The sequence below is a fragment of the Lepidochelys olivacea genome, assembly GCF_965140295.1.
Source record: "Lepidochelys olivacea isolate rLepOli2 genome assembly, chromosome: 5".
Taxonomy (NCBI): Eukaryota; Metazoa; Chordata; order Testudines; family Cheloniidae; genus Lepidochelys; species Lepidochelys olivacea.
This window is the reverse complement of record NC_140415.1, coordinates 112,956,646-113,245,003: the sequence shown is the minus strand read 5'-3', so window position 1 is coordinate 113,245,003 and position 288,358 is coordinate 112,956,646. Positions and strand designations below refer to the sequence as shown.

Sequence of the window (288,358 nt, the reverse complement as noted above, 5' to 3'; positions counted from 1 at the left end):
CTTTTACTCCTTTTAGCACATCAGAGGCAACCCAGCTCAGAGACAGGCATAAAGATTCTGTTCCTTCTGCATCAACCATCGACAGAATTATTTACAAAGTTCCAATTATACAGCCAATCAGTTAAAAAAAAAAGAACCAGATGAATTCATGGAGGATAGGTCCACCAATGGCTATTAGCCAGGATGGGCAGGTATGGTGTCCCTAGCCTGTTTGCCAGATGCTGGGAATGAGTGACGGGGATGGATCACTTGATGATTACCGGTGTTGTTAATTTCTTCTGGGACACCTGGCAATGGCCACTGTCAGCAGACAGGATACTGGGCTAGGTGGACCTTTGGTCTGACCCAGTGTGGCCGTTCTTCTGTTCTTACCGATGCGAGGGTAATTGTAGAGCTAGCACTACAGCCCATAGTGTGAACCTCTTCCTCTGATAGTTATCCATGGAAATTGCTACACTGAAATCAATGGGACGACTAGTCAGTGCAAGTTAAAGGCTCACAACCTGGCCTCCAGGAGCACAACTGGAAGAAATTAGAGTTATACAAGTGCAACCAAAGGCTTAATTTGACTTGCATATCTTAAACATTGTGGCAATGATAGGGATGGAAAGAACCCAGCCTGACTTTCAGATCCTAGTTTGAGTTTGCCAGGGTGGCAGTGAGGAAAAAAAATCCTCCTTGTGAACTGAGTACATTTGATCTGGAATTCATGGAGACACAACAAGCCTGCATTTCTGGAACCCCACAAGGACATTTTTACAGTCACTTTACAGAGTAAAGCCCCTTAAAGTCTGTAGGAAGGAATTCAAACTCTTTCATACCCTTTTCCTTTTGCAGATAAATATAGTTGTTGGAGGGTGGAAGTGGTCCCTTTGGGCATTAAAATCTTTTAATCCAAAAAGGTAATATTCTGATGTCTAAGTCAGTGGTAGAAAAGCAGCAGCAAAATTTGGGATTGGTTCTTTAACTTGGCCATTGGAATGGAAATGTAATCAGAGGCTTTCCAATGTGCTTTCATGATTATCGGGGAGCTTTTGATTCTGTCAATCATATAAATAGACTATCTTAGTTCTCACTGCTGTACTTCAGTGCCTTTCCCAGCTCACATCATTGAAATACTTCAGATTCTCTGTATTGTTGTAACACTCAACAAGCAACAGCAGTAAGAGAGTTCCAAGCGAAAGGGAACAATTTCAACATATATTTATGTGTTTGGCATGTTATTTCCCTTTTTTGCTAGAATGCTGTGACACTATGCCCCCATATTCTTCATAGAGATATTGTTATGATGTGACTGAGGCATAAATAATATGTATTTTATGCAAGATGGGTCATGTGAGAAATCATTGGAAAGGTTATGATTTACTGAATAGGAGTATCCTATTTGTATGCATGTATCGTTTTTGTATCTGAAGTTAGGAATATTGTCTGTGCAGCTATTACAAATGTGTTTACACCTGGGGAATGCCCATATCAGTCTAGATTGCTGACTGGAAAGGGCTATTAGGAAGAACAATAGGTCTTTGAAGATATTAATCTCCCACCTTCCTAGAAAGCAGCCTTGTAGATGCTGCAAATAGACTGAGTTATGGCTATAGGGTCATGTGATCATGTCACTTGTTACTGGACTCTATGATAAAATTAGTACTTATCCACTGACTGGGATTGGGAATCACACTGGAAGACAAAGGATTCCCGCCATAGGTAAAACCTACTTAAGGCAGGGGAGTGATATAATCGTGGTTGGTTCTTCACTGTCCCCCCACCCGTGATAACTGCTGAAAAAACCTAAGGGCTAGTCTACACTGGCAACGCTAAAGCCTTGTGTGGTCGCGGCGCAGCTCTGGAAGAGAGCTCTCCCAGCGCTCTATAAAAACCACCTCCATGAGGGGTGTAGCTACTAGAGCTGGGAGCCTGGCTCCCAGCGCTGGTGCACTGTCTACACTGGCGCTTTACAGCGCTGAAACTTGCTGTGCTCAGGGGGGTGTTTTTCACCCCCCGAGCGAGAAAGTTGCAGCACTGTAAATTGCCAGCGTAGACAAGCCCAAAGACTGAACGGGGGAAGAAAGCACTGAACTCAGTCTGGCCTCTGAAATAAATACCTGGAGTTTTAAGCTGCAAGCAAGAGCAGCTTGCCTTCAAGAACCTCTGCAATCTGCCTAAAACAACATTTAGGGTCAGAATTTGCGAGTTATAACCAGTTTCTTTAGTATATTAAGCTTAGCTTGAGTGTTTATTTTATTTGCTGGGTAATCTGCTTTGATCTGTTTGCTATCCATTATAATCACTTAAAATCTACCTTTTGTAGTCAATAAACTTGTTTTGTTTTGTCTTAACCAAGGGTGTGGAATTCTTAACTGGGAGGCAAAAAGCTGTTGCATATCTCTCTCCACATTGAAGGAGGGAGCAAATTTCATGAGCTTACGCTGTATAGTTCTCTGTGCAGCGCAAGATGGTGTAATTTTGCGTTTTTACTCCAAGGGGCATGGTGGGGGGGATGCACTTGAGTATCTGGGCAGTTCCTTAGCTGACGCTTTCCCATGCATGGGTATCCCTACCTGTATGTATGCTGGTGAAAGTATGAGACTGGGAGTGGGTCTGTAGCTTGTCACAGCAGTACAGTTAGAGGGAACCTAGGCTGGTAGGTCAGGCGTGCTCAGTAGTACCCCAGTTCCAAGTGGCACCCCGGGGGAAACCCATCACCAACACCATCACACTTCTGTTTGTCGTTACATATAACAATCCTGGGAGAACATATTTCATTAAAATTAAGTTAAGGTTATAATATCATATCAATAATTAAAAGGGGAAAAGTTTTAGCCCATTGCTGTTTCAACAAATGCAAACAGCTGGGTGGCAGAAAGTTAAAAAAGAGCCAAGCCATTAGGAAATGCCCAATTTAAGGTTGCACCAAAAACGTTAACTTTCACTTTTTTTTTGCAACAGTGTTATACTGTTGACTCATATTTAGCTTATGATCCATTATGACCCTCAGATTCATTTCCACAGTGCTTCTTCCGAGGCAGTCATTTTCCATTTTTTATGTGTGCAACTGATTGTTCCTTCCTAACTGGAGTACTTTGCATTTGGTCTTATTGAATTTCTCCAATTTGTCCAGATCATTTTGAATTTTAATTGCTATCCTCCAAAGCACTTGCAACTCCTCCCAGCTTGGTATCATCAGCAAACTTTATATGCGTAGTCTGTATGCCATTATCTAAATCATTGATGAAGATGTTGAACAAAACAGGACCCAGAACTGATCCCTGAGGGACCCCACTTGTTATGCCCTTCCAGTTTGACTGTGAACCACTAACAACTACTCTCTGGGAACAGTTTTCCAACCAGTTAGGCATCCATCTTATAGTAGCTCCATCTAGGTTGTATTTCCCTAGTTTGTTTACACATATGCGTTAGAGTGCAGTACATGATCACACATTATTTCTCAGATAGTGATATGTAATATCAAGCAGTTTTTTCTAACAGCCTTGTAAAAGAGCATCTTAAAAGTAAGAGAATGAAGTAGTGATCTGCAGGAATCCTTGCTCCATTCACTGAACATCTTGTTTATAAATGACTTTAATGACTCAAAAAGAAAAGGAGACCTTGTGGCACCTTAGAGACTAACAAATTTATTTGAGCATAAGCTTTTGTGAGCTACAGCTCACTTCATGCTCTTTCACAAATAGCACTTGGACACTCAAGTTTCCTCAAGCCTGTAAGCAATTGTATTAATTAGTGTGGTTCAAAAAGTGGATAGTATTTTCTCATGAGCAGAAAAAAATGTCCTGTGTGGCAGATTATGAACTTGATCATTGGAGTTGGTTGAATCTGCCTCTTGAGTCCATTCACCTTTACAAATGCATTTAGTCCTTCAAAATCAGTTTATTTTTACACAGGCTCTTATCAAGTATGAGGCTGAGCAAAGGTAAATAAGACACAGTGGCACAGAGCCAGCGTTCTTCCTGCACACAAAATATACCTGTTTTCAAAGCTCCCTAATGTAGTCTGATGGCTGGCAAGCAAAGTCAGATCTGTTTCTATTCTTAAAGGCTACAGGGAATGTCATGTGATTCTTTAGTTCTTCCGTTAAAAAATGAATGTCATTGAAGTGTACAGTTTTTTTTTTATTCCCACGTATTGTGCTTCTGGCTCTGTTTTGGGTTGCCTGAGTATTGGGCAAAACCCAATTCCAACAGTGATTATTATTTCATGTCTGAAATTAATAATAATCATCTTTTATATAGCACTTTTAATCTGTAGCTCTCAAAATGCTTTGTAAATAGCTGGCCAGGACTGCAGCACTGTATCGTGTTGTCAGAGGGAAGGATCAGCTTGGAAGGATGGACTACAGCTGTCTTCACGATTGCTCCAGCCCAGCAATATTATTTTTTGAACAGAGGAAGGTTCCTGGTAGAGTATTTCCTAGGTATAAACCTGAGAGTATGTGAAATAGTGATCATCAGCAAGTACTACTGGCATCAAGCACACATTTGGAGCTGAACATTAGACTGCACCCCTGTTGCCAATTTTTGTAGCCAAATGGATGACAAATAGCCTTGGATCCAAATTCTTCATGTTTTGGAAAGGAATTCAAATTCAGATTCCCTGGATCTGAACCGATCCATCTGTCTTTGGTTCTGGGTCAGATCCCAAACTCAAAAAAAGCACTTTTCCTGGTTTGATACTGTCAAAATCACAAGAACAGCTGCTCTTCTGAAATTTCAGCCCAAGATCTCACCTGAGATAGCCCGTCATTTTGGGCTAGCATCTCATGAAAACACCTCGTTCTGATTTAGCCTTGAATCCAAACCCTGAATCCAAATTTAAGTTGAGTATGGGTCCAGAGACAAACACTGGTTCCTCATCTCTAATGAAAAAATGATTTATATTGGGGTTTTTATTTGTTTTGTTTTTTAAACCCAATTTTTAATTTATCTGATCCATAGAATCTGCACTGAGTTTCTTTGGGAGAGTAAGCAAGACAATATTTCCTACTTTTGCATAACCTTTCCCCCAGATCACTTTGGATGTTGCTGATTTTACAGTTTTCAGTTAGGCTTGAGAATTCCAAATGCTGCTTTATCGGCTCACCGAGGAGTTAGACTGTTGGACTACATAAAATTTGTTCTTCTGACGAGATTTCTGGAATGTAAAAGCTCCGGATGTTAAATTTATTTTAAGGCAATTAAATAATGTTAGGTTTTTCTATTGTCAAAGCAATCCTATACTTTCTCTGGACAGCCTTTTTTATTTTTGCTTTGATTTCTCTTAAGCTAAACTAAATCTCTGTGAAACAGCTTAGTGAGCACCTCTCTTGTAACTGGCTGCATTAATGACAGCTTCCCCTGCAGTCAGACAGATGCCATAGAAATTTAAAGGCACAGTACACAGAAAAAAATAAAAGGCACATATCCACAAATAGAAATGCATATTGATCTAATTGTGGAGATAAAGGAACACATTTTAAAAAACCAAATTTCTTCAGTATCCATTCATGATAATGATGATGGGCCAAATGTTACAGTCCTTATTCAGTCAAAACCTCCACTGATTTCAGTGGGAGCTTTGACTGAGTAAAGACAGCAGGTTATGTGTGTATATATAATTTAACATAGAAAGGAATGATTGTACACTGATCTGTTGATGGGCTGGTAAAGTAGTAGATGGGACTAGTCTATTAAATTATGCTTCGCTGGTGGTATGGACCAGAATAAGATACAGGATAAGTCAGAACATGCAAAGAAAGTAGAAGTAGTTAGAATTCTTACATCTGTTAGACAATTGGAAGTAATTTAATAAGTAAGTCTAAAGCTGTCAGAATTGGAGTCTCCCTCCTTTAACATAGCTGTCAGAATACATAGTTAAGAAAAACAAGTCATCCCATAGTATTAATCATTGATGTGCTGCCAGTATTTTTATAAGGGACTCCCACAAATATTCTCCCCGTCGGTGATTAATGATGGGAGGTGCAGACAACGCTTGCAGCCATAGATTGGAGAATCTCTTTATTTATTTTCCCATTTAAACAAAGCTGCTTTCTAATAACCAAGGAAGGAGGATAGAGACCTTGGAGGAGCAGGCTAGAAGATATCCTTCCATGGGAACATATTTGAAAATGCCTAACCCTTGGTGCAGTCTGGTACAGTGCGTTCCAAAGGCCAATAATGTGGCCCTAATTAGTATTTTTATGAGCCCCAGGGCTGTTCAGCACCATCCAGAGAGGAATAAATCATCCAAACTTCCCTTAGTTCGCTGGCTATTTTCTTAAACTTCAGTGCAGTTATGTGGACTCCCAGGAGCATCAGGAGTACAGCTCCATGCCACTCCTTATGAGGGGGCAGCAGTTGCTTCCAACTGTGGCTGGCAGCTCCACCACTTTTCCACTGACTTTGGAGTAGCTTATCGTGCTAGCGGTGCACAGGTCTTGGATTCAGTTGAGCACAAGGGCTACTATTTTTCGTGTCCTCACTGGATGGGAGAGGCTCCTTGCTTATCTGTGCAGGAGCAAGGTACAGTCCCAAACTAAGGACTCCATCCTGCTTCTACTGATGTCAAGAGGACTTTTGCAATTGATTTCAGTGGACGCACTAACAATCCCTAATGTTGTGCCTCTGTAATAGAAGAAAATAAATGGACACAAATCTGACATCAGGAATCATAACATTCAAAACCGGTAGAAGAACACTTCTACCTCTCTGGCCACTCAGTAAAAGATTTAAGGGTGGCAATTTTGCAACAGAAAAGCTTCAAAAACAGACTCCAAGGAGAAACTGCTGAGCTTGAATTAATATGCAAACTAGATACCATTAACATGGGTTTGAATAGAGACTGGGAGTGGCTCAGTTATTACACATATTGAATCTATTTCCTTAAGTTAAATATCCTCACACCTTCTTGTCAACTGTCTAAATGGGCCATCTTGATTATCACTACAAAAGTTTTTTTTCTCCTGCTGATAATAGCTCACCTTAACTAATTAGCCTCTCACAGTTTGTATGGTAACTTCTAACTTATTTGTATGTGTGTGTATATATAATGTTCCATTCTATGCATCCGATGAAGTGAGCTGTAGCTCACGAAAGCTTATGCTCAAATAAATTTGTTAGTCTCTAAGGTGCCACAAGTACTCCTGTTCTTTTTGCAGATACAGACTAACACGGCTGCTACTCTGAAACCATTAATTATTGTTACTACTCATTAGCCAGATCATGAGGTCTATAGTTCCTACTTAGTCCTTCTCAGGCAAAGCTTTCACTTGAATAGTATTTTGCACTACAATGGAGTAAACGCTATGTTAAGAATCTCTCGAGTTAGTCCAGCAATAATACTTTGCACTTTTGTAGCATTTTTCATCTAAGGATGTCAAAGTGCTTTACAATCACAACACCCCTGTGATGCACCTTTCATTAGACCAATCAGGAAGGAAACATTTTTGTTTCAAGCTTACCCTGAGTTCCTACAATCAAGATCAAATTCTGCCTTTTATGCCCTTGCGACCTTGATAAAATACATAGGGTAAAGTTTACCCCTTACACTGTTGAAGGGGTAAACTTCTATTTTATGTGGTGCAAAGGCCTCACCCCAGCCCTCTGAATAGGGGTGAATGTTCCTTGCAGTGTAAGAATAACAGAATATGTTTGTTTTCAAAAACTGTTGAAATGCTTTGATAGTAATTGATTTTTAGGTAAGTGTTGGTGGGTTTTGAAATAACTATATACAATTTGGCATACTGCAAGTCATTTTGGCAAAGTGAGTAAGATGGTTGGTCTTATAACTAAGGCTCTGGATTGATTCTTTAGAGATCTGGGTTCAATGTATAACTCTCCCATGGAGTTCCTGTGAGACCTCAGGCAAGTCACTTGTCCTGTGCCTGGTTAGAGCTGGCTGGAACATTTCGGGCAAAATATAGTTTCATCTACTTGTTCTGTTTCACCAAAGCCTAAATGTTTTCCAGAGATGTACTGATTTCAACCAAGTTTTTGACGGGAAGGTTTCTGAAGTCTAGCGTGGACTGGCTGATCAGTTTTGATGAGATAAAGCCCTGAATTGAAAATGTGACCTTTTTGCTCAAAAAATATGTCTCTTTCAACACATTTCCACAAAAAACATTTGAAAGGTTTTGTTTTCCTTTCAGCGTGGAATGAAAACAAATTCTGAAACCTCAAAACCTTAGGATGACTATTCTGAGACCAGTATGTCTAGAGATGCAATAGCTGTAAAGGATCCAAGGGAAGGGGAAGCAATATTAGTAGCAGATGGTTTAAATTTTGTGTTTTAAGAAGCACTGGAGTTGTAGGCTAGAAAAACAGTGTCCCTACTTCCTTATTTCTTTAGCTTTCCTGTATAATCCTATAAAAAAGAGCTGTCAGGAATTTTCAACAGGAAAATTCCACAGGGTGGATCACTTTTTCCCCATAAGACCTTGCTGTGCTTAAGTGGTGTAGGTGGCTATACATAGAGACACATAACTAAGGGCAGTGAACACAGTTCCTTTCTCATGTAAATCATTGGTTTCCTGGCAATGGCTTGGAACTAGGGATTCTCTGGTTCAAAGCTGCCTTAAATTTTTCTTTTCCTCCTTGTTTAGATTCCAGCGCTAGAAAATGGGCAGCTGGATAAATGTTGTTGCCAATCAGTGATCATGGTGGTAAAACTTGATCTGAACATCTTGTTTATTATATACAGTGGAAGTTTTGGGTGGGTAAAAAATGCAGGATTTGGCCCAGTGATATTTATGTCACTGTCCATCCAAACACATCTTCAGAACTGAATGTTTTATTTGATTTTTGAGGCTAAATTTCCAAAAGTGGATGTGCAAGTTATGTCTGCAAAATTTCCTCATGCTCCCATTCTCCACACAAACTCCATATCTGGGAACATAAGCAGGCATTTGTTACTAGAGAAAAGGTAACTGTGGCATTTGTTCTTATCTAACACCAGTTTAAATCAGATTTTCTTCTGATTTAACAGACTGCTTTTCCATGTTTTCAGAACAGTCTGTCTACATCCCATGTGTCAGAGATTTACAGACACCTCTTTTTCATTTAAGGGTAATGCTTTCAGATAGTCTTATGTTTGTGTGCATATACAAAAAATAAACATGCAGCTACTTCTTGCATCCAAACTTTGTACGTTCAGATCACACATTATAAAATTGCACTTATACTATTTATGTGAACTCTATCAGCCTGATATTCAGCGATGTTGATGAGCACCTGTAGTTCAGCACCTCTGAGAATCCGGTGACCATCCACTTCTGCTGATGCACCAGTTGCCGGGATAAAAGTGAGTGTGCCAAAATGGAAACTGGAGCAGAAGATACTTCCCTAAATATATACATACTATAACAGAATATCTTTAAATATGGGGGGAAATCCTCCACTGGTGTAAATTGAGCTACACTAGTTTATACCAGTTTGGGATCTGGCAGATTGTGGTTTTATGTTTGTGTGTATCCTGGACGCACTTGGAAATTCTATATGCCAATAATTGACTTAATTTAAAACTTCTAGGTGCCCAGCTGTTTTGAAAATCAGGTCACTTATTTAGTTGCATAAAGACATAAGATCCTAACTTCAGGTTACCATTTGTAAAAATCATTACCACTATGTACAATTACAAATATGTAAAAATTATTTTATACCTCCATAAATGAAGATGGTGCTTTATAAAACATAGCTCCTACCAAGAAGAGAGCACAATCTAATTCATACAAACACAAAATGTGGGGCAACAATATTACTGACACTTTCCTGACAAAATAGTCACTAATAACACTTAAACATTTCCTCTGTGATCAGTTTATGTATAAAATTAACTGCATTCCCAGTTTCTAGTCTCAGACAAAAAAGACTATACTGGTTATTACACTGTTGATGGGTATTTGAATTATGAAGCCCTACATGTGTGAAATTCTTATTTTAGTGGCGTCTAGACGTGAAATTCCTATACCGTGTAATGAACGCTTAGAAGAGCAACTTAACTGCTGTTAGGGAAGTGGTGTTAGATTTACTTCATTCTTTCTACTAATAATAGCTTATAATAAATGTAATTAAATCCATTTGTGTACTGACTAGGAATAACAAGCTGATTCTAGTTTGCCAGAGAGGCAGACTGTACTGGGGATTTTTACCATTGTATTAAGAATTCCATGTGGTGGAAGGGACCTTAGCAGTAATGATATAAAGATCAGCTACTGTTTGGGACAGACTCTGCTCAATTACTCCTGGCATTAGTAGATGAAGGTTTGATTCCTGTATGGCTCACCTACCAGAGCTCTGACCTATGGACGGTGGAAGAATCCTGGTTCACACAATGGCTGAAGTAATGTCTAGTATGCACACTAAGGGAGTTCAGTTACTGGGGTGGGCGCTGTCTAGTTGGTTGTTGGCTCTAGTGTCTAGTCACTAGCTGGCAAATATCCAAAGTGAAAAGGAGGATTCTTTTAGAATATCGTAATGCAGTGCTCAGCCACTATTGTCACTAATTAAATTAATTGTATGGAATGCATGCTAGACGCTTTCTAAACACTCCAGAAAGATGGTCTCTGCTCTGACAAGCTTACAACCTAAGGACAGACAAATAGACACAGGTTGGGGGAGAGGGAATGGTAACAGCAGTGGGCAAATTATATACAATTTACATATGTCTGCTCCATTCACTCGAGGCAGCATGGCAGAAGTGGGTCTTTAACAGGAACTTAAAATGTGGTTAAGGTAGCAGTAGCTCAGCAAGGTCATACCACACTTGAGGAGCTATGTGGAAGAAGGCAAGGAGGTGATTTTGTGAGAAGCTGATCAACAGGGGGGCAAGGCTAAGCCCCATACTATGCAGTAGGAAATGTGATAAGTTTGCCTCATCTGGAGTCATAGACTTTTAAGTCTAGAAGGGATCACGGTGATGATCTAGTCTGACTTCCTATATACACAAGCCAGAGGACTTCCCTGAATTAATACCTCTTTATTTTTTCTTCAAATATATGCTCTAATTCAAATATCCAATCTTCATTTAAAAATTGCCAGTGATAGAGAATCCACCACAGCCCTTGGTAAGCTTCCCCCTCCCCCCAATGGTTAATTCCCTCACTGTTAAAAAATGAGTTCCTCCAGAGGCATGGAAGTCAAAATAATAGGCCCAGAAGGAAAAAGGCAACCTGCAACCGAAACTGTCATAAACTTATCTATAGGCAAGAATTTCAGGGGGAGGAAAAGGGGACACAAAACACTAGGCTTTTGAGAGACAGCAGCAGAAAGAATGGGATGAATTTCCAGTCTGAATTTGTCTAGCTTCAACTTACAGCCACTGGATCTTGATATACCTTTGTCTGCTAAAGTGAAGAGCACATTGTCAAATTTTTGTGTAGGTATTTATGGAGTGTGATCAAGCCACCTTTTAATCTTTCCTTTGTTAAGCTAAATAAACGGAGCTCTTTGAGTCTACCACTGTAAGGCATGTTTTCCAATCTTTAAATCATGCTCTTTGCTCTTCTCTAAACCTCTCCAATTTATCAACATCCTTCTTGAATTATGGGCACCAGAACTGCATGTGGCTCTGCATACCATGCAATGACCTTCAACACCGCCAACCCTACAGCTTCCACATAGAAGCCCTGGACTAGAGGGAAGGGAGGGTGGCCAGAGGATTACTGCAGCTTGGTGACTTTGTGTTGATGGATGGCCCCCTAACAAAGATGTTGTAGGATGCTGTATGAAATGCAAAAAGCCAGCTGAGACAGGCTTAGCACAGCTCCTTTTTGGGCTTATCAGAGAGAGTCTGGCTTACTAGGCTGCTGCTGAAAAATCTCAAGGGTCTATGTTTGAGTTTCAGCTGCGCTAATGTGTACACATGGCATGTCCAGCCACTGGCTAAGAGATTAAGTCCTTTCCAGTTGGTTGGCAAACACAGCAAGATTTAATTGCAAAATTCCATCTAGCTGCAAACGGGAATTATTGTGAGCCTAAAAGGACCACCAAGATGAGGTTCTACAGTGCCATTTGTACAAATAGACCTGTGAGCCAACATGCAATTGGAGTGGCTATTAAGTATCCTTGACATTTTAACAAAGCTGAGTTTTTATTTCCTATGGTAACATCATTTCTGCAAGAAGGGTGATTGGATGTGTTTGCTCATTATCTACAAAATCAGCCTGGAGAGACATTGTAATGGGGTTAACAGGTAACTGAGAAAGAGAGAAAATTACTTCTGCATCACAGCAAATATTTGAATAGTGTCACTCTCCTGAAGGAATACATCCACACATTACCGGTACCTGAACAAAAACCTTGTGCATCAAATGGGGAGATAATGATAGTCTGAGCTACTCAATGCACAGATCTCAATAGAGTCCAAAATTAGTGAGCACCAATTTATTTGATGCCTTAATGCACACCAAGATACTCCTAAATGAATAATTGCTGAAGGAACAGTCATGAACATCATCTTTTGCATAGATAAATTGCATTTCTTCTTAAGCCTCTGCAAATATGAGCTTAATAATAATTTGAATAGGCACCATGTTATCATAAAATCATCTAAATGTATCTAAATGGTATTTAAAACGATTCCCAGATACTGGCAGGCTGTACTGAATTACAATTTTGCTGTTAATGTATCTATAATATCACGAGAGAGGGAATAATAGCAATGGCAGCATGTATCAAAGTATTTCTAGGTCCTATCTTGAAAGTTTTCATCCCATTCCTTCTGCTGCTGTCTCTCAGAAGCCTAGTGTTTTGTGTCCCCTTTTCCTCCCCCTGAAATTCTTGTCTATAGATGAGTTTATGACAGTTTCAGTTGCAGGTTGTTTTTTTCCTTCTGGGCCTATTATTTTGACTTCCAAGCCTCTGGATGGAGCTCATTTGCCTTGCCACTTATTTATTACATATCTTTTCTTTTCTAGTGTAATGTCATGTATTCTGCATCTGTGATGAAAGTCATTAGGAGCTAGGGTTATTGGTGGAGGTAGCATGTGAACTAAATAGCAAGGTACAGTGTTGAAGAAAAGACCAAGGCAAAAGCAGTGAGTTTATCAGAAAAGCAGAAAGGCAAGCGAAAATGAAATGGAGAAAAACCATTTAAGTATGGTTTAAGTATGGAGTATGGAACAGCTTCCATATGAAGACAGATTAATTAGCCTGGGACTTTTCAGCTTGGAAAAGAGACAACTAAGGAGCAAAATGATAGAGCTTTATAAAATTATGAGTGGTGTGGAGAAAGTAAATAAGGAAGTGTTATTTACTCCTTCTCATAACACAAGAACTAGGGGTCACCAAATGAAATGAATAGGAAGCAGATTTAAAAGAAACAAAAGGAAGTATTTCTTCACACAACACACAGTCAACCTGTGGAACTCCTTGCCAGAGGATGTTGTGAAGGCCAAGACTATAACAGGGTTTAAAAAAAAGAACCAGATAAATTCATGGAGGATAGGTCTATCAATGGCTGTTAGCCAGGATGGGCAGGAATAGTGTCCCTAGTCTCTGTTTGCCTGAAGCTGGGGATGGGTGACAGGGGATGGATCACTTGATGATTATCTCTTCTATTCATTCCCTCTGAAGAAGCTGGCATTGGCCACTGTTGGAAGATAGGATACTGGGCTAGATGGACCTTTGGTCTGACCCAGTATGGCCATTCTTGTGTTCTTATGAAACCTTGGGAAGCCTGATCTGACTTTTGCATTTCCAAGGAGAACTCCACAGACCTTGTGGCTCCCTCACTCTTTCATTTATTTTGATTGGTTGACTTTCTTTCTATCACTACTGCAATGGCAAACTCACTAGGGAACTGGGAGGATAAAATGAGTGGAGACATGGCTACTGATTCCATTTCCCCACCACCACAGCAGAAGAATAAATAAAATAAATGTGTAAAGTACAACAAGTTGAATATTCATATTCCAATTATATGCTGCCTGGAGGTGCTCCAGAGGAAATTAACATTGTGCCTTTAGAATCACTCTAAATTACCTTAACATCTATCAAATCCTATGACATGCCAGCAGATAGTTCAAAGGAAAAGTAATCATAGCTCCATTAAGGGTTTGTATGTTGGAGATGAATGAATATGTGAAAGGAAAACATCTTGGACGCCCATAACCTTCCTTTGGTTGTACTTCCTGACAGCGAGTGAAGTGTAAGTGAATGGAAGGGTATACACAGAAAACTGAATTATGTTGTCAGTAGAGTTTTCAACACTTGACAGAAACAAGCCTGCAGACTCTTGTCTGGAATGTGTACTTGGCCAAATTTTCAGCTGCAGCTCCTGACAATGCATGCTAACAAAATACACATGTCGGAAAGTAAACAAGCACTGGCAGTTGTATGGGCACATCATGCAGCCGGTGTTCAAGTACTTGATTTTGTGCAAGCAAATGTCTACTTTGCCCAGCAAAGCATTTGTGTGTACGTTTTTTCTGCTCACAGACACTAGCTCATGCATTTTTTCATGCACAAGTTCATTGGCTGAGAATGAACATTTGTACCTTCCAAGCAGTTGTGTCCTTTATAGCTTTTATGTGAATATAAAACATATGAGAGAGATTATAATGCAATAGGCATATTCTATCCCACATAACTGATAGTCGGCCAATGGATGGATTCACCTTCAAGGACGCGAGTGTAAGCAGCAACAATTCATAGTGTTTCTGTAATGAATTAATGAGCTGCTGAATAGCTCCTGAGATGTGGCAAGAACAGAGCACTTGAAAAACTATGAAGCCTAAATTATGTTGTGGATTAATTCTTATGGTTGAGAGGGAGAGGGTGAAATTATCAGAATTAGTCCTGGTGGAGAGTGTGTGTTCAAGGTCTGTTCCACATGACACACATGAAGAGAATATGAATCACAAGGGAGCTTGAAGCTCTTAGTCTTGTCATTAGGGAACAGGACAAAGAGCCAAGGAGATATGTGAGGTTTGTTCTCAGCTCTGTCAGTCTTCCTGTGTAAGCTGAGGCAGATCACTTCACCTCTCTGTGACTCTATTTCTGTCAAATGGGGCTGCTAATACTTATTTACCTTGGAGGGATATTGTGAGGCTAAATCTTTGTGAGGTGTTTAGATAATACGTGATGTTGCCTCTAAAGAAAATTTAAGTCATGTGCTAGAATAACGGCAGAGGAAAAGAGGGTGCTGAACCGAGCTCTCTTTGCAATTGAGCACTAAAGCAGCAATGATCTGTGGATGTGTTGATGCAGGCAGTCAGAGGATAGAGGAGGCTGGACGTCTCAACATGAATAGGTGAAACTGATGCATAAAAGTGCACTCAGTCAGTCGGAAACCAGTAAAGATCACAATCTGTCTCATTATAAACAGGGTAGGCATTGCCTAGTTGGGCTGCCCTCCATTGTAGGATGTACTGTTATATTATCAGATAGTAAAAAGAGGCTCAGATGGTCTATGTGGTGTTATTGAATGATCTAGCTAATCATATGACTAAGAATGAAAAGTATGTCTGCAATAGGAATACGGCACTGAGATTTTTACTGTTACTTATTTTAATTATGCTCTAAGGCCTGATGCAGTCAATGCTAACTGCAGTGATTGTTTACTATGCCAGCAATACCAATAATTACATTAAATGCAATAGGTAGAAAACTACTTTAGTGTCTACAGGAAGGATATTTGTAGCTAATGATGTATACAGTGTATTCAATAGCACTTTGGAGCTTTCTGTAAATTAAGCTGGAATATCAGACCTGCCCTGGTTAGAGGATAGATTCCTCAAGTTGAGTAACATAGTACTTAATAAAAGGAGTACTTGTGGCATCTTAGAAACTAACAAATTTATTTGAGCATAAGCTTTCGTGAGCTTACTTCTTTTTGCGGATACAGACAAACACGGCTGCTACTCTGAAACCTGTCATAGTACTTAATATGTCAGTGATTTTACCCATAAGTCTGCAACTTAATTTTCAAGTGATATAATTTGTTCAATAAAACAGATCCTTTTGGGCACAGATCACTATGGGCTTGTATCAGATCTTACATGATTGTATATCCTTCAATATCCAAATGCATTTTCACAGTGAGTGAGAGTCATCCCAGTACAAGAAGTCTCAGACAAAGTAATGGGAGTGATTTGCAGATTCAAACTGTTGCTCAAAATCAAGTTGCAACCAAATAGTGAACAATAAGTCAGTGGCTATGCTGAAATATGTTGGGGTAGTTCAAAGAGACTGCTGGTGGTTTACAAATATAGAAGTCCCAAAACTTGAACTGAATTCAGTGCAATCTGGATCAGCCTCTGTATGATCTCATTATCTGATCTTTCAAGGATCTTTGTTCTGATTTATAAGGATGCACATTTGTATTTTTGCTGAAAGAGAAGTGTGAAAAAGAATATTCTTCAAATAAAAGTTGGGATTATAAATAATTCATATGTATGTATTTCTGTGATATTTCATAGCATTTATGGTTTCTTATCTAAGTTCCTTTTATTATATTGTCTAAGCTTTAAAGTCTTGACTTTGCTGTTTATTTCAACATGTTGTTTGCAGTCAGATGGACTCAGTTCTCTTTGAAGAAAGCATGATATATATGGGTATTGCATTGCTTAGAAATAAGTCTGTACATCGGTACTGAGTGATTTAAAAAATAGTCTGACAGGGTGATGCATGTTAATTTATATAAAGTCAAACTCTTCCTAGGATCATTCAGCTATCTGGGTCTATAGCCACTTGCAATAAGTTGTTTGCATTAGCAACTATTGATCAGGGAAAACACTCACTGAAACCAATAGGTGGGTATTTTGCCTGAGTATGGGTTGGTAATGATCTTAGGAGTTAGCTGTGTGTGTGTGTGTGTGTTTGTGTGCATTCATGCATGTACACACCCATATATGTTACTCCAGGTATACATTAAAAGTTTGCCCCAGGTTCAATCCCGCCACTGATTACCAGGGTCTGTCAGTGTTACACTGATTCCATGGTTTCATCTTTAAAACTCAACAATTTATACAGAATCACTTAAAATTCTTTCCCCAAGAGAAGTTGGTTAGGGAGTTGTTACCAAAAGGAAAGAATCCCAAAACTTCACCTGTTTATGCTATGTAGATATGATCTTTGTTCAATGGATACTCAGAATAAAACACAGCTGTTTCAAAATAACGTGACACAAAATCAGACCAACATAACCTCCATATATCTGATGAGAAAAACATTTATCTGCACCCAGTTCATCCTTTGGTTCTCCTGTATAATTTTTACATCTCACTTTTCTTCTTTTCTATTTCACTGAATGAATAGACTCACAAAAGGCAATAATGTCCATTGTTTTGTTACCAGATGCAGTGGCAGGAGTGATTTACAGTTCTCAAACACTAGTAATGATTTGAATAATAAACAAAATTTGCCCACACCTACCCCAGAGCTGTCCTGTGGAAGAACACACTTTAACTTAAAAATCACACAGATCAGCAGTATCCATTCAGATAAAACTAGGAAGAAATGCAAACATTTCAATGGCCCGGAAGAATACCCTCTTGGGAAATGTCATGAACTACCATACCCTATAAAATAATAGTCTTCACTTTCCTGACATTTGTTCCACCTAGTGTAGGATCTTTTAAACTAACTCCGTTATAATTATGCACTCATTTTCTTCATGAAAACCGATTGCCATAATGTCCTCTCAATGCAGTACTTTGTCCAGTAGTTTCTCTGATTAAATATTCCTTAACAAGTAATTTGGTGACATTTTAAAATTCGCATCTAATCATTATAGATGTTGTTTATTGTTTATAACATTAATCCTGTTGAAATCAATGGGTGCTTTTTTAAGGTCCAGTCTTGCAAATGATTACTTGCATGAGTAGTACTTACTCCCGTGAGCAGTCCATTTGACTATAGGTTACTCATATGAGTAAGGGTTTGTGGCATCAGACCTTTAGAGCAGATCTCATTGAAATCCTTTCTTCAGGATTTTCACTGCAAGCTAAGTTAATTAAATAGCTAACATTTTCAACAAAGTGAGAGATGGGTGCTCAGTTCCTTCTCAAGCATAACTCCCATTGAGATCATTGGGATTATTTCCTGCAGAATCAAGCCCTAAATGAAGCTACAGCAGTGAGCACAAGGTAAATTTGAGCCTGGCTTTTTTCAGGCCCTAATACACTTTATTTAGGTCTCTAAGATTCACACGTTTACATTAGTGGAACTTACCAGCATGCATGTTACCACTGAGATGCACATATACAGAATTTAGATACTACTGCTGCACTAAAAGCTGCTAGGAACCAATCCAACAAAACTTTCTTTTCTAGGTGTGAGATTTGTTTATTTTTGGACTGGCCTCTCAGAATCTCTTTTTCCTTTGACTTTGTTTTCCTGTGGCATGTGTTTCTGTTAGCAGTGTGAGTCCTTGAGAGGGCAACAGACTTTTATTTATTAATTTTGCTAACCTCTCAAACACCTTTGGATGATTAGAATCTTTAGGCCTCTCGAGGCGTTTGTTGAAAAGCCAAGTGCAAACGGTTTTTGAAATATCACTAGAGGCACAAACTATACTTCTTTCTTTGAGCAGAAAGAAAAATATACACAGGTTGACAGAATTCCCTCAAACGGTGCTATTTTAAAGTGGGAGATGGGTAGAATGAAGAGTAATTGAAAGGTCAAGTGTCACAACAAGTCTGTCATCTGTTTAACAGTTGAATACTTCAGAACAATTATACATATACTGTAAACAAACTTCCTCCTGCCCCCTCCCCATTTATATTCTTTCCTTTTAATCTTGCAACCTTCCCTAGAAGGCCTTCATTGTAGAGATGCACTGGAAAGCCAGTGGTCTTCCTTGTATCTGTCAGCATCTGGTGGTCGGAAATCAGAGATGAGTGATCTAAAGGAAATGGAAATGAAATCTGCAGGGACCCTTTCAGCACTTTTATTTAAACTATGTTTTTCTTTAAAAATTTGCTGGGTAAATTGAGTGGATCATTTTTTTTTCTTAATAGAATATTTCAGTACAGTGATTCTTCTCACTTTATATTTTTCTGTATATGTTTTTTCCTCTTCTTTTCTTCTGTGTTATACTCCTTTTGTTCCTCCCCACCCTGCTCCCATTGTCTCACCCAACTGACGATGGAAGGTTGGAAAGTCACTGACTGCAGCCTCTTATATACTAGATCACTTGTTAATGACACATGGTGTCCAAGAGCCTCACAAGCCTCTTTCAGAGTTGCTATTGTTGCTAAGACTGTCAGTGCCAGGGCATATGTTTTTCCTTCTGGGGGCAATGTGTTAATTCCCAGTAGAATTTCCTTTCTCTCCCCGGTCTATTATTATCCCTTAACATAATAGGGTTGACACAGTAAGCTATTGTGCTGTGCATGTCAACAGATTTTTGGATGTCAAGCTAGAGGAACCAGTTTCTGCTCCCCTTTTGCTCCCCCTTATGCTTTCAGTCTTGTCACTGCCGTTTTATCCACCCCAGTTATTGAGCAAAGCTCTGTATTTCACAGGGATGTCAGAAGTTGGATGACAGCAGAGCTCTGGGTAGAGCCACAATCTCATATTAAAGTGAGCAGTGATGAATGGAGACTGTCCCTTTATCTTGCTCATATCTGATGCTTGTATTAGGTTGTCATTTACCTGATACTCCAATAACCATGGCGTGTGACTTGATTTGGATGTATCCTCCAGGTTCTGCAACTGCTTTGAGCATTAAGCACTATTATTTTTGGCAGCAGCATCCCAAATGCCTAAAATGTGTTAGGCTGTATTTTGACACACAGAAACCACCTTGCATTTTGTATGATGCTGAAGCACACAACCCTAGAGGGAGCACTGGAATGCATTAGGCATCAGGCAGGTACAGTGCTCCTTAGAGCTGCATGAAATGTGGCCTCTCTGTCACCTCTGGAGAAGGTGCAGTATCTGCTCCCATCTGTACTAATCCAGTTCTGACAGGTTCAAGGAAAGAAGTGGTGCAATTGGCTACCCCCTTTGCAGAAGCTAGTGCCAGCAGCAGCAATAGCCCAAAGGAGTCCTTGCATGCAGTGAACACATGGCTCGCATAGTTAAAGACACTTGTGCAAAATGCAGCCATTCTGATTTGGCTATAGGGCAGCAGAGAATCAGACCCCTTGTTTTCATCCAATGCAAGGATCCTCTTTGTGCCAGTCCATGCATAGTAATCGGCATTCTTCCTGCGACTCCCCTGCATGCTCAAACAAGGGCTGGGCACAATGCTGCCCTTTAAAATATTTTATTATATAAACTGGAAATATTTTGTGAGATACAAAATATAACCATTGCTATTAGAATGAACCTTTCAGCAGTGAAAGTAGCTAGCTCCTAGAAACCACTGTTGACTGTACTGGTAAAATAAGCCAGGATATACAGAGTATAAAATATTTCACATCCCTTCTTGAGATCTTGATTCAGCTCCAAATTAATTTTGATGAAAACATCTCATCAGAACATCTGGATCCCCATATACTTTATGTATCCTTGTTGCTTATTATTGCTTTCAATCTGATAAGACATATCCTTGTATGTTTCTTTGTTGGCCTTTTTCAACTGAAAAACAAATCCCCGCCCCCTATAAAAATCCTGCTATACAAATAACTGTGTTACATCTGTATCTTGTTCTTTTAACAGGCCCCACAAGGCAATAGGAAAGAGAAAACATTCCCTGTCCTGCTGCAGCCACTGGCTCCATTGTTGTAAGAGCAGACTCCTATAATCCCAAGGGATGTAGGTGCTAAAAGGAACATTTAGAAGGTTCCATAGCAACTGCAGTCTATGGTTTATGGGGCTTCCTTTCAGCTATTTGAGTTGCTAGAAATCTCCCAAGGACTCTGTTACTATACCAGGAATAGTCACTGGGTGCTTCTAGCATTGGTTCAGCCTCCGCCTGTGTTCTTGTAAAGACAGAGGGAATTCAGTGAACTCTCCCTTTCAGGGAAATCACTGAATGAAGACATATGCAGGGAATGAGATAAAATGAGACACTTAAGGCCAGAAAGATGGAGCACTTTTCTGGAATTACATGGCACAGACAGTTTTTATGTGGCAACTTGACAAAAAGGTTTGTCACTGAGGCATTTATATACTGGGCTGTGATGCTCACTGGACCTCTTCTCTTGCCCTCAGTGTATGTAAGTGTGGAAAAAAATGGAATATGGCAAACAAAAAACAGAGGGTGAGGGTGTCAAAACTGACCATGTAAATGAAAGGCTGACATCTGGCATATCTTCCTTGGTTTAGCACCTCGATCAGTCTGGAGCATCTCTACTCACTTTCACTGAAATACGTGTAAATGAATACATGTGCAAGCATTACTTGTGAAAAGTCCATTATTCATCTGTGGAAATGGGGTTTGTGGGGTGTAGCATTCATGCAAGGTTCATGCACTTGGTAACATCCAGGGCACACCCGGAGTGTTGTATAGGAGTGAGTGGTGCACACACGGCTCCTCTCAAGGGCATGAACCTTGGAATCTCGCCCAGATGACATGAACCGTGGGAAGCCTCCCAGGACTGGGCTCAAGGCCCAAGAGCAAGGAATGCGGTAGATAGATATTGGTAAATAAGAATGTTAAACAAAGCCAGTGTATTCCTTTTATCTGTTGGAGTATGTAATGCGCAGGGGGAGAGAGAGAATAAAAGAGAGGGTGGAAAGCTGACAGGGGACCAGCCCGTTGGCAGACCAGCCTGCTTGCTTGCTTAAAGCCTTGTTCTGTCTTGTATTTGAACCGCAACAACTGGCGCCCAAACGTGGGGCCCTCAGCACTCACCTCGCCTGGCAAGGGTTTCAGACGCGTCACTCATCCACTTTGTGGATCCCGGTGAGTATTTTTTGTTGTGGTAAGTATGGGAAGCTCCCTCTCTGCTTTGCAAGTGCAACACCGCAATAAGCTACAGTATTTGCTGCGTAAGGCTCAGCATGATTGCTCCACTTGAGAACTCACTCTCCTGCTACAGGAGGTGAGTGCCCAATGCCCATGGTACTCTAAAGCCGGAACCCTTAAGCTAGCGGACTGGGAGCGGTTGGGCCAGACATTGCACAAAGAGCCTCGGGCGCCCGTGCAGGCTTTACATGCCTGGCACCTCTGCCGCGACGCGATACAGCGTGTCGCCTCGGAAAGGCCCTCCCTCGCGCCAATAGAGAGGCTGGTGATGTCGCCACTCCCGTCCACTCCTGCAGTCATCCTCCCTCCTGGCGATGCGGCACAGCATGTCACCTCGGAAAGACCCCCTCCCGCGCAAATAGAGGGGCTGCCGATCTCGCCACCCCCGTCCACTCCTGCAGCCATCCCTCGCCCTGCTTCGCCCCCAGTGCCTCAATTACTGCCGCCTCCCCTGTCTTCCCCACCGGAGCCGGTGTGTGATCACAGTCTCCCCATGGGGCCCCATGCTCCGGGGCCCCCCGGGGGATCATCCGCGTCTGCTCAGGGGCTTTCGCTGGTGCAACAAATGGTTCACGCAGCGAAGACTCGCCCAGATCTTACAGCAGAGGAATTAGCTGATCTGGTCTCAGTTTGCCCAGTGACCTGGCAGGATGATGGCCAGGGCAACCAGCTTGCAAACTGGGTCAGTTTGCCTTACTCGGTGATCAGAGAGGTAAAGAAAGTGATTCGCGACTTCGGCCTCACTAGCACGTATGTACGTGGTCTCCTTGAAGGGCTAGGTACTGGGTACACCCTGGTCCCTGAAGATTGGAAGGCGCTGTTGCGCATGATGCTGACGCCCAGTCGGTATGTTATTTGGCTTAGTGAGTATCGGCAGATGGCGGAACGCCAAGCCCAGGTATATATAGCGCAAGGTGTCACTTATGAGCAGTTAGCAGGGGAGGGCCCGTTTGCTATCATTCAGATGCAGTCTCAACTCCAGCAGGCTGTCTTCCCCATTATTTCTGCCTGCGCCCAGCATGCTTTCCGGAAGGTCCCGGATTCAGGCAAGCCTACCAAAAGCTTTGCCAGTATCCGTCAGGGTGCATCAGAGTCCTTTATGGATTTTACCAACAGATTGCAGGAGGCTATCCTCCGACAGGTGGATAGCCCTGCGGCAGCTCAGGAGATTCTGTTCAAAATGGCGGTTGAAAATGTGAACGAGGATTGCCGCCGTGCTCTCCAGGCAGCACAAGCCGCTGGCGTTCTAGAGCTGTTGGACATCGGCACACATGACATGTGTGACAAAACATCGGCACACAAGCACATAAAGCTGGGGTTCTGGCCACCGCCCTGCGGAAAAGTGGGAAGGAGGGGAAGCGTTGTTATTGCTGTGGTAAGGAGGGTCACTTTCAGCGGGGCACTCAAAGAAGTGCCCCAAGTGTCAGAAGGGCTATCACTGGGCTAATCAGTGTCATAGCGGGTCGGGAAACCGCACGACAGGTCCCCCCCGAACCCAGGACCAAACGGGGGTGTTCCCCACTCAGACAACTGTTCCTCTGCCTTAAAATCCATAGACTCCATGAGGGCGGCGACTGCCGGAAGTGCAGGGCTTGATTTGATTATGCAGGAGGACACTGATTTTCAGTTGCCGGGGGAGGTTTGCGCCATACCTACACAGGTGACGGGACCTCTCCCTGCCAGATTTGTGGGTCTGGTTCTCCCTCGCTCACACGCTGGGAAACAGGGTTTTTTTGTCATCCCAGGGGTCATTGACGCTGATTACACCGGCGTTATTAAGGTTCAGGTGTGGACCCATCTTCCGCAGTCGCTCCCGCGTGGACGGTCAATTGCACAATTGATTTTAGTCCCCTATCAGGTGCCAGCCACAGAGGATCGAGCCTGGGGCGGAGGTGGCTTTGGATCGACGCTGTCTCAGTTGCCGTCTCACGACACGTCCTCTCCACTTGTTGCTCTAACAATGTCGCTCCGCCCCTCGAAACCTCAGTTAACACTTCTTTTAAATAATTTTCCTTTTACAGGGCTGGTGGACACTGGAGCTGATGTTATGGTGATTCGTGATCAGGACTGGCCGCTCAGTTGGCCAACAGTTCCTTCTAAAGAGTTGTGGGGGATCGGGGGTAGCAAACCCGGGCGCCAAAGTTTGTCTTGGGTCACGGTCTCTAAACCAGGAGGCTGTGCCCTTGCTACAATCCGCCCTTTTGTGCTCCCTGTCCACCTCAATATTTGGGGCCGTGACTTACTTGTAAAGCTGGACACCACCCTCTATATTAATATATAATGGCCCAAAACCCTCTCCCACCCACCTTGCCCTCCGCATTACCATTGGTGTGGCAATCCTTAGAGCCCGTACGGATTGACCAGTGGCCCCTCCCCCTAGAAAAGCTGAAAGCGCTTCATTCGCTGGTGCAGCAACATTTGCATGCGCAGCGCTTGGAGAGCTCCACTAGTCCCTGGAACACCCCGGTGTTCGTTATTAAGAAAAAATCGGGTGCCTGGAGGCTGTTACACGATTTAAGGGAAATAAATAAACACATCCAACCCATGGGCCCCTTGCAGTTTGGGTTGCCAAACCCGAATTTAATTCCTCAAACCAATCAGCTTTGTGTGTTAGATTTAAAAGATTGTTTTTTCACAATCCCCCTTTGCCCACAAGATCGCGAAAAATTCGCATTTACGGTGCCAGAATACAATAATCAGCGACCCTCTCAAAGGTATCAGTGGAAAGTCTTGCCCCAGGGAATGCAAAATAGTCCAACCTTGTGTCAATTTTTTGTGGATCGGGCCCTTGCCCCTTTTTGTGCTATATACCCCACACTAAAGGTCTACCATTATATGGATGATATTTTGCTTAGCGGTCCCCAGGTTACGGCATAACAGCTTGAATATTTGTTTCAGATTCTTGGCCAAAATGGCCTGTTAGTGGCATCAGAAAAAATCCAACGCTCTTATCCCTATCAATATCTCCAGCATAAGGTTTTACAAACCTATGCTGCCCCTGTTCGCCCGGAAGTGGTCCTACCCCAACCCCTAACCCTCGTTAAATTACAACAAATTTTGGGTCATTTAAATTGGATTCGACCCTACTTCCATCTCCCCACATCGATGCTGTGACTGTTGTTCGAGCTCCTACATCGAGCTCGGGCACCGGGCGCAGTTATTGCCATCACTGAGGAGCACATTGCCTGCATTCGACAGATCAGTGCAGTGTTGAGTCAGCAGTTTGTGGATAGACTCACTGAGGTTCGTCCCCTGCGGTTAGTTCTCCTTGCCACCCTTCATACGCCTACTGCGGCTCTGTTTGTACCTCATGCAGACACAGCTGTCTCTATTATAGAGTGGATATATTTGTCTTCCACTCCTCCTCAGAACATTTATCCTTATTTAGACGCCCTTTCCGACCTTGTTCGTAAAGCCCGCCACCGTGCAGTGCAACTCACGGGCACTGATTTAGTTGCCATTGTTTTCCCCTTATCACGTAGTGAATTTGATTCCTTGTACCACACCTCCTTGGCCTGCCAGGTTGCTCTTTGTGATTATGTGGGAGAGATTTCTTATAATCCCCCGAAAGATCCTCGGTTGGTGATTACACAAAAGGTGCCACTAATCGTACATCGTCTTAGCCGCTCTCGACCTATTGTTTCAGCTATCACTCTTTTTACTGATGGCTCTCCACATTGCGGTGTTGTCACCTATCAATTAGGTGAGCCCCCCCTCTTTGGCATTCTCGTTTTATGCTGCCTCAGCGTTCCGCGCAGCGCTCGGAACTGGCTGCGGTTATTTTGGCCTTTCAATTTTTTGCTGATTGTCCCTTTAATTTAATCGTGGACACGCATTATGTTTATCAGGTAATTGATCATTTACCCCTTGCCCTCATTACCCCTCAGGTCGATGCGGACCTTCTTCGCCTGTTTTTGTCCTTACAGTATCTCATCACCATTCCCTTATTTTGTTGCTCATATTCGCAGTCATACCCCTCTGCCTGGGATACTCACTGAGGGCAATGCGCGCGCTGATCGCACATTACGTGGTCAGGTAAATTCCCTTTTTTCTGACCCCATTGAAAGCCATTCTTTTTTTCATCAGTCTGCCTCTGTTTTGGCCCGATAATTTCACATTCCTGCTGATCATGCACGTTCTATTGTTCGCTCCTGCCCCCACTGTGCCGCTGCTGCCCCTACCTTTTCTTATGCCGTTAACCCCAGAGGTACCACAGCGAATCAGCTGTGGCAAATGGATGTCACTCACGTGCCACAATTCCACCCCTATTCGTTTTTACATGTTTCCATTGATACCTATTCAGGATTCCTCTGGGCGACCCCACAGCGTGGGGAAGCCACTCCCAAAGTTATTCACCATTTGCTAGACTGTTTTGCTGTTATGGGTCGCCCGAGCCAGATAAAAACGGATAATGCCACAGCCTATTACTCCACAGCCCTCTCCACCTTTTGTGCCCAATGGGACGTCCGTCTCAAACACGGGATCCCTTATAACTCCACAGGCCAAGGTATTGTTGAACGTGCAAATCGCACGCTAAAAACCTTGCTCGACAAACAATTAAAACAAGGGGAGCTGCGTCTCCGAACCTTAGGAGACATTCAGCAACAATTGCATGTCCTTTTGTTTGCTTTAAATAATTTAATACTGAATACAGATCAGCAGACCCCCCGCGGATTGGCATTTTCATAAGTCCGAGGTACTGGAAAGACCGCGTGTCTATTACTGTCAGCTGCCCGATCCGCAATGGCTGGGCCCAGTACCTTTAATTACTTGGGGTCGGGAATATGCTGCTGTGTCTCTCCCTGCAGGGCCATTGTGGGTTCCGGCCCGGTGTGTGCGACCGGCACTGAAACAGCATGGCGTGGCACCAGGGGCTGTCAAACCCCATACTGGAGTTTCAGCTGACCTTGGAGGAGAACGCGGTGCCTCCCAGGTCGACGATGGTGGGACGGAGACGGAGGAGACGTAGCGTCGCAAGCCAGCCCGTGACATGGGGAGCAGTGAAAGCATTGGTCGCCGCGGCTCAATGAAGACTGGCAGCAAACCAACAGCCAGAAACTCCTGAGACTCTGTTTGTGGCCATTCTTGCCCAAATCACTGCTAATTCTGTATTGATTGTGTGCCTTATGTGCCTGCTATTTCCTGTAGGGGTTGACTTGGGAGCGCCTCCTCCGTTACGGGCCTGAATGATATATAACCTATGGGAAAGATTGGCTTCAGTAGCAAATGTTACCCACTTTTGTTTATTTGATTTTGTAGCAGCTGAAGAATTGTTAGGTACGTGCCTTATTCCAGTATGTCATCACCCTGAGGAAATAGGGAATGAGATGATGCTCGCTGCTTACGCGAACCTCTCTTCCCAGTACTCTAGCATGGCTAACTGGGGCCCAGCCAATTACACTTTACCTTCTTGGGCTTATTTTTTGCTGTTGCTGTGTGCAATGTATTTCCTTTTTGTTAAGGCTTTGTCAAGACCCGCCCTGGCAGGCTCCACGAGTTATGACCTTGTCTGTCCGGGAGTTAATTGGCTTGCAAAAGCAAATTGATGGCTACCATGAGATGGCCGAGCACAAATAAACGAAAAAGGAGGGGATGTAGCATTCATGCAAGGTTCATGCACTTGGCAACATTCAGGGCACACCCGGAGTGTTGTGTAGGAGCAGTGCACACACGGCTCCTCTCAAGGGCATGAACCTTGGAATCTCGCCCAGATGACATGAACCGTGGGAAGCCTCCCAGGACTGGGCTCAAGGCCCAAGAGCAAGGAATGCGGTAGATAGATATTGGTAAATAAGAATGTTAAACAAAGCCAGTGTATTCCTTTAATCTGTTGGAGTATGTAATGCGCGGGGGGAGAGAAAGAATAAAAGAGAGGGTGGAAAGCTGACAGGGGACCAGCCCGTTGGCAGACCAGCCTGCTTGCTTGCTTAAAGCCTTGTTCTGTCTTGTATTTGAACCGCAACAATGGGGAAAATTGAAGTGTTCTGCTTTTTCACAAAACTATGAAAAAAGGGATGAGAATATGTTTGCCCAGACATACATGTATGTATTCACAAACATACATACACGTAGTCACAGTTGCACAAATGTGTGTGTTTCAGAGGCACGTGTGATTAGTGCCACCCCTTTTCAGTGGGCACAGTTCCTTCTCTCATGGATGTTGGTGGTGGTGTTTTTCCCCAGTAACACTCGCGTGTTGTCTCACTTTCCTTGTAGTGATGCCTGAGACATCAGACTGTACCAAGGAACATAAAGCTGTCACTGGGTGATGGTGTTGATTGTGAATTCCTGCACCTGTGAGTGGCTCAGAGTTTGAACTTAAAACTAAACACTCCTGAAGCAGGAATGGGCAATCTCATAAAATCCTAAAATACCTGCTATTCTGTCACCAAACTGAATAAGCACCATTTTATCCTCTTGTTACTCTTCTAGTAAATCAATTTAAACTCTTTGAGCCTGATTCACACCTCACTTACAGTGGTGCAAACCTGGAGTAACTACAATGAAATCAGTAGAGCTACCGCAGTGGAAACCTGGCATAAGAAGATAATGGCCCATGCTTTGTCCTACTACACTGTGTGATGAGCCCTTAGGCTTTTAAGTCAGGAGAGAAAATGTGAGTGATTTAAAAATTAACTAACTTGATCCCCAACTGCTGCGTTTTTGATTCCTGGCTAACCCCTGCTTAGCTATTTTTCTCACCTTCACACTGTTGGCTGTATGGGCAGAGGGGATGATGAGAGGGCTTAAGTGGTTCAGCTCCATGGCTTCCTGAATAAAAATCGAGCCCATTGTCTTTGGTCCTTCAGACTGCTAATATTTCAGACTATAGGGAACTCGAGGCTGCTTAAGGTTTTTTGGCAATAAAAGGTACTTCGCTGACAACATACAAACTCCCAAAGGAACTGCACAAATTAGCTGCACATCAGGATAATGATAAGAACAGGATGAGAGGAACACTTCTTCTGTCTTTCAACAACTTTTGAATTTCTTCATTTTTATGCAGCTGATAATATAATATAATTAATAATATGCAGTTGTGAAGTAGAGCACAAGTGGGCAAGAATGCTTACTTAGGTCAAGGTCTAGTAATAACTAACTTCTATAACAAATAGAGATGGATGCAAGACAGAAAAAACATTATCAGACCCACATTTTAAAGCCATGGAAGATGTTTGTTTCTGGGCTTCTAATTTGTCCCAGAAGAGGTTTCTTACAAAATTCTGATCCAGTTCATATATAGATTTTGAGCTTGTCCAGAACTCAAGGTTAAGTCTAGGGGTTTTCGTTCAGCACCATCTAGCACTGGTTTTTAGAATTTTATGACAGGCATTTACACTGAGTTTCAATTAAATTTTGAATTTCATGTGAATGTGGGCCAATTTATGGTATTTGTTGGGAAATGTGAAAATTGGTGATTTAATGTGATCTTCACTTGAAAGAGGGCAAAACTTGGCTGCTTCAGGTAAATTTCTTGTTGAGTTTTATGTTCCTTTGAAACCCAAACTCAGAGTGCAAATGCACACAGCCTAAACCAAAGGTTAGTAGGGGCCTCTGCAACGTACAGCACCAAATTTCAGATGGCTCTCTATCTTGAACGCTACCTAAAACTGTGGTTTTAGAATAGGGATATGGATGTAGAATTCCTGAATTCCATACCTGGTGTTGACACTGACTCACTATATGTCTTTAAGCACATCACTTAGGACCAGATCCTGATCTCAGTTACACTAGTGTAAATTAGAAATATCTGCAATGATTTCCATGGAGTTACTCCTGACTTACACAGATGTACATGAGAGTAGAAACAGTAGTATCTTCCTGTGACTCAGTTCCTCTCTTGTAAATTGAGAAGAAATAATACTTACTGACCTGACAGGGATGTTGAGGCTTAATTCAGATTTGCAATGTGCTCTGAGATCTTCATATGACATATAATCCTGTGCTAACTGAAATCCATGTCAGTGCCCCCATTACATTCAGTGATGTAGGGTCAGGGCCATACAGGGTTCTGAAGATGCAAAGGATTACTATTATTCACTACCTAGCACATAAAATGAATTGCACATAAAAAACTACCAGCCTGGGTAATTTTCCTTTTTAACTTGCCAAGTTTAAAATAACTCCTTGGACAAATGCATGAGTGTGCACCAATCAGCCAAGCAACATTTTACAATAGAAGATCATTATCCTGAAGTTTTTGGAAGGGGATCTGCTTAAAAAAAATACTCTGAGTTTTCTTTCCTGCAATAGATCATGGTATTTCTGGATCTGCCCCCCTGAAGCAATCAAGCTTCAATCTTAGTCATGAGCATATAGCATTCGACCTTTGAATGAACTGGAAGTTCAATAGCTTAGTTGCCACCTCTAAGGGGGAAAAAAAATCATGTCCAGAGGGGAAAATGAATGTTGCTTTCTTCTTCCTTGAATTTCTTCTAAGCAGAAAACCCATATATGCTGCTGATTTTCTTTTTGTATGTCCTACTGTTTGAAAAACAATCTAGTAAATTTCTCTTTTTCGTTCTCATGTTCTAGTACTTTGCTGCAATGTTTTATTTGGGTTCCAAACAGCCAAAGGAAATGTATCTCTAGTTAAATGACTGTGGATGAAGACTGGAGCATTGAAAAGACACCATAATTATGGGACAACAGATTACAACTGAAAAACAAAACTGCAAAGAACAAGAAGCTGGCAAAAGAAATTTTCTTGAAAGGGACTTCTTCAAATTAGACCTTTGCATGAACCAGAATTTCTGTCCATCAAAAAAAATTGCATTTCTGGGAAAAAAAACAAATAATTCTGTAGTGGAAAAGAAAGTCAGATCTGAGAAATTTTCAGAGCGAGGAACATACAGGTGCTTATTTCTTCCTACATCTTTTGGATGATGCCATTTGTCATCTTGAATTGACAGTCATAGACAGAGCTGTGTGTCATCAGCATGTTGTTCACACTTGAAACCATAGCCTTTCACTCTGTACCCTAGAGTTTTATTGTAGATGTGGAATAGGGAAACTCAGTGGATCTCTGCACTTGAATGCTCTTAAGAGGACTAGGTGCCCATCGCAACCCGCAGAGAGGAGGGTCAAGCCATCTTATAGCTCCTCCACTTATCACTTCCAGGACATGCAGACAGGCTAGCAGTCCCATATGTGCAACTGTGATGACAACAGCTGCTACCATAGTAAATCAACATGGGTGTTTGTCTCCTGTATATGGTTGTAAGAAGACTGACCACCAGTGTAGAGTCTATGCCATAATCTTATCTGAAGCTTGACTGTATGGGATCTAAGATACTGACAGAACTGGAATGTCACTGGGGTTAATTAGCCACTATCTTCTCAGAAATTTTGCTTAGGAAGGGGAAGTTTGTGGCAGGTTGATAGCTAGTCTTCATAGAGTTTAAGGTCAGAAGGGACAACCAGATCATCTAGTCTGTCCTCCTTTATTTCATAGTCCATCAACACCACCCAGAACCTGCACATTAAACCAAACAACAGAAATTAGACCAAAGTATTACAGCCCATGGGAAACTAGACTGTTATTGCCACATGCACAGAACAGGAGGGAACAAGGTGCACCAGTGCTAGAGATCTTGCAATGGCCAGGAGACCCCTAGTAGATTATTGGAGGTCCATCGGGGTGTTTGGGCAGGGGATGTTGAGGACTATTTGATCTATTGCATCCTTAAGGGACACTCGTTTATCCCATTCAAGGATATTGCAGAACTCGGAGATGGGCGTTGCCATCCACCTGTAGATAGTTGGAATTAAGAGCTAAAAATGACTTTCTTGTTTTGGTAGCCCAGGGGTAAGTGTTGAGAATTTAGGAAAGGTGATTCTAAAGTGTGGCTTTTTAACTGTTATCGACCACATAGAAAGTATTCTGAGGTTGCTAGAAATAAATGGTATTGACGTATGTCCTGAGGTGATGAAAAAACAGTGATCTCCTTATACCTTTAGCTGCCTGAAGATATATATTAGATGGAAGTGTTTAAAGACTGGCAATAAAACTAACCAGTGCTAATTGCATAGTGAGGTTTGCCACGGTTACAGGGAAACTCCAGTGCATGTTACACAAATACCATCAAGATAATTAATCACTGACTGGATGGTAAGCACAAATAAGGTAACATTGCTCTATGTTAATGCCATCTGACGGAAGCAAAATGCCTATCCATCTTTTGCCTTTTGTTCATATTTATAATGTCTAATATCTGAAGGGTGGCTGAGTGATATAGGTGGGAAATAAGAGACATAGCATCAATAAATAGACAGTATACATATGCAATGTTACTATTTTAATGTTGCTTCCTCAACTTCAGCAACTATTCTTTCAGCATCCTTGTCTGTCTCAAATAGAACCAGACTCTCTGAAATTTCCAGGCAACTCTGCAGAGATTACCATAAAGTAAAAATATCACAATTAATTATTTTTAAATAAAGATAACTGTGTGAAAGCAGTTCACTCAAAACCCCCAAAACATTCCTCAGGGCACATCAGTAGCTGTTCCCTGTTGCTACTGGTAAAGCAGTGCAGTCTAGTGATTATAGCACAAACCTGGGAATTAGAAATTCTGAGTTCTTCACTCAGCTTTGCAAAGGATCTTGGGCAGGTCACTTAATCTCTTCTTGCCTTAGTTTCCTTTTTCTGTGAAATTATAATAACAGGAATGATTCACTCTCATGCACCCAAGGTGTATCAAGGGTGATATAATGGGCTCCCTTCAGCACGAGTTTGCAAGATCAGAGTCTCTTCAAATAACTAGACATCAATTTACCTAGTATGACAAATCAATGCTACTTGAACTGAAAAATAAATGAAATTAAAATATTTTTTAAATACAAAAAAGGGGAAACTAACATTTATACACTAGAAAAAATGCACATCGTCTTGTGACTCTATTTTGTGTAACCCTTATCCCTTCCTTAGTTAATCTTACCTGTTGTCTGTTTTCATCTTCTCCATATTGCATCTAAGTCAGACTGTAAATCAGGTCCTGTTTCTTTTGTGTATCTATAAACAGCTATCTATGGTGCTGCATGAATAATATTACTCAGCGGTGTTTATTATTTTATCATCTCCAGTTGTTAGCATTTTAATTTGGGTTTAAATTAAATCAGCTGATCTATCTTCGCGTTCTTGGCTTTTGAGGATCTGTACCACATCATCCTCTCTTTTAGTCTTTAAAATAGAGTGAACAAAAATAATCTGATCCTTTCTTTTCCGAATTTCACTGCTGACTAACTGATATAATGACTGAACACTAACCAGAAGAGCTAATTGTTGCTTAGGTAATTATCATTCAGGGTAACAAAGGCTGCTAATTTTTCTCCTTTGTGATTATTATTACTAATCTCCAGTTTACCTCACAGTCATTTTATTCTTTCTGTTCCCATAGTGACACCCACTGGAGTATTTTAAAAAAATTAAAGAAAAAAAGAAAAGAAAAAAGCATCAAACAAAAATACCCCTAATGTTTTTATAGCATCAGCAAGCTGATGAAATGGATCCATTTCAAACACATTGGTCTTTGTCCACAAATGTGGTGATTGGAAGTGACTTCACTTCCCTTGGTGGGAGTTATCCCCAGAGAAAGGATTGCAGGATTCAGCTTCCTGTCTCCAGTGAAAAGTTACCTTTTTTAATGGAAGAACTCATGTAGACCACTGTCCCTGGCACCTCTATTAAAGAATCTTCAGATTTAACTTTCAGTATCTTATTCTAGTTCATCTATTATTTGTCAGCTTTCTGATTGTCTGCCACTTGTCTGAAATATAACATGTGATGGGCCTGATCCTATTCCATATGAAATCAAGAGAGCTGAAATCCTGGCTTCATTGAAGTCAATGGCAGTAACTCTTATTTACTTCACTGGGGAAGGATTGCACTGGAGGATTTTGCACATTGTCTTCAAAGGGAGCAAGATTAAGCCCAATTTGAGTGTAATATACTACGGCATGGCCGAATTCTATTTTTTTATAATTTTGATGTTCGTTTAAGCATTTTTTCCTATTTTTATCAATTCAAATTTTCACGTTTGCAGAAAATTTAAGGGGTGGGTTTCAGACAATTTATTTAATGATAATAGATATCAAGATTCAAAAAGTTAAAGCTTCATAAACCATTAAAACACAAATTGTCAGCATCACATGTCAAAATACACAAAGTCAATATCCTTAAATCTACGCGTCATACCTGGTTTTACTATTCATTCACTACTCCATTTGTAACAAGCCTAAATCAAAAGTCTAAATCAAAGGATTTGGACTCTAATCAGTTTTCAAGTGGATTTGTTCTTACTTTGCCTATCTGCAGTTTTCAGTTATTATCAATGGAAATATATTTTCATTGGTTGCTGTTATACAGTGAAATCAATGTTTAATGACATTCACTGACAAAAATCGAATCCTTCCAAGCCTACATATACTTTACTTCACCAGCTGTTCATGGGATATTTGACATACATATCTGATAGGCTGCTGTCTGTAGAATTCAGGTAATAAGGTATCACTTTTTCATGCAGGAAAAAAAATTTGTATTTATACCTGCCTACTGTATTTTCCACTCCATGCATCTGATGAAATGGGTTTTAGCCCACGAAAGCTTATGCCTAAATAAATTTGTTAGTCTCTAAGATGCCACAAGGACTCCTCGTTGTTTTTGCTGATACAGACTAACACGGCTACCACTTTGAAACCTAGTTTTCAAAGGAAATTCTTTCACAAAATGTGTCAGCCTCCCCATTCCCCCTCAAATGAGAGTGCAGACTTACTTCTCATAAGATACTGGACTAGATCCTTAGCTATGGCTGAGAAGCATACAGCACCACTCATGAATGGAAGTTCAAAGGTGGTTCCCTGTGAGCCCACACTATTGCTCTAAATTACACCAGCTGCCAATGCCACCAAGGGGATTGATATGTCAACCTGGGCTTGGCCAGATGTAAGGGAGCCCTGTCCATGCCCCCTAAGCTGGCATCAGCAAAGGAGGATTGTGGGAGCTGCTACTCTGCATCTTTGTAACCAGGGCTTTCCCTGCACTAGGATGATTGTCCCATTGCTTGGTTACTCTCCCTTGGCCAGTCAGGACAGCTTTCCACTGGGGTGCATTACAAAATGGCTGCTGTGGAATAGAGAATCTGAGCCACCATCTTTAATAATCAACATAAATAGAGGCCCTGATTCTTCCCATTTTTCTTTGTCACTAATGTTGCAAGAGAGCTAGACTTATTTTTGTAAATGTATTAACTGTTGCTACATTCCTGGATTTGAAAAATCCACACAAAAAAAGGTAAATATATTGCTAACATGTCAGAAGAAGACATGTGACAGTCTTGGCTGCTGCTTTTCTGGAGCATAGTGGTTCTGCTTTCCAGAAGTGACCATATGTAAGAAAAGTTGGTGAGGGAACATTATGTCCTACAACTGTGGTGAGTGAGGGACATGAGCAATATGTCAGAATGCTGAACTAGTGGCTATATTTGGTTACTCCCATACCCTGTCCCTGCCACTGTTAATCCAGATCAGATGCTCCTTCCATGGGATTAGATTTACCTCCTTGTAATGTGATGCGGCTGATGTTTCCCAGTTGCTCTTGTTGCAGCCTTGGACCTGATCCCTCCCCTTTTCTTTCATAGGTTCTGGCATTCCTGTTCACACTACCAAGAGACAGGAGCTAGCATCACCATGTATCTATAGGGTCACCACCATAAATAATTTTTGATATTTTTAATATGAGTTAAATGCACACCCCTAATTTGTGGTCAGGGCCACTGGCCTGCCCTGAAATGCCATGGCAGCTCCTCCACAGCCCTATGTGGGGGTTCACAGGTGCTGGGCCTGTCATTCATAGAATCATAGAATATCAGGGTTGGAAGGGACCTCAGGAGGTCATCTAGTCCAACCCCCTGCTCAAAAGCAGGATCCATACCCAATTAAATCATCCCAGCCAGGGCTTTGTCAAGCCTGACCTTAAAAACTTCTAAGGAAGGAGATTCCACCACCTCCCTAGGCAACGCATTCCAGTGTTTCACCACCCTCCTAGTGAAAAAGTTTTTCCTAATATCCAACCTAAACCATTAAGTGGCTTGATCCAGTGGCTCAATTTTCCAGCCTGCCCACAGCTGGAACTACCAGGGTGATGCAACTGGGGTATGGAGCAGGGACAATTGCACAGCTGTTCTGTCCCCAAATCTGCACCTGCAAAAGAAGAGGCCACCTCTGAAAATCAGGGGTGTTGAGTTTTTGAACAGATCAAGTCACTCGCGCACCATATGCAAAATTAGTAAATCATGTGAGATTCATAAGCAAAACTTAGATCGTTCTTTTGTTGTAATTTTATTATTTCAAGCAGAATACACACAAAGTAAGCCTGACTTTCATTAAGTTCTCCAGGTACATAGATGGAAGCCATGTACTCTGAAGTCCTTATTTTTATTTTTATTTTAATTAATTTTTCTTTGTAATTTTCAGTAGGTTTCTATTGTATTCATGAAACAACATAGTCTCTCTCCAGTTATTAATGTGGGGCTACAGCCTGTTCCCACTTAAGGCAACACATCCATTGACTAATGGATATTAGATCAGATCCCATAATGTTAGCATATTCTGTTACTTTCAGGTACGATGCATTAATTCCTTCAAGGGTGTAGTTTTATTATTCAGTTAACTCTTAAATAGTGCATCCCATTTGCAGATTACAAAGCAGTTTACAAAGAAAGATAAATATACTTATCCCCATTTGACAGATGGGTAAATTGAGGCACAGACTGGTGAAATGATCTGTACAAGGTCATACAGTAAGTCAGTGGCAGAGCCAGGAGTGGGACCCACATCTTCTGGCTAGCAGAAAAGTGGCTATGTTCACTGGCCCATGGTGGCTTCATTAATAAATGTTGCTATCTTGTTCAGTTGGCTTAAAATAGCACACTATCTTGACAATCCAAAAATATTCTGCATTTAGTGAAAATACTTAAGCATCTCTTTGTTGTTGATTTGTCTATAATCTACGGACTCACGTCTATTAACTGGGTGTGAGGATACTTTGTGTAAAGAGACTTATTTTAAGGGTTTTGTGTATCTGCAGCACATGCTGTACACTACAGGTCTGATTCAAAACAAATTGAAGTCAATGGAAAGTTTTGTATCAGGCCTTAAAAGGACAAAAGTCTGTCATCCAATCCATACATGCAGCCCCCATTCATTTCAGCGGCGATGGCACAGTTGTATTGGAGGGCAGAATTAGTCTCTAAAAGGTTGCCTCAAATGTGCAGTAAAGTTTATTTTTCTATGTCAGTATAAATTTTATTGTTCCATATAGAGAATGGAGTGGGCCCTTTTGAATGGCTGATCTGAGCTCTACAATTTTCCATCATTTTTTGTTGTTTTGGGGAGATGAACACATCACATCACAGAGCCTGCTTACCCAACGGCAATGGACTTGCGCTTTGTCTTGAGATCTTTCTCCTGGACTTAAGGAGACAAAATAACTCATCCATAATGGAACATTCCACCTCCAGAAAACAGGCTGGCGTTCAATGATGACAAATTGTCACTGAGTTTAATTAAAACTCACAACACCTGTCATAAATATAAAGGGAAGGGTAAACCCCTTTGAAATCCCTCCTGGCCAGGGGAAAGCTCCTCTCACCTGTAAAGGGTTAAGAAGCTAAAGGTAACCTCGCTGGCACCTGACCAAAATGACCAATGAGGAGACAAGATACTTTCAAAAGCTGGGAGGAGGGAGAGAAACAAAGGGTCTGTGTCTGTCTGTATGCTGGGTCTTTGCCGGGGATAGACCAGGAATGGAGTTTTAGAACTTTTAGTAAGTAATCTAGCTAGGTATGTGTTAGATTATGATTTCTTTAAATGGCTGAGAAAAGAATTGTGCTGAATAGAATAACTATTTCTGTCTGTGTATCTTTTTTGTAACTTAAGGTTTTGCCTAGAGGGGTTCTCTATGTTTTTGAATCTAATTACCCTGTAAGATATCTACCATCCTGATTTTACAGGGGGGATTTCTTTATTTCTATTTACTTCTATTTTTTATTAAATGTCTTCTTGTAAAAAACTGAATGCTTTTTCATTGTTCTCAGATCCAAGGGTTTGGGTCTGTGGTCACCTATGCAAATTGGTGAGGCTTTTTATCCAACATTTCCCAGGAAAGGGGGGGTGCAAGTGTTGGGAGGATTGTTCATTGTTCTTAAGATCCAAGGGTCTGGGTCTGTAGTCACCTAGGCAAATTGGTGAGGCTTTTTACCAAACCTTGTCCAGGAAGTGGGGTGCAAGGTTTTGGGAAGTATTTTGGGGGGAAGGATGCGTCCAAACAGCTCTTCCCCAGTAACCAGTATTAGTTTGGTGGTGGTAGCGGCCAGTCCAAGGACGACGGGTGGAATATTTTGTACCTTGGGGAAGTTTTGACCTAAGCTGGTAAAGATAAGCTTAGGAGGTTTTTCATGCAGGTCCCCACATCTGTACCCTAGAGTTCAGAGTGGGGGAGGAACCTTGACAACACCCAACTGTATTATAGTTTTACTCAGTTAATTGACTACATCTGTACAAACATGACAGAGCTGCTATCTGCTGTTAGACTGAATCGTTCCATTCCCATTGCACCTGGCTGTGAATAACTTTTGATAGTGGAGATAAGTGAGTGCTTAAAATTGTTTTTCCAGGCACTGATGAAAGAGGCTGTCATAAATATAAAGGGAAGGGTAAACCCCTTTGAAATCCCTCCTGGCCAGGGGAAAGCTCCTCTCACCTGTAAAGGGTTAAGAAGCTAAAGGTAACCTCGCTGGCACCTGACCAAAATGACCAATGAGAAGACAAGATACTTTCAAAAGCTGGGAGGAGGGAGAGAAACAAAGGGTCTGTGTGTCTGTCTATATTCTGTCTTTGCCGGGGATAGACCCGGAATGGAGACTTAGAACTTTTAGTAAGTAATCTAGCTAGGTACGTGTTAGATTATGATTTCTTTAAATGGCTGAGAAAAGAACTGTGCTGAATAGAATAACTATTTCTGTCTGTGTATCTTTTTTGTAACTTAAGGTTTTGCCTAGAGGAGTTCTCTATGTTTTGAATCTAATTACCCTGTAAGGTATCTACCATCCTGATTTTACAGGGGGGATTTCTTTATTTCTATTTACTTCTATTTTTATTAAAAGTTTTCTTGTAAGAAAACGGAATGCTTTTTCATTGCCCTCAGATCCAAGGGTTTGGGTCTGTAGTCACCTATGCAAATTGGTGAGGCTTTTTATCCAACATTTCCCAGGAAAGGGGGGGTGCAAGTGTTGGGAGGATTGTTCATTATTCTTAAGATCCAAGGGTCTGGGTCTGTAGTCGCCTAGGCAAATTGGTGAGGCTTTTTACCAAACCTTGTCCAGGAAGTGGGGTGCAAGGTTTTGGGAAGTATTTTTGGGGGGAAAGACGTGTCCAAACAGCTCTTCCCCAGTAACCAGTATTAGTTTGGTGGTGGTAGCGGCCAATCCAAGGACGACGGGTGGAATATTTTGTACCTTGGGGAAGTTTTGACCTAAGCTGGTAAAGATAAGCTTAGGAGGTTTTTCATGCAGGTCCCGACATCTGTACCCTAGAGTTCAGAGTGAGGGAGGAACCTTGACAGAGGCATTTTATGTGCAGTATTCAGTGTGGTATGATAGTTTAAAACTGCTAAAAATATGTTTTCTCTTTTGCGTTATGTATAATTAACCTGTGCAACTCACTGCAGCAAGCTATCACTGAGGGCAAGCACACAGTAGCATCCAAAAGATAACAAGAACATCCTCCGTTACATTAGATAGGAAATATTTGTGTGTATCTATGTATTTAGAAAAGACAAAGAGATAGAAACCTTGATGCTCCAAGGTATAAATCAATCATTGATGGGAATTAAGAGAAAACTTCACCTATGAACAGACTAAGCCACAATTGTCTACAAAATGTCTTGTATCTGCCTCTAAGGCTTCTGGTGCTGGCCACTACCAGGGACAGGATATTGGATGAGATGGACCTTGTGTCTTATCCCGTATGGCAATTCCTGTGTATTTTATGCACCGAATTATGCAAAATCCTCTGGGCCTTTGGTCATGAGGAGAAGATCTTTACTCCATGAATATTCTCACTGATGACTATGGAATTTGTTACCTAGTAAAAACAACAAGGACTTCTTGTGGCACCTTAGCGAGTAGCAAATTTATTTGGGCATAAGCTTTTGTGGGCTAGAACCCACTTTATCAGATGCATGCGTACTTGTTTGTTCAAAATAGGTGTTAGTCTTATAAGAAAGTATTTAGTGTTTAGACTCTATGAAATGCTTCTAAGTTGGTGCACGCATTAACCTCACTTGTAATTTCTGTGTTCCATGCTATAAGGAAATATGTAAGTTTTGCTTTATAACTTAAAAAATGTTTGCTCTGAACCTGTGAACCCAGGCACAAGAATTGACCTCCCTTCCTGGTAAGGAGGTTTATCAAGATTAAATGGGCCACTAAGGATCATCGCAATACAAAGGATTGGAGAATGGCCCTATCACACTTCGGAAATGCTACATGAAAGGAAGCTCATCTCATAGATTGGAAGATTAAATGTAAAAAATAAAACAGGGTCATGAGATTTTGTTAATCTTTGCTGTTTGAACTCTCGCAGGGACAGAGATACTAAACTAAGGCAGAGATCCCCAGGGGCTACCCTGGGGCTGCCCTGAAAGACATTTTGAATTGACAGATTACTACACATCTGTCATCTTTAGGAATCATTGATGAGAACTCATTGTATGCATATGATTGCTTACTTTCACCTGTAAATAGCTCTCTTATTTCTTTTTCCTAGTTAATAAACCTTTAGATAGTTTATTTCATGATTGGCTATGGGCGTGGTCTTTGGCGTAAGATCTAAAGTACAAATTCATCTGGTGTAAGTGACTGGTCTCTTGGGTGTAGCCCAATAAAGCTAGTTTGCCTTTATTATATTCACTGCCTTGCTTTCATTCTATTTAGCTGCTTTCATTATATTCAGCCGAATATAATATATTCAAGAAATATTGACTATATTGAATATATAATATATTCAAGAAACCTACAGGCCTGTATCCAGTAAGATATTAGCTGTAGTATAAATTAGCACGAATGTGATTAAGTAGGCTGTAATTCTTGGCATAGATTAACAGTTACCTTTAGAGTTTGGGAACTAAGAAGAGCTTCCTCAATGGTCGGAGTTAGAATGTTCCAGTAAGTGCAACCACAAGGAACATGGAAGTAATAATCACAAATCCACTTAAGCAAGGGATGACAGATATGACAATGAGCTGAAATGGTAGTTACACGTATCAATATTCTAACCTATAGAACGACACCTCAACATTAGTAGATTGAGGAAATACAAATAAGGAAAAGGGAAAAAACCCTACTGAATATACATTAGATATAGTGGTGTCAATGTAACATATTATAAAAGTGGCATCCCAGCCTGTGGGTAGTGGGAGAGAGAGATGTGGCCCTTGGGAGGTGCCAGAATGATGGCCACTGATGAGGAAGGTGAGGGTGATGAGGAAGATAATGGCTAACATTTCGGGTTGTTCTCCAAGGGTTGGTGTGAGTATGGATGTTTAAATGAACTTTCTGTATTATTTCTATTTACCTTACTGAGTTGGAGTGTTTGTGGCTTTGCTAAATGTATTAATAAATAAATGTAAATATAGAAGGGTTCCGCTAGTGTGTGTGTTTCACCTATGCACATTGGGGTTCCCAGCTATATAATAATTTGCATAATATTGGGCCTGATCTTGGGACAAGAATCTGTCAGTCCTCAAAGTGATAACCGGGAATTCTTAAGTAATCAATATAATTAATACACAATAGATCTGGCTACATGGGACTGGAAGCAACCTGAATATTTCGTGATTTTTGGTGTAAGCAACCATTTATCATTAAGTCCAGTTTGCTTGGGTGGCAAAGTAGACTGGAGAGCCTAAGGGGACTGTCTGTGACTCCATGGTAAGACTGTTCTAGTGATCCAGGAGTTCACGTTTGTTACTGGGTTGGTGAAATCTTATTATAGAATTCACCTATTATAACTCATTTATTATAATTTGGGGTGTCTGCCCTGTTTTTGACAGTCTGCCGGGAGGTAGGCATTCATGGTCGATAGCCACTCCAGACAGCTTGACAAGTCTGCAAGATTGAAGTCTTCAGGATTAATCCCTTAAAGAAGAAAATCCAGTTCTTTAGACAATATGAAGGCTTTGTCTACACGGAGGGGAAGAGGTAGTTCGCACTGAGTTGACGTAAGACCAGCCATATCTACACTAACACTCCTAGTGTTGCTACCCATGGTGGAGAAGCAATGGTAGGAAATTTATCAGAAAAAAGGCTACCATAAATAAAGCTTCAGGGAACATAAATGATTTTCTGATCTGTCTAGTTTCCCCATGTTTTAGGAGTAATTTGCAAAATCTATATCATAAGTTTCCCACTGAAACAATGTTGGGAAAAGGCCATTTTCATGCAGCTGTGGAATACACACTTGGGTTTCCAAGGCAGTAGGTAATTACCAGGCAAAGCTGTTGTGAATGTGAAATAAAACAGTGGTTTCCCACTGCACTCAACGCTTATCTCAGCTATTAATATGCACTGACAACATGTAAACTCATACTCTGAGCAAACTTCTGTTCCCTTTGAAGTCAGGGACAAAAATCCCATGGGTTTCAATGGGTCTGCATCCACTGGGTCTGGGTCCTTAGCCTCCTTACTTTTCATCTAGTTTTGATCACCTATGCTTTGAAAACTTTGAATTATTGACTGGTATGGTAGGTACAAGTTTTCTTAGCTTCCAAGATTTTTCTTTATACGAGACTTTTGTTCGGTAGGAAAAGTACTCCACAATAAAACTGATCCACTGACGTGATGCAACAAGGCTTGCATAGATTAGATATTTTTAAAGTAGAGCCAAAAAAAGTACCTCCTGACCTCTACCTTCTTGTGTGTGTGTATATTATATTATATACCGTATGATATATTATAAAATATCATATTTTATAAATCACATACAATAACTTCTATGATAAGTGAGACTTTTATTTTTTTAAGTTTTATTTAAGAGCTAGTTTACACTAATTGCTTTACCACATTGATCTACATTTCCAGACAGAATGGAAAGCCCCTTAACCCTTTGCCTCCTGCCTGAGAATTCACATTCCATGTGCTTGATCCGTGTTGGTGGTGAGATGAAAACATTTGCTTTTACATAGTGACTTTAATCTCTTCTTGTTTATCAGCAAAAATGCTGTTCTTTTGTAACCTCAAAGATTACATTTGTAACTTAAAGCCAGCCATGTGATCTGCAGCCCACAATCACAGTATTCAGTTAGCTGTGGCTATGAGTCTGATGTGGTGAGAGAGAGAATTCGTACCTCCTCAGAGATGCTGGAGGAAAGAGAATTAGAAAAGACATGCCTAGTTTCACCTCCCTTTAGTTTCAAGTTAGTGTAGCAGGTACAGATAATACATTTGGGGCTTAAGACATGAAGCTATCAGAGCTAATTGAAATGGTGGAATTGTTATCTTCTGTCTAACAATGCTCCATTTGCAGCTTGTGCTGACAAGCTTACTAGATCAGCCCGTGATTCTCTTATGAAATGCTATGTTGAACATCATATGGGTTAATTGGCTGTCTGTGGTCTTCATGTACCTGAACTTTCCTACATAAAAATATGTGCAAAATTATATGGTAATTATATTCTTAGAAAATTGATATACTTTCTGGGGAAATCCAGAGAAGAAGATTAGCTCCAGGAGCCTTGCAAGCAACCATTTGATAGATAGGGGGTAACTCAACGTAAGTAATGATTTCCAATAAATACTTCAGTGATAAAAAGTCAGTGTAAATTATATATTTCATCTTACTGGCAATGAGCTACAAGAGATTTGATTCTTAAATCAACTGGTGGTTGAGCAAACAGCTCGGGGGGGCTTACATTAAAACTAGGGATGCCAGGAAACAGTTTGGTCATGGAAATATAACCTGTCCATTTTTTGAGGCGCTGGACAGGGATTCTGAGCAATTACTTCACTACTGAATCCAAAGAGGTTGTGGACCCTGTCGCCCCCCCTGCTTCTCCCCAACCCTCACAAGGATAAACAGCAAGAGTCACTGGAAGAGGAACATGAGGAGGCCAGTGAAGAGCTCTCCCTAGAAAGTCAGGGTCAGTTTGGGACCCAGAACTCTGGGGGTGGCCATGTAGGAAGCAAGCCATATTCTCAGCCAGAAACCCAGCTCAGGACTCAGAAGGCAGATCCTGTGGATCTGCACGTAAGTATCTGTCTTTACAACTTATCATTATACTATATTGCTGTGCTAACCTCTGTTCTGGGGTCCCCACGGTTGCAGCCATTTTTGGGTGATGTGAACTAGGAGCCTTTCTGTCTCCTGTCTATGTCTCTGCCTCTTTCTCTTGGCCCACACTGTGCCTCTCTGTTCATTCAGCCCCCCACCCACACCCCACACATGATTTTAAAATTGCAGCTGCTCCAGCCGGGCAATTGGCTTCCATCTCATGCTAATCCTCATGACCATCAATTGTTTATAAGCCCATGGCACAGTAGGCACATACCCAGCCACTTTTTTTCTCATCCACTTGCCACTTCTGCCCTGCCCAGCTAACCCACCACCCTGCACTCACCTGCTCAAAATGATGGCTGGCAGCCTGGTGCAGCCACCAGCTCGACCCCACTCCCGTCCCATAGCATGCTTGAATAATGAAAACCATGCATTTTGTGAAAGTCAACAGTTTATTGAGACTGTGGTTGCAGACAAAGAAGTTTGGTTCATACTCTCAGTTTAACTGAGGTAGATATGTGACCACAAAGATACAAAGACTGGGCATTTCTGTTGGGAAGAGATAGGATCCACCCGACCAAAAAGGGGAAGAGCATCTTTGTGTACTGAATCACCACTAATGCATGGAGGTTTATCATGAACTCTCGACCTGCTGTACGTTTTTGTCAGTTCCCACTTAATTAAGATCAGATACCTAGTGCCAAATGCCCTGCTGCCTGAACTGCAGCTAAGTCAATGAAGTCCCACCAACTGACAATTTGTCTCAGGATAAACCAAGACAAGGAATTCTCCTTCAGTATAGAGAATGTTACACAGTAGTAATAGGAGACTGCGGCTCTGCTGCCTTTTCCCCTTAGTCCTAGCACTAGCTGTCTTACATCCTTTTCCTTCACAAAAGGGGATGGGTTATACAGAACTCAACTGATTCTTCCCAAGTTTCAAATAATTATTAGGGCATCCTAGTCCCACGTTAGGAGGCACAAATAAGCATTCAGGCACATAAATGCCTTGATTTACTCACCAAGTGCTTATCTGATTATCTTTGGATTTCCTGCTAGAGTGCCCATGTTTTATATTTGTTCCAAGATTCCCAGAATAAGGCTAATTCTTTCACACATTCCCCAGCTTTTTACAACAGATGTATCCAATTATCTGCATGTATCCTACCACACTGAGCCTTGAAAAGGAACCACTTTGGGCCTATTTATACCATTTACATGAGCACACCCATGTGAACAAACCATCAGTTGCCAATACAGGAAAACAAGAGAAGTTCCTAAGCCACGAAATCCAGATCTGGACCTTTAATAACCCAAAATTTGAGAGTGTTTGGATTTAGAATGTTAGTTTGGCCCACAATGATACCTGGACCATTTGTGAAATATGGATCTGGAACAAGGTTCAGAGTTTGAACTTCTCCCAAAGTTTGGGGGACAGAGTAAGGGCTGTTGAGCAGAGGTGGATCATTTTTAGAGAAAACCTGTGTTCTTTTGCGCAACATCAAAGCCCCCCTCACCTTTTCCCTTTACTCCTCTTCATCCACTGAGTGCATGGTTAAAAAACCATGGCAAAGACCTGGCCTAGAGTGAACAAGAACAAAGGTGCACTTAAAATTCCAATGCAAACGACAGGTCACTGGTTTGCAGAGAAAACTGGAGGAGCTGAGAAATAGCCAAGAGTTATGAGGAAAGAATGAGGGGCTCTGACTCCGACACCAAGCCTGTTGTGGAGGTGTATTGTTATTTTAGTGCTCATGGACCCTTCCCTGCACTTGCCACAGCAGCCCCAGCATTTTTCAAGTTTGTGTCAGTTGGCCTCTCTGACAGACAGCAAAAGAACTTTGCTGGTGGTGGCCACTGCTTCCTCTTTTCCGAGAAGCAGCACTTTCCCCTGTCTCGTACATCTGGGGTTTATAAAGCGCATTTGCTCTTTTGAGTGACTGTGTTTCTGCAATGTGATTAACTGCTGCAGTTTCGTTCAAGGCATTCCCGGTGAGCTCACCAACATGTGGCAGAGGACTTACTGGGTTGGCAGCTGCATTTGGTATTTGATCAGCTTCAGGAGCTTCACTGCGAGAGCTGGATACATACAGTAGGTTGATGGGGTAGTGTGCTGGTCCCATTTGCACGGGGGGTGACACAGGACACAAGCTTTTGTGTCTGGTTGTCTTAGAGTTTTGCACTTCAGTGAACCTTTTCATATGCCTTTGTTAAGGGTGAGATTCACTGTGACTTCTTAAACCAAACCTAGGTGTGGTAACATTTGATGAGGTATGTGGGATCAATGGATATCACACTCATTTCATGAAAAAGCTGAGATCTTGTGTACCCGCAAAAGGTGTACCACTTTAACTATATCAATACAGCTAAAGCAATACAATCCCACCCACCCCACAATGTAGACACAATTATATCATTATAAAAGAGCTTATACTGGTGTAGCTTATTTCTGCACAGAAAGGGGAATAATTGTACCTGTATAAATCACTTTTATTCTAGTATACTTGTATCCACACTAGGACTTTTAACAGTATAACCAAGTCTGTAAAAAAAAAAAAATAACACCCAACCAACATAGTTATCACAATAAAACTGTTAAGCGGAGATGAGGGCTTAAATAGTTTTCCCACCATCACCCTAATTGTGTCACCTTTGATGTGCTTCCTTAAGAGAGTTGATTTTCTCTTTATCTTTCAAAGCATACAAGAAAAATTAACAGGTGCCACCAGGGTCACTATTGATGGGGTTTTGTAATAATATTTATTATTATTATTTGATTGACTTCCTTTACTGAAATGTTCAGCATTGTTTCGTCTGCCTTAAATTGGAAAAAGGACTGTGAAAATGTTCCACTCTTGGAAAAAATGGTGATTTATTTGATTTATTATTTTTGTTTTGTTTTTTACCATTTCTGCTTGGGAATGATTTTATTTCACAACAGTGAAAAGCTTCTGTGGGGTAGCTATAAATGAGAAATTAGCTTGCACTATATTGGACAATAAATAAATAAATATTTTTCCAAGATTCACCTCATGCTATTTAGATGCATTGTACAAACTCTTTCAAAACTGTACTGAAAAACAATCCTTGTATTTTCAACTCTGTAGCTTCTTTAAGCTCCTGGGCTCTCTGCTGCAGTGTTATTTAGTAAGATTTTTAGCAGTTCTTGTCCACGAATTACCACAGAGTGATCCCTGTATCAGTAAATTTCCTATAGAAACAGTGCTATATGGGGATACAATTTTTTTCTTTCCCCCAGGGCAGGAAAATGCACTGCAGGCTGTGCAAAATCAGGGTACTATCCCTTCAGACCACTAAGCGCTGAGCTTTCGGTGCAGTCCTGGAACAGAAAGAAAGCACACTGGAACATAATTGAGTTATTTTAAGGTTCTAACAGAAACTCAGAAAATTCTGAATTTAGGTAGCAACTTGATTATGCTGAGATATAGCAGGGGATCTTCCCAAGGGTGTGTACAATGTTATGTAAGCAGTACGTGCAGGAAACGTTTATGTACAATTGTGCTGATCACACTGCACTTTCAGTTTTAAATCCAGAGCATCGGAGTGTCCTTGCTTCTGGGGGTGTAAGTGGGCCCTTTAACATTGTTTCTGTACTCTGTGTGATGGCAGAGTGGTGTACTGTGTATTTAGATTCCTCAACTGATTCACTCTGTTCCTCCTGACCAGGAATAAAAAAAAATCCAAGAAGGCCATCATTATTTCACTGTTCTTTCAAGCTTGTCTTGAGCATGTCACCTTTTTTTTTAAACCAGCTCTAATATCTCTTCCTATTCAGACCCAATCCTCTCTCCCTTGTCTAATTCTTAGTCAAGCATAACATGGCCAGCTGGTTATAGCCTCGCAGCAAACAATGGTACCAGACTCTGCTTAATGATATTCTGCCAGTGCCAAACATGGTTCCTTGTATCTGCTTAGTTGGTTTCAAGTTGCAGCCCTTCCTCCTACCCGTATTTAAATGTTGTGTTTAGTGAGGATTAAAATCTGTGAATTAGTGTAAAAAAAAGGGGAGGGGGGGTCATTGTGGGTCTGAAGGGAATCAACATTGTCTCTTTGAAAAAGCCTGTGTCTGCTTCCCAGACTGACCATCTGGGACACTGTATGGCAGTAAATCAACCAAAAAGGGAAAACGGAGGGAAATAATTAAATTAGAAGAGGGAGAACTTTTCCAGTAGCTGATTTTTCTGATCATTGAAGGTCCCTGGAAAAGTGGTTTGTGTGTGGGCAGTGGGGGGGGGGTCGGAAAAAGGAGAGTTATATAGCTCCTAAATGTGAATTAATATCACTTTGCTGCTGCATATAGCACTCTTTCTCTCTATTTCTTACTCTTTCCAAAGTCAACCCAATGACCATAATATCAAGAAGAAGAAAAAAGTAATTATAAAAATGATTGGAAATCCAATGAGTCCAATAGCTATTCCTCATCTCTTGGTCTATTTGTAGTACTAGTAATTTAAGTGGAGTAACAGCATTCCCTTAGATTTCAAGTCTAGTGTACAGCATAGGTGCTCCATGACGAGACCGAGGGTTTGGTTGAGTGGGACACGGAGACTTCAGGATATGTGGAATTCTGTGTTCTGCAAAAGACACTTGGTGATGTAGTCACATCTTACAGTGATAATGAAATACTTCCTATTCCTACAGTAGCTTGGGAAGATGTTAAACAGGGAACACTAAAGTTCAACGTTTTTTATATCTGGAAGACTGGGGTAGTTGGCACCCATTCGTTTTAAAGGAATTAACGGACGAGCTCATTTAGCCATCAGCATGTTTAACAAATCTTGGTACACTAGGGAAGTTTCAGAGAACTGGGAAAAAGTTGATGTTGCACCAATATTTAAAAGAGTAAATGGGATGCCTTGGGGTAATGATAGGCCAGTTAGCTTGACATTGATCTTGTGCAAAATCATGGAAATAGTGACACTGGATGCGATCAATAAAGAATTAAAAGTTAGTAGCTGAATTAATGCCAATGAACACAGCCTTATGGAAAATAGGTCTTGTCCAAGAAACTCAGTATCAGTTTTTGATGAGATTATGCTGGGTTGACAAAGGTTGACATAGTATACTTAGACTTCTGTAAGGCATTGACTTAGTATCACACAACATTTCAAAATCAATGCAGCACATTAAATAGATTAAAAAGTGGTAGATCACAAAAACTAATTGTAAATGGCAAAACATCATCCAGAGGACAAGTTTCTACTGTGGACTCACAGGGATCTGTTCCTGGCCTAAAGTTATTCAATATCTTTCTAACTGACGTGGAAGAAAATAGAACCTCAATGCTGGTAAAGTTTGCACATGACACAACAATTGGTGGAGTGGTAAATAATTACGTGAGGCACCATGGCAACATAGTTTGATGTTGAACTAGCTCAAAACAAAATGGTTTGGTTCAGTTCAGCAAACCTAAATGTTTTGATTTGGGTCAAGCCAATCTGAAATAAAATATTTTGCTTAGATTTTCCTCTAAGAAACAGAAAAATTCAGCAAAAACAAAATTTTCCCAGGGAAAATTTCCATTTTGTGGAAATAGCATTTTCTTTCACAAAATCACTGTGATGGAAAATTCATGACCAGCTGTACAGTACTATATATGTCGACATTACAATCTGTCCCTACTCTTCTCTGTTCCATTATTCTCATTGCTCCTTTGTATTTGTTTTTCACTCTGCCTCGTTCCTGCTCACCCCAGTTTTTCATTGGACGTTTTACTCTCTGTCCCTTTTTTTTCATGATCTATCCTAAGTGGTGCATGAACTCAATAGCATTCAAATCTGAGTAAATCTTTCAATTCATGATGTGCAAGAGACATTCAAAATTAGACAAAAACAATCTCATCCATCCTGAAGTATAATTAACAGCCAGAAAAGCCAGACCAACTTTAATACAGTGTTGGCATCAGCAATATGTCTGCAGGGGGTTGAAACAGAAACACTCTCCATACAAATAATTATATTAATGATACAGAGGAACCTGTAAGCCTTGTATTTCTGTTTGAGAGTTTACAGTGATGTTGCATAGAGTTGGCTAGAGAGTATAAAAGTGGCCTGAGGGAAGGAGGAGGGCATCTTTAAACAGAGGAACTGATCTGTTTCCAAAGTTCAGTCAGAGAAGAGACAGCTCTCTTCCTCTGTGTGTGTGTTTATATGTGTACCCCACAAGAACTCCCCCAGGGATTGAGGGGGCCAGTCAAATCATGTTAAGTAGGCTCATCTGCTGGAAGGCTGTCATGTAGAAAACTATTTCACTTCTACATCTGAATCATTCTGTTAAATTAGTGCTCTTCACACCTGTATTTAAAAAAAGAAATCGTTTACCACTTTGCCAGGTGTGGGGGAAGAATAGGTCAAATCCTGAGGTCCTTTTACCATTCTTACTCAATTCCTACTTATGCAAACAGCCACTGAAGTCAATTTGAGTAGTTCTCTTCAGTGACAGTTTGCCTGAAGCGAGAACTTAATAAACACAAAGTAAAGACCTCAGGATTTGGCCCACTACATTTAACATTTCACTGTCACTTCTAATCTCTGATTATATGGAAAATTCCAAGGGGTCTTGAATCTCTCATCGGATGAATGAATGAACCTCCTTGCAATCAGCCATCGTAATTATCTGTTTCCAACACTCAAGAACAAGGCTATTTTGTTTCAACTTTTGTTAGTTTAGGCATCTCCAATGAATTTCACTTCATTTCATCACATTGTCCACACCCCACTTCAATCTGAGAGCAGAAGAACTTCAGTGCCATATGGATGGAACAAAAGTCAAATTATTCTGTCTGTTTGCAGAATCAGTTAATCTTCCATTCCTTGAAAAATCCTGAAAATGATCGTCTTACCAACAGTTTGGTTCATTTTTTACCTAAACTGCTGCTGTTTGTTGACAGTTGCTCGATGTTCTGTAGTTTCATGTTAAAGAAGATGTTAATGGCCAAACAGAAGAAGGCTGGCTTGACGACACTGCAAAAAACAAACTAACATTTTAATAATGATTGTTTATGTTTTTTTGGCATGTCATTGTTCAGGAAGCAGCATCATATAGCACTTAGACTATAGGATTGGAAGCCCAAAGGCCTTTGTTCTGTTCCTGAGAGTGCAACTCATTTGTTAGGTAGCCTTGGGCAAGCCATTTAACTTTGCAGTGCTTCAGTTTACACATCTCTAAAATAATAGTAATAATGCTTACCTGAGTGTGTAAAGAGCTTTGAGATCCTCAGATGAAAAGTGCTATGTAAGTGCAGTATTAGTAGTATATTAATTATTTTGCGCTAATACTCAAAAGTAGTTTTTCTGCAAATCCTGATACTGACTAGGTTAAATGCAGTGTGTTGATAATTCCTTATATACTTAATAGCGCACCTCTAAAGGTTTGGCTGTTTACTTCCATCCAGATGAGTACCCCAAAGTTTAGATGCTGCTTTGAATCTTATCCATGCCTCACAAATACAAAGTAGGCCTGGACATCTCATGAGAATATTTTTAGGAGGTTTGGTTGAAGATTTGGCTAAAAGTTCAGGGCTGTTCTTATTTGATCTGAATCATCTGATCCACTTCTAGAATTAATTCTGTTTAATTTATTAATTAATGGCAATTTATTAAAAATTACTTTGACTATTATGATAATGCATTTATATTGGACCAATGTCCAAAACCTGAAGATTCTCCAAACTCCTCTGGGGATGAAAAGATACCTCAGCCGGGGAACCAATATAAACTCTGCATTTCTTCTATTTGCTTTCCTATCCATTCATATCTCAGCCTTACCTGGGCTGAGTCTCAAGCAGCCAGCTCTTATCTAAACACTGTCAAGTCATAATATGAGTTGGATGAAATGGAGGAGATTTAGGCTCCCATCCAGCAAAACAATTATGAACATTTTTCACTTTAAGCATGAGAGTAGTTCTATTGAATTGATTATGAATATTATATACATTGTTTTCTTTAGGAACTACTTACATGCTTAAAGTTAATCACATACGGAAGTGCTTTGCTGAATCAATGCCATAGAGCTCCGAGTTATCTCCACTGAATCATAGAATCATAGGCCAATGGGAGCTGCGGGAAGCGGTGGACAGCATATCCCTGTGGCCCGTGACCTTCTGCAGCTCCCATTGGCCGGTAACGGCGAACCGTGGGCACTGGGAGCTGCAGGAAGGCCATGCCTGTGGACGGTCAACGTAAACAAAATGTCTTGCAGCCCGCCAGCGGATTACCCAGATGGGCCGTGTGCTGAAGGTTGCCAACTCCTGGTGTAACCATTTGTTTCCAGTATTCGTACTCGCTGTCACTTGATTCTTGAATCTTTAATAGTAAAGATATCCCTGTTTTCACTATAAATATATTGAAGTGTTGTGATATTAAGCTAGGTGCTGATCTTGATTTGAATTATACAAGCTGATGTGTACACTATTCCTTTGGGGACAGCTGACCTGGTATTTCTGTGAGTGTTCAGTGAAAAAGGGGTTGGATGCTTCAGGGGAATGCTTCAGTGGGACTTGGGGACTGGGGTATAACTACTGTTAACCTGTAAGGCCACATAAGGGCTGGCAAGGCCCAGAGGAGACTGTGGGAGTGATGGTGTCAGGTGTCAGCCTGATGGTGTCAGGAAACTGATGTCTACTTCAGCATAAGCAAGACTCCCTCATGCTGGAGACAGTGGGTAACAAGGTGACTCACAGTCCTGGGTGCCCCAAGAACTGTCACACACTTGGGGCAGAAAACCACTTGTCCAATGCTAACTTATGGTATCTTTCAGAAAGAAAGGAATGGATCCACTGTCTGCTTTTGCTAGTGGATGTAGGTGAGTCAACAGGATCTCACAACTGATGACTTTGAAGGCAGCTGACAAATCTAAAAGACATGGGCACTTGATTTTCATCTTTCACCAGAAGGAGATCAGCAATAATCAGTCAACAAAATCAGTATAGTCTCTTTACCACAGACCTCTAAACAAACTGATCGGGGTCAAAAAGAGCTAAGGTCTCCAGATATTGCTGGATTTGCATCAGACTGTCATCTCCATAATCATCTTCAGAAAAGGAAGAGTCAGGACAGAGCAATAACCAGAGACATTATCATGACCAATTCCCTGTTTCTTGAGCAAGAATTGGAAAATAACTTCTTTAAGAGGGGATGGTCTCCTGAAAATCAACTCTACAAATGACCCTAGCAGCTCTTCGTTGGGCTTCATTAGCCAAGGTGGGCACAGTTCTAACACACAGGTTGAAGCTGCATATCTCCAAAACCTCATACAATTACACTAGCTTCAATTCAAGCAGGGAAAACTCAGTATATTATTCCCTTTAGGCACAGCTCAGCTACCACAGAGACAAACAGCTCAGTCTGGATTGGACTGATTTTTATCAGCAAAATAATTTGAAAATTCCCCACGGTGAGAAATATTGAACTCCATCCCCAATGCAAACAATGGTGATTAGCCAGGTGGTATGCAAACCACCACAGTAGTGCTGATTTCAACTTTGCAAATGCTATGGTGAAGGCAAAGAAGTGCCTACAATCACAGTGTGCAATTCAAACACTCCTTACATTGCGATGGGTCAGACAGAGATAGATGTCTATCCGTAGTGCATAAGCCATCTTCCCTCCTATTTCTACTGTTGTAGCTCATGTGAACACAAAGGTAGCTCTTTCATTATTTTAAGTATATACAGTATTACAGTCCTACCAGCAGTTCTTAATTGGCTGGAATTAAAAGGGCAAGTGAGAAACAAATATTGACTACATCTAAAGAGTCACTGCAGTAGGTCATACTATTTTCCAACATTTTACTAATCAGTGGATATACACATAGATGGTTAAGAGGAGGGAACTGTTTTAATGTTACTGTGAGGTTCTTTGAGTGGGATACAGAGTGTTAGTTACCCCACTGAAAGAAACCCACTAATATTACGCCACTAGACCAGCCATAATGGCCTGGTGTTTTAGAAATACACAGAATAGAATAGAATAGAATCATAGGACTGAAAGGGACCTCAAGAGGTCATCCTGTCCAGTCCCCTGCACTCATGGCAGGACTAAGAATTATCTAGACCATCCCTGACAGGTGTTTGTCTAACCTGCTCTTAAAAATCTCCAATGATGGAGATTCCACAACCTCTCTAGGCAATTTATTCCAGTGCTTAACCAAGCTGACAGTTAGGAAGTTTTTCCTGATGTCCAACCTAAACCTCCCTTGCTGCAATTTAAGTCAATTGCTTCTTGTCCTATCCTCAGTGGTTAAGAAGAACAATTTTTCTCCCTCCTCCTTGTAACAACCTTCTACATACTTGAAAACTGTTATCATGTCCCCTCTCAGTCTTCTCTTTTCCAGAGTAAACAAACCCATTTTTTTCAATCCTCCCTCATAGGTCATGTTTTCTAGACTTTTAACCACTTCTGTTGCTCTTCTCTGGACTTTCTCCAATTTGTCCACATTTTTCCTGAAATGTGGTGCCCAGAACTGGACACTATACTCCAGTTGAGGCCTAACCAGCACCAAGTAGAACAGAAGAATTACTTCTTGTGTCTTGCTTACAACACTCCTGCTAATAATCCCTGTCTCTTTAAGATTGTTCATTAGGTACTTTCAGTGATGTATTTCCAGATATTTTCAATGCAAATTGTTTGTAAAATCTTCAACCTCTCCCCCCCCCATTTTATAATTCTATTTACAAAAATTAAAAAACAAGTTCTCCTAGCCTTTGTTAATGAAACTTTTTTTTTTTTAAAGAAGGCGGCTGCATAGCTAAGGAGACTGGCAATAGGATGTAGAGCCTTTCATTTCTAGATTGCTGGTTTGAATCCAGCCCAGCAAGGTTGTTGCCATTTGATGCCTGTAAAATTACCTATGGGAATGGAGTTTGGTCTCAGTCCACTTCTTAGTGAATGAATACCTTAATCACAAAAAACCCATCACCACAATTGTAACTAATTGGCACCTCTGCTGGCAGTCTCAGCAGAGTGAACAAAGATTGAATGACTCTGGTGAACTCTCCACATCAGGGTTGAGGTACATTAAAAGTTGTGGAAAGACTGGTATTAATCTGTTTGTACCTGTTCTATGGCTATAGAGAAAATATCAGTCTCCGGATATGTAAATTCAACATCGTTCACAAGGACAAAATTTATTTAAAATACTGTATATTCAGATGGGGTGGAGGGGAGGGAAGGTAATTCCACTTTCTTGTCTGATTTCCCTTATAGATCTCTGTTCTGAACTCTTTATTCATACAAAACCCATAATAAAGTCAAAGAGTTTAATTTGAGTAATGAGTGGACAATCTCAGAAGAGTTGTTAGATTGATCACAGAATTATTTTTAATGAATTTTCCAGGAATTTTCATTGTGCATTGTTTGTTTGTGAAGTGTTCTCCGATTATTCAGTTCTATTTGCAAAAATAGAAACTACGTTGTTCTAGTTATTTTGAAGGACAGATTTTCTTAACAATTATCTTTCTAGGGATGACAAACACTGGCAAGTATCATAGGCAATTATTAAGGAGAGGGGATAGTTGATTTAATGGTCAGGTTCTAGCCTGAAACTTGGGAGAGCTAGGTTCAATTTCCTGTTCTGCCACAGACTTCCTGTGTGACTTTGGACAAGTCACTTAGTCTCTCTGGCTTCAGTTCCTCATCCGAAAAATGGGATAATAGTATGGTCCTACCTCAGAAGGGGGAATTATAAGGAAAAATACATTAAAGATCGTGAGGTCTTCCAATGCTGTGGTGGTGGGAGTCATATAAGTACCTAAGCCAGATAGGATAAAGTTCATTGTCACACATCAGTATATGCAAATTTTAAGTACAAAAAATGAAGAATTAAAACATTGCTATAACTATACAAATATGTTTGGACTCTGTAATTTGCTAGGCATGCTTTTCTCCCCCCCTGAGGTAAATGGGGGTTCAAGATTTCAGCCCTTCACAGTAGTGCTGAGCACTATACAGAATCAGACCCATAGATAAAAACAATAGTGATAACAATCAATGTTCTCAAAATTGGTCAAATCATAGACACTGTGGCCCATGTTGCAACCTGCTCTGAGAATAAAGAGATCGGACCCAAGGGTAATCTGTTTGGCACCTTTCAAAGCCCTAAATTCAGGCAGGAAATATATATATATATATACACACATATAATGTGTGTGTGTGTGTGTGTGTGGAAGGGGGAACATGTTCTTATAATATTAATGGGTCAAATTAATCCCTGATATAACTCTAATAGAGTTACACTAAGGATGTTTCTTGTTTTCCTCGCATTGACTGAAAGGCAGATCGTTGTCTAATATTCACATTACTTGTATCAAAAAGGAATAGCTAAGAGTGGAGGGTGTAGAAAGAGATCGTCTCACTGAATTCCTTTATTTTAAAATCTCTGAAAAGTAGAGAAGGTGTCACTGATGCAGAAAGGAAATCCTAATGATTGCCAAGGCAGCTGTTCCTATTTAAGATGACAAAGTGGTGCCATCTGCTGGTAAAGCCAGGGAATGTTTTCTTGGGCTTTTTACTGTAAGTCAACCATCTGGAAACGAGAATCCAGGGCCACTCTGACTGCTGGTTCCTTGAGATATGTAATCTCCCACACCAAGGTCACTGAAATGTGCAAGGGGATGTGGGAAAGGGTAACTCGGCTTTATTAATTATTTTAAAATTTAAATTGCTATCAATAGAGTGGAACAAAAATTTTCTTCAATAGAAGAGGCACATAGAATCATAGAATATTACGGTTGGAAGAGACCGCAGGAGGTCATCTAGTCCAATACCCTACTCAAAGCAGGACCAAAACCAACTAAATCATGTCCTAATGCAAGGAGAATAGCGGTGTATATAATCATATATACATAGGAAGCAAAGTTATTGCCAATTGTTTTTCTTTTTTGTTAGTTCTTGTGCTTGTATTGTTTAAGACCAATACCATTTATCAGTTTGCAACATTCCTAATATCTAAGGCCCCAAATCCATAAAATCCTTTATGCACATGCTTAACTTCAAACACTTGAGTTGTCCCCTTGATTTCAATAATATTATACAAATAACATCTATTCAATGACTTTCTTTTGCCATCAGTTTATTCAGAAATATGTTTAGCCATTATTCGGCCACTTCTGTTACTAGTTTCAGAGTAGCAGCCGTGTTAGTCTGTATCTGCAAAAAGAAAAGGAGTACTTGTGGCACCTTAGAGACTAACCAATTTATTTGAGCATAAGCTTTCGTGAGCTACAGCTCACTTCATCAGATGCTTCTAGGTTTTGCTTGGTTTTCATTCCATGCCATGTGGAACCAGTGAAAAGTTTGAACTGGAAAATTTGGATCTGGATTTCAACCTGTTTCAAAGTACAAGTATGTTCAGATCCAGTGTTTGGGTTCAGGTGAGTGTCTGTGTGGGACATTGAGTTTTGCGTGTTTTCTGTCTGAAACTATGAACTGGCCTAGCATGGTTCCTTACTAGGTTAACATTTGCTGGATGGTTCATAAACCTAAGCCAACCTGGCATGTGTTTCTAGTTTTTTACAAACTCCAGAATCGACAAGTTTATCCTTGTTTTGTGCTTTTTTTGGCAATGGTTTCTCATTCTATTAATTTATCTTAAAAATAGCTGTCATGTAATTATCCACTGTAATTGTATGGTTTTCTGGTAAGCAGATATCAAAATCAAGTTTTTGAAAGTGTAGCCCTAGGCTATCTGTGTTGACTTCTTTAATAGAAAATGCATAAAACTTATTAAAAATATAAAGCTATGGTATTGCTTAGTGCCATTTCTGATATCACCCTTCACAAAATTCAAAATACCGCTTTATGAAAACAAATTAGTTCCTCTCTTCTCTATGACTTGTGGGCCTAATCAGTTTGAGGCAAAAGATGGAGCAAGAGATACTCTAACCACCATTCTATCCATCAGTCCTTGAAAATCTTGGGCTGTGTAGCCTTTGAATGGTGGCTGTTTGTAACATTTGCACTAAAGAAATTATGTTGGTGCTGCTGCTCATGCTGAATCATTATGGTGACCCCAAAACATACAAGACCTTCATCAGGTTTTTATTACAAAAAAAGGTCCCAATCCCTTATGGAGATCTTGTGCCAAAATCAGGGGTGGGTCTAACAGTATCTCAGAAAGTTTGAGCTGGTGTAGCTTACTTGTTCAGTCTCTATTCAGACTCCCTTAAAAGCTTCACTTACAAGCTTGGAATCTGAATGCCTTTAAACACTGTGTCTGAATTTGGGCCCAGGAATCTAGGGGAATCAAAATTGAGGAGGTATGGGGAAAGAGTGAGAGATGAAAAAAAAAAAAAACCCTAACAGAATGTTTTAATTACATGTATGTTAAAGTAACTCACCAAATTAGGCTCAATCTGATTGCTTAGATTGTCTTCCATTGGAACCCCTGTGTTTAGATTCCAAAGGATTGGGGCTGTTAGTATGCTATCAGAGATTTGTTCAGTGGCTATAGTTTACAAGGCTGAAAGGACTCCACTAACACTAAGCCTCAAGGCCAGCCTTTAATGGCATGGTGTTTTAGAAAAACATCAATTTGCATGCATTTTCAGGTTTTTCATGTGAGATAGGAATATGCCATTAAGTGAAAAGCTGTAGATCTTTTAGATAGATGAATTTAAGACGGCGAGAGCAAGCAATGAAAAGTTAAAGTAATCTTACCTTTTGGAATTTCTTAACAATCTTAACTTGGCAATCCTGTATATCCTATGTATTTTACGGTATACATTATTGAAGAGTATAAGATTTACAGTATAAGAAAAAGAGGATGGAAAATATTACAAGTGTAAAACATGGCCAGATTAATCAACACTACATTCAGGTATTTTTCTAACAAATATTCGATTGCATGGTTTCCATTATAGCAGAATTAATTTAGCATCGCTGTAAGATTGCTCATGAAATTATTTTCATTGAACATTTTCCAGCTATTTTTAACACAAAGACTCAGTATGCAATATTCAGAGGGGGTGAGAAAGGAAGTGCAAGACCATGCAAGTTTGACATCAGTAAAGGAGTGTAAGTCCAAGGCAGAATAAATTGGCATAATGTACTGGCTAAAGGGAGTGGAAGAAAAATGTAAATTAAATTAGCTTAGACTCCTAAGAATCACCTCCTAATATGGTCCCTGTATTTAAAATGTAGATACTTTAACACCTGGAATATCCACAGGAATTGGGTAAGTATGTTGTTAAGTATCCTCACATCTTCTTGTCAACTGTCTAAATGGGCCATCTTGATTATCACTACAAAAGTTTTTTTCCCCCTGCTGATAATAGCTCATCTTAACTAATTAGCCTCTTACTCCACTTTTTCATGTTCTCTGTCTGTCTACCTATCTATCTATCTTCTTACTATATGTTCCATTCTATGGTTTCAGAGTAGCAGCCGTGTTAGTCTGTATCCGCAAAAAGAAAAGGAGTACTTGTGGCACCTTAGAGACTAACCAATTTATTTGAGCATAAGCTTTTGTGAGCTACAGCTCACTTCATCGGATGCATGCAGTGGAAAATACAGTGGGGAGATTTATATATACAGAGAACATGAAACAATGGGTGTTACCATACACACTGTAATGAGAGTGATCAGATAAGGTGAGCTATTATCAGCAGGAGAGCGGGGGTGGGGGGTGGGCGGAAACTTTTGTAGTGATAATCAAGGTGGGCGGTTTCCACCAATTGACAAGAACATGGGGAAGAGAATAAACATGGGGAAATAGTTTTACTTTGTGTAATGACACATCCACTCCCAGTCTTTGTCCAAGCCTAAGTTAATTGTATCCAGTTTGCAAATTAATTCCAATTCAGCAGTCATTGCAGTCTGTTTCTGAAGTTTTTTTGTTGAAGAATTGCCACTTTTTGGTCTGTAATTGAGTGACCATCTGATGAAGTGGGCTGTAGCCCACAAAAGCTTATGCTCAAATAAATTTGTTAGTCTCTAAGGTGCCACAAGTACTCATGTTCTTTTTGAGGAACTGGGTAATAGTTCTTATTTGTGGACAGCTCATTTTCACAAAGGTGATACTGTTGTCTGAAGCTCTTTCTATTATTATTCTAGAGGAGGAAGGGTCCTTTCATCTTTCCTTTTATAAAGCAAAGATATTTTGTCACCTTTTCAGTGAAATTGCAAGCAAAATTGTTCTACCCTGGCACTGCAATTTACTGTCCTTTTTGCTTGTTTTTGACAACTATTTGCTAGGTTGAAGACCGTTCACTTCTGGTGGCATTCTGATTCTTTGAGTCAAAGAAAAGCCGCTAGGCTATAGCATATAATTTTTCTTATGAAAATATTTCACATTTATAAAACCATTAGAAAGAAAACACGTTCAGCAAAGTTTGGCCCCATGTGACGCCTACAAAATTGACATGAACATAGATCCTGAATTTACACATGTAAATGTGTACTTGCAACATTTCATTGAAAATTAGACTTAACTAACTTAACTCTGTCATTTTTCATTAGAAAAAAAGTGAAGAATTTCCCTATATTTTGACTAACTGTATATTTGTTCCTAATTAGGGCATTTATCATACTAAACTGATTTATTTATAGGTCGTTACAAATGAAAAGATCTATTTTTCTTGTCTCTAATATTGATGCAGTACATGCAGGTTTTCTATAAATATAGAAATTTGGGGTCATATTCAAAACCAGTCTCAAAATGTGTGTGCAAACAGAGAATGCAGGTTGAATCCTCTCCAAAATTGTGCTCCTTAGTAATTCTCAGTAAAACTGTTCATGATTAAGCAATTTTCAAATTCCAGTGAACAGGAATGCCAGTTATTCAGTAAAATTTGGAAAATTAAAGCTTCCCACTCCTTATCCCATCAGTGGGCTAGGTCCTGAGGTCTGTCCATGCTGGGCAGGTGTGATAGGTGTTATCTTGGCCAATACACCAAGCCAAGAGCCCCAGAGCTAAAAGCATGAGTTTCTACAGCTTGAGCTAAAGCTCTATCATGGGAGGAAAGGGGTAAAACAGACTCAACATATCCTCTGTGGATTGGCACAGAGGGGGTTCTGTAACATATATTCTCTAGTTTGTTACATAGGGCCTGGTGAAGAGGGATAAATGGTCCACTTTACATGTCCTTTTTCCTGGGGTTCGTCAGGCTCAGGTCCAACCCTGGGTACAAGTTAAAGCAGCCCAGCTACCATGCTCTGTTCTGGCTGCTGCAGATCACTGGAGTGCAGCAATACTCTGGACACATCCCTGTGCTGGAGCTGGGCTGAGCTGGTGATGCAGAGCTGGCATAGCCATCTCTAGCCCACCTGCAGATTCTCTTATAGCAGGAGAATCAACAATATTAAGCCACTTTTCTGCTACTGAAGAAACACAGTGCAGGGACCATGAGCTGGCCTAGTGTATCTAGATTATTACTGAAAAAGCTGGTATGTTGTTCTTATGTATTTGGTGAACACAGTATAACAATGGATAGGATATTCATTCAGAAGAACATGCTTCTGCTCTCACTAAAGACAGTATGAGTTATGTACTAGCCAGTTTCACACAGAATCTCATTACAGTGTGTATGGTAACACCCATTGTTTCATGTTCTCTGTGTATATAAAATCCCCCTACTGTATTTTCCACTGCATGCATCCGATGAAGTGAGCTGTAACTCACGAAAGCTTATGCTCAAATAAATTTGTTAGTCTCTAAGGTGCCACAAGTACTCCTTTTCTTTTTGCGGATATAGACTAACACGGCTGCTACTCTGAAACAGTGTATTTCAGTATCACGTATGGGCTGGATCCTAAATACTCCTGGGCATCTTCTGAGTTGTCACTCCATCAGCTCTCATTGATTATAACAGGGCTGATCATGTGAGTAAAGATTACAGGGTTGGCCTCCAAGCTAGTATTGGATATTGTATTTAATACAGATCTCATGAACATAACTTTTATTCAGCAGCAGAGAATAGATCTGAACATTAGCAAAAAATCTCTACTGAAAAAAGAATGTAAAGAAAATAGTTTCTCTTCCCCTAGCCCACACCCAGAGGACAGTAACATCAACATGCATCAAAAGCAGCAAGAAGAGTACTGTCTGGTGGTAAGGAATTCCTTCAGGGTAGAAAGTAGAGATGAAAAAAAATCTAAAAAAGCAATGTATATTTGTTCTTCCTAATACAATAAGAGATGATGTGTGAATACTACTTTTGCAATAGTATGCCTGCTGTTTTCTGCTTATTTACCCCACTACCTCTGGGCACGGGAGAATTGGACACTACTTAGTTTGTGAATTGTGCTAAAATCCTATGCATATCCCACAAATGTGGTCCACAGAGATGCATGCAAACCACAGATCTGATCCTCACCTGGTGTAAATCGGCGCTAGTTCCATGCAACAGATGAGGCTAGCTTTAGACAGATGTGCCCTGATGGACAAAATCAGAAATATTGGACAACATAATTTTGAATTAGCAAAAGATGTGGAGATTGACAAATCTCACATTGTTTTCCGTCTCTTATATGAATAGTATTTTTTCATACAAAATAACAGGACATTGCAAGAGGAGTCCATGAGGATGAAATCTTGACAAAAATCCCTCTGAAAAGATCCTTCCCCTCAGTAGCAGGGTTTGTCCTCCACAGAAAAAGCTATGGGAGCTGCCCCCTAAACCTGTTAGATCCCCAATTCTGATGCCCAGGTCAAAGCACCAATCCAGGAACTTTTCTGTCTAAATTCTGCCACCACATTCCTCAATACAAACCCAAAGAGTCCACCTTCTCCTCACATGAAGGATGATATCTATGTGTGGGCCACAGGAGGACAACAGAGGCCCAAATCATTGAAGTATGAGGTTCTGACCAGTGGTTAGTGCAATTGATTGGGATTCTGAAGATCTAGGTTTTGTTCCCTACTCTGCCACTGTCTGTGTAATTTTCAGGAAGCAACTCTCTGTTGCTCAGTTTCACATCTGAAACACGAAAATAATTAATATCTACCTTCATAAAATGCTTTTTGTCTTTGGATGAAAGGTCGCATGGGACTCATCCAAAGCCCACTGAAGTCAGTGGCAGGCTTTCCATCTATAGAGGTGCAAAGTATTACTATTTTATTGTGTTATAGCAATGATAAATTGGGCAGTGTTTGTTACTATCATCTGTAAAAGGAAGCACTTGATTTTACTCTTTGTCAGTCTGTCCCTTTACTTAATCAACATAAAACAAATATGTATAGAAATTAAGTTGATGATGTTTCTGTAGATAGAGAACACAAGAAGAAGGTTCCAAAGAGTTTTCTGATTGGAATGATTTTCACAAAGTGCACTGAAAAACTTGAATTGGATTCCAGAACTTGTAGAGTTATGCACTTATTCTCAAGCAGTCTGAATATATGTTTCCTTGGCCTGGTGCCCGATTTTGACCTTGAAAAAGAAAGTGGAAAATGTTTGGAGAGCAGGGAGAATAGAGGTTTTGCATCACTGTGTCAATGACAAACTGTCTGTTCTGAAGGTGCTGAATCAAAACAGGTGATTAAAAAAAAACCATTGGGGTGAAGAAGAAGAAAGAGGATATGAAGCTTCGCTTTTTGATTCTCAGAATAGGTTGACCTCACTGCTTTCATTTCAGACCTTCTTTTATTTGTCCCTGCTGTACAATAAAACTTGGGTGGGCAAAATTCTTCCCATGTTGCGGAGACAGTAAAGCCTGTTGTAGATTTTTATGGGACTTAATATGCTGTTCTCCTTTACAGAGTAGCATTTTATGTCTACTATCTCTCCTTCTGCTCAGACAGTGCACATCAGTCTCTAAATCTTTCTCCCCCACCTTTGAACATTTATAGGGGCTTTCAGACAGGCTTGGCTTAAAGCTGTTGACCTCTGTGCCCTGTGTTATTGACCAGAACATAGCATCTTCTGCCCACATAATGTTTGTAATGTCTCTTTATCTCCCTGAAAGAAAAGGAAATGGCTTTCAGAATGACCAGGAACACAATAAAACCTGAAGCTACTGTCCCATTTTCTCTTGCAATGCTGAGCTTCACAAGAGGATAACATATGGGATCAACATGCTCATTAGGCAACAATTTGAACCGTGCATTGCTTCACAACACATTTGGGAATGAATAGACAGTATTTTTATTGAAGTTCTGCCTGAATAAAATTGCCATTTGCAGAATATATAACTTGAACATTACTGTACTGAATGGCACTCTTTTGTGAGTAAGCAATGGCATACCACAGGTTACACAGATCAGCTAGTAATATCATGCAGAACGCCTAAAGAGATATCACTCTGTAAGTTAAGATTCACTGTGAGATGGTTACTACAATGCATTTGCAAAATACACACACTGCTACATCTTCAACAATTTAAACACTACACCAGCTACAACGTTGGAATAGTTTCTTTCTCCCTCCTTCCTTCTCCTTCCCAGAGATTCATTGGCACCTTCTAATCAGGCAGTATATCCATCCTGCTTTTGATATGCAGGAGCTGTTCTCAGTAAAATTAAACTTCTGTTCATCACATTAGTACAGTACAGAGAAACAATACATTGATGGTGGCCAGTGGAACACATATTAGAATAGATTGTTGTAGACTTAAGGATTGATCATGGAATCCTTGAGAGGCTGGGCTGAAGGAAGCCATGAGTAGGTCATTTATGGTTGGACTGTCAGCTCTTTGGAATATGGGTGTCTGTTAATATGTGCAGTGGGGACCTGATTTAATCAGGGGCCTCTTGACGCTGCTGCAATAAAAATAGATAATAGAGAGTCTAATTCCTAAAAATTTAAAAGCCAAAAAATATTATTGCCATAACATAAGGCACATACCTTCCCAGAAAATATTGCTTTTGTAGAGGATAAATGAGAGGACAGTCTGCAGTGGAATTATTATCACAACATTGTGGTTTACAAAATGAAAAACATGATGAAATGAAAGCAAAATGAAAAAGATGCTTTTTAATTCTCACTTATATATACATATATGCCTGATTTTGCTCTCATTTACACCAGCATAAATCAGGAGCAACTTCACTGGAGTTACATCAATTTAAAACTGGTAGAATAGAGAGCAGAACTAGTTACTATCTATCTGTCTGAATATCTCCATAGCTATCTGTAGATAGAGAAAGACCTAAATTAGTATTACACATATCTAGATAAAATATAATAGAAATAGTCAAAAATGGGGGGATTTGCAATTTTTTTCAATCTTTGTACTTTTAATTATAAAAATTTGAAATTTTGAAAATCAAAATATTTCAACCAGCTCTCAAGCTGGCAGAAAAAACATGAGAAATTTTGCAAAATTAGTAATTTCTTCCCATTTTTTAATTTAAAAAATGTGAAATTTGCGGCATTTTGAACAGCTCTAATACATAAAGAAAATGAAAATCTAATTTGCTGTACCCTATTCTACATAGTAGTAGATATGCAGGAACTGAGACTAGTATATTAGATTTTCATTTTCTTTCTATATTAGAGGTGCTTAAACTGTTTCAACTTCAGGAATGTCACTGTGATTCCAGGGATTCTAGTAGTGTCTGTAACCACAGCAATGAAATTTAATTAGTTTGTCCCTATTGCACTGCCCCAAATGGAATGCCTCCTCTCCAGCAGCAACTGCTTCTCTTCAGCATTTCCTCTTTAGATGCCTGAGCAGCTTCTCTACTTGGATCACAAGAGCAGGGACCTGATGGTATGAAAGCTATTATGCATATTTTTATGTTAGCCTTCACACCTGTACTGCAAGGCTCAAACATTGGCCAAACTGGACAGTCTCTATGCAAAAGAATGGACACAAATCAGACATCAAGAATTATAACATTCCAAAACCAGTCAGAGAACACTTCAATCTTCCTGGACACTCAATAACAGACTTAAAAGTCGCAATTCTTCAACAAAATAACTTCAAAAATAAACTCCTTCTTGTCAACTGTTTGAATGGGCCACCCTGATTACATTGGCCTCATTACCACTACAAAAGTGATTTTTACTCCCTTGGTATTCTACTGTTGAGAATAGCCCACTTCTACTTTAATTGAATTGTCTCATTAGCATTGACCCCCCCACTTGGTAAGGCAACTCCCATCTTTTCATGTACTTTGTATATATACCTGCCTACTGTATTTTCCACTGCATGCATCTGATGAAGTGGGTTTTAGCCGACAAAAGCTTATGCCCAAATAAATTTGTTAGTTTCTAAGGTGCCACAAGGACTCCTCATTGATTTGTTTGGGAGGCTCTGGTAACATTATCTCATCATCAGTTTGTTAACAATCCACAGGATGCTGTGTAGAACTATTGCATTCTGGTTTTTGAAAGGACACATCCTTTTGAAGAGTCTCCAGGAACTGCAGTGTAACAGGATGCTAAAGAGTTGACTGAAATCTCCAAGGGAAATCACCTCTTAAAATAGTTAGGATATGCAATTTTCTGGCCTTGGACTCAGCATTCATTGCATCCTCATAACAATTACAGTGAGAGTTAGTCAGATTGCTGTCATATTGACTGGTGGCTCATACTTGTGATGAACCAGGTGTGATGGAATATTATTATGTTTTAGTATTTAGTTTGCAAAATCCCCAAATTATGCTAGATGCTTTCCATTCACAGAGATAGACACTGAAAGAAGCCGAGTACTAATTCTGTACTGATTCCTGTGCTAGCTTGAAATTCCCATTATATAGAGGTCAAGAAATGACTAATTCTAGGTGCCACCCATTGTGATCTGAGAAATACCCCTAGATCCCAGTCCCTAGTTCATCTATATCCTTTATTATTATTTGTTTATTTCCAGTAGTGTCCCCAATGTGCTAGGCACTCTGCAAACACAAAAGAAAGCACAGTCCCTGTTCCAAGGAGCTTAAAACCTTCTACTTCCCTTCATTTAAACCATATGCAACCCCACTGATGTCATTTGGGTTGTGTGGGACAAAATATAGGGCAGAATTTTCTGCTAGAACTTCTATTGCAACTCAGGGAGCCAAACTCTAAAACCACTGGCCACAGTGAGGACAGTATTTCAAGCACAGACCGGGGTGTATGGTCAAGGGCTCTGAATGGGAGCCAGCATATGCTCACCATCCCAAGCCACGGGCCTATCACAAACACTGCTAACACAGGTGGAGGTGCTACACTTTCAGAATCCTTGGACTGGCTGCGCCTGACCCACCGCAGGGATGCAAGATTGGTTAAGGCTGCACAGTCTCCCCACCTGTGTTCTCCTATAGGGCTGAGCACAGTCTGGCCTGCAGTAGTTTGTCATCTTTTTAAAAGAATCTTGCTTTGTTTTTAAAGAACCAAATGAAAGGACCGTTTTACAGAGACCCGTAGAAAAGGAGTCAGCGTTTCCACACAGTCTCAAATCCTTTTGAAACCTTATTTGTTGGGCATAGACATTTTAAAAAAATTAAATTGACTCTGTTGTGAGACAAGAGCTCTGATAATATATTGCCCTTGTCTTGAAAATCCTGCCAGTTGAAATTACAGCTGTGTATTAGACCTCAGTTAGTCCTGACCTTGCATGTGACATTAAGGCCGTTTTTATTGTCTAACTCACTATCAGATCCCAATCTATTTTCCTGAAATAGCTTTTTGTGGTGGGTCTCATGCTTCTTCTTTGTTGCAATGTTTTGATTTCAACATAGTTTTATATCTGCTTTTTTTCCTTGACATTAGCTATCTGTTTCCTTTGAAACCACTTAGAATCCTGCCAATCCCAATGCTTCAGGCCTTTGTTAGTTTATTTGAACAATGTCCTAGAAGAGAGAGATATCATTAACTTTTTGAGCTCGAATTTATTCTGGTCTTATACTTATATACTGGGTGGGCTGCTTCACACAAGGATATCACTTGGAACAGCTTGATCTACTGTTCCTAGGATTAAGAGAAGAAAATAATGATGTTCTCCAGTACCAAACATTTCTCAGTGGAAAAATTAGTGTTGTTTGGATGCTGTAACAGCCTTCCATAAAGCACTGACTTTGTGTGTAAGAATGAGTAAATGGTGGTTCCCTCTTGTGGCTGCCCAACAGAGAGCCTGCTATTGCTATTAGTTAATGCCCCGATTCTGGGGAGCATTGCTATTTAGGACAGCACCTAAGCTCCTCAATGTTAAGCAAGTTTGTAAAGCCCGGGTTAAGATGCTTAAGGTTTTTTCTGAGGCAGGGCCCCAAAGATCATTCTATTAGCTCACATGGTGAAGGCCTGTTTGCTAGGAATGCTTTTTTCAATATCCCGGAAGAACCACTTTCTACAGATGGTCTCATCACACATCATGACACATATATTACAGATACAGTCAGAGGGCCACCTATAGGATGCTATCTCTATTAGCCATGAAGAAATGTTTATCTACATATAAAACAACCCATGTCAGCAAGTCAACGTGAAACTAATAGTGCACTGTACTGTCTAGAAAGATGTATTTCACTCATATTAGATAACAAATACAGTAGGACCTCATAGTTACAAACACCAGAGTTACGAACTGACCAGTCAACCACACACCTCATTTGGAACCGGATGTACACAATCAGGCAGCAGCAGAGACCAAAAAAATTAAAAAAAAGGAGGAGGGGGGGCGGCAAAAAAAAAAGTACAATACAGTACTGTGTTAAACGTAAATTACTCAAAAAAGGGAAAGTAGCATTTTTGTTCTGCATAGTAAAGTTTCAAATCTGTATTAAGTCAATGTGCACGTGTAACCTTTGAAAGAACAACCACAATGTTTTGTTCAGGGTTATGAACATTTTAGAGTTACGAACAACCTCCATTTCTGAGGTGTTCATAACTCTGAGGTTCTATTGTAATTAACTCTTACATACTTACCTCAGAGTGACAATTCTGTGTCAAATACTGTGTTCTGCCTGTATTAAAAACCCTCCACCAGCTTCTGTGGACCTGTCTGTATCTAATCCCTTTGTGGAACAATGCTATGCCACACACCTGTAAATCATATCCTGACCTCTATATAAAAATATCATCCCTTAAACATTGCTTTTCCCTCTGTATTTTACCTGCACACTTATCTGTAAAATCCCTATGAAACATAAATAAATAGCTTTAAAAAGTCCCAAAGATGCCATGTTTTTACTGTGGGCCAGATTCTGTGTTTCTCCTGAGCTACATTAAATGAAGCCATCTTTATGCTTCCCATATTGTAAATCCCACTGGGATCCTGGCACTCTGAATAAGTTAAAGCAGCACCAGGGTTGTTCTAACTTACACTGGGCTGCAACAACTTCTGGTCAATGGCTAAGAATAGCTGAAACACAGCACTCCCCTGTCATGCCCCTTTTCTCCTTGCACTGCCAAACTCAACCGCAATATACCTCCGGCTCCAGGAGGTGCTAGGATGGGCAATGTAGAGCAGTTCTGCTGGCACTAGACTCTAATTTACCCAGGGCATATTCTGTACGGGCTTTTTAGAGTATTATTAAGGGGCTCTGATGGAAAGAGGACTGGATCTTAAGATTATACTTCGAAATCAGCACCTCAAGTGTTTGTACAGTAGGATCCTGGTTAACTTCCTGGTGCCTCAGGGGAAGTTTTGAAGTGCTGTTTGGCAAGCCATAGCTTTTATTGATGATGGTTTAAAGATTTTAAATGGGCCAGGAGACATCCACTGTGTGCAATCTGTTGTAAGGAACAGATATTACTGATGCAGTAGTGATGCTTCAGAGGAAGGGAATCTGCAGAAGAAAGGTTATAGGAGCATTGTGCAGGATGGCTATCTGAACCCATCACCACTTTGCACTTCACCATGGGGCATGTAACTGATCACATTGTCATTGTGAATGGGCACCATGCCATTTTAAACAGATAAATATGAGCACAACTGCCAAGAGACTATGGTAATGGTTGCATCAAGAACGGGTGTTCGGGACATGGTTCCCAGACAGGATTATTGAAGTGACTGCTGAGTGTACATTTCCACAACTAGAGGAAAGGGAATGGGCAATTCCTAATTTAACTCAGTGCTGAAATCCAGCAAATTTCAGAAATCTAGCCCACGGCCAATTTCCATAGCCCGGTCACATTTCCTGGAAATAGATTTGTGATGCTGGCAGACCATGTGCCAGCTCATGCCAAGGCCCCTAAGCATCACTGAACACTGACAAATGCATAGCTGGAAATCAGTCTGGCTCACCTGTGTGTTAGAATTTTAAAATAGATGTTAAGGATAATGTATTTAGACTCAGTGAAATACTTATAGGATACTGTATATATTGATTTCAGTTATAACATCTGTAGCCCATGGTATAAAGTTATATTTGCCGGTTATATATCTCTGGTTTCTGTTTGCCAGAAGCTGGGAATGGGCGACAGGGAATGGATCACTTGGTGATTACCTGGTCTGTTCATTCCCTCTGGGGCACCTGGCATTGGCCAGTGTTGGAAGACAGGATACTGGGCTAGATGGACCTTTGGTCTGACCCAATATGACCATTCTTATGTATATTAAGTGTGTGCATTGTAAAGCTCTGTAACTGTGTAACTCAACAGGGATGAAACATTAATTAATGTAAAGGGCTGGTCCTGCACACAAGAAGGTTCACTGAAACCAAATGAGCCATTATGAAACATCAAAGGACAAAGACTTTGTTGATTACCTCCCCTCCCCCATGAAGAGGAGACACACACTGACACTTGTTCCATCTGTTGGAATTTTGTGGGAAGGGAATAAAAATCCTTGACCAGAAGGAACTGGATTACTATGCTGCTTGGAATTTGGAGCGGGCAATATATTTTTAATCTTAATCTTAAATTTATTTTAGGGTTAGACCTAAAGGACATATAAATCTTGCATATTACGGCAGCTACTATTACACTTTGAAACCTAAGACTGTAACTCATTTGTGTGTGTATGTTTACCTGCTTTAACTTTGTAAATAACTCTCATGTCTTTTTCTTAGTTAATGTACAAAAGTGATTTTTTTCTCCCTTGGTATTCTACTGTTGAGAATAGCCCACTTCCACTTTAATTGAATTGTCTCATTAGCATTGACCTCCCACTTGGTAAGGCAACTCCCATCTTTTCATGTACTGTGTATATATACTTGCCTACTGTATTTTCCACTCAATGTATCTGATGAAGTGGGTTTTAGCCCTTGAAAGCTTATGTCCAAATAATTTGTTCGTCTCTAAGGTACCACAAGTACTCCTCACTGTTTTTGCTGATACAGACTAACATGGCTACCACACTGAAATCTTTAGTTTATTATAGGATTGGCTACAAGCGTTGTCTTTGGTGAGAGATCTAAGGTACAACTGACCTGGGGTAAGTGATTGGTCCTTTGGGACTGAGAGTAAGCTGAATATTGTTGTGATTTTTGGGGTCAGGGACCATCTATCACAAAGGCAAGAAACACCAGAGTACCCAAGGGGACTGTCTGACTCCAAGTTAAGGCTGTTGTAGTGGCTGAGGAGTTCACACCTGACACTTGGTTGGTGAAATCTAAGTATAGAACACACAACCAGTTTGGAGTTTGTATCCTGTTTCTTAACAATCTGCCCTGGGGTTGGCACTTGCGGTTCTGAGCCACGTTAGACAGTTTGAGAAGGTTCATAAAAGACTTTGTTCCATGGCCTTCTGCATGTGGAAAGGTAGCATAGGATATTCATTGTTTAATGTGAGCCCTATTCTCCTCAGTACAAGTGCGTAAGTCCTATTAATATCACCAGGAATTACACCTGCACATAATACACCGAAAGGGGAGAATAAATCCCTAAAACTAGTTGAAAGTGAGTCCTCATTTCTACCCACTGGGTGGTGGCAAAGCACTACAGATACCAGCTGCTTCACTGTATCTCTGAGCTGCAGCTCATAAATAAGAGAACAGGATTCCATTGATGTAGTACATTTGCCCAATGAAGTAGTCTCTTCCAGCTGACTAGTTCCCTGATGATAGGCCCTGCCTGTTTCATGTATAGTAGAGACATGACAACCCCTGGTGGATTTAGGCCATTTTTCTCAGGAGCAAATCTGCCCCCCACATACACATTGTAAATGCTTGCAGCTTCTTTCAAAAAAAAAAAAGTGCACTAAGTATAAATGGTTTTCAAGATTGCCTCTCCTTTGTGCCTTAGATGCCAAGCCAAAACAACCAAGTGGCAACTACGTCTGCTGCTTGTGCAATGAAGAATTTGCTCACTGGCTGCGCCATAGTGCATTTAAAATAGAGCTGGCTTCCTACTGTACAATCTTAGTAAAGATGGGAATGGTGCAATGGCTGAGATACTGCCCAGTATATTAGCAGACCCCCAGCCTTATGTCCAAAGAAAGGCTTTTAAAATGTGAGAGGTGATCCTGAGCAAGAATCATTTGGGGGGGAGATGAAGAGTTAAATTGAGGTGATTTGTGCTGCTCTTTATAGAATGGGGCCAAGATAGACTGATATATATCAGATCTGTATCTGAGCTTCCCCAAGGTCTAGAGGTGTTTGGATGTAATTTTGGTTCAGACCCATTTTCTTTTTAAGAATGTTTGCCACCTACCTCACCAGGGCTCATGTTCTCATCCCTCCTTGGATCTCGGGCTTCAATCATCCCCTTTTCCCCCCCTATTTTTAGTAAAAGTCAGACAGATCATGGGCTTCGGTGAGTTTTTGTTTATTGCCAGTGACCTCCCTGTGACTTTTACTAAAAATAACCTTGATAAAATCTTAACCTTAAGAGTGAGCCAACCAAAGAAAGTTATGTTGCCAGCAACACTGGATATAGCTGCTCCCTCGACCCCACCCCGCAGCCAAAGAAATGATTCTAAGGATTATACATCAACAGTGGAGATATCTAAGGCTACAAATCCAGTGAGGAAACAGGAATTAAAATTGAGAAATCAGTGCAAATATGATAGTTATCTTTTGTTATGAGAGACTTTTTCATTTTTAAAGTGTTTTTCACTTAAGTTCAGGTAATTATTAAATTCACTTTGTGTCTGAAGCATCACATTCTTTAACATTTACATTGTCACAAATTCCCAATTTGTACTTCTCAATGAATATGGAACCCAACTCATCCTGCTGAGGGAATGTAGGTAGGTTCTGTTCTGGGTTCATTTATATTCAAAGAAGACACAACCCTCCCCCCTCAAATCCATGATTTTATAAATTTGTCATCAGAATCATTATTACTTGAAGTACATAACTGGGGAACAGATAAATGATTACTAACTAGGAACCCTATCCTGCACCCATTGAAGTTAATGCAAGATCTGCCACTGACTTCAGTGGACTCGGGACCACACCCTGTTCGGATTAGATCGTTGAGGGACATGAAGAAGCACAGAAGAGGGGAAGATGTGTACCTGATCTGATGTGTTAGCAGTGTGCTGGAATTCCCTGGAAGTTGTTAGTCCAGTTGTTAAAAATAAAATAGGACAATTAGTTACATTAGTATTCCATATAGTAGAACTGGATGTCCCAGGCTTGGTAACAGACTAGCAAGTCTTTCATCTCCAGATTGCTTCATTACGTCATTACCATTGGATAGCTTTTTGATGGCCTGTATGGAACAAATGAGTGGTCTCAGACCAGTCACTAGTTAGTTTTATGTGTCTGGGTTTTCTGCCATATAAGATCTCACTCTGACACAGGGTCAATTAACAAAGTCGAACTTTATTGTGACTGCTCACACCATGGCTTCTTCAGCCTCATGGCTTCTCAGACAAGTCCTCAGGAGGTGCTGCTTCTAAACTGTTCCCCCCAGGAAATAGTATGCTACCTGAAAGTATCTGCTAGCACGTTCATATTGTTACATCCCTTCTCTTTTAAAGAAAATTGTTAAACACACCAGAAATAACTGAAGGCATAATCTAACACATTCCTTTCAGATGCTGACCATTCTTGCGGTTACTTTATTCATCACCTTATCAGTTTGTCTAGCTATATACCTGTAAAACTTGTAAATCCGTTGCACAAAATACCTCAGTTGAGCAGGTCTTTTAACAATCTACCCTCCTCTAGTATGGTATAGTCCCTGGTGCTGTCTTCTTCCTATCTGGTCAACAACTGTTTCTAGACTGGGTGTTGCTGGAGTCTCTGTTGAAACACCCTCTTCCTCCTGTCTTTCCTCTGGTACACCCCTGACATTGTCTGCTTTTACAACTCTGGCTTAGGATTGTCCTGCTGCAGAACCCTAAAATGTGTTGTTTCAGAGTAACAGCCATGTTAGTCTGTATTCACAAAAAGAAAAAGAGTACTTGTGGCACCTTAGAGACTAACCAATTTATTTGAGCATAAGCTTTCACTATAACTCACGAAAGTACTCCTTTTCTTTTTCCTAAAATGTGTGTCATCCGTACTGTCCTTAGAGTTTCTTTTATTTTCCTGAGGTACCTATAGTCTCGCCTCACTATCTGTCCATTGTCTATTTGCACTTGATATGATCTTTGGTTTACTTCTTGCCACTGTAGCTTTGTGCCAGAACTTATCCTGTTTGGTTTATGGTTGTATATACACTTTGTAATCCAGATCTGGCAAATCTCTTGTGGATCTGTTGTAGTAAAATGCTTGTCTTTTTTGTTTGTTTCTCCATAGTTCACCAAGTGAAGCTCCTGAGTAACCAGGCTCTAAAAACCTTCCCTTTGTTGGCAAGTGTCTTCATTCTCTGGCTCATCAGTCTTCGGGCCAGACTAGAATTTAGGCCTTGTGAGGGAGTATTCCTGTGATCCAGTAGTACTAAGTATGGGTCAGCCTCTGCAGTTTTCACTTTTTTCAACAATTTCTTAGTACCTTTTACTAAGTGATTCCACTTTGCCATTGTTTTGAGGATACCCCGATAAAGATGTTATGTAATCAAAATCTGAGTCCTTACTGAACTTCTGGAATCTCCTGAAACAAATCTTGTTATTGGAACACAAGATATCCGGTATCCCATACCAGGCAATGTGTGCTTTTATCTTCTATATGACTGTTTTGGATGCTGTCTGGTAAATAGTCTTATCTCCCAGAAATTGGGGAAAAAAGCCTACAATGATCACATATCCTTTGTCTCCAAAGGTATACAAATCCACTTCCATCTTTTCCCATGGTCTTTCTGGAACTTTGTATTGCCACAGAGTCTCTTTCAATTAATAGTCTTCCCAGAATCTCTATAATCACACTTTTCCATGAATGTCCATAATTGCTCATTCATTCCTGGCCAGTATATAGTCTCTCTGGTTTACCTTAAGCAACCTTCAGTTCCCAGATGAGACAAATGAAATTTGTGCATAATCTCATTTCTAAGAGCTGTTGGAATTACTGTGCTTTCTTCCCAAAATATAATACCATTCTGTTCACATAACTTGTCTCTTATCTGAAAGAATAGTGCTCTCTTTAGGTAATTGGTTTTCTGTCGCTGGCCATCCTTGTAGCATCATGAGTTTCAATGTCTGCAGCATTCTGTTTTGCTCTGTACCTCTGTATCTTTCTCAGCCTTTCTTCTGAGATAGGTGAGTACTGTACCATATTTATTGTCTTCACCTCTGCCTCTACAGATAAATACCTCATGACTGGGTTCTGGTGGGTATACATGGCTCAAGGTGTCTGTCAACACCAAGTCTTTGTCTGGGCAATACTTGATCTGTATGTCATACCTGTGTAGTTCTATCATCATCCATTGTAAGTACTTTGATGCACTGAATCTGCTGACATGCAAGCTGGGCCCAGGGGAACAGTAAAAGGGCCAGGAGATGTGAGGGATGCTCCTCCACCAGAGAGGCTGTGTGGGTTCCTGCTGCGAAGAACAGGGTTGCACTCCATCTGGTAGGGCTGTCCTGTCGGAGGGACAGAAGAGATGAGCCTAGGTGTGGGGAAGACACCAGAGTGTGGTATGGAAGGACTGCTAGCAGAGAGGGTGTGGGAACTGGATTATGTTGAGGATGTGTTTTAGGGATTCAATGAACTCTGCTTTGAGAATATCCCAAGGAGAATATCTGCTTTGAGAATATCCCAAGGAGGGATATTATTTAAGCAAGAGAGCCTGAAGTGGATTTCCTGGGGACACTGAAAAGGGAAATTGAAGCAGGCATGCTGGCTGTGTCATACCTGTTGTGTCATGGTGCTGAGGGGGGGGGGCTCGTCTGACAGGGTTGTTCTATTACAATATGTTTCAGGGGTTTAAAATAGTGATACAGGAGTAATGTAAAAAGGATTGATGCTTTATCAGATAAAGCTGAGACACTGAACTAGAAATAAGAGCTGGAGGCTCTCTACCTTTCGTAATAGTTTAAAAGCTTAGGGTACATAGATTACCACCTACAATCATTATTTTATAATATTACTTATTAGTAATGTTCATAAAAATATAATTACAAATCTATGCAGTAAAATCTAAAATCACTCTACCTCCTGGTGAAAAGGGAGCAGGGATTTTGAATTCAGAAACCTCATCCTACATACCATTGTCCCCTTAATACCAGCACTCCGGAGAGTCATACAGCTAGATCTTGAAGAGATACAGTCAACTAAACATCAAACTTCTAGCTGATGTTGTATCCACTTGTATTCTTACAACTAACAGCTGAGATCCCAATAATCAAAGGAGAGAGCTGGGGTGGGAAGGGGGAGAGAATATTGTTGTCTTAATTTTCTCAGCTTTACTATGTTGATTTGACAGCCCTTAGGGATATCACAGAGATATAATGCACATGGAACTTCATGGAGGCAGTGGAGATAGAATCAGATCGGGTCCTTCTGCTCTAAAAGTACTGAGGTCCTGACCATCTGAGCAGTTCTGATTTTATCCAGCAGAGGGGACACACACACAGGTTCACTCTGTTATGTATAGAATATGGACAAACCCTTTATACATTAAGGGGCAGATCCTCAGTTGGTGTAAATTGTAACAGCTCCATTGAAATCAATGCTTTCAATTATGCTTGTTGGCCTCAATGGAATGATGACAACTTACACCAGCTGTTCCCTTATCTTTCTTGCATACGCTGATTCTTTTAGTGGTTAAATGCACCTCTGTGGCACTTTGTAGGTGTGTAATGGAGTGAAGCTTCCCTTTCTCCTTTCTTTGTATTGGTGATCAGGGAAAGGGCTGCTGAAGGGACAGAAGAATGCCTGTGAGAAGGAAGGGCTCCATATGGATGTGCTGAGCACTGGGTGCACCCCATGTTAGATTCATCTATTTCACATGTAATGTCTTGCTTATTGTATTTTGTTTGATTTACGCTGCTATAGATTTGCTGATGATGATTACTGCTCTTTTATTTCTGCAGAGTCACCCCACCAGCTCATTGTAAGGCAGGGAATGCAAGGAGGCAAACAATACAACTTGTGATTTATTTGCAAATTCCCAGGTGAGAATGTTGACTGAGAGGAGGCAGTTGTATACCAGCTGGAGAATCCAACATTTCACAGGTTTCAGAGTAACAGCCGTGTTAGTCTGTATTCGCAAAAAGACAAGGAGTACTTGTGGCACCTTAGAGACTAACCAATTTATTTGAACATAAGCTTTCGTGAGCTACATGAAGTGAGCTGTAGCTCATGAAAGCTAATGCTCAAATAAATTGGTTAGTCTCTAAGGTGCCACAAGTCCTCCTTTTCTTTTTGCAACATTTCACAGCAGACTGTCATCATGATGGCTGGGTTGTAGTCTTGACTTAGCAATTGACGTGCTGCATGATCTTGGGCAAATCACTTAACTTCTCTGTGCCTCAACTAACTCATATTTAAAATGGGTACTTCACAGGTTTGTTTCTCATTTTAATGTTTGTAAAGCACTTTGCAATCTCAACAGATGCAGAATGGAAAGCATTATTAGTTAATGAATCCAAGAAAACTATAAGATGGAGCTAGTGGACTATCTGTTCAGAACAAACATTGCCATCTCACAACTTTCACATGAAATACCCATAGCAATAAATCCTAGGATGGAGTTTTGCAGTATGTCATGAACATGGAGCTAAGTGAGTATGCAGGATACCATGGTAACGGGATCCCAGCATTCAATGATACCCTAAAATACTTCAATTACCTTGGCTGGTAGATGGGGTTTTTGTGAAAAAGAAAACATTTAAATGTACAGCTGGAGCACGGAACTGTTGTTCCCGACATTCTCCTGAATTCAGTCCCAGAGGATATTCGAAGAAAATAGATTTAAAGCCATTTTTAGCTCAGTCTTGAATTATTGAACACACTGTATCAAGCCTTTAACAAGAGCAAAAACAACTAAGAAAATGCTTATAAATGAAAAGATCAAATTTCAGTGGAGAGAAGGAGGAAAGGGACAGACAGGTACTTTTTTTGCTTTTGTTGTTCTTAAGGGCGGACACAGCCTTAAATCTAAATAAAAGGCTGTCTTGTCTCGTGATAATCTGTTTTGGGGTGGTGGGGGAAATGATAGTCTGAATTGCATGTGCCAAGAGAAGAAGTTTCCATTTTAACCACTTTCTCTCTAAAACGTAAGCTGTAGTGTAGTTGTAGCGGTGTTGATCCCAGGATATTAGCGAGGCAAGGTGGGTGATGTAATATCTTTTATTGGATCAACTTCTGTCACCTTTCCATTGAAAGTTTGTCTCTCTCACCAACAGAAGTTGTTCCAGTAAAAGATATTACTCACCCACATTGTCTTTCTAAATTATAAGAGATTCATCTAAAATGTAAAGTTCATTCATCTTTAACTCTCATCCAGGGCATGGAAGAGATAATGGTTCTGATTCTTCTGTCACTTAAACTCGTGTCCCTATTGATGACCACAGAAGAGTTATTCCAGATTTACTCTTGTGTAAGAGAAAGAAGGCTTGAGCCCAATGCCTTAAAGAGTGGTCGTTTCAATAACAGGTTTTAGGGTTATTACTGGTGAAAAGTTGGGAAGTTTAAAAAAAAACCCAGCTTTTAGAAAAATCATATTTCTTAGTGTGACCAACTAGGGAGAGAACTAAGCAGGCAAAGCAAAAAGCCCCATGTTGTCGTCCCCTGCCCTTGTTGGGGACCGTAGAATCCTACATTGCCATTGCAAATTGTAAGCTGGCCCTATCCTTGTCTACTCCCTCATTACTGGTGTGGTGAGAGGAACAACTTGCCCTCCTTCCTGATTTCCCATTTTGGCAGACAGGGAAGTGATTCGTGACCATCCTCTCCTGCCCTTACCTACAGTTTGGGGATATACAAATGATCAGGTGAGCCCTGCTTTCACTCATGAAGTCGAATAAACCTAATCCCAACTGCAGTATCATATCAACTCCTTAAATTTCTGTCCCCAGACCTCTTGATGCACCCTGAAAAACTGTATGTTTTGAGTTTTGAATGTCTACAAAGAACTTTCACAATTCAGTTAAATGTATTTAAAATTGATGTAGCAGAAATGTTTAATGTCTCTTTGTTCCAACAAGACTGATAAACTGAGGGAAGTGGGAGGGGTTCTAACATGTATAATTTGGGGAGAGATTCTGCCCTCCTCAGAAAATTTTCACTGGCTTCAAAGGGCCTTTATTTTGCAGATCCCACAGGTGCCATAAGTTGAGAACTATGAACAGGGACCATTTTTGGGAAGAAAATCAGGGCCACGCAGAGTTTTTTTTTCAGAGGGACAAAGTGGGGGGTAAGAGAAGTAAATTATTTGATAATGTGTTGACCCCCAACTGATCTGGTTCAAGGATGGCATGAAGCGGAACCAGAGGCTCAATGGGTTTGTTTTTTTAAGGACTCAGATCCCCAAACCTCACAAGATCCTAGGATCCCTCAATTTCCTTTCCATTCCCCAGCAATCTTCTTATCTCCTTATTATACGTGTAGTGTGGGAGTGCTGCTCATACAGCTCCCACACTACCAGGTCCATTATGGTTATCACCTGTTGATTAGCACTCTGATTCTCTGCAAAAGTGTGGAGTGAAACATCCTTCATAAGGATAAGGCTTGGTAGCATTGAGGTAAGATGGGCAGCAGCATTCAATAATAGGTAGGATCAGGGAGCAGAGCAGATGGAATGAGGTGCGAAGCACATAGCAAAGATCTGTACAAATAAATGATTCAGACATTTACATGCTCAAATTTCAAAGCAATGGGTGTTCAGCCTTGATGGTGGTTCTGTTCAAATAGTGAAATTTATTTTAGTAGATTTTGATAACTCATGGGCAGCCCCCATGCAATATAATAGCTAATCAGCATTTTTAATGTGATCAGAAATCATTTGAATGTTACTGGCAATTTAAAAAACAGTTCTGACTGCCAAGCTCATATTTAATTAACCTACAGTACCTTATGTAACTTCTTTTTAAAACTGCTGTATCATGTCAATGTTGAGCTTATGCATGTGAGAGGGTCCATAAATTATACAAAGGCTTTGTGAATCCATCTGTACAACAAAAGAGGAACAATTATATAAGCTCCCTTTTCCTGACATGGAGCAAATTGCTCGGTCTCTCTCTCTTTTTAATACAGTTCACATGGGGCAATTTCCCAACTGGTGTAAAATGTCATTGCTCCATTGTAGATATAGTTTGTGCCAGCTGACGACTCGCTTCATGGTTCTTTACATTTCCACAAGGGTCAAATCATATTTCCTGTGGCAAGCCTAAGTGAATAGGCTTCAGGCAAGGGTTCCCTGCAGAGGAAGGAAATTCTTCAGGGTTGTGGAGTACGTGTGAAGCCACATTCTGGCGGCAGCTGCAGGGCTACACTAGCCTTTGCAGCCACAGCTTCCTTATGCAGAGCAGAGGATAAGTAGATGTGTATGGTTGCTGATCCAGCATTCACATTTGGACCCCCCCAAAAAACACCCTCTGCACTGCAGCAGAGGGAGTCCTGTGGAGTAAATCTCTATGGTATGCAAGGCATGTAAATCACTGTACCAAGAGATGTTAAGAGTAACAAGAAGGGTTTCTTCAGGTATGTTAGCAACAAGAAGAAAGTCAAGGAAACTATGGGCCCCTTACTGAATGAGGGAGGCAACCTAGTGACAGAGGATGTGGAAAAAGCTATTGTACTCAATGCTTTTTTTGCCTCTGTCTCCATGAACAAGGTCAGCTCGCAGACTACTGCACGGGGCAGCACAGCATGGGGAGGAGGTGACCAGCCCTCTGTGGAGAAAGAAGTGGTTTGGGACTATTTAGAAAAGCTGGACAAGTACAAGTCCATGGGGCTGGATGCGCTGCATCTGAGAATGCTAAAGGAGTTGGCGGGTGTGATTGCAGAGCCATTGGCTATTATCTTTGAAAACTCATGGTGACCGGGGGAGGTCCCGGACGACTGGAAAAAGGGTAATGTAGTGCCCATCTTTAAAAAAGGGAAGGAGGAGGATCCGGGGAACTACAAGCCAGTCAGCCTCATCTCAGTCCCTGGAAAAATCATGGAGCAGGTCCTCAAGGAATCCATTCTGAAGCACTTAGAAGAGAGGAAAGTGATCAGAAACAGTCAGCATGGATTCACCAAGGGCAAGTCATGCCTGACTAATCTAATTGCCTTCTATGACCAGATAACTGGGTCTGTGGATGAGGGGAAAGCAGTGGACGTGTTATTCCTTGACTTTAGCAAAGCTTTTGACACAGTCTCCCACAGTATTCTTGCCAGCAAGTTAAAGAAGTATGGGCTGGATGAATGGACTATAAGGTGGATAGAAAGCTGGCTAGATTGTCAGGCTCAACGGGTAGCGATCAATGGCTCCATGTCTAGTTGGCAGCCGGTATCAAGTGGAGTGCCCCAAGGGTTGGTCCTCGGGCCAATTTTGTTCAATATCTTCATTAATGATCTGGAGGATGGCGTGGATTGCACCCTCAGCAAATTTGCAGATGACACTAAACTGGGAGGAGAGGTAGATACGCTGGAGGGTAGGGATAGGATACAGAGTGCCGTAGACAAATTAGAGGATTGGGCCAAAAGAAATCTGATGAGGTTCAACAAGGACAAGTGCAGAGTTCTGCACTTAGGACGGAAGAATCCCATGCACTGCTACAGACTAGGGACCAAATGGCTCGGCAGCAGTTCTGCAGAAAAGGACCAAAGGGATACAGTGGACAAGAAGCTGGATATGAGTCAACAGTGTGCCCTTGTTGCCAAGAAGGCCAATGGCATTTTGGGATGTATAAGTAGGCGCATTGCCAGCAGATCGAGGGATGTGATCGTTCCCCTCTATTCGACATTGGTGAGGCTTCATCTGGAGTGCTGTGTCCAGTTTTGGGCCCCACACTACAAGAAGGATGTGGAAAAATTGGAAAGCATCCAGCGGAGGGCAACAAAGATGATTAGGGGACTGGAACACATGACTTATGAGGAGAGGCTGAATAAGAATAAGGGGGGGTTTGATAGCTGCTTTCAACTACCTGAAAGGGGGTTCCAAAGAGGATGGATCTAGACTGTTTTCACTGGTAGCAGATGACAGAACAAGGAGTAATGGTCTCAAGTTGCAGTGGGGGAGGTTTAGGTTGGATATTAGGAAAAACTTTTTCACTAGGAGGGTGGTGAAACACTGGAATGCGTTACCTAGGGAGATGGTGGAATCTCCTTCCTTAGAAGTTTTTAAGGTCAGGCTTGACAAAGCCCTGGCTGGGATGATTTAGTTGGGGATTGGTCCTGCTTTGAGCAGGGGGTTGGGCTAGATGACCTCCTGAGGTCCCTTCCAGCCCTGATATTCTGTGATTCTAAGTACCACATCCTCCATCTCAAACATCTGTTTGGGCGAGCCACTCTGCTTCTGCTGCCTGTCGAGCCTTCCGCTCAGGGCCGGCTCCAGGCACCAGCTTTCGAAGCAGGTGCTTGGGGCGGCATTGAGAATGGGGCAGCAGTCTATATCCCACGGCGGCAATTCGGCAGCAGCTCCACCGCTCTTTGTGGTGCGGCGGCAATTCAGCGGCGACTGCTTGGGGCAGCAAAATTGGTAGAGCCGCCCCTGCTTCCGCTAACCACAGATGCTTTTGTTTGCTTGTAACCTTTAAGCTAATCCCCAAGAAAGCTATTTTGGGTGCTTAATTTTTGGAATTGCTCTTTTAAAAGCTAGCAAAAGCCTAAGTTCCAGATGTATTTTCTTCCTTTTTCTATTTAATAAAATTTACCATTTTTAAGAACTGGATTGGATTTTTGGTGTCCTAAGAGGTTTGTGCATGTTGTTTGATTAGCTAGTAGCAACAGCTAATTTCCTTTATTTTCTTTGCCAGCTCTTCTTTGGAGGGGGGACAGTGAAAGGGCTTGAGGGTACCTATCAGAGAGGAATTCCCAAGTGCTCCTTCCTGGGTCCAAGGGGGTTTTTTGCATTTGCGTGGTGGTAGCATTTACCAAGCCAAGATCAAAGAAAAGCTGTAACCTTGGGAGTTTAATACAAGCCTGAAGTGGCCAGCATTAATTTTTTAAATCCTTGCGGGCCTCCACCTTCTGTACTCAAAGTGACAGAGTGGGGATTCAGCCTTGACAAGCATCTTCTTACTTCACAGATCTTTTCATTGTGTAAACTCAGTCTCATCAACTGATTTTAGTGACAAAAATACTAAATACTTTTTATCCCCCTTGGTCTTTCAGTGCCAATGCAGCTAGAAGAATGTAACCTTATCCCTTCTCCTTATTCATCAGCAGAAAGTTCACCAAGTTTAGTTGTGGGAACAATTAGTTACACTTCTGTGCAAATTCAGTGAAGCCAATGCAGTTGCACAAGTATAATAAAGGGCCTAATTTGGCCTGTAAAGTCTTCATTAGGAAAGAAACCAGCTTGATTCTCAGATCCCAGATGAGGACCGGATCAATTAGGAACCTAACTCTTCTTGACTTTCATTATGACCTAAGTTTGTTAGTGCCCAAGTCACTTTTGTAAATCAGACATAGGCTGACTTAGGTACTTTTGACAATTTGATGTACAGTAAAAAGGAGATTTCCTTCTACTTAGCTATGAAGCCATTTTTAAAAACATACCTGATGCCAAAAAAAAAAAAAAAAAAAAACCAAAAAAAACCCCACAACACCCCACAGACATGACCAGATAAAAGTTTGGAAGTATTGACTGGAAATTTCTAAATCAAAGCCTCTGTGACTGCTGCATTGTGAATCTCTACCATTATTTTTTCACCTATATATGGTTAAGTGTGTTGTTAGTTATAGTGGGCTTATCTCATATCTTCCTTTATATGAAACAAATTGTCAAGTGGTATTAAATTTCAGGATTTGTGCCAGAGTCTATTTAAAAACAAGAAGTTTGATAGAGAGATCTCTATGCCTCTGTGTCCCATTGCAGACAGACTCCAGTCTCTGATCAGTGCCTGATAGCATAATAAGTTTCACTGAGTGGAAGGGTAAGCAGTTCCATTAATATTTCATGACAAGGAAGAAGCAGCTTTCTCCTTATTTTTTTATACTATATAAAGCAAGCAGCAACAGCCACCAATAAAAATTCCCAGTGAGGAACACTCAGTACTTCAAAAACTAAGGACAAAAGAAATTCAATGTCAGTAGCTGATTCTCATTTCTGCCATAAACTAATATCCTGGGTCTGACACTGCTACAACTACACTACATACAATTCTTCTTTTTTAATATTTGATTTATTAATGTTTAGTATAACATCAACATCTAGCTAGGGTTGCCAACTTTCTGATTTCAGAAAACCAAATACCCTTGCCATGCCCCTTCCCCTCTCACTCTATCCCCACTCCCTCCGTCACTCACTTTCCTCCACCCTCGCTCATTTTCACCAGGCTGCAGCAGGGGGTGGCGGGGGAGGGAGCCTCTCGCTGTAGGTATGGGTTCTGGGGTGGAGCTGGGGATGAGGGGTTTGGCATGCAGGAGGGGGCTCAAGGCTTGGGCTGAGGGGTTTGGAGTGCAGGAGGGGGATGGGGTGTGGGTTCTGGGATGGAGTTTTGCTGTGGAAGGGGGCTCAGTGCTGGGGTTGGGGTGTGGGATGGGGTGTAGGATGCTGGCTCCAGGGGGAGGCTCAGGGCTGGGGCACGGGGTTGGGGTGTGGGCTCCAACTGAGTGGCACTTACCTCAGATGGCTCCTGGAAGTGGCTGGTATGTCCCTGGGGCCTCTAGGCACAGAGGCGGCCAGGGGGCTCCATGCACTGCCCTAGCCCACAGGTGCCATCCCTGCAGGGGTCTCCCTGGCTGCCCCGGTGCCTAGAGCCGCAGTGACATACTGGCCGCTTCTGGGAGCTGTGCGGAGCTAGGGCGGGCAGGCAGCCAACCAGACTTTTATGGCCCCATCAGCAATGCTGACTGGAGCCGCTAGCGTCCCTTTTCAAGCAGGTGTTCCAGTCGAAAACCGGATGCCTGGCAACCCTACATCTAGCCCAATGACTGAGGCTGAATACATTGCTACTGCAATATCAATAATTAATAAGTGGTACAGAGACAATTCAGAATTAACCACATACACAGGGAACCCAACCACAAATAAACTAGTAAATTTATAATTCACTTACTTTAAAACACATGATAGGAGGCAGAGGTGAATTAAGATTTATTGGGGCCTTGGGTACAAAGAACATTTGGGCCCCCCACACCCTGGAGGTCCTGGGGCACCAGAACTGGGGAGGGCAGGTGGGCTATGCTCACCCACTTTTTAACATGGGCATAGTAGCCTCAGGCAGACATGGAGCAATGGCAGCGACAGGGTAAGGCTCCCCAGCCGCAAAGCACAGCCCCTGCTAGCAGCACCACCAGCCTCTTCCCGGTGGGGGGGCTGAGGTGGGCCATTGCTCACACTCACCACAGGGACCCGCCCCCTGCTCCTCTTCTGAGCACCAGATGCCGGGCCCTGGAAAGAGCTGCCCAGGGAGCCCAGGCTGCTGCGGGGAGCACAGGACCTTCCACCTGCCCTGGGCAGTGCACCCCAGGGGATAGGGACATAGGCTGGGGGCTGCTCTCAGGCACCCCAGCTCCTGCCCAGGGAAGGTGGAAGGTCTGGGGCTCCCCACAGCAGCCCAGGCTCCCAGGGTGGCTCTTACCTGGCTCAGACAGGGGCCCCCATGGAGAAGAGGAGGAGCATGGTTTGGGGCCCCATGGAGAAGAGGAGGAGCAGTTCTGTTACCAGTGGCACCCCACTTCTACCCAATTCCATCACTCCTGTGGGGGCCCCCAAATTGGCCAGGGCCCCTGGACACAGTCCCCATTGGCCCATGTGTTAATCCACCACTGATAGGAGGGAAAAGCTGTATCTCTGTGTGATGATCCATTTGCTACTCATCTGGTCCTGTTGTTTTCATCTCTTAGAGCCCAAACCTGCAATTACTTGCCACTGAGTATAGTACTTACAGCTATGAACAGTCCAAGGTGGATACAAATTGATGATTTTTGTATTTAAATTGGACTTTTTAAATTGTTATTTAAATTTATAATGTTTTTCTTTTTAAAAATAAATGTTTTAAAATGAAATCTGAATATAATACAAAATGTGTTAAGGCCTACATTTATTATAATCTCTTAAACATTTAAATAAAAAAATAAACATGATGAATCCATGAGCCTCTGTACACATTTTGAGTTAAAGGCTGCTCTTCTATATAAAGAATGAATTGGGGAAAACAATTAACTTTTGAGGTCAATCTTTATAAATAGGGCACAATACGTCATGTACTGTATTAAGGGCTTGTTTTATTTAATAAAAATAAATTCTATATGCTGTTTTGTGTGTTTGTTTAAATTCCAGTACCAGCTTAACACGAATTATCAGCAAATATTTAATTATCTAGTAAATAAAAAATATAGCATTTACCATTTTTCTAACATGCTAAAAATGTACAAGTAATTAATAAGCTAAAAATATCAATCTATATAATTGCTTAAATAAATGTATATAGTTATAGCATACCCACCTAGGAAGCAAAAAGGTGTACCAAATCTAGTGTAAAAGCTCTATTTAGTTGTAAATCAACATGTTTTAATGGTTATATCAACCAATATGAATGCACCTCTCTTTCAAAAATAAAGGGTATAAACAGAAAAGTTGATTAAAATTTAAATTGAGGCTTTTCACTTGGTGATTTAAATCATGGTTTAACTCAATCGACCCTGGAACAGTCTCACCGAAGTCCGTAATCCTGTTGAAGTCCATGGGACTACTCACAGTAATAAGCATGCTGCCTGGTAACAAGTGTTACAGAATAAGGGGCTTTTAGACACTATAGTCATTGAAGCAGATACTATGCTAACTGGGGTTGGGACGGAATTTGCCCACGGGTCAGACTGGCAGAAACCCTGGGAGGATTTTGTCGTCTTCTGCAGCAGGGGGCATGGGTCACTTGGGGTTAAAATGAGTGTAAGTGGTGGATGCTCTGTAATTTAATGTCTTTACATCATGATTTGAGGACTTCAGTAACTCAATCACAGGTTACGGGATCTGTTACAGAAGTGGATGGATTAGGTTTTGTGGCCTGCAATGTGCAGGAGGTCAGACTAGATGAACATGGTGTCCCCCTCTGACCTTAAAAATCTAGGAGTCTAGGTCTTGCTCTATACTCTGTGTAAGAGCTCAACAAATAACTAACAATATTTAACCAAAAGTTCATTTTGAATAAAACATCTGTAATGAGGAGGAAACTCATGTGCTTTGATGTTCTTAAAGACTCAGAGAAAACCCAAAAGGCTGGATTTTAATTGTAAACTATTGCTTAAATCCTGTCTCTCCAAAGAAGAGGCACCAGGTTTGGTACAGTTGTTACCAGTTCACAAGACAGTGACACAGGTCTAGAAAGCAGTGTGACTGGAGGGAATGGAAAGAAAGCATTTTGGAAGCAGTGCCTTGGAAAGAGGATTAATGGCCACATATGAGGAGGCAGCTAGGTTAGTGAAAGGAATGTAATCAGTTGGGATGAGTCCCTTCAGAAAGGGAGGGGTTTTTTTCTTATCCATACTGGGGGTGGGTAAGAAAAGGAGGAGTTTGAGCTCTGTTCCACAGTCATGAAAGTTTCTTTTGTTCCAGATCGGTTCAATCATACCTAAATATCTATCCATCTACCTAGAGAGTTATGTGGCTCCCCGCACTGTAGTGTAATCACTGGTCTAGACATTTCCATGTTAGGTGTCCAAAGTCACCCAGACTTTAGCTTGCTACCTTACAACACATGCAAATGTTGCAGCAATAGAGAAGTAATGCAAACAGATGTTGGGTTTTTTGTCTAACTTGAAAGTCATTGTCAACTTGTCTAGGTTAAAAAATTTATTTCAACCCGGGGTGTTCGCTACTGCCCACCACCCAACACAGATGTAATGAGGTTAAGTGGTGTCCGTATAAAATAAGTAAGAACTACTAATTTTTCCTCCAGAAAGGCTTTTAATGATTTTTGACTATAACAGCATAAACAAAACAAGAAAAGGAAAACCGAAGACCAGCACAGAATAAGGATTAATACAAAAGGCAGATTATATTGAAGACAAGCGCAAGTACATGTAATATTGTGGACCATTTGCAAGCTCCTGAACAGTGACTCTACATATGCTGGTCCTGGCAGGTTATAATAAAAGCCCCGAAGACAAGCATAAGTAAAGCTATTATTCACCAGCTCTATATTCCTGGTGTTAGAGGCAACATAAAGCTGATGAACAACAGCGCTACATGCATTTGCTAGGACTACGTAAAAGACAAGCAATAATACATGCAAAGCTATTATGCATCAGCCATTTACTATTGATTTTGTACTACAGTATTGATATGACTATGATCAATTTGGCTCGAGCAACCAGACTTCTTTACTCCATAGACTTACCCCTGCAATCATCCGAAAAAACACGTTACCCTTCAGTTGGCCGTTTTCCGCACTGGCCAGATACAGACAGTCGAGAAGTGCACGTCCCTTCAGTTCAGAGGGTGTGGGTCAGGTATGACTGAAAACACACACACACACACACACACTCCCATGCCTTCGTCCTTTTTATCTGGTCTGACGGCCGTGTTTTAGAACAGACCAACCAATCAGAGTGGGCCATGTTGCTTATGTGGTTGCCCTAATTGTATAATTGATGCGTATTTAATTTTTATGTCCAATTGTTAGTTGTTCATATAGTTGAGGCCTATTTTCTGTGGCCAATTAGATCTTGAAAGTACATAGGAGTCAGCATAAATTGCTATCTGGTCGCCTCGGTTTCTGACCATAAGTCACAAGCTTAAGCTTTATTTTTGCAAGGCTTGCATTTTGCAGTCTACGGAAGTCTGAGGCCTAACACTTGCAATACTTCTATTTTGTTTAAGCTTGACAAGACAGTTATTCACACTCATGCAGCATTCTGGGATCTTGTGCATTATAATGGAGTTATTTTAAAGACATATACATTTTTAAAACTGCATGACCTTGGCAACCCAAACTTAGAGTACTTGTATATCATCCTTCAGCAATGCTGCCTGAGAGTTACTTTCTTTAACAAGGTACAAGGAATATTTGGAGATAGGCTGACAGTATCCCCTTCATGCTTAAATTTAAAGTACATGAACTGCAACCCAATATAATAAACAATGATTTCTATAGTTTTGCATATCTTCATTTTTCTCCATAAAAACCAGTGAATATTTTTTTCTCCTGATGCTACCGGTTAGAAACATTGCTCAGCAACAATTTAAGTACACCTGATTACTTAGTCAGTCTGATCTCTGTGAGGTCAAGGCTAATCTGTTTCAAAATCCAACCTTCTGCTTTTGTTTAATATAGCCCACTGAGATTAAAATGAGATTAGGGCTCATCAGACGGTGAGAATAACATCTGTATATGAAATCTTTCACTGTTCTTTACAAACACTACTAGCTGAAATAGTGCCCTGCATGTGGATAGGTTCATGGGCCATTAATCATATTCCCTTATACACACAAGGTTTTTATTTTCTTTGGTCACGGTGATTCTTTTTCACCTGCACCCTGGACATCAGTTATGCTAACTCTGATCCTAAATTGCACCATCAATATTAACCCCAGAATGTTCCCCCCCACGACCATCTATATATTGATAAAGCTAAGCTACACTGTAAAGGTATATCAGTGGAGACCGTGCAACCATATGTTTACTCAACTCAAAAAATTTACCCCATTGGCAGAGAGCAGACATTTATTTTTCTAAAAATACTGTATCTTCTTTAAAGTGAAGATTAGTACTTGTGGATGGTGCTGGACTTAAAGCTCACGACTGAAAACTACCAGTTGGTTGAGTTCAGGATCCTGACGCCGGGAAGAAAGGTAAGCAGCAGGATACGGACCCTGGACTTCAGGAAAGCAGACTTCGACTCCCTCAGGGAACGGATGGCCAGGATCCCCTGGGGGACTAACTTGAAGGGGAAAGGAGTCCAGGAGAGCTGGCTGTATTTCAAGGAATCCCTGTTGAGGTTACAGGGACAAACCATCCCAATGAGTCGAAAGAATAGTAAATATGGCAGGCGACCAGCTTGGCTTAATGGTGAAATCCTAGCGGATCTTAAACATAAAAAAGAAGCTTACAAGAAGTGGAAGGTTGGACATATGACCAGGGAAGAGTATAAAAATATTGCTCGGGCATGTAGGAATGATATCAGGAGGGTCAAATCGCACCTGGAGCTGCAGCTAGCCAGAGATGTCAAGAGTAACAAGAAGGGTTTCTTCAGGTATGTTGGCAACAAGAAGAAAGTCAAGGAATGTGTGGGCCCCTTACTGAATGAGGGAGGCAACCTAGTGACAGAGGATGTGGAAAAAGCTAATGTACTCAATGCTTTTTTTGCCTCTGTTTTCACTAACAAGGTCAGCTCCCAGACTGCTGCACTGGGCATCACAAAATGGGGAAGAGATGGCCAGCCCTCTGTGGAGATAGAGGTGGTTAGGGACTATTTAGAAAAGCTGGACGTGCACAAGTCCATGGGGCCGGACGAGTTGCATCCGAGAGTGCTGAAGGAATTGGCGGCTGTGATTGCAGAGCCATTGTCCATTATCTTTGAAAACTCGTGGCGAACCGGGGAAGTCCCGGATGACTGGAAAAAGGCTAATGTAGTGCCAATCTTTAAAAAAGGGAAGAAGGAGGATCCTGGGAACTACAGGCCAGTCAGCCTCACCTCAGTCCCTGGAAAAATCATGGAGCAGGTCCTCAAAGAATCAGTCCTGAAGCACTTGCATGAGAGGAAAGTGATCAGGAACAGCCAGCATGGATTCACCAAGGGAAGGTCATGCCTGACTAATCTAATCGCCTTTTATGATGAGATTACTGGTTCTGTGGATGAAGGGAAAGCAGTGGATGTATTGTTTTTTTACTTTGGCAAAGCTTTTGACACAGTCTCCCACAGTATTCTTGCCAGCAAGTTAAGGAAGTATGGGCTGGATGAATGCACTATAAGGTGGGTAGAAAGCTGGCTAGATTGTCGGGCTCAACGGGTAGTGATCAATGGCTCCATGTCTAGTTGGCAGTCGGTATCAAGTGGAGTACCCCAAGGGTCGGTCCTGGGGCCGGTTTTGTTCAATATCTTCATAAATGATCTGGAGGATGGTGTGGATTGCACTCTCAGCAAATTTGCGGATGATACTAAACTGGGAGGAGTGGTAGATACGCTGGAGGGGAGGGATAGGATACAGAAGGACCTAGACAAATTGGAGGATTGGGCCAAAAGAAATCTGATGAGGTTCAATAAGGATAAGTGCAGGGTCCTGCACTTAGGACGGAAGAACGCAATGCACAGCTACAGACTAGGGACCGAATGGCTAGGCAGCAGTTCTGCGGAAAAGGACCTAGGGGTGACAGTGGACGAGAAGCTGGATATGAGTCAGCAGTGTGCCCTTGTTGCCAAGAAGGCCAATGGCATTTTGGGATGTATAAGTAGGGGCATAGCGAGCAGATCGAGGGACGTGATCGTTCCCCTCTATTCGACATTGGTGAGGCCTCATCTGGAGTACTGTGTCCAGTTTTGGGCCCCACACTTCAAGAAGGATGTGGATAAATTGGAAAGCATCCAGCGAAGGGCAACAAAAATGATTAGGGGACTGGAACACATGAGTTATGAGGAGAGGCTGAGGGAGCTGGGATTGTTTAGCCTGGAGAAGAGAAGAATGAGGGGGGATTTGATAGCTGCTTTCAACTACCTGAAAGGGGGTTCCAAAGAGGATGGCTCTAGACTGTTCTCAATGGTAGCAGATGACAGAACAAGGAGTAATGGTCTCAAGTTGCAGTGGGGGAGGTTTAGATTGGATATTAGGAAAAACTTTTTCACTAAGAGGGTGGTGAAACACTGGAATGCGTTACCTAGGGAGGTGGTAGAATCTCCTTCCTTAGAGGTTTTTAAGGTCAGGCTTGACAAAGCCCTGGCTGGGATGATTTAACTGGGAATTGGTCCTGCTTCGAGCAGGGGGTTGGACTAGATGACCTTCTGGGGTCCCTTCCAACCCTGATATTCTATGATTCTATGATTTCCACACACCTCCCCTCCAACCTCCCCTCCCATCAACAGCTACAATGTAGGCACCAGCAACAAATTTCTCAACGCTATCCTATCCGTATGCGTCAACCCAGACCTATGATATGCCAAACAATCATTTAAATTGTGAAAAAAATAAGCTTTTACAAAATCTAACTAGTAGCAATGTTTTGATGGGTTTTATTTCCTAATAATTTCAGTAGGAATAGTGGTTTGAACCCAAACTTTGTAACTTTGGGTCAGTGTAAGAGAGAGAACCTGAAGGTGAAAGAGACCAGAAACAAAAACTGAAAGGAGTGAAAGTGATTAATGTGTTTTTATTGTTCAAAATGCACGTAATGCGCAAAAATGTAAAACAACATAATCAGTGTTAAAGTATAATGCAAAGTGTAATTGGTAATGTACAGTAGGAAGAAATTATATATATACACATGAATCTCAATCCCTCCCACACCTTCAGATGTGGCTTGAGGCACAATCAACTTTCTGCCATGCCTGGCTCTCATGCTGTTTGCTGGAATGGCTACCTTGTTGTGTTTCTAGAACTTAAGTTTTGTTTTGTTAAAAGAAAAAAAAAGGGCAAAACAAGGATAGTAGTTGGGCTATCGCTCAACCCACAACCTGGAGGATCCGTAGCCTGCTTTTCATCTGGTCCCCACCCTTTGACTTGTCTAGCTAGTGGCCCTACCAATAGTTAAAACTCCCACCCTGTGTAGCCATCCCATTGTACCAAGCTGCAGTCCCCAGGAAAGGACGTTTGTATGAGAGAGAGAGAGAGAGGACTCCTGTGCATGTGCTTTTGGTGTACAGACAGACCACTCATCTATTCCCCTGGATTCCTGCCTGAGCTGAGTTTATGCTGCACCTGATACTGGAGTCATGAGTACGTACTGGGTCTGATCTCACTGCAGTGGGCATACATCAGGAGTGAAAACCTGATTTTTGTAAGAAGAGAATCAGGGGTATTATTCTTGATAACTGCACTCTCCATTTTGATGATGCTAGCATTCATTGGCTTGGAACTTCATCGTTTCTCAGATATGGGATGATGTTTTCAGATTCTGCATGTACAAGTGGGAATCCTTTGGATCTTATGTTCCAGATGACACTGGATAATAATAAGTGTCTGCAAATCAAATAGTTATGATCTGATCTTTACCTCCTCCAGTTCTCTGTTCTTGTTAGGATATCAACCTGATTTGAGGACATGATCTTGAAGGCTGACGGATTCCAGACTTTGGGAGATTATATTCTCAGTTGCTAGACCATTCTGCTGATAGCTTAGTGAGATATTACCCTGCACCGTTTTTCCAGGACCCCAGGCTGTGTTAGGTTATACTACTCTATCACGCCCTTAGGAAGAGGTTGGGCACTGCTTCTGGCTGGGGCTAGCATACCAGCCCTCTGGCATCGGCCCCTTTGCTGGGGGTGTTTTAGTGGTCCAAACAAAAAGTAAATATGCTTCCACAGCCCAAAAATGCAGAGTCCTAGGTCTTTGCCAAGTCAAACAGAAAAGTTCCAGCCCATGTCATTTCTGAGAGGGCCTGGGCAGCGAAGGCTCTCAAGCCATTTTCCTGGTCAGCAACTCTTGTTTCCAGGGGCCAAGGAGCTCTGAACTGCAGTCCTGCTCCTTCAGAGTACTACTCTGCACTGAGCTGGGGTCCTCCATTTTAAGGACCCACCCATCTAGGGTGACCAGACAGCAAGTGTGAAAAATCGGGCTGGAGGTGGAGGGGGGGGTGTAATAGGAGTCTATATAAGAAAAAGCCCCAAATATGGGGACATCTCGTCACCCAACACCCATCTCTAGGCTTGACAAGCCTCCCAGGAGTGCTGGGTTGGAGCCGATTGTGCTTAGAGGAACTCTAACCCTTTCCTGACTGAGGAGAGGATCTGCCCCATCATACCTGGTTTACAGATGACCTGCGATCACTGAAGTGGCAGGGCAGGAGCAGGGCCGGCTCTACCTTTTTTGCTGCCCAAGCAGCGAAGCCAAAAAAAAAAAAAAAAGGCCTCCGAAGAAAAAATGGAAAAGCTGCCGCCAGAGTGCCGCCCCTTCTGATTTGCCGCCCCAGGCGCCAGCTTCCTTAGCTGGTGCCTAGAGCCGGCCCTGGGCAGGAGATTAGAGAACCAATGGCAAAAGGTTTTATCTGAATCTGAGTAAGTGTGGCATAGAGGATTTTCATGCTCATGCTGGTGCAGCAGTGTAGGATAACAAATCATTTTTGCCTACAGCATTGCTGAAGATTTGACCAGCAGAACTGCTCAGGGTGATAAATCCAGAATGCCTCCCCTCTGGAAGAGTCAGATCTTCCTCACTGTGAAGAATTTCCATCTACCTTATTATCTGGAACTGTCAAGCATATCTGACCCTGTCTGCTGATCCCCATGGAGGCAGTGCCTGACTGAGAAGTAGCAAATGCTCTTAATTTGTTTTGGTGGCATATTATTCGGTGTTGCTGATAACTACATTTTAATCATCAGTGAGTTGGATCCTTGCCCCAGAAGAGGGGACTGAGAAGAAACAGGAGCTGCAGAAGGGGAGGAGTTGATGAGAAATAGCACCAAAATTCTATCCGTGGTGCTTGTTTTCTCTGGCTGCCAGTCCAGAAGGAAACAAGAACACTCATTGTGCAATGCTGTTTTATAATGCAGACAGAGAGGAAAGAATTTCCGTACTTTTACCTACCTCACATAGGTGTCATGAAGATTCATTTGTTAACTACTGGACAGAGATTAGAATATGTAAAGTGCAGTATAGGAGCTAAGTATTAAGAAACAAAAGTCAAACTGACCCATTTTGCTTCACTTTCTAAGATTAATGTGATCCAAAAATAAAATCTGTGGATGATGAGAGGGCATATTGGATTTTTCTAAGTTTTAGTAAACTTTAGTGCTTTTAGTGGCCTGGTTAATTACATTTTCCTAAATACATGGGGCCAAATCCTGAAATCCTTACTCAGTCCTTGCACAGGCAAAACTCTCACTGAAGGAAAATGGGTGTTTTTCACTGAATGGATGAACAATGATGTCATGATCTTGTCCACAAGTTTTATATTGGCAAGATAGTCCTTTAAAAATTGAAACAGAAATGATTAATTTTGCAATTACATAATTCTGAAGCAATAGTAACACTCAAGTTACCAGTTCACTGCAATAACCACTCCTTGACCCCCCAAAAGTTATATAAGTTTCCCCCTTCAGCTAAAAGCACAATAAAACAAATTCCATTTTAATGGCTATATTGTGTGTAGAGTTTTTTCTAAAGAACTTCAATATTTTATATTACATCTTCAGGTCTACAACAACATTTCAGCATGTTAATGAATGCAGACATACATTTTCACTCTGGTTGAAATAAGAACCTGTTAGGTCACTACTTTCCATTTCATTACAGAAAAATTCTCATCCTACACTGAAATCTTCATCTACTCAGTCAGATTGGAATCACGGTTTGTTTGATAATGATAAATTCTGCTATTGAATAGCAAACAGCAGTTTAATGCCATGGTGCTCAACTGTACTCATCTTATAATGAACAATTTACAGGCTGTATAGATAATGTGTTCCATTTTTTTTCTGGTAGTAGTTTAATATAATACTACATTATTTTGGGTCCTAAATTGCTCAGCAAAATGAGCATTGATTAGTTCCTCATCTAAATTTAATGGCTGAAAATGGGACTGCAACTTGATAAGGTAATTTTGTTGCTAAGTTTTCATATTATCCTAGCCATGCCAAGAGTTCTCATTGGAATTTTTCACAAATATTGTGATTGCTAATTTACTTTTGAGCTTCAGATACGTATGACTGTAGCTCTACTAGGAAAAAACTCAGAATGACTTCCTTTGGTCTTTCTGTACACTTGAACTAAACATAAGTTTGCTTTCTTGGGGCTGTGTTGGAACTAAAATCTTACATGGCTTTTCTTGCACTCCCAGGAAAGCTGTTTAGGGCATATGTAAATTGGGCCAATCTACTGTGTTTAAGGGAAAGGCCAAAACAACAACCAACTTTGTGGTCAGGAGTTGTGGAACTGCTCAGAGAGGAGAGAGCTCATGTTTCTGAAATCACCTCTGAACAACTACTACTTCCAATTCTTGGTTGTTTTTTCTTTTCCATATAAGTCTGTGCAAATCAGTCAGCCAGAAGAAAATATGAAACTCTGCCACAACTCACTGGCATGGTATGTCCTGCTGGTCGTCTTGGGAATCAGCTCTCCAGCATATGGAGCGCATCCTCCTGGCCAGTGTCTCGCCTGCCTCAGGCCCGGTGTCCCTCACGGACCCCGGTGCCCCTTAGCCTGGGTTCTGCCCTCTGTAGTACCCCCACTCTGGGTCTCTCCTCCCAGGGGAACCCCCAGCCCTCTCACCCACCTTGCTTCAGTGGCTACTGCCAGTCATCATCTAGCCCCCACTCACTGGGGCAAACTGCAGTCTGTCTTGGCCACTCATCATTGGCAAAGAGGTTGGACCAGCTGCCTCTGCCTATCTCTGGGCTGCACCTCCCAGCCCCAGTACCTGCATAGTTCTTTACCAAGGCCTCAGACTGGGTCTCCCCAGCTCCTCTGGCCTTTCCCCAGCTCCGCTCCAGGTACCTTTTTCTCCCAGGCAGCCAGGTCCTTCTCTCTCCACAGCTAGGGAGAGACTGACCTAGCTTCTCCCTGAGCTCTTATAACAGGGCCAGGTGTGGCCTGATTGGGGCATGGCCCCAGCTGTGGCTGCTTCCCCAATGAGCCTTGCTTTTTCTCTCAGGAGCCGGGTAACTGCCCAGCTACATTTACTCTCCCATATAAATGTCATGCTTGCAGTCAAGGTGGGTAGCATCAAACACTACCTGGGAAAGATATGTGTTTGGGCAGCCACAGTTGGCTTTACACAGCTACAACTGAGGTGAAAATGCCTCTCTATCTGTTCCGCAGGTAGAAAAAGTAATTTTGGGCTTCATTAAGGACTAGGGAAATTCTGGCCCCCTTGAAGTCAATGGCAAAACTTTCATTAACTTCAAAGGGGCCAGGATTTTAATGCTTGTTTTTAATGTCACAATGTGTTTTTAAAAGAATACCCCCTCCCAATATCTGACAGTACAACTTTGTGTTAATGCAGCATTCTGCGTTACTTAAAGGTACGATTTTAATTATTTAATTTTGGCCAGAAAATTGAGAGCATGAACACACACTGATCTCAAATATACAGCACACAATAGTTTCCAGTTTGGTCTGTATTTGGGAAAGCCCTAAACTGGTTGAAATTGGTTTGGGAAAAATAGATGTGGTAATCACAGAAGATTTAAGAGCTGACACCATGAGGCGGATATATGTCTCACACCTGAGGACAGAGGGATGTCTGAGATGAGCCACAGAGTATATCTACTGTCCAAGCATGAATGTCTAATTGAGAGTATAGCCAGACCCCTGCAAGATGTATAGAGAATATGGTGATTGACAACAGGAGATGCTACAGTTTCACGAAATCCCAACCTGATATTGGGAAAAAGTCAGACCAGACCTGAGGATTTACATTGTCACAGTAGAAAAAGCTACACAACAAAGTCCTGAAATCCCACAACATAACCCTCTCAACAAAAATAAAACTTTACAATGCGTTTCTGCTCACATCTCTCATTGTTAATGAGAGGATTTACATTGTCACAGTAGAAAAAGCTACACAACAAAGTCCTGAAATCCCACAACATAACCCTCTCAACAAAAATAAAACTTTACAATGTGTTTCTGCTCACATCTCTCTTCTACGGCTGTGAGACCTGGACACCATACAAATGGCATATCAAACAGCTAGGGGCCTTCCACATGCCGTCTCTGTGTGCCGTTATGGGGATTCGCTGGCAAGACAAAATTACTAACCTGGAGGTTCTCCAAAAGTCAAATGGCACAAGCATCAAGGCCATGCTGATAAAAGCCCAACTACGCTGAGTTGGACACATCATTAGGATGCCTGAACATTGACTCCCCAGAAAAATTTTCTGTGGAGACTTGGCACAAGGACATCGGAATCAAGGCCGCCCCAGAAAGCACTACAAGGACAGCATCAAGGACAGCATACACTTTGGTGCAATAAAACTGGATGAGCTCAAGAAGGTTATGTCAAATAGATCAGCATGGCAACATACCACATCCAGAGCTTTCCAAGCCTTTGAAGAAGACAGAAATAATTGACTGTTTGCTGTAAGGGAAAAGCATCATACCCCTGCTATAGCTACCAAGATGCTCACTAATGGCTTTGCCCAATCTGCTCACGAGCATGCGTGTCACGCTTTGGACTTCAGAGTCACTCCAGAATCCCCAAAAAGAGAGAGCATGAAAATGTCATTGTTGAAATGATGGACTATGTGAGAGAGTAGATTACTACTTCAATTTCAGGGAAGTAGCCTATCTAGAGACCTGAGGAAGAGCTCTGTGTGGCTCGAAAGCTTATCTCCCTCACCAACAGAAGTTGGTCTAATAAAAAGATATTACCTCACCCACCTTCTCTATCTAGCGAACACTCAGACAAGAACTATGATCTGGAAACTGAAGGTGCATTTCGTAAGGTATGTCATACCTGATACACTATGCTGAGACTATGGGCCCCAGTAAACTGTAGCAGAATTCAAACTGTTCAGCGCCAGATGGGAATTTTTGGCACAAGATGTTTTCATCTGGGTACCCACAATATAATAGGAAGGCAGAGACAGGCTTCACCCCAGACTGCTTTTAGTCAAGAACACATAATAGATTGGGTAATCCAGATGAGCGACAGTGTACTTTTCTCACTCCTGAGCATTACTTAAGTAAATCTTTAGGAAGGTTTTGAATTAAATGATATTTATTATTAATAGTAATTGATATTATTTTCTATAAATAGATAAGGACCTGACTCCCCAGGAGAAGCTCTTGCAGCAACAGAAGCAGAAGTAGGGGAAGACTGAGCCATGCCCATTCATCATCTATGCCCTGACAACAGTAATTCAGTGTTTGGGAAAATAAGCTGTATCATTCCTCTCCCTCGTAAAAAAATGTAAGGAGGGGAGAGGACTACATTTCTGCCACATGGCCTCCTTTTATGGTGGCAAGGCTAGAGAATAGGCAGGTATCATAGGGGACATAGCCTGTGGAATGTATGAAAGCTGACAATCTGCAGTATAATATCAGTAGTTACCATCTTCCTTTTGGCTGCCACGTGCACCCCTGTGATCTCTCTGAACGAATTTGTATGATGTACACTGTCCTGTACAAGAAAACATATGTAACTTTGACTAGTATTATATGCACCAGTTTCCAAGGGAAACCTGGCATGTAGACCAGTATGTTTCCCATGTTCCTTCTCCAGTCCAGCTGGACCTGCTTCCTTTCCCCATGTACATGAACATGTGGTATGGGCTGTGAAGAGGGAAAGATTCCCTCTACCCACTTTTCCCCTCTTTGCAGACCTGCTGACCCATTTGCTGCAGATTTTTGCTCACTTCTTTGCCATGCAGCATATGGCCCTATATAATTTACTATGGGAAAACTAAGACTTGTTGCAGAGCAGAGAGAAATAGTGGAGTTGAGCATTAAACTGTGTTGATTTAATAAAAGACAACCCTGATCCCTGTTTGTAACAAAGGCTGGAAATAAATAATAAAGGTGAATGTATTATCAGCAGCTTAGTAAAATTACTGTATTTGTTAAAAAACTGAAAAAATGTGAATTGTGTGGAAACAAATCCAATTAATAATTAGAGTTTGCATTAAGGAAACACTTTCAGTTTTGTGACGGAGCAAGGCCAGATGGCTATAGAAAAGTAGTGGGAGATAGATATATTAGCTCCAGGCTAAACAAATCCCTGGTACCAGGTTATGTGAAATGGAAGCTGCTCCGGGTCAATTAAGACATCTGGGGCCAATTTCCAGAAGGCAGGGAGAATGCTAGGTTGATTGGGACACCTGAAGCCAATCGGGGCTGGCTGAAACTAGTTAAAAGCCTCCCAGTTAGTCAGGTGGGGGGGGGGGGCGCATGTCAGGAGCTGTGGAAGGAAGTTGTGCTGTTGGAGAGGCTGAGTAGTACACACCATATCAGGCACAAGGAAGGAGGCCCTGAGGTAAGGGTGAAGTGGAGCTTGAGGAAGTGAGGGCTGCTGTGGGGGGAAGTAGCCCAGGGAATTGTACATGTCATGTTTCTAAAAGGTCAGCTACCATAGCTGATACTATTAGGGTCCCTGGGCTGGAGCCCGGAGTAGAGGGTGGGCCCGGGCTCCCCCCTGCCACCTTTGCCCCCTGATTAATCACTGAGACTGGGAGACAACAGAGACTGTGCAAGGAAGGATAACTTCTTCTCACTTCCCTTGCTAGCTTATGATGAAAATGGCTCAGTAGACTGTGACCCTTGTCTCTAGAGAAAGAAGGGTTATGTGGAGGGTCACAGTGAGCCTCTGAGGCTAGCAAAATCTGCCAGGAAATGCGGGACCCACGGAGGCAAGGACAGAGCTTTGTCACAGTTTCTATTGCCAGATGAGGCCTTCTATTTCAAAAGCAGCATCCCAGCCAACAAAATCCCTGAAACAATAAAACACAAAGCTGGGATAAAGCTGCTAGTTCTAATTAGGCTGGTGATACTTCAAACACACACAAAAAATGGGCAACTTGTGCAAATCCCATGACTGTTTCATCCATTTGATCTCCTGGATTAACTAGGCCACAGATTGAATAACATTTAAAATATATCTCATGGGTCTGTTTGGATGTTATGCAAATCATTCATAAAGGGTGCAATTTACCAAAAATATGTTTGGCTTGCACATTTTTAAGCCCACAGAAGCCATTTTAACTGAGTTTCACCAGTCTTGTATGGCAGGCAGTTTTAAAAAACTGTTTGATTTACTGAATTGGAGCCTATATTTATCTGATATGCATGACTTGCAAGCCTGTATAGAAACAACAGAAGCTGATATTTCACAGTTTGCATCATCTACTTAAGTGTTCCTTTAATTGCAGACAGGTTTTTATAAACAAGGCCCAAACCAGCCGGTAAACCTTTCTTCATGGGTGGGCCAGAAACCACAAAGTTAACAGATTGAGTAAACTGGCTTTATGTAGAGGACCTTCATAGGATTGAGAGGAGTAGGATACCATACGTCTCCCATACCATGAAACACCAATGCAGTATAACAGGGTGGCTTGCCCCTTAAGGACTAGAGGTCTGGGTCCAGCCTACACTGATTACTAAGGAGGCATATCTGATCAGGAACCAACTGATTTCCCTATAAGAGCAGCAGGACTCTGAGTTACTACAGAGAGTTCTTTCCCAAGTATCTGATTGGTGGGTCTCACCCACATTCTCAGGGCCTAACTGATTGCCATATGTGTAGTTGGGAACGAATTCCCCCCCCACACTCCGGTCAGATTGGCAGAGAACCTAGGGGGGTTTCACCTTCTTCTGCAGCATGGGGCACGGGTCACTATCTGGTCTGGATTCTCTGTAACTTGAAATCTTCAAATCAAGATTTGCGGTCTTCAGTAACTGAGCCAGAGGTTATGGGTCTATTACAGGAGTGGGTGGGTGAGGTTCTATGGCCAGTGATGTGCAGGAGGTCAGAACAGATGATCATGATGGTCCCTTCTGGCCTTGAAGTCTATGAGGAGGTAAATAAGGGCTAAAAATCTTCTGTGGGTTATTGCTAGGGCCCTACCAAATTCATGGCTGTGGAAAACGTATCACGGACTGTGAAATCTGATCTTTTGTCTACTTTTAGCCTATACTATACAGATTTTACGGGGGAGACCAGTGTTTCTCAAACTGGGTCCCAACCCAAAAGAGGGTCATGGGTGCGGGGGAGATTGTACGGTTATTATAGGAGGCTTGCGGTATTGCCACCCTTACTTCTGCGCTGCCTTCAGAACTGGAAGGCCAGAGAATGGCAGCTGCTTGTCAGGCGCCCAGCTCTGCTGGTAGTACTCTGCCAGAAGCAATGCAAAGTAAGGGTGGCAATACCATACCATGCCACCCTTACTTCTGCACTGTTGACTTCATAGCTAGGTCAGGACCCCTACAGTTACAACACCATGAAATTTCAGATTTAAATATCTGAAATAATGAAATTTACAATTTTTAAAATCCTTTGACTGTGAAATTGACCAAAATGGACCATGAATTTGATAGGGCCTTAGCTATTGCTGTCTAAGAGTGAGGAAACACTGGCTTTCCTTTTAATTCTTCCTTTAGCAAGAAGTTGGGGCTTCCATCTCCTAAATGTACCCTTCTCCCAAGATCGTCTGGGGATCTTAATAGGTTGTTGCAGACTTTGGGCCATATTTTCTGCTGCCATAACTCCAGTGCGCTCATTACAGCAACATCAGCCCAGCAGAGATTTTGGCCACACATCTGCAGTAACTTAACTGCACGTTTGGGGGTGAGGGAAGAGACTGGGGAAAGCCTAACTGACACTCCTTTCTTGATCTACCCTGTCTATACCCACAGAGATTGAAGCCCACAGAGCTGTGGCTGGAGGAATGTGGGGGGGCTGGAGGGAAAGAAAGAATATACCTTGGAGGCTGCATTCCCTTTTTCATGCTGCCCTCATGCCTCAGACAGGATCTATGGGTACAGATTCTTCTCTGTTTGCAGAAGCAGGGGGGAGCGTTTGACCCTAGCCCTAGAATATTTGATGTTGTTGTTGCTGATTATTTTCATAGCTCCCAAAAGTGTGAACGTCTAAAAAGACACAGTCCCTTTTCCAAAGAGCTATAGATGTGGCATGATGAGTGAGGGTGACAAACAATGGTGCTGTAGCCAAATCATTATAACCATATAATTGAAAAACTTACATTTTCATCATTCCAGACTATTTGGAATTTCGATGTGTAGAATGCATTGCAAATCTGCTTAAAATGATTGTACTCCCATATTAAGCATAAATTCTGTGCTAAACTCATCTGAAAATGTACCCGATAGTCAGACACTGCAGACTATATTTCTTCCAAAAGTTTTTCCACACTTAGAAATTATTGATTTACTTTTATAGCTAAGTTAGCTTTTTGTGTATGCCTATGATAAAGATTTCACAAGCCTCCAGAAAGATCCTTTGTTATCTCTTTATCTAAAGAGCTGTTGTGCAATTTAAGATTTTATATTATTGCATCATTCCTAACTGGAAATTACTTTTACCACTGCCGCTTTGAGAAATACAAAGACTAGTGTATCAAATGTAATTGAGAACTTAGCAATATTTAATACCATGATTATGCTACTTGATTTCATTTAATTTTTGTGTGTGTGTCTGGTGAATAATTATCCTCTTATTTTAGTAGTGAGGTGGCACATGGCATTATCTGTTGGGTATACAAAAGGGGATAACTCAGATCAAACGAATAAATAATTCTTAAAAGCAAATGATATTGCAGAGGAAACGCGATGATATGTTTCACTAATTTTTGGCATTAAGATAAAGCTAACCTCAATGTAACTTTTTAGCCTTTCTGTATTTTGTAAAATTCTTTGTATTAACAATTTCTAATCCCTTGTGTCCTACACATTCTTTAGAGATAAAGAAAAATATTTTCAAATTCACAAATCAAGCACATTCATTTATCCCATGCAATGGCTCAATCCAGCTGCAACTTAAGTCAAAGGAAACACTAACGTGCTTTAATGGAAGTAAGATCAGGTCTCAACTGAATTGTAAGGAGTTCAAATAAAAGACTGTAAAGCTTCTTAAATCCACGTGTATTCAGTTATCCTTTAAGGACCTTAAGAGTCTTCTGAGCGTTCTGTATGTCAAGACATAGTTAAAACATACATATCATACATTTTCAAATACTGAAATTGCCTTGGGTTCTGTATATTTTTCACCATATAGATACATCTGCCAGTTCTTTTCCTCCATTGTGTTACTGACAATATTGTGTCCTTAGACTGATTCCCTCCACTTGTACTACATCAAGCTGTAATGACATCAGATCTCAAGCAAAATAGCACTGGGCAAGGTCAGTGCCTAAAAGGGAGATTTTTTAGGGCAGAAAGTAATGTTAGTGATTCAGTAAGTGGTGATTGTTCCTCTGAGTCAGTACCAAACCAGCATTCAAACCTGGTGTTATAGGAACCAGACTGCTGCAATTGACATCTTTAAGATATGACACAAAACGGGGGTCCTGATCATTAAAGATCACACGAGTAACTTTCATCTCTGGCCAAATTCCAACAGAGATAATTACATTCTGCCTTCATAAATTGCCCCTAATGTAACTAACTTGTTGTAGTGAACTTTAGAGTATCAAATGGGTAATGCATCTGAGCTTTTGGACATGTTGGACCCACCTTCCAAAAGATTTCTCACTTGTTTGTTTGTTCATTCATTCCTGTCTCAGCAAAAACTGAATTACAGTGTAATAATGTTGGAGTTGGATAAAGTATGCATGGATTTAGCTATTGTATTTCCTCTGTAATTTCAATTGGAGAAGTTATTTTCCACATTTTGTCTTGAACTCTTATGTAATGTTGTTTTGTTTTGTTAAAACAATTACTGAGATTCACCCCAGGGATGGTGTATGTCAGCGGTGGGCAAAATTTCTCTATGTAGAATTTGTAAGTTAGTAAAATTTTGAAGGGAGTTGGTTTATATTTGGATAAAAGGCACTGAATAAATGCAAGATAATTCAATGCACTGCTATACAGCTAACTATTGAAAGTACCCCCCCAGTAATTTGCTTTGTCATTTATAGAAAACCTGGATATATGACAACTTGTCATTTGAATATATCTTTTAAATATTGTTTTATTTGCATCCAAAATCTCTCTTTATATTCTGTTTGTGTGTACCATGAATTTCCTGTTACTAGTTTGCATTTGTTAGTTTTTATGATCCTTAGGATTAATTTCATGTGTCACACATGCTGTATGTACAATATTAAAAAATACCATGTTTTACCACTGATCAGTATTATCTTGGGGCCTGGCTGGGAAACACTTACTACTAGGCATAGTATTTAACAATATTAATAGTTCACAGTAGCATGTGTTATGCCTGATCATTTTTTTGTAAGGCTGGGGGCCAAATGAACCATTATTACAAGAGGTCATAAAATCTCCATTGAGAACACCATTAAGTTTATAGCAGGGTCTTTAATTTCTCTGCTTTGAGATTTCCTGGTTTCTCCCATTTCTTAAGTAAATATTTGCAAATTCTGCTGAGAACCACAGATTCTTGTTCAGCTTGACCTCTGCATATTTCCACTTGTGATCAACAGGGCACAAGCTCAGAATCTTGTACTCATCAGTACCCATTAGGGTTGCTTACCCCAGCGCCCCCACGTCATATAGGGTTATACCAATCTAAAAGAGGAGTGGCTCCAATCACCTCTCAGTTCCTTCTCACTGCTAGAGGTCCAGTCAGCTTGGCATTCACTCAGTGCCCATGATGCTTTGCTCACCAGTTTTTCTTAACTTCTGTCCCTTTGAGGGCAATTTTTGTTTATAATTAATTAGCTAATCAGGACAATCATTAATCTTGAGTTATACTATTACAAGGCTGTTTTGTTTCAGAGGAAACTGAAAGATGTTATGAAGAACAGATCGCCAGGCAGATCAAAATAAATAGTTCAAAATACATTAAATATAAGGAATGCAAGAAGTCCATACATCTGAATGTGTTTATTGCAGACCAACAAAGAAGAAGAGGGAAATTAATGTATAATGGAACAGCAGTGAAGGTAAATGGATTTGTTCAGGGGGTTGGAGTTTGATCCAGCTTTGCTTTGCACACTGACCAAGAAAATGCTTATTTCAGTCCAAACGTGATTTTTATGAGAAATCCAAGTGTAAGATTGCAGTAAGATTGCAGCCTACAATGAGGAACTGGCATTGTAAACACCCAAAAGAGAGGGGTTCCAACCAAGACTTCTGAATGAAATAAAATGTAAAGTGGCCAAGCTACTGATGAGAGTATTGCAGTTTATTCATTAAAACAGCAACTGCTCCTGAAGACAGTTAACAAGTTTGCTAAATGCTCACTGAAATCAAACACAAAAGGGGCTCAAACACAGTTAAATCAAATTAACTTGTAAATGTGAATTCATATTTATAAAGCATTTTTGGGGATAGTTGCTCAGTTGTAGTGACTTAAGTGTACTTAAAATTTAAGTGCAGATGAACAAGAAAAATATAATCACATTTCCACTGATATAACCATAACGGCATAATTTTTAGAAGATTCTGTTTTTGACAGTGGAAAAATTACTATAAATCTGTCTCACTTAAAGTAAACTGACACGAAACTGGGAGGAGTGGTAGATACGCTGGAGGGGAGGCATAGGATACAGAGGGACCTAGGCAAATTGGAGGATTGGGCCAAAAGAAATCTGATGAGGTTCAACAAGGACAAGTGCAGAGTTCTGCACTTAGGACGGAAGAATCCCATGCACCGCTACAGACTAGGGACCGAATGGCTCGGCTGCAGTTCTGCAGAAAAGGACCTACGGGTTACAGTGGACGAGAAGTTGGATATGAGTCAACAGTGTGCCCTTGTTGCCAAGAAGGCCAATGGCATTTTGGGATGTATAAGTAGGAGCATTGCCAGCAGATGGAGGGACGTGAGCATTTCCCTCTATTCGACATTGGTGAGGCCTCATCTGGAGTACTGTGTCCAGTTTTGGGCCCCACACTACAAGAAGGATGTGGAAAAATTGGAAAGCGTCCAGCGGAGGGCAACAAAAATAATTAGGGGACTGGAACACATGACGTATGAGGAGAGGCTGAGGGAACTGGGGATGTTTAGTCTTCGGAAGAGAAGAATGAGGGGGGATTTGATAGCTGCTTTCAACTACCTGAAAGGGGGTTCCAAAGAGGATGGATCTAGACTGTTCTCAGTGGTAGCAGATGACAGAACAAGGAGTAATGGACTCAAGTTGCAGTGGGGGAGATTTAGGTTGGATATTAGGAAAAACTTTTTCACTAGGAGGGTGGTGAAACACTGGAATGTGTTACCTAGGGTGGTGGAATCTCCTTCCTTAGAAGTTTTTAAGGTCAGGCTTGACAAAGCCCTGGCTGGGATGATTTAGTTGGGGATCGGTCCTGCTTTGAGCAGGGGGTTGGACTACATGACCTCTTGAGGTCCCTTCCAACCATGATATTCTATGATTCTATGATTAGGTACGTTAATGGTTATTAATGACCTACCATACTTGAAAATCTAGCTGGAGCAATAATAAAGAATTTATTTATTTATTTTTTACAAAAATGTAAACTCAGTCAAAGTATCATTCAGATAAATGTAGTAAATTGCAGGGAGCATTCTGATTGCAAGAGCAGGAAATAAATAATGGTGCTGAACTACCAAATCAATAAATAACTATAGGGCACTAATTGCATAATCCCTTCAGTTGAATACAAACTCTAATGGTATCAGCGTACTCTTCCTTCAGCTGGAAGGACAGACTTTTGTATCTGGTAGAGTTAATTAACCATTATATCTTTTAAGGTAGTGATCCAAAGTTAGATTAGGGGTTAGCAGGTATAACTCGGCTTAGTTTGATCCTGTGATATTAGGACTCCATGTAACCTACATAATGGACTTATACCAGTTTTACACTGGTATAAAGGAGAACATAAATGGCCTTTTGTGCCTTAAACTCAAAGGAAATAATGTGTCTATTGCTGCTTGTTCACCCTGTACAAAAAGGAGGAGGAGGACAGACTCTTAGGCCTGATCTCTATGTCCTCTGAGAATTCAATAAATACGTGCTAAGTGCCAGATGCTTGTTTCTGGTCTGTGTGTGCCCAGCACAGCTCATTACATGGCTTTAAACGTGCGTGAAGACTCAGGGTATTGCTCAATATCTCACTATTCCAGAACACAAACATCCAGTTCCTTAGCTTGTGTAAAATGACGTCATTATATTGAGCTACGCTGCTTTGGACCAGTTGCAGATCAGGCCAACAGAATGACACTGACAAGTTTCCTCATTAGCAATGAAGGGCAAAGTGAACACATCTCATCAGTGGTTTGCAAACTTTGTTGGCACCCCATTCTCTTCACAGCAGAGTTCAAAGTACTGGTCCTGATCTGCAAGCCACTTCGAGTACATCTACACTACAACTAGACAGTCATGACTGGCCTGTGCCAGCTGACGTGGGCCTGGACTAAGGAGCGATTTAATTACAGCGTAGACATTTGGGCTCAGGTAGGAGCCTCTGCTCTCGGACCCTCCCACCTTAACCCAAGTCAGCTGGCACAAGCCAGCCACAGGTTTATAATTACAGTGTAGACATACCCTTAATGGCCTTTGATTAGAGATTTGAGAGTGAATTAAAACAGCCTGGCTTGAAAGCATTGATAACGTGGATCGCAGTTGCTCGGTTCTCATTTGTGAGGAATGTTTGAAGCCTACGAGGCAAAGATGGTAGAAGAAGTTTTTCACCACTTGCAATGTGTGTTCAGAACACTGAGATGTATAGCAGCACCCCCAAATCTTCACACCACCTTGATGATCTGTAGTCTCAGGTTCTCTCTCTCAGGAGTAAAAGTAGTATATTGATAAGTTCCTCAAAGTGTTTTCCCCTTCCTATCTATATCACTTCTGGCTTTTCTGGGCTGAGGTCAGAGTCATCTTCATTTTTCTGCTGATTTCTTCTAGGTATTGGGACATCTTGGTGATGATGGAGGCTACATCGGTGGAGAAGGTGATATAAAATTGTGTTGAGTTTCATCTGCATATTGTCAGCACCTGAATCTGTAGCATGTCTGTCTCTCTGAGCAGTCTCATGTAGGTGTCAAAAAAGCGAGGAGAGAATATTCAGCCCCTCACTGCTCTCTGGGTTCTGTCTGAATGGAAAGATTGAATCCAACATAGTACTATCTATTCACACAAGATTCAATGTGTGTACCATGAGCACTATATGATCTCAATTCCCTTGGACAATTCCTTCCTCCTAATTCCCAGTTAGTTCCCTTCACAAAACCTGATTATTCTGACATTGAACAGAAAGGGCTCAGTATAACCCAAAGAGAATAACAACAGGAACAAAAATGTTAATGCTAAATCACTACTGATCCTTATATAAGGATCCCCTCTTGGTGTGCTTAAATAGTTTGACACACTGACTACTAACCTATACCAAAACATTACTGCTAGCATTGCACCCGGTAGTAAATTATTATAATATTTGACATCAGTTGCGGGTGCATGGAGGGTATAATTGTAAGTAGAAATTAGCTCTTTATAGCTTAAACCTAAAATGTTGTTATGAGAACTGTGTGTAATGTTAAAAACAATATTTACCCCAAGTGCTTAGAACCCACAATGGAATGCAACTTGTAGATAAACACTTTTTGGTTTGAGCCTGTGGCTGCTGCCATGAAGGCAAAGTTGTCTAGTGGTTAGACCACAGGACTGGCTCTATGGACACTTGGATTCTAATCTTGACACTGACAGTAACGTTTTTTTACTTCATATCATTTCATCTTGGCTTCCCTACCTACAAAATAGAAATAATATCTACCCTCTTAATCTGGAGTAGGTGATGAGGTTTACTCAGTGTTCGTGAAACATCATGGGATCTCCGGAAGGAAGAGTTTCAGTCCATTGCTTGAAGTCTAAAATTCAAATTTTAAGAGTCTCTAGCATGTAGTTTATTGAAAACTGCTGTTAAATAGCAATTATTTTAGATTCTTAGAATCATAGAATATCAGGGTTGCAAGGGACCTCAGGAGGTCATCAAGCCCAACCCCCTGCTCAAAGCCAGACCAATCCCCAACTGGATCATCCCAGCCAGGGCTTTGTCAAGCCTGACCCTAAAAACTGCTAAGGAAGGAGATTCCACCACCTCCCTAGGTAACGCATTCCAGTGTTTCACCACCCTCCTAGTGAAAAAGTTTTTCCTAATATCCAACCTAAACCTCCTCCACTGGAACTTGAGACCATTACTCTTTGTTCTGTCATCTGCTACCACTGAGAACAGTCTAGATCCATCCTCTTTGGAACCCCCTTTCAGATAGTTGAAAGCAGTTATCAAATCCCCCCTCATTCTTCTCTTCTGAAGACTAAACAATCCCAGTTCCCTCATCCTCTCCTCATAAGTCATGTGTTCCAGTCCCCTAATTATTTTTGTTGCCCTCCGCTGGACGCTTTCCAATTTTTCCACATCCTTCTTGTAGTGTGGGGCCCAAAACTGGACACAGTACTCCAGATGAGGCCTCACCAATGTCGAATAGAGGGAAATGCTCACGTCCCTCCATCTGCTGGCAATGCCCCTACTTATACATCCCAGAATGCCATTGGCCTTCTTGGCAACAAGGGCACACTGTTGACTCATATCCAGCTTCTTGTCCACTGTAACCCGTAGGTCCTTTTCTGCAGAACTGCAGCCGAGCCATTCGGTCCCTAGTCTGTAGCGGTGCATGGGATTCTTCCGTCCTAAGTGCAGAACTCTGCACTTGTCCTTGTTGAACCTCATCAGATTTCTTTGTCTAGGTCCCTCTGTATCCTATCCCTCCCCTCCAGCATATCTACCTCTCCTCCCAGGTTAGTGTCATCTGCAAACTTGCTGAGGGTGCAATCCACGCCATCCTCCAGATCATTAATGAAGATATTGAACAAAACTGGCCCCAGGACCAACCCTTGGGGCACTCCACTTGATACCAGCTGCCAACTAGACATGGAGCCGTTGATCACTACCCGTTAAGCCCGACAATCTAGCCAGCTTTCTATCCACCTTATAGACCATTCATCCAGCCCATACTTCTTTAACTTGCTGACAAGAATACTGTGGGAGACTGTGTCAAAAGCTTTGCTAAAGTCAAGGAATAACACGTCCACTGCTTTTCCCTCATCCACAGAGCCATTTATCTAGTCACAGAAGGCAATTAGATTAGTCAGGCATGACTTGCCCTTGGTGAATCCATGCTGACTGTTCCTGATCACTTTCCTCTCCTCTAAGTGCTTCAGAATGGATTCCTTGAGGACCTGCTCCATGATTTTTCCAGGGACTGAGATGATGCTGACTGACCTGTAGTTCCCAGGATCCTCCTTCTTCCCTTTTTAAAAGATGGGCACTACATTACCCTTTTTCCAGTCGTCCGGGACCTCCCCCGATCACCATGAGTTTTCAAGGATAATGGCCAATTGCTCTGCAATCATATCTGCCAACTCCTTTAGCACTCTCGGATACAGCGCATCCAGCCCCATGGACTTGTGTTTGTCCAGCTTTTCTAAATAGTACCAAACAATTTCTTTCTCCACAGAGCGCTGGTCACCTCCTCCCCATGCTGTGCTGCCCCGTGCGGTAGTCTGGGAGCTGACCTTGTTCATGAAGACAGAGGCAAAAAAAGCATTGAGTACATTAGCTTTTTCCACATCCTCTGTCACTAGGTTGCCTCCCTCATTCATTAAGGGGCCCACACTTTCCTTGACTTTCTTCTTGTTGCTACCATAACTGAAGAAACCCTTTTTGTTACTCTTAACATCTCTTGCTAGCTGGAACTCCAAGTGTGATTTGGCCTTCCTGATTTCACTCCTGCATGCCTGAGCAATATTTTTATACTCTTCCCTGGTCATTTGTCCGATCTTCCACTTCTTGTAAGCTTCTTTTCTGTGTTTAAGATCAGCAAGGATTTCACTGTTAAGCCAAGTTGGTGGCCTGCCATCTTTACTATTCTTTCTACACGTTGAGATGGTTTGTCCCTGTAACCTCAATAAGGATTCTTTAAAATACAGCCAGCTCTCCTGGACTCCTTTCCCCCTCATGTTATTCTCCCAGGGGATCCTGCCCAATAGTTCCCTGAGGGAGTCAAAGTCTGCTTTTCTGAAGTCCAGGTTCCGTATTCCACTGCTCTCCTTTCTTCCTTGTGTCAGGCTCCTGAACCCGACCATCTCATGGTCACTGCCTCCCAGGTTCCCCTCCACTTTTGCTTCCCCTACTAATTCTTCCCAGTTTGTGAGCAGCAGGTCAAGAAGAGCTCTGCCCCTAGTTGATTCCTCCAGCACTTGCACCAGGAAATTGTCCGCTACACTTTCCAAAAATTTCCTGGATTGTCTGTGCACTGCTGTATTGCTCTCCCAGCAGATATCAGGGTGATTGACATCTCCCATGAGAACCAGGACCTGCGATCTAGTAACTTCCGTTAGTTGCCGGAATACAAAAGCTTTTTAAATTTTTCTTTGCATACCATCCTATAATATAATTACCAGTTTATAGATATGGCCTTTGTGTTTCATATGCTTTTTGGCTTACATTTAACAGGTACCTATCCAATTTATGATTTTGAACAAGTAAATAACGTAATATACTTTAAAGATGTAAACTATGTCAACTTCACAGTGTTTACATTTGTCATCCTTTTTTAGTCCTCTCCTTACATTAATCATAAGTTGTAAAGTATTGAAAAAGTGTCTGCAATTTTAGATGTCAGCCATTCCCCAGTTACAATTAGCATTTAAAAGACTTAACATAAATTTTTATTCAAATATGCCGCCTTTGGTAGTCATGGTAACCTCCCTCATCAGTATCTTCCAGCTTCAGAATGTGCTGCCACAATACTTCTAGACACTACCATTCAGGTTTTTTCACTTGTTTCCTTCCTACCTTCTCCTCATGCACAAAAGACATACACCTGCCCTTGCAAAGTCTAAGCTGCATAACAACAAGAAAGGAGACAAAATAAAAATGTAAAAAAAGAATACTTATAAGCACCACTGCATGAATCTTTCTGGAGATAGAAACTGATGAAGAAGAATGATTTATCTCTTGGATGACTTCAGCTGGTGTCTACATGTGGTACAGTAGTTAAATATAGTAAATCCTTTCTCTTCTTTTCTAATCATTCTAACATTCCTACCCTGGTTGGTGCACCTGGTCTTGGCCTCTGATATCCATCTAGACAAATATCCTATAGTCTTCCAGTCATTTCCATAGCACCCCACTGAGACCATAGCTGCTGTCATCTGCTGAAATGGCAGTAGACTTAAAAACAATGTAAATGCCACTACTGGATATGTAAAGTGACGTTATGTCCCAGTTCTACCGAGATAGTCCTATTTTTATTTTGATGTCCCAGTGTCCCAATAACTACTTTTGGGATGCTTGAAATGTCCTGGCTTTTCATTAAATCAATCAAAACATTGGTATTTTTATGTTTGTTCAAGATGTATTGCTATGCTGAGTAGAATTTGCTCTCTGTTTGGCAGGAACTAACAGTCCAGTGGAATGAATATTCAGTGTGATGGACAGCAGAATGAAAGGAAAGCAGAACAAGCAGACATACTTACAGAGCTGTTCTTTAGCTCTAAGCGAACACTAACAATATTTGCAAAAAGAAAAGGAGTACTTGTGGCACCTTAGAAACTAACCAGTTTATTTGAGCATAAGCTTTCGTGAGCTACAGCTCACTTCATTTGGTTAGTCTCTAAGGTGCCACAAGTACTCCTTTTCTTTTTGCGAATACAGACTAACACGGCTGTTACTCTGAAACTAACAATATTTGTTAACTTGAGTTTCATTGTAAACTTATTCAGAAAATAGAGTTATGTTAGTGAGCAATGGAAACCTGAAGCCATTTCCAAATATTTCTCAGGGCTTGTCTGCAAGAACAATTAGTTCACAGCAAGCTGGGACGTGAATCTAACCCGCACTAGCCTGCCACAGACTAACTGTCCATGTGGACACTGCTGACACACATTACCAGTTTGTTAGAACCAATGTTGAAGGCCAATTTAGTCAGGGTGGATGTGGTCCACTCCCAATAATTAATGAGGAGGTGTCAAGCCTTCTTGGCCTTCAACATTGGTTCTCCACTTGTAAGGTAACTCCCTTCTCTTCATGTGCCAATATATATTTATGCCTGTTTCTGTAATATGCATTCCATGTATCCGAAGAAGTGTGTTTTTCACCCAGGAAAGCTTATGCCCAAATAAATCTGTTAGTCTACCGGACTCCTCGTTGTTTCTTCCATCAAATATCTCAATTCCTTGCTCCTCCCCCTTGTCAAATCAGGAAATTGTCCCTTTCAAACCCATAATTTCCTCATTCAAGTTGCTCCTCCATCCCCAATACATCCTTTGTGTATCTCCCCTACCCCAATTCTTTCTTTCAAATTTCCCTCCCTGTCTCGACTCCCTCCCTCTGGGTCCTTCACTCAAATTCCTCCCCCTCCCTTCATCCAACTGTCCCACCGTATCCCTCTACCTCTGACTCTCCACATCCTGTCCTTTGAGTTTCTCCCCTTTGGCTGTGTAGTGTTCCCATTCAGGAGAATTATGCTACTGCTCAAGGAGCCCAGGAGTCTTGCACAAATTGGAAGATTTAATAGATCAGAAAATATGAGTAGACTGAATCTTGGCATTTCCAAATGACCCCTTACATCCTGACTCCTCCACACTCACTCCAGAATAATATGAGTGGGATGGGGGTGGGGAGTCTTGAAGTAACTGGGTCAGGTTGGTTTTTTTAATGTTTTGCTCAGTCCAGGTGACATTTAGCCTTTACCATTCCCTGCATAGAGTAGCTGTACAAAACAGATCTAGGAAGAGATTGTGTGTGTGTGCGTACGGATGACCGTCTGTATTTATTATTATTTTAATTTGTAATAGGAACAATTTATAACATAGAATTGTTATTGTTGATGGGGTGGGATAGCTCATGTTGCCACTATTTGTGCTGGATCTGTTCTGCGGACGGAGATCTTCAGTCAAGCTGGCTGGGAATTTTTTGACAGGCCATTTTTTGTGCCCCACCCCCCAATTTGTCAAAGTGGAAATGATATGCAAAACAGGGGGTTTCAAGAACTCTCCAGACCCCCCCCACCCCCATTGGAATATTTGTTAATTGTTAAAACATCCTATTTTGACATTTTAAAACTGAAAGTTTCAGTTTTTCCAGTCAAAATGCACTTTGTTTTGAAATTTTAGTAAATTTAGATTAAAACATGGTGAAAAGAGGGAAAGATCAAAAACAAATGAAAGGTTTCAGAATTATTACAATGAAATCTTTTGGCTTACCCAAACCAAAATGTTCTTCATATTTTTGGGTCTTGAAAATTTTTGAGATTCTGACTTTTCCTCCCAGTTCAGGATGGGAAGGGAAAATTTTTTGCAGGTTGGGGAAAGACATCAGTCTCTGTGGCTGTATGGAGAGTAGTTTTAGCCCTGTTGATCCCAGGATATTAGAGAGAAAAAGATGAGTGAGGTGATATCTTGTATTGGACCAACTTCTCCTGGGGAGAGGGACAAGCTTCCAAACCACACAGAGCTCTTCTTCAGGTCTGGGAAAGTCTCCCTGGCCCTGTCTTTCACCATCCCTAACTTCACTGTATGAAGGGGGAGGCGGGAGAGGGAAAGAAAATAGGACAGGCTGATAGGCAGGGAAATCTCATTCCATAGCGCAGCGATGTATATCACCCACTGAGCTGCCAGGCTTCGGTGGGTCCCTGTGACTTTGTGTCATAACCTTCAGCTGGCACATGCAGCTAGGCACATGTTCACCTGCTTGCAGCTACAGACTGATGTGGGAGGGGAGCCTCCCGCTCCTTGACTTACGGTGTCCTCTGTGCCAGAGCGAGGGAGGCAGAGCGGATAGGCAGAGGGGACGGAGGGAGTGGCCGAGGCAGAGGAGAGCGGAGCAGGGTGGAGAAAGGGCCGGCAGTGGATGCTGTGCAGCTGGCACCGGTCAGTCTCACCCGGAGCTCAGCCTCTCACTTCGGCGGGTAAGAGGCGGCGGCCGGCTGACAGCAGCATCCTGCACCCGCTAGTCCCTTGTTCGCACATCACGTCCAGGAGGAGGGGAAGGCGGAGGGCAGGGGACCGGTCCCGGCTTGTAGCACCGGCGGCGCCGTGCGGGCTGCACTCATGCAAACCACCTTCTGCCCCGGCCCGGCGGGGGAGAGCGCTGCACCCCGGTAAGTGCTGGGCCCCGCGCTGGGGCTGGGGCGGCGGCAGCTGCGGGGAGGAAGGGGCGCGGGCGGGAAGGCGAGTGGGGAGGGCTCCGGGTTAATCCCCTCAGCCCCCCCCCCCCGTTGGCCCTTGGCAAGGGTAGGGAATGGGGGGGGGGATGGGGGTAGGACTGCCCCCCACACTGATCGTTTGGTATCTAATCCCCCCATTCCTTTGAAGTGGTTTCTTTGTGGGGCCCCACTCCCTACCCCCCCCCAATTTGGTTACCCATCTAAATTAAGCAAATGGAGGGAGCACCCACCTCCTCATAGCAGACAAACCCACCCCAAAAGCTTTTCCTGCCCTAAATGGGGCTGCCCCCCCCCTCCCCTTAGGGGACAAGATATTTCCCAAGCCACAGCCCCCACCAGGGGGTTCTCTGTGATGTCACATGAGATGTAAGGAGACGGTGCAGGTGCACAGCCGTGAAGCTGGAGGTGGGGGAGAAATCAGGAAATAGTTCCCCCTCCCCAAGTACCTCGCCTTTATATGAAGTGTTGTTCTGAGATTGGGTGTTGGCGGGGGGGGGGGAGGGTTGGAGAAAGGAAAAGTTTTGCAAAGTTGGAGCTGAGTTAGTGGTACCTATTTGTGTGTCTGAGACATCTTTGCAATGACCCAGAGGAAGGATATATATTAAAAAAGAAAGTCAGTGAAAAGGAGTTTTCCCCTTCATATTCCTAGATACGTGTTAAGTGCAGATATGTGTTATCCTAGGGGCTCAAATCTCCTCAGTGTGTGTGGCTGTCCATCTATCTAATCAGTATGTTGTAGAATTATCGAAACTGGGGAGGTACAGGGTGTGTTTTGTCATTCAGTTCACACATCTAGAATTATATTTCTGATTTCCCTTTATAAACATCTCAAGAGAGAGCTATTTGGATCATTGGTTGTGTAAATTGCAAGCATAGCCACTAATAATATGTATCTTTATCTTGACTGTTTAATATTATTTGTGTCAGACTGGTAGGGAGTCAATCTAAGATGGAAAACGAAATACCGCCCTTATGGGCTGTAAAAAAATTTTTTATACCCCTGGCATCATCTGGAAATGGGAACAATTTTTTTAATAAAATCAAGAAAATGGATCCGACTGCAACTGCTGTGTGCCCAAATGTGGATAATTGAAATTCTGTATTTAACAAGACTGTAATCACTGGTTTTAAACGTATTTTTAAATTTATTTTTAACATTTCATATAATCTGTAATAATCAGACATGTTAATACCTTAATGTCCTGAATAATTGGCATGATATAAAGTCTTTCTATGTGCATATTCAATATACAGTAGTAATAGTAATTATTTTTATTGCTTACAGCATAAAAGATCTAATGATTGTATACATCATTTTCTGTATTAAGATATGTCTTTGAAAATAGTTTAAATTCATTAATCATACAGCCAATATTCACAGTAGTTGTTCTGTGTTAACAAAGCACACTAATGGGCCAATACTCCAAACTCTTTCTTATGTTCTTACTCGCCCATATACTTCAATGGCAATATTTGTGTTAGTCAAGACTATTTGCTTAAGGGTTTGCAGGATTGGGCACTTAAGTTTTTAGAGGATATATGTCACATGTGCTTTACTTTTCAAAAAACAAAGAAAAAATATTGATAAATGATATTTTTGTCTTCGGTTGTCCATACACTTTATGATGTTTCAGGGCCTGATCCAAAGCAGGCTGAAGTCAACGGGAGTCTTTGTCTTGAATTCAGGGAACTTTAAGTCCATGTCTTAATGGGACATAAAGAAGACATAGATGTATTTGATCTTTATTTCAATCCTATTGTCACCAGAGTTATTCCTACTTAAAATTCAATGACTGTTGCAGGATTGTTTAATTTAAATTTAACGTTTAAATTAAAACTGCTTGAGTTGCAAATAGGTCTGAATAGGACTGTATTTGCCCTTAGGTTAATATTTAATATAGATATTCCCACAACATTTGGGAATTAGGCATTGTGTAATCAGAGTGACAAATAATGAAGAAAAGGAATGCTTTTAGTAGCATCCACTAACACAATCGTTTATGCATTTTTACATATACTTTGGGGACAGCTTTTAGTCTCCGCTGGAATTATTTGTCATCTGCTGAGAACTGACTTAGTTCTGAATGGCATGAAATGGTCTGATTACTGATGGATTTTTATCCACTGGATTTTCCTCCTGTGCAGAATTTATTTTTGTATTAAAACAAACATTCTGTTGCTGTGTCTGCTGGAAAGCTTAGTTTTGATTGGATGCAACATGACAGTACATTACAATTTTTGTTTGCAGTGTTGTAGCCGTGTTGGTTCCAGCCTCTGAGAGAGACAAAGTGGGTGAGGTAATATCTTATATTGGACCAACTTCTGTTGGTGGAAGAGACAAGCTTTCAAGCTTACACAGCTTTTTTTCAGTTCTGGAAAAGGTAACCAGCGTGTCACAGCTAAATGTGTGGGATAGATTGATAAGTGTAAGGTGTAACACATGTTGCAGGAGATTACTTAAAAGGAAGTGGGCAATTAAAACCTCTACAGTCACAGGAAAAATGTTTAATATTCTGTATTAAACGCTTTGTTTAATCATGTACAGTAAAACATCTTTTAAAAAGTCAGGTTTCTAATCACGTGTTATTAATAAAAGTTGTTTTTCCTTTTAAGCATGAATGACGAATATACTCCATCTGAAGCATAAAAGTACTTGATTCTGGAAAAGCACGTGAAAACACCTTTAGCGTTAAAATCAGGAAGAAGTATGAAAGAACAGTCTGTCTGATACTGAATTTCTGGGCCACAACATCTTTCAGAGAACAAAAATGGCTCTTTCTAAAAACACTGTTGCAAGTATCCTTGAAGAATGGTGTTTGGAGGAACCACTGTTTAGGTGTAGAAGGCAACAGAATGTCAGGAAAAAACTGAGACTGATACGAATAATAGGTTTTTTCATGAGTATAATGGCCATTAGCACTTTCTCTCTTTCAATTAGTGCCTTTTTCAAGATGGAGCCACATAGCACAGAGATGACCAGCAGTCTAGGTAGCCAAAAGTCAATGCATGGGCATCAAAGAACTCTGCTGGATGTCAAGGAACAGAATCAAAATGGCACTCCAGATCCACCTATTTCTATGAAATATGAAACTGAACACAATCATGCAAAAGGAGAACACTCCAAAGGAGAGTACCCAGAAGACCTTTTTTCTCTTGCGGAAAGAAGAAGGGGGGCAGTAATCCTCCATATCCTGGGAATGATTTACATGTTCATAGCCTTAGCCATAGTCTGTGATGAATTCTTTGTTCCTTCACTGACTGCCATCACTGAGAAGCTAGCCATATCTGATGATGTGGCTGGGGCAACATTCATGGCTGCGGGTGGCTCAGCTCCAGAACTCTTCACATCTTTGATAGGAGTCTTTATATCTCACAGCAATGTTGGCATTGGAACAATAGTAGGATCTGCAGTATTCAATATCCTGTTTGTTATTGGAATGTGTGCTTTATTTTCTAGAGAGATCTTGAACCTTACCTGGTGGCCACTCTTTAGGGATGTGTCCTTTTATATCATGGACTTGATCTTGCTAATAATCTTTTTTTTGGATAATTTAATCATGTGGTGGGAGAGCTTAACACTACTGACAGCTTATTTTTGTTATGTGACTTTCATGAAATTCAACGTTCAAGTAGAAGAATATGTGAAAAAAATTTTAAACAGGAACAAAGTTGAGAAGGTAACAACAGCAGATTCTGAACAGAAGGTTGGTTATTTTTTAATACGTATATAAATCTGAAATGCTTCTGTGTCTTAAGGGTCCTCGCTGTGGTAAATATATGTGACATGGAGGTTTCTAGGTTTTACCAAATATTTCTGTGATTACCATACCATATAGTCCACTGTACCAGTCAACTGGCAAATAAGGCATGAAATAGCTTTTTGAAGCTTATTTACTCCCAGTAGTTTTTTACTCCATAATAGTCTAAGCCACATGGGTAACCATTCAAAAGTCAGCATTTACCATATCACGGTGTTTAAGATACTACGGATATCCCCTATACTCTTAAATTAGACAGTAGCTTTAGTATCTCTTGGCAAATGCTGTCTTTTTTATGACTACCACAGCACTTCCTTCACCAGGAACAAGTAAACAAATTTGGAACAATATACAAAAGTACATCTTTTGTAAATTTATCTGTAGAAGCAACAGAGGGGATCCTGTTATTTTTCCAGTTATTTGGATTTACACTATTTCATCACTTTTAAAGAATTTTTATATGAATTAACTTTTCATTTTTCTTTGCAACATCTCAATGATTACATTGGTATAGGGCTGGGCCTTTAATTTAAACAAATATCTTTATTGCACATGATCTCTCAGCTGAACATACTACAGTTATAAGCCTCATACTTGGGCCTTGTGATGAAAGGTGGGGATGTTTGCAATTGTATTCAGTGGATCTGGTTATCATCAACTTGGTGAAGATAACTATAAAGAGAGAGTTTCTTTAGAAAGGAGGTATTTAAGCTAATTAGAAAGCTGAATTCATAAATACTGCATGTAGGCAGCGTGGAATTTTGTCTCAGGGCTTTAGAATACTTGTGCAAACTTTTCATTTGTCATCTAGGTGGGGTTTAGTCAAGAGCCTAGTTGCATATGAATATGAGATGTTGGCATAGGGAGATTATTTACACATAGATGATACAGTCAGATTTTTTCATGAGTTAAAATTGTTGTTCAGTAAAGTATGATAGAATTAGCCACCATTTTGTGTGTGTCTGCAGCAGCCACAAAATGGTGGAACGGAATAAAAATGATGATCTTGATCTCTCTGTGTCTCTGTATATGTATATGTGTGTGTGTATTGCATAGACACAGATAGATATACATATGGGCTCCAATCCTGCTGCTGATAGCATACAGTCAGACTTGTGCACCCATGCAGAATGCCAACTAAGTTAATGGGGCTTCACATGGTAGTGCAGTACACCTAGGTGCTATTAGTTGTGGGATGGAGACATAGAAAATGATCAGAAAAATTTCAATCAAAACAACATTCAAATGAAAATGGGGGCGGGGAGTGAAATGTTTTTCATTTTCTGACCAGCTTTAGCATATATATAATAATGTTTATAAATAAAGAGATTCCTTTTGGCCTTTGTATTCCATCCATTTTCCCAAAACAGAACTGTCAACTTTTTCTGTCTCAACATCTCTGTTTGAAAATGAAACAAGAAGGAAAATAGCAAACAACTATTTGCCTTAAATAATAAAGCATCTTTCAAAAGTTGTATAAATATGTCTGCTTCTTAAGAATGAAATCTCTGGTAAGGAATTGTAAAGACAATCACATTTTATACTAAATGTGTTTCTGTAGGAAGCGGCTGCAGTATATAGAGTACTCCTAATTGATCAGTCCATGATTACTTTATCTATTAATCTTCTTATACAAGACATATGATATACTATTTGAGGTTTTTCTTTCATCCAAATAAAAATGGAATCTGTCAACTGATTTGGATTATCCAGGTCGGTCTATTTCAGTCTATAAAGTAACATAGTGTGTTGTACACATATCATGATAAGGATTTATTTATTCTTTACTCAACAGGAGAATAAAATATTTGAAAGCCAAATGAAATGTTCTGAATGCACACTAAAGTACTCTTGATAGATTTGACTAATTAGGCAAAAGCCATTTTGCAAAGTTCACTCATTTACTATATTTGAATAGTTCATTCATTTTCTTAAAGCTGACTCTATACCCATTTCAGCTTGTGCATTCCATCAGTGGTTCACTCATGTGCGTGTATAGCTAAAGTAAAATGGGTATTAAAGAATCATAAAATTGTCAACTTTTTTCTAGAGAAATTAGCTTTGCACCATATTTGTGAAAAGACTGGGAAAGTGGACTCTGAGAGAATAGTTACATATATATATATATATATATATATGAGTTAGGCTGTAAAAGATTTTGGAAACTTCTATTAAAACTTTGAAATAATAATCTATTCATTATCAATTCCTTTAGTATTCATATGAAAAAAATGATCAGGATTAACTCATTTGGTAATAATGGGGAATGTCATATAGTAAGTGCTTCAATAAGAATCCTGTTGTTATTCTGCATTCATTTATTTATCATGAATCTAAAATGTTAGATAATTGCATTGTATTGCTTTTTAAATGAAAAAAACTGGAAAATACAGCAGTCTCTCCTATAGAAATGTTAAAGGGTTCACTTTGTGCAATCATTTCCTCAAGCAGAGAATAAAAATACTTATTGAGTGGTTAATCTCAGTGGCACATGGATGCTTACTTCCCAACCAATGGAGATTAGAAGAGCTGCAGAATTGGTATTCTTGATCTTTGAAGGCAGAACTGCCTTACTTCAATACTATCCCTTCCTCCACAGGGAAAGTGCCATGGTATCCAAGGCAAAATAATATTGTATGTTATAAAATTAGCATATTTATATTCAAAAGCAACAAATGTAATTGTTCCTAATGCAAAATTGGCTTTTGTTTGATGTTTTTCTGTGAGGCATGGAATAGTGAGACAGCTCCTTGCAGTCACTAGATAGTGACTAAGGGTGTTCTCAGGGACTCTTACTGCAAAGCTGTTTCATGCTTTTGGGTTTTGCAAGACTCAGTAGAAAATTCTCCTGTTCCTTTTTGTTGCTTCTTCTAAATGTGCAGTACCAGCTCTACCATGGGTAAGCTGGAAAGTGATCAGCCAAGGAAACTGTTGTCTATGGTGTTTAACTTTAAGACTTTGTTGTAATCTGACAGCAGGTCAACAGAGTTCTGAGAGGTCTAAATAAAGAAACATAAAGCTGGATAGCTGAAGGGTTAAGTGGCTTAGCAACAAATCTCAACCTCAAAGAGTAAAAAACCGAGATATTCATAGAGATAGATGAAAAACATTTGAAATGGTTAAAAGTCCTGTTGAAGTATATGGCAATACTTTGATTATCAGTCCCTTTCAGTAAAAGTCTGCAAGAAACTTGCTATGCTCTAAGAGGGAAATTCATCCCATTGTGGGAGCCCTCATAATTAAGGCTAAAGCAGGGTGTAAGTAGTGTATATAGCACAGGGTGAATTTCATCCCATAAAGAACAATCTTCTGAGTCTTCTGGTGTATTTTTAGGCTTAAATCATTTTGTTTGTCCATGGTGTAAATCACCCTGTCTGTGTTTAAATATAAATCAATATTAATATCTCCTATCAAATTAAAAATAGGTCTTAATTACATATGAAATCGTCTGTCTCTCTGCCTGTTAGTCTTTCTCAAGGATATTTCTAATGCTTGTGTCACCAGTTGTGTCTAGGTGCCTCTTGAGTTTCACATAGATCTGAGAAGTATAGTTGGCACCAGTAGATTGTGAGCACTGAAGCACAAACAGAAAGCCATTTTTTGTGGTGTAGTCTTCTCTTGTTGTATGAATTATCTGTGTAAATGCCTGTGCATCTAGTCAGGAACATCTGCATACTGAGGGGTTTAAATTTAATGTGGGTTCACTTTAATCCCATGTTTTCAAGCTCTTGTTCTTTAAATATCCCTATCCCCTTTACAAAAAGTACAGGTTAAGAAAATCTGGCAGAAGTTGACGTGGGCAAAGGCATGCTAACAACAATTTAGTGAAATGGATGAGAATGGTACAGATTGCAAGCTCCTTGGGGGTGGAGCCTATGTGGTCCTTAGTGTTTTCTACAACACCAAATGTATCGACAGTGCTCAGTGAAAAACTGTGATAATCCTCCTCCTCGGTTCCATTCTGCCTTTGGGGTAAGCACAACATGCTGAGCAGCATGGTGATCATCTTCTGCAGGTGAGCTCTGCAGAGGTGTACAAACAGGAGGGGGAAGGAAGGAGGACAGATAAAAGGGGGAAGAGGTCAGAGAAGCAAAACAAAACAAAAGTGGACAGACAGATGGGGAGGTAGAGTGGGATGATTAAAATATGAACATAAGGGCAAACCTGGTAGTGTAGTAGCAGCACATCATAATTCAGAACCAACCTTGGTCTTTGCTTTCCAGGCCAGCAAGGGGCTGGAAGTGCTGTGAATGGATGACACACAGCCTGGCATGGAAGCCTTAAGTTTCTGACTAGTGACCCTATACAGGAGTAGCATGGAAGAGCTTTTAGAAAGAACCACATAGTTGGATGGAGGGGATAAAAGGAAAGAGGTAAGGATTGAAATAAAGGATGGGGAGAGTAAAACAAAAACCAGCCTGGGGGGAAAAGTGGAGAGGTACAGATAATCGTACAACTGTACAAAATCTAAGGAGAGAGAGATGTAGACAGAGAAAGGATGAAGGAGAGGAAAGAGAAAATGAGAAAGGAATAACTTTGAAGGTAGTGGAAACAAGAATTATAGCAGTTTTATTGGTTGCCTCAGCAGAGAAACAAAAGATTGGAAAGCCAATGCAAGGGAATGAAAATTGAATTTATCATGCCATCCCTATTAACGGATCTTGCTTTAGCTGGGGTGCAATAGCTGGGTAGTCTACCCTGACACTGAAAATGTTGAACCTTTTCTGTAGATAGAAGGCTTCAATCTGTTCTTGAGATGTCAACTTCCACCTCGTTAAGTACAATTATATTATTACATTACAGTCTTCCTGCACCAATGTTGGCGCATAGGGCAGAAACTAGTCTCTTCCATTCCTCTGTCATTTGCTGCTGCTTCTATCTGCTCTATATTGTTGAAATCAACTGTTCTGCTCTCCCTACTAAAGGTTCTTCTTAAGGTTTTTTATGGGCACCCTTGTTTCCTCACACAAATTAGCTTCCACTTGACAGCTTGGGAGTCTGTGTGTTAGCATCTGGAGTAGATGCCCCAAATGTGTCCAGCCTTTCTATCTGATGCTACTGGAAATTAGCTGCTGGTTGGAGATTTGTCAGGTTTCTTCATCGATGATGAAATCTTTCCAACAAATGCCCAGAATCTTTCCTAGGCACTTTCTTTAGAAGGTATCTAGTTTTCTAGTTTTAGTAGATCTCCAGTTCTTGCAGCCATATGTTAGTTCTGAGCTTATGGTTGAATTGAAAATTCTCAGTTTTGTTCTGGTGCTGTAGATCTTTCATTTCCATATGTTGCTGGGTTTAGTAAATGCTGTGGATGGGATGTCTTTCCTACCCTTGGTTTCACTTCCCTCTTGAGGTCTTCATTGGCCAATATGCTTCCAAAGTAGGTGGACAGTTCTACTTTCTTGATATGTTTGCCTTCTAATGAAATGTTAGTGGTTAGTGTCTGGGTTTCAATAATGTTTGTTTTTGCATAATTAATTTTGAGCCCTTCTTGGCCTGTTGTTTTTGCTGGTTTGTCTATCTTTGTAACTTTTTTGAGTTGTTGCTCAATAGTGCAATATTATCAGCAAAGTCTGGTCTTCTAGACATTTTCCATCTCCCCATCCTATACCAGTGTTTCTGTTACAGTTGCACTATTGCACAAGTTAAAAATTACTCAGACAAGTTAGATGTCTTCAAGTCACCAGGGCCCGATGAAATGTATCCTAGAAAACTCAAGGAGCTGACTGAGGAGATATCTGAGCCATTAGCGATTATCTTTGAGAAGTCATGGAAGACAGGAGAGATTCCAGAAGACTGGAAAAGGGGAAATATAGTGCCCATCTATAAAAAGGAAAATAAGGACAACCTAGAGAATTACAGGCCAGTCAGCTTAACTACTGTACCTGGAAAGATAATGGAGCAAATAATTAAGCAATCAATTTGCAAACATCTAGAAGATAATAAGGTGATAAGTAACAGTTAGAATGGATTTCTCAAAAACAAATCAAGTCAAACCAACCTGATAGGTTTCAGAGTAGCATCCGTGTTAGTCTGTATTCACAAAAAGAAAAGGAGCTTTGTGGCACCTTAGAGACTAACAAATTTATTTGAGCATAAGCTTTTGTGAGCTACAGCTCACTTCATCGGATGCATTCAGTGGAAAATACAGTGGGGAGATTTATATACATAGAGAACATGAAACAATAGGTGTTACCATACACACTGTAACGAGAGTGATCACTTAAGGTGAGCTATTACCAGCAGGAGAGAGGGGAAAAAAACCTTTTGCAGCTTTCTTTGACAGTGTAACAAGCTTTGTGGATGGGGGGAAGCAGTAGACGTGGTATATCTTGACTTTAGTAAAGCTTTTGATACTGTCTCGCATGACCTTCTCATAAACAAACTAGGCAAATGCAACCTAGATGGAGCTACTGTAAGGTGGGTGCAAAACTCGTTGGAAAACCATTCCCAGAGAGCAGTTATCAGTCGTTCACAGTCATGCTGGAAGGGCATAACGAGTGGGGTCCTGCAGGGATCAGTTCTGGGTCTGGTTCTGTTCAGTATCTTCATCAATGATTTAGATAATGGCATGCAGAGTACCGTTATAAAGTTTGTGGACAATACCAAGCTGGGAGGGGTTGCAAGTGCTTTGGGGGATAGGATTAAAATTAAAAATGATCTGGACAAACTGGAGAAATGGTCTGAAGTAAACAGGATGAAATGTAATAAGGACAAATGCAAAGTACTCTATTTAGGAAAGAATAATCAGTTGCACACATACGAAATGGGAGTACTGCGGAAAGGGATGTGGGGGTCATAGTGAACCACAAGCTAAATGAGAGTCAACAGTGTAATGCTGTTACAAAAAAAGCAAACATCATTCTGGGATGTATTAGCAGGAGTGTTATAAGCAAGACAGAAGAAGTAATTTTTCTGCTCTACTCCTCTCTGATTAGGCATCAACTGGAGTATTGTGTCCAGTTCTGGGTGCCACATTTCAGGAAGGATGTGGACAAATTGGAGAGAGTCCAGAGAAGAGCAACAAAAATGATTAAAGGTCTAGAAAACATGACCTATGAGGGCAGATTGAAATAATTGGGTTTGTTTAGTCTGGGAAAGAGAAGACTGAGAGGGAACATAACAGTTTTCAAATATGTAAAAGATTGTTACAAGGAGGAGGAAGAAAAATTGTTTTTCTTAACCTCTGAGGATAGGACAAGAAGCAATTGGCTTAAATTGTAGCAAGGGAGGTTTAGGTTGGACATTAGGGAAAACTTCCTAACTGTCAGAGTGGTTAAGCACTGAAATAAATTGCCTAGGGAGGTTGTGGAATCTCCATCACTGGAGATTTGTAAGAGCAGGTTAGACAAACACCTGTCAGGAATGGTCTAGATAATTAGTCCTGCCATGAGTGCAGGGGACTGGACTTAGGGTGACCAGACAGCAAATGTGAAAAATCTGGATGGGGGTGGGGGGTAATAGGAGCCTATATAAGAAAGAGACCCCAAAATCGGGACTGTCCCTATAAAATCGGGACATCTCATCACCCTAACTGGACTAGATGACCTCTTGAGGTCCCTTCCAGTTCTATGATTCTTCATGATTTAGTCAGTGGAAATGCCAAACAATAGCAGCGATAAAATTCAGCCCTGTTTCATGCCAGTCTGTTGCTTGGTTATTCACCGTTACAGAGCACATTGCCTTTCTGTACGTGGCTAGGATAATGTTGATGACTTTAGCTGGGATTCTCTAGGACTGAAGAATATTCCACAATGTACATCGGTGCAGACTATCAAATGCCTTTTGAAAATCAATGTAATTGATGATATGGGGAACTTGCCATTCTATATGTTCTTTTATGATGTTTCTTAGTGTGAATATCTGATCTACACATTTCTTGGACCTGAATCCAGCCTGTTCTTCTCTAAGCTTCACATCCACTGTCACTTGCATCCTGTGTAGTATCAGACTGTAAAAAGCTTTCTCTCTATAACAGAGAGTAGTGTAACTCCTCTCCAGTTGTTCCAGTCAGTACAATCACATTTTTTGTGGTATTCTAGCAATGATTCAGTGTTTCCACTGATCCGGAGGGATCTCTTTTTTCCCAAACATAATTGAACAGCTATGTCAGTTTCATTTGGGTGTTGGTAACAGGTGCTTTTAGCATTTTTGCTGTGATTTGGCCATCTCCTGCTGCTTTGTTATTATCAGCTTCTTGACTGCAGCCCACTTGTGACATCTATATTGGACCATTGTTAATGTCAAGTTGATCAGGTTCACGTTTCTAAATCTGGTACTGGAGTGGAGCTGCGTCTGTTGAGGACATCTTTGAAATGCTCTGCCCATCTGTTCTATCTCAGTTCCAAGCATTTTTCCATCTTTGCTTTTTATTTGTCCATTTCCTGTTTTGAAATTTCCACACAGGGTTAGTCACTTGGTAAACAGCCCTATGGTATCCTCCTTTGCTTTTTTCAGTATTTCGTTGGTCTTAGCATTTGGGAATTTTTCTTTTAGTTCTTTTCTTTCTTGATGAGACACCAGGTCTCTTGGCTTATCCAATTCTTTGTCTGTCTATTTTGATATCCACCTGTGATATCCAAGCTGTGATATCCAAGCTGCAGGTTGAATCACATGGTCTCTGAGCAGTGCCCATTTTTCTACAGGTACAGTCTGTGTCTTGCCATCTTCTGCCTCTGGCAATGCCTCAAATCTGTTCCTTAGTTCAAACTGGAATTTCTCTCAGTACTCTTTTGTTTTCAGTTTTAAGTCCAGTTAAAACAGCATAAGTAAAGCATGTCATTTTAGGTAACGGACCATTTTGCGGAGGGCTGTGTTTCAGGTTTTTTGTACAAGATTTTGTGACAAGGATATTCATTGTTGCTGAAAGACTCAAATCTCATCACCTGGTAAATATCCAAAACCAGCTCTGTTTGGCAACTAAAACGGTATGTGGGTGGCACAGAAATGTTATGAAATGGCATCTGTTTCAGAGAGAATAACATTCTTGACAAATAGGCTTAAAGTTATGTACTAGCCTGTTTTAAATAAGTGTCTGCATATTAAGAGAAATTGTCTTTAAAATATAAATTATTTTTACCAGTGAGACATGGTTTGAAATTATCTTATTGCTGGCTTTCTTGTTTTGAAATGTCTTAATAGGTTACATTCAGTGTCACATATGCTACTTTAAGAGGTGCAGTACTCTAGAGATTTAAAAGACTTGGCACATTACAGTAAATTGCACTATAAGTGACATGCAATTAACAAGTGAAACTTTCAGATATCTTTAGGCAGTGCCCTACTTTCAGATGATTATAATAGAAAACAATTACCCTATTCAATATTATCACGTTGGATCCAATAGATAATTGCTTACGGTAAAATCTTAGTCACCATGCACAGCCAGAGTAAATGTGGCACCTACTAAAGCCTTGTGTTTAAATACCTGTTGTGATCTGCTGAGCTTACTTTACTCGGGACTTTTCACCAGTGAATCCACATAGTTTGTAGACCTTCTAGCCATGAACCCACCCTATCCCAGCTTGCTCCCTTCCCTCTAGTGCGACAATGGAGAGAGAGTTTGTGAAGCACTATTTTGTGGTTCATAATGAGTTCGGAATCTCCCTTCCTCAGCCTTTCCACAGCTGGACAGCCCGCCTCTTTCCCCCTCCACACACAGCAGTCCCGCTGCATTTGGGACCTTGCATGCCTACTGAATGAGGAGATTGGCGTTTCCTCACAGTTTGCAAATATCGCATCATTAAAATTAGTGGGCCAAATTCTGGACTGATCAAGACTTAGTCATTGCGTTTACACCTTATTTGCTTGTATTTGTCTTAAAAAAATTGGGGAAACTTCTATGTAAATCACAGCGGTAGCTCAGAGAGCGATACATGGTGCTACTAAAGTTACTAAAGACTATGGAGTGGTGCTAAACCTTACGATTCTCACTGATGTACTTATGTACTGATGTTCTTACTAGCTGTTTCTAGGCAGCAGTTGGAACCATTATATAGATATTCTCAGTTTTTCCTAGCATCTACCATTAATTGATCCTCAGAGGAGTAATGATTATAGTGATTTTCACCTTCAGATTATCTTGTTTTTGTATGTATTCCCCTAGGTTAGAAGGCTAAATGTGGCAGCATGAAAATGTGAGACAAATTAAATGCTCTTACATCATGGCCACCACAAAGTTTTTGATCACATAACCAGTGTTAATTACAAAAGGGAAAGGAAGACTGAAGATTTAACACCTTTAGTCAGAATGGATCCATCATCTTATTAAAACAACCATGCATTAAAAACAAGTCAGGTTAATATTTCTTAAAGCCATAGTAATGGCACCGTAACTTAACGTGTACATGTGTTGTTAAGAGTTTGATAATTTGAACCATTGAAAACAGCACGCATTCCTCTATGACACCATGTTACAAAATGCTTTTGCCCCATATTGTATCATCTTTGCACATTCGCGAATAGCTTTTTATAGTTATTGTCAGTTTTGTTACTGTAGCATCCAGAGGCCCCAGTCTGGATCAAGACCCCATTGTGCTAGGTTCTGTACAAGGTGTGTGAGGTAATATCTTTTATTAGCCCATCTTCTGTTGTTGAGAGAGACAAGCTTTTGAGCTTACACAGAGCTCTTCTTCAGGTTCTGTACATACACATGTGAAATCACAGTCCCTGCCCTAATGAGCTTATAGTAGAAGAAGACAAGGGGCACGCAATGGGTTTGGGGAATGAGATGTGATCCCATGTATACAATTTTCATATACTTCTATACATTTACTTATTTTTATTATTGTAAATAGATCAAGTGCCAACTGTCTTCATCTGTTCTGCAACCTAGTTGTTATTGTGTAGCTGATTTCTTTTTTTCTTGTGGCAGAAGTAGATCTTCAGGAAAGATCTCAAGGAATTGTTATGAATTTCTGTGTTACGTAGCAGGAGGCTGATGTCCTCCAATACTTAATTTAATAAAAGGTAATCTTCTCTTGTACAACAGGAACTAAAACCTGCAATGGGACTAGCACTCTATTTTAATTTGCATGGCTGCGCTGGGAAATAGCTCAAGAGATATTTTTTTTTGAAAATGCTCCTATACTTTAATCCTTTGTACTAAATTTTAACTAAGAGTAATTTATTATGGGTACGTCAAAGTTAGTCAGTCAGAATCAGCTGAAATACCATTAATTACATCAGCGCTAATTGGTGCTGCTAGAAAAGTAGCTCCATTTGATAGGAAAAATATTGTATGACACTATGCATGAATTTTACATGCACCTGCTGTAGAACCAAGCACAATCAACTAATAACTCTTCATTAACCTCTGAAGACATAGGACCTGATGGGACACTAGATGGGGAGGGCTTGAGTTACTACAGAGAATTCTTTCCCAGGTGGCTGGCTGGTGGGTCTCGCACATGTGCTCAGGGTCTAACTAAACACCATATTTGGAGTCAGGAAGGAATTTTTCGCTGGGTCAGATTGGAAGAATCCCTGTGGGGGAAGAGGAGACCGGGGGGGGGGGGAGTTGCTTTCCTCTGCTGCATGGGGCATGTGTCACTTGCAAGTTTAAACTAGAATAAATGGTGGTTTCTCTGTGACTTGAAATCTTTAAATCATGATTTGAGGACTTCAGTAACTCAGCTGGAGTTTAGAGTTTATTACAGGAGTGGGTGATGAGGTTCAGTGGCCTACCGTGTGCAGGAGGTCCGATTAGATGATCAGGATGGTCCCTTCTGACCTTAACATCTATGAGTCTATAATATCTATTACCATGGGGGAAATGACCAGTTATTTTGCTGCCAATTAGTGCTGGACAGAGAAAGGTAATTCTATTGTGTGGATGGATTTTGATATTTCAGAATTTGGTTTTGTTCCAATTAGGAACAAAAACCAAAACTTTCCAAATTCTCTACAAAAGGGAATGGTCCCCATCCCCAAGCAGTCCACATGGCGGGGCTGTCCTGGAACTGTGGGTCCTGGAAGGCCTGGGTTTCCTGGCCCCAGGGCAGTTCATGTGTCTGGCTATCCCAGAGCCACAGACCCTGGAAGCCTGGAAACATCAACAGCACATCAGGTGGGTTGCTGAAGAGCCGGGCAGGAAAGTGGGCAGATTTCTGATGGAATATTGCAGGGGTTCCAGCAGAACTTAATCAGATTGTCTCTGTGAAATATTTTGTTTTTGCCAAATCATCAAATTCCAATGAAGCAATGTTTTGACTAAATGTTTCCAGCCAGCTCTACAGCCAATATAAAATGGTCCCTGTTTGACCCCATTGAAGTCATTGGCAAAACACCTATTGATTTAAACTGGAGCAGGAACAGGTCCTATGTCTTCAGTGATCAATGAGGAGCTATTCTTTTTGATTGTGTTTGGTACAACAGCAGGTGCAAGGTTCAGAGCTCACATTGCTTCCAAAGCAGCTTAGAAAAAAATCCACTACTGTTCTGGAATCAGCTGTAACTGAAAGTTTACTTTGGCAATTTTTACAGTCCCACTGTATGCGCAAAGAGAGCCAATTTTATCAATGAAATTCAGAGAAGAATTATTTCTTCAGTTAAGATATTATGCACTGATCTATTACCAATCTACTCTTCTCCACCCAGTTACAAATATATTCATTTATGTGGATAGCCATAAATATCTATGACCTTGACTGGTTTTTAAGGTGAGGTGCGGGAACAGGCTTAAAAGACATATGCTTGATGGTATTAACAGCTCTAAAAAGTACTAACACTTAAAGAAAAAATAGAACAGTGTAGAATTGTTTAATATTGTAGGAGAAATGAACACATCAGGAAATATTACTGCAAGCTTCACTGGCAATTTAATCATAAATTATGCTCAGGAATTAATCCCCTGCTTTATCACCTCTTAACTGCTTACTGCTGTGAGACTAGCCTAAAGTAAATGGTATTACCAGTGACATTTATTGCATAACCACCTAGTGTCAACATTTCACCCTTTTACATTGTTGTAGAACAGCTCTAGCTAATGTAGAACACCCTTTAAGGAAGCGGAGGGTTTGCTGGCAGACCCTGTATTTGGGCTTCAAGGCCTATCTACTTACACAGGCTTTTGCTTGAAGAACTGTGTGGGAGGAATCTGAGATTCTCTGTGTTGGCAGGGACTGGGGTGTGAGTCTGAACATTCTTTAGGGTTGATATTTGATATTATGATAATTTTTTTATTCAATCAATCTACTCTGTAGATGCTTAAAGATCAAATAAATCAAAATCCTTTTGATTTCCTGTCAGATTCAGTTCTGTCATAGTGATCAGTTAGTTAACACTTATGATGGATTTACATTTTTAATGAAAAACAACTTTTTTTAACATTTCTTGGAACTCTGGAATTGCAATAGTACTGCAAAAGTAGGGCGTGGGATAGTTGGAAATAATTCATATTATCCAGGTATCCATTACAAGATAAACCTCTCAAATAATTTGAAAGCATCATGTTGTGCAATAGCTAACTCACATATCTGCATGATGTTATTAATATTACCCTAGTCCTCCTTTATGTTTATTATACCCACTTGTAGTGTCTTGTTTCAATTTGTTGTGTATACTCTTAGAGGTAAGGGGCACGTGTTCATATATGTCTGTACAGTGCCTGGCAAATCGAGACCTTGATCTTCGCTGTGTTGGGTGCTAAAGCAATACAAATCGTAATTAATCATGAAAATAATAATCTGAAAAGCATGAATTAATTAAACAAATGATTCTCTTCCCTATATCTTGGATACCAGAAAAAATGGTCTCTGTAGGAATTAAATCCACCAACTCAAGATGCAAATCCAAAGCAAGATTGTTTTGGGAATGAGGAATAATGAAACCAGCCTGGCTGGAATTTATAGATACACGGGTGGTACCTACTCCCATTGAAGTCAATGGCAAAATTCCTGTGGCAAAATAATGGGAGAATGATCAAGACCTACGGTTTCCAGGCATCCGGTTTTTGACTGGAATGCCTGGTCGAAAAGGGACCTTGGCAGCTCCGGTCGGCACTGCTGACCGGGCCGTTAAAAGTCCAGTCAGCGGCGTAGCGGGGGCCCAGGGATAAGGCAGGCTGCCTGCCTGCCCTAGCTCCGCGCGGCTCCCAGAAGCAGTCACCAAGTCCCTGCGGCCCCTAGGCTCCTGGGCAGCCAGGGAGGCTCTGCACGATGCCCTCACCCCAAATACCAGTTCCGCAGCTCTCATTAGCCAGGAACCGTGACCAATGGAACCTGCAGGAGGGGTGCCTGCGGGTGCAAGGGCAGCGCATGGAGCCTCCCTGGTCACCCATGTGCCTAGGAGCTGCAAGGATCTGGCGGCCAGTTCCTGGGAGCTGAGGTAAGTGCTGCTGGGACCCCGCACTCCCTTCTGCACCCCAACCCCCTGCCCCAGCCCCGAGTCCCCTCCCGCACCCAAACTCCCTCCCGGAGCCTCCACCCTCCCACACACCGCAGCCCTGAGGCTCCTCCTGTGCCCCAAACCCCTCATCCCTGGCCCCACCCCAGAGCCCACACCCCCCTGCTCCCCAACCTCCTGCCCCAGCTTTGAGCCCCCTCCTGCACCCCAAACCCCTCATCCCTAGCCCCACCCCAGAGCCCACACCCTCAGATGGAGCTCGCACCCCCTCCCACACACAGAACCCCCTGCCCCAGCCAGGAACCCTCTCCCGCACTCTGAACCCCTCATTTCTGGCCCCACCTGAAGCCTGCACCCCCAGTCCAGAATCCATACCCCTTGCACCCCAATCCCCTGAGCCAGCCCAGATCCCTCTTCTGCACCCCAAACCCCTTACCCCAGCCCCACCCCAGAGCCTGCACCCCCAGCCAGAGCCCTCCCACATCCCAACCCCCTGCCCCAGCCCGGTGAAAGTGAGTGAGGGTGGGGGAGAGTGAGTGATGGAGGGAAGGGGGATGGAGCAAGAAGGGGCAGGGTTATATAAACCCTGTATATAAACCCTATTCTCCAGCTTGAGCCCCTCCCTCTCCCCACACACCTTTTTTGGGACAGGGAAGAAATTTTTCCCTCACTACCATATTGGCCTGGGGGGCGTGGGAGGGTTTTACCTTCTCCACAGCAGCTCAGGGATCAGTGGGATAGGAGAGCACGTACAGTTCAAGTTGTAATTGAGCAGGTGGCATGTGGCCAGTGCAGATACTTGTTCCATAAAGAGTCCAGTTCCCTGACAAACCCTAAATGGACTGGATTTTGGGATAGCCATCCCCTGAAGAAGCTTGGGAAGCTAGGTTAGGGCTCCCATTGCCACAGTGAGCCCCAGATAGATTACCCCAGACAGAAAAAAATCATTTTGTTTCATTAAATCTTATGGTTGTGCTAGTCTGCAGTTGCACATTTATGAGGGGTGGCTTTTGTTTGGCAAAAGCCATGCAACCTTTTCTGCTATATTGATGACCATGGTTCATAGATTCATAGATATTTAGGTCAGAAGGGACCATTATGATCATCTAGTCTGACCTCCTGCACAATGCAGGCCACAGAATTTCACCCACCACTCCTAAAAAAGACCTCACACCTATATCTGTGCTATTGAAGTCCTCAAATTGTAGTTTGAAGACCTCAAGGAGCAGAGAATCCTCCAGCAAGTGACCCGTGCCCCATGCTACAGAGGAAGGCGAAAAACCTCCAGGGCCTTCCAATCTGCCCTGGAGGAAAATTCCTTCCCGACCCCAAATATGGCGATCAGCTAAACCCTGAGCATATGGGCAAGATTCATCAGCCAGATACTACAGAAAATTCTTTCCCGGGTAACTTGGATCTTACCCCATCTAAAAACCCATCACAGGCCATTGGGCCTATTTACCATGAATATTTAATTACCAAAACCATGTTATCCCATCATACCATCTCCTCCATAAACTTATCGAGTTTAATCTTAAAGCAAGATAGATCTTTTGCCCCCACTACTTCCCTCGGAAGGCTATTCCAAAACTTCACTCCTCTGATGGTTAGAAACCTTCGTCTAATTTCTAATCTAAATTTCCTAGTGGCCAGTTTATATCCATTTGTTCTTGTGTCCACATTGGTATTGAGTTTAAATAATTCCTCTCCCTCTCTGGTATTTATCCCTCTGATATATTTATAGAGAGCAATCATATCTCCCCTCAACCTTCTTTTAGTTAGGCTAAACAAGCCAAGCTCCCTGAGTCTCCTTTCATAAGACAAGTTTTCCATTCCTCGGATCATCCTAGTAGCCCTTCTCTGTACCTGTTCCAGTTTGAATTCATCCTTCTTAAACATGGGAGACCAGAACTGCACACAGTATTCCAGGTGAGGTCTCACCAGTGCCTTATATAACGGTACTAAAACCTCCTTATCCCTACTGGAAATACCTCTCCTGATGCATCCCAAGACGACATTAGCTTTTTTCACAGCCATATCACATTGGCAGCTCATAGTCAACCTATGATCAACCAATACTCCAAGGTCCTTTTCCTCCTCCGTTACTTCTAGTTGATGCGTCCCTAGCTTATAACTAAAATTCTTGTTATTAATCCCTAAATGCATGACCTTACACTTCTCACTATTAAATTTCATCCTATTCCTATTACTCCAGTTTACAAGGTCATCCAGATCCTCCTGTAGGGTATCCCTGTCCTTCTCTAAATTAGCAATACCTCCCAGCTTTGTATCATCTGCAAACTTTATTAGCACACTCCCACTTTTTGTGCCCAGGTCAGTAATAAAAAGATTAAATAAGATTGGTCCCAAAACTGATCCTTGAGGAACTCCACTGGTAACCTCCCTCCAACTTGACAGTTCACCTTTCAGTAGGACCCGTTGTAGTCTCCCCTTTAACCAATTCCCTATCCACCTTTCAATTTTCCTATTGATGCCCATCTTATCCAATTTAACTAATAATTCCCCATGTGGCACAGTATCAAACGCCTTACTAAAATCTAAATAAATTAGATCCACTGCATTTCCTTTATCTAAAAAATCTGTTACTCTCTCAAAGAAGGAAATCAGGTTGGTTTGGCACGATCTACCTTTTGTAAAACCATGTTGTATTTTGTCCCATTTACCATTGACTTCAATGCCTTAACTACCTTCTCCTTCAAAATTTTTTCCAAGACCTTGCATACTACAGATGTCAAACTAACAGGCCTATAATTACTTGGATCACTTTTTTTCCCTTTCTTAAAAATAGGAACTATGTTAGCAATTCTCCAATCATACGGTACAACCCCTGAGTTTACAGATTCATTAAAAATTCTTGCTAATGGGCTTGCAATTTCTTGTGCCAATTCTTTTAATATTCTTGGATGAAGATTATCTGGGCCCCCTGATTTAGTCCCATTAAGCTGTTTGAGTTTCGCTTCTACCTCAGATATGGTGATGTCTACCTCCATATCCTCATTCCCATTTATCATGCTACCATTATCCCTAAGATCCTCTTTAGTCTTATTAAAGACTGAGGCAAAGTATTTGTTTAGATATTGGGCCATGCCTAGATTATCCTTGACCTCCACTCCATCCTCAGTTTTTAGCGGTCCCACTTCTTCTTCTTTGGTTAAAAAAGGTTGATGCATAAATACAAAAACCAAGGTAGACCTTTAGTCTTAAAATAGCAGATGACAGCAGTTAGACGTGTATGTACAGTAACAAGCAAGAACCAAATTGCAAACTCATGCTTTAGTTTAGGATTTAAGAGTCTAGATGTGGTTATCTCTTTCATTTAAACCTCTTAGAAACCAGTGGCTTTCAAGCCTGGTAGAACATTTTACAATGTGCTGTAGGAAGCTTTATTTCTGCTTGCCTGATTGGATTAATGTCTGAAAGTAAATCAATGGGCAGCATCTTGACTCCAAAATAATCTTGACACAAGGTAGCAGCCATGGCATTTCAAAGAAGGTGGGAGACATGGTAATGGTGCAGCATAGTGGGAACTAGCAAAGAAATGCCTACAAGAACAGGAGATGCTCATTTGAGTGAGAGTCTGTTTTTCAAATGCTACTAATGCTGCTGTTTTTCAGATGCTACTAATCCAGATAGACAAGATGTGTGAGGTAATATCTTTTATTGGACCAACTTCCGTTGGTCTGAGAGACAAGCTTTTGAACTTGCACAGAGTACTCAGTTATTGCCAAAGACACCAGTATATATAGGGAAGGACAGGAAAACATTTCTTAATTCTCAATAATTTTCCTGTGCAAGAATATTTTTTGTGATTAACAGCATTTTTTCCCACAGATTATGTCTTTCAGAGTAATGCATGATATTAAAACAAAATAGGGACCACAATTCTTTTCTGCTAAAGAAAAATGTTACATTACTATTATGTGTGAACTGCAAAAAAGGCTTGATTGTGCACTTGTTGAAGCAAGTCAGAATTTTGTCATTGATTTCAGTGGAAGCAGAATTGGGACCAAAAGTCAGGACATTCAGAGTTATGATTCTGTTTCCTCCCTCCTTGCCCAGTTATCTCATAATTTCCAAGTGGCTGGACTGATTTTCTTCAGACTTTCACAAACAAACCCACACATGCACCAAGACACCACTTCTGGGCTGAAAACAGGCACAAAGGGCTTCATTCTGAAGTACTGAGCACTTTCTGCTCCCATTGACATAAGTTGGAAAGAAGGGCCCCCAGAACCCCCACGTGATCAGGCTCAATCATTTCCAGCCAAAATGTAGTTTTTGGAGAAAAGTTATGAATCTCAAAACCAAAGTGACTACTGTGTTGTTGGTGGGGTACTCTAGTAGTCTAGTCTGTGAGTGATAGAATATCAAGACATAGAACTGTTATCTTTTATTCTACTTTCCTGGGCCTATTTTGACAGAATGGATAGCATTATTTGAAAACACAGAATTGGAACAGACCAGTAAATGGTATTTTCGTTGGAGGAAATGTTTTCAGAAATAAAGTATTGCTAAGGGGACAGAGCAGGACATTAATGTTACAGTAACCTAACATTTCTTATTTTGCCTTTTAAAATGACTGCTCCTTGGCAAAGTGAACAGGAAACCTTTTTCGTCAAATTAGATACTAAACACTCAAAACAATTGTCAGTGTTTCCTACTGTTATAAAAGATGCAGTTAAATTGTTTATTAAAGTAATAGCAAGGAAAATGACATTATATAATAGGCATCAGCTGGTGAAGAAAAATCATTTCTAAATATTGCTATCAAATATACTCAGGATTCATTGTAGACAAAATATTTTAGAATGATAAAATATACAGTTGTAGGACCATTAGAATGTTTCTGGTAATGTCATTTGTACATCTGTATCCATAACAAAGTGGCTTGAAAGACTGACTTATTAAATGAAATTTGATATATATTCTTACAAATATATAAGTGGACACCTTAGATAATTTAGGTTTTTAAAAAAATCAGCCTTTATATCTAGAAAATGGAGAGAGCTGATTAACTTTTTCTTTACATTAATCATTGTAATAGACAGATAATAATGAGGAATCTTATTAGTACCTATTAGAACAGGGAAACATGCCTAAATACTGCTGTGCTGATGCTTCCACAGCTGTAATCAGTGAACACACTTTAGCTGGAGCCCTCTTGGTACAAGAGAGAGGGACCTACAGGCAGATGTTCTCCACTGGGGACCCTCAACTTTGGAAACTACCTCCCTCCCTTGGTCTGCAATTGTGCTTGTCTGTCGAGCTTTAGGCCATCTGCAAGGCCCATCTCTCTACCAAGAGAAAGTGTTTGTGGTTAAATTAATCTAATGTTTTTCTAACTGTTTTCTGGTTTGGGATTGAGAGTTGCTACTGGCTCATTCTTTTATTTCATTTTTTATGTGATTCACCCAGGAGTCACACCAGAGCCATCTCAGTACAAACACTCCTTTTATCAGTAACAGTCACCTTGATTAGTCCAAATCCAAACTACCCCAGCTTGAGCCTCTGTACAGCGCGAATGTCACGTCTGGGTCTCTGCATTTAGTATCTGCTGCCGTGGTCCTAGTATTGGCCCAGATTTCTCTGCTGAGTCTCGGCTGCCCTGTGTCTGGTCCCTGGGTCAGCCCCTCACCTGTGGGTTCTGGCAGTTCTGCTCCCTGCTATCTCTCTAGTAGCTGCAGCACTGTGCACTCCCAAGGACACAGCATGCATTGCACAGCCGCACGGCACCACCCTGTTAATTCACTACTTCAGGATGTCCGTCCGTCTGGGGCTCTGCCTCCAGCTGATTCTCAGCTGCAGTGCAGTGCACACTAACTGGGGCCATGTGGTCAGGCTGCTCTCTGGACCTGTCCCCCAGCCTACAGCTGGCCTTTCTCCTGCTGTGTTCCTGCAGCAACAGTAGGTACAGCCACCCACTGCTCATGCTGCCATGTCCTCCTCCTTCCCCTTTCAAGGTGACTTTGCCACAGGAAATTGAGGTGGAATTTCCTTTCATCTCACTGTCCATTTCCTGCTTGTTCGTCCCTCTGCCAATCGGGGCTTCAGAGGCACAGCCAGTTTTGATGGCGTGGGAATTCACACCTCCAGATACTTCCTCTCTTGATCATACCCATCCCCAAGTATATCATTCCCAAGACTGCATCAGTTCTCTATGTTAGCTGTATGGTGACATTTTGTATTGATGTAACATGATAGGATGATGCAAACTCATTGCCTCGTGCTGCCACTAAGTAAATTAAAATACATTTAAATATGTGAGTCAAGCCTATGGAAAGACTGCTCCACAAATATTCTGACCAGATCACAAGCACTGCATGTAACTCCACAAAGAGTTGCATATGACTAATAAGCTACTGGTGGAGTAGCATTACTACATATAAAAGTTAAGTTCAGTGTGTACATGGAGACTACTCATTGTAAAAACACATTAGACAAATTCAATAAGAATTCATGTCTGCTAAACTTAGATAATCATTTCTCTATTACTTTCAGAGAATTACGTTATTGACTGGATTCTCTGTTCATTGCTTTGATTAGCTTTTAATGCAAAAGACTGAGGATTTATAATGGCTGAGTTAATTTGTATAGAGCTCCTAAAATAACAATGGGAAGTACTTATTAGCAGTATTCAGCAATTCTAAACCCAAAGGAAAAACTAGCATACAGTTATGCAGACTCAGTGGCATTGGCAAGTCTAGTGCTCCACAACTAACTAACATTCTTGTTTTCAAATAACTTGTGGTATATAGAAGAAGCATGGTCTGTATGTGTGGTGCTTAAATCCAATACTGGGAAATAAGAGAATCATCAGGGTTCTATTCAGGGCTTATTCACACTTGCTGTTTGAACTTGGGCGAGTCATTTCACTTCCACGTGCCTCAGTTTCCTCATCTGTGAAATGGTGATAATGCCTACCTTAATTATGTTTGTAAAACACTTTGACATCCTTAGATGGATGGCCCAATTAAAGTGAAAAATAATCATTATTGCTATCTATGTAATACAGGAATGTCACTCTCTTGAACTGAAAATGTCTGTTGAGTTAGTGTGACGTGACAGAAACAGCAAGAAGCATGGCTGAGAGCTCTTTTTTTCAGAATATCACCAGGCTGAATCATCACTGAGATTTACAGTCTGTTACCAAACCATTTTTCAGTTCTCAGCCATTTTAATGTTATGAATTATACTCGTGCGGTGTACAGCTACAATAAGGCATGTATCTATACCATTCCAAGAGTCCTAAACCATTATGATATCTGGGGCAGTTCAACCAACTGCTGCCCTTACTCCACAGCTAATTTACATGCAACAGCATAACTGGTTGTATGAGGGGGACTGCATAGATGGTGGATTACTTGGCCCAACTGTGAGCCACACAAATCTCCCAGCACATCACCCCAGATACAAATTAACATGACCATCCCACAACCACACAAGTAGCATACACAGTAACCCCAAACACACACAGCCCCTCATTGCAGCACATATCCCTCATATGCCACCTATACAAATCAACACAAATCTTCCAGCACAACACTACCCCCACACAAATCAACACAACTGGCATACACAGTAACCCCAAATAGACCCTCTCCACAACTCATACCCCTCATTTGCCACCTACACAAATCAACACAAATCTCCCAACACAACCAGCATACATATAACCCCAAACATCACTCTGAAGCCTAAAATGAGGATTCAGTATGAAGCAATGGAAACAGCTACAAATAAGTTTGAGAGCTCTTTTTTATTAGAATATTGTCATTTATCACCATCCACTTTTTAAGTTCTGAGCCATTTTTGGCTTTTTTTACACTCACAACTTTGTGAATTACACCAGTGGTTCTCAACCAGGGCTACGCGTATCTCTGGGGGTATGCAGAGGTCTTCCAGGGGGTACATCAACTGATCAAGGTATTTGCCTAGTTTTACAACAGGCTACATAAAAAGCACTAGCGAAGTCAATACAAACTAAAATTTTATACAGACAATGAGTCGCTTATACTGCTCTATATACAATACACTGAAATGTAAGTACAATATTTATATTCCAATCAATTTATTTTATAATTATACGGTAAAAATGAGAAAGAAAGCAATTTTTCAGTAACAGTGTGCTGTGACACTTTTGTATTTTATGTCTCATTTTGTAAGCCAGTAGTTTTTAAGTGAGGTGAAACTTGGGGTACGCAAGACAAATCAGACTCCTGGCAGGGTACAGTAGTCTGGAAAGATTGAGAACCACTGAATTACATCCATGAAATAGTACGGCCTTTAAGGTACTAATTTTATTATAAAAGCTTTTGGAACTAGCGGGAGGGTATCAAAAAAGGAACTCCATTTGCCTGCACCAGGGTTGATTTTGGTCTCAGACCTCATTCTTAATCATATGTTATTTCATGGCCATCATGGATTTTGTAGAATATATGAAGTTGACGCAAAAACCTGAAATTCAAACATTGCCAATTTTTCAGTTTCCGGAGCTGAGAGAGATGGGTCTGAGCAACCAAACATTTTCATTGAAGTAAGGGTGAAATTGCAGGGGGGAGTTGGGAGTTAAACCTTGGCTGGAACCAGATGACATGCTCTTGGGCTTCCTTAGATTTTAGTTTGTACAGCACTTCACTGAAAGCAGTGGGGGAGAAGAGAAAAGAAAACAGATGATCCTATGAACAAGGAGAACTAACTTTCCAAATTTTCCTAAGCTCTTGTGTTTTTTTTGTTTTCTGTTTTCCTCTGCTGCTGTCAGTGGGTCTACTTTGCTGGTTTCTCAGACTGTAGACCATGAAACACTTCCTGGCAGTCTGCAAAGGACAGTATCTTAAATGTATTTTTTGGAACAGGGAAAAGGGCTAGGAGCACTCCATCCATTCCACATAGAAGCTGGGGATTGCACTACAATGAACTGACTGGTGTCATGGTGCTGGCTCTCCCTGTTTCTAGCTCCTCCATGGTGGTAAGGAAAGCTAAAACACAGAAACAGTTTTCTAATATTACTTGCTCATGTGGGCAATTGCTATAGTTGCCACAGATGTTACAGGATTGTGAACGGGAGGGAAGGTAGAGCATGAGACAGTTTTTCTATTAAGGTGAAATCCGTGCTAATACAACATTTGTGACCACTGTTCTGTTCTGCAGGGCAGGATTCTTGTTTCAGCTGCCTAAGTGCGACTTAACTATTCAAAAATGAGAGAGACAGGAAACATATATTAAATGTTTGGGGAACGAATGCCCTGCCGCAAGGACAAGTTGGCAATTATGGCATCTGTTGTTTTAAGGTTGAATTTCTCATGCATAAGGTGAGATGTTCTGCACCTTGTGCACTATCTTGTTTGAACATAAAAGAAAAGCTACAAGCTTCCATTCAAAAGTCCCAATGCATAGGGTTTGAGCCAAAGCCAATGGGAGTCTTTCCATTGATTACAATGGGTTTTGGATCAGGCCAGTAGGAAAAGAGAAACTGTGATTGTACTGCAACATATTCTGTGGAAAAAGAGATGAGCATGAAAGAGTTGTTTGGCTCGCTAGGGCTCTCTAATTGGGTGAAAGCATGCATGTTTACTAGTGTGCCAGTCATCCAGTGCTCAGGATAACTCTACACTACTAAACATTTATGTCATTACAGTAAAGTTTCCAGAACATTTAAACTAATGTTATTGAAATTGTTGTGGCATTGAACAAGTTATACACAAGTTATTCTTTTCCATATGGAAAATAGATTCTGAATTTTTTTAGAAAAAATATCATTCTCCATCAAATTCTATTGGCATTTAGACTGATTTCTATAGAACCCCATTGGCTTCATTTCTATTAAATTCTGTACAATTTTTCCAAAAAGGAATTTACTTAAAATGTTCTAAGGTTTCGATACAGCATGAAAGTGAGTGGAAATTGTTTCTTCAAGTATGTACTGAAATATTTCTAGCACTTTATAAGCATTGTTTAGTTGCAGCTGGCTTTTATATATGTTTTTGTGTTTGTATATTGCCCTGTGAGATTTGCTTCATAACATATGGCACTGTGCTTTCCAAATATATTGTTATTGTGGGCAAAGTTGCACATCAAACATGTAAATTTACATCCTGCAAATACGCAGGCTACATCAGAGAACTTAATATTTCAGAAAATATCTATGTTAGGAGTCTGTGTGCTGGTAATGGGCATCATTAAAACTAATAGAAATATGCTTCCCTTGATCTGTGACAGAGTTCCTGTTGGCATCAGTGGCAGTTATGTGAGTAAACCAATGGCACTATGTGACCCTTAGTATATAATTTAGGAGAAATAAGATAAATTGATGGGGTCAAGAAATAAGGTTAGATGTGCAACTGAAATAGTGAAGACATGTTTCTAGATGTCCTTTCCAATCAGTTTCTCTAATAAGATTTGCTATATGTCAGAAGTAGCATATGCAGATGATATGCTTGTCATCATTAGTGAACTTTTTATTGAATGCTGCTGTTACATAAATCACATCCCAGATATCAGTGATTCAAATTAGTCACCCCAGACAGTTCTAGCTTGCTGTATGTGCTGACTGGTAATTCCACTGGAGTCGCATCAGTATAAAATGTGTGTAAGATAGTAGGGAATGTAGTACTGATACCAGAAGATACTATATTTTCTCACCTGCCTCAGCTCTTTTTCTTTTTGTGCAGTCGTTTTCTGCATGCTGAACAACACTTTTTGCAAATAGTCTCAGAAGAAGCCATATGAAAGGGGTACGTGGAATTTAAAAGAATAATTCGCTAAGTCTACTTCTGCATACTTTAAATCAGAAAAAAAACCTGAGTTTAATGTATACAAGGTTTCAGTAAGACACTATTCAATTAAAATAAAGAATACACAACCCAACACTATTAGGAAGTCTAAGTTATTGTTCTACTATAAGTCTGTGTTAGTTCTCATATGGGAGGAATTACAAATTAGTGGATCTGACATTATCAGTGGCAGAAGTGAGAAATTCATTGACACTATTAAATGGACACATGGGCAATTATCCAGTTCACTGGTAGCTGTTGCATTAATAAGATGACTTGTGCTGATGTTGAGAGTGGAACAAATTTTTGTCTCTTCAGTGTCAGCAAGAGAGTTGAGGTTTATGTTGTCACTATTGTCAAGAGAACTGTAGAGAATGATCAAGAGAAAAGACCAGTGAAAATGTTTTCCATTTTAACTATCAGATTAATTCACATTAATGTGCAATGATTTGCTGGTCAACATTCAGATGCTTTTAAAACTCTTGTTAAAGTTTCAATTCAGGTATTCTGTATATACAACAGCAAAATTGAGGATGGGTCTAGTAAACTGCGTATTTGCAGCATGTGTGGAGTGTTGTCTCTCTGTTGAGCGGTCGGAGATGGGAGCTTGCAGGTCAGCTTCCCACTGGAAAAGAAATCAGTGTTGGGAATGTGGTTATATTCTTAGTGTGACTTATTTTAATTACAAATATACACCAGTCCTTGAACAGAGGTGTCCACAAACAGCACACAGGCAATCCCCTTTTTCAAGAGTTTCAGTCCAAAGACCAGAGGCCAGTTCCTAGGGGAAAAATGCAGCCTCAAGAATTTACTCTGGTTAGAGATGTTAAAGCAGAAAACAAATCCCTTGTGGCTTGCCTCAGCTCCCACTAAAACCATCACAAAACCGACAACACCACCAGGACTAGAACTATGCCTGAACCATAAGAAAAAGAACTTATAAGACTACTGTGACAGGGTCAGGCCAGATGGCTATCCGAGAGTAATAGAAGGCAGATATATTAGCCCCAAGCTAAGTAGGTCCCTTTTTCCCTGGGTAAGGTAACAGGGAAGGTTCCAGAACAATCAGGAACCTTCTGGAGACAATTAAGACAGGCTGATTAGAACACCTGCAGCCAATCAAGAAGCTGCTAGAATCAATTAAGGCAGGCTAATCAGGGCACCTGGGTTTTAAAAAGAAGCTCACTTCAGTTTGTGGTGAGCGTGTGAGGAGCTGGGAGTAAGAGGCACTAGGAGCTGAGAGTGAGAACGCGGACTGTTGGAGGACTGAGGTGTACAACCATTATCAGACACCAGGAGGAAGGTCCTATGGTGAGGATAAAGAAGGTGTTGGGAGGAGGCCAGGGAGTTGTAGCTGTCGCACAGCTGTTCCAGGAGGCACTCTAGACAGCTGCATTCCACAGGGCCCTGGGCTGGAATCCAGAGTAGAGGGCTGGCCCGGGTTCCCCCCAAATCCTCCCAACTCCTGGTCAGACACAGGAGGAGTCGACCTGGACTGGGGGTTCGGAAAAACGGCCAAGCTGAGGGCTGCCGTGAAGCTCCAAGGCGAGCAAATCCGCCAATAAGCGCAAGACCCACCAAGGTAGAGCAGGAACTTTGTCACACTACATGTAACAGTGTCATTGGCAACCGCTGCCATAACATGTAGTATATATGTAAATTATTCACCATATACATTGCATGATGATTTTTAAAAAATTAACAGCTTTTAAAGCAGCATTAGCCTTACATCTAAGTTCTTGGATCCAACCTTCCCCCAAGATTTAGGGATATTTGGATCTAGGGTTTTGGTTTGACTCATTATAATTGAGGAGCAGATCCAAAATTCTGATCCAGATCTGAATTTCCCCAAATGTTGAGGATGTTTAGATCTCTGGTGGTTTTGACTTTGGCCCATCTCTATTTTAAAATGTCTGTTGCAAAAACTGATAGAATTATAAGATCTCCTGAAAATGTGAAAACTTCAGTGAATAATTTCATTTGTATTGGATTTCACTTGTGTATCAGAACACTTTTCATGTGGCATCGGGGATAGTGTCTCCTGTGACCAGCAGATCCCATTTTCATTATTCACAGATGCTTGGTTTGTTATACAGTACATCACCTGTTCAAAGGACTTGAGATGTTGCAGCTATTCAGCACCACTGAATATCAGACCATATTAAGGCCTTGATTTATGATAGCATTCAAGCACATGCTTGACTCTCAGGCTATATCTACACTTGGAGCTAAGAGTGCGATTCCCAGCTTACATACACATACTCACGCTAGCTTTCATTGAGCTAGCGTGCTAAAAATAGTAGTGCGTGGTCAGTGGCAAGTGGCAACATAGGCTAGCTGCCCTGAATACAAACCCACCTGGATCTCATGGGGTACATAGTCCATGTTGCTGCTCACCACTCTCAGGCTACCACAGCTACGTTACTATTTTTATCATGCTAGCTTGATGAGAGCTAGCGTGAGTATGTCTGCTCATGCTGGGACTCACACCTTCAGTAAAGGAGACTTAAGGAGCTTGGCTTGTTTAGCCTAACCAAAAGAAGGCTGAGGGGAGATATGATGGCTCTCTGTAAATATATCAGAGGTGATAAATACCAGAGCGGGAGAGGAATTATTTAAGCTCAGTACCAATATGGACATAAGAACAAATGGATATAAACTGGCCATCAGGAAGTTTAGACTTGAAATTAGATGAAGGTTTCTAACCATCAGAGGAGTGAAGTTCTGGAACAGCCTTCCAAGGGAAGCAGTGGGGGCAAAAGACCTATCTGGCTTCAAGACTAAACTTGATAAGTTTATGGAGGAGGTGGTATGATGGGATAACATGATTTTGGCTATTAATTGATCTTTAACTTTTCATGGTAAATAGGCCCAATAGCCTGTGATGGAATGTTAGAGGGGGTAGGGTCTGAGTTACTACAGAGAATTCTTTCCTGAGTATCTGGCTGGTGAGTCTTGCCCACATGCTCAGGGTTCCGCTGATCGCCATATTTGGGGAAGGAATTTTCGTCCAGGGAAGATTGGCAGAGGCCCTGGCGGTTTTTCGCCTTCCTCTGCAGCATGGGGCATGGGTCACTTGCTGGAGGATTCTCTTCACCATGAAGTCTTTAAACCATGATTTGAGGACTTCAATAGCTCAGACGTAGGTGAGAGGTTTATTGCAGGAGTGGGTGGGTGAGATTCTGTGGCCTGCATTGTGCAGGAGGTCAGACTAGATGATCATAATGGTCCCTTCTGAACTTAATATCTATGAGTCTATGAGTTCCAAGTGTAGGCATAGCCTCTAAACCAGTGGGATTTAAGTATATGAGTTAAGTGCTCTCCTGATTAGGTATAGGTGTCTAAATATGGCTGTGGGTGCCTAACTTTAGGTAGCTAAGTGTGAAAAGTTTGGTTTTATGGCCAGTTCCTGATCCCATTTAAGTAAATGGCAAAACTCCCACTGTCTTATCCATCTTGCCTCGAGACTTTTTTTTTTTTTGGTATTGGAAGCATTCATTTGTGCAATGTAGGATCCAATTTAGTTGTCTACGTTTGACCTTTTCATCCTTTTGACATCAAAACTGTCTTTTATAGATTCCAGAATCAAATTTAGCTTATACCATTTTATTTGGCTTGCAGCAGTTGTTTCACTTGAAGTAGGTAGTTAAATTGTACTTTCCCATACAGAAAAAATACCTTCCACTGCTGAAAGGTTCTGTGCTGCTAATTACTAACAAAATGTTTAGTTAAAAGGAACTGTGTAATATACAGTGCAGATTAAAGAATACTAAAACAAGGTTTGGTTTGGAAGAGATGGTTATACCAGAAATTGAACCATTTCAGATTTTAAGAGTAATTGGATTAAAAATAAAAAGTATAAAATAAACTCCCGCTAAATACTATTTGCTGTGTGGGTAGGGAAAAAAATTAGTCCTCCACAGGGTGAATCTGAGGCAGCTTCACATTTTATCATGCTAAGACTTAAGATTTAGCTAAAGTTTTATGTTGTCTTACCTCACATGCACAGTGCACACCATTAGAATATGAGTAAAATATTTGACAGAGAAAGGAACCACACTGCCCAAGCATACTAAGCTTTATTGGTTTTATACATATGGTGAGAAAATGACTCACGCAATGTTTATATTCTCCAAGTATATGTACACAGTACATATATTGAATGTATCCATACACAGCGTGCTCATACTTTTTGCTATTTCCACACATAAGTGTGTTGTTACCTAGATAACATCAATTTACAAATATTTTATAAGTTGGTATCTACTGTAATATATTTCATGCATTATAATTTTCCATACCTAATGGGTGACATTTTTAAAAGAGTCCAAGTGTCCTTGGAGCCTAAGTCTCATTGAAAATCAACTGGACTTAAGCTCCTAAGTGCCTAAGGGTTTGTCTACACTGCCATGAAACACCTGCAGCTGGATGTAAGCTAACTAGGACTTGCGGGGCTATAAAATTGCAGTGTAGTGGGGTCCCAGAGCCTGGACTCCAACCCAAGCCAGAATGTCTACATTGCAATTTTATAGCCCTGCAGCCTGATCCCTATGAGCCCAAGTAAGCTGACAAAGGCCAGCCACTGGTGTTTTATTGCAGTGTTGACATACCCAAAGTTACTTTTGAAAATGAGATTTACGCTCCTAAGTAATTTAGGCATTGCAATGCTGAGTAGAGCAATGCCTAAATATCTTTTAAAATCTGGGTCTTGGGCACTCTTGGAAATTTTACCCACCATCTAAAGCAGTTTGAGACCTGAATGGCAGAGAACTAAAACATATACATTGCATATATGCTAAAACATTATATGTTACTATATGGACATTTATTTTCACTTGTAAGGAGAAGAGATAACGTGTTCCTGACCGTGTAGCTAATTAGTTATCCATCCTTTTTTCATTCCTGAAGATAAATGTCAGGACAGAGATCAGTCATCATGTGCACTCCTATTGAGTTTATTCAAATATATATGGTCTGGTTTTCAGCCATATGTATTTGAATAAAACTGGATATACAAATATGAGGGTGTCATTCAATAACTAATTTGAACACACAGGTTATTATGAGTGTGGATACATAATGGATTACATTCACAAATTCAATTATTTCCATGTACAGGTAGACTAATTGTGTGTATAAAGAGACATAAAATTGCATGATAATTTTGTACGTGCTGTTGCATACTGAACATTTTGAAACTCGGGCTCATTAAGTATATTTAGACATCTTGAAAGACAAGCCTTCTTTTAATTTTATTTTTCAGCTTCTCTTTTATTGAGGGAATTTGATGGTATGTACAGACTCCATCTGTACATAGAAGGCAAAAGAGAGACCCACAGAAGAGCTTATTCATAGGAATTCAAATATTTTTAATACATATATTTTAACAGAGTTCTATTCTTTGATACATATAATTTATGCTTCCAGATGGGAACATGGCTTACTCTGGAACCAGAAGTTGCTGGTGACTTCCAAAAGAGCTGCCATGTAGCACTGTAAAAAAAATTCATTTTTTTTTTTAATGAATTTTAGAGTTTGGGATAGGTTTTGAGTTGTGAGGTTCTGAGGTTCTCTATTGATACACAGAACAAGCATAACCAGGGTAGAAGCAGCGCAAGCTGCTTAACCCTCTAAAGTTAAAAGGGTAGTTTTGGCCACATGCCTATTCAATATTTTAATCTCTTTTTGGACACTGCCAACAAGTTGTGGAGGATTTTTTCTGAGCTGAGGGGTCCTGATCTAAACTCACCAAACTCATTTCACATTGAACATCAGATGGAAATTACATTTCAGACCCTACCAACCTAGGCTGCATTTGAACCAGTGACTCAGGGTTGAAACATGTTGTATCCCATCACTAATCCTACAAAGCACGCAGTCCCTCTGACTCATTTTATTTTTAATTAACACTTAGAACATCACTCATATTGAAACACTGATCAATATTGAATGAGTGGAAGGCTATTTTACATAGGTTTTTATGTACAATGTGCTCAATTGTGAGCTGCTTATGCTCTCATGTAGGGGAATATAGAAACATAAGGAACACTTTTACTCCCCTCCTTCACAATCTACCAACATCTTGAGTTGCAATCGGGATCAGGACTGGGAAGTAACCATTCCCCCTCCTGTGTAGGTGGGCAGGAAGTTGGTTGGGAATAGGTGGAGCTTTGGTTCTTCCCTGACCTCACCCCAAAATGTGCCAGCCAGTGCTGCTGAATTGGAATGGAAAGGGAAGAAAGCTGCACCAGTCCAGGAGATGGCATGGCTTTCTTCATCCATCGAGTGCAAGGGGGAATCAGGTATTGAATGATGACTGAGCTACAATTCAGCCTCTGGTCTGCTTCTGGGGCATTGGGAGTATGTACATCCCCTTCGTCAGGGTGGATAGATAGCAAAGTGTCAATCCAGCCCCATATGTATTGAAATTCAAAATTCTAGTTTTCACTGCCTTTTCATTTAGGCTTGTTTGAAAAGTTGCCCAAAAAAGAAAGAGAGAGAGAGAGAATAATTCAAAACATATTCATTGGCATTGATCACATATTACTATGTATTTTAAATTACATGCCTCTCAATAAATATTTTAGATACTGCAGATGAAATTGTCTTGTGTGTATTATAACCTTAAGTAACTGCTCTGAAATGCTCAATGCAGCATTACTAAATCAAGCCTCTGATGTGAATGTCTGAGGTAACTAAATGTGAAGTTACTTTAGTGGTTCTGCAGTCATTTGTCTGCCTGGACTCTAAGGGTATGTGTACACTACCCGCCGGATCAGCAGGCAGCGATCAATCCAGTGGGGATTGATTTATCACGTCTAATCTAGACACGATAAATCAACCCCCAAGCGCTCTCCCATCGACTTCTGTACTCCACTGCCATGAGAGGCGCAGGCAGAGTCGACGGGGGAGCGGCAGCAGTCGACTCACCGCGGTAGAGACACCACAGTAAGTCGATCTAAGTACATCGACTTCAGCTACGTTATTCGCGTAGCTAAAGTTACATAACTTAGATCAATCCCCCACTACCCTCAGTGAAGACTAGGGCTAAGCCTCCTATGTAAGAAATTCCAGTGAAGGGGCAAAAAATCAAAAAGAAAATTTTAAGCTGCATGGGGGGAAACCTTTAAATTATTTCTGTTGGTGCAAAATGTGAGGTATTTGTTGAAAATGTTTGAGATATTTGTCACTTTTTTTATACCACAGACCAGCTCATTGGTCCTGCTCTGGGTGCTTTGTACAGAGCAACACTACAATCAAATTAATGGCCATTCCATCTGCATTGGCAGATCTTCAGGAAGTGTAGACAGGCCATAGTCGCTTATAGGCAAGTGTGACAGGCTTCAGTCAGTCCTCCAAGCCCCTAAGGGGCGATGGAGAGCTATGGTCCCACTGGCGGGCCTTAGTCACACCTTTTGGGCGCTGGGGAATTAGCGGGAAAGGTGTGCCGGCACGAGCCTGCGGCGCGCCCCTCGGGCAGGGGGGCGCCGGCACGGGTTGGTAGCGCACAGTTCTGCTACCCAAGGCAGGTTGGCCGGGGTAGGGGAACGCAGGCCCACCCAACTCCACTGCGTTCCAGCCCAGGGCCCTGACAGTGGCAGGGGCCGAAGGTCCCGCCGCTCAGTCAGCGGGGGGCCATCCGCGCCCGCTGACCAAACACACCCACCCCACGGTGCAGTTCTGCCCCTGGGCTACTTCCTACCCGGTCTCTCCGGCGGGTCTCTCCGGTCCCTCCAGCTCGTCCGGGTATTCCACTGCTGGCAACTCCAGCTCCCGCTCTGTGTCGGACTCAGGCTGGCCCGGGATACAGCCGAGCCCCTCCAGGTCCTCCGGGTACTCAGCGGCTGGCAGTCCTGGTCACCACAGGCCTTCCTCTTGGTCAGGTTCCTCCTGGCCCAGGACCTCCCCTGGGTCGGCAGCAGGATCGCGAGGGAGCAACCAGCAGCCTGTGTCTGTCTCCCTCCCTGGTGCTCTCCCCACTGGGCAAAGGGCCCCGCCCTTTGTACTTCCTGTCCCAACCCTCCCCTTCCGGGGACTGGCGTAAGCTTGGTCTGGCCCTGCTCACTCAGGCTGAGAGGGTGGCTCTTTACCCTCTGGTTCGGAGGGAAGCCACCCTGGCTCCCTACAGCAGGATATCTGAGAGAAAGGAGGCATAGCCAGTGTCCCTGTGTCCCAGCAATTCCAAGCTGTTGGAATGGTCCTTCAGGCTGCCAGGATAAGTTAAAGTAGTTCTCAGATCATTCTAATTTATGGTGGGGTACAAGGCTGGTATCAGGATCAGAAGGCTACAAAGGAAATAGAAAAAGAAAAAGACTTTATATTCTATTGTATTTTTAAGAACTAGTACATTATTATATTTCCAAAACTGTTGCATAATGCATATATATGCAAGAAGGCAGACTTAAGTTTATGCAGGCAACATTAACTGTGGTATTTCCTAACTTTTCCCTTCTTAATAATAAGCCTAGCATTCAGTTAGCATAATTTTAAAAATATATTGTTGGTGTGTATTGGAAGTTATTTTTGAATATGTGAAACCATCACCCAAAACAATCACATCTTCCACCATGGTAAGAGCTTTGTAATTAGCTAGCAGAAACATTGCTTAAAGTAGGTAAAAAAGCCACTTCTTCAGATGGACTCCTTGTTGTTTTTGTGGATACAGAGCAACACAGCTACCCCCTGATACTTGTTGCTGAAAGTGGGCTTAGTTAATCAGTTCCCCGATCTACTCCAGTGGAAATCTCTTTTTATAGTAGCAACATGTGGCTCTGACATACTGGGTTTTGTTGTTGCTTGAATCTTAACCCCTTGGGTGGGAGATAGGAGCAAAGCAATGATGATATTTCACAGGATTTTCTCATACAAACATAACTTTTTAAACTGATTAAATATAGTAGATTCTAACAAAATAGAATAAAATGGCTTTTTAACAACAATAACTAAATACCTTCTGGAAAAGGTTTTATACCCAAGTGCAAATGATATAGGCAGTCTCTGACAATTGACACTTTGCTTGTGGAATCACACCTTAGTACATAGAACAACTAGACTAGAGAAGAAAGGGATTAAACAAATAGTTGATTACAGTATTATTTTTATGTGATGGTTTATTTTGAGCTGCCTTGTTTCTGAAAACATGCAGAGTGACAAATTAATGTCTGCTGGATTTTTGAACATATGCAATATAAAGAGAAATAATCTGACTATTTTAAATAACAATGAGCTGGCAACATAACAATGAAACCTAATAAAAACACTCCATGAGCAATCTTTCTTCAACAGATATCAGCTTAAGATATCTGAATGAATCTTTTCCCATAGGAATGACATTACATTGAGACCCAGGACTTCCCAGCTAATTATAATAATTGCTGTTCCTGACCTGATCCCTTTGTTTTCCTGAGTCTCAGTTTTCTACAGCCTAATCATTATAAACTTTACGTAGTGCTAGATGACTTCTAATTAATTTCTAGGCCTCCTTTATTTTCCTTATGGTGGGTAAACTCAGAGTTAACTTTCATTCATGTATGCTAAAATTCACAGTCACCTCACTGTGCTGCCTCAGTGAACAGTGATACATACCACTCCTCAGTTCATCAGTTTGTTTCTTTTGCTTATAGATGGAAAGTTAGCTTGAATTATCATTCTTATTTTATGGGTTATTTGTGTCTCCAACCCACCTCTTCCCTCTATCCCATATACATACTGAAACTCAAGTTTTTCTTCGGCCTGTAGTAATATTTTTAATTGCATGGGACATTGAAGAGTATCTTAAATGTCATGTCTGCCAATGTTCATTTACAATGAAGGCTTGTCTACATGGCAAAGCTATTGTGAAATAAGCTAGGATGTGAATTTAAAGAGCAATAGCTATTCAACACTAGCTGCGTGTGCAAACACTCTTATTCTGCTCTCAAAGAGTGCACTAAGTTGAACCACACAAAGGCAATTTTAGTGTTCAATAAGAATGTCCACATGAGGGGGCTAGTGCAGACTAGCTATTCTGCAATACCTATTCTGGTCTATTTCCCACTGTAGACAAGCCCTTATTTAGTAACTGCCAAACCTGTTGAATTAATCTGGGGTCTTCCTTCAGGCTACTGCTGCTGTTCTGTCTATATTCCAATAATATAACCAATCAAATGTTCTTTCAGTAGTGCAGAGAAGTCTGCAAACTTGTGAACGTGTACATTAAACTATCACACCATACCAGTCATGTTACTTGTCTTGTTTCAGGAAGAAATATACCCTGACTGGCCATCTTACTGTAATCTAGAATTCTTGAAATAAAGTAAGACAGCATTATTTTAAGGCTATATAAAAATGGGTTTACCATTTTAACCAGTTGTGGAAAATCAACTGACATAAGCAGGTATCCTTTGAACTTATAATTGTTTAAAACTGGGGGAAGCTTAAACACAGAATTTTTCATTGAGTATTCATAGGCTGCTAAAAAAATCCTGAAGAATATACCAACAATTTCTCCACTGAAAATGTTTCTTTGATGCAAGTACTGTATTGTATAGTACAAGTAGGTTCCATTTCTAATCTGCTCTAAACATAGCATCCATATCTATGATCCTTTCCTGGGTTTTGTCTTTATTAATTTTTATTTAAAAAAAAACCTAAGCAAACTTCAGCCTAAGCTTTCTCTTGAGCCTGGCTGTTTCTAGGATTTTTCCTTGCCCTTAGCTCCCCCTGCTCCAGAGAGAGGTTCCAACCCTTCTTATATTCTATTTGTAGTTAACGTGACCCAGTGGCAGCAGAAATAACTCCTCATATTTATGTAGGTTTCTATCGGCTGGCATTAAGATGACTTAGCCAATGAGCCCTAGAACCTGCAATCCTGTAACTTGTAGTATCAGTTACTTTATTTTGGTTACTGAGCCCACTCCTGAAGTCCGTAATCAGTCACTAATCAACCAGAGCTCTTAATGGGAAACAAATATTTAGAGCAGCTAATGGGGATAGGCATAATGTAAGTTGTCTTTTTTACAGCCTCTCTTCTTTTTGTTCCTCTCTGTGCAGTGACACCATCATAATTCTTTACATGTGATATCGCAAATGGTTCTCAAAGAAATGACTAATGTTACTAAGACAGGATTGACCTTGCTGACATGGAGCCTTAAATCCTTGCTATAGCTAGCAACAGTGCTAGGTAGGACAAGCTTTTCTCCCTAATGCCTGACAGATATTAAAAGAGCAAAGCTATGCAGCCTCACAGCAAATTTTGTTTTGGTTATTTAAAGAAGCCACTGCTTTCTTCTGCAATCCAGCCTACAGAGCCAAAAGCATTTTAATGAAGTGTATCTCCCTGACCCCCACATCAGCTGTAAACACATCACTAGCGTAGCAGCAGAAAATCATAAAACAACCAAACTGTGGAAAAGTGACTGCCAAATGCACTGTAAATTGTAAATTAAAAATCAACTGGGAGACAGTATAGCAATGCAGTTTTAATGCCAGCCATGTATTAATGATAAAAGCATGTCTTCCCGAATAAATCGTGCCAGAAAAGGTGTGGCTTCCTGAATTGGATGATCAAGATGGACTAATCATTGGTCTAATGCATTCAAAAGGAAGAGGCAGAAATAGGAAATTGCTCATAAGAGCTTTATTGAAATATACATTTTCACTGATGTAGTTACTTATTTTTAAAATCTTCCTACCCAATACTTTGTGAACATGTACGAATCACAAATGCAAAGGTCCATATAATAAATCCTCTTACTACCGTGTATCCACACCAACCTCTTCAAGCTGGGACTCACCTGGGAGACATGTTTCACTCTGTGCAGCTATATTGCTGTTATATTTGGCAAGTTCTCTTCTGGTGAGTGCTGTGCACCTTTCCAGCCCACTAGTGTAATCAGAAACAGCGTGAACATTCCAGGATGCAAAGTTTATTGTTCTTTGTGTGTGATGCTTCCTTTTACTGAACAGTTGGATGACCAGCTGGTCACAGCATACTATCAAGTCAATAATGGAGTGAGCAATGTTTAAGGATCCTTTTCTCCCCCTTCCCCAGACTGGGAGAGCAGCACTATCCCTAAAGAGGTTGCTCTGATGCATGAGAAGGTTATAGATGGCAATGTTACTCCGAGTCAACAACAGAAGACCATCATTCTCACACCACCTGAATGCAGGTTTGTGACTAGGGACCTCCAGCAGCATCCTCTGCCTGTCCCTGACACCATTTGCCCACTGCCACAGGGCTTTCAAAGAACAGAACGAGTGAAGATATAGCAAGGAATAAAGACTGTAGACCTGCAAAAAGACTTGTTTAAAAGGGGTACTAGGCTGTGCATGACTAGTCACACTCCCTTGGCTTTGTTGGCCATTTTGTCCTCTGGTGCAGAAGGCTGTGATGAGCAGGCTGAAAAACGAAGGGGCAGCACTTCACAAGGTGCAGGCAAAATAATTGAGAAAATTGCATGTGTAACCCTTTGAAGGCCAAAGTGATCAAGTAAAGCATTGGCAAAGTTTGTAGACTGAAGCAGAAAGAGCTGCTCCACAAAACTCCAGGGGCCATGAATTGGCTAGCAGGCCAGACAGCCCTGTTTGAATACAGACCTTCTCCTTGACCACCTGCCTACTGGGGCTAAGAAGTCTGGTCTACGCCAACAATGGGATACTTTATATCTGGCCCCTATTCTGTGATGGCGGCTGAAATGCATCTGTTCACATATGGCAGTGTGCGTATGCACTGACTGATATTCAGTGGTGTTTTGCCAGATCTCTCCATCTGGGTAGTATCAAGTATGTTGCTCCCACATTGCTTGGGATGTACAGGAGCAACAAGCAAATGGAAGTCCTGAAAGTGGGAGATGGGGACCAAACACAGCTTTCATAGTGCTGGGTACCACTCTGCTATAATTGCCTTTCCTATGTTTATTCTGGTGGGAAGTGTTCTGCATCCATCTACCAAACAGGACTGATCGATTTTCCTCTGACGTGGACCTCAGACCCTAACAGGAGATGATGAGGGCACAACAATCTCTAGTGTATTTTCCTTTGACACTAAGTCAATTCCTGGAGTATATTTTCTGCCAGTGGGCATAGTATTATCATCATATAGAATGCAGAGTGCCTCCATACCCACACTCTGACCAAGACCAGCTCTATTGCAGCCAAGAGCAATTGCCTCAGAAAAAGGGATGCAGAGATGCTTCTCCACCCTTCTGGTGAATGTGAAGTTGCACAGTGAAATTCCTTTTAGGGAAACCTGCCAAGAAGCAGTATGCTTTCAAATCGCTTCTGGTACTCTGTATGTGTGTCTCACTAAGCCCAATACAAAGGAAGACGAAGATTTGTGACCATGTAGTACATGACTGAAAACATTTGGGGGAAATGATGAGCATTCTTGAACAAGACCTACATTTTGCTGGGAGTTATTTTTCTTTTTCTTGTCTTTCCTTCTGTGGAAACTTTTCAAAATATCTTTGAAGGAGGTTGTTATAAGATTGACTGAATATCTGATAGTCTTATAGAGAAGTCATAATTCTTTTCCTCCACACATGCAGTGCACTATCATCTTCGGTACTGTATGATAATGAAGATGATAATAAAACAGGGAAATTCAAAATAAGAACATAATAGGATGCGTCAGTAGATCAATCAGTCCCTTCCAGACTTAATCTTCCTAGGTTCCTGTAGTAAGTTATTAAGAACTGTGTGCAGACCGCTCATGCACTGCAAGAAGAGAAATACAACAGCCATCTAACTTCAGTTGCAAAGACTAAAGTCACAATCTAGCCCCAAATGATTTTACCAATTCAAGAATAACCATCTCAGTGGATCTATGCAAAGATGTTCAGTAAAACAATGAACAGTGAATGATTTTTAAGTGAGCTAGGCACCTGTGATAATGCTTCCTGTGTTCTATTTAAAGCTTAGAAATCAGTAATTACCTTAAGTGAGTAATCAGCATGGGAACTAGAGAATATGTAGAGCCAAAGTGTTTTATTAGCCAGCAGGTACTCAATTATCAGTGTGAAGGAGAGAAATCACTTTTCACACGCTGTTGAATTCTGAAAAGGTCAGTAAGGTCCTGCTGATTCAAATCAAAACCTTCTCTTAACTGACATGCCCATGTTTTTCAATAAAAGTACCATTTCTTTTTATTACTGCAGGAAGACAATGAAGACAAGGATTGCAGAAATACCTGATTTAGTGGCAATTGATGATATTCAAAGAAGGAATATCATCTTCAGGCGATGGGCTGATCCTGCATGCCCTCTGTATACAAAGCTCTTATGGAGTCAACAGTGTTAGCGGTTCTGATGTTTAATTTGTAAATCTTATGTTACAGAATTAATACCCCATGAATGAGGACAGATTACAAAATTTTCAGGTATAGTTTCAGGTTGTCAGCAGACTCAGAGACAATGTTGCAGCAGTTTATGTTTGGAATGTTATTTTTATTTATTTATTTAATTTATTTGGGTAAATGAATACCTAGATTCTGGAGAACAGTTTTCTGGCAAGGTGATTTCTTTGTAAATTGCCCAGCTGCTGAATTATGGAACACACAGGTCCCTCAATATAACAAATCAAAGAGATTACAGATCAAATTTTCCTGTCATTAACACTGGTACAATACCAATGTCTTCTGTGGGGTTGCAATAATATAATTAAGAGGAGAATTTGTCCCTACTTATTCAACATATGTACCATTTAATCATAGAATGACAGAAATGTAGGGCTGGATGGGACCTTGGGAAGTCATCAAATCTAGCCTCTTGTGCTGAGGCAGGACCAAGGAAACTTAGACCATCCCTGACAGATATTTGTCCAACCTGTTCTTAAAAACTGATCTTAATGAAATGAGTTAATTACCTACATTAAGCAGACTACAGAATTTTTGAAGGCAGCTATACATTTTTAATTAAATATCCTTTGGGTGCTATTTGCCATGGGGATTATCTTGGAGAAAATTAAAAAATGATAATCTGATTTAAAGTGAGAATACAGTAGAACCCCACTGAACCATATGTCACTAATCCAAAAATTGGCAGTGTTTCCACATTTCTCAGCAAAGATTTAACAGCAGATTGCTATAGTCAAGACTATAGTCAGTCAGTATTTTTACTATATCTGTTGTAGTGTAGATAGCACATTTTGAAATATTATCATAAATGATTAGTGTTAAACTATAGTCGTCAAATAAGTGAAGTACATTTTAAATGCTTTATTCTTCTCATTGCATTCTTTTAACTTGAACAGAGGCAACTCCTACGCTTCCTCCATGGCTGAGCACGTTCCCCGGCAAAGGAACTGGTGCCATCTCTGTGGGCGGGGGATATATACTCACTGCATAGAGTGGAGTCCCATTGCATGGGGGCTGTAACAACCTGCCTAGAACTTAGAGGGAGGAGCACAGGTAGCCTGAGGGAAGAGTTTGGAGGGGGCACCAGGAAGTCATTCTGAGTGTGCAGAGCTAGAATGCTAGCTGCAGTTGCAGCACCTGTGTAAATAGTTATAAGAACATAAGAGCTGCCACAGTGGGTCAGACCATGGTCCCTCTTGCCCAGGAGCCTGTCTGTGACAGTGGCCCATATCAGAGCTTCAGCAGGAGTGTACAGAACAGGACAATTATGGAGTGATTCACCCCTATCTTTCGCTTCCGGCTTCTGGTAGTCAGAGGGTTAGGGTTGCCCCATGCATGGGATTGCATCCCTGACCTTCTTGGCTAATAGCCATTGATGAGCCTATCCTCCATGAACTTATCCAGTTCCTTTTTGAAGCAAGTTATACTTTTGTCTGTCACAACATCTAATGGCAATGCATTCCACAGGTAAGTTGTGTGTTGTGGAAAATGGTACTTCCTCTTGTTTGTATTAAACCTGCTGCCACGTTGACTCTTCCCCAACAAATCATGTTTATCTATATGTCTGATAATTCTGTTTTTTACTATAGTTTCCACCAGTTTGCCTGCTGCTGAAGTTAGGTTCACCAATCTGTAATTGCCAGGATCTCCACTCGAGCCCTTTTTAAAAATTGGCATCACATTAGCTACCTTTAAGGCATCAGATACAGAGGCTGATTTCAGGAATAGGTTACATACCATAGTTAATAGTTCTGCAATTTCGTATTTGAGTCCCTTCAGTACTCGTGGGTGAATTTCATCTGGTCCTGGTGACTTATTACTGTTTAGTTGGCTGTATAAACTGCTGTGGAAGTGGTTTAAGATGGCTGCAGATGCTAAAGTATGTGAGGTTTAAGGTGTCCTCAGCCACCTAGATGCTTTGCTGAACCAGCATGATATACAATGTTTAACATGTCAACTGGCTTCAATAGCACAATAGACTTGGGGAGGCATGTCACTGAATACTATATTTCAATACTTTCCAGTGTTTGGGAAATTTTGTAACTGTGAGTCTAACTTTTTTTGCAAGGGGGAAAAATAGGGGGAAGTGGAAGATTTAAGACAATTGAATTTTTGTATTTTAACTGGATGTTTTTGCCCATCATTGTAGTATCTGAACACCTCCCATTTGATTAGGTTTTCTTAGCAAGACCCTAGCAGACTTTAAAATTGCCATGTTCTAAGGATTTCTCTCTTAAATTATTGATACATACTTACTACCTGACCTCCATTTGAACTAAGAGTTTCTTTTCTGGGAATAATGCTTTTAGTTCTGTTGATAAAAGCTCTTTTCAATACCATGGACAGCAGTGTGCTCCTGTATGACACACTTTACCAGCCCTAAGAAAGGTTACTTGTATTCTCTCATGTGTATGATACAGATATTCAAGGTAGAATTCCTCCTCTGTGGTTTTACTTAATGCTGATTTGAAGACTATTATTTCAGGTCAGTACAATCATCTTTGAAGTGTCCAATTGTATAAAATTGAATGCTTGTACACTATCATAAAATATTATGAGAATTACGTGCTTTTGTTTAATCCAGATTAGATATTCTATTTTTAATTGGTTTGATTTACATTCTATGCATTTGTAATTGATGTGGTTTAAAGGAAGAAAACAAATGACATATAGTAATTAAACATAGGGTGCAATCCTCACCTCAGCTCCAGCCCCGGCACACTGCATACAAGGGCCAAAGTGGCATAAAGGAGCCCTAAAAGTCCCATATCAGACAGGGAAGATTCTGCTGCTCCAGGAAATATGGAAGTCAGCCATTAGCCCTCTCCTTGGACTGCAAGTTCTGTGCTGCATCTCTAAGAGGCAAATCATGGAATCTCACTCATACTGTATAGGGTCCGTTCTTTTTAAGCAATGTAAACTTCCATTTGTACACAATTTTCAATTGCAGTTACTGAGCTTCCGTGCACAAATCAGGTACTTGTGTTCACATGTTACCATAATTTCCCATCTGTGTGGTTTGCACAAAGAGATGTTCTAATTCAAATTTCTTGCAAGAATGAGAGAAATTTACTTTTATTAAAATGAAAGTAGGATAATTTATGGATTTCTGTGAAATCCAGTTATATGACATAATATCCATGCCATAACAAATATTTAAACTTTCTGTGTGCCTTGGCTCATATAATTAAAACTTGTAGTTTACTTGTGTGGAATCTGTTCACAAAGCACATGAAATGGATTTTACTGTGCCAACAATGAAAAATGTCATAGTAAATTTTGAATCTACTGTTTCTTTAAGTCAATAGAATTCTCTTGTACTTTTCCCTGTGATTTTGTTAAAGACAGCAGTAGATATTTAATTCACCTAGAGATATTAGGGGGTATGGGTTCTGATAAAATATATTATATTTGCTTATAATAAATCAATGCTATTATTTTCAAGGGAGTGAATGCTATTAACGCTGTGGGACTTGGAATTGTATTCAACTTAATTTTGATTAAAATGCTTGCATGACATAGCATGGATGAGTCTCTGGACTTGTTAGGATATGAGGGTTCAGAGGGCTGTGGTTTAAAAACAGTCCCTGCTGACTCTTTCTTGATGGTGTTTGCTAGCTCCCCATGGTTTAAGCTCCAGATATAGGATTCTAGGAATTTGTAAGAAGAAATAACAAGCATTTTAAAAAAACAATTGAGTAGGAAATAAGCCTTGGTTTATCTGGGGTTGGTCACTTTAGAAACAGCCCTAATTAATTTTAAATAATTGTTAATGTATCCCAAACTAGCTATAGCTCATGTTACCTCAAAACTGCAGGTTTGCTTTGGGATGCTAAGTCAATGCAGGCACAGCAACCAATAACATGAAACTTATTGTGGTGCCAACATCAGAACCGGTAGCTGTCGTCCTCCATCCTGCTCCAAAGCAGTCCATATGTATTGTAGAGGGGCAAAATTCACTTCCTCCCTCAGGTCATTTACAAAGAAATTAATTACAGTATAATAAATTCCAAACCCTACCTTCTCCCCAGGCATGGTTGCTCCTTGTTTCCTCTCTAGAAACTGTTCAGATAGTAGATCACCTTTGTGCCGAGAGCACAGGTGCCAACTTTCTGATTTCCCGGGGATGCTCGACCCCTGCTCCCTGCAAGCCCTGCCTCCACTACACCCCTTTCCCAAGGCCCACCCTCACCCCGCCTCTTCCTGCCCCATTCTCCCCCCTCTCCCAGCTGATCAGTCATGGGTGGGAGGCGCTGGGGGGAAGGAGCTGTATCCAGGGGTGAAACTAAGTTAAAGGTCTTATCGGTATGCTGGAGTCCTGAGCAGGGGGTGTGGCCTCAACCGGAAGAGGCAGGGCCTTAAATCCCCGGTCTCTTTAAATCTTGATTTAAAGGGCCCGGGGCTCCCAGCTGCGATAGGGGTGTCTGGGAGCCCCGGGCCCTTTAGATCATCCCTGAGCTACCAGCTGCAGAGGCGACTGGGAGCCCTGGGGCTCAGGGGTGATTTAAAGGGCCCAGGGCTCCAGCTGTCACTACCACAGTGAAGCCCTGGGCCCTTTAAATCACTGAGGAGCCCTGGGGGCTCCTGGCTGCCACTGCTACCCTGGGGCTCTGGGCGAGCTTTAAAGGGCTTGGGGCTCCTCTGTGGTAGCAGCTGCCGGAGCCCCGATCCCTTTAAATCCCTGCCTGAGCCCTCCTGCCTGAGCCCTGGGGTAGCGGCGGCTGGGCTTCATCGGGGATTTAAAGGGCCCCGGGGCTCCAGCCACCACTACTGCCCCGGCCCTTTAAATCCTCTCCGGAGCCCTGCCGCCGCTACCCCAGGGCTTCGGCCCCAGGGCTCCATCGAGGATTTAAAGGGCCCTGGGGTGGTAGCAGGGACTGGAGCCCCGGGGCCCTTTAAATCTCCGCTGGAGCCCCACCACCACTACCCCAGGGCTTTAAATTGCCATCTGGGAAAGCCGGTCCCGGTACAGCACACCAGCTCTTGCCGCTACACTGTACCGGGGCGTACCGGCTTACTTTCACCTCTGGCTGTACCCACCCACTATTTTTTCCATGTGCTCCAGCCCATGAGCAGTCACGGAGTTGGTGCTTTTGGCCAAGAGCCATCCCCCTCTCCCTTAACTGCAAAGCAGAACTCATGAAGCCCCCTCCAGCTATGTATGAGTCAGCAGGAATCCATGGGCAGTTCCCTGCAAGGTTCTGACACCTGCTAACATGCTGCTGGGTCAGCACAACAACCGTGTCACCTTTTAACACATGCAAACCATTAAACTCAGTAGGCTATAGATAAAATCAAAAAAATCTCCAAATCTTGTCAAAGCAAATTTCTCTACAAATTTAAACAAACATTTGTGGTAAAAGTTTGGAGTATGTACCCAGTTTGCCTAGTTCCCATCTATCTTCTCAAGGTATCCTTTGTTGTTAGCCAAATTATGCCTAATGCATATGGTTAGTGATTTAAAAAAAAAAGACAAAAAGATTTAAAAAAAAAAAAAAAGACAAAAAAACCCACGTAACCCAATCCTGCATATACTCCACCTAAGAAACTCCTGTTGATTTAGCAGGCATAGGATTGGGACCACCCTTTGCATAACTCTTGAATTCTAATGAAAAAATACAATACCTTTCTGGACATCTTGCTACCTTTTCAGTGGTTTGAAATTTGGGTCAGATTACTAAACTGTGGTTTTCTAGATCTTAGCTGACTGCAGGTATTAGAGCAGGGATTTATCTGGTTAAGCGTCTCTCCGTTTCAAGGACACATCTGTGGAGACCAGTTCAGAATATATGTATTATCCTTTGGTCAGCAGAGCAATACAACAGGTTGATGTTCTTCTGTTAGAGTAGATGACCTCTGAAGGAAAATGATTATCAGAAGCAATACACACACCTGTGTAATTTTTTTTCTTATGTTAATAAGGAGTTAAAATACTCTGCTGAAATCAAGTAATATAGTGTTGAGACTACATTAATTCCATTTAGCATTTTTTAAACTAGGATAATTTGAACAATCTTTATTTTAATATAGCATGGATACTGAGTTCATAGATAAGAACAGATATCACTCCTGGATATCACAGTAATGAGAGCAGTATAGATGCCTAGAAAGAGCAGTAAATACAAAACATAGATACAATCTCTTCTGTTGCTGTAGGTATCTAGCAGCAGACAGCATGTCTGATAAAGAAACATAGTTTTCAAAGGCCCAGACATACTGGCTAAAGCAAAGATTGTTTTCTGAAGAGTATTTTTTATCAATAGGTACTTTTTGCACTGTCACTATCTTAGCTGTTACTTGGGCCATTAAAATAAAAACATCAAAGAATCAGTTATATTTTTTCACTTCATTAAATAGCCAGCTAGCTCCTTCTGTCTTTCATGTTTATATGATACTAATCACCATAAGATCTGGGTGCAGAACCTGGAATCCTCTAAGGTGTCCCTCAGTTGCTACCTTCAAAGTTTCTGCTTTTATTTCTGAGGGAGAAGGCGCCTACATACACTGCTATCGGTAGAGAAGAGACAAGGTGGGTGGACCAACTTATGTTGGTGGAAGAGACAAGCGTTTGAGCTTTACAGAGCTCTTTTTCAGATCTGAGAATGGTACTCAGAGCGTCAGTGCTGAATACAAGGTTGGACAGATTGTTAAGTGAAAAAGGCTAATACGTGTTCCAGTAAGTCACTTAAAATGAAGTGGACGATTAATACCTTTGCAGTCATAGTACTAAAGTGTGTTAGGTTAAAAATTGTTATAATGAGCCATGAAACCAGTGTCTATATGAAGACCATGATTTTTAGTGTCTATTAGAGTTATGTATGTAAGCTCCCAAGTTCATTTTTTGAAGGTGTGTTGCAGGTTTCCTTTCAGGATGAGGACTGAGAGGTCAGATATGGACTGATCACTCTGTGAAAAGTGTTCACCCACAGGTGATAGAATGTTTTTGGCTTTTATCATTTTTCTGTGGCGTTCCTTTGATTAGTGTAACGAATGTCTGTTTTCACCCACAGAGTTGTTACTGGAGATTTCATGCACTGGATGAGGTAAACCATATTTTGCAGTAGGTGTATGTAGGACTGATGGATCTTGAAAAGCGTATTGTGGAGAGTGTTGATCATTGTAGCAGTGGGGATACATCTGCAGGTTTTGCATCTGTTGTTCCGGCAGAGCCTGGTGCCACTTTGAGTTGGTGTGTCCAGATCTGTGGGGTACGTCCTTCGGATGATAAGCTTGGCAAGGTTGGAGTGTTGTTTGAACGCCAGAAGAGGGGGCTCAGGAAAGATTTCTTTCAGGCTGTGGTCCCCATCATATATGGGTTGTAATTGTTTGACGATACCTTTATGGGTTCTAGTGTGGGGTGGCACATGACAACTAGGAGTGCGCAGTTGGTGGGTTTTTTTCTGTATTGAGGTAGGTTCTCTTGTGGTATTTGGGTTGGACATTCCATGATGAGATGTACTTCTCTGGTGGAGCATCCTTGTTTGGTCAAGGAGGTTTTAAGTGTGTTAATCTCAGACTTTTTCTCTTGGACCATATTCTGTGGTATCTGAGGGCCTGGCTGTAGATAACAGATTTTTTGGTGTGTTGGGGATGATTACTAGATCCCTGAAGGCAAGTGTGGTGAAACATGGTTTTTTTGTATGTGGTTGTCTATCGGGTTCCATTGTTGAAGCTGATCAGGAAGTTCATGCTGGTGTGGGAGTGTTCTAGAGAGTTTGATGAACGAGTGGCAGTTGTCAAGGTTGTGGTGTAAGTCGATGAGGGAGTTTAGGTCATCTGTCCAAAGGATGAAAATATTATTGATATATCTGGGGTTTATCATTGGTTTTGTGGTGCATTTTTCCAGAAATTCTTCCCCAAGGTGGCCCATGAACGGGTTGTCATATTAGGGAGTCATCCTAATACCCAGGGTTCTTCCCATGGTTTGGGCAAAGTGTTGGTTGTTGAATGATTGGTGTCAGGGAGTTGTTGCTTGCCTCATTGACATAGTCATTATGGTTGAGGCCTACAGTAGTGCCCCCTTTGCCTGCTGGTTTGCTCACTCTCTGGTGATTGGAGTTCAGAGACTGCATGGCCGTCATCTTGGCAGTGGAGAGATTTTGGTGGACCAGTCATTAGGGAAGAACAGACTGCAGTGAATGTCAGACCAGCTGCCTTATCCCACACAGTCAGAGCCATGCTATGTCTCATGCAGGCAGGTATTCAGATTGATTTCCAATGCCTTGCTCATACACAGACATCCTCAGACAATCAATGCACCAATATTGTCATCCATAGAATTTAACCTTCAGTGTTTCTTATTAAGCCCCGTTAAGCATATGAAGTACAGGGAGAAGAGTGAGAAACTTGCAAAGCAGCCTGCCCTATGCTATTTAAATAAGGAGAGAGTAGAATGTGTGAACTTCAGAAAAATCTGATTAATCTCACATTTAAATAAGGGTGCTACTGTGTCATTCAAAATCACAGTGAGAAGGGCTGGAGTCAGAGGGGAACATTGAACAGGCAGGCTTTCTACCAATGTCAAGAAAAGGACTCTTTTGAGCAAGTTTCAGCTTGTGGATTTGATAAGAATAAGGCAATTTAGTCAGCCACTAATGATTGAGAAAGTGTTTTATTCTGTCACATGCAGTTGTGAATATCAAAGATTGATGATAGTTACAGAATTTCAGAATGTTTAGAACAATCAACATTCTGTAGCATGCGCACTACCCAGAGATAGATATTAACTAAGACATGTAGAAGAATAAATTCCTTCATCATATATTTAATAGTATTGCAGTAAGGCTAACATAGCCATGCCTCAATGACCATTAACACAAGGGAACAGAGAAGACTGGTGATACTAATTACTGCTCTGTAATTCAAAGTCCATACCAATCTCGCCCTCCACATACAGGATGGAACACACTACACTGAGTGAGTAAATATAATTGTAGCCTTTGTCTGCAGGGCAGAAAAGCAACTATAACAATGGACGTGATTTCACTCATATAAGTGTTACAGCCAAGGTTGGCGCTGAAAAACGGACTGACTTACTTCACCTAGAGTCTTTTCCGATACAAAATGTATAGGGCCCATAACAGGGAAAGGAGGATTTGGATTCCTACAGAATCCTGATCTGACAAATGACTTAATGCTATTCTGGCCTTACTTTGTATAGGGTGCAGTTTGCTTGCATAAAGCCTTATGAATCACCCAAGCTATAGGTTAAGGGTGTGAGTGGGGCCTGTGTGCTAGGCTAAATTTCACCTTGGAGAGAGGATAGCTCTCTGTTCAAATAACAAGCAAACAAAACTCTGGTGGAGTAATATCAAATTTAGGTATTAGGCTTAACTAAAGCAGAAGGGGTAGATTCATTCGTTGATTTACCAAATGTGCTGATTAAATAATCTCTCCACCTGTGTACAAAAACTAAGAATAATTAAACAATCCATTTCCAATTAACACAACCAGCATAAGTCTATCCCGAATCTGACTAAATGTCCCTTGCCTCTGTGAAAAACAGACAGGCCTGTGTAAGGATTGAAGATCACATGTATATTTTGCTATTTGGTTTTAATCACCAAGGGAGAGGCCTACAGTAATGCATGCCAAGGTGTTGAAGCATTTTTTAGAATTCATAAGACACTAAGTTTCCATGATCACCACAATTTCTAGACCCATGGTGGGAGAAATTATGAGTGCAGAGTAAGGTAACTCAGATGTATGTACTGTGAATACATTTCACTAATTAGCATTAACTGCCTATAAAAATTAAGAACAAAATCCTGATTTCACAGCTACATGGGTTGTATATCCCATGGTTGTATATCTCATATTTCCAAAGCTTTGAAAACTCTGCTTTTAGTCTGTTTAATTTCAGAATCTTACATCCCAGATTGTTATCAGTAAAGCTTTTTAAAGGGGTAACGGTTACATGGAATTTATTTTCTTGATTTGGTTCCACTACTTTAGAGACCATCCCAATCAACAGCAAGTTGTGTAGCCACTCCTGCAATGTGCGAAGCATACTCAACTCCAGAATTGGGACCTTATAGAAATCAATAGAAGTTTTACCATTGACTTACTGACAGCAGGATCACAGCTTCATTTGGCAGGGTAGGGTAGCTAATTCCTTCCCAGATAGTCTCATTATATAATTAATACAATTTCAACTGTAGTTGAAGGACAGGGGAATAAACCAGAAGATCTGAGGGCATACATTTCAGACACATCAAAGTGACTATCTGCCTGATCAACAGTCTCGCTGAAATATCGGTCCCTCTAGATTGGTGGAACCAAGTATATCAGAAAACAATTTCCAGGTGAAACTCATTCAGTTAATTAGATAACATACTTTTCCAATATGCTTTGTTCAGAAAACTCAAGGTTGCTAGAGCATTAAATGGAAAGTTTATCTAATATAGCAGTAGAACTCCAGAGAATATAAATGGAAGGTTTTACACATTTATTTCACACTAATGGAAAATCCTCATGCTATAAATTTTACTCTGACAGTTCTAGTTACACTCATTAGGTCCCTGTAGATAGTGTCCTCACAGCTCAAGCTGTTTGTTCATGGTGTTTATTCCAGAAGACTTTCATTAAAGTATTGAAAAAAGAAGAGTTTAATTTTGTGAAGATAATAGAATCAACAGAAAATATTGCATATAAATTTAGATCTATGCCACAGATCTTTGGAATTTGGATGTATTTATGAATTTAAGGAACAAACAGTAGCCTTGAGCATCTGTAATAGCAGGTACTAAAAAGGGTGGATCCTGAAATGTGCATGTCTGCTACATCGAAAAAGAAGAGTCCCCAAAATGGATGTGCTGCCACTAAAAGGGGATGGAAATAGAAACAAAGCACTTATTGACAAGAGTGTAATGAAGGTACTGTGTGACTGAGCTTAATAATATTTAGAACCTTTATTTTTCATCTGTACACCTGAAAGCATTTTACAAAGAAAGATAAGTAGTATCATTATCCTCATTTTGTAGATGGGGAAACAGAGGCAGAGAGAGTTAGTCTTTTGCGCCTGTAGGTTAGTGATGGAGCCAGGAGTACATCTTAATCCTCATGGTTTTCGGTCCAGTGCTCTTTCTGCTACATGGCGCTGCCTCCAAAAACGTTTGGCTGAAGTAATTCATTTAATTTTAATGTTTATGGGCTTTGTTCATTTTGGTTTCAGGAAGCACCTAAGTACAGGTCTTGCAACCCATGAATCACCTCACAACTTTTATTTTATACCTAACGATTCCACTGAATGTCCAGTTTTTGTCACCTATGCTGTGCAATGTTTGCAATGAAAACACTGCCTGTGGGTGGGGAAAGTTTTCCTGAACAGGTACTATCTTTTGCAATAATTCAAAAAACAAAAATTCTAAGTTGTCGTCCTATTTGTCAATTCTTCATACTTTTCTAAGAGGGCAGTTGACTTCCTATACAGACAGCCCTCTTAAGGGCTGCATCTTTCCTGCCTACATAGAACATTATGCTTCCATGTGGTAGGCACAACAGAATTGTTGTTTTAATCTCAATTTTTTAAACATGTAACCTCAGAAAAGAGCTTCAAGTAGTTAAGTCTGAGGCTCCAAACAGGCCTAATAATTCCTGCCCAAAAGTCCAAAAATTGCAGTGAAGGTACAGCTGTATTGCAGCCTTCTGTGGAAGGAAAAAAGAGCAAGGGAAAGGTAAGTAACCCACTCTCAGGGCCTACTGACTTCAGTGGGAGTTGTGGGTGTCTAAAGTTAGGCCATAGGTGTCTAAAGCTGAGCCTTCTAAAAATGAGGCAAAAAGGTTACTTTTGAAAATTTGGCCCCAGGAATTGCAAGCTGGTCACCAAGACTGTAGTATCCACACTTAGTGGACACATTTGAAACCTGAGCCTGCTCCCTTTATATTTGAAGGCCTTATTCAGGAAAGCACTTAAGCACATACTTATGTACCAGTGAAGACAATGGGACTTCAGCACATTCTTCGAGTTTAGCACATACGTATTGCTGAATCCAGGGCTAAAGGCCAAATTCTACCCTGGGATACCCACACAACAACTCCCATTGGCGGAGAACTTGCAGAGACAGAATTTAGCCCTAAAGGAATATTCATGTCACAGAAATATGTTTTCTCTTGACATTGGTATGATGTATCAAAAGTACTTGTAAGCTTCTTTGAGATCCCTCCTCCCACACCTCTGCTAGAACTGCTAAGGTGATCAAAGTTTTATCTGACTTAATGAAGCTAAGATCCTAATAGTTTAGGACACCATTATCCTTGCAAAGGCCGGACCAAGCAGCTTGACAAAGTTATAAACATACAATTTAGTGGCATGTTGCAAATAGCAAAGTGTTGATCCCCCACAGTGTCTTTCTAGGTGTTTAATGATAGTACGAATAGTAGCATTCATCAGACTGATAACGTGTCCCACTTATTGTAAAGAACACTACTAACTTAACACATTCATGTACAAATTATACATAGATGCCAATTCAGCCATCACTGAGAAGCTGACACTTCTGGATTGAGCCCTGGTAGCTGTTTAACAGCACATAGCAACATTGTCCATTCTCGGTTAATTGCTGAATTGCTGAACTTCAATTCTGCGTAAATTTCAGCCTCAGTTTCATTCCTCCCTAGCTTGGTTGTTCCTGCAGTTTCCCCAGAAAAGCGCCTCTGTCTTAGCCACCTCTGGCTCAAAATGTTACCCCCACCATCCACTTCATAGCCTCGCTGAAGCCAATTAGACCCCACCTGCCGGTACGACTCAGCAACATTACTCAGATTCTCAGTGTAGGGTTTGAGTGCTGAGTCTGTGGTGACTCAGCAAGAAAGCTCTGCATTTTTCTATACAAGGTCTTCGCATCTGACACCTATTACATTCCAATAGTTGTATATTTCAATTTTAATACCTCAAATGTGACTCTCCTGAGGGTAGATACCCAAGATATATCAGGGATACATGAACAGGCTTTCCTAAATTCTTTTTATAAGATTTTTTTTCTTAAATAGCAACGCGGGTAGTGGGGAGGGGGGGTTGTGTGTGTGGTTTTTTTTGTTAATCAAAGGAAAAGAACACATGACTACTGGGCAGCAGTAGTCTCTTTCCACATTATCACCTTGATTAACTGGAGAAGCACATGACTCAAAATGCTTTCTCCAACTGGTAGGTGGATTGAATTTCACATCCAGAATCTTCCTAAATGCACTACGATACTATTAACTGGGACACCAGCCTTTGTTCACCCAATAACCAAAGATTTCTGATCCTGGAGTTATTCTCAGGTATTTCAACTTTCCTTGGTAGCTCTAGGCTAGATTGTCCTCTATTATGCACTATTCTACACTGAGACTAACACGGCTGTTACTCTGAAACCTGAGAGCAGCATGAAGCTTCAGTGCCAAATGGGGAGCTCTTGAAGGCATTGTGCCTCGTGAGGGACTGTACATCCTGGAGCTCCCCTGCTTACGGGGGTAGTGGGCTAACTGCAGTTCCCTTTAAGAGGGTGCAACATGTATTCATCTTTGGTTTGGGGTACTCAATGCCACTTGGGGTAGTAGCAGCAAGCAGTCCTTGTGCTCAAGAAATCATAAAAACTGTTAAATATCTGCCTCTTTTGCAAAGGGTCGCTTCTTGTGCCCTCCCCATGTATTTGTGCACAGCTGGATCTGGCCCTGCATGTCCTCTAACTAAATTTCCTGAAACTGCATTAAGACTGCTTGTCCTGGTTTGGACTATTACTTGGTCTTTATTAACAGTTTATAGCTTGTTTTAAAAAAATTAAATTCACGCCTTATTTGGTGCCAAGGAAACGTCCATTACTCAATGCTCCAAAAATAAATAATGGCAATGTCTTTGGCGAGATCTCCGCAAATTCACCAGCTTCCTCAATAGAATCCCTTACTGAGCATAACCAGCATGCAGGTAAAAGGACAAATAGCAGTGAGATACCTGATCTGTATATCTCTTACCTCATCCTAGTCAGTTTTGACTTTGTGTACCACTCAAGAGGTTACTGCCAGTAGAACTTCTCAGGATCCCTTATCTCCTTAGATGGCATTATTACCAACCACCAAATAAAGGAGTTCCCTACTAGTAGAGGAAATCGGTGCTGGGAGGCTACCATTCCTTTCCACAACATCTCCGAGCACTAGAGCAAACTGTCAGCAGAAGTCCTGAAGCATCATCCCTGCCACTAATTAAATCCAGAATTTTTAAGTGCACTTTACGTCTGTAAACAGGAAAGCAGGCCTCAGATTGACTGAAAATTTAGGTTTCAGTCCTATTGTCAAGATTCCTCCCCCACTCTGAACTCTAGGGTACAGATGTGGAGACCTGCATGAAAAACCTCCTAAGCTTATCTTTACCAGCTTAGGTCAAAACTTCCCCAAGGTACAAAATATTCCACCCTTTGTCCTTGGATTGGCTGCTACCACCACCAAACAAATACTGGTTACTGGGGAAGAGCTGTTTGGACACATCTTTCCCCCCAAAATACTTCCCAAAACCTTGCACCCCACTTCCTGGACAAGGTTTGGTAAAAAGCCTCACCAATTTGCCTAGGCGACTACAGACCCAGACCCTTGGATCTTAAGAACAATGAACAATCCTCCCAACACTTGCACCCCCCCTTTCCTGGGAAATGTTGGATAAAAGCCTCACCAATTTGCATAGGTGACTACAGACCCAAACCCTTGGATCTGAGGGCAATGAAAAAGCATTCCGTTTTCTTACAAGAAGACTTTTAATAGAAATAGAAGTAAATAGAAGTAAAGAAATCACCTCTGTAAAATCAGGATGGTAGATACCTTACAGGGTAATTAGATTCAAAACATAGAGAACCCCCCTAAACAAAACCTTAAGTTACAAAAAAGATACACAGACAGAAATAGTTATTCTATTCAGCACAATTCTTTTCTCAGCCATTTAAAGAAATCATAATCTAATGCATACCTAGCTAGATTACTTACTAAAAGTTCTAAGACTCCATTCCTGTTCCGTCCCTAGTAAAGCAGCATACCAACAGACACACAGACCCTTTGTTTCTCTCCCTCCTCCCAGCTTTTGAAAGTATCTTGTCTCCTCAGTGGTCATTTTGGTCAGGTGCCAGCAAGGTTACCTTTAGCTTCTTAACCCTTTAGAGGTGAGAGGAGTTTTCCCCTGGCCAGGAGGGATTTCAAAGGGGTTTACCCTTCCCTTTATATTTATGACACCTATAAACACTTAAATGTATGCAGCATAACTTACATGTGCATGGTTGGGACTACTCATATGTGTAAAATGAAACAGATGCTGTCAAGTTTGAAGGATTGAGTCCTACCCTAGAATTATTTATGTCCTAGTCTGTACATGCCCAGGGCACTACTTCTCTTCCTTATGATTTGTTAGGCCCCAAGCCTGCAACTCTTGCCATTATGAGTAATACTTAGTCCCACAAATCACCCTATTGTTGAGATTACACATGAGAGAAGGATTACTCATGGGGTAAGGGTGACAGGATTGAACCCTTCGTTGGTTTTCACTTATTTTATTTGGGTGCAATATGTGAGTCAAATCCAGAAATCTTTAATCAGTCTTTATTCAGGGAACTCTCTCACTGAAGTAAATGGATACACTACAGATCCACTACAGATAAGCAGACTCAGAATTTTCTTTAAAATAACCTAATAAGGTCTGGTATAATGGGTCAAATTCTGTTCTTGGTTATCGCAGCTGGGTAGCTCTGTTGATGTGAATGGAGTTACTCTGAATGCTCACATAGGAATGGGAGACCTGAATATGGCTCTGCAAAATGGTGGCTCACTTGCCCCTCAAGGTCTGGAACACTGGGGCTAGCTAGCTGACCCTGATTACAGAATGAGTTACACCTGGGAGACATCAGGATGATCACCCTATAAAGAGCAGCAGCAGGGTGCAATGAAGGAGGGGAAGTTTAGGGAGCTATAGTAGAGCGTTCTCTAGGTAGGCAGGGAAGTCTGAGAGAGACCTGAACAAGCAAGGGAGGTACTGTAGAGTTTTCAAGGTAGGGGGGCCTGGGAAAAGGAAGAGAAACTTTGGGTGTAGAGTTATGAATGGACTTTGTTTTGGGGGTTTGAGTTTTATTTTGTATTAGTAAACCCTGTCCCCATGCAGAGGTATTTTGTCACCAAGAGACAGCCTGAAGTGAAGTTTATTTGAACAGTCTAAGAAGGGGAAGTTAAGGCAGGCTGCCTGCAATGTGATCCAAGGCCAACAGTGGGCGCATGGGAGGCAGCTGCTATGGTTACAGGCCCATATACTTAGTCTGAGAATGAATATAGTTTAAACAAAATTGTGTGTGTTGAGGGGAAGGGAATTCCCTTACTACATTGCTGCGATTAGGCTCCCATCTACAATAGGATTCTATGGAAGGTGCAATATCACACCTAGTGATATCACCTATGGCTCCAGAAAGCTGTTGCAAGACTGGACATGAAGGGACCGTTTCTAAGATGTGCTAAATACCCCTCTGACCTTGGTTATTTGTGCCATTCCACATCCATTTCTTAAACTGTACAATTAAAAAGAACCCCAATGTCTTACTGTGAAGGTCACCTTTTAATAAATTGGCTTAGATGTTAAGTTCCCTCCCATTGTATTGCAAGCTGTAAAGTATTTAGTAATACACAAAGCTGTCGTTTAAGATGAAAACAAAATGTTTTCCCTTCAGTAATATGGGAAGGCATTTTATTGATAATCATAACGGAGCTCTAAATCAGCAACGCTTTATGAACAGATATCCCCATGCTGTCTGTAATCTCTATTCCACAGGAAAAATACTCTGAGCTACTTCTGAAGCTACCTAGGAAATAATGTATGAGGAGCTCAGTAAGGTACTGCTTTGTAAGTGGGGAGTGCTTAGACAGGAGCAAAGACCAGTAGAAGAAAGCTGGCAAGGAAAGTTGTCTGATCTCACTGTGTTCTACTGTCAGGGACAGTTATGTCCCAGCTGTGTAGCAGATCATGAGGAAGATGGAGATAGGAGATTAGTCTGATTGCATGCCAGATCCTGCTTATCTTTTTCATTTGCATAGGGACAGCACAGCTGGTTTAAGCAGGCTATAAAGCATCTTTGGCAAGAGTGATTTGGACTGTTTAATGATCTTATATTTAAATGCGATTTACATCTGGTTCTAATTTTATTCCTTTTTAAATCAAACAAATTTATGCAAAATGACGTAGAGGAATGTATTTTTCTGAATATACCTATGAGCAATAGGTATATATTCAGCTTTTATCTTCTTGAATGCTTCCCTGGATACAGATATTTTGAGATCTTTAAAAAGAACACATGGAAACAAAACAAAACAAACTCAAAAATACCAATGGAAGTTAACTTTGATCAGTGTTGCTACTAGTACTTTTAAAGCTGGATTGGCACTTTGCAATCTGCGCCAATAATACAGCTAGAAGAGATAAGAACCATACAATGGTACTATAACAAAAGTGCTAACAATATATTGGTAAAGGACCAATTCTGCAATCTCACTCATGTTTAGTAGTGCTTACTCATGCAAGTAACTGATTGGTACCAGTGGAGTTACCCACATAAGTAAACACTATTCAGTTGAAGAATCAGGTCCAAATAAAGTATTTTTAAGCATCCACAGTAAACTGAATATTTGTGGGTCCTCAATATTTGCTATCTCAGCCTTAGATTTGATTATCTATTGCTTATTTACAAATGTCTGCATCTGATCTAGTTTATGGTAAATGAACATCACCCAACATAAAAGCTGAAATCAAAGAATGAGGAACAGAAAAATAAAAAAATCAGCCATACATTCTGGTCTGATGTTGACCTCTAAAGAAAGGTGCCTTCTTCCCAGTTTCTCTATATTCCTGCAGAATTCATTGTGCCGCAGTTATGTTTTGCCATGGTAACAGATCCTTCCTTTCTGCTCCTTATTGGAGCCAATGTTGTTTGGTTGGTTCAGCTGCAACGCATTTTCAGTCTTTACCTGTGGATTATAATTAGAAGTATGTTGCTGGGATTGGAAAGAAGGCTACCACTGAAGAACATTTAATGCAATAATTGACAAAAATGGAGATTGCACATTCAAGGAGAGAGAGCAAATTAGATTATGATTACATCTTTACCAGATAGACATGGTGCCCCTGAAATGATATTTTCTTGCAATCAGATACCACAAAAATTATCAAATAAACATTTTCAGAGTGTAATCATAGGAACATAGTATACACTGCTGCCTCCTGTGGTAAATCCACTACTGTTTTTGTTCACACATGAATAGTAATGGATTTTTCAAGATACGTTTGTGAGTTGTCACATCTAAGATTATAGTATGGCCCCTAATCAATATTATTGTAAAGCATTTCCATGTTGCAGAATGAAGGCTGGTTCTACCACACAAGCTGAAGAGGTGGCTACAAAGGTAGCAAATGTGTCAGTGCTATCAGATATGGACATTCACTGTTTTGCGTAGGGCAACAGAACCCTGAGAGCCAACCCATATGTGTTATAATGTAATCAAATGAGTTCCATCAAAGTCTTGATACAGCTATTATTGGTTAGCCCCAACAATGTGCTTGATACTGTTTGAGACATAAAAGCCCTGCTCTGAAGCGTTTACAGTCCAATCAAGACAAAGTAGACAGGAAGGAAATCGAAGCCTATAGGGGATACAAATACAGGTTTTATTATTAGTTGATTGTCATATTATCAACTCATCTCTTGTGGGCAGTGCCAAAGTGAGTCCTTAAATTGATCTTGAATTTAAGGGAGGGTCATGGCTTGATGGACAAGAAATGGCAAGACATTCCATACTTAGCAGGAAGCACGGAAAAAGACACAGATATGCCTATGGAAGAAGTAGATGAACAGAACTTCAAAGCTGCTACCATTGGTGGAGCACATGTGGCAGTGCTGTAACACTCTGAGAAATGAGGTGTAAAGCGTAGGCTGTGGACACAGTTCAACTACTTTGTGACAGGGAAAACTGTGCAAAAGGTATGTAGATAAAATAAACCAGTGAATTTAGACCAGATACAGTCATCCCTTGAAGAGATGTGGAATTGGTTTGACTGGACATGCATTCATTTCTTGACAAATTGCAAGGAATTCAACTCGAACAACTACAAAAATTGGCTGCAGTAATTGAGTTATGATGGAAGATTAAAAGATTTTAATATGAAAAGATATGTATGTCTCAGCTAAGTGATGACTAAAGGTTGTAAAGGTGTGATCACAGTCTACTAATGTTTAAAGGGCATAAACTCCCACATGCAAAAGGAATTATTTAGTATGATAAATAGACAGACAATGTGGGGTAGTGAGTTGAAATTCAGAAAGGGAAAATTTAAGCAGAGTATCAGAAGAAGCTTCCTGACAGTAAAATCCATTAGCCTGTGGAATTGCCCAAGGGAAATGGTGGAAACCCATTGCTTGGGGACTTTTAAAATATTCTAAATAAAACAATAGAAAATATACTGAAGGGAACAATCTGTAATTGACAAAGTGATGGACTGAATGATATGATTAATTACATTATTCAATTATTGTTATGGCAAACCATTGTCTCTTATTTATATACGGGCTGATTCAACTCTCATGAAGTCAGTGGCAAGATTTCCATTCACTTTAATGGGAGTTGGATTGGATCCAGGATGTAAAGAAAAATTAATTTGTTTATATAAAGGGGGGGCAAGTTCAGAGGTGAGCGTAAAGGGGTCTAGAGCAAGTCTTAAACTTGGTGTAAAATACACCTTCACTTTCCCACAACACTTAAATTACCTCTAAACTCTAATTAGGGTATGGCTACACTTGCAGATGTAGAGCGCTTTGAGTTAAACCAGCCTTCGGAGAGTGCAATAGGGAAAGCGCTGCAGTCTGTCCACACTGACAGGAACAAAAGCACTGGTGTGGCCACATTTGCGGCACTTGCAGCCGCATTGGGAGTGGTGCATTATGGGCAGCTATCCCAGCATGTAATTGACTGCAACATGCTTTTCAAATGGGAGGGGGGGTGAGTGTGACAGGGAGTGTGTTGTGTGTATGTGGGGGAAGACAGAGTGGGTTTTGGGGGGGCTGAAAGCATGTCAGCATGCTGTCTTGTAAGTTCAGACACCAGCAGACCTCCCCCTCCTCCCTGCCCCTCTCTCTCACACACAGCATTCCACAGTAATGGCTTGCTTTGTCTCGGAGCCAGCTTCAGAAATGGAGTTTTCATAGGACATATCCGCATTTCTAGGCGCATTCAAAACAATGAGAAGAGTGACCACTTGATTTAAGGGGATTATGGGACATTTCCGGATGCTGATCAGAGCACAGTAATACAACACCTCATTCACACTGACACCTGGGCGTTTCAGCCACTGTGCACAAGCGTTAATCTTCTCACCGAGGTGGAGTACAAGGAATGCTCTACCCATGGAGTCAGAGCGCTCTACATGCCTTGCCAGTGTGGATGGGGAGTGAGCTAGGGTGCCCAGGGTTGCTTTAATGCACTCTACCTTGCAAGTGTAGCCAAGCCCTTAGAGTTGAACTCATTATATACACTTACTAATATGTCACTGTATACGTCATCCCTACGTTTGGCCTGCAGAGACTAGTTGAGCATAAGAGAGTCTAAAGGAATGGAAGTTTGTGTAATTTACAGCATAGCAAGAAAATGTAGCTTGCTAAACTCATCTTCCAACTCCTGATTCTGTAAATAATGCCAATTACACCCCCAGCAAACAGGTGTAAGTAGGGTTTAATTTAAAGGAGACAATGTTCAAGGGTGTTACATATTACCTTAGTTTGACTTGGGATATATCAAATATGAATGAAGATACTTCTATACTTTTTCTTTGATCAATAACATTGCTTATTAGTTACATAATCCAAAAGAGCCACAGCATATATAACAATATTTCATGAGTTGGAATTGGCATGATCAGTTTCTAGGTCTGGCAAACCTAAAACTCTGATGTGTGTGCAGTTAGAAATGTGTACACACAGCTATTGTAATTGCCGATCTAAAGTACACTTTGGGGAGCCTGTTGTTTGTCTATGGACTTCAGGCCTCCAGTTTTGGAAATTTGACCCTGAGTTAAATTTTAATTGAAAGTGCACTAAAGTAGTAGTTAATTTTTGTATTATATTCATAACTGTCTGGGGAAAAACTCGTGTGGGACTGAAATTTTCCATTCATTGTCTCAGCCCAAAGAAGTTTGAAAAGTTTCCCCCAAATCCCTTCACTTGACTTGACCTTGTTCTTCCTTGTTTTATTTTCTCCCTGTAAAATAAGTTATTCAGACTGAAAGTACATGGTTAATCTTTGTGTATGGAAAGCATAACACCCCCACAAAGCAAATGTTGTAAAATGGCTGAGGTTTTGTGATGTGTCCTCTTATAAGTGAAACTGAAATAAAAAGTAATATTCTTCAGAGAGGAAAGCTCTATTTCTCCAGTCTTCTTTATATCTGTAAGAAAGTGTCATGCAGCACAGTTAGATTGGAGTCAGACCAAAATGCAGATGCTTTATTTGGTTACCTTAATAGCTTAATAGGTTTTAGGGATTATTACTCTCACAAGCCCTTTTGAGCTTATAAAACCCGAATGTATTTGCTCATAGAAACTACAGGCCCATTCCCAGAAAATCTTACTCATCTGAGTAATCTTTAAACAAGAAGTCCCAGTGGATCTGTAAGGCTTGTAGGATTGCATTCTACATTTACAAACATGTTGCAGAGAAAATTAAAGGGCAGAAAACCCTAATTGTTAGTTTTTCAGTTCAATTCTGAAGACTATCATTTTCAGTTTCTCTTGGCACATATCCAAAAATATTTAAAGGTCTTTTTCACATTAAAATTGCAATTGAACAAAGATCAAATAGGTTATATCTGTTTGCTATTTTATTGTTTTTTTTTTAATTTATTTAAACACATCTTTATTGCAAACAGATGACAATGGGGGGAAAAGAAGTTTCTTATCCTACAGCATCATGATGTTATTAGTCTCTTTTTTGCCCATCATTAAGAACATTTATTTATTTTTATACTTGTGGGTCTGTCTTTATGCCCTGCTGATCCAAGTTGTATGGGCCCCTGAGGGGCGTTTATGTAGCCAGAAATGGCTGAAACATAAGGTCTTATGGCCATTCCCCCTCCAACTCTTGTTGGGATAGCTGGGAAGAATTGATGTAAAGCTGGTTATGCCAAATCTATACCACCTTTGGAACTGAAACTTTTTGCTCCCTTTGTGTCCTAGAGAGACAAAAAGGCGGGAGAGGGGGCCAGTACAGGCCCTTTGTGTAGTTTTGGTGAAGAATGAGAAAATATGTTTGCTGTATGAAAGCAAAGGGGATCTGCCATTTTCATACTGACAGACTATGTGACTCTAGAATAGCCTTTTTTTCCTTAAAATTTCCCATCAACAGTGATGTTGACCATGGGGATGATAAAGGGGCTTGCTATGGCTATCAGCTTAAATGGGTTCTCTTTTAAGTACTAAAAGGCTTATGCATTTGAAGTTAAGGAGGCCAGGGAACTAGTTATATCTCCTTGTATGTATATATGATTTAGTCATAACTGAATCTGTTGTTTGCTGCAGATGTTCCTATCAAGGTTTTTAAGATAACCCTGTATGCTATTTTAAGGAAGTGAAGTTTGCAAGGTCAGTATTTCACATTTGTATAATACAGGAGCTGTACCCTATAAAATCTTTAGAACCAAAGAAAAGGTCATTTATGACTTTTAGTCATTGACAGAGCTTGATCCTTGTTGGGAAATAAGGAGGTCTAAAGAAAGCTCAAATTGAAAACATGCTCCAAGAAAGGACAGTTCATTTTCTGGTTCTCCAGAGCCTAATAAAAACAGAAAGTCTAATTAAAAATTATTGAAAAAGAAAAAGAAAAAAACCTGAACAAACCAAAAAAACCCAAAACACCAAACAGCCCTCTTCCTGAGGATTCTTTACCTGTGGATGGCGATCTGAAAATCAAGCACTCAGGAATCTGACCCCAAAAGCTGAATCATGCTTTTCCGTAGGCAGGCCGTTCATCCAGTTCTAAGCTGGCCAGTCCTGTTTTTGTGTGGCTTGTCCTCTGCCCAGTACTGTTATAAAAATGGACATGGTTTTGTCTGGTATTGTGCATGGAGAATGCCATTTTGAAGAGCACACTACTCCTCCCCCACAGCCATGACATGCGTGCTAGGTCATGCTGGTGAGTATAGAGTGCTCTTTAAAATTGTATCCTCTGTGCTGCATAACCTCACACGAACTGTGGGGGTGGGATGATGCAGTGGGGTTGGGGGTCTCACAGGAGGGAAGTACTCAAATGTCCGGTATTCTGGGGATGCATCAGTGGCCATTCTAACTTTTCTGGCCAGGATACGTTGAAATAACAATCATCAAATGAAAGATTAAGACCCTGGAATTACAACCAGTTTAGGAGGGTTTCAGAGTAACAGCCGTGTTAGTCTGTATTCGCAAAAAGAAAAGGAGTACTTGTGGCACCTTAGAGACTAACCAATTTATTTGAGCATTTATTTGAGCAATTTATTTATTTATTTGAGCAATTTATTTAGCTCACTTCATCAGATGCATACTGTGGAAAGTGTAGAAGATCTTTTTATATACACACAAAGCATGAAAAAATACCTGCTCCCACCCCATTCTCCTGCTGGTAATAGCTTATCTAAAGTGACAACTCTCCTTACAATGTGTATGATAATCAAGGTGGGCCATTTCCAGCACAACTCCAGGGTTTAACAAGAACGTCTGGGCGGGGGGGGGAGGAAAAAACAAGGGGAAATAGGATACCTTGCATAATGACTTAGCCACTCCCAGTCTCTATTCAAGCCTAAGTTAATTGTATCCAATTTGCAAATGAATTCCAATTCAACAGTTTCTCGCTGGAGTCTGGATTTGAAGTTTTTCTGTTGTAATATCGCAACTTTCATGTCTGTAATCGCGTGACCAGAGAGATTGAAGTGTTCTCCGACTGGTTTATGAATGTTATAATTCTTGACATCTGATTTGTGTCCATTTATTGTTTTACGTAGAAACTGTCCAGTTTGACCAATGTACATGGCAGAGGGGCATTGCTGGCACATGATGGCATATATCACATTGGTGGATGTGCAGGTGAACGAGCCTCTGATAGTGTGGCTGATGTTATTAGGCCCTGTGATGGTGTCCCCTGAATAGATATGTGGGCACAGTTGGCAACGGGCTTTGTTGCAAGGATAGGTTCCTGGGTTAGTGGTTCTGTTGTGTGGTGTGTGGTTGCTGGTGCATATTTGCTTCAGGTTGGGGGGCTGTCTGTAGGCAAGGACTAGCCTGTCTCCCAAGATTTGTGAGAGTGTTGGGTCATCTTTCAGATAGGTTGTAGATCCTTAATAATGCGTTGGAGGGGTTTTAGTTGGGGGCTGAAGGTGACGGCTAGTGGCGTTCTGTTATCTTCTTTGTTAGGCCTGTCCTGTAGTAGGTGACTTCTGGGAACTCTTCTGGCTCTTATCAATCTGTTTCTTCACTTCCGCAGGTGGGTATTGTAGTTGTAAGAATGCTTGATAGAGAAAGGTAACCTATTTCCCCTTGTTTTTTCCTACCCCCCCCCCCAGAAGTTCTTGTTAAACCCTGGAGTTGTGCTGGAAATGGCCCACCTTGATTATCATACACACTGTAAGGAGAGTGGTCAATTTAGATAAGCTATTACCAGCAGGAGAGTGGGGTGGGGGGAGGTATTTCTTCATGCTTTGTGTGTATATAAAAAGATCTTCTACACTTTCCACAGTATGCATCCGATGAAGTGAGCTGTAGCTCACGAAAGCTTATGCTCAAATAAATTGGTTAGTCTCTAAGGTGCCACAAATATTCCTTTTCTTTTAACCAGTTTAGGAAGAGTTTAAAAAGCCACAGGGAAAGTTTTTCTCTCAGAACCTACATGCAAGAATGAGTCACCTATGACTAAAAATAGAGGTACTGTTAAGAAGAAATTATGCAGCAGCAGCAGCTGTGCAGACAACAGTATCCCCCACCTGTTTTTTTAGGAGCATTTGAACTTGGTGCAGTGACTGGTGAAAAGTCATGATGACATCCAGGGAAAGAGAAATTTCTTGAAGAGTGACCTCCTTCCTGGAGAAAACTATTAAATAAATCAGACACAAGCATAAAATGATTTATCCCCCTCACCGTCTGCTTACAGCAGTGTTCAACTTGAGTCCCTCGAGGCACTAAATTGTGGCTCTTGAAGGTGATTCTTAAGAAGAAATGTGTTTAATTATGAATTGAAAACATGCTCCCTGTGCCACATTTGCAGTTTTTAAATGGAAGTCTTTTGAATCAGCACAATCTCTACATAGAGGATGTAGGAGGTGTTGCCTCTACATCTGTCTCCCTGTGCCATATTTGCAGTTTTTAAATGGAAGTCTTTTGAATCAGCACAATCTCTACATAGAGGATGTAGGAGGTGTTGCATCTGTCTCCCTGCAGCCACTTGAGCAGCTATGGCATACTGGGAGCGCTGTCAGCAGCTGCTGTCCCTCCCTTGCCACAGCTCCCTTGCTAGCTGGGTGTTTCATGGCAGGGGAGGAATAATGCATATCTCTAGCTGCTCCATTGTTTCTTTCCCTGTTGGGCTGTAGGAGCCCCAGGAAAAACAGGATAGGAGCTCGACTAGCTCTTCTGGCTCCTAAGGAAACACCTTTCAAAGAATTGCTACTTTCTATGACTCAGCAGCTCAGGAGAGAGAGGGAAATGAGAAGCTGAGAAAGCCCAACCACTTGCAGCTCCCTGATTCTCTGCTCCACCCTTGGTGCCACTAGAGCAGCATGGGTACTGCTCTAATTTGCACCAACTGGCTATGGTTCCCAAGGGTCCACATATGAGCTCAGGATAGCCTTAGCATAGTTCACTTCAGCTACTGTCCACTCTGCTCACAACATGATCCCAACACCAAAAGCTGCAGGGAAGGAAGACACACAAACCAGCTTATGCCAGCTCTGTGCTTTTTGAGGACCATCCCCATTCCAAGATAATCTTTGAAATAGGAATTGTGGGCAGCATCAGCACAGAAAATCTGCACCAAAGAATTGATTGTGACCAGTTGACTTTTTTGAAGTAATATGTCTGGCCCTCAGGTTGGAAAGACTGGACACCACTGGTCTGCAATCAGTCCTTATTGGTCCTGTAATGAAGCCATAAAGCAGAATTTATATTGTGATAGCCACTTCTATGACAACAGATTGTGATGTCATAAACATGATATTATGACTTTGCTGCATGATCAAGCAGAAGCAATAATTAATAAATGACTGAGAATCCTAGCCACTAAACTTAACAAACCAAGGTAAAAAAAATATGAATCTAAGACTTGCTTAATTTCAGCATTGCTTCACATTACTTCAGTTGCCTGCTAATCCTCCTTCCTTTCTTTGTACATCTATTTAGATTGTAAACTTTTCCAGGCAGGGAACTTGCCTGTTTTCAAAGCACCAGACATATTTGTTGTTAGTGTTACTAAGTGATGCTGGTGCAGCAGTGTTGTTAATGCTGCTAGTGTTCTTGTTTTCATAGATATTTAGGTCAGAAGGAACCATTATGATCATCTAGTCTGACCTCTTGTTCTTGGAGCTCTGGTGTTCTCTCCACTAGCAAAGAGTGCAGCTTGCTGATTCAGACCTTTGTTACTCATAAAGAAAGACCACAAGCTCAGATTGGTGGTGAAAGCACGCGACCAGGTTTATTATCAGCAAAGCACAGTACTAGCACCCCATCCAACGGGTCATGGGCATTAACACGTCTGCCCATGACAAGGTAAAGGCTCAATCAGCATAACAAGATTCTGTCCCCAGGCTGATATGAAGTTGCCCCTCCTAAGACTTCACCATTTATACTTTGATACAAACAAGTTAGTGTTACATTCCAGATGTTGTTAATTACCACCACCTACCTTGCACCTGCAAGTGCGAAGAAAACATCCTCATCTTGTTATTCCATTCTTATCTTACGAGAAGTCTGTCCCTGTGCCCTCTCTTAGGAATTTGTTTACATAGTTACTTGAGAATGCTGTGTGTACCTGACCATCTTCCTAGGTCAGGAATGCGTTTATTTGGTTGGCTAATACCTACTGCTATTATTCTAACAAGCCTAATTTGGTTCACTTCTAGCCATGCAGACATCTCCAGCAAGGCCTACACTAGTACTGGTGCCATAACATTCATAAGGGTAATGAGAATTTGTACTATGTGGGAGTATTTGTTCATACCAATATATGTGAAATAATGGTAAAGGAATGACAGAAAATTACTGATTAAAAATTATTTTCGTATTGGTGTTCTCAATTTTCATGTTTGCTCCTGTGGAAAGTACTTCTGTAAGTCAACATTGATAAGTCTTTACACAGACATAGTTTGTGAGAAAGAAAGATTACTTGTATTTGTGGCAATCAGGAGAGACTAGCCCCATATAAATCAAGCTATGCCCAAATTTAAAACAATTCTATATAAAGATGTGAATCCAGACTAGAAGAGGTAAAATCTTGGAAGTTCTGAAATTCCTAAAAGGATATTTTTTGTTAGACCCTCAAGAGGTGGTGACTGTTGACTGTGATATAACTATTAAAAGCTGAACATCTGCCATCTTTCACTCTCAGATAGTGATGTTTTTAAAAAGCAATAAAACTGATAAAGTGTCCATCTGATTATCTAATCTGGAACCTTAATCTGATATCAGGGGCCACATTTCAAGAGCAGTAGACAAAATTATATCTGCAAATTTTGCATGTGCACTAATTATGTGAATATCACAACTGCACTTGAACATGATATTTTTCCCATTCCTCCCACACATATACATATACTCCAAACATAACCAATTACTTTCCGTCATGGTCACACCACTAGGCTAGGTCTGTACTGTCTTTTTGTGCTGTGTTTGTACAGTACCTAGCACAATGTAGTTCTGATCCATGTTTAGGGCTCCTAGGTACTACCACAATACAAATAATAATATGCCTGAGGATTTTTGGACAAAGGACGGCAGGATGATTCTTCGGGATATACCCTCAACTTAACCAACTCATTTTACATAAGTGTGATTGCTGGGTGGGAGAAGATCTTTGGGTGTTCTATTTCTCTCCCAAAGTTCTGGTGCAGAAATGAAGTCCAGCTGCTTTTTCTTTCTAACCCTAGTGACTGGCTTACATCAATTTATGTAAACTTGTGTTTTCAAGGTTATCTTCACAAGGAAAAGGGCTCAAAACTTTTTTAAATAAATGAAAGCTGGGACATTTCTTTATATTTCTAGTTTTCCCCAAAATCAGAACATCCCATAGTCACAGGTGTAATAAGCTCAACACGCTGGCTCTTAGTCACATTCATTTACATGAATGCTGAATTGGCCTGTATTTCAGAGAAAAGAGATGATCAGGCTGGTAAAATGATCCTTTGTCTGATCATCGGTGAGGCACACCTAATAGTCTTTAAACCATAGATTTGTTTTGCTAATGAAAAAGAAAAACAACTTAAGAGGAAAAGAATATATACATTCATATCAAGAAGCCAGCCAACACAAATATCAAAATAACTGTGAGGTCCTTGATGAAAAAGAACAAAGTAGATACAACATTAATTCTCTGTTCTGTTCAGAAGCTCATAGATGATAGATAAAATGCCAGAAATAATTAAATGAAGTAGTATTGTAGTCCCCACTGGAAGCAATACGCATTATAATGAAGAATTTCCTGTAAAGACTTCTAATTCTTTCATTTCAATTTAATAGTAAACATACTATCATTGCAGGAAGTTCCGCTGGCAGCGATAATACCAGAGAAGTTTGTTTTCTCTACATAAATGTTATGTAAGCAAAATCTGAAGTATTACTATATCCGACTGTTTGCTAAATTATGTTCCACAAGTTTGTGTATAACTAGGATTTGTTCAGCAGAATCCCTTTCTCTTTGTTTTCATGTGTACGTGTAATGTGTGTTTTTGTTTTGCCTTGTTTCTTTTGGATACGTCATCTTCGTCTTTTGTTCAGCTGGTTTCCTGTATTTTCAGTTTGCTTATCAGATGTAAGGATTCCATTTATTGACACTTCCATTGGTTTCATTGTGTCACCCCATGTCTGTGGGTTCCTTTCATGGTCCACGACATGGCTGAGTGACTCTGTTAATGTTTCATGAGCTCAAAGTTTTTACCTAGAGAAAAGACAGGGGTTCCAGTACTCATAATCATCTCTGTGTGAAGTGACTGTTGCAAGAAGTTAGCTATGGCTTCCAAGTCTACCTTTGATGACAGAATTCAACCCCCTGTTTCTGAGGTTTATATGGGGTAAATTAGAGTGCATTCCACAAACTCTAACCTCTGAAGCTTGGAATTCTGTCCACTATGGCATTTTCTTGGACAGAAAGGAGAAGTTTTGACAGATGAATTTTGCAGTCTCTCAGTGTCTGCCCTTATTTGATAAAAGGATGTATTCAAAGTTAGCTTTTGCTTCTGTGGATACAATGTTCGGTTTCTCCATGGTCAAAGAGATTGGTGGGTTGTGTTTTGCTTTCTTATTCCTTGCTACTTTTTTTTTTTTAAGAAAATTCTAGTCATATCCCCTCAGTCCAGAATAATGATTCTGAGGGTGAAGAAAGTAATTTTCACTTTTAAATGTTTGCAACATTGCACACTAATTGGTTTTATTCTGTAGCCAAATGTTTTGTAGTAATGAGTTCCTGCCCTGGGAGCCTCTCTGCTGTTTGTGTCTTTGTTATTTTAAAATATTTGTGTACAGATGAATTGCTGGTGTAACTGATGGCCCTGGAGACTGAAATCTGTTCTTCTACAAAAAAAAGTACAGCATGGCCAACAACTTCCTCAGAATCCTGTTAGACAGGATGTCTCTGCCCTGTTGGTGAGAGACCCACTCAGTCTCCAGGCCCACTCAGTCTTGTACCTTTTTGCTGCTATGCCAAAAAGGATGCCAAATAGTGCCAGCTGATGTGTCCTTTGTTTTGAGGAAATATTTCCATGAAGCACTAGACAGAGATCAAATTGGAAATGAAAGACGAAAGGCTTTGTCTATTATTAATTCTGTTTTGTCCTCTTTTTCAAGGGGCCAGTTACTAGTTTTAGTTTAAAGTTTTGGATTTTTGTACTTTTCTTATTAACTTCTTTTCTGTGACTTTCAATGCTGTGGAAGCCAATGTGGGGAATGATACTAAGGGCTAATCTACAGTCATTTCCCTCAGTGTAAGGAAACAGTCTTAAGCATGTTTTGTTTTTAAATGGCTACTGATAATGCAGTTGGCTAGTATGGGTGGGACATAACGTTAACTGTTTTTTCTAAAAATGTTCTAGAGTTTGATCATGTTAGAGCAACTGACCTATTCTCATCCTGAGCCTAGTTGGATTGTTTTAAAGAAAGTGACTTGGGCCTAGATTCTCCAGCCCAGCAGAGCTGTATTTGGTACAAGACCCTGGGGGTGGGGCAAATGTGGCTTTAAGACACTTTAAGATCTCTGGGTGCTGACGCTGCCAAGGGACAGAGACAGCCCTGAGGCTCTCCAGATCATTGGCACACCCTAACCATACCCCCTTTCTCCTGGGAATGGCCTCTGTGCCAAGAGATAGAAGAGGGGTGGCCTCGGAGCTGCTATGGCAGTTCTACTCCACCTGAGGGTGCCTCTGGGCATTTCCTCTAGGAAAACTGTAGTATAACCACCGGCCAATAGAGAAATCTACATCTAGAGAAAGTTTGAGACCCAGGAATTCCCAACAGGTTAGCTGCTGTTTCAGTGGTGTATAACCCATTAGCTTGCAGCATGTTGAAGATGTAAAAATAACATTTTAGGAAAACACATACTGCAAAATAAAAATGATCTTTGATGTAACTGTATTTCACATTGTTTAAGTGCCCAGTTCTGATGGCACTAAACATTCTGGGCCTGATTCTGATCCCACACTAGTTTTGTACCAGTGTAGCCCCTTGGACTTCAATGGGGCTACATGGGTGTGAGGGTCAGAATCAGAGCTAAGCTTTGTTTTTACCAAAACAAGAACCAGTTCTTTATTCATTTCTTCATTACTGTTCAGATCCAGATTTTACCTGACCTCCCTACCTTTGTCATGTAATTGCTAAGCCTCTGTGATCCAGAAAGAGTAGCTTTTGATAAATAATTCCTCTTAACCAGAATTCTGAAAAATAATTGAAATCCTGAATGTGTGTGATATGAAGAGGAGATTTCCATGACTAGATATAAAAGAGTTCAAATATGCAAAGGGGACACTATGAACACGAATTAGTTACCAATAGTCATGGTGATTCTTTCCCATTTAATAAGCTCAGTCTGTGATTAAAAGAAAAATAATAACCAGAATAAAGCACTTTTCAGATGTTGCCTGGTCTTTTGAGAAGTCCAAACAGAGACACCACAAGTATAATTTTTGCAGTGTTTACCTAACATCTATAAACAGAGGTATTTCCTATATAATTATCAATAAAACAAATTTATGAGGCCGATGGATAGAAACAAGAGGAAGTTTAATCTGTTTATTCTTCACATTAGCTGCAGACTATTTTACACATGGATAGACTGTGCTGCTCCAAAAATCAAATACACTTGTTTCATGCTTAGCACAGACTCTGGTTAATATAAAAACTCTGTGTCTAGAAACACTGTGTCATAGGTTGTGGCTTATGCTCATCAAAACTTGATTGGAGCCCCAGAAATTCTTACATGAGAGTAGCACTTTTCATAATGATTTAGCTAGATAGAGATTGCATTTCCCAAAGTGTAGGTGAAGATTGTGAAGAGAATAGTCTGTGCTGTATGTATTTACAATGACTGCTTTTACATACTTAATAGGTGTTTTAAGAGCTGGATGTATGATTAATAGAAATTGGAGTACTGTGTTTTTTTTAATAAAACCAACAACTTTTTCATGGGATAGTTCCAGACAGATTAAAGTTGCATAAAGCATAATGATTTCAGAGTGCTTATCTTATCACTTTCTTTGCATGATTAATTCAACTAGGGCAAAAGGTTTCTCTTAGCTAACTAGAGGGGTTTTTTAACTGGAATGACCAGGCAATTGTCAGTACAACAGTATGGTACATTACAAGAAAATCTAGGCACTTATATTGAAATATTGGGAAGCAATCAGAACCAATAACAAATTCATCTAAAACAAGGCTGCAGGAGTCAGGGTTCAGTTATTCAAACAACTGCAAAGTATTTGCTCGTCCATAATGCAAATTAAAGAGTATTCTTTCTTTTAAATAGACTGCCAGCTATCTCAGTGTGGGTTCTGGCCTACTCTTCAGCTCTCAGGCTTGTTTTTATACACTTCCCATCCCCATTATTTTTCCTGCTATAGGGATGTAGTGTATGAGAGACCATGCTACAAGACTTATCCAGGGTCACACAGGAAGCCTGTGGTGCAGCAGAGAATTCATTAGGGGTCTCCTAAGTCCCAACCTAACACCTAAACACAGGACCCTTACTTCTTAATAGACTGTTCTTGTGTATTTATTTGCTACTCCCTGCTTTATTACTCAAACCTTCAGAATTGTAGAACGTCTCTATGTTCCATGAATTATTTAACCCCCACTAGTGGTGTTAATTCATTCTCGGGACTTTATTCTTGTCACAGTGGTAATTCTCCTCCAAAACTGTCATAATAGGTTTAGTGTTAGGTGGTTGTTAGCAGAGCTGAGTTATGCATTACAACAAAGGACCATGTTACCACTGATAGGCCTTACCAACAAGTTCCCTATCAGCCACCTGTCTGCATATGAGTTGGTTCATTTATGTCTATTAGACTTAATAATATTAGTCTGTTAGTTGGTTAGATTCTGAGCATGTGGGCAAAACCCACCAGGCAGATACCTGGGAAGGAATTCTCTGTAGTAACTCAGAGCCCTCCCCATCTAGTGTCCTGTCTTCAGCCGTTGGGGATTTTTGCTACTGGCGGTCACCAATGGATCACATGCCATTGTAGGCAGTCCTATCATACCATCTCCTCCATAAACTTATCAAACTCAGTCTTGAAGGCAGTTAAGTTTTTTGCCCTGACCACTCCCTTGGGAAGGCTATTCCAGAATTTCACTCCTCTGATGGTTAGAAAGCTTCACCTAATTTTGAGCCTAAACTTGTTGATGGCCAGTTTATATCCATTTGTCCTTGTGTCCACATTGTCACTTAACTTAAATAACTCCTCTCCCTCCCTGGTATTTATCCCTCTGATGTATTTATAGAGAGCAATCATATCTCCCCTCAGCCTCCTTTTGGTTAGGCTAAACAAGCCAAGCTCTTTGAGTCTTCTCTCATAAACTAGTTCCCATTCCTTGGATCATCCTAGTAGCCCTTCTCTGCACCTGTTCCAGTTTGAATTCATCTTAAGGGAAACCATAATTGCACACAGGAAGGGATGAGTCCAATCACAGCTCTGATTCCATCTGTGACCTTTGTCAAGTTACATAGGCCAAAATTTTCAAATTGAGGTGCTTAAAGATGGATATCTGGATTTAGGTGCTTAATTTTATACCCCCACATTTGATAATGTTGGCCATAACTGTCTGGTGTCTCAGCTTCCACTTCTGCAAAATAGGTCTAATAATACTTTACCAACCTCACACAGGGGTTGTAGGAAATACATAGATAATGTTTGTAAAGTGCAAAAATATAAATTCTAAACCTCTTTGGAATGCACATTTAATCCTCCACCTGGTGGGTCCAGAATCCCAGTTTATTTTAGGCTATTCCCAATTTTCCAGGACACAGGTTTACTTTAGATATGTGTAAAAACTGATGATATGGTGCTGATTCACATTAGTATAGAGTGGGCTGTGATCATGGTGGGAAAGAGTCAAGAGGGAGGGGTTAGGAGTGTGAAACAGGAGTCTGTAATTTTTTTTTTTTTGAGTGGGGATGCATGGGATTGGTGGCAAAATGTTTTCCAGTTCTGGAGAAAATGCTAAGGCCAACTCTGTTTGCTGATGTAGCTGGATCCATGCAACCAAGAAATGGTTGGTGAATTTTCTATTTGCTCTAGCGACTCTAGTAGATTCCTTGTTAGTACACTACTTATATTTTGTCTGCATATTCCTCAGTAAAGTTCAAATCCTGTTTCTTTTCACTACTGTCTCTGTTAGCCATTGTTTTAAACCCTGGCCAGAACACAATGAAAGCCTTATGGGGTGTGCCTCCTTCAACACATGTAGCCAGAAAGCAGTGGAAACACAGTAGGAGATTAGGCACAAGAGAGGAAACTGTAGTTGGAGGCAATTATCTTTAGAGGAAATGGAAGGACAGTAACTATTGGGTGTCAATCACAGAGAGAACCAGATTATTGGGCCTGAAGCTGAGAATCAGCATTAAGAGTAAACAATTCTTTTTTGTTGAGATTTAAACTTGATTTTTAAGGTGATATTTTAAAAGTAAGAAAATACAATATGCTCCAGTTCTTACATAAACTAAATAAACTGCTTCTGCTCTTCCTATTTTCCTTTCACAATGTTTCAGAATTAGGTTAACTTCCTATCAGACTAAAAAAGTATAAGCATTTTGTATGGCTTGATTTCAGTGACTCTGTAGTCTGATATGCCTTAATATCAGAACTGAAAATTCTTATCTGTATCAGGAAGGTGGATAGTCCCAGGGTATAGCTGGGACTGATATTTGGTTAGTCACAAAATGTGCCAGCCAGGGCATTTTGATCTTGCACTTTTCAGGTCCTAGTCTCTGAGGAGTGCTGTTCTGTGGTTTATTAGTCCCCATCTCCATTGTGGTGCTGAGTAGAAGATGCTAACCCAAACACAAAAAGAATAAGAACGTAGAAACTTTTATAGCTCAGGAAACCAAAGGGCTGTCTTGTCCAGTATCCTGTCACTATCAGTGGCCAATGTTAGAATTTTCAGGGAAAGGCTTAAAACCCCATCATGCACCTAAATGTGTAATGCTATGCAGTGGAAGGAAATTTCCTACTGATCCCAAAGAGTGTTCACTGTACTTCTTGAAGTATGTTTATTGGTAGCCCTTGAAGTTTTATCCTAGGTCATGTAATGGCAGATACTACTTTAATTTTTTTTCCTTTTTTAGTATAAATATGATAAATCTTTCTTTTAACTCTTACTAAACTATTTGCCAATATCCTGTGGCAGTGAGTCCCATTGATTATATATTGCATGATTAAAGTTTTCCCTTTTATCCATTGTAAGTGTTGTTGCCTTTTAAATTTCATTTGAGTGCCCTTTTGTTCTGATGTTATGGAAAACAATAATTGTTAGCAGTGCTCAGCTGGCTTTCTCCGTTCATTCATTATTTTATATGCTTCTGTCATATTTGATTTGATTTGATTTTTGTCCTTTCAGACTCAGATAGATGGAGTTTAGGTTTCTACCAGTTGAAATGTGCAGGGCCCCCAGTGGCAAAAATTTTAGTGCAGTGGAAAGGATGCAGCAGTGGAAAGGAGGTGACGTGAACACTACCAGCCAGAAAGGGGGCACGACCAGGGCAGCTGAGGGTGCAGTGATTCAGCATATCCCCTCAGCAGTGTATGCTAGTGGGGCTCCTATACAGTCCTCAGCAAAAATTACAGCTGCCCTCCCACATCAGCAATCTGGAAGGAAGAAAGACCATGTTACCGCTGCCTGGCCACCCTTGGGGTGAATCACCTTTAGAGTGCAGTGTCTCTCCTGGTGCAGATATATCATCAATAGATCAATGTGAATCATTATAGTATTAACCTGTACTAAGGTTGAGTAACACTTTCTGCTATAACAATTGATGCTACTGTTTTTCTGAAGAGCTCTAATGCCTCCTTGCTAGATTTATGGTAATCCATTCAGATTTGGTTGGGTTATGAAAATTCAAATATCACCATCTCCTGTCTGTGGTAGGCACAATACACCTTGTGCTTGGAAGCATCCCAAAAACCATCCACATTCTACAGCACTTTGTGTGTACCCACCTGGAGGTCTCACTTCAGCCTGTCACACAGAGGTCAAACTCCAGATGGAGCACGGACAAAATGGATCATCTGCATCCTCCTCCTCCTGCAGCTGCCATCTACCCTCTATTAAAATATCCTTTAGCCTAGGGGAAGGTGCCCTGTTCTGGGAACCAGGAGACCATGAGTTCCAGACTTACAACTTTTGGCTTACCCTAGTAACTCTATCCCCTTAATTTGAGGCCTTATCTCCACTTACAACACATTACCTACATTGATGGGAGAGCATCTCCTGTTGTCACAGGTACCTCACCTCCCCAAGAGGCTGTAGCTACGCTGACAGGAGAAGCCCTCCCATCGACATAGCACTGTCTGTGCCGGTGTAGCTATGTCATTATGTCCACACCCCTAAGTGATGTAGTTATACCGACATAACTAGTGTAGACCAAGCCTTATTAAGCTTTCTGTCCCCACAGAAAATGCTCTAAGTGCATTAAGTGCATTAACTCAGCGGAGTGCTTCCACAGTACTGAGGCTAGCGTCGACTTCCGGAGTGTTGCACTGTGGGTAGCTATCCCACAGTTCCCGCAGTCTCCACTGCCCATTGGAATTCTGGGTTGAGATCCCAATGCCTGATGGGGCTAAAACATTGTCGCGGGTGGTTCTGGGTACATATCGTCAGGCCCTCGTTCCCTCCCTCCCTCCGTGAAAGCAAGGGCAGACAATCGTTTCGCGCCTTTTTTCCTGAGTTACCTGTGCAGACGCCATACCACGGCAAGCATGGAGCCCGCTCAGGTAACCGTCACCCTATGTCTCCTGGGTGCTGGCAGACATGGTACTGCATTGCTACACAGTAGCAGCAACCCATTGCCTTCTGGCAGCAGACGGTGCAATATGACTGGTAGCCGTCATCGTCATGTCCGAGGTGCTCCTGGCCGCGTCGTCCAGGAGTGCCTGGGCAGACATGGGCGCAGGGACTAAATTTGGAGTGACTTGACCAGTCAGTCCTATTGAACCGTCTTATGGTGAGCAGGCAGGCGATACGGATTGCTAGCAGTCGTACTGTACCATCTTCTGCCGGGCAGGCAAGAGATGAGGATGGCTAGCAGTCATATTGCACCATCTTCTGCCGGGCAGGCAAGAGATGAGGATGGCTAGCAGTCCTATTGCATCATCTTCTGCCGGGCAGCCATGAGATGTGGATGTCATGCAGTCCTTCTGCACCGTCTGCTGCCAGCCAAAGATGTAAAAGATAGATGGAGTGGATCAAAACAAGAAATAGACCAGATTTGTTTTGTACTCATTTGCTTCCTCCCCCGCCGTCCTCCGTCTAGGGGACTCATTCTTCTAGGTCACACTGCAGTCACTCACAGAGAAGGTGCAGCGAGGTAAATCTAGCCATGTATCAATCAGAGGCCAGACTAACCTCCTTGTTCCAATAAGAACAGTAACTTAGGTGTACCATTTCTTATTGGAACCCTCCGTGAAGTCCTGCCTGAAATACTCCTTGATGTAAAGCCACCCCCTTTGTTGATTTTAGCTCCCTGAAGCCAACCCTGTAAGCCGTGTCGTCAGTCGCCCCTCCCTCCATCAGAGCAACGGCAGACAATCGTTCCGCGCCTTTTTTCTGTGCGGACGCCATACCAAGGCAAGCATGGAGGCCGCTCAGCTCACTTTGGCAATTAGGAGCACATTAAACACCACACGCATTATCCAGCAGTATATGCAGCGCCAGAACCTGGCAGAGCGGTACCGGGCGAGGAGGCGACGTCAGCGCGGTCATGTGAGTGATCAGGACATGGACACAGATTTCTCTGAAAGCATGGGCCCTGGCAATGCATGTATCATGGTGCTAATGGGGCAGGTTCATGCTGTGGAACGCCAATTCTGGCTCGGGAAACAAGCACAGACTGGTGGGACCGCATAGTGTTGCAGGTCTGGGACGATTCCCAGTGGCTGCGAAATTTTCGCATGCATAAGGGCACTTTCATGGAACTTTGTGACTTGCTTTCCCCTGCCCTGAAGCGCATGAATACCAAGATGAGAGCAGCCCTCACAGTTGAGAAGCGAGTGGTGATAGCCCTGTGGAAGCTTGCAACGCCAGACAGCTACCGGTCAGTTGGGAATCAATTTGGAGTGGGCAAATCTACTGTTGTGGCTGCTGTGATGCAAGTAGCCCACGCAATCAAAGATCTGCTGATATCAAGGGTAGTGACCCTGGGAAATGTGCAGGTCATAGTGGATGGCTTTGCTGCAATGGGATTCCCTAACTGTGGTGGGGCCATAGATGGAACCCATATCCCTATCTTGGCACCGGAGCACCAAGCTGGCGAGTACATAAACCGCAAGGGGTACTTTTCAATAGTGCTGCAAGCTCTGGTGGATCACAAGGGACGTTTCACCAACATCAACGTGGGATGGCCGGGAAAGGTGCATGATGCTCGCATCTTCAGGAACTCTGGTCTGTTTCAAAAGCTGCAGGAAGGGACTTTATTTCCAGACCAGAAAATAACTGTTGGGGACGTTGAAATGCCTATATGTATCCTTGGGGACCCAGCCTACCCCTTAATGCCATGGCTCATGAAGCCGTACACAGGCAGCGTACATTGGACAGTAGTCAGGAGCTGTTCAACTACAGGCTGAGCAAGTGCAGAATGGTGGTAGAATGTGCATTTGGACGTTTAAAGGCACGCTGGCACAGTTTACTGACTCTCTTAGACCTCAGTGAAACCAATATTCCCATTGTTATTACTGCTTGCTGTGTGCTCCACGATATCTGTGAGAGTAAGGGGGAGACGTTTATGGCGGGGTGGGAGGTTGAGGCAAATTGCCTGGCTGCTGGTTACGCACAGCCAGACACCAGGGCGGTTAGAAGAGCACAGGAGGGCGTGGTACGCATCAGAGAAGCTTTGAAAACAAGCTTCAGGACTGGCCAGGCTACGGTGTGAAAGTTCTCTTTGTTTCTCCTTGATGAAACCCCCCACCCTTTGATTCACTCTACTTCCCTGCAAGCTAACCACCCTCCCCTCCTCCCTTTAATCATTGCTTGCAGAGGCAATAAAGTCATTGTTGCTTCACATTCATGCATTCTTTATTCATTCATCACACAAATAGGGGGATGACTACCAAGGTAGCCCAGGAGGGGTGGTGGAGGAGGGAAGGAAAATGCCACACAGCACTTTAAAAGTTTACAACTTTAAAATTTATTGAATGCCAGCCTTCTTTTTTTGGGCAATCCTCTGTGGTGGAGTGGCTGGTTGGCCGGTGGCCCCCCCACTGCGTTCTTGGGCGTCTGGGTGTGGAGGCTATGGAACTTGGAGAGGAGGGCTTGGTTACACAGGGGCTGTAGTGGCAGTCTGTGCTCCAGCTGCCTTTGCTGCAGCTCAACCATACACTGGAGCATACTGGTTTGATCCTCCAGCAACCTCAGCATTGAATCCTGCCTCCTCTCATCATGCTGCCGCCACATTTGAGCTTCAGCCGTGTCTTCAGTCCGCCACTTACTCTCTTCAGCTTGCCACCTCTCCTCCCGGTCATTTTGTGCTTTCCTGCACTCTGACATTATTTGCCTCCACGCATTCGTCTGTGCTCTGTCAGTGTGGGAGGACAGCATGAGCTCAGAGAACATTTCATCACGAGTGAGTTTTTTTTTTCTTTCTAATCTTCACTAGCCTCTGGGAAGGAGAAGATCCTGTGATCATTGAAACACATGCAGCTGGTGGAGAAAAAAAAAGGGACAGAGGTATTTAAAAAGACACATTTTATAAAACAGTGGCTACAGTCTTTCAGGGTAAACCTTGCTGTTAACGTTACATACATAGCACATGTGCTTTCGTTACAAGGTCGTATTTTGCCTCCCCCCACCGTGTGGCTACCCCCTCAACCCTCCACCCTCCCCGTGGCTAACAGCGGGGAACATTTCTGTTCAGCCACAGGCAAACAGCCCAGCAGGAAAGGGCTCCTCTGAGTGTCCCCTGAAGAAAAGCACCCTATTTCAACCAGGTGACCATGAATGATATCTCACTCTCCTGAGGATAACACAGAGAGATAAAGAACGGATGTTGTTTGAACGCCAGCAAACATACACTGCAATGCTTTGTTGTACAATGATTCCCGAGTACGTGTTACTGGCCTGGAGTGGCAAAGTGTCCTACCATGAAGGACGCAATAAGGCTGCCCTCCCCGGAAACCTTTTGCAAAGGCTTTGGGAGTACATCCAGGAGAGCCACGAATGCCAGGGCAAATTAATCCTTTCACATGCTTGCTTTTAAACCATGTATAGTATTTTAAAAGGTACACTCACCAGAGTCCCTTCTCCGCCTGCTGGGTCCAGGAGGCAGCCTTGGGTGGGTTCGGGGGGTACTGGCTCCAGGTCCAGGGTGAGAAACAGTTCCTGGCTGTCGGGAAAACCGGTTTCTCCGCTTGCTTGCTGTGAGCTATCTACAACCTCCTCCTCCTCCTCATCATCTTCTCCTTCATCGTCGTCCCCAAAACCTGGTTCCGTGTTGCCTCCATCTCCATTGAAGGAGTCAAACAACACGGCTGGGGTAGTGGTGGCTGAACCCCCTAAAATGGCATGCAGCTCATCATAGAAGCGGCATGTTTGGGGCTCTGCCCCGGAGCGGCTGTTCACCGCTCTGGTTTTCTGGTAGGCTTGCCTCAGCTCTTTAAGTTTCACGCGGCACTGCTTCAGATCCCTGTTATGGCCTCTGTCCTTCATGCCCTGGGAGATTTTGACAAAGGTTTTGGCATTTCGAAAAACTGGAATGGAGTTCTGATAGCACGGATTCCTCTCCCCATAGAGCGATCAGATCCCGTACCTCCTGTTCAGTCCATGCTGGAGCTCTTTTGCGATTCTGGGACTCAATCATGGTCACCTCTGCTGATGAGCTCTGCATGGTCACCTGCAGCTTGCCACGCTGGCCAAACAAGAAATGAGATTCAAAAGTTCGCAGTTCTTTTCCTGTCTACCTGGCCAGTGCATCTGAGTTGAGAGTACTGTCCAGAGCGGTCACAATGGAGCACTCTGGGATAGCTCCCGGAGGCCAATACCGTCGAATTGTGTCCACAGTACCCCAAATTCGACCCGGCAAGGCCGATTTAAGCGCTAATCCACTTGTCAGGGGTGGAGTACGGAAATCAATTTTAAGAGCCCTTTAAGTCGAAATAAAGGGCTTCATCGTGTGGACGGGTGCAGGTTTACATCGATTTAACGCTGCTAAATTAGACCTAAAGTCCTAGTGTAGACCAGGGCTTAGTGAAGTTACTTTGTCCTCTTGCCTCAGTCTCTCTACCTGTAAAATGGTGATAGTACTCCTCTCTCATTTTGCATGGGAACTGTGAAGATAAATTCATGAATGTTTATAAAGCACTTGGATACTATGGGGATGAGTGCCATAGAAAAGAGCATGAGGAAATTCATAATTCTGTATTAATTGCAAGTTTTGGATCATGTGAGTAACAAGGGCCACACATTAAATTATGGGGCTAAAAAGAAATATTGAACAGCTGCCTTACACCCGGAGCACCTCCATCCTGTACATTGAATGAGATAGGGGTCCTATGGAAAAAACAGTATGTGATCATGTAATTAAAACACAAGGGGACCAAATTAAGGTTACACAGGGAACCTTAATTCTGGCATTTCCTAATTTTTGAGTGCTTGACTTGTCAACTTAAATGACATTCTTCCAATGTATTTTTAACCTGTCATATTATTAATACAATAGCAGCATATTAATTAAACATGCTTTAAAAGTAATGAGCCTAGTTTTCATATCTGGGCACCTGAAGCTAGCCAAAACAGATTTATATCTATGCACTTAATCTGACACTCATAGGCAGCTAATTTGGGTAGGTACATATCTAAGTGTCAGTATAAGAGCTTAAGTTTAGTCTCCCATTTTTGAAAAATTGCCTCCTTTTCCCCTTCTTATAAACTGCCAAAAATGACATTGACTTAAATAACAATTGTAACAATGTCTTTAAAAATATTAGTTTGCAATTAAAGCAAAAAAAGAGACAAACATTTCAATGACAAGTCTTAACCTTAAGATTAAAATGACATCTTAAAACTACATGGTTATGATTGGCATTATGGTAATTAAATAATCACAGGGCCTTTAATATTGTGCTATTACATTGCTCTCCTAAACCAAATATCAAGGATACCTGATTTTTAGTAAGTTCAGAGCAGCTAAAACAAGTGAGCCAGTTTTTGACTCTTACTCCTCTTGAATAGGTACTTACTCCAGGAGTGGTCCCATTGACCGACTGAAGAAGTAAGGTACTATTCCACATGAGTAAATGTCTCAGAATTTGGATCTAAAGCAACTGGCCTCAGACGAGGATGTGATTTAACAGCTGATTTCTCCTTAAGCCACCTATTTGTCATTCTCAAATTAACAAAGATGCAATTCCTTAATATATCTATGATAAGATACAATTTGTGCACGCACACTGGGTAATTACAGGAACAAACTGGTATTTAGGAAATACTTGATTTGAAGGCATAAAACCCTTTAGATATGCATAGGACTGGCACTTCTGACAAAACAGAAGTGTACACACATTTTGCAGATGCAATTATGCACCCAAATTTGAAAAATTTTCTCAATATTTGTTCAGGGTCAGGATTCGCTTTAGAAATTTCTTGATGTGGGTGAGTAAAGCAGGTTTGCAAGCTCAACTAAATTCAGGAAACAGCTCGTGAAAACTTAATTAGTTCATAGAGTAAAGATATTTTGTCCCTTGGGAAGCCCTCCTGTGAAAAGGGGAGCTTTAGCTTCTCCAGCTCTTTTCTTAATAAGATCTACAAAGCCTTTTGGTTTGGATTCTAACAGGCCACATTCAGGTGATGTTTAACTTAGACGGGGTGATATGTAAGTTAGAACACCTCATACGCAGCCTCCCTCTCAATTACTCTCAGTCTAAGGGAATTAGGGAACAGTCTAAGGAAGTGTAATTTACATACTGAGAGTGAAATCCTATGTAATTTACGTATTGAGGGTGGCCAAGCTTCCATCGACTTCAGTGGGGCCAGAATTTCACCCTAAACATTCAGCAGAAGGTTTAAATTAAAGGAGATTAGGATCATTATAAATTACACTTTCCAGCTTTTAGGCATGTAAACTGCACTCACTTAGACTCCCTTTGGCATTAGAAGAGTGGGTATGTGAGGATCATTGAGAAGATACCCACCCACAATTACAGAACACCTCTGAATGTAGTCTATGAGTCTGAAGGAGTCTAAATAAGTGAGTATGTCTAAGGGAGCTTAAAGGACGTCTACATTGGTGTAACAAGCAAACATACACTTGGAGGGGCCTGGTAATTTACTTCAACTTAGATTGTCAATTAGAATTGCTTCTGAATTTAGCCAGCTGTATTTGTATGTTTTTCCTCCCCATAATGAATTTTAGCTATGTATTAATGCATTGAATGCATTGTGGTGTATACTTTAGGGATAAATGGCGTAATGGTCTTATGCCAAGTACATCATGCATATGTAGCACATTACTGTCATTCCCTGGGAACCTACATTTTAAGAGGACAATCCACCTTCTATTGAAGTCAGTAGGACTTTCTCCATTATGCTCCATTACGGTTGTTACGCTTCTATGTTCAAAGTGGGTGCTTTTGAAATGCAGTTGTTGTTTTTTATTTCTCCCATTTTCAAATCAAACCTCAGTCTCTTTAAAAGGTTTGGGTACCTTCCATCCTAAAATAACTGCCTTTTATAATTTTCTTCAGAGCCGACAAACAGTGACTTATTGATACCTGTATAATTGCAATGAGCCATATGCTACTTATGAAAAGCAATGCAAGAAGACATTCATAAAAGTATACCTGGGATAGCGTCTTTGTAAAGCCCCTAACCTTGGTCCCACACTCTGTATCAGAAAAATAATCAGAGAAACCAGATTACAAAGTTTAAATACAGTTCGTAATGCACTATACTTTACTGCTCAATGCACATAATGTACTTTCGTTACTTCCAGTGATGGCTCATCCAGTAAATCATTAATCTCTTTTAGTTTATTATAATGTATACAAGAATATGTAGCTGTTTGGTGAGAATTCTTCAAAATTTGGCGCATTCTTTGGGGAAAATATTTTCTGAGAGGAACAATGCCATCTGTGGATTACACAGATTTTTCACTGCACAGATTTCCAGCCAGCATGTTACTCATGTATGGACATTGGTTTTACTTAGAGAGAAAGTACAATAAATCATTATTTATATTTTTATTATCTGTAGTTTAGAACAACCAAAAAATTTTAAAGAAAGAATTGCATGGACTTTAATGTCAATTTTGGGTCTAACTAAACTATGTCACAGTTATAGACAGGTTCTGGTTAACCCTAATGCATGAGCATGAGAGGGAGGTAAGTAAGGGCAGGTGGAAGCAAGGCCATGCTTTTGCTCTTCCCATTCCCTTGTGCCTTTGTGGGAAAGTATTTGCTAACAATCTATGTAATTTGAGTCAGTTCTTTGGATGTTGGAGTTTCAGAGAGAGAGGTGATGGATAATCTCAGTCAGTTAGGCATTCTGAACAGGCTCTGCCCACTGAGTATTAGATTTAATATCTACATGGACCGTGTCAGATATGTGTCAAACAATGTTATAACAGATGGTGAAGGTATTTATGGTGTCATCATGTAAGGGTATTTGTTTAGATGTTTTTAAAGTAAGAGGCTAAACAAAAAAAATTGAAAAATGGATATAAAACTTTATCTATGAAATATGTAGCCACTCTAAGCCAATGGGAGAGAGCTCTCCCATCAACTTAATTAATCCACCCCCAATGAGTGGCAGTAGCTATGTCAGTGGGAGAAGCTCTCCCACCAACAAGGCACTGTCCACACCGGCAGTGAGTATGTCACTCGGGGGGGGGGGAGGAGGGGGAGGGTGGATTATTCACACCCCAAAGCAACATAAGTTATACCAACATAAGCGGTAGTGTAGACATAGGGATAGGTATGGGAGGGCATCAAATGTTCCAGCCTTAATGGCAAGCAGGAAAGATATAGGATTGTTCCTGAAATAAATGCTTGGGGCTCTAAAGTAAGGTATTAAAAACCTTACATATTTAACCATCATATGGATATGAAGATAGATACCGTTGTGTAAGCACAGTAAGGTATGGTCCACTAGATACTATATCAGAATGCAATTGTATGTATTTTGCATTACTATAAAAACTATCAACAGCTGTAAGTTAATTATGATGTGGAATTGCAAAGTATATGGTGCTCATCTCCTAGTATCTGTTCTAGAACTATCTGCAATGCAGAAATTAAAAAGTCAAAACAAAAGGATGGAAGTTGCCATTTAAAAAGGAGCTAATATGTGGTGATTGTCGTGATACAAGTGCACACATTCTTGTACAGAGTGTTTGTTTTCTAAATAAAAGATTAATATCATTGTAGCTATGTACAAAAAACTGAATTCACAGTTGGTTTAAAGGGACATAATCAATTTAAATTTGGGCCAAATTTTAAATTTTATATTTAATAGTAAGCTTTTATAAAACCTAAGACTAATAAAAATAGGCTTCTCCAGTTAAGATAACCCAAAGAAAACCATATTTTTGAATGTAAATATTCCCCTGAAGTGTTCAAAATCCAAATGTTGCAGCACTGAGAACCTGACTGGGAAACTGGCTGGAAACAAAAGAAAAATAGGCTTAGCTGATTTTTCGTTGTCCAAACTGGAAAAAAAAAAAAGATAAAACTAGGGCATAAGTAGTGACAAATATATTTGATTTTGAGACATTATTATAACAAATAATACAATTTGCTTCTGTGCAATATGTGATTTTTAGTTGACAGTGTCTCTTTAACATAACAGGAAATTCAAAAGTATTTTTTTCAAACAGAAATGTTGTATTGGTCTAGTCTTTTTCCACTAGTTTTTTTTTTTTTTTTTTTTTGGCTCATACGCTATACAACACAAATACAGTTTGGTATCATTTGGGGTTTATAAAAAGCTTTATTCATGTCAGTCATCAAATTGAACTAATTGTGCTTGCACTGCAGTATTAAAGAATTTATAATTAATATAAAATAAATTTAAAGGTTTTAAAATAATTGACAAAAATATGTGAGTTCAGTGGGAGCACTGATGTGAATAATGTTAGTCGTGTGTAAGTATTTGCAGGATCAGGCCCAAAGAGTATGCTCAGCTGTACAAGACTGTTGATCCACTCCTGCAAGATGTGAAATGCCCTGCCTACCGCTGAAGTCCATGGAAACTGATAGTGCTCAGTAACTCAAATGTGGGCCCACTATTTGCATTGCTGCTGTTAAAGTTTTGTGTGAGCATCTTCTTCCCAAACCTCTATTTATATTTTTGTCATGAACATTTCTTCTGCAATGCAACTTGAAATACAAGGTTTCAGCTCGGGAACAAATATATTATTTACCACATTTGAAAAGATATCCATTTAACAGTTTTATACTTCATGTTGCAGTAGTAATAAGAGAGAATATCTTGGTCATTTCAGAAGTGTATTTCCATCCTACTGAAATCTTTTTAAAAAATGTAAATAGAATATGTATTGCCACAATCCAGTATTTCTGTTTACTTCAATGATTATCTTGTACAAATTAAAATGTACAGGCTATACATTTTCTTTTAAGCAAGGTAGTTGTTTATCTTAATATACCTACCTGGCCTGATCCAGCTCCCATTAAAGTCATTGGCAGTCTTTCCACTGACTTGAAGGGGTGTTGGATAGGACTATGTATTGATCCTACGAAGTGGTAGGTGCTTCTGAGAAGTACTGATCACTCTCAGCTCTTATTGACATTAATGGGAGTTGAGGGTGCTCTGCACCTTGCAAGGTCATGTCCAATAAATGGCTACAACTCAGTAATATTTTCTCATCCTTGATTGTATCTTTTTTCAAAATTCAAGATATGGACCGGACCACATAGCTCCTCAAATACAAAAGCCTTTGTTGATAATTTTTATCATTCATATTAAGGACCCAGTCTTTCAAACACTTACACATAAGAGTAACTTGACTCACATGATTAGGCCCACTGAACTCAAGAGCTTCTTAAGTGGTCTTGGGCTGGTCCCTGTTCAGGTGAAAATTTCACCTTAGGGTGAATTTTCCCCAGTATGAACACAGATCAGATTTGTGGGGAAGGAATAATACAAAAGCAACCCCTGACAGTATATGTGAATAATATATGTGTACATTTATAGAATGTATAAATGTATGCATATATGTACACACCATTATTAAACAGTACCCATCAAAATACTGTCTAAAGATAAATGAGCACATTTTGTTGACCTTTTTACTGCAGAAATTTTCTTTTCTTTTTTTTAAGTTCTAATAAAAGCTCTTTCCCCTTGTGCTATGTCCCCGTTGTTTGCACTGAGTCAGCCTGGCGTGAGAGATAGGGGGGAATCCATTACAGACCAAAAGATAGTCGTTTCTCACATAATCTTTTCTTCAAATTGATGTTCTCAGCTGGGGACGTTTTGGACATAAAGAATTAAGTCCTGTTCTTCCTCTACTCACTGTGGAACAAAAATGAACTGCTTCTGTATCAGTATTTGCTCATAATTGTTTCTCTTCTACTTAACCCCCAAGGTTAAATTCGCTAACTGAAAAGGCGTATTGACAGTTAATCTCGATGTGTGTCAAAAAGCTGAGCTCATTGCACTGGATAATTCCCCCTGGGGATTGTGCTGTAGAATACAGCACCATTTGTTGAGCTGTTTGATAGAAAGAAAGAAAGCTTGGTATGGAGGAAATGGTTTACAACACTGCTTTTTGAGGGAAGGGGCATTATCACATGAGGTTGACTGTAACGCAGGTAGAGTATGCAGTGGTTTATTAATCATAGTTCACTGGTGCTTTTGTGTGTATATTCTGGTGAATTAACACTGTATTGTGGGCTTCAGCAGATTTGAGAAACCATTATGACTCTGTTTATTATCCATTATCACAATCCTCCCAAAAAAATTTATAGAAACAAAGAAACCCAAAGTCCTCCCCAGTTTTTCATCCTATAAATGTCATTGTCTTGCCATTATTGTACTCAAAAGAGTGAAAGAATATCTGTGGGACACAAGTCACCTATTTTGTAGTTTGCAATGTCTTTAAAATCCACCGCAGAGTCTGATTCTTGTACATGGGAGACCAATACTCTGCTGCCATGTTGTCTGCTCTTAACTGTTTGATCCTGTCAATTAGGGCTACAAGGCATTTTGCTGAGTCCCGTTAAGATGGGTATTTAAAATAGTAAGCTTATATAATGACTCAGAACATCTTTTTTTTTTTAAGATATCAGGATCATCACTTGGAATCATTATCAATAATGATCCAACCCTGATGATCTTACTGAGTTTAGTGCACTCAACATTCAGGCAAACTCCCATCAAAGCCAATGTGAGTTTGCCTCACTGAAGACCATATAAAAAAATGCGGATTTCAAGATTTAGCCCACTGGCTATAATTGAGACCCTGAAATTCAGTGACACGTGAGAGACAAATTATGTAGCCAATGATAAGAGGTTTCAGGAGCATTTCAGCCTGAACCTTTCAAAAGAATCCCCTATTACCTAGTACCTACAGAATATTTAAGGTCTTTAACATCACATAGTTCGAGACCTGTGAAATCACATTGTAGCCCATAGAATCTATGTCACTCAGTACACAAGTACATGCTGTTTAACTGTGTCTTCCATTGTTTAATGTTCTTCTTTGAAAATGTATGCAGGCGCCATGTAACATTTCTTTTTTTTTTTTCCCTGTACAAGCAGCCACCTAATGCTGGGGACAAGGATGACCAAACACTGACGGTAGGCAGCAGTTTATATTTTTATGTCTGGGCATTTGTTTCTGGAAGGTGTGGGCGAGACAAATCTTACTTTGCTTTGGCACACTTCAGCATTTTAATAAGCTATCATCCTTCCCCCACCCCCACCCCTAACGCTGCTATACAATTAAAAATAATTAAGTTCCAAAGTTAAAGTGACAAGTTAATTCTGGTATTCAGTTTCTATAATTTTTCATTTGGCACCAAGAATTAATGTATGTGCCCTGTAGACGCTTTAACTGAAAACAGACTATTTCCTTCATCTGTTTTTTTTTAATCGGTTTGGCAGGGGCTTGTTAGTTTTTACAAATTGTTGGTCCTGATTATTATTTATTATTCAACTAAATGGAATGTTTTATGAACATTGCCATCCACAAAATGGCTGTATTCTCTAAGAATCTTATGGCTGTACAACGGCACAGGAAAGAAACTCTCTTCTAGGTGTTTATAAGCCTGTTAAAACGTATTGAAGATCTTTTATTTTTTCGCTCTATTATTTTGTGTGTCTGTGCGTGCACATGTGTGTACATTATTTATCATCATTCTGAAAGTCCTTTTTTTTCTTCAACCTTGCCAACAGCATCTGGTGGAAAACAATAGGCAGAGGCACACATTGTTACTATAACTGACTTAAGGCCTATCTAAGATGCTATCATATAGATGGGGATTTTTTTTACCTTTCTACATCATTTTGAGGATATCTAATGGTCTGTAATGGAGTGCAGGCATTTGAAATGAGAAGCTGGTGTACTTCAGGACAGAGCTAAACGGTTTCACAGTGAAACTAAAGATTGCCATGACTGTCAGCTGCTCTTTATCTCCCATAAAATAATCCCCCCTAGGTTTTAACTTGACAAATTTAGCACACAACGTCTACACTGCCTTGTCTATGTTTGACTTTTAGAACATATTAGTTACACATTCTAACAACACGCCCTTAAATCCTAGGCTGGACAAAGTCAGAGGGGTCAGTTGATTTGCCCAACAAGTCAGGGGGAGTTTGTGGCAGAACCAGGAATTGAACCCACATCTCCTGAGTCCCAGTCTACTGATGAATGACCAGTGGATCCTTTGGGGCGAAAGGGGGTGTATACGTGATATTGCTTAGTACAAAATGTGACCAGTGGAAATCAGAAATGTTTTCACTCGGAGATGAATACAACTCATAGTGTAACTGGATCCATTCTCAAGAAAAGGCTAACTTCCTTTTCTTTTTTTCATTCAGACCAAGCCACGGCTCCAGCGAGGCGGGAGCTCTGCATCTCTCCACAACAGTCTAATGAGAAACAGCATTTTTCAGCTGATGATTCACACGCTTGACCCACTTGCCGAAGGTATCCCAATAACTTTTTTTCTTTCTCTGCTGTATAAAACAAAAAAAGATTTTCCCTTTTATTCACAAAAATGTTGTTTGTACCTGAACTACTTTCTTTTTGGTTTTGGTTTGCTTGGTTTTGGTTTTTTTGTTGTTTGCAATCTCTGAGAGAGGGCTTGCACTCTAATGTCAAAGTATACACAGTCCCATGAAGGACTGTGACATATAGGGATTGCTTTCACTGCAATACCAATAATAATTATGACTGTCTGGTGGATGCACTATAAGTACTAACTCTCTCTCTCTCTTTCTCTGTCTAGTTTGGGCTTGAACAGAGTTCATGTTGGGCAGGGATGTAAAAATTAGAAAGATGTTTTTTACTGCTACTTGTGTGGGATGTCAATTTTCCATTCTTAGCTTTGATGTTAGTATATCACAGGTTTCAGAGTAACAGCCGTGTTAGTCTGTATTCGCAAAAAGAAAAGGAGTACTTGTGGCACCTTAGAGACTAACCAATTTATTTGAGCATAAGCTTTCGTGAGCTACAGCTCACTTCATCGGATGCTAAACATGAAACTAACTTGTAATATGGAATGTAGACAACTTTGAAACATTGCAATCTTGGCTTTGGATGGATATTCACTGAGACCAGATAGAATGCGATTATCCACAATCAACTCAGAGCCATTATTGATCTGCAATTCTCTCCTCCCCCCAGCTCTCCCACACATCCACCCCATCTCCATCTCCATCTCCCTCTCACTCACTCATCTCTCTCTCTCTCTCTCTCACACACACACACACTTACTTTTGCTGATATTATCAAAGTGCCGAGTAATGTGTTCACTGTGTGATCCTCTAGATGGAAAACATAACTATATACTGGCTTGGCCTGAATCTGAGTGTCACCTTGTCCACCACTCCCTTCAGGTGGATTTCCAAAAATCCAAACCCAGGTATTTATTTGTGAAGTGTGTGTTCCGATTACATGACTTTTCCCTGCTGCAATAAGGTATGTCTTCTGCAATCATGTGTTTTTCAAAGTTATAATTCCTCCTAAAAGATGTGAATGGCTCAAATGGTCCTAAATCTCTAAGAATATTGAAAGCCCTGATCACTTCCAAACTTGAGTGATTATAAAATATATGAAGTACCCTAATACATTTAAATTGCTTTTCATGATACATACCAAGAAATCAGATTTCACTAGGTATGTCTTTAAATTGCAAACATTTTTCACACAATAAAAAAAATAAAAAAATAAACCCAGCTCTGCATCTCTCTGAAGCAGTAAATCTCCTTTTCCATTTCACTCTCCAGACATGCAAGTTAACACTCATTATGCAAAATGAAAGTGTGATATTTTAGCTCCTCTGTTATCTACACCATTAATTCTGCACTCAGAAAGGTTTGTAGTACAAATCCAAACCCTTTGTTGCTTTAATCTGCCAAAAAAATATGGCTATGATTTTTGTTAGAATTATATCGTTACCACAGGGACACTAAGAACACAAATCATATGACCCTATCCACCTGAAAGCAGCCTCTACTGCTTTTGGTCTTAGAAAAGCCCTGTGGTTCTCTCTGTTGATGTAACTGAGGCTGCACTTCTTCATTTAATAGATGCTGCATTATGTAACTGCCGAAGTCTGCCCCTTTAAGTAGCATACAGTCAGTCCCAGACTGTGCCCAGTCCTATTATCATAACTAGTAAACTGGCTCATGGGAAACATTGGAGCAACCCACTTGGAATCCTTCACCTGAATAACCATACAAGAGGATAGATATGAATCTATTAATATCAAGCAAGCAGATATAACTCCTTTCCCAATCCCAACTCAGGTCCTATCTCCACCCACCAGTGAGGCAGGCCTTCCATCCTCCAGAAACTTGATATATCAACTACCACAGTTTATAAACTCTCTTTTTTTCCCCACAACCCCTCCATTTTCCTCTCCCATCCTTAAAGATAAGTTTGTAGGTCCCTAGCTGCATCTGTGCTACTGCACACTCTGATTTAACTATTCCAATCACATCACATGCTAGAACATACAGCAAAGTGGAGGCACCTGGGACTAGAGACAAATGGGATTCCTGAACTCATTTTTAAAGGTAGGAATTACGAGAGGCTACGTAGATTGCTGCAGAAAAGTGGGTTAGGGAGAGCCAGTCAACAGGGGAGGGCCTTAGTGAGAGACTGAAGACCAAGGGAAAATTGGAAGGTTGTGGCAGGAGGGGGAGTCACATGGACTTCTTAACTGAACCCAAATACAGGCCTCAACAAAGATTCAGAAGTAAGATTGATGATCATCCAGTTTTTATTTATCTAGAACCTGTTTGCCTAGCCCTACTTCATATGTTTGCCAGGCCTAGCTGATTCCTCTATATACCATTGTCCATGATTCTTCCCCATTGCAAGGCTTGCTCCATATAACATGTATCAAAGAAGAACTTAGGATCCTCTCATTAGAATAGTCTCAGAAGGAGAGCTTTCTAAATCTGTGTTCTAATTTGGGAGCAGTAGGTGCTGAGCTCTTTTAAAAATCAGATCATGTAATAGCAAATAACTCAATAATGTTTGGCTGTATATAGTAGTTAATCTATGTCAGTAAAATAAGCATTTATCAATACTATTTAATACAGTGTTGCTTAGTGGTTATTGCAGTAATCTGAAATTATATCCGAGGAAGCTTCCTTCAGTGTTCCACCATCTCTGTCACCTTTCCCATGTTTTCCTCCATGCCTTCATGTCCATCCTGGCATGATTTTTCTTTACAAATTGAAATTGAACAGTCTCTTGGCTTCCAACTGGATTTCTTAGAAAGTCTATTCACCTTTTTGTTTCATTTAATAGAGACACAGTGGGCTAAATTTTCAAAAAGTAGAAACCTACTTGCACAAGCAAAAATGTCTGCGAAGTGCATGCCTACATTTGCAAATGTAATTACTGTGATAGACCACACTAATTTAATGTACAGATGACAAGTTAGGCACCATAATGACTATCTGCATGTGCAAATATCAAACTCCCATTGACATCAATAGGACAAGGATTTTAACCCTGGTTTGCCCATAAATATAGTAATGACTGTTTAGCCTGTGTCTGGGAGAAGCATGTGAAAATAACTATCTGATTTCATATTCCGTTGCTGTGGCTTACCCAAATTTATGTTCAAACTTCTTCAGAGAGACACTTCCGTCTCAGGGCTTCAGATCTTCTGCGTTCCAAGAGGTTTGTAAAGCAGACACATGGAGAGTTCTACAGATCTTTACTAAACTACAACATTGACACACTGGAACTAGAAAATCAAGACATGTTTTTATTTTATTTTTCTCGCTCATATATCAATATCAGTAATAAAAATTCTGCACTTATAATTCAGTAAACAATGTGTAGAAAATGGATGTGCCAGAAAAGAATCCAGCCCATTCTCCCAGATATCTGATGGCTTTGTAAGGCTACCAAGAGTGAAAAGAAGTCAAATCTTATTTTTTGTCACTAAAGTCAGCAGATGTGGGTCTGAATGCACATACAGAGTTGGTCTATTAAGTAAAAAAAGTTAGTTTGACCTATGTGACCTAATATTTGCCTTGGCACCTAATGTACGTAAGTGAAAATAGTTAATAGTATTCACTCTTGAATAATTCACTTGTCAAGCCACCACTATTACCTGTTCAGACACCTAAAACTTTATTTCTTCTGGGAAGAAAACAAGAAATAAATTACATGTTAAAAAAATAACAAAAGCTGTTTTTACTCACAACAAAATATACATGAATTATTAGTCACAACCACATGATTCTATTGATGTTATCCTGTCCTTCCTCACAACATTTCCCTCCAGTTCGTTGTCACCTTTGCTTGTTGTGCGTGTCTGAATTCTAGATTGTAAGGTCTTTGGGGGCAGGAATTTTGTCCGACTCTTTGTTTTGCGAAGTGCTTAACACACATGTGGGTTTGATACAAATGATAATAATAATTAATAACAGCTACTCAGATCCGTGGGAGCAGTTGAGTGCTCTGCACTTTTGAAAATCAGGCAGGTTTCCACATATGGATTTAAAAGCCTAATTTAGGCTTCTGCTTTTGAAAATCTTGGCCATAGTGTAGATGTTCACTGCTATCAGTTTAACCACTCTGTCTGGCAAGTGTACAGGACTTTCATTAGCTAGAAATGATCTCTGCATAGCAATTGAAATTGCATCACTAAAACAAAATCAATGTGGCATTGATTTTTTTTTCCCCATTTTGATCTTATTATAGCAATAATGACCTTGCAGCAGGACATTTCCTGGGGATTAAGATTAATGATTGGCTGTGCTTCAGGCCATCAACTATTCCCAGCCAGTCATTAATCTCTAGGAAATGTCCTGTGCCAAATTCGTTACTGCTTAAGTGCTGATCTTGCAACCCTTCCTCACTTGATAGTCTTGGTGAAGTCAGATGAATTACTTGTATCAATATTATTCATGACAGCAAGGGCTGCAGGATCAGACTCAGTGTACTGACTCATATATAATTAGGTCCTGATCCAAAGGCCATTGAAGTCTGTGGAAAGATGCCTATTGATTCTAAAGGACTTTGGATCAGGGCCTTACTGCTGGGAAGCTGCAGAAAATCCCTCAATTTATTTTTATTAGGAGCAATTTATAGGTCTATGAATATCCCACCCCTCCTCTTCTCCTGTGTGCTAGCCTCTCGCCAGTCTCTATGGTTTCTTTCTTGTTCAAATACTGCTGTTAAATGATCACAGTGATTACACAGGTCAAGCCGTCTACCATATCTATCTATTTTGGGGGTTTTCTATTGCGCCCATCATTGTAGTATCTAAGTGCTTCACAGATGGAGTGTCTTAATCTTCTGGACACCATACTACTATGGCTTAGTCGTTATTCTAAGAAACTTGTTTTGGTTTTGTTTCTGTTGTTTTTTATGTTTGGAAATAAAAACCTGCCAAATCTCTTTTCAGGATCTGTCTGCAAAGACCTTTCATGGGTTTTTTTGTAATATACAAAAGGGCATTTCATTGTGCCTCTATCTTACCTTTCACACTTTGTATTTAGAAATACAGATCTCATGCTAAAGTAACCTTAGGTATTTTAAATTCTGACCCTTCACCAATTTAATACAGGGAAGCAGGGGTCTTCTTTGAACATCAAATTAAAATAAAAATAGGAAGGTTGATCTTTCCTCCAGAGAAGAGGTAAAAACCACTAGGCTGTATGAAAAAATCCAATAGGATTTAAAAGAGAAAGTTATGTTTCTATAGAATTTTTAAACCAACCCATATAATTCTATAACAAAGTTATAATTCTCTATTAAATTCTATACATTGATTTTAAAATTCTGTGGAAGGGATATCATTCTCTATTATATCCCATAGCATGCTTCGAATGATTTCAGTAACCTTATTGGTTTCATCCCTACTACATTCTATAGGCTATTTCTATAAATCTGGATCCTTCAGATCTTTCAGTAAGCGTGAGCCTGTTTGCCTTATTTATTTTAACATCAGAAAGTCTGTGCAGGCATTACATTTAGTAACACCCAAAAGTATAATCTCTACAATTCAAACTGTTTCTTTGAAAATTGCCTCCACAAGCCAAAGAAAAGATCAGACCAAATGATTTATTTTTGTGTTCCTAATCCTTTCCCTTTTACCTCTCCTTCCTGAATTGATTCCACGGTGGGTACCTTGTGAGCTGGCCCTGTGAGGTATCCAGCAACTTACAAAATCAAATCCATGGTCATCATTTTAACCATCTAAAAACCTGATTGACGCACACTCAGCATTTGCAGAGACCTACCAAAACTCTGCAGCCTGCCCGGGCTTCGTACCCACAGAGCAATATTGCATGCAATCATGAGGTGGGAGGGGGCCCTCCTCACCAAAAGCCAGCATGCTGTCAGCAGCTGCTTCTCTCCATCCCTGGAGGTGGAATCCAAGACTCTGTTCTCCCCGTGCTATATACTGCAAGGGGGTTGCCAGGAAGTGACACTGCAGTGAAAAAATGCCTCCCCCTGCATCCCTGAGCTCCAGCTAACTGACAGTGGAGGGTCCAAATTGGACAGACAGTGAGGGGACCAAGTGGTGCCCTCTCCCTGAGTACCAGCTGACAGTTCTGAATGGCAGGAAACAGCCCATCAACCAACAAGCAACTGGGTTCAGAGGCCAGAACCACAGACTCCTCCAATACCATCCCCACCACTTCCACCAGATAACATTTTGGGGACCACACATTCCTTGAGGCTCTCATCTCCCTGTATAGGCTGCTCCTGTTTATTGCAACTCCAGTGTTACAGTAGCTTCTATAGGAATTCTGTAGGGGAGACTTGGGGGCTGAAACCTGTGGAAGGCTTGTCAGGGTGGTGGGAAGCTTATCTCTGCTTTAGCGGTGCTCACCCGTTGGATGGATGAGTGGCTGCTTCATGGCTAAGAAGCTGCTCCATACTGTGCCCACCTGACCATTCCCAGGATAATTTAGGGTGGCTACAGTTACTCTGAGGGTGTAAGGGGCCTGTGTGCCCATCAGGATTCAGCCTTCTTTGTCAGGCTAATGAAGAATATAAATCCCTACCCCGCATCCTATTTCCTTATTGAAAAAGGCTACCTTTTTAAACTGTTGTTCTGTCAAGGACTCTCACAACAAAAACAAAGAAGCATTTAGTGTAATTTTGGTGGCAGGCAACTGCAAATGATACAGAATTGTTCATCATCAAATGCAACCTAAATTATCCAGACATGTTCTAAAGGCTATAAATGATTTATTATTTCTAATCAGCTCCACAAGGAAAAAGGAACCCCCAATAAAATGTGCAGCAGTTGGTCTCAAGCAAACAACATGAGAATCAATTACCTTTACTGAATTTTTCTCTTATGAATGTCAAACCTCAGATCCTATAAGGTTCTAGCCTTATCTAGAATGACACTTTTCTGGATTAGGAAAACCCAGGAAGATGTCGAAAGCAGTGTTGATGATGCAAACAGTAATTCTAAATGAGTATGGAAGCAATGCCCTTGCCTGCCACTAATGGGCATTATGTTATTGAGGGTACCATCTTTTTGGTGAGATCTCTCATTTGTTGATAAAGATCACTGTCACATTTTAAAAGTTATAGGGATGCTTGTCTCAATGGGAGCAGGGGAAGGAAATAGCTGCAAGGCTCACTCTCCGAATATTTCTCCCTACTTCTTGTGTTGAGGTGCCAGGTCTACCCTCCCAACCCCTACATGGAACAGGCTGTAGAACCTGTCCGCCATCTTACAGATACAGTGAAAGGCAGGACCATCTGTGCAAAGGCCCCATCTCACATAGGCTCTGTGTCTTGACAGCTCTGCCTCCTACTCCCTGGCAATGTAGCTGTGGTTTCTCCTACTGGTGGCTGTCCAAAGTGCTCCACTCAAAGAGGGATTTCAGTCATGGTGTGGTGGCTTCAGAAAGTTAATATAACTTGAGGATATATTAATTTTCCTGCAGAATCTTTGCAGGGCTGTTAGGAAGACAAATTCCATCCTCCCCAGTCCGCTCGTTTCCAGCTTGTTGAGACTCACGAATCCCCAGACTAACAAAGGGTTCTGCTTGGGGTCTGGACAATTGGAAGAATGCTCCTATACATATGGCTGACTCCCCTGTTGCCATGTGAGAAAGGTGTGACCCATACACAGAGGGGAATCTCTGCCTGAAAAATCATAGGGCACAGTTGCACCCAGTGTCTTGCACAAATTCCCAGATTTATATCTTGCATCTCTTCAGTTGGATGAGTTATTGTTTCCTTCTATACTCCACCTCCAAAATATCCTATTATATAATGTACTGGTGCTGAAAGGCTGAGATTTATTATATTTGCTTTTTTTTTCATCACAAAAGTGCCTGCTTTTATTAGTAAAAGAATTAATGGCTACATATACGTAAAATTGAGTTGAGGAGAACTATTCATAGGGTGAACCTTGCAGATATTTCTTTCCCCTGTTCCCATTGAGACAAGCATCCCTATAACTTTTAAAATGTGCCAGGGATCTTTATTGACAAAGGAGAGATCTCACTGAGTTGAGGATTCTGTCATTCCTCTGCAAAGATCTGAAGAGATCCCTAGCATCTAAAGCAAAGAAGCCAGTGGTCTCCAGTTGCAGTGGGGGAGGTTTAGGTTGGGTATTAGGAAACACTATTTCACTAGGATGGTGGTGAAACTCTGGAATGGGTTACCTAGGGAGGTGGTGGAATCTTCATCCTTAGAGGTTTTTGAGGCTTGGCTTGCCAAACCCCTGGCTGGGATGATTTAGTTGGTGTTGGTCCTGCTTTGAGCAGGAGATTGGACTAGAGGGCCTCCTGAGGTCTCTTCCAACCCTGATCTTCTAAATATTCAAAGCAGCAAAATGCCCTACTTTCAGTGTTTTTGTAGACTGAAAATAGAAACCTCATGACTTTTCAGGAAAGCAAAGGAGAATGAGATTCTAGACATTTTTCTTCAATGGGGAATTATTGGAAATTTTTGCCTCTAGAAATAATATGTTACTGGTTTAGGATCCCAGACACTTTTTAGTTCACCTTAAACTTAAAAAAAAAAATACAAAAAAATAAAACTAAGACTATTTGAAAAATGTTTGTGGTTAGCTTAGCCAAAAGGTGAGCAACAACGTAGCAAAACCAGAGATCTTGGATTGTGTGCAACTAAATGCAAATGTGTTTGGCTAGTTACAGATGGTATTTTAGATAGGTATTAACAGGGCTATCATAAAGCAGAGAAAGAAACAAGCTAAATAGCTCTTCTCAGGGAATCTCAGAGCATTACTTTGGATTTCAAAGCCAAAGATAATAGAAAATTGAATTTCTAGCTTTCCGTGTGGTACATATCAGAAATAAATCTCATTTTGACAGCTGGAGAGTTTGAACTTTCTGCAAAGATATGTGCATTTGGTGCAAGGCAAATGATATTTTAGAATAGTGTAGAGATTTTTGTTTTGAAGTAATATTTTGAGTTGATTTATCAATTTGCATCTGAGGGCTTTAGTTTTGTTCCGTTTTTGTTTTGTTTTTTAAAAGTACTTTTTGACATTCTATTTTATTTCATAAATATCATTGGTTCCTTGGTTTATTTAGCATAAAAGCAGGAGCCACATGGGTGATGTCTCTTCAGAATGTTGGGGTCTGATCCTGTTTCTACTGAATACAATGATGATGCTCCCTTTAACTTCAATGTGAGCAGGATCACATCTGCAAGCTCTGCATCCAGGAATAATGGGTCTGTACTTCGTGACATGACACAAGAAGTAGAAGGTGTGATAAAAGAAAAAGAGGATGAGCATATTGTCCTCAGTACCCTTAAATACTTTTGCTTAAATGTGTTAATGAGATGACATTGGCATCATCGATGCAAAAAAAGATGTACTTTTACAATTACTATTTATTATTTGTATTGCAATAGCACCTTGGAGTTTCACTCATGGACCAGTGCCCCACATTGTGATAGATGCTATACAAACACAGTAGAAAAGTCTAAGTTTTGCAAGGAACATCATGGAAGCTTGAAAGTCTAACAAGAATTTAGGCTTCTGTACCAATACATTTCTTCTCTGGCTTTGAGTACTTCAGCAAATATCAGGAAAAAAATAAGATCTTCTTGTTAAAAAAAATTGTTCCCTTTTCTTCCGCATGCTGTGGTCATAATACATTCCCAGTCATAAAGCAATATCAGAGTCATTGTGATTATGCCATCTGAGACAGATGAAACAGACAATGAATAAACTAAGAAAGACTTAAGAGGTTTATGGAATATGTAAAAGATGGGGAGTGGGATCAAATTTGGTGTGAGATTGAACAAACAAGAAATTATTTCAAAATAACTCTTTCCCCTTTAAATTCAAGACTGCCTGATATCCTTTTATTAGTAGATTATATAGACTTTCAATGTACAAAAGTATTATCTTTTAATAAATCCCTGCTAGAGATTTAGAACTCTCATTTTGCACCTGTGCTCTGTTAATCTTCTTTGCTAGATCTTTAGCATTTTTTCAACTGTGGTGGTTCTTTGTTCTAAATCTAACATCTCTGATGAGACCAAATCCAACTTTGATTCAAATTTAGATTGAATAGCTGCTAGAATAGTGTCTAGTAAAACTTTTGAAGTGGCCTCTATTACCATTTGTTTAGGGGTAGATCTCTGTTCAGCTAATTGAATTTCCTCAAAAGCAATAATGGCTAGCAGAGACTGCAAAGGGGATTGGGAAGAGAGAGAGAACCTAATCCCTTTTGTTGTCATGATATGAATTTTTTCTATTGCTCCTCCCTCTCTGACCTTTTGTCTTCTTTTAGGAGACATGAATGAAAAGCAAAGAAGACTCTCCATAAAGCATTTAAAAAATTTTAAAAAACAAATGAGAACTTATAATACTAAGGATATAAATGAGAAAAAATGCTCAGAATAGGAAAACTGTATGGTGGATTGTGCTGGGAAATCCACCTTAGAATATAACCAAGAAGAAGTTGATTATTATGAATGCGCAAATCTTGATTACCAATCCATAAACAATGTGCAAAGATAAAAAATAGTTCTCTACTTCCTTAAAGTCACTTCCAAATATACAGTTAATCAAAATGCAGTTACACACTTCTTTAAAAAAAACAACTGTAGGATATTGACACACACAAAAATTTCCATTCAGGAGTCTGACTTTTTGCAAAACTCTTTACATTTCATGTGCCAAGCTCACCACCTTCTCACTACAAGACAATGTAATCAAAACACAGTTATCAAAATAAATTGTTTCAAGTTGTTCAGAAAATACATTCCAGGCTTTTTTACACATCTCTCAATAGATCTTAGCCTCTATTCTCAGTCTTCTCAGTCATAGAGCTAGATTCATCTTATTTATACTGACATAAACCTGATTCTCCACTCCATTAAGCCTTGTCTAGATTAGAAGAAAAGATGTTTTTGAGTTAACTCAATAGAGAGACTTTACCTCAATTGAAAATCGCAGTTAACACCAATGTAGACACAGTTTAACAGCTTTACCTTGATTTTTAGCCAGTCAAGTTAGCAGCTAGGCAAGGCCCAAGCCAGTGGGACTACTTAGGTTCTTAAAGTTACTTGATGAATCAGCACCTTAGAGCACAGAGCCTAAGGACTGGTATACACACAGATTTTACACCAGTATAGCTATTTTGGTTAGAGGTGACATTTCCCCCTTCTTCACCCACTCAAAAATATAGTTATACTTGTACAATCCCTGGTCTGGATGCAATTACACCAATATAAAGGTGCCTTCCACTGGTATAGCTTTTTCTTCTCTCATTCCAAGTTAGTTGAAATGGTACTTTTGTACGTAGACAAGGCCTAAGAGCTGTAAATGAACATACAGTAGACCTCTCTCATCTGTGGGGTCAGAGGAATGGAATTCCCTTCCACAAATCAGGGAGCACCAGCAGAGCTCTGTCAATATTACACTGTCAATAGCCCACTGCTGTGCCTTCAATCCCTGTCTCTCAAGCCTCCTTCCATATACATGAGGTAATTTAGCTGTTAGATCTGTGTTTGTCACTGACCCTTCAGCCCTCCCATGTTGCACAGCTCTGCAGCATACAGGTGATGCTGAACCTCTTATGTTAGTTCTCTGTGGCATCCCTTTTGCACAGCTGAATAACACCAAGACAGTACAGAGAATATCTTTGACTTTGAGTGGACCAGAATGATAAGATAAATAAAGATTCTTGTTTTTAGGTATATTGAGTCTTCTCTTTTTCCATGGGTAGCTTTAAGCCACGTACAGTCAAGAGGGCACAGGAGAATACACATAAGTTACCAATGGCAGCTACTTGCTGATTCTCACACAGTGGAGTTGTGGGTATATCCAGTTGTATGAAAAATCTCTTCAGTCTCTAATACAAGACTGAGTTTCATTTTCTAAGGGGTATTTATTAATTATTTGTGAAATGTTTGCCTTTGGGCCATACTTCTCAATATCAGCAGGGAGGCCCAGAATCTGGAGATGAACATTTTTCAGAAATGTTTATGTTCTCCAGAAAGTAGAATCACAGATGTTTTAGGGGCTAGAGTTCATTAACTGAATGCTTATTTCAACTTCACTAACTGAGTCATGTACCATTTTCCCATCATGTACCAATTTTCTTTCTATATTTTCCTTTTACCACCCCCTTTCTTCCCTCCATTTCACAATGATGTGGTGCAAATGGCTCAGTATTTTGGTTCAAAGGTGGATTCTGCTGGAAGGAAAATTAAGAAGACATCTATGTTAATGATTCTGTGATTCTGAGCAGATCAGTAGTGACTACAGGACTCTGAGAATAAGGGTGAAGCAGTCAGCAGTGCAGGGTTGTTTTTGTCCTTTCTGCCAGTTGAGGGTAAGGAACTAAGCAGAGACAGATGCAACATGGAGATGAATGCATGGCTGCCTAGATGGTGTTGAGAGAAGGGCATTGGCTTCTTTGAGCCTGGGATGCCATTCCATCAAGGAGGACTGCTGGGAAATGATGGAGGTCCACCTGATGAAGAAGGGGAACGACACCTTCGGACACTAACTCTCCAAGTGAGGAGGGCTTTAAACTAAGTTCAAAGGGGGCAGGTTACAAAAGTCCACAGGTAAGTATAAAAAATGGTGACCTTGACAGAGGGCTGGAAGTTTTGGGGAAAGTGGAAAATTACAATAGGGTCATAAGATTCTATACACAAAAGGGGACTAAACAGAAAGAACTGAAAGTCTTCGTACACAAGGAAAATTATGACCAGAGACTTGGTGGGATAAATCTCATGACTGGAATATGGTTGTAGAGGGGAAAAGCTTGTCCAGGAAGGACAGCCAGGGAAAATAGGAAGGAGTATAAGCTGCATTGTATATCAAGAACGTATACACTTGTTCCAATGTCTAAAAGGAGGTGAGAGGCAGACCAGTCCAAAGTGTCTGGGTGAAGATAAAAGGGGGGTGGGGGAAATATGGACAAAATGGTGGTAGAGGGTCTAATATAGACCATGAAATCAGGAGGATGAGGTGAATGAAGCATTTCTAGAACAAATAACAGAAATTTCCAAAACCCAAGACCTGATAAGTAATGGGGCACTTTAACTATCCAGATATCTGTTGGAAAAAGTAATATGTCAAAATACACATTGTCCAAAAAGTTCTTTGAATGTATTGAGGACAATGTCTTGTTTCAGAGTGTGCAAAAAGTAACCAAGGTCAGCCATTTTAGACTTGGATTCTAACTAGCAGGGAGGAATTGGTGGCAAATCTGAAAGAGGAAGGCAATTTGGGTGAAAGTGATCGTGAAGCGATAGATGATGTGATTCTAAGGAAAAGGAGGAGTCAGAGCAGCAGAATAAAGACAATAGACTTTTAAAAAGCAGACTTTAACAAACTCTGAGAATGGTTAGGTAAGATTTCATGGAAGAAAATCTGAGGGAAGGAGGAGTTAGGAGAACTTGGCTGTTTCTCAAAGAGACAGTATTTAAGGCACAAGAGCAAACTATCCTGATGCAAAGGAAGGATTGGCAGATTAGTAAGAGGTCAGTATACCTGCATCAGGTGTTCTTTAATTATCTGAAAATCAAAAAGGAATCCTACAAAAAATGGAAATGTGGAAAAATTTCTAAAGAGGAGTACAAAAGAATAGCACAAGCATGTCGGGCGAAAATCTAAAAGACTAAGGGCTAGTCTACACTAGAAGTGCTATAACGGCGCAGCTACACCACTGTAACATGTCTTGCTTGTAACACTCCAGCTAATACATCCCAGAATGATGTTTGGTTTTTTTGCACCAGTATTACACTGTTGACTCATATTTAGCTTGTGGTCCACTATGATCCCTTTCTGCAGTACTGCTTCCTTGGCAGTCATTTCCCATTTTGTATGTGTGCAACTGATGGTTCCTTCTTAAGTGGAGTACTTTGCATTTGTCCTTATTGAATTCATCCTATTTACTTCAGACCATTTCTCCAGTTTGTCCAGATCAATTTTAATCCTATCCTCCAAAGCACTTGCAACCTCTCCTAGCTTGGTATTGTCCGCAAACTTTATAAGTGTATTCTCTATGCCATTATCTAAATCACTGATGAAGATATTGAATGGAACCGGACCCAGAACTGATCCCTGTGGGACACTACTTGACATGCCCTTCCAGCTTGACTGTGAACCACTGATAACTACTCTCCAGAAATGGTTTTCCAACCAGTTATGCACCCAACCTATAATAGTTCCATCTAGGTTGCATTTCTCTAGTTTGTTTATGAGAAGGTCACGTGAGACGGTATCAAAAGCTTTACTAAATTCAAGATATACCCCGTCTACTGCTTCCCCATCTATCCACAAGCCTTGCTACCCTATCAAAGAAAGCTATCAGGTTGATTTGACATGATTTGTTCTTGACAAATCCATGCTGATTGTTACTTATCACCTTATTATCTTCTAGATGTTTGCAAATTGATTGTTTTATTATTTGCTCCATTATCTTTCCGGGTACAAAAGTTAAGCTGACTGGTCTGTAATTCCCTGTATTGTCCTTATTTCCCTTTTTATAGATTTGTACTGTATTTGCCCTTTTCCAGTCTTCTGGAATCTCTCCTGTTTTCCATGACTTTTCAAAGATATTTGCTAATGGCTCAGATATCACCTCAGTCAGCTCCTTGAGTATTCTAGGATGCATTTCATCAGGCTCTGGTGACTTGAAGACATCTAACTTGTCTAAGTCATTTTTAACTTGTTCTTTCCCTATTTTAGCCTCTGATCCTATCTCATTTTCACTGGCATTTGCTATGTTAGATGTCCAATCACCACCAACCTTCTTGGTGAAAACCAAAACAAAAGTCATTATGCACCTCTGCCATTTGCACATTTTCTGTTATTGTTTTTCCCCCCTCATTGAGTAGCAAGATTACCCTGACCTTAGTCTTCCTCTTGCTTCTAATGTATTTATAGAATATTTTCTTGTTACCCTTTATGTCTCTAGATGGTTTGATCTTGTTTTGTGCCTTGACTTTTCTAATTTTGTCCCTACATACTTGTGTTATTTGTTTATATTCATCCTTTGTAATTTGATCTAGTTTTCACTTTTTGTAGGACTCTTTTTTGAGTTTCAGATCATTGACAATCTCCTGGTTGAGCCAGGGTGGTCTCTTGCCATACTTTCTATCTTTTCTATGCAGTGGGATAGTTTGCTTGTGTGCCCTTAATAAGGTCTTTTTGAAAAACTGCCAACTGTCTTCAATTGTTTTTCCCCTTAGACTTGCTTTCCACGGGATCTTACCTACCAACTCCCTGAGTTTTCTAAAGTCCACCTTCTTAAAATCCATTGTCTTTATTTTGCAGTTTTCCCTTCTACCATTCCTTAAAATCATGAATTCTACCATTTTATAATCACTTTTACCCAGGCTACCTTCCACTTTCAAAATCTCAACCAGTTTCTCCCTATTTGTCAAAATCAAATCTAGAACAGCCTCTCCCCAGTAGCTTTCTCCACTTTCTAAAATAAAATTGTCTCCAATACATTCCAAGAATTTGTTGGATAATCTGTGCCAGCTGTATTGTTTTTTCAACAGATGTCTGAGTAGTTGATGTCCCTCATTACCACCAAGTCCTGTGGTTTGGATGATTTTGTAAGTTGCTTAAAAAAGCCTCATCCACCTCTTCTTCCTCGTTAGGTGGTCTATACTAGACCCCTACCAGGACATCACCCTTGTTTTTTACCCCTTTTATCCTTACCCAGAGACTTTCAACAAGTCTGTCTCCTATTTCCATCTCAATCTCCGTGCAAGTATATACATTTTAATATTCAAGGCAACCTCCTTCTTATTTTCCCTACCTGTCCTTCCTGAGCAATACCAATTGCTCTTCCTTTCTATACCAATATTCCAGTCATGGATATTATCCCACCAAGTCTCTGTGATGCTAACTATGTCATAGTTGAGTTTATTTACTAGCATTTTTAGTTCTTCCGGCTTATTCCCCATATTTCTTGCATTAGTATACAGACATTTAAGATACTGATTTGATTTCGCCCCCGCCCCCACAGTTCTAGCTTGTCTCTCCTTTATCCCTCCTACAACAGCCCATAAACCCCTCAAATTCCGACCCTTCTCTCAGGTCTCCATGTTTTCGACTTACCTGTGGGCTTTGGTCACCTGCCCCTTTTGAACCTAGTTTAAAGCCCTCCTCATGAGGTTAGCCAGTCTGTATCCAAATATGCTCTTCCCCCTCCTTGATAGGTGGACCCCATCTCTGCTTAGCAGTCTTTCTTCCTTGGATAGCATCCTGTGATCAAAGAAGCCGAAGACCTCCTGGCATTCACCTCCAGGATGCATCTGTGTCTGCCTGGGCCCCTACCCTTGACCAGAAGGATGAAGAGAACACCACCTGCACTACCAACTCCTTCACCCTTACACCCAGACTACACACTGTAGTCACTTCTGATCTGATCTGATCTCATCTGAGGGTTATACCTTGCAGTATCATTAGTGCCCACATGGATGAGTAGCATGGGGTAGTAGTCAGAGGCACGGATGATCCTTGACAATTCCTCCATAACATCTTGGATACAGGCCCCTGGCAAGCAGAATACCCCCCAGGATGCCAGGGCAGGGTGACAGATGGGTGCCTCCGTCCCCCTCAGAAGAGAGTCACCAACCACCACTACTTTACGTTTCCTCCTGGGAGTGGTGGCTGTGATCCTCCCAGCCTTGGAGTTACATGGCTTCTCCTCCTCCACCTTCGGGGGTGATTCCTCATCACTCACTGCCAGGGCAGCATAACGGTTTTCCATCACCATGGTGGGTGGGTTGGGAGTAGGGGTGGAGCATTGCCTTCTGCCAGAAGTAACCAGTAGCCAGTGTCCTCCCTGTGACAGAGCCTTATCCTCTTCCTCTGGTGGCATGACAGCAATCCTCTGTAGCTGGATAGCATCCTCAGCCTTGGAAGTCTCCACATGAATATTGTCAATGAATTCCTTGTGTGCACAGATGCTCCTCAGCCTAGCCACCTCCTCCTGTAGCTCTCCCACCTGCTTCCTGAGAGATTCCACCAGCAGGCACCTTTCACACCTTTCACAGCCTGGCTTTCTGAGAGTGGGAAATGCAGGCCACAGTCTCTGCAAATCCACACCAGGATCTGGGTAGAGGCATCCATGGTTAGGTTCTCTGTCTGGATAGAGGAGCAGTGTTGGCACTGGCAATGCGTCCCTTCCTAACCATAGCAATTCTAGTATGACTCCCTCCCACAAAATCCCTCTCAAACTCCCCTGTTTGTGGTCCCCTGTTTGCTAGCTCCCCTTGGTCGCTTAGCCTCTGGCTTTTAAGGCCTTCTCTCCAAGGTCAGCCCGACCCCCTCATTAATCACACAGGGGAGGGTGATCACAAGGCTGCTTGAGGCTGATCAAAGATGATCCAGGATGATCCAGGGAACAAAGGCTCAAACAATCCCCAGACACACAATCTCAACCAGCTCTAATCATAAACAGCATCAAGAATAATTTTTTCCACAATATTTCATTTCCAGTTCTGACTGAAATCAGGAGGTTCAGAGAGATGCAATCTTTTTTTAAGCCTCAAAAAAAAAGGGGGTAGTCGAATTCAGTTTGAATTTTGGATGAACATTTGTGTAGGTCCCTATTGTATCCAAACCAGTTCACTCCCTCCCTAATTAAAATATCTTACAATGGCAAGATAATAAAAATGAAAAATCTATTACAATGGGAAGATTACAGATGAATCCCAAAGGTCAGATGCACTCCAGGGATGAGACATGGGTGGCAGTAAGACTGCCTAGTTTTTGCACAATAGGTGTAAAATATGTACTAAGTAAAATCTACGTGTTGGAAGGTTTATGTCAGGTTAATATTAATGTGAAATATTTTAACAACAAATTTGTATGTATAGATTTTGGTGCCTAATTTTTGGCACCCAAGTCTGAATATTTTGGCCTAAATCTTCAAAAAGTAGGCTCAATCTGAGGAGGGAATCTTAAAGTTAGTTATATCATATTGCATCCTACATTGTCTGTGTACTGGATTTTAATCCTCAGATATTTCAGGGGGTCTGTGTCGTGCTCTATTCACTGTGACCCGTCATTGTTGCAATTCCCATACAAGAGCTGTAGTCTTGGAAATGCCTGCATCCATGGAACTCCAGAGATGACATACTAAGTGGCAACATGTGACAGAACGGACGTTGCTAACATTTTTACTGTCATTTTTGTTGTATCTATTTAGTATCCAATTCTTTTACCTATAATGATGTTGACTAGCACATACTCACCCAAGTAGTCTTATTCAAGTCAATGGGATAATTCTCATCAGTAAGTACAGGGGACTGCAAAATAGTGTGGTCAGTGTGCAGTGTGGTCACTACCTTGTTGCTTCTGCAAAGCATGAGCAGGACTATAAAAGCTTTGGGGAATGTAGTCTCGCCTGCAAGGTCTGAGTTTCACAGGCAGTAGGTTTTCTAACAATGTGGGAATTAAACTATTTTAAATCCTTTTAGTCTGAAATTACTAGTCTTGGCAGCACACTCACTATATCTAAAATCCAGGAACGCAACCACTGCTGGAATCATGCATTCTTATTGTGTATATGTCTTCTTTCCTTCTCTCTTATTTCTGTTAAGTTTGTCTTTTTTTCTTCTTCCTGTCTCTCTGTGTGCCCCCTTTCAGTGGGAACAGCAGCAAACCCAGATCTAAACCTGATCCCTAGTGTATCTCCTCTCGTGCCCTTCAATGTGATTTTGCTTTCTGCTGCGAGGGTATTTGGGTCTACGTTCTTCACCCTTCCATTGTTGGAATCTCCTCTGTGTCTCATCTCTTTCCCAGCAGGTCCCCTGTCTTACACTAATGCCTTTCCACACAATTGTTTTGTCAGTTCCCCAAACCCTCTTTGGTAGATGCCTTCTTTCCCGCAGTGCTGTATTGCCTTCCTATCCCCTACTCCATTTCCTCACTCATATTGGACCTTCTTTCCTGATTACTATATCCATCCCCTTATCAGCTCTCTTGTTCCCAAGCATCTGCTTCCGGGTCCAATTTCACTGCTCCTCTTTCCTTTAGGGCCTCCTTTCACTCCTCTCTCTGTCAAGAATCTCCACTGGCTTCTCTCCCCAGTCTTCAGTACATCTGATCCCAGGGGAACTGGGACAGTCATCAGGGAGCGCAAGTTTAAAAGAGGAAGAACTGTTAAAAGTTAATTTGAACCCTGTAGTTAAGATAACCAGAGTTCTAACTAAACAATATATCCAGTCCTGGGCTCCGTACTCAGGGAAAATCCACACTGAAGTCAGTGGGAGTTTTGATTGGGTAAGGAATTCAGGTGCTAAATCATCACCTGTATTTATTTAGGGTTAAAACCAGCATGTACAGACTAGAACTTCCTTTGTTATAGAAAGTTTTTACAAAACTATATAAAATCCTTTCTTTAGTAGACTGCTGTCTTTGCTCTAAATGAGACTAATGATAACATTTATATATATGTATATGTGTGTGTGCATATTTACATACTCATGGAGAAAAGAAGAGACTGTACAAATATGAATACATATTACATATGATCATTTTTGTTAATATGTTGATTATTCATGTAACACAATCTTTTACAATGAATAAGTGTACGGCACTTTAAAAATCATAGTGATAAAGAAAAGACTGTAGACTTTGTTTTTATGCCATATAGTTTTCCCTGTATCACATAAGTGGCCTCAGAAATGCTCATCTAACAGAATCAAGTGTTTGAAATTGTTAGTATAAACAAAGGATCTTTTTAAATACCAGATTTGCATATCATCACAATACCTTAGAATGAAAACTAAGTTCAAGATGTCTATTGAAATTTACCCAAGTGAAAACTCTTTGAATAGAACATGCAGTACATCAGCTCCAAACAATGGGCTAAGAACAAAATAATGAGCTAGCATTTTTATAATTAATTTCTTAAGTGCATTCATGAATATGAGGAAAGCATAATTGATCTGAAAATCCCATCATCAACTTGTTAGATATCTATAAATCTTAAGATTGCTATTGCTGCTAAGTGTTGAATACTCAGAAGTGCAATTATTAAAGTTTTACATTAAAGGTAGAACTGAGTGAAATTGATGAAAAATGTCATATTTGTGCAAAATTTTTTTCCAGTACATTTTGCATGATTTTGAATCCCTCAAATATTGTTTTATATAACATTTTGGAAGATTGTAAATTATTCATAATGAATCATGCAAAACTTGAAAGAAACAGCTTCACAGAAAAAAATGAACTTTAAAAAACTTCTGGATGAAGAGGAGGTGATGCCTCACAAAAGCCAAATTATCTAGAGGAATAAGCAAAGGCTTGAGTGTCAGGAGGGTCCTCCTAAGTTCTAGTCTGTCTTCTGCCACTGACTGGTCTTAATAAATACTATGTACATGTATAGCGCTTTGCAAACATTATTTAAGCAGATGTCACAGAATCCCCTGTAGTAGGTAAATATAAATTCTCCAGCTTTACCGATGATAAAACTAAGTCTAAGTTATGTATCCATGTTCAGACAGCAAGTCAGCATCAGAACCACCATTAGAACCTTTGTTTTTAGATTCCAAACCTGGAGACCCAGTCCCATTCATTAGGGCATACATTTTCAAAAAGTGACTGGTCATTTGGGGTGTCTCAATTTTTGGGTGCCCAACTTGAAACACATTAAAAGAACTTGATTTTCAAAGGGCAGGTTCACAGCACTTCTGCAAATCAGACTTCTTTAAGGTATCTAAAATAAAGTAAGGTACCACAAATCACTCGTCGCTCTGAAAGATAGGTTATGTCTTACACTAGCACTTTTGTCAGTCAGGGGTGTGAAAAAACACACCCCTGACCAATATAAGTTTCTCTGACAAAAGTACCGGTGTGGACAGTGCCGCTCGTAGTGGTGATTTAATTATGCCGGCAGGAGAGCTCTCTCCCGCCAGCACAGAGCAGCTACACAGGACACCTTACAGCAATGCAGGTGCCACTGTAAGGTCTCTAATGTAGACAGAGTCTTAGTCCTTAACTACAGTGCTTGTCCCCAAATCCCATCCAGTCAAGTCACTTAACTGTAGCAAGTGACTTCTGAAATTTGCAGTGAAAAAAAATCACGGTTCACCATTTCATCAATCCATGTGTGCCTATAATTCTGCAGAAATTTTACATAATCCCTCCAAACTTTATTAAGCACATGTGCAAATGTGTAGATTTCTTGAATGTCTGCTGGTTCCTTATCTTTATGTCTTTTACTGTGATGTTGTAGAGCTTGGATCATATGGAAAGCTAAAATATTATGACACAATGACTGAAGAAGGTAAGAAATATTTTAGAATTGTTTGTATTCGCTTTCTGTAAGTCTTTTTTAGTGCCTTTGGCGTGTTTGCTTTTTCTTTTTTTTCTTCCTTCTTTTTGGGGATTATTTATTTCCTCTTTTTGCATGATCTCACTGACAGTGTGATCTGTCATCATTCTTTTTCATATTTTTGTCATTTGCATTTGCAGTTTTGTTTCTTTCAGATAAAGACATACAACAGATAATGTTTTCACTAAAGTAAATAATACATATATACTAGTAAGTATATACTAATATATAATGTATACTTATATGTATATCTTTTATACTGTGGTTTTGACATAACACATTCAATAAGATATGTTCATTTATGGATGACCTAACCACAAAGTCTGAGAAGAATTATTTAATGGCCTCACTTTTCTGAATTATTCAACAGCTATGAGTTAACCTGATTTTTTAAAATGCCCCCCAGTTTTTCTGGCATAATTTTGAGGGCATAGTTAACTTCAACACAGATGTTAGCATTAGATCCCAATCCAGCCAACATTTATAAGTAGGAAGTACTTAGGGCCTAGCCAATGCCCAGTGAAACCAATGGGAGTCTTGCGATTAACTTAGAAGGTCAGTGCTTATAGCCCTGACTCAGGAAAGCGTTTAGACACATGTTTAACTTTAATCACATGTTTAAGTTCTAGTGCAGCCAATGTTTCCTTAATTGGGATGTTTCCCTCAGTTGAGGGGTAAATGTTTGCAGAATCAGGGACCATTGTCTAACTACCTGATTGCATCTGCCAAATGGGTGGTTACAGTAGCATTTGGACTTGTAATTAATTGCACATTCAAAATCAAAGATGAGCTTGAGGCTGCGTAAAAATCGGCCATGTGTTTATATTCATTTCTAATGCTGCATATGAGACAAATAGCTCAATTTTTTTTGTTAAAATGAGATATTTTCAGTATCTAAAATCAAGCTGAATTTTAGGATTTTTGAAGAGAAGCCTTCAAAACTTTTTGTTTCTTGTATATGCGTTAGTTCCTCAGAGAAATAAAACAAGTAGCATCTCATACCCAAAGGCCTGCTCCTGCAAGTCAATGAGTACTCTCAGTTTTCACAAGCTTCCCCTCCCATGCTGCAAGATGCTGGCCTCTTCCTTAGATGGGGCTGGCTGCTGACTCGCATGGAAGACCATGAGAGTTGAAGCTTTGCCGCACTTTGCATGGTTGTCCAGCTGGTACGCTTAGGGCTAGTCTACAGCTGTGTCTCTCATGGGTGTGAAAGATGAGAGACGTAGTTAAGCCAACTTAACCACCGATGTAGATAGTACTAGAATTCTTCTGTCTGCCTAGCAACTGCCTCTCAGAGAGGTGGATTACATTGAAGTGCTGCACCTACACATTTTAAGTATAGACATAGCCTAATACAATGTGTTGTATGAATTCAAGCTCCTTTATTCCTATTTTGTCAGAATAGCATAGACTTCATATGAAATAAAATAATGTTTATTTTACGTTAGCCTACGTCTACGTTAGTTACGTCTACGTTAGCCGAGTTACAAGCTGCCATTAGCAACATAAGGATTTGCCCAACAGGATCAAAATGTTGTACCATCTAGTCTGATATCCTGCCTCGGCTGGTATCTCAGATGTACCTGAATGTGAAATAAGGAGAGAGGAATTTCATTTCCTACCTTGTGGCAGTCAACTTTATGGCCTGGAGCATAAGATCGGACTATCCTTATCTTGCATGACTATAAATGTTAGCTTATTAATGATCAGTACATTACCCGGCCATAGTATTTGACTTTCTGACAGCCCCTCTTCCCTGCTGCCTCCACCAGCGAATAAAATGCTTGAAAAAAGTTGCTGATTTCAAATATAATTATACAGTGGAACTGTACTAATCAAAAGCTGTCACACAGCTCTATATAGCCTTTTTCAAATTAAAATATTTTGATTCAGAAATGCCACTGTGGTGCATCATGTCCCCATTCTCCTCTAGAGGCTGGGCTCTCTAATCAAACTACATCTCCTATGATGTACCATGGTCCCCCTCTTGGTGAGTAGACGCAGTGCATCATGTGAGATAAAGTCTAGCTGTGGAGCCTGGCCCATAGAACACTCCTGGGAGTTTCCATTTCCAGAATAATATATTATGGGGGTTGATTTTTCTTTTCAGACTTTTTGATTTTTGGATGTTTGGTTTTTCAACAAAAAATTGAGAACCCAATTTTTCATTGAAAAATAGGTTAGACAGAAACAGAAAAAGCATGGCACCCTGGGCTCATTACTGACCTAGAACAATCAAATAGCATTTGCTATTGAAAGCATAATTCTCCGCTTTAGGCTAGTAAGAATGCTGTATATATTTCTCTCAGAAAATGACTAAGCTACAATGCGTCATGAATTTATCACCTTCAGACTGATGTCATGCTCTGTAACTGGCCCTAGGTAAGAAGTTAAAGAAGAAACTGTGGCCCCAGGCGGCATGTGAACCACCTGGGCCACGGGGGAAGAGTAGAAAGTAAGCGGGAGCCTCAGGACAGAGCTTGGGCGGGGCCACCCCTGGCTCTTTGGGGAGGCTCAACTTCCCCCTGGCCTGCGATACCTGCCACCTATGACTATTACTGAATATGGCAGCTTGGTTCCTATGAAGGATGAGCCAAAGACAACCTATTATTCTTCACAATTTACGCTGCCTCCCCATTCAGGTTTCTGATTTACAAAGCCCTAAATGGAATCTGTCCATGTTCTCAAAGACTGCCTCTCCTTCCAAGACTTCCTATGCCCACTGTGATCATCTGTACTACACTTAGCAGAGCCTGGGTATATATTCAATGAAGGTGGAGGTCAAACCTTCTCAACAGCAGATTCAAGGCTCTGGAATATCCTCCCAAAAGATATTGAGAAAAATCCTTCCCTCTATATCTCCAGATCATACAGTAAAACCTACTTCTTCACTATACCATGCCTCAAAGAAGCAGACGAATATTAAACAATTCTTCTAAGCTTAATGGTACCTGATTCTTTTTGAACATTTAACTTCATTTGTAGAAGAATCAGGATAACTTAATTGTGACTGGGACATTCATAAGTCTCCTCTCCACCTTCATGAAGTTAGATACCATAACAGAAATTACCTAGCTTGTACTCTAGATAGACTGGGAAGGTAATATTTGTTCTATTGAGACCAAACTGCACGCATCTGTGTTACGCAGTGCTCCAACAGACAGAGCAAAAGAAAAATTCCACTGCCAACTATAGCTGCATGTTGTCAGAGTGATCTTATGTCATAGCCGTAAAATATCATGTGTCTCTTAATGTTTAGAAAAATCTAAGTCAATATGTACAGCACTGTAGTATGTGCAAGTTAGCTTAAGCTAACTATATGATGATTGACTGAAAAGTATTTAATGTTACAACTTTACTTTCTGTAACACAGCCATCTTGAAATCACAACTGTGAATTTCAAAGTGCCGGCCTATTTATGTTATTTTTGCATTGAACTGCAGTTCTTTCTAATGCTTTCTTTCCAATGTTGGACCATACTGCTTTCATATTTCTGGATTTGTTAAATACTGACTCTCACTGGATAGAAGTGACTTGTATGAATTGAAAATGTTATTTGCTGTACATTTTGAAGTTCTTCCCTTTATAACAATGAAATTGTTTACAACAGCACTGAAATTAGTGGAGGTATTTGAGTTTTCCACTGTTCTAATTGAGAGCAGAATCTACTGCCAAATGGGTATAAATCATTATTACAATAACATAAATGGATATACATTCCCTCCCTCCTCTCACTCCCTCACACACACACACACACACACACACACATGCACACTTGATTAAATGATCTGTCCATTTCAAAATTAATCTTGTACTTTTGTATAAGAGAGAGTTCTGTTATCTCTTTATCTGGAAGAACTTTCCCATTTTAATGTCGTGACAACTGATCCACACTGATGCTTCTATGCTGCAGAGGAATGCATTGATCTTCCTTTGTAATGTTATATTGGAATATATACATTTCAAAGTGTTGTGCAAGTTACATGGACCATCACATATCAACTACATTGAGGCAGCAGTGAAACTATTAAGTCACTTCCTATCCTTCCTTTTTAGTATTTTTTCTTCAAGCTGGAAGGAAAAGTAATATGGATGAATCCTGGCTATTGTCTAGACTGGTCATATCTGAATGGTAATACTAGAAGAGCAGAGCAATTTAAATACTTTCCTCAGGTACCAGTTCAGAAAAACTGTGCCCTCAGTTACATCCATCTAACCCAACTGATTTCAATGAAGGCAGAAATTTTGGGGACCAGTGAAGATCAGCAGGCAAGAACCCAAATCTAATATTATATCTGAAACCACAACTTCTGCATGGCTACTCAATGTACTATTGTCTCATTGCTATGCCATCGCTATGATCCTTTAAAAATTAGAAGATAATTTTGTAAAGATTATTTTAACATTTAAACTCCACTAGCCTTTAGTAATTTTCATGACATCTGGCAGAGCATATTCCTGCCTTTTTCTTCCTCATGACCCCATTTCCAGATCCAGAGAGCATATCTACACTTGATAGCGATTCTGTTTCCTAACTAGGTAGCAGAATATGACAGGGAGTCTTGCCCAGAATATCTGATTCCCCTCTCTTATGTCTCTCTTACAAGTAAGGCTATGTCTACACTACAGATGTCTGTCAGCATAGTTATGGTAGTCAGGGATGTAAATAGATGTAATCCCTGATTGTCATCTCTTTGCCAGCAGAAGCCCCTTGTGTAGACATATTCAGACTGGCAAAACTGTACTTATTTTATTTGTGGGTGTGGTTTACTATACCAGTAAACAGTGCAGATTTGCTGGGATTGCTGCAGTCACACTAGGAGTGCTTTGCTGGTATCATAAACCAGTATTCCTATATCAGTAAAATATTTCTAGTATAGACATAGCCTGATGTATCACCAGTATTCTTCATAATCTCACATGAACCAGAGCCTGGAGTCTCAAGTTCATTTTTAAATCTACACCCAGTGACCAGAAAGAAATCATACTGAAGTGCCCAAACCCATTGACTAGAACTGAACTATACTGTATTTTATTCATTTATCATTTCACTTCTTCAGAGTGGCTTGTACCCAGATGGAAGGTCCATTTAAAACTGGTCTCTTCGCTGAGATATGAACAGCGTCATTGAAAGTACAATTCTAGGCTTTTCAGATTCCATTTCACCACAGTTGTTTAGAAATGACACAAGCAATTAGCAGCAAAATCTATAGAATCAGTACAAAATAGCCCAAAAGCTAGAGTGGCCACTTTGCCTTAATGGGAGTGGATTCTGAATGGTAACAACCAGCGGTTACTACTCTAGTGGCCTTACAAATTCAGACTGTTTAGCACTTACCCCTTTCTGCTGTTGCTCACAGTAAGTAGGCTATTGCTATGTAATGTTCGTAGTAAGAGTGAATAAATGAAGTTGTTTCTAGAATGCTCCCAGCTCTGCAGCACAGTAGCTAGTTCTCCACTTTTGTCTGTCTCCCTTTTACATCAAATATATACCACAATTACTGTGGTATTTTCAGGGCTGAAAATGTCAACTCATCATAAGATCTCAGCTTTAAAGTCTACTTTCCGGCTCCTCCGCCTGCCCTGCTGAGTCTCCAGCTTTGGATAGCATGGGAATAGCCAGGACTGACTGCTGTGATCTGGTTGCTGACTGGTTTTTATCCCACTCCTGCATCAGGCACCCAGAAGCTACTAGGGGAGGAGCCCAGAGAAGAGCTGATCAGAAAATGGGGGTGGGGGCGGTTCTGTGCCAAATGTAGATGAAAACCACAGATGTTTAGGTTGAATCACAATTGTCCATGAAAATTTCATCTTTCCATTGAAAAACCAAAAACTGCTGCAAACTGAAATTTTCAACCAAAACTGAAGGAAAATGGCTTTCTGATGGGAAAAAAATCAGTTTTTTTGAGGACTTTCTGCAAACACTTCCATTGAGTAGAAAAACCCCGTTTTCTAGTGAACAAATGTTTGGATGGAAAACTTTTGACAAGGCCTTGAGATGAGTAGCCAGCTGGGGAAGGGAGAGGGGGAAGGAGTACAGGTATAACAACAGCAATTGCTAAGGCAGGAGCCTCATTGAAGGGGTATGCTGAAGGGAGGAGGAACTGAAAGGGAGCGCCTGGAGGTGTGTGCAGTAATGAATTTCAGGGAGAAATAGAATTGATGGTTAAGAACAGCTGAGGAAAGAAAAGTAATGTGTTGGGAGGAGTGGGAAAATTTATGAGGGAAAAGAGAGAATTGATGTACTTGTGTGGGAGGATGTATATGTCCATAATCAGGATACGTGACGGATTTGAGGAGGAACTGATGATTTTTGGAAGTACATGTACTGTTTGCCTACTTCAGAACTTTAAAATTTGCATGATATTTGCATTTTGTGACAGGGTCAGGCCAGATGGCTACAAAAGAGTGGTCGAAGGTAGATACATTAATTCCAGGTTAAGCAGGTCCCTTTTCCCTGGGTAGAATAACAGGGACTATTCCAAAACACTCAGGAATTTTCTAGAACTAATTCAGGCAGGCAGGCTAATTAGGACACCTGTAGCCAATTGGGAAGCTGCTAGAATTAATTAAGGCTAATCAGGACACCTGGTTTAAAAAGGCTCTCACTCCAGTTAGTGAGGTCCATGCAAGGAGCTGAGAGTGAGAACTGCTGGAGGACTGAGGAGTACAAACGCTATCTGGCATCAGGAGGAAGGTCCTGTGGAGAGGATACAGAAGGTGTTGGGAGGAGGCCATGGGGAAGTATCCCAGGGAGTTGTAGCTGTCACATGGGTGTTACACAAAACACTATAGACAGCTGTGATCCACAGGGCCCTGGACTGGAACCTGGAGTAGAGGGCGGGCCTGGGTTCCCCCTATCCCATCAACTCCCTATTGTATACAGGAGGAGTTGACTTGGATTGTGGGTTCCACTAGAGGGGAAGGTCCCTGGCCTGTCCCCCGACTCACTAGGTGGACCAGCAGAGACCATGGGGATTGTTCTCCTTTCTTTTCCCCATGCTGGCCAGTGATGAGGTTATCTGAGTGAATGGCAGATTTGAGCCATGAAAGTGGCCAAACTGAGGGCTACTGTGAATCTCTGAGGCGAGCAAAACCCGCCAATAAGCACAGGATCCACCAAGGTAGAGGAGGAACTTTGTCACAATTTGTCAACATTTTGAAAGCTTTTCCAAGGCTTTTTGTTGCACTAATGTGGACAAGGTCGGTTGTCATTAGGCTCCACTCAAGATGGATTACTAACACATTTTTAATATGTTGTCATAGCTTCTGAACAGTTAATTAAGGATATGGGCTTCTGGAGAAAGTCTTTTCCTTGCTGGAAGAGAAATGAGCGGACAAAGAACCAGCATATGGCAGTACTTTTTATTCACATTATGTTTGTAATTCTGATCTCCTTGAACAAAGATGAAGAATAGACACAGTGCCTCACGAGGTGTGTCTCAATGTGTTTTAACCAAAACCCCAAAGAGTTTGTCCAGATTGGGATTTGTTTGAAACATGTTTGCTGCTCATGGTCAGCCCAGGCCTAGAAGAGACAATGACCAACTAATACATTTTTAAATGTGGATCTTTCTATCTATGCTAGGTGCAAAGTCATGTTCAAATTTCTTAGTTAAAATGTGTGTGTGTGTGTGAGTTTACAAAGCTGATTTATTTTCTCAGTCTAGATAAACCCAGTAAACTCTTTACAACTGAAGATGCTAACTCAGCCAGGTGTCCAGTCAAAGCTAGCATCCAGATGCAATTAGCTTGTATGAGATTGTCTAGCTAACAAATATTATAAACTATTTTGCTTGAAAGAAGCTTTGGCTTGACATAAATTGATGACTAATTTGTTTAAATACACCACCCAATTTCCTTCAGTGGCTCATTAACCCAGCCCACTCAGCTATGGTATTTACATTTAAACCTTTTGCAGAAAATCTCATCTTAGATATTTGTTTCAATAAAGTAATTTATTTCATTTCTTATTATGGGCTGAGGGTTGAAGAGGTTGGTGGGATTTTTTTAATCTTAAAATATTTATTAAATATACCATTTGAAAAAATGCTACAATTGCTACGTTCATTACCCTCTGATTTTTCTTAAGTCTTGCAGTTATAAAGTATAAATACATGAGAGAACTTATTCCTATAAATATGCTATGAAGAAAGGAGGTAATTGCTACATATTACCATACATATGTTGCATGTAGTGTGTTATTGGTATTAAAAGAACCTAGAAAGCACCCTTTATGGATTGGCATAATGCAATTTCCATCCCAAAGCTTCATCTACTGTAGGTAATACAGATATATCATCTGAGACCATACTATACATTTTCTACCAATAAAGAAAGCAAGGAGTTTTTAGTTTGGTTTCTCTGTAGCAACATTTAATACTGACGAGACCCTCTGATTCCCTTTAGCTTTCCAAAGAGATCTATCATCATTGTTTCTGCATAACTTCCCAAAAAACCAAACAGGAGATAGTGTTCTAGAAACTTAATTTAAATCAAAGTATGGTATTTTAGAGCTTTCCATCAGGATTTTTCAAAAAATAGAATCTCCACTTGCTATATTTTACATAACACCTCCTTTTGTCGTCCTTTTTTTTTCTTTCGCCTGAGCCTTATATCGGTTAGTGCACTAAATAAAACACAGCAGCATGTGGCTTATCACATTGCAGGGTTCCTTTTGTAACTCCACTCCCTCGTATAGCTTTCGATGTAAAGTTGTGAGCCTGTGAGTAGATTTTTGGGGAGTGTTCTATTGGCACCCAAACCCTGATAGAAGCTGTGTACCTTCAGCTCTTGCTGAATTCAGAGGAAGGTGAGAGAGATTAACACCTCAAATGGTTCGCAACAAATCCAAATGCATTTTAAATTCCAAAGCTGTCAGGAAGGTACCTGCTTTGTAAGTAGCTTTTTGTGTATCACACTCTTTTTTCTAGGCATTAACCCTATTTGTGTTTTGTTTTGCTTTGTTTTTTGAATCAGAAAATATGGTTTCTGGGTTTTGGTCTTTCTGGTTCACTTTGCCAGCTCACTTATGGCTCATTGAAGAAACATTTTTTCACTATATACAATAGGTATCTATTTAAGATGTTGTAGAACAGATTTTGTAGAACTGTTCCAGATTTAGCTTACCAATTTTGAGGTCACTGTGACTTTTGGTATATTTTAGAGGTGTGCTATAATTGGATTTACAAAGGAAACTCAGTTACAATTGCAACTATTGGTTTAGATTCAACTAATGTAAGGGTTCCAGCACACCTTGATCATGATTGTAATAATTAAATAAATATTTGGTGATGGTGGAGGCTTTCTAATAAGGCATAGGATATAAATTAACAAATTAGTGAAAACAATCCTCAGTAGCAAACACATACACTTGTTACCTTTGGGAGTCAGTGGAGGTTTAGTGATATCTGTAGTGAACCTTTGGAAGAGTCCTGTAGAAGACATATGTTTTATAAGTTCTTTGAACCAAGATTCACGGGCTAGATAGGCAAATAGAGTACTGACTACAAAACTGGGCAATATATTTTCCCTCTAATTGGCCAGTAGCAGGTGTCTAAAGTATATTCCAAGCTTTTTATGATTCCGGGGTGACAGTGACCCACTCCCATGAAAGAACAGTAAGGTCTGTAGGACTGTTTGTCTCTGTGAAGAATGTTGCACTACATAACTGAACAAATCTTTGTGCAGTGTGCAATGATAATCACCCCAAAGTTTGTGCATATCTAGAAGAGAAGAGGTACCATAAGTTTTCAAAAGTGGAGGTCTGTGATTAGCAGACTCCCATACAAACACTTGCTGTAAGACTGAACAGTCTTGGTGAAACCTAAGCTCCATTAAAGTCAATGGGAATTTTCCCATTGACTTTAGTTGAGAAAATATTTCACCCCCTTTACCAGAAGAGTGAAAAGATCAAAGTTTCAAGAGGTATAGCATAGGAGTAAAAGAAAGAGAAATACTGCAAAGCAGAGCTCAGAGACTTTAGTCAGTAATTACATTCTATCATAAGGCATAAGCACAAATGGACAAAGTTAAAGTTGTATAGACAACCTGAACTTTGTCTTTTCTTGACTTTGAGTCCTTATCTGCAGACTTAGCACTGCATATATGCAGCTTTTTGCATTTTATCAGAGGTACATGGAGAACAAGGAAGTTGAAAGGTAAATAAATGGTGCGTTTATTGATTTTTAAAAAAAAACAGAATTCATCAAAATGGATATTGCTTTATGTATCATCAAAACAGCCATTCGAAAGCCAAATATATTGATTGTACAGCATCTTAATTCAAACTCAGTCTGACCTGTCTCACTAATGGCTCTCTTAACGCAGTTACACTGTACTCAGTCCTGGGCTTCTCCTGATCACAGATGGAAATTAGCAACAGAATGCCTGTTCTGCTTTTTCTCGTTTTACAATAATTTTACCAAGTAAGTCTTGAATGGAGCTGTAGTTCTGTATGGACCTTTGATCTAAATGAATTGCTTCACATGCTTTGCTAGCACAGCCATCCTTTTGATTGACTTCAGCACCTCACTGAATCAGTTCTCTTGCCCTCCAACAGCGAGTTTACTCAAAATGTCCAGAGCAGTGGCGCTCAAGCAGGTGGCTTTTCTGCCTAGCCTAGAATGCGGGTCTTTTTTCATGTATGAATAGGTCCTAACGAGGATGGCAATTACTTTGTTTTTTAAAGATACAGAAACTGAAACACAACCACTCAGAAAACACACAGATGGAAGGGTCAAATCTACATTTACTCTGTGATAACAAACTAAGAGGAGATACTCATTATGTATACATTTGTATATTGTGGGCCTGAACCTGGGCACCTCCTAAGAGATGGGGAGCATGCACAGTCTCCATTGACTCCTTGCAGGACTGGGCGGTGTATGATGTGTAATTATTTTGGGGACTTTCTGAAGTCACTGGGAGTTTTTTGCTCACAAGGAATGAAGAATTGGGCCCTTTGTTTAATGAACTAGTACTCTTCACCTGTTAAAAGTTGAGAGTCATTGGTCTACACTAAAAAGGAATGCGGAAAAAATGTCTGTCCTGTCCCTTTTTGTTCTTCAGAATGAATTCTAATTACAGTACTAAGGCACCAAGCGGTCACTGAGTTTTACGTATTTTTAGAAAGAATGCAGGGATCACCTAGTAGGGGAATTGTATTTTTAGTCACTCATCTTCTGTCTCTCCCACACACATGCACACTCCTGCACGTTTCAGCCCTTCTTTAATTTTCTGTTTAAAGAAGCAAAGCGTACATCATCATAATGACTCAGAACCACAGCACTCTGCTGCTAAAGGGGCACATCTGGCAAGAAGGTGCCATGGGAAAATCATGTATGTCCCTAAGACGGAATCTGAATAGAATTGTATAGCACCCAAAGTGAAATAAAGCATGAGTTACCCCTCAGTGGTTAGGTATTATTTATTTGTATTACAGTAGCACCTGGAGACTCCAAGCCCATTGTGCTAAGTGCTATACAAACTACAAGACCTAAGGAATCTAAGAGTTTGTCTACATGGGAAGTTATTCTGGAAAAGATATTCCTGATTAACACCATATGTGGTTGCTCTTATTCTGGAATTCCACTGATTAGGATAATTCAGAATAAGGTGCTTTAATTCTGAAATAAGACATCTATATGTGGTGTTAATCGGGAACAGTTAATCCATTTTAAATTCACACACTATCTTACTCTGGATTAATTTTCATGTGTAGGCAAGCCCTAACTACATTATAATCAATGTAGAGCACTGCTTAGAACTTCTTTCCCCTCTTCCTCCTTCCTTTTATCTCCCTTCCCATCCTATTCAACATCCCTCACCCCATGAAAAAAGCCTAAGAGAGCAGATGAACCCTGCAGCTTTTCTTGTAGGTCATTAGATCTGGATTATATTAACCCAAAGGGTGGGAAATAATTTCTAAGGCACCTGCACTTCCCAAGAGTCTATGAACTCAAGCATTTTGGCTGATCTCAGCTGTCATAGAATTTTACGAGGGAAGGAGCAGTGTCTCAGATAATTAGTCCCACAGCACCTAGCTCTTTATAGAGCAAAAGCCATACCTTAAACTCCCCCAGAAATAATTTGGTGGTCAATGCAAATTATGGAGCATAGGTGTAATACAAGCCCCATTTAGAGTGTACTGCACTAATCCAGACTTAAAGTGACAAAGGCATGGTTAACTGTGACAAAATCCAGATGTGAAATGAAAAGTTTTAAGTTTTAAGCATTTTGCCAAGGGCAAATGATTAGAAATACTCTGGCTCAGTCAGGATTCCTTGTTGGGGCTCTGTCTCCCTGTGAAAGGGTGCATCATGCACTCCTCCTGTGCCCAGCAAACTTCCCAGACTGGTGTTGAGGGAGGCATTGCCCCATCTTCCTCCCACCCGTCCTCAGTGCACAGGTGTTCATCTGGGATAGTGTCTCTGCTATGTATTTGCTGGCTGGCCCCTCTACAAAGGCCTAACTCTTCCCCACCCCTTGGGCACGAATGCGAGGCCAGTCACATTGTGGCCCCAAGGGTGGAGAAGGAGGAGGTAGAGTGATATAATGGTCATAACTAGGATTTCTGGGCAAAAAGTAAGAAAGATAACATTTTCTCTTAATGTTAAGAAGCACTTCCTTGAAGTGATCTCTGGGTGTAGAATAATTTTGCAAAGGAAGTGACGGATACTTCATCTCTTTGGGCATTTAAAAATAGGTTACAAAATGTATTGGAGAGAAAAACCCAGCATTGGGAGAAAGATTGGCCTGGTCTACAGCAGAAAGTTGCACTGGTTTAATTTAAATTGTTCTTTAAACTGATATCAAACGAGTTCAAAAAGTGTGGACAGCTTTAGTTCAGTTTAAGAGTGGCTTAGTTCGGTTTGGTTTAAATCTATTCCTAACTGACAGAAACTAAACCACACAAGGCCATTCTTGCACTGAAATAAGAGCCTCTATGCAGATGTTTGCCCTGGTTTAACTAAACTGGTTTAAAATCACACTTTAAATTAAACCAATTCAGCCTTCTCACATAGCTAAGCCTATGGACTAGATCAGCAGTGTCCAATACGTTCACCACTAGCCACATGAGGCTAATAGGCTATTGATTTGTGGCTAATGCATGTGGCTTTTTTATAATGTGGCGTAATGTGGCTTTTTTATAATGTGGCTAATAAGAAAAATTCAAAACCACAAGTATGGCTAGCAGTGTGGCTAGCATCGAATTTCCATTGGATACCGCTGGACTAGATGATAGTCTAATAGGCTTTTTCCATCACCAATTTCTATGATTCTTGCTGAAGGAACTATCATAAAATAGCATGAACATCAGCAGGGATGCTGGGTCTTCGAACACAAGTTAAAATGCCAGTGAAGAATAAATGTTCCACACAAAATACAAGCTGAGACTTTTTAAAAAGACTCTTCCTTTCATTTACCCGTGCTCCCAAGAATATAATAATACACCTGGGACATTATGGGCCAGATCTTGAAAAATGCTTATGCACCCATCTCGGACACTGCGACCCACAATCCATATGTGCAAACTGCCATGTCTGTGTGAGTGCAAGCACACAATCCTCCACAACTTCTGTGCACACCATGATTTTCACTCAAGTCAGGCATGCACAAAATTGTACACACACTTAAGATAACTCCTGTGTTATAAATAGAAATACTTGACATTTCAGCATTACATTATAACATAATTGGTGTGACTGTTCTCTCCTTTTTTCTTTTCCTTTCCCTCTTCAATTCATCTCACACTGCAGGCTCTTCCCTTTCTCTGTCCTTTTTTCTTTATTCAACTTTCTGTCTCTTCTTCTTCTATCGCTTTGAATGATATTCTCTGGCATTGACCCTGCACAATAAAGAGGTGAGCTGGCCTCTTACTTTTCACTGCTGCTCTGTTCTGCAGATGATTCTGTTTCACCTTGTGCACAATATAACTAAGAATTTCAAAATCCCCATATACATTTTTTTTAGCAACTGAAAAAGAAACTGCCTATGATATTCCCTACTGTTCTTCTGGCTGAACACGTTACTTTGCAGTGCGATGTTTCTGGAATAATACGTGCAACTGAAAGGGCAAAGCGCATGAATTTTTATAAGGTTCTTTTATTATTTTTTCCCACCAGGTGGATTGTGGTTGACCATTTATTCCATTCCCACATAAATGATTATCGCTGGCCTCTTGGCACATTAATTATTCTGTTATGGTATCCAGCTTTCTAAACATTCCCAATTCTTTTTTTCTTTTTTGGACGGGGAAAGCAGAGGCGGTATTTATTTTATTTTCGAGCTCTGATTCATTTGTCCATTTTATGTAAACAGCAATAGAATATGATTTTATTATAATTATGACTTACATTTGGAAGTGGTGACATTGTAATGTAAATCAAAGTCTGTTTATGCATGGCTTCTCTTTACTTTCTGTAGTTAATCGGCAGAATGTGTCCTTTGGGTCGCATTGCTTGATTTTAATGAAATACCTTTTTGTCCTAAACCATGCAAGTCTTTGCGCCCCCAAAACTTCAAATGATTTCAGTGGGAGTTTAGGGAGAGCAAGAATTGTAGGCTAGGATTTTCATGTCATATGGTTGTTTTGAATTAAGCCTGCATTCTACCTAATAAGTAGTATTTACAATGAAGGAGGAAAGGGAGTGAAGAGAGAAATCATAAAGACATATATTAGGTTAAAAACATACAAGGATCATAAACTATGATACCACAGGGCAAAAACCAACCATTACAAGACATGCAGAGAGCTACTGTATAGATTGGAGAGAAGAATGTAGCACTAACTGGCAGGGGTTGGAAATAAAATTAGCCTGTGGTTATTTAGAAATTGTTCATTATGGGGATTCTTACGAGTTTTTCAGAAGTATCTGATATTGGTCACTACTAGGGACAAAATACTGGACTAGAGGGACCAGAGATCTCATCTACTATGGCAATTCTTATGTTCCTATAGCAAACCAGAAATTGTGTTTTTTATTTTCAGCATTTTAATTTATTTGCTATTCATCTTTAATTTTTTATACTAGCACTTTTGTTATGCAAACTTGGTTGACTGCATCACCAGAAAAATAATATTTTTTTTATTCTCTTTGAGTTTTAGGGAATGAACAAACACCTTTTAAAATTCTTAACTCTTATCAATGAGTTAACTATCTATTTGGGATAGATAGAAATTAATTCTTGGTTTTGATTTATAGAGCAAAAGCTGGAAGCTATTACAGAGAAATGTAGCATCTCAGAATGGCTGCACTTGAACAATGACAATGTTTTCTTTTAGGAAAGTTCAAAGAGAAGGCCTCAATTCTCCATAAGATTGCCAAAAAGAAGTGCCAGGTGGAAGACAGTGAAAGACGGAACGGGGCTGCTAATCATGCTGGTAAGTATAGGAGTACAGAATTATTTCTTATTGTTTGGGATATATTTGCTATGTGTTACTTTACTTACCCAAGAAAATAAATAAACCGACATTTTTTCAGACTTGAGTGCCTGAAGTTAGCCCTCTAAATCCATATCTGGACTCCCAAATGGGAACCTGATTTTCAGAGATGCGTAGCACCTGCAATTCCAAATGGGTTGGACTGGTATAATTGAGTGAAAAATTTGGCTCATAGTTTGCCCAATGAACTATTTCATACAGTGGGTCAGATTCAAGCTATTCAAGTGTAAATGCAGAATAACTCCAACGACATTACAAGATTTACTCTGGATTTTTGGCCCAGTCATTTCTGATAGGCCATTAGAGTCAGTCATTTGAGCCAAACAGGGCTAAATTTTCCTCTCTCATCCGTGTATTCTATTCTAACTCCCTAAAGAATTGTGCATGAAATCCCCATAGACATGAATGGGAGTTCTGTGCATGAGGAGGAAGCAAATTTTGACAATGATGCTTTATTTATTTATAGCATTACCAGGCCATTTGAGTCTGATACTGGGTTCTCTCTGTATGTGGAGAATACTCACTGAGATCCACCAGGTGTGCAGTTTAGACACTTACTTACATTTTTTATACACCTGAAATAAATGTGCATTTTATGTGGGACATGTAGCTCTACACTTCCCAGGAGAAGAGAATAGAATATTGGATTTGAGATCTACCGTGTGGATCTAAGAGCAAAATGTTGCCCTCAGAGAGGTATTATGATTGTTGCTGAGAGCGATTTGATCCGTCAGAGGCAAATCCTGCCTATCTTGCATTGGCACACAAACCTTGATAGTAGTGGTTCTGTTGTGCAAGGGGGAGATTGCAATGAGGGTTCATAGTAGCCTGCTGCAGAGAACTGCTGCAAGGTAACTTTCTTATAGGGAAAGTATTGGGGCTCGGCCACAGGAGGAGCAGGCTTGTGGTCGGTAGGTTTGCACACACTGCTGATCCACTAGCCAAAAGGTTTGTGGACTAGCTGTATAGTGGGCTACTGTTACCTGCAGTCTGCAATAGCAGCCGCAGAGTTGCTGCACAGCTTCTTCATATCCGGACTATGAATTGGAAAAAATCCATCCTTCCCAGCCCTGTGTATACCCACTACACAAACCCCATTGACTCTGTTTTTCACAAAGAATATTCAGCTCAAAACTTGTACGTTGTTAAAACAACAACAACAACTTAAGTCACCTTCTCGTTTCTTTTAGCCACTGCTTTACCACTTAATGTTCATTGCAGTGGGAAAAAAATACAAAAAACGATCAAATGTATCTGGTAAAAATGAAATCAGTTTGACACTTCCATGACCTCACTCTATATCTAGATGCACTTTGACACTGAGTCAAGCAACTGGATGGAACACTCTGTTAATATAGCATAATGCTGAGGAAAATACCCCGCAAGCAGTTAAATAATCACAGATATTCTGCACTCTGCACTGCTGCTGTGATCTCAGAGTTTAATTCAGGAAGAATCTGAGTGCAGCAGTAATGCAGCCACACAGCTATATTTACTTCTTTGTACAGCAACGTCAGATAAAATACATCTTACTGTGTCAGCTGTTGTTAGAGGCACTTCCTCATGACTTCTGATTGTTCAAGCATTTCTGGCCATTACCATCTTCATCTAATAATAACAGCTGAAATTTTGACATGCCTGTTGTTTAGTAGATTCCTTGGATGATTATGGGAAAAGGAATTGCATTACACAAAAATAGGGTCAGATCCTGCAGTCCCTACTCTCTCCCATTTACCTCACCATGAACAACTGCAGGATCAGGCCTTTACTTTGTAGCAGCATTGAAAGCATTGTTTTGTATCTTTATTTTTTCCATTTTTAGTGCAAATAAAAAGGATATGAATATCCGATGATAAAAGTGAATAGTTCTTAAGATAAAAAGGAAAGTAGTACTTGTGGCACCTTAGAGACTAACCAATTTATTTGAGCATGAGCTTTCTTGAGCTACAGCATCCGATGAAGTGAGCTGTAGCTCACAAAAGCTTATGCTCAAATAAATTGGTTAGTCTCTAAGGTGCCACAAGTACTCCTTTTCTTTTTGCGAATACAGACTAACGCGGCTGTTACTCTGAAACAGTTCTTAAGATAGGAATTGCCACTCCAGAAGCAATATTTAGAAATTGAGCCATGGTCTCCATATTTTGAAAAGTTATTTCTTATTTTAACCTCTGAGCCAAATTATGACCCATTGAGGAGATGACGGTTTTGCCAAAAGCCCACTGATCTAGCCCTTGTGTCATCACAGTTGCTGACCAGCCCAAGGTTTACCTTTGAAGCTCTTGGTAGTCTAGTAACATTTTACCATCCATCATTAGCTATTATTCAGAAGACAAATATATTTCAAAAACCACATGACAGTCACAAAATCTGCGACTTTCATGATAGCTGTGACAAAACTCCAGCTTTCTTAACGACAGATGGACAAAGTTCATTAGTTAAGTTTCTGCATCTGTTTATGAGTTTATCCATCCGTCTATCTGCCAGTGCAGCATCTTACATTTTGTTACTTGCTGATAAAATGGTTTAGTGTCAGTTTTGACTCAAAAGTGTCAGACTTCCCATGGGTTTAGTAAGATTTTTGCATGAGTAAAGGAGTCCTTAAGTTGCAATTAAGAACATAAACATTAAAAAGAACATTTCTAAAACGCAATCAGTTTTTTAATAGATCCTGCAATCCTTATTCAGGCAAAGCTCCTAAAGGTCAAAATTTGTCTCTAAATTACATCTGCTGCTTCCATGGGTTTGCACCAGTGTAACAAGGCCAGAATTTCTCTCTCGTCTTTTTTATATATGTGACTGTGTGTGTGTGTGTATATATATAAAGGTTAACAGTTCACTAGTAACACTTGATCATTCAAAAAGACTGAAATATAAGTGCAGCGTCACTAACAGATTTGTTATCCGTTTCTTTGTTCTGTTTTTTTCCATTTATGGATGATGTTACAGAAAAAATTGAACTCCCAAATACTGCAAAAGTGGAAGTTGAAGTAACACCACCAAATGATGGTTCAGGACCAGTGCAAAATGGAAACATTGTCCATGGAATTGAAGAGGTTACTGTCTTTTATTTTCTTTCTTTCTCTTTCTCTTTACCCTGATAAACATATTCCTGCCTGTTTTTACTATTTTGGAAAGCTAGTGAGTTGGTTTTTACCAAATAGGATCTTACCCTTTCATGCTCTTAGACCTGAACCTACAGCTCAAGGCACTATGGAGAGAGAAAACCCCGTAAAAAGCAATTCTTGGCACTGAAGTTCATACCATGGTTTACTTTAAGTTTAAAAAGAACAGGAGTACTTGTGGCACCTTAGAGGACAAACAAATTTATTAGAGCTTAAGTTTTCGTGAGCTACAGCTCACTTCATCAGATGCGTAGAATGGAACATATAGATAGATAGGTAAGTTGGAAGTTACCATACAAACTGTGAGAGGCTAATTAATTAAGATGAGCTATTATCAGCAGGAGAAAAAAAACTTTTGAAGGTTTCCGGTATAGGGTGGTGTTTATGTGACCATCGCTTATTAGCACAGTAGTGTCCAGGAAATGGACTGCTTCTGTGGATTGGTCTAGGCTGAGGTTGATGGTGGGATGGAAATTGTTGAAATCATGGTGGAAATCACGCCATCAGGGGCTCGTTCACCTGCACATCTACCAATGTGATATACGCCATCATGTGCCAGCAATGCCCCTCTGCCATGTACATTGGCCAAACCGGACAGTCTCTACGCAAAAGAATAAATGGACACAAATCTGACATCAGGAATCATAACATTCAAAAACCAGTAGGAGAACATCTCAACCTCTGTGGCCACTCAGTAAAAGATTTAAGGGTGGCAATTTTGCAACAGAAAAGCTTCAAAAACAGACTCCAAAGAGAAACTGCTGAACTTGAATTAATATGCAAACTAGATACCATTAACTTGGGTTTGACTAGAGACTGGGAGTGGCTGGGTCATTACACATATTGAATCTATTTCCCCATGTTAAGTATCCTCACACCTTCTTGTCAACTGTCTAAATGGGCCATCTTGATTATCACTACAAAAGTTTTTTTTCTTCTGCTGATAATAGCTCATCTTAACTAATTAGCCTCTCACAGTTTGTATGAAGAAAAGGAGTACCTGTGGCACCTTAGAAACTAACAAATTTATTTGAGCATAAGCTTCATGAGCTACAGCTCACTTCATCGGATGCTCACGAAAGCTTATGCTCAAATAAATTTGTTAGTCTCTAAGGTGCCACAAGTACTCCTTTTCTTTTTGAACATAGACTAACACGGCTGCTACTCTGAAACCTGACAGTTTGTATAGTAACTTCCAGCTTATCTGTATGTATTCTGACGGGGCAAAGCCAGATGGCTATAGAAAAGTAGTGGGAGATAGATATATTAGCTCCAGGCTAAACAAATCCCTGGTACCAGGATAAGTGAAATGACAGTTGCTCCAGGTCAATTAAGACACCAGGGGCCAATTAAGAACTTTCCAGAAGGCAGGGAGAATGCTAGGTTGATTGGGACACCTGAAGCCAATCAGGGGCTGGCTGAAACTAGTTAAAAGCCTCCCAGTTAGTCAGGTGAGGGGTGCATGTCAGGAGCTGTGGGAGGAAGTTGTGCTGTTGGAGAGACTGAGTAGTACACACCATATCAGGCACGAGGAAGGAGGCCCTGAGGTAAGGGTGAAGTGGAGCTTGAGGAAGTGAGGGCTGCTGTGGGGGAAGTAGCCCAGGGAATTGTACATGTCATGTTTCTAAAAGGTCAGCTACCATAGCTGATACTATTAGGGTCCCTGGGCTGGAGCCCGGAGTAGAGGGTGGGCCCGGGCTCCCTCCCCTTTGCCCCCCAATTAATCACTGAGACTGGGAGACAACAGAGACTGTGCAAGGAAGGATAGCTTCTCCTCACCTCCCTCGTTGGCTTATGATGAAAATGGCTCAGTAGACTGTGACCCTTGTCTCTAGAGAGAGAAGGATTACATGGAGGGTCACAGTGAGCCTCTGAGGCTAGTGAAATCCACCAGGAAACGCAGGACCCACGGAGGCAAGGACAGAGTTTTGTCACAGTATATATATATATCTTAGTATATGTTCCATTCTATGCATCTGATGAAGTGAGCTGTAGTTCACGAAAGCTTATGCTCTAATAAATTTGTTCGTCTCTAAGGTGCCACAAGTACTTCTGTTCTTTTTGCGGATACAGACTAACACGGCTGCTTCTCTGAAACCTTTAAGTTTAAACTATACAGACAAATTCTTAGCATTTTCCTTAGGTAAGTTCTAGCAAAAGTTGTTGAACATTGGCAAACTGCAGGAAAATGCTATCCCTGTTGTTACATTGTTTTGCTTTTTGTTATAAATTATCCGTTAGATCTCTACTCTTCAACACTACTCTGCTAGTGCTTCCCACCCTAGCCACTTCAGCCTCATTCTGGCAGCTGTTTTGCACATTTCTATAAAGTAGTCACACTGAAACTTAAATTCCTTGAAATTTGAAAGCATTTTCCATTCCCTTACAAATAGGAAAAGTCATATTTTTACAGAAAATATTAATTAAATTTTGAACGTGAACCATTTTGAGAGAGAGTGGCCTATTTTCAAGCAAAAATTATCTCTGCAGTGATAAGAGATACGATACAGTTCACAATTGCAGTATGAAAATAGTGATTTTGATGAAAAGCAAAATGTCAGGGTACAAAATATCCTTAATAAATGTTTTAACCATTTTAGCACAGCTCAAGAGTTTATTTTTGAGAAATATACCTACATGGCCTCAGTCTTGCAAATGTTTAACTTCACGCATTTTTGTAGTTCCATTAAAGTCAGTGAAAATTAAGTATGTGGATAAAAGTTTACAGGACCTCTTATGGCAGAGAATGGCATCCTTCCTAAAGGTTTATCTGAGGGCTATATACTATTCCAGCACCTCTCTGGGGATATTATCATGTTCCCCAGAATCTCAGCTTTTATTTTAAAACTAAAGCAGTCTCTTGTGGTGATGAAGAAAACCTGAAATATGTGAATTAAGTGTAACTGAGTTGCAGAGATGAGGAGAGAGCCTGGAACAATAACTCTGAAAGGTGTGAACTGCCCCATTCATCTGAGAGTCTGAGTTCATTGCTGAACCAAAATAAATGTTGAGGCTGGTTTTAACATTAAGCAAAAATGTGTATAATAAAAGAAAAAAAAATCCAGCGAGTGATATTAATAATTCCATTCCAGTAGGCTAATATAGTCATTGGTGCATTGTTAGGTTTTATTATCCTACAATAGCACTGAATATTGTGGTGTGGATGAATAATAATTTTGTGGCACATGTGAATATTCTAAAGGATCCACTTTACTATAACTTAGTAAGGGAATCTATCCTGCCTATAGCTAACTCCTGAGAAACTATTCAGAAAAAACAATAACGGAAGAACAATTGTATCTCATAGAAAGGTTCAGATGTTGTCATTTTGCATTATAATGAAGTGGATTCTAAGCCTGTTCAAAAATGGGTCAAGCAACCTCATCACCCAAGACAGAAAAATTTGATGGTTTCATTTCAAATAACTGCAGGACAAGCAGATATTGCAAGGTTACAATACTGAGCAAAGCTTGGTTTGTTTTTGTTTTGTTTTGTTAAACACTTAAAACTTTCAGTAAGGCAATGTTTGAAATTTTCATGTCAGATCTAATAAGCATTAATGTATACTCAAAATGTACTGTACTGCAGTAGAGGTGGGATGCATTATTTATCCCAGTCAAGAGTAGAGAATCTTACAACCTAAAGAATTCATGAGTAATTCTGCACCTTCAGCTCCATCAGTCTTGAAGAAAAGTTTTAGGGGTTCACTTGCACAGAGAGCAACTCGACGGTGACCTGGCCTCAGTTATTCAAGCCTTTGTCACCACTCAGCTGGACTACAGCTGGAAGATGAAGCTAGATACACGAATTCAGAATGGAAATAAGGTGTAAAATTTTATCAGTAAGAGTAATTAACTATTGGAACAATTTACCAAGAATTGTGGTGAATTCTCTATCACTGACCATTTTTAAATCAAGATCAGATGTTTTTTCTAAAAGATATATGCTACAAGGTCAGACCAAATGATTACAATGGTCCCTTCTGGCCTTGAAATTTATGAATCTATAAATACTACCAGTTACATTTTGAGGCAGTCTTTCCTGGCACCATTTCCACAGTCTCTCTACTTTTCTTCTTTTCTAGTGATTGCCACTTGAAACAGTCACTGCTTAATTATCCATAAAAATATATTTGTATAAATATAAATTCCATATAAACTGGAATTTTAAAAAATTGTTCTGTTTTTCTGTGATTGTCATAACATGAAAATGCTTCTGTAAGAATCGGATAAACACTCATTCTTTTTTTGCATATTGATCTTTGTCAAAGGTACCCCTGCTTGTCTTTGGCTCAAACACTGTTGGAATATTTGTCCTAGCTGGGCCTGACTGCAGTACTACCCTAAAGCTAAGGAGCAGGAAGAAGGAACAGGCCTTTCTGAAGTGCCCAGTCAACCCTGGGAAAGTAGCATAGACCATACAGAAGGGGGGAAGACAGGCATTGAGTAGAGTGGAAGGAAAACTCAGTGAAGAGTAGGAGATGATGAAGAGGAGAGGCAGAAAAAAGGATATGGGAAGTAAAAAGAGTGGGGGCAGGGTGAAAATTAAGGTGCAATTTTATGTAAAAGGGGCAATTGCCCCTCACAAAGAATCTTGATAAGAATGTAAAAATGGCCATACTGGGTCAAACCAATGGTACATCTAGGCCAGTATTCTGTCTTCCAACAGTGTGCAGGTGCTTTAGAGGGAATGAACAGAACAGAGCAATTATGGAATGATCCATCCCCTATCATCTAGACCCAGCATCTGGCAGTCAGAGGTTTAAGGACAAGAGCGTTCATTTGTATCTCTGACCCATTGGCTAATAGCCATTGATGGACCTAGCTTCCAGGAATTTATCAAATTCCTTTTTAAATCCAGTTATAATTCTGGCCTTCACAATACAACTCTGGCCTATGGCAATGAGTTCCACAAGTTGACTGTGCTTTCTGTGAAGTATTTCCTTATGTTTGTTTTAAACCTGCTGCCTATTAATTTCATTGGGTGACCCCTGGTTCTTGTGCTATGTGAAAGGGTAAATATCACTTACTTATTCACATTATCCAAACCATTTGTGGTTTTATAGACCTCCATCATATCCCCCCCTTAGTCGTCTCCTTTTTAAGATGAACAGTCCCAGTCTTTTTAATCTCTCCTCATATGGAAGCTTTTCCATCCATCTAATCATTTTTGTTGCTCTTCTCTGTGCCCTTTTCCAATTCGGTGACTGGAACTGTATGCAGTATTCCAGGTGTAAGCATTCCATGGATTATTATAATGGCATTATGATTTTTTTGTCTTATTATCTATCCCTTTCCTAATGGTTCCTTACATTGTTAGCTTTTTTGACTGCTGCTGCATACTGAGTGGAGATACTTTCAGAGAACTATCCACAATGACTCCAAGATCTCTTTCTTGAGTGGTAACAGCTCATATAAACCCCATCATTTTGCATGTGTAGTTCGGATTATGTTTTCCAGTATGCATTTATTGACATTGAATTTCAGCTGTTATTTTGTTGCCCAAACACCCAGTTTTGTGACATCCCTTCATAACAGTTTGCAGTCTGATTTGGACTTAACTATCTTGGGCAATTTTGTATCATCTGCAAACTTTGACATCTCACTGTTTACCCCTTTTTCCAGGTCATTTATGAATATGCTGAACAGCACTGGTCCCAGTACAGATCCCTTGCGGACACCACTATTTACCTCTCTCCATTCTGAAAACTGACCATTTATTCCTACCCTTTGTTTCCTGTCATTTAACCAGTTACTGATCCATGAGACGACCTGCGTTCTTATCCCATGACAGCTTATTTTGCTTAAGAGCCATTGGTGAGGTACCTTTTCAAAGTCCTAGTACACTATATCCAGTGGATCACCCTTTTCCACATGTTTGCTGACCCTGTCAAAGAATTCTAATAGATTGGTGAGGCATGATTTCTCTTTACACAAGCCGTGTTGACTCTTCCCCAACAAATCGTGTTAATCTGTGTGTCTGATAAGTCTTTTCTTTACTATAGTTTCAACCAATTTGCCTGGTACTTTATGCTTACCAGCCTGCAATTACCAGGACTGCCTCTGGCGCCATTTTAAAAAATGAGTGTTACATTAGCTATCTGCCAGTCATCTGGTACAGCAACTGAGGGTGTCAGAGGCATTCTCCACCTTGAAGGATCAAGCCCCACATTTGCCTTCAGGGGAAAGCCGCTGTCCTGAAAACTGATGGCTGGGGAACAAGTGTGCTCAGGATATAATTTTACTGCCAGAAACTGGATTATGGAACATTATCATAGCCTGTTTGCATTCTGAACCGGCAAGATCTGCAAGGGAAACTAATTGTCTTCTGTGTTGTGCCTACCATATCATATTTCTGTTATTCAGTTCCCATGTCAAGAATACACAGGGTCCCATTTCTGGAAATTTTAGCCTTCATTAGTCCAAACTGTGATAGCTCAATCTAAATCTCTAGATCAGAAACATAATATTGTGAAGTTCTGTATTTGATGCACATTTATCTGAAGTGAAATGCATCCACAATCTAAATACTGGAATTATCATTTTCCATATACCAGCCCCAGAAGTGTCTATAGATAAGCTCTTTCTTCTTGTTTACAAATACTTTTTTTAAATTAAAACAATGAGCATAGGTCTCCCAGCAAAGAAGAGAAGAGGGGCTTCTTAGGGTGATCAGAGACTAAAACTGGAGGAGCAGAGAAATTTTTTTTTAATTTATTTTAAAACATTTTGAAATTACACTTTATTTTAAAAAGGTAACTCTGTCTGACTCCCCTCTGTTTTTTCTTCCTTCTTTCCCTTCCCTTTTTCCTTCTCCCTAGTTTTTTCCCCCTTTTCTTTTCTTTTTGTTTTCTTTTGTTTGAGTACATTTTTTCCTGAGTCTAATTTCTCTTCCTTCCCTCTCTTGTTTTTTTTTTTAGTGTTGTACACTCTGGCTGAAATTCACTCCTATGAAGAGTGCAAACACAAGGCCTATGAACCACTTGTAGAAGGCTAGATGAATTTCACCCTACTTCAGACCGTCTTTCTCTCTCTTGTCTTCCTCATTCATCTTTCTCTCTTCCCCATTCTCAGTCTCTTGCTCCTTCCTTTCTTCCCAGGCCCATCTTCAAATTCTCACCTCCTGACCCCAGTTTTCTCCAGCAGAGGATCTAACTTCTGCTGGACCTCTTACCAGACCAGGGCTCCAATCCATGGAATAAGCCCGGATCTCTGCTTATTCTGCCGCTGCTTGCAGGAGTCTTGAGAGACCTTCCCTTGTAGCCCTGTCCATCAATCCAAGCCAGTTATATTAATGTTGGGTCCAATCCAAGTCCCACTGAGGTCAAAAGGAATGACTCCTATTGACTTCAGTGAGTGTTGGTTCAGGCCTCTTGAGAGGGAAAAAAATACACTGGGATAATTTTTTTTCTAATCCAATCTGTAAATGTTCCTTTTTTTGTCCTGGCCAACCTATGCTTTCTTCCCTCTTGCAATGTATTCCATCTTACTTTGGATTTAGTCCTAGTTATTGTATCTTTCGTTTTGACCTTTAACAGGTTTCCATGAAGGAGAAAGTTCTTTTATATAAAACGGTATATTTCTAGCTTAGTACTGAGCATGTCTGACAAAATGCAAAGAGGAGTAGAAGGACAGTGATGGTATCTCATTAAATAATTTATAGGTTACCATACAGAGAAATGATCTTTCTGAAAGTTCTCCCTCCCCACCCCCCTTAACAAGTATTTGATTAAGCTGCTTGAGCTGTAATCATTCTAACTTGTGGCTTTCCTAAAAATAACATCCCATTTCAAGTTAACACCTTCTCCTCCCGCCTCCCACACACACACACACCCTTTCACCAGTTTCCATGGAAACCTAATTGGAAAACTTATATATGCCAACCATCTCAAAGATAACTTTTCATGAAAAGAAAAGGCACCTTGGATGCAATGAGAACACATCACTAAGCCTCCAGTGTTTTCAGTGTGATTACTAAACAGCTTACTTGAGCAACTGTGGTAAAGTGGATTTAGCTTTCTTCACCAAAGAGCAGCACATGGTTAGTGCATTTCAGGACAAAGCTTTTGTCTGCGGCATTTATTCCCTTCCAAGGAACATGTGATCCTTTTCATCAAATTAATGTGATTTGAATCTAAGTATAGGCGTGTTCTCAGTCACTAGATGTGTTTCCCAAAATATTTTAAATGCTTCAGTTTGGGAAAGAAAGGGGAAGAGATGACAAAAGCCTTTGTTGAAAGGTAATAATATATCCCAAAGTGCCTGATATTCTTTTGATCAGTAAGCATATATTTTCTGCTGCCTGAAAATCTTCTTTGCCTTTTCATTGAGCCTGAAATAATTGCACAGATCTCTCTTGTCACTTTAACTTTTATGTAACTTAGAGATCGTTGCACTGCCATAAAATGGGATTGACCATTGTATTCCCAAGCCTATTTACTGATCTGTTCTACATTTTTTCTGCTGTACACCTTTTTCCCTTTTTTTGAAAAATAGGACAGTGGGAAAGAGGCTACAAGACGGGCTTAGTCATCAGTTGCATCTCCAGATCACTATGACTGTTATTTCCATTTGCAGGCCTGCTGAGCATAGTTTGTAATACAGCACTCTATGTGTCTCTTTCTATACCCACCAGTGAATGCTGCAGTGTAACTTTGAGGGAAATAAATGGGTACAAATTCAGAATTTTCTAGTTTCCCAGGATTCCAGCAGTAGACCCGGAAGTTGTACAGATTGCAGTAATGGCATATGGGTTAAAAATCATCCACATATTCCTTATCAGCATAAAATCCAACCAAAAAATCTAGCCTCCTCTTGGTGGTTTCACAGTACATGGAGGATTTACATACACCCTTGCCATTAATGTGAGTTACCTATGTAAATGGAATGTATCCTAAGAAGAAATAGGTGCAGGGTAGCATAACTTGAATTTTTGCCACATGATTCCACAAAGAAAGGTTGCTCTTCTTTCTGTCTTAGGTATTTATATGGCCACAGTTACTGTAGAAACTCAGCACCTCACAAACTTTAATTTATTTAGCCTTACTACACCTCTGTTAAGTAGGGGGAAGTATTATTATCCTCCTATTTTACAGATGAGGAATTGGGAGACAGAGGCTAAGTAACCTGCCCAAGGTCATCCAGAAAGTCTATGGTTGAGACCCAGACTAGCACTCTAACCCACTTAACTGTCTTCCCTCTCTGTCTCGGTGAGGACATAAAATAGCCTGAGATTTGCTTTTTTGAAGAACAAAAGTAGATCTTAACATTGAACAATAAGATATCAATTTGAGGCAGGCAACATTTTGAGATGTCATTCTATTTTTATCTTAGTTCCCTCATAAAGAAAGGTCATGTTGATGGCTGGTGTCCACTGTCTAGAAACAAATAGCCACGACAGTCTTTTGCAACACTAAGAAGCAGAAAATGGATAGGAACACTCTTACACATGCTATGATATCTATCCTTCAGCATGATCAAAGGGAATCATAAATGGTCTCTGTCTGCCTCTTTACCATTTTCACTGGAAACCTGATCCTAATTCTGTGCTGATTATCTGTGTCAGGAATCCGTATACAGGAGAAAAGCACAAAAAGAAAAATATATAGTCCTTGTCTAATTTGGGGCAATATAATGAGCCTCAAAACTTAGTATTTTTAACTCATATGAGATACCTGTTATAAGATGTACTCAATTTATTGTAAGCAGTTAATAAGTACTTTCACACTTGGGAACACTGATAAATTTTGAGGTGGGTTATTTTATTTGTTTTTCAGACTTTTTTACATCCAAAATAAAATGCAGTTTCAGACGCAGTCCTCGATGAACAACTGTTTTTCCTGAGTAATATATTTTGAGCATAAACCTCTAAACAGACAAGTCTTCTCTGCTGTTTGCTAGAAGCAGTGAATACACGATTTTGGCAGATGGGAATCGGTATAATCTGTTGGTTATAAACAAAAGAGTTACTGATGAAATGTCACCATCTGTTGGCATTGTTGAAATGCTCTGAGTCACACAGTCATTACTTATTACTGTATAGTTTTCTCAGAAATGGCCTGATTATGAGTAAACTAATAGGAGATGGTGTCTAAGAAGTTACAGGGAAGATAAAACTACTGAAGTTAGAGGAGAGTGTCATTTTCATTATTGTAATGTGATACATGCAAGAGCTGAAGTGTAGAAAAACCAGACTCAGCCTTTATAGAGAGTATCTCAAAAGACAGTATGGACAGTAAATTTGTTGTGGAAATTAAACTACGAGACACATTCCAAAATTCTTTTCTCAACCTTCATTTTTGTAAAATAAAAACTTGAATTTTTTGTTGCAAAAATACCCTACTGACCCACAATGTAACATGTAAAGGGGATATCTGTCTAATGTAGTTCTTATTACATTTTATTTATTTATTTATTTATATGTAATGCGGTAGCACTTATAGCAGTGGTCCCCCAACTTTTTCCGTCGCACCCCCTCTTAACCCATAATGGAAGCTGTATGGCCCCCCCCACCAGAAGACTGTGATCAGGAGCCACAGCTGGGAGTGGAGCCAGAGCTGCCATCACGAGCTGGGGCCTGTGGTCAGGGGCCCAAGCTGGGGGTGGGGCCAGAGCAGAGCTGGGGGCAGAGTGGGGCTGGCCAGCACTCTCTCCCCGTCCCCATGGGGGGGCAGGGCCCTGCCATGCCCCGCCCAAATGTTTCTCCATGCCCCACAGTTTGGAGATCACTGACCTGGAGGCTTAGTCAGGGATCTGGGCCCATTGTATTAGGCACTGTTCATGCACACATAAAAAAAGATGGTCCCTGTTCCAAAAAACTTACTAAGTATAAGATGAGAGAAAACAGGTGAATATAGCATGCAGGCAGAGAGGGCAGGGAGCCTAGCACAAGAGAATAGTGAGACAATTAAGATTAGTGTAGCAAGTAAACCACGCAAATTACCTTTTCATGTAATATCTTTGGTACAGTTACTGTTTTATGAACAACTGTAGCGAGTTCACACATTTCTTAATAAAAAAACCCACTTATTTAATACCTGTCGCAGTATAATAAGTTTAATGGGGAAGACTATAAAGAATATAATGGTAAGTTATTCTCTTCACTGACAGTTCACTGAGGCAGTCAGTTTGAAAGGAACAGTATTAATATATTCTGGTGGTTATCTAGAATACTAAAGAATTAGTTCTATTCATAACATGAATAACATGTATAGTTACATTTTCCTTGGCATATTCTGATCCACATTTTCAAATGAGGCCTCTAAAATGCACCTGCAAAATTTGTGGGCACATCCATCTGCTTACACAAATGTATATTTGTATGGACAGATAGACCTTTACACACGTATGGCCTGACTTTCAACCTAACCTTAACCTGACCTCTGTGTGACTGCAGTTGTTATTAGGCTGGGTTTAGGAATCCAGGCAATGAAGATATCTAAGTACTTCACAACACTCACAAATGTATCTTTTTAGCATTCTTCCTTGGCAGTGCCCTTTGTGCTAGACTGGTATTGGCTTACATTTTTCTCAACCAGATTTCACCAGACAATTAATTTTTTTGTCCTACTTTCTTTGTTTCTTTCTTGTTGTTTCATGAGGGAAATATACCTAATATTGTTAGACTGGCACATTGACTTCTGATCATACAGGCATCCAAGGATCATCAAAATGACGTTTCATCATTAATTATTAAAAACCAGGAATTTTAGTAAGGACACGGAATTCCATTCACACTTGAAAATACTCCCACAAAAATTTATCCCACAGATGGGTTTAATTCAGAAATATTGCAACATCTCTGACTGGTCTAGCTTGAGTTATTTCACTCCTAGAATCATTGAATAATAGAATAGTAGGACTGGAAGAGATCTCAGGAGATCATCTAGCCAAGCCCCTGCACTCAAGGCAGGACTAAGTATTATCTAGATCATCCCTGACAGGTGTTCGTCTACATTGCTCTTAAAAATCTACAATGACAGAGATTCCACAACCTCCCTAGGCAATTTATTTGAGTGCTTAACCACCCTGACAGTTAGGAATTTTTTTCCTATTGTCCAGCCTAAACTGCCCATGCTGCAATTTGGGCCATTGCTTCTTGCCCTATCCTCAGAGACTAAAGATAAAAAATTTTCTCCCTTGTCCTTGTAACAACTTTTTATGTACTTGAAAACTGTTATCATGTCCCTCTCCCCAGTCGTCTTTTCTCCAGACTAAACAAAACCAATTTTTTCAATCCTCCCTCATGTTTTCTAGACCTTTAATCATTTTTATTGCTCTTCTCTGGACTTTCTCCAATTTGTCCACATCGTGGCCCCCAGAACTGGACACGATACTTCAGTTGAGGCCTAACCAGCCCGGAGTAGAGCAGGAGAATGACTTCTCGTGTCTTGCTTAGAACGCTCCTGCTAATACATCGCAGAATGATGTTTCCTTTTTTTTAAACAGCATTACACTGTTGACGCATATTTAGCTTGTGATCCACTCTGACTCCAAGATCCCTTTCCACAGTTCTCCTTCCCAGGCAATCATTTCCCATTTTGTATGTGTGCAACTGATTGTTCCTTCCTACGTGGAGTACTTGGCATTTGTCCTTATTGAATTTCATCCTATTTATTTCAGACCATTTCTCCAGTTTGTCCAGCTCATTTTGAGTTTTAATCCTATCCTCCAAGGCACTTGCAACCCTTCCGAGCTTGGTATCATCTGCAAACTTTATAAGTGTACTCTCTATGCCATTATCTTAATCATTGATGAAGATATTGAACAGAACTAGACTCAGAACTGATCCCTGCGGGACCCCACTTGTTATGTCCTTCCAGCATGACTGTGAACCACTGATAACTACTCTCTGGAATGGTTTTCCAGCCAGTTATGCACCCAACTTATAGTAGCTCCGTCTAGGTTGTATTTCCCTAGTTTGCTCCTGGATGAGTTGACTGTAAGTGTAACACTCATATTGTCTCAGAGGCATGGTGGTTTGTTTTTTTCCAGCCTCTTGTGGGTAACTCAGTGTTGCTTTTCCCCATTAGTCAGATTTTCAAAGATGCTGAACATCTTCAGCTTCTGTTGATTTCAATGTGAGTTCTTGGAGCTCATTAACTCTGCAAATCAAGCCCTGATTCTGCATCCTTTATTCTTGCAAGTTAGAAATGAAAGATTAGACCTTAAAAACCAAATTGTGCCTACTATAATGTATGCACAGCTTCCGTTATTGCCAGTGGAACTGGTATGTATATGACTAAGGGCAGAATTCAGACCTAGAATGGTAATAATTACTTGTGATGTGTACAATATCTTTCTGCTAAGTATTTTCACCAGAATAAGAGACCTGCAACCAATTGAAGTGTATGCTTCCCTTTTTCTTTACTACAGTATCTGCAAAATCTCTGCTTAGAACCCAGAGTCACATGCAGAATTACAGAAGCTGCCACCTGCTCCTAATTCCATAGCCATTCACAGTGCCTTGTGGCTCTTTGTATTTTTTTATAACTGTGAGTTTTAAATTTTTTGCCACATAAACTGCAGACTGGTGCCTAAAACCTGGCGAAGAGAAACCAGAGAATAAAATGACACTGTTTTCCCAGTGTGTGCAAACAGTAAAAGCTTTTGTTTTGAATTGAAGAGACTTTGATTTAGTTCAGATAACTCGCTCTTCATGTCACCAGCTCCACATTTGTCACTATAATTAGCCTCCTTTCCATCCCTCTGTAGAATTATGTGGTGAGCTTCTGAGGTTTCAAAGTTTGTGATATTTTCTATGCCCATGTAAGACAACAATGGGTCTGATTCTGAACTCATCAATACTTGGGTAAATCATGAGTAATTGCATTGCCAGTGGAGTTAGTCCTCATTTACAAAGAAGAAAGACCAGAATCAAAAGGCATATGATCAGAATGGACAGTACTGCATGCATGAATTGTGTGTTTAACATCTGCATGTTCTACAAATGTGTGTGTGTGTCCATATACATATCAATATATGTTCAGAGTTACAATGATTAAAGAGGATTGTTAATCTCAGCTAATCTCTAAATATGATAATTCAGAAAATACTTAGTCATTCAATGCTGTTTTTGAAACTAATGTTTATGGAGGTTTATTCCTGCTGCGTCTGCTGCTTGAAATATACCCGGCCACTCAGAAAGAGTTACCTAGGCAACCTTTCAATTGCTTCTTTTGTGCTCCTATTTTCCTCAGTAATCATTATTTCAAAGCTAGGTATCTAGCCTCATCTGATTCCCGCACCCCTAGTTGCTTCTGCCAGAATCTGGAGACAGAGAGAACAGATTTGGTTTGAAGGAAGTAGTCTTGCACCTGCATATGTTTTCTAAAGAGGTCAAACTGCCATAGATTATGGAAATGAAGGGCAGAGCATCTGCCTACTTTGGCAGTGTACAGAAAGATAAAAGGACGCGCCAATCTCTTAAACCTTTCAGATGCTTAACGTTCTGTGGCGAGTGTGTGACCAGTTGTATCCATATCTGTTTGTAAAATCTTGTCATGATAAATACCTGTGACTCTTCAGTTCACTGTCATTTTTTAATCACTCAGATTAGTTGGGAATTTCTAGAAGTATAGGGACTAACAAGATATGGTCTTCTCTTAACCTGTGTGTATAATTGGTAAGGCAGCTGCATCTATGAACACATCAAGAGGGAACTGTGGATATGGGCTCGATTGTATCTTTGTAAATCTGGCAAAACTCTAGTGAAGTCAATGGAGTGATACAGATATAAAACTGGAAAAAATTCGGTCAGAATCAGGTTTTGTGTCCCTTAGTGTTGATAGGAACATTTAAAATGATCATTTATAGAGACGACAACCTTGAGTTACTTGTAGAGTAATCAAACGGATGATTTTCTAGTCAATAATTAGGAATGGATTTTGAAACAGAACTATTAATAAATCCCCAAAATTACAGAGCTGTGCAATAAACTAACCAAATCAAGTAGATTCTGAAACCAGCCTCTTGCAGCACTGTTAAAAACCTTAACTAAGCACTGTTAACACAGGGTCTTAACTCATAGAAAGGTGATGATAATGTTCCTCAGCACAGTATAAACTTATTGGAAGAATAGTATGTAATTTTCAGAAAGGTCTGAGATCTCAATTATAATCTCTTTTTAAAATGACTTTTAAAAGTAGGCACATCCTGCATGCTCTGAGGAAAATCCAACTTATATTGTCTTTGGGCTTTCTCTTACTGAACTCAGTGGGAGATTTTCCAGTGAATTCAGGGGGGGTTGGATCAGGCCCTTTGTGGGACAGAACCATTCAGGCTGAATTTTGTGTTGGCTTACACAGCAGTGTAAATTAGATCTGGTGTAACCCCATTGACATTGCCTCTTTGAGTTACACCAGGGATGAATTTGGCCTCGTGGGCAAAAAGGCCAGAAAATAGGTGTAAGTGTCAAAGTAGTCTAGGTCATGCCCATTAGCAGCAGACTATGGCAGTCCTAAAGGGTCTTATGTCACCTACATGCTGAGGAGTGAAAGGCGGGCAGAGAAACCGGAAAAGTGATGTGGCTAGCCGTAAAGGACCTATGTCACAGGAGACATCCCTCCAAGCTTAGCCTGTAGTAAGTGGCTGAAAACCAATTAACAGTAGGGTGTAAAAACAAACAAAAAACACTTGTGTGTAGAGAGGTTAAAATATTGGAGTGAAGATCCATCATGTGGGTGAAAGTTTTTCCCTAAGGTTTTGCTGGTTAGTTGCTAAAAAATTGATGTGCTACTGGAAGGTCAGAGGGCAAAACATTATGGATGGTCTTGATTCAGACCTTGGTTACTCTGGTTTTGCCCAGTATAACCCAGGATGGAGGAAACAGTAGTGGAAGTCTGTTTGGAGATGTGTCAGAGGCACAAAGTGAATACAATCCCTGTAGCCTGATCTTAGATTATGTATTGATTACGTAAGAATCTCCAGTTATCACTTTGAGGGTTGACAGGTTCTTGCCCCAAGATCAGGCCCAGTATAATTTAAATTATTATATAGTTGGGAACCCTGATGTGCACAGTTGCAACACTCACAATATAGGAACTAATAGAGGAAATATAGTTTATTAATACGTTTAGCACAGTTACAAAGACCCCAACTCAGTAAGATAGAGATACTACAGAACGTACATCTGCACATCCATATACTCGCATCATCCCTTGTAGAACAACCTGCAATGTTAGCCATCATCTTCCTCATTAGCATCACCTTCCTCATCATCACCAGTGGCCATCTTTCTGGAACTACCCAAGGACTACATCTCTCTCTCCTACTGCCCCTAGTCTGGGATGCCACTTTTATACTATGTTACACTGACGCCGTTATGTTCAATGCATATTCAGTAGGGGATTTTTCCCTTCTTATTGTTTGTATTTCCTCACCTCACTAATGTTGGAGTGTCTTTTTTCTATAGGTTAGTATTTCAATGATCTCAATTTATTATATACATCACTTTGTTACCATGGCCCTTTTGTGGTTAGGTATCACATTTGTTATTTCTGTCCTAACTAGTTATTTTGGTTCTTTCCAAGTTCTAAGTTGTGGTGTACCTGTTAAGTTTAAAAGGGAATGAAAGTTAGGAAAGCCCCTATGCCGACCTGCTGTAATGCATCCTATATGTTAAAGGTCGCAGTTATACATGGACCTTATGCTTTAGCTCCATTTATCTAGGTGAAAGTCCCAGACATAAGTATGCTGACTTGCTGAAGCTAATGTCTTACAGGATACGGGCCTGTAGGTTTCTTGCATTACTGCCGAATATAATGCAAAGCAGTAAATATAATGAAGGTGAGCTAGCCCACTGGGCTACAATAGCAGTGAATATAATAAAGTAAACTAGCCCACTGGGCTACATCCCCACTCTGCCAGGATGCCTGAAGCTGGTCAGTGCAATCCCAAAGAATGGCTAGCATTGGCAACGGAGGGGCCACGGGTTCACTGCATCCTCAGGCAACCTTTGCCAGCAGGATTCATGTGACGCTCTAGCTGCAGTTTAGTGCTCCACTGCCCTGGCTGCTATCGCGTAGACTCCTGGCAGTGTAAACATAATCTGCCCCTCTTCAGAGGTAGAACCCTTTGGGGCACAGGCTGGTGCAGCTTGCACCTTCCTGCACCAACACTGGCAATTCAAGCCCAATAGTTGTAATATAGCTGGAGCTAATGAGTCTTTCTTCAAGGCGTGAAGTTCGCATGACTTTCTCCAAAGAGATCGCTGACTTTATTCACCCAATTTACCTTCTATTCATTTCCATTTTTATGACAGAATTCAGAAGATGATGATGAAGAGCAGCCTCTCAGCCTGGCCTGGCCTGACACCTTACGCAAACAGCTCATGTATCTTGCTGTTTTCCCCATTGTTTTTCCATTGTGGATTACCCTGCCAGATGTCAGAAAGCCTGTGAGTACCGCACTGTTGTTATAAGTTGATGTGTTTTGCACAATGAAATGGTTTCATTGAACAGATTCAAACTTCTCCGTCTTCTTGAACATTTTTAACCCCCTTTGGCATAGTTTTAATATAGTTTAGGATCCCTCTATTTTAAGGCAAAGATGTGATAAATAACTTTTTGCGGTTTACAAAGCCTAGTGGATTAATGAAAAAGTAGAGTTTGTGATTTTTCAGCAGTTTCACTTGTGGAGAAAATACAACACCAGAATTCTGAAGCAAACATCAACCTTAAACCAAGTAGTAATCTGGGAGGTATCGTTGTGAATGTGTTGCCATTATGTGCATAAATATTTTATGGCACAAAGAGAGAAATTCTTTCTTGTGGGTCTTGATAATTGCATTTCTTGATGTCCACTATGCATTACTTAACACCATAGGAAGTCTACCTTTCAGGAACGCACAGACCACTAACAGTTCCTGTATCCTAGTGTCTCCGAAACAGCAGTAAAGTCTGTGCTTTCTATAAATACTCACTTTAAGAATTAAACATTCAGATTTAGTCAAATAAAATGATTATATATAATAGTGCCACTTTGCATGTCTGAGGCACCTTTCAACTTAGGCTCAAAATACTTTACAAACAAAGGTCCATGTTGCATCACAGCTTCCTCTGGCAACTCATCAACATGGCCAAAGTGCTAACAGGGCTTCTCCTGAGAGCAAACGTCCTGAGGACCCACATCGTTCTCTGATTTGATACCACAAACATACTTTAGCCACCCCTAGTGGCGCTTCAGTCTTCAGAGTGGTTGTACTTCCATCTTTTCATGTTCTCTGTATGTATAAATATCTTCTTACTATATGTTCCATTCTATGCATCTGATGAAGTGGGCTGTAGCCCACGAAAGCTTATGCTCAAATAAATTTGTTAGTCTCTAAGGTGCCACAAGTACTCCTTTTCTTTTTGCTGATACAGACTAACATGGCTGCTACTCTGAAACCTATCAGAAATGAATGCAGCCTCAGCCAGTATTACTATCTGCGCTAATTCCCTGTGAGTTAAAAGATTGATGATTCATGTCCTCCTGACTTGGTCTCTGAGTCTCCTACTTCTTCCCTCCCAGCCCACCCACTTCTCAGTCTCAGATCTTGGACCCTATCAAGAAACATGCACAGGAGAGGGGAATGTGGGACACAATACTAGGGAAACAGCTGACTCTCGCTATCAAAAAAGAGAATTGTAATGTTAAGATGATACTGTCTGCCCACGAATGTCAGGGGAACAATCAGATCCTTAGGGCATGTCTACACTACAGGTGCTACAGTGGCATCTGTTACCTACATTGACATTAAAACTCCTTACAACTCACCTAGTGGTGGTAGCTAGGTTGATAGAAGAATTGTTGCCTCAACCTAGCTGTGATTAGGTCGACATAACTATGGTGTTCAGGGGTATGAATTTTTCACACACCTGAGAAACATATCTAGGTTGATCTAAATTTTAAGTGTATACCAAGGGTGTAGTTAATTAAGCCCCACAACACCCCTGAAAGGAATGGTACGTAATGCAGGACTCTCCTGGATTTAACAGGGCACAGCAGTTTATGGCAAACTGAAGAAGAGTACTATAGAGAGACAAGGTAGATGAGGTAATATGTTTTACTGGACTTACTTCTGTTGGTGAGAGAGACAAGCTTTCAAGCTTTACAAGCTACACAGAGCTCTTCTTAGTTAATTGACACTTCAAGGGTTTTAGGAAGGCAGAATATAATTATCAGAGCCAATACACAGGGGTTAACATGTTTACTTTTACTAAAAAGGCCATTAGATGTCTCTTGACCACAAGTGATCAGAACATTTGATTTACATCCCATCCCAGTGATGGCCCCTCTCCCCTGAACACCGTACTAAGGTATTGGTGCAGTATTGATTCAAAGGGAAGATTGCCACCTATTGGATTCCTAATACCACTGCCTGCAGCACTTAGATTTTCCACACAAGTACTGACCCTGCTTAGCTTATCTGACCCTACTTAGCTTGTGACATCTGACAGGGTCACTGCACAGCATGGGCTCGCCCTACAACACAGTACAGTGGAAGATTAAATACTTAAAGCCAAATTCAGTTCTGAGACCAGTGCAGGCAAGTTGTACAGGTCTAACTGAAAGAGGAATTAGGCCTACACAAATCAATTTTTAAAAAACATTTTTTATTTTTAAGATGTTTTAACACAAGTAAAATTAAATCTAAAATGGTCATGAATGCCATCATTGTGAAATCTAGACAGCTTCAAAAAATGAGTTAAAAGTAGTTTCAGTTATTACATCTGCCCCTGAGTCCCCCAAGGCAATTTACAACCCACATTTGCCTTTTATTTTATTTTATTTTATTTTATGTCATTTTGGCTTGTTTGTTTCAAATGTTTTATTAAGGCAAGAAGAAAAATAACCAGAAAAAAACAATATCAAAAGATTAATTACTCCTACGGCATAAATTTCATCATCATTTGGCAGTTATGTCCCTGATTAAGGAGAGAGTTAAGCACATGTCCTATGTTAAGTACAAGTCATCCCATTGAAATACAAAAAAGTAAAAAATATTTTCAAATATATTGTTTTCTCTAGTCTTTTTCAGGAACAGTAATCTTAGTTGTTACTTGTTAAACATTTTCACACACAGGTTTGATTCCTAAATATAACTGTCTCTTGAATGCAGTTATATTCATCCTTACTCAGGCAAACTTTCATTAAAAAGAAGTTTAGCCTGAGTAAGGACTAAGTAAAAGCTGAATAAGGTGGATTTAGGAGTTGGCCCAGTTATTTATATTATTTACAATCTTTTGGTTATCACTTTAGGATGAGATCCAGCAGTCTTTCCACATGCAGACCATCCATTAATTTCATCCCGATCTTTGTGTTTGCAGTCACTGAAGGTTGTATATTAATAAAAATGACTGTAATAGTTTGTCATGTCCTCACTCTCTTGTATTTACATATTGAAACGGTAATAGCTGATAGACTCGTCAAAGCTGAAAAATCAATAGCTGGATTAATGCCTCAGTAAGTGTTTTAATCTCCTCATCTTAGTTCAAAAATATATTTAAAACTTCAAAGAGAGGGGATGCACAAATGTATAAGAGTCTAAATCAGTGTTCTGAATTCTTCCTCCCACCACATTTCCCCTCCCATGCACTGAAAAGCTTCGGTTCAGTGCAAAGAACACAAACTAAAATAAGACTGTCAAATTTTTCTTTGATAAAGATTTCTCAAAAGGCATAATTTTTCAGTTTTCCCATCTGTTTGTGCTCTCATGGTTTTTTCTTTTCGAGTTCAAACAACTATGTTAAAATGTGTTGTTTAATAACATAACAGCATACAGTATGATATAGGTTTCAGTTTTGTATTGGTCTTTGTTTTGCAATCTCATTGACTATTAATATGAATCAGGATGTATAAAGTTATTCACAAAGGATTTCAAATTCTATTCTCAATTACACCTAGACATGGGAAGTGGTGTGCATTGTTTTGAATAAAAATCTCAAACTACCCGAAGCGCTCCTTGTAATCATTTTATTCATTTGCCTCAAACATTTATGTTGTATAACCAGTTGTTAACAAAAATGTTTAATGAAAATCAAAAATCTCATTAATATTCAAGTGACTGTAAAAGTCATGTGAAGGTTTGCATCAGCAGTGCACACGCAAGTTCTGGCCCATTGACAAAAAAAGAATTGATTCCAGTAGGACATACTATATCATAACATAAAGGATGAAGTATAAATGTGTATACTGAAAGTCAAAGGGTGGCAGAAACTAAAGAAGAATTTGATTCACAGAAAGGAATGGCTTGTCACGAATAGCAGGAAACAGAGGCTAATCTTGTATGCAGTTTGTAATCACATGTAGTAATAACTGGAGAGGTAACAGGATGTATCAATGTGACAAACTGTTTACATTGAACATTACTGTGAAAGAATTAACCAGACAGTTGCAGAAACTCTCTATGCCCAGCTGCCTAGCTTGTCACAGATGCTTCATTAGCTTGTTTGTGTCTAAAACTCTCTGTCTTACTCCTGCCTGTCACCACCACCCGTACCACCCAAAATAATGGTTGATTATGGTGGTTCAAAGTGCACTTCAGAATTCAGATTTACATGTACAGTGTGAGTCAAAGATTTGAGCAAACCTACTACAACATTCAAATAGATTTTGAAGGCAAACTAAACACTTTGGACACAATTTGCAAATATGATAATTTTAATAGGAAATTCAAATTCCCTATTTGGAGGCTCATGTTGGCACTTAGGCACATAAAATGAGCACTTGTGTGCTAAGTGCAGATTTGAGAGTCCATATAGAGCTTTGTATGTCCTCTGTGGGTGCCCACTTCTGAAAATTGTCCTCCCCTTTCTTCTGGGTGTTTTTCCTTTTCTCCTTTACCTTCCTTTCTAAAATATATTTTAGCTGAACTGAAGGGGGAAGTATTAATAGTGTTTACCAGCACTAGAGCAAACTACAGTCAGTTCTATAAATCCTTATAGTCTAATGAATGCCAAATTTAGCAAAATTCTCTAACATGAAATATACAATTTTTAATTAATAGGATCCCCGCTGTCTTTGTTTTTTTTTTTCCTGAATTTTATCCAGTGTACAGATAATGATTTTTTTTTTTTTAGAAATACAACTACAGTGGTCTGTATATTAGTTGAAAAGCAGCTCCATAATTAAATCAATAAATGATCCATTTTAATAAACATTTGCTAGCTTAATAAACTGTTTACTTAAGATGACCGCTTATGGAGCTAGACCCATCCTCACTGTAATGCTATTGAAGTAACTGGCAGTACGCTAGGGACTGATTTATTCCATGGGGATTTAGTGGTTGGCTTTTCAAATGCCTTTATTAATAATAACAATAATAATAGCTAGATGTTGTAGTAATAATAACTCATATTTGTACAGTACTTTTCAGCAATAGATCTCAAAGAGCTATACAAAGGATATAAATATAATTATCCCCATTTTACAGATGGGGCAATTGAGAGACAGAGAGGTGAAGTGACTACCTCAGAGTCACTCACCAAACTAGAGGCAGGGCCAGGAATAAAACCAGGTATCTTGAATCCCAGTCCAGAGCTCAGTCCACTAGACCCTGCCCCCAACTGCCTCCCTCCTTTCCACTCTGAAAAAAGAACAAATAATGAGGCTCAAATTCCACCATGGTGCCAACATGGGGCAAATCGTTATGCCCATCAGTGGCAGATTAGCCACTGGGCCAATGGAGCCTGTGCCCAGGGGCCCCAGCCAATTGGGGAGCCCAGAAAAATAGGTGCCCCTGCACTCTGACCCACTCCACCCGCTGGGCACTCCAGCCGGGGAGCAGGGTCAGGGAGTGGGGGCTTGCCCCGCTCTGCCTGTCTGGCACTCCAGCTGGGGAGTGGGGTCGGGGCGTGGCAGCTGGAGTGCCAGGCGGGTGGACTGGGGCAAGCCCCCGCGCCCCGACCCCATTTCCCCAGCAGAAGCATCGGGGGGATTCAGGGGAGACTGCAGGCCAAAGGGGTGTGAAGGGGCCCCCATTTGCTCTGGCCCAGGGGCGCACAAAACCCTAATCCACCCCTGGTGGCTGTGCAGAGTCCCATTAACTACACTGAGACTCCATATAAGTGAACATTTCCTTCAACAAATAGAACCATTATCATCTACAGGACTCTGAACAAGGACAAAGGTGTGCCAACACAGACCCAATTTCAGGATTAGAGCCTAAATGAGCAAAATATGATGAATGATAAACTATATCTAATGCCTAGAGTAATAGAGAATAGAGAGTTCGTACAAATAAATGTACATATGAGACAAATATATGAGGTATTAAGATTAAATATAAAATAAAAGCACAGTAATAAAAGTGGGCAAAGGTAAAAAAATCCTTTATTTTTTTGCCAAACAAAGGCTCAATACCTTGCAGGATCAGGCTCTAAGAAACAACACATTTGCTGAAAACATTCTTTGATCATAATCCTATTCATTTTAAGCTCTGATATTTTTCAAAGACCATTAGGAATTCTATACATATGTGCCCCAGGAAAAATATGTGAGCAAAGAAGGCACTATGCAGAAGCAACACCAGTCCATCAAATCTAGATTCACGCAACTAAATTCAGTTGACATCTCTAAGTCGAAATGGCATATTTACTGTATGAACCATGCTTTTTTGATTTGTCCTGTTACCATGACCACAGCAGAGCCAACTGGTAATAAAACTGGGTGCTAATATCTTTATAAAGCAACCATCCCAACAGCTGCATACTCAACTGGAAAGAAATGTTGAGAAACATTGCTGTCTGACAGCTCTGACTATTTCTTCCAGGAAAATTTTTAGAACTGACAGCTCTGCTCGTTCCCAGGAGCTTGTGAATTACTCACATGGATGAATATCCAAAACTTTGACAATAATTACAATCTAATTTTTTTTGAAGATCCAGCCTCAGTAAAAACAGTACTCCCACTCTTTTTTTCAAATTCATCTGTATGCAAATTATTACCATATTTATTGGATTTGTGCATGATTTCAGCTTCTACAATTGGCACAGGCTTTACATTTTGCACTTTTTCAGTTATAATGTTTTCTCTTCTAAAAATAGATAATTAAACTGTAAAGTCTGTTAAAGTTCACATAGCCTTGAACTACTGCTTATCAGCTAATTATAATGGAACAAAATTGGCTCAGACAGTCAGGGTGCATGTATGCTATAAAGTTACTGACATAATTCTCAGCTCTGCAGTTTCCTGCATTATGGTTAATTCCTTGTCTGATTTGCATAAACACTATGTCATTATTTTACAATAACCATATGGTATGGATAGCCCTGTTCTCTGGTTGACTGACAGCCATTATTGGCCAATAGCGAGAATTTGAATAATTCACAGTATTGTTATTTTTGACAACAAGAATATGCAAATCCCTCTGCTCTGATTGGATCTCATTTTAAATTTTAAATTTAAATTTTAAAATAGAATTTTAAAGCTGATTGCCAACAACACGCATACCACCTCATCTTCTCGCTGTCTTCAGTTGAAGAAAACACTACAAACTTACACAAAATAAGAAAATAATCCAAAAAGTTGAAAATACTGAACAAGAAATGGATGTCTTTAAAAAAAAAAATCCTTTTGAATCATTTGCCCCATTCAGGCTCAGTCCTACTCCCACTGAAGTAAAATTACATATACTCACTGCAGCAGCCAGAAGTGTTGTTTTGACCGTGTTGGTCCCAGGATTTTAGAGAGACACGGTAGGTGAGGTAATACATTGGACCAACTTCCACTGGTGAAAGAAACAAATTTTCAAGCTATGCAAAGCTCTTCTTCAGGCCTGGGAAAGGTATGGAGACCTGGACTGTACTTTGGTATAGCTATGTTTCTGAGGGGTGTGAAAAATCCACACACACCCTCCCCACCCTGAGAGACAGCTCTACTGACCTAACCCCTGGTGTAGACCAGCGCTAGGTTGATGGAAAAATTCTTGTGTCAATTTAGCTACCACTTCTCAGGGAGATGGATTACATACACCAGTGGTTTTCAACCCAGGGTCCGCAGACCCCTAGGGGCCCACAGTGTATGTCTCAGGGGGTCCATGAAAGGTTGTCATTCCCATAGAATAGTTGTTTTCAATTTCTGGTCCACAGCCCCATGGGGCATCACACACTATGTCTAAAATTTCCAAAGGCATCCACACCTCCATTCAAAATGTTTTAGGGGTCTGCAAATTAAAAAAGGTTGAAAAGCTCCTGTTGGCACCAGTAGCATCTACAGGCACTCCATTTAGCTTGCAGTCACCCACACAAAACAGTCCCTGAATATTGTTCTGCCCCAGGAGAATGCCTGTTCTGCCTAATGTGGGTGGGTTGAGTGGGTTCTGGTCTGTGAGGAGTAATGTATAGTAGCACTGGCCTTGAATTTCTGTGAGCTCCCTGAAAAAGAAATCTTTAGACTGACTTAAGCATGCTGAATTGACAATATTCAAAGAGTGCTTGCTCTCTGACTCTAATTGCAGTCATGTTCAGGGGGAAAGTAATGGGAACATTCAGTACATTTCTAAGCCTAATTTTCTCCCTGCAGTTGGAAATTACTCATATGCCTATGTGGGGAGAACTGTGTTCCAGAGAATGGAGGAACAGAGAGAGGCTGAATGTATTAGACATTTTACATTCTGAAATGATAGTTCAAATGGAAGCTGCAGGATTCGCCTAGGATTTCATGGTTTGATCTGAATGCACTGTCTGAGGAAGTTACTGTTTGGAGAGTTTTGCTAAGCAGGAGAATGGCCTGTAGTTAAGGCTAAGATTTTGTCACAGTTATTTTTAGTGAAAGTCATGGACAGGTCCCGGACAATAAACAGATATTCACAGGGGAGCCCGTGACCTGTCCGTGACTTTACCAAAAATAACCGGTGCCCAGGGATAGGTGGGGAGAGGAATGGAGTCCTATAGGGGTGAGGACTGACAGGCCGAGCCCCCCACCATGGCAGGGGGCACAGCCCCGTCTCCAGCAGCCACAGAGTGGGGCACAGCCGTGGGGGCGCACAGCCGTGGGGGCGCACAGCCCTTGCTCTGGAGCTGGCCACAGCTGCGGGACAGGGGTGTGCGGCCCCGGCTCTAGCCCCCACCAAGCCCCAGCTGCAGCCAGGGGGGCCACTGCCCTGGGAAGCCACGAGGGGGGGTGCAAGGCCCAGCTGCAGCCCCCGCCACAAGCTGCGGGACAGGGGCTGCAGGGTTCTGGTTCCAGCCCCCGTTGCAGAGAAGGGGCACACAGTCCCACCTCCAGCCCTGGCTTCAGCCCCTGACAGCTGAAGCCAAAGAAGTCATGGAAGTCTGGTAAAGTCACAGAATCCGTGACTGCCGTGACCTCCGTGACTAAATCGTAGCCTTACCTGTAGTCCCTGGGCCCAAAAATTAAAAGTGAAGTTAAAAGGACTTTCACAAACAGAAGTGCTATAGAGTCAAGCCACAATTACACACTAGACAGTGGAACCAGTATTCCCAATGGAGAGCGCTTACTCACACAAGCAGTCCTATTGATCATTCACATAAGCTTGTAAAACATTACCACTGGCTCATTAAAAATAATCTGATGTGAGCGAGAGCCAAAACAACGAGTGACTTTAAGGAATGTTTGTTGTTTAAAATCTGTCATAGAATCATAGAAGATTAGGGTTGGAAGAGACTTCAGGAGGTCATCTAGGCCAACCCTCTGCTCAAAACAGGACTAAACCCAACTAAATCATCCCAGCCAGGGCGTTGTCAAGCCAGGCCTTAGAAACCTCTAAGGATGGAGATTCCACCACCTCCCTAGGTAACCCATTCCAGTGCTTCACCACCCTCCTAGTGAAATAGTGTTTCCTAATATCCAACCTAGATCTCCCCCACTGCAACTTGCAACCATTGCTCCTTGTTCTGTCATCTGCTACCACTGAGAACAGCTGAGGTCCATCCTCTTTGGAACCTGTCTTCAGGTAGACCACTATCAAATCCCCGGACACACATACTCTTCTCTTCTGGAGACTAAATAAGTCTGTTCCCCCAGCCTTTCTTCATAAGTCATGTGCCCCAGCCCCCTAATAATTTTTGTTCCCCTCCGCTGGACTCTCTCCAATTTGTCCACATACTTTCTGTAGTGGGGGGCCCAAAACTGGATGCAGTACTCCAGATATGACCTCACCAGTGCTGAATAGAGGGGAATAATCACTTCCCTCCATCTGCTGGCAACACTCCTACTAATGCAGCCCAATATGCCGTTAGCCTTCTTGGCAACAAGGGCACACTGCTGACTCATATCCAGCTTCTCATCCACTGTAATCCCCAGGTCCTTTTCTGCAGAACTGCCAGTTAGCCAGTTGGTCCCCAGCCTGTAGCTGTGCATAGGATTCTTCCATCCTAAGTGCAGAACTCTGCACTTGTCCTTGTTGAACCTCATCAGATTTCTTTTGGCCCAATCCTCCAATTTGTCTAGGTCACTCTGGACCCTATCCCTACCCTCCAGCGTATCTACCTCCCTTCCTGCCCCCCCAGCTTAGTGTCATCTATGAACTCGCTGAGGGTGCAATCCATCCCATCATCCAGATCATTAATGAAGCTGTTGAACAAAACCAGCCCCAGGACCAACCCCTGGAGCACTCCGCTTGATACCAGCTGCCAGCTAGACATTGAGTCATTGATCACTACCCATTGAGCCTGACGATCTAGCCAGCTTTCCATCCACCTTATAATCCATTCATCCAATCCATACTTCTTTAACTTGCTGGCAAGAATACTGTGGGAGACCATATCAAAAGCTTTGCTAAAGTCAAGGTATATCACATCCACCACTATGCACAGTGCCAGTTATCTCATCATAGAAGGCAGTCAGGTTGGTCGGGCATGACTTGCCCTTGGTGATTCCATGTTGACTGTTCCTGATCACCTTCCTCTCCTTGCAGTGCTTCAAAATGGATTCCTTGAGGACCTGCTCCAAGATTTTTCAAGGGACTGAGGTGAGGCTGACCGGTGTGTAGTTCCCCGGGTTCTCCTTCTTCCCTTTTTTAAAGATGGGCACTATATTTGCCTTTTTCCAATTGTCCAGGACCTCCCCCGATCACCACGATTTTTCAAAGATAATGGCCAATGGCTCTGCAATCTCATCAGCCAACTCCCTCAGCACCCTTGAATGCATTAGATCTGGACCCATGGACTTGTGCATGTCCAGCTTTTCTAAATAGTCCTTTTCTAAATAGTCCTGTTCTTTCACCGCGGAGGGCGGCTCACCTCCTCCCCATATTATGCTGCCCTGTGTAGCAGTCTGGGAGCTGACCTTCTCTGTGAAGACCAAGGCAAAAAAGGCATTGAGTACTTCAGCTTTTTCCACATCATCAGTTACTGGGTTGCCTCCCCCATTCAGTAAGGGTTCCACACTTTCCCTGACCTTCTTCTTGTTGCTAACATCCCTGTAGAAACCCTTCTTGTTACCCTTCACATCCCTTGCTAGCTGCAGCGCCAATTGTGCTTTGACCTTCCTGACTACACCGCTGCATACTCCTCCCTAGTCATCTGTCCAAGTTTCCACTTCTTGTAAGCTTTCTTTTTGTGATTAAACTCACCGAAAGTTTCTCTGTTAAGCCAAGCTGGTCGCCTGCCATTTGCTATTCTTTCTGCACATCGGGGTGGTTTGTTCCTGCACCCTCAATAAGGCTTCTTTAAAATACAGCCAACTCTCCTGGACTACTTTCCCCCCCTCATATTGGCCTCCCAGGGGATCCTGCCTATCAGTTCCCTGAAGGAGTCTAAGTCTGCTTTTCTGAAGTCCAGGGTCCATATTCTGCTGCTCTCCTTTCTTCCTTTTGTCAGGATCCTGAACTTGACCATCTCATGGTCACTGCTGCCCAGGTTACCACCCAATTCTATTTCCCCTACCAATTCTTTCCTGTTTGTAAGCAGCACGTCAAGAGGAGCATGGCCCCTAGTTGGTTCCTCCTGTACTTGCACCAGGAAGTTGTCCCCAACACTCTCCAGAAACTTCCTGGATTGTCTGTACACTGCTGTATTGCTCTTCCAGCAGATGTCAGGGTGATTGAAGTCCCCCATGAGAACCAGGGCCTGTGATCTGGAAACTTCTGTTAGTTGTCCAGAGAAAGCCTCATCTACCTCATTCTCCTGGTCTGGTGGTCTATAGCAGGTGGCCACCATGACATCTCCCTTGTTGCTCTCACCTCTAAACTTAACCCAAAGACACTCAACAGGCTTTTCTCCAGTTTCATACTGGAGCTCTGAGCAATCATTCTGCTCTCTTACATATAGTGCAACACCGCCACCTTTTCTCCCCTGCCAGTCCTTCCTGAACAGTTTATACCCATCCATGACAGTGCTCCAGTCATGTGAGTTACCCCACCAAGACTCTATTATTCCAGTCACATCATAGTTCATTGACTGTTCCAGGACTTCCAATTCTTCCTGCTTGTTTCCCAGGCTTCTTGCATTCATGTACAGGCACCTAAGATAACTAGCCGATTGCCCTACTTTCTCAGTTTGAACCAGGCAGCCTCCCCTATTGCACCCTCCTCCTTGTGTTTCCTCCCAGTATCCCACTTCCCCACTTACCACAGGGCTTAGGTCTCCATCCCCCAGCGAACCCAGTTTAAAGCCCTCCTCACTAAGTTAGCAAGCCTGCCTGAGAAGATGCTCTTCCCTCTCTTCATTAGGTGGATCCCATCTCTTCCTAGCAATCCTTCTACCTTGAACAACATCCCACGGTCAAAGAATCCAAAGCCCTCTTTGCAACACCACCTGCGCAACCACGCATTTACCTCCACAATTCAATGATCCCTACCTGGGACTTTTCCTTCAACGGGGGGATGGACGAGAACACAACTTGAACCTCAAATTCCTTTATCCTTCTTCCCAGAGCCACGTAGTCTGCAGTGACCCACTCAAGGTCATTCTTGGCAGTATCATTGGTGCCCACATGGAGGCGTAGGAAGGGGTAGCGGTCCGAGGGCTTGATCAGTCTCAGCAGACACTCCATCACATCCTGAATTCTAGCTCCAGGCAAGCAGCACACTTCTCGAGTTTCTCAGTCTGGATGGAAGATGGATAACTCCATCCCCCTTAAGAGGGAGTCCCTGACCACCACCACCCTTCTCCTCCTCTTGGGAGGGGTGGTCATGGAACCACATCCGTAGGACAATGCATCTCAGGCCTTCTGGTTGATGGGGTCTCCTTCTGATCCCTTCCCTCAGATGACTGTTCCAAACCATTCTCCACTGTAGTACCTGTGCAGAGAGCCTGAAAACGGTTTCTTGCCTCTATCTGCATTGGGGGCACATGGGTTCTTCTCTTCCTTCTTCTTGAGGGCACATGTTGCCAGCGTTCTTCCCCATTCTGCACTGCCCTCTCTGATTTTTCAGCATGCTGTGCCTGCAATACCAAATGCTGAAGCATTCATTCACAATACAAATTTAGTCTCAAGCCATAATTTGATTTACACTGTGATTATTCCAAACGGAATCACAATCAAGATTAACCCTGCCAAACTAGTTAACTTAAGCTCTCCCTTTTAAACAGGTATAACTGGCTTAAAAAGGCAGTGGGGGTGTTGAATGACACTGAAAGGCACAGAGACCAAAATAGGTCATGAATTTTAATATAACCCATTAATTTATTATGAGAATACTGGTCATTCAAAGCTTGACATTAGTAAAGGAGAAATCCTAATTAAAAATGAATCTGCTTTGGTGTGATACAGCTTTTGGAACTCATTAATGGGCTTCAAAGACATTATTGTGTGTACAGGTTTACCTTTCTTTTATAACAAACCTCTCTACAAAACAAAGCAAAGGGGTTCCACAGTAATGAGTACATCTTAATTGCATCCTACCACATTAATTGAAAATAAAAAGGGTTATTTTTCCAAGCAAAATATGACGAGCTAAAAACTTCAAAATGTACCTCTTTATCGTTCTGGACTGCAGCAATCTTTGTGGTGCTGACTGTACAAAAAATACATTCTCACTATAGAGTTTGTTGGCAAACAGTAACCTTTTATATTAATTGTACCTAGCATATTTTGAGTGTGTGCACATGGCTTTGAGGATGGGGTACTGGCCTGCATTCAGAAGACCTAGTTTCAATTTCCATCTCTAGGCTGCTGGATTACTTTGGGCAAATCACTTAACCTCCCATGCCTCCGTTTCCCCATCTGTAAAACAGGGGTAATGATACTCATTCTTTGAGACCTCAAGGTAAGGACTAGCTTGAATATGAATAACTTTTATTCACAAGGAATCACTTCAAAAGTGGAAAATGGCTCTAAAGAATATCATAGCCTGTTACAGCTGTTTTCCACTTTCAAACTGATTCTTTATGAATAAAAGTTATTTTAGTAAATTCAGAGCCAAGACCATGATTCAGTAAAGCACAGAAGCAAATTTCAGCCTAAGAATATACAAAATGAATGGCAAACCAATATTCACTATTCGGTATGACCAGGTCTGATATTACAATCCTGACATAGGCTATTTTCCTATTGAAGTCAGTGGGAGGTTTGCCTGTATAAGATCTGCAGGATTAGGGCATGCAGAGGTTCAGCTACTTAACCCTCTTCTAACTTTCTTAGATCACTATGTTTGTCATTTTGAATTTGTTTAGGGACTATATATTCATTGGTCAATATTTAACATAAATGCCCACTATTTCTGTTTTATTTCTCTTTCAGTCCTCCAGGAAATTTTTTCCTGTCACATTCTTTGGAGCAATCACTTGGATAGCAGTTTTTTCTTATTTAATGGTCTGGTGGGCACATCAGGTAAGAGAATGATAATGGTGTGAAATGTAAGCTTTCCAATGTGTCTCAGTTTGTGACTAGTCATTTAGGGCCAGATTCTGCAATCCTACCACATACTGAGTAGCCCCTTATTCTGCAAACTGGAATGATTCTCAGAGTAAGGTACTACTCAGTGTCTGGAAAGGTGGCCCTGAAAGAGATGGATTCTTTACACTTTGCTGATAAACATTTGATCATTCTGTTCGCATTAGAACCAGCAACAACCATTCACTGATAGCTATGTAAATAATGGATCTTTGAAAATCTTATATGGGCTATTCCTCTTTAGCCTGGAACTATGATGCAAAGGCCTATATGGGCTTAGCATGTAGACCCCTTCCTCAGTCACTCTGTCCATGACCCCTCTCACCTGACAGTAACATCATAGGGCTTACTTGGAGCAAAGAGTCTTCCAAAGGCCCTGCATGCTTGCTGGGGAGAATTTCATCCTTAACAATAGCCCAGTTCCTGCTGTCCCTCCTCAGGCAAAACTCCCATTGAACTCAATGGAGATTTTTGTCTTTTTGTAGGATTCAGCCCTAATCGAAATACATTTGAGTGAGTTGAATCCTTGTAAAAGTGACCTACAAAACGAAATAGCTTTTCCATAGTGCTGATTTTTATTCATTTTTTCCTGTCTTTTTGCCTATTTCCGCATTGTTTGTCTAATTTTTAGTGTCATTTTCCTTGGCCTCATATTTTTCGTAAGTGTTTCTTCTTGTCTGAAAACCAGAGCTCGGCAAATCATGCAGTGTTCGGTTTCTGAGGGATACACCTGCTGAACCATGTAGCTTGATTCAACCCCTGCAAGCTCCAGTTGAAATTCTATTGTAAACCCTAATGTTGCCATTAGTGGGGATGGTTTGCCTTATGAGACTTATAAAGAATTGGTCACACTAGTAATTTCTTATTATTTATCTAATGCAGTAGGTTTAAATGCCACTGTACTTCAGTAAAGCTACACACAACTAAAAGCAAAGACCCTGCCTGTACAACTTGGAAGCTAAGGGCTGCCCTTAGTTGCTGAAGCCATGGTTGTCAAGGAGGAGGAGTAAAGTTTTATTAGCTGTGTGGTGGGTCCTAGAGCCATCTTGCCAGCACAAGGTAGGATGGCTCAGGGTAGAATAAAGCAATAGGATATGCATTCTGTTGCACCCTTAAAAACAGCAGTGTGCATATCCTACTAGCACATCCAGGACCCTGCAAAACATGTTAGCCAGCTGAGGGTCTAACCACATGCCCATACTGGCGGGAAATGCTCATCTGGGGCTGTGAGGCACTAGCAAGCACAATAGCAATGTACTGTCATTAGCACATAGATCTTATGCCCTTCTACTTACAGACCCCTCGCCTCTTACATCCCATGAACATACTCATACAACTCAGGGCAGAATTTGGCCCTAAAGAAGCAACCAACCACTTCTCCCCATACTGACTGCTTCACTGATAATATAAATACGTTCTTTTTCTCCCTACTAGCAGTAAGTATTAGGAAAGTCACTCCGTCAGTAGGGTCATATTGATGATTTAATTCCAAAACTAAAAAATGTCATGTTCCAAAAACTTGGGAGCATATTCTACTCTCTTTCCATCGGCATACTACCAAAGATTGAGGCTAGAATATACCCCTAAGTGATTTTCCATTTTAACCAAATTTACAGCAAAGAACGCCCATTCCTCTCATGACCTCTCTGTATTCTTTTGTACTTTTCTCAATACTTTTTAGGTTGGTGAGACCATTGGCATTAGTGAAGAAATCATGGGATTGACTATGTTAGCTGCAGGCACCTCTATCCCTGACCTAATTACCAGTGTTATTGTGGCACGAAAAGGCCTAGGTGATATGGCAGTATCCAGCTCTGTTGGAAGCAACATCTTTGACATCACAGTGGGGTAAGTACTGCGCAAAGATAATTATGGCTAAGTTATAAAAACTTACATTGTTTTCTTTTGCATGTAACAGAAATAGAAGATTTCAAAATACAGTATCTTACACGTGCAACATGCTTTACCGTTTTTCTTGATTTGTATCAAGGTTACTGTATAATCAGGTCAAAAGTGAATATTTGTTAAATAAGCTTGTTATAAATCAATTGGATGAGCCTCCAATTTGCTGTTTGTGTGTTTGTTTTGTTTTGTTTGTTTAAGGAACCATTCAGTCAGGTAAATTTCACATTTTAAAAATATTTAAGAATATTGTTGCAGGTGTCATATTTAAAGCATGCTTTGCTTTAGTCAGCAGTTTGGGATTTGGTCCCTTTTGTTCACTGTTTCCAAACTACAACTGTCTGTGTGATCAGTGATCATGAATGCTTTTTTGTTCTTGCAGTGCCTGCCCAGCTGTAGTCTGTACCACTGAGTGTTCCACCCTCCAGATAAATCCTGACTAATCCAGACATACAGGCACTGATTCTGTTACTCTAAGGCCCCTTCACATATTTCTGACAGTGTAAGGAGGCCTTAAAGTGGGCAGAAATGGCACACTGAGAATACACTCTGTGCAGGGGGCGTCCCTATAGAGCAAAAGGGTTCTACACCAGCCCTGCTTCCAGCCCGTGGTATAATGGTGATCAGGGGTATGGACAGGTGTAATGCATTGTTTGCCCCCATCGGGACCACAGGAAGCTGAGCACAAGTTAAAGGCTCCTTGAAGCTGTTTTAACTTACATCAGGGCCAGGCAGGTTCCTGGCTGCCTCAGAATACAGGATGTGGGGGAGGGGGTTAAAGTCACCTTTGCCCCCCCATCTCTGCCCTAAGAATAAGAACTGAGAATCTGGCCACCTCTAATAGCACCATCCCCAAAGTTATTTGTTTGCCATCAGATGTCAGCAGGAGGAGATTTCACATTATATTTTTGATAATCAGATTGATTCTAATGTGAAAATAGCAGGTTATTGAGCCAAATGCTCCTCTCATTGACGTCCTCCGGTTCAACGTCACTGATGTCAACTGAGTTACACCAGCATTGCTGAGGAAAGAATATGACCCATAAAGTGTAGTTTCTTTTAACAAGATAAAGTGCTGTCATGGGAGAAACTTAAAATTGTATTTGAGTGGAGACTATACAAACCGTGGGATTGAGTCGTCGCCATACAAGAACTTCCATTTCTGTACTGACTCATAGGAACAAACATATACCACCATTCCCCACTAAGTGTTTTGGGTAAAATTATAGTTAATGCAGGGTAAGAGGCACAATCCTCTTCCCCACACCTCCAGATGAGTACATATAAAAGGCCAAATTCTGCTTTTTGCAGTTCAATGGGACATTCCTATGTTGTTGCACACTCACTTTCTGGCATGTGAAGTGTTTTGCTAAAAAATTCTGGAAATTCTTTAGGCAGATCCTTGTCCCGTAAAATGTGCTGTGTATCAGACCCCTGACAAACAGCATACTGAAGCTGAGAGTATTTGGCTGATAGAATATTACCCTGTCACAGGAGGAAGTAGGTGGGAAAACAGCAGCGCAGAGTCAGTGTGACCTATCCTTGAGATAACGATGTTTTGAGAAGTGAAAGTGAGAAAATGCTGGATTAGACAGGACATAATATAAACAAAATGTAGATGTTTTCAATTAATGCGTGCCACAAAAGTGTATAAATGCTTGTGTGATATTGCTTGTATTTCAGAGAAACTGAAGCAGAGATGCTCTCTGTCAGTTGTATTCTTCCCTTGCAATTGCTCGGATAAAGCTGTCTCTGATTTTGTTGCTTCCAAAATAAGAGTGAAGACTCTGTTTTCTTCCACACAAGTTATGAGAGCCTGGTCCTTCACCCTTTGTGGAGTCTTGTGATTGGAATAGCCTGAGTAGGGATCAGAGAGAAGATTGGGGGAAATAATAAAAAGAGAGTCAAGAAAGTATAGGAGAACATGGGAGCATGGAGAACTCATTTACCTTAATTCCCTGCCCACTCATCAGCTGCAGACCTCCCAACAGTGGAGAAGGCAGCAGAAAAGTAGTGGTAAATATTTATATTTTGGAAGTGCCCAAAGGACTGCATTGTGTTAGGTGCTGTGCAGGCACAAAAAATAGGCAATCCCATTCTCCTCACCACTTTGTACACTGGCCCAGTCTTCTGCAACCTGCCAATTTGTGCCTTGGCCTCTGCTGGAGGTTGCTGCTGAGAAACAGGGTGTGTGTCGGCCTAGTCACACCTGCTGCTCAGCCCAGTCTAGTCCCTCCCCCAGGACCCAGTACAGAATTGTTCTTTTTAGTATGTTACCTAATGCTGCTCTTATTGTGTCCCTGCACTAGCCTATCAGATGGGCTTCGTTATGTTTAAATCAACAGCTTTATGTTGAAGTACCTCCAGAGCATTCTTAATACCACTTTTTGTTTCTCTATGGCATTTCCAATTTCTCTTTGTGTTTTTCAGCCTTCCCTTTCCATGGCTCATGTATGCTGCAATTAACAGCTTCACCCCAGTGACTGTCAGCAGCAATGGATTGTTCTGTGCTATTGTCCTCCTCTTCATTATGCTACTCTTTGTCATCCTCTCCATTGCGCTCTGCAAGTGGAGGATGAATAAATTCTTGGGCTTCACCATGTTTGGTCTCTATTTCATATTCCTGATCGTCAGCGTCCTTCTGGAGGACAAAGTAATCTTGTGCCCCGTCTCCATCTAGTAGGAAGTGCCGTTTCTCGAACAAAAGAAATATCTGCAATGGACAGCGTCCCCTGAGAATAAACAGTGGATCCACAACCCTTACAAAAATAAATAAATACAGAGGATAAAAAGGGCTGGATTTGAAGTGGAAAAATTATTCGGCTGATGCATTTGCTATTGAACAAAACAGTTACATGTAAGAGGTGAGATCAGCTACCTTTAGTCTTCTTTGCATGTCACTTGGAAGATCTCACTGTTCACTGACAGAGGTCCTGTATGTGTGTTATAACAATGCAAGTTATTATATATACTACACATATGCTATGTTTCCCCGTATCTCTCTTTCTCTATATTAATATATGCCTACATGTGGAAACAAAGAATAATATATACATACAGGTATAACCTTGCAAGGAGAACGCTAGTATCCATTTTGGGGAAACACAAACCTCTAGTTTGGGATTTATCTAGTTACCTGTTGAATGTATCAGTGGAAGATGTTAGCCAACAGCATCTGCGTGAGTAACAGATAGAAAAGGACTTACGCATCTCTTCATTCAGATGGACTCATATGCTGTGAGCTTGCACACGTTTTGGACAGCCACACTGCGGACCTTTAGAAGCCCTTGGCAAAATGAACATGATGTTTCAATAGAATCCTGCTAAACCCTGCAGCATCCAGACACTCTGGCCCTAGCACTGATTGTGCACGGTAGGCTGACTCATGATAGTCAAAGGTGAAACCCAAACTGGGGATTTGAAACCCAAACTGGCCTCTTCTAGCACCATCCCAGCATGCGAGTAGAAAACACAACTGCTAAGTGAATTCACTACTTTTCTATAGTGCAGCACTACTGTAAAGAGTACCAATGTCTTTCTGATGCTATCACCACTATCAGCTTGCCTTTCCATATGAGAAAGAAGGCTGGATTTGTTTGTGTGGAGTATTTCATATAAAATTTAGATGCAGCTGCATGATGGGACGCTGCCTACTTGCCGAACTGAATATCCTTTTATAGTCTATTTTCCACCATAATTTGCCGTGAATAAGTCCTTTACTGTTGCATACTTTCTTATCAGCTTTGGGGCAGATCCTCAGCTTATGTAAATTGTCACAGCTCCATAATGAAGTTATGATAATTTATTCCAGCTGAGGATCTGCCCCTGTAAGTCTGAGAACTTAGCACAGGGGATCTAACAATTGTAATATGGAGGGATTGCCGTATGAAACCGAGGCAGGAATCTTCTAGAGTCGCTGAAGTGTTAGCATGTCTTAATTATGGTGGTCTAAGGGGGCCCATGAAAGAAGAGAGCCCATTCCTGCTCATATTGAAGTCATGAGAGGAGAAGTAGGTCCAAAACTAGAACAAAAAGGGCCCAGGAAAGAGAGAGAAATCAGTGTTCCTACAGAGAAAGATTTTACATTTCCTATAGTTGGATGTAAAACTGGACACTTGAAATCTGAGTAAAAATTATTTTAGGTAATGCCTGTTTGTTTTTTCCAAGGTCTGTGTTTGGTTAGAGTTGATGCAATTTCATTGTGTATCTGTTTTCCAAAAGTGACCCATTTCAGAGTTGTTTCTGGTTTAAATCCCCCCCTGCCGTGGAAATATTATGCCCAGGACTATAAACGGCGGGTTCAGCACATTTTGGTTTGTTGAGTGTTCTGATGTTATGGCCAGGCTTTTCTTTCTGTATCCCATGCGTTCAGCACTTTTGCCCCTCACTGTATTCCTGGTATGTATGTTTATATCTCTACGTAACTAAATCTGCGTAGAGCATAAAAACAGAGAAAACAACAGTGGATCAAACAGTAAGAAATATATATTTATAACAAAAATTTAAAAGTTTATATAATTAAAGTTAAGCTATTAATGAACAAAAGTAAGAAAATTAAGAGTTATAGTTACTACAGAGTCTACTACTCACCTCTTGTGCCTAGGATTTAATACCTAGGTACAGAATTGCATACAAAGTCAGATTCTGCTCTTAATTATACACCTGCCGTGCCCTTTGCATTTTCAGTGGGGCTTGTGCCTGTGTAACGGTGAGCAGAAGTTTTCCCGGTGTATTTCATATCACCTATTGCTCTGAAATCCCCTTATCTGTGCTACAGTGTTACCTACAGTGGTACCACTGGCACCATGCACTAGTTTTTAAACGGAGACAGCCCTGTGTACAAGCAGGTGTACATACTTACAGTGACCTCAGCAGAAAGCCATGGAAGTCCCTGTGAGGAAAAAATGCAGGGCCCAAATTCTGAACTCAGTTATCCCTCTAAAATCCCACTGATCTCAGAGGGTTTTCTCAGGTATAAGTGAGGGTAGAATTGGCCCCAACTCTTTTATGTATCCTGAGGGAACCACCAAATCATTTGTGATATCTTAGATGACAATACTCACAGAAGCTTTATCTAACAAAAACAAAGGTTTCAAGTGGCCCCAGGGCTTCTTCCCGTCAATGAGAGGAATAAAAGGAGCTGGTGACCACAAAGAGTATGTGCAGGACTTTGTGAGTGTGTTGCAC

At 40.8% G+C, this 288,358-nt stretch overlaps 1 protein-coding gene across 1 annotated transcript; it reads left to right on the top strand.

Annotated features, from left to right (window-relative positions):
- Positions 1 to 116,164: 116,164 nt before the first annotated feature.
- On the top strand, positions 116,165 to 286,129 carry SLC24A2 (solute carrier family 24 member 2). The gene is made up of 11 exons (XM_084629612.1): positions 116,165 to 116,254; positions 118,934 to 120,024; positions 208,212 to 208,250; positions 209,493 to 209,601; positions 230,826 to 230,876; positions 246,211 to 246,309; positions 249,316 to 249,422; positions 266,751 to 266,885; positions 281,117 to 281,206; positions 282,951 to 283,117; positions 285,602 to 286,129. The coding sequence occupies exons 2-11, from the start codon at positions 119,089 to 119,091 to the stop codon at positions 285,849 to 285,851; spliced, it is 1,983 nt and encodes a 660-aa protein (XP_084485738.1). The 5' UTR covers positions 116,165 to 116,254; positions 118,934 to 119,088; the 3' UTR covers positions 285,852 to 286,129.
- The last annotated feature ends 2,229 nt before the right edge of the window (positions 286,130 to 288,358 follow it).

Coding starts and splice junctions, on each gene's coding strand:
- SLC24A2 (XM_084629612.1), top strand. CDS start 119,089: ATGGCTCTTTCTAAAAACACTGTTGCAAGTATCCTTGAAGAATGGTGT. Junction 249,423..266,750: donor TTGTCCATGGAATTGAAGAG/GTTACTGTCTTT, acceptor TTTTTATGACAG/AATTCAGAAGATGATGATGA. Junction 281,207..282,950: donor TGGTCTGGTGGGCACATCAG/GTAAGAGAATGA, acceptor AATACTTTTTAG/GTTGGTGAGACCATTGGCAT.